Source organism: Acomys russatus, chromosome 20 (genome assembly GCF_903995435.1).
Source record: "Acomys russatus chromosome 20, mAcoRus1.1, whole genome shotgun sequence".
Classification (NCBI taxonomy): Eukaryota; Metazoa; Chordata; class Mammalia; order Rodentia; family Muridae; genus Acomys; species Acomys russatus.
In genome coordinates, this window is record NC_067156.1 from 24,556,214 (window position 1) to 24,844,571 (window position 288,358).

Here is a 288,358-nt window from a genome sequence, read left to right on the forward strand (position 1 = left end):
GGATGGCTGAAGGTGTAAGGCTGGGGTACATCCAGAGGGGTGGACTGGCGTCTTTATCTGCAAGAGAGCTAGGCTGAGGGCAGGCTGCACGCTGTAGCACTTACAGAACACTCTGGAGAAGCCTCCTGAGGCCGGGCCTTTCTTTCCCAGGCATCACTCTTCCTCTGGAAGACTGGAGGAGTGATTGTTCCAAGGCCTCACCTGGCCCCTGAGACCTCTCAGGTAAAGTGGATGGAGAGGAAGAGGAAGGGCCCAAACTGCTGCCTCTCTTTCTGTGCTGGAGGATGGGGGAGCTTGGTGCACTGTGTTCTTGGGCAAGGTACTGTCCTATCACTTTTCAAAGGACAGGGGTGCTGACAAGGATCCATGACAGTACCCTTCCTTCCTTGGCCTACTGCAATACCCACCCTGGAGTCCACAGAGCCTCCACAGAGCTCTTAGAGCCAGCTCCCCTGGACAGAGGGAGACCAGACCCAGAGAAAACACTGCTGCTTAGGGTCTTACAGCCAGGGCGTGTAGCTCTGAGCAGAATCTGGGCACTAGGTCCTGGCTGTATCAACCTAGGTCTCCTTTCATGTTGGAGGATGGGGAGATTGGCGCATTGCGCTCTTGGACAGGCCACTGTCCTGTCACTCCTCAAAGGGCAGGAGCAGCAGACTCAGGGGGGATGCTATGCTCATATCAGGTGCCAGCGTGTGCCCTCTCTCCGTGCCATTCTTCCCGACTCTGTGCATAGGTGCTAGGTATCCTTGTGATCAAGGCAAACCTCATCTTACAGGCCTCAGGCCCCAGGAGACAAAAGCGAAAGAACCATTCCTGAGAGGGCCTCACGCATGCTCAGATGCTAGACCAGCTCCATCTACAGTCCCAGCAAGCCACCCTCACCAGTAGATTAGCCATGGCCCACTGAACACACGCAGGCACACGGTTCCTCTGCCCCGTTTGTCCCCACCCGGCCCCACGAGTCAAGGTCTGCTACCATCTGCGTGGGGCAGATGAAGTGGGAGGCTAGAAGGGTGGTCCCACTGTGACCTGCGAGGGTGAATAGTAAGGAATGCCTGGTGCTTCTACCTCCTTCTGAGCCCCCTCTCCTGCAAGGCGGTGCTGGGGTCAGGGCCTGTCTGCTCCTCAAGAAGTTCAGCATGCAGAGGGGGCGTGTCTGAGGGCTGCTGGTGGGGTCTTGAAAGACTGACTCAAATGCTCCTGTGGCCCCTGAAACCTGGGGCAAACAAGGTCTGCTCTTGGAGTACCATCAGTGTTCTTATCTGTAAAGTGGTTGCAGTAAGTTTGAATCAAATAGGATGCAGGGAAAAGCACTAGAGGAGACTGTGGCGGACATGAAGTTGGTGGTAGAAACATCATTCATGGTGGTTGATGAAACCCCACTTCTAGCTTGATGACGGGTGTGTGTGTGTGTGTGTGTGTGTGTGTGTGTGTGTGTGTGTGTCTAGTTAGATCTTAGCTGACATCTGCTCCGGCGTCTCTCATAGGTTAGTAAATCTCTCTTTGTCCCCATAAGAAGAATCCAAGAACGTGTGTGTGTGTGTGTGTGTGTGTGTGTGTGTGTGTGGCTAGTTAGATCTTAGCTGACATCTGCTCCGGCGTCTCTCATAGGTTAGTAAATCTCTCTTTGTCCCCATAAGAAGAATCCAAGAACGTGTGTGTGTGTGTGTGTGTGTGTGTGTGTGTGTGTGTGTGTAAGAGAGAGAGGGAGAGAGAGAGGAGAGAGAGATATCTCAGGGGTGGTACAAGTAATATTTTAAAAGCACGGATCTGAGGGTCGACTGAGCTCATTGCAGGCAGAGGGTAGAACACTTGCAAAGAAAGCTAGAGGCTGAAGCAGAGGGAGGGAGGTGCAAAGGGGCCTCCTGTGGTAGCTCTCCAATCTTCTCCTTCCCCAGGACTGAGCCCTTTCACCCTTCCCTCCTTCCCCCACCCCTGGTTCCCTTAGACCCCCATGGTCTGGAGCTCTGTAGTGTCTCTCTGAGAGACAGGATCTTGCTCCGTAGATTTACAGCCAAGAAGTCCTCACTGTGTAGTTCAGCAACAGCTGGTCAAACTTCCTCTAGGAAGCTGCAGTCCCGGGGCCAGGGTGGGGGCCTGCAAGGTCATGACTAGCCAGTGGAGGAGAGGCAAGGCCAGGTGCTTGCTTTGCTTGGAGAGATGGTTTCTGTATCTCAGAGTGCTTTCTGGGATTTATAAGCCTAGGGTGGCTGCATCCTCACTCCCATCTGCAGCGGGGGAGGAGGGCTCTCTCTTTTGTCTCCTCCCTCCCACCCCTTCTAGCTCTGTCCTCAACTCCTGTGGGTGCCTATTTCCCCTCTGTGACTTTCTGTACCTTGCCCTCTAAACTCCAGGGTGAGATCTCCCAGGATGAGGATGAGGATCCTGGAGTGGGGGCAACGGCCATCCCTCCTTCACCTGACTGGGGTAGCTGGTTCTCCTGAGGGACAGTGGTTGGGTCGGCCAGGGGTTCGAGGACAGAGGCTGGACCGAGTTAGGAGGGGGGTGGAACCTCGTGGAACTCCCCTCCCCCACTTTCTTAAAGGGTCCAGCTCAAGCCAGAGCGGGTGGGTGCCACTGGTAGGTGGGCGCCCAGCATAAGGTCGGACGCTTGTGGCCAGGTGCTGCGGGGGGAGGCCCTCCTGGTGGCCACTGTCCCCTCCGGGCTGTTCGTGCGCCCTGCAGTCTCCTCACCCGTCCCTCCCGCCCCCCTCCCGCCCTTCTCGTCCTTCCCGCTCCTCCCTCCCTCTTTCGCTGCTCTGTTCCCTCCCTCCTGCAGTCGGTCCCCTCCTTCTCTCCTCAGCCTCTCCACTGCCGAGGCTCCAACACCTGAGGGGACAGAAAGCGGACGCGGGGAGCTCCAACAGGCGGCCGCACGGGACCTCAGGTCCAGGATTGGCCTCGGCATGGCCCCACCGTGAGCGGGGACTCAGCGGCTGGGACCCAAGCGGTGAGTAGGGCCGCGGGCTAACTGTGTCCCCAAGGCCTGCATGCTCCAGGACCCCGCCCCTCTCCTCAAGAGGCCAGCTAGACCCCGGGAGGGGGTTCAGGGTGGGGAGAGCAATACAGAGTGGGTGGCGGCAGCTGCCCTCCGCCCTTTTTGCCCGCTAGGGTCTGCTAACAAAGCTACATTTGGAGATCAATTCCGTGGTGGCTGGAGCATCCAAAGGATGCGGTTGTCATGGAGATGGGGCAGAGAGAGGAAGCCCAAGATGGTCAGGACTGGGCCGGGGAGTGGGGGCACCGCCAAGAGCCCCAGTCCCGCCTGGAGAGAGGACGGGGCTGCCGGCCCAATTGTCTCCTGGGCTCTGCCCCCAGGTCCCCTCCCCCTTTTGTATAATCAGTGTCTGTGTGCGTTTGTGGGGGTGCCAGTGTCAGTTTGGTGGTCCGTGGTTGGGGTGTTGTGTTCTGGGGCCTGCCACAGCTACCTCCACAACGGAGCCTCTTGGAGGATTTATTTCTCTTTCCAGTTTTCCAACTTTGACAGGCAGGCCTGGTGGCCAGGCCTCTCTCTGTCTCTGCAAGCACAGGGTTCGCATGGGGGCGTGGCAGGCAGTAGGCAAGGCCAGGCTTCACGGAATGAGAGGAGGGGTCCCTCGGAGCCCAGTGCTGGGGCTGGGTGGGGCAGGGAATCCAGATATGGGGGCCACCCTATCCAGCTGGCTCTCTCCTAGACTCCTGTCCCTGGAGGATCTGGGACTCTCTGAAATAAGAACCGGGGCATTGTTTCTACACAAGACCGTGGGCCCACTGCCCACCCCTTTGTCTTAGGTCCATCTTGCCCGGCCCAGGAAGAGATCTGGGGGCAGATGCAACAGTTATGATGCAAGAGGGCACAAGACTCTCGGCAGCTCAGGACAGACAAGCTTGGCTGAGGTGACAGAGGCCAGGCAGCCCAGTCTGGGTTTGGCTGGTGCCCGAGTATGGCCCTGGAGCTAACACTGGCCTTTTCCTAGGTCCTCTGCAGGGCTTGAAGACAAGATCCGCTTTCTGAATAACATTCAGTTAGCTTGAAAGGCTAGTGGGTGAGGAGCAGGGGGCCATCTCCAAACCCATCCTCACCTGCCCCCCTGCTCCCCCCTCCCGGCAAACAGAGCCCCTTCTCCCAAGGAAGCTAGAAGTCTTGTGGCGTGGAGTCTACACGTTAAGACAATGGGCCAGCCACTCTCCTTGTCCAGTCGGGGGTCTGGAGGAGAAAATTCTTCCTCCTAAAGCCCTTTCTCCTGCTGCATGGTGCAAGGAAGTGGGTTTTGAGTGGGGCTCTTACAGTATTTCGTCCTGGTGGAGACAGCGGGCCTACAGGTAAGGCCAGAGCCCTCAGGGGGTTTCCATACATTGGGGGTAGTAGGTAAGTGAGAACCAGCTAAAGGTTGAGGTGTGTCAGGTGTTCTTGGAAGGCATTTTCCACTGTTGCCTCCTGCAGAACTGAGGTCTTGATGCCTGGGGGATTTCTCCCTGCAGCTCTGCAGTGCCCTGTACCAGACCAAGAGGTTTCCTTCCTGTGGGCTTGCCCTGTCTGCTCATTACCAGGGAGGGGGACACATAGCCCAAGCAGATTTTCCCCACAAGACTGAAAAGACAGGATCTGGGGGTGTCACAATGCCTTCTTGCTTCCACTGATGGAGCACAGCTGCTGTGTGGGGTACCGGAATACGTGTGAACTTTTGGAGGGAGACACCACTATTGCCCTCTTCCTTATGGAAAGGCCTCGGGGCCCAGGGAGCAGCTGTGTTGTGGAGGGAGGTAGGATGTACACCTGGGCAGAACTTTCTGAGGTTCAGACCTGTGTCTCCAGCCACCTCGTCTTCTATCCTGGAACTACAGCCTAGGACAGAGGTGGGCCCGAGCCCATTTGTACAGGAGTGACCTTGGAGGGCCATGGTGTCTCCTGGGGAGGTGAGGTGAAGGCATTTCCCTTCTGAACAGCCTGCAGAGACCGAAGCTTCCTCTCTTAGCAGACGGTGCTCTGGACCTCCTCTGCCAGATGGTCTTTTCCAGGAAAATCTGTTTTGAGAAGCCTCTTGTGTCTGGGGTTCCATATTTAGCCTGGCTCCTTATACTGGAGAATAGACTCTGGCTGTCACCCCTCACGGGATGTTTTGAGGGTGGGGTGGGTCTAGGGCTACACCTGGCTCCTTGCCACAGCTTAGCCAAGATGGGAGGTCCTGCCTTGGCTGTGATACGCCCTGCTGGTCTCTTTGGGGTCTGGCCATGTCCTCTGCTCACAGTGGAGGCAGGCCCATTGTGGGTGCTGAGTTCGCCTGAGTTGTGCCTGTATGTGTGGGTGACCGGTATCCAGGCCAAGGCAAGTCCATGGTCCAGGTTGTGCCAAGACTGCATCCTTTCCTGGCCTCTTGCTCAGAAACCCAGATTGCAGCCATGCTCTTTGGGGGCCTTTTCCTGTACTACTTTCATTCTCCTGCCTCTGTCTTGTCACATCTCACACACACTTACACCCGCTTCACCCAGAGACCTAGATTTGCCACGGCTAACGTCTGGCCCTGCTGGTTCCTCCCTGTCTCTCCACCCTTTGAAAGCTGCAGGTTTTATAACACATCACCTCAGACTATTTCAACACAAACTCCCCGAGTCAAGGATATTTTTCCCTGCAACTATTATCATACCTAAATAATTAGTAATGAATCAGTTTGCCCTTATATTCAGGCTATATTCACATTTCTCTAGTGGTTCTGGTAACAACTTTTGTAAGTATCTGTGATGGATCTTTTTGTTTGATTTTTTTAAGGTGGGGTTTCTCTGTGTAGCCTTGGCCGTCCTGGAACTCTCATTGTAGACTAGGCTGGCTTTGAACTCAGAGATCTGCCTGCCTCTGCTTCGTGAGTATGGTGTTGTGCACAACCACAGCTGGGTATAAATTTTTTTTCTTCAAGGCAGGGTTTCTCTGTGTAGCCTTGGCTGTCCTGGACTCACTTTGTAGACCAGGCTGGCCTTGAATTCACATTGATTTGCCTGTCTCTGCCTCCTGAGTGCTGGGATTAGAGGAGTGCGTCACCTTGCCTGGCTATAAATCCTTTTCTGATCAAGGAAAATACACTATTTTTCATCGTATTTTAGTTCTGGATTAATCTCATTTCCCCCCTCCATTTTGAGATAGGGGTCTTATGTAGCCCAGGCTGGCCTTAAACTCACTGGGCAGCACTCCAGATCCTCCCTCCCCCCTCTTCAAGACAGGGTTTCCGCTGTGTAACAACCCTGGTTATCCTGGAACTCACTTTGTAGACCAGGCTGGCCCTGAACTCACAGAGATCCACCTGCCTCTGCCTCCTGAGTGCTGGGATTAAAGGCGTGTACCACTGCTGCCTGGCTTTTGATTCCACATTCTTAGTGTTGGGATTACAAGCATGCTCACCATGCTTAGCTAATCACCTGACTTTTGTTGTTGTTGTTCCTAAATTTTATTTGTGAATTACTACAACCATTCCAGACCAATGTCTCTTAATCCTTGCCCTCCTCTTCCTCTTCTTCATCCTGGTTATTCTGGAAGTAACACAACTCAGAACCTTCTTTGTTGTTGGTGGTGACATGCAAACAGTCTCGGAGGAGACAACTTTTTCTTCTTCCTCCTCATCCTCCTCTTCTCCTCCTCCTTCTTTTTTCCCCAAACAGGTTTTCTCTGTGTAGCCTTGGCTGTCCTGGTACTCCCTTTGTAGACCAGGCTGGCTTTAAACTCACAGCGATCCACCTGCCTCTGTCTCCTGAGTGCTGGGATTAAAGGCGTGTGCCACCACTGCCCGGCTCATAGATTGTCCTTCAAATACTTTTTTGGTGAGAAGTGACAGTGCTTTTGCTCTTGCTCCGTTCAGTGGTCACAACACCTCCGCCAAGATTCCGCGCTTTCCCGTTCACCTCGATTCTCTCTTGGAGGAACTGCTCAGAACTGGCAGCGTCCATGAGTCCATCTTCCATAGGATGGGTGCAGTCAAGGGTGAACTTCAAAACTTGCCCCTTTCGCCTACCCTTCTTTACCATAAGCTTTTCCACAGGCACCATGGTGGCAGAGGAGGCAGAAAGGAAATGACCTTTTAAAAAGTTTTTAAGTTTCAATTTTAGAGTTGTGTAGAATCTCCCATGGTCTGGATTTGTCTTCTGGCTTGATCCTGATCAGACTCGTGTTAAACATTTTTGGATGTATCCCATAGGTGACGTCCTGTCTTCAGTGTCACATCAGAGGGACACATGAAATAGTGTTATATGAGGCCACTGGGCTGAGGGTACAACTGCATCTACTCTTGTTCTTGCCTCCATCGAGAACTTCATCCACTTGGTCATCCCTGTAGCATTAAGTACCATCAAAACAGATCAAACCTCTATCAGACTAGATGCTGGAAAGAGGACAACCAGCGGAGAAAATCGAGCTCAGAGTTTATTGCCTCCAGGTGCTGCTGATGAGCGGAGAAGGGAGGCCTGAGAAAGCAGTGAGGGCTATGGGGGGTTGTGGCAAATAAAAGGGGCACGGAGGAAAGAGAGACCCAGAACACAGCCCATGGAGAATGAGGACTAGAGTTGATTCTCTGGGAATCCCCGAGAGATTTTAAAGTGATGGGGTCATTTTGTGCACTGGAAGGTTCTCTGAGGAGGAACAGGATCGGTTGGGTAGCATGTTGGATGGACACTCCTTTAGGAGGCCATGATGTGGTCCAGCACAAGATACCTGGGAACTGTGTAGTGCCCTCTGCTGCAGTGCTTCTCACGGGTTGCGTGGCTGGCTGGCCCACTGGGACAGGGGTCTGGGGGGGGAGGGATGTAAGGAGAACCCAGAGGCAGATGGACAGCCTCACTGTCAGGCTCGAAGCAGATGATGAACAGGGAGCTATTGCCTGTGGCTTGGGAGGGATGACAGTGGAGGGGAGACACCCAGGAGAGACTGAGAAGCCTTTTGGGTTGGTGGACTGTGGATGGTAGGACAGCGCTTCTCAAGTTGCTGACCCTTTCTGCAACTTCTTCTGTAGTGAGGGCAGCAACCTGCAGCAAGGGTGTGGTGAGCTACCAGGCACCAGCCACGATACTTGAACAGGATATTGTAGAAGTCAGGAGACCTCTCTCGCTCCCAGAATCGAGTTCCTTACCCCATTCTACTTTATCAGACTCCATTAAAGTGCTCCCTAGTGTCTGAGGAAAACCACAACCTGACTCCACAGCTCTCACAGTAAGTCCAACCCACGAATTCAGATGGGCCTGCAGCTGTCTCGCACTCATGTCATGGTCCAGAAACCATCGCCCACCACCAGAACCAAGCACCCAAGAAGTGCTTGACACTTCTTCTTTGACTCTCACCTAGTGTCTTACTTAGGGTTTCTATTGCTGTGATGAAACACCATGATGAAAAAACAAGTTGGGGACGAAAGGGTATTTTATGGTTTACACTTTGATATTGCTGTTCATCATCAAAGGAAATTAGGAAAGGAACTCAAACAAGGCAGGAACCCAAGGCAGGAGCTGATGCAGAGGCCATGGAGGGGTGCTGCTTACTGGCTTGCTTCCCATGGCTTGCTCAGCCTGCTTTCTTTCTATCTTCCTTTTTTTTTTTTTTTTTTTGTAGTTCTACCATTTATTAGGTAAAAATAAGTATCAGGTACGTTAATCTAGTATCACAAAATATGCTTGTTACATAAGTAAAAAAGAAATCCTGTAGCTTAAGACAAAAACATAGGGAGTTCTCAGTTCTGCAGTCACATTAACTTCTGTGTAAGGTTCTCACCGTCTGAGTGCTGCCTCACCTCGACAGACCCTCCTGCAGGCTAGGGCAGACAAAGAGAAGGCTGTGGGCTAGGCACAGCACAGCAGGGAGTGGCATGGCAGGGGAGGTAACTAGTGCCCTAGGGAGGTGAGGAAGAGCAACAGCACTGGCAGCCTGCTTTCTTTCTTTCTTTCTTTCTTTCTTTCTTTTTTTTTTTTTTTTTGAGACTGGGTTTCTCTGTGTAGCCTTGGCTGTCCTGGACTCACTTTGTAGACCAGGCTGGCCTTGAACTCACAGTGATCCGTCTGCCTCTGCCTCCCGAGTGCTGGGATTAAAGGCATGTGCCACCACGCCTGGCCAGCCTGCTTGTTTTAATAGAACCCAGGACCACCAGCCCAGGGGTGGCCCCATAATGGGCTGGTCCCTCCCCCATCAATCACTAATCAAGAGGATGCCCTGCATCCAGATCTGATGGAGATATTTCTTACTGAGGTGCCCTCCTCGCTGGTGATTCTAGCTTGTGTCAAGTTGACATGAAGCTATGCAGCACACTTGGGATCTCCTTGCCTGCACTCTTTTCACCTGAAAGCCTTTAAGAAAACAGAAGTCTCGGCTTCTGCACAGACCAAGATTACCCATCCCCCTCTTCTGCACCTCTGCCCTGCCTTACTCCTGCCACCATGGGCCAGGTGTCCCTCTCCTGCCTAAGGGCTACCACTCAGCCTGTGTGCTGGATCTTATGGCCTCTCTCCTGCCTGAAGACACTGCTCAGCAAATGCCCCCCCCCCATTTCTGCATCACAGCTCCTCTCTCTGTTAGGTCATTTCACCAGGGAGTACCTTGCTGTTCCGTCTCTTGTTGTCTCCAGTCAGGGACACTGTGTTACTCCCCTTTCTAGCAAAGGCTAGACTCCACACCCTCTCCTCACATCCTGTCTGACTCCGTTGTGAGCTCCCCTCTACACTCCCTGACTGCTTTTCTCAAGGTCACCAGTGACCTCCATATTGGTACAGTGGAGACAGCTTCCCACCCTTGCCTGCAACACCCCACATTCTGTCTCCTTCCTTGAGATTCTTGCTTGGCTCCTAGGTCCCTCATCCTCCTGTTTGCTTCCCATCTTGAGTGCTGTTCCTCAACTGTGGTTGCTGGCTCCCTTGAAATGGGAGCACTCTAGGACTCAGCCCCTGCACAGAGGCCTGGTTGGGACTCTATACTGATTTCACCTAGTACTATATAGCTTTAAGTGCCACCTGTGCCTTGCTGGTCCCACATCTCCATCGTGTGTTCATGGCCCCAGCCTTACTTTTCCCTGTAAGCTTCAGATGCTTGCTCTACACTTCAACTTTCATGTCTACCATGTGCCTGTAACTCAGCTTCTTCAACATGAGGCTCCCCTCTTCCTCCCTGCTTACCCATGCCTCCCCTTCAGGGATGGCACCTCCATCCTCTTGGCTGCACAGGGTCTTGACTCTCTTGCTTTCCTCCCGTTGAGACACAAGGTGTCCTCTCTCGGGGCCAGGGGTGAGAGACGAGGCAACCGAGGGAATGTTCAGCATAGCCCCAGCTAACTTCTTTCTGCAGCACTGTGCTATTTTATTTCTGGAGGTCATGACCTTTGTCAGATGCAAGCTGACACAGAGCCAGGACAGGTGAGAGAAGTGAAAGGAGGAAGGAGGAAGGAGGGGGGGGATTGGTAGGGGAGGGTTAGGTAGTGAGGGTCTTGGGAATGTGGGCAGAGCCACATGGAAAGAGGTCAGAAGGAGAGGGGGGTTCCCTTGGCGCTACTAGGGAACATAAGCATCTGGAATGGACAGAAAGTGGGGCAGGGGGTGGAACCCTTAGTTCACCTTCTTGGCTCCTGAAGGAGACTGGGGGAGATGCCCAGACACTGTGCTTCCCAAACTGGCAGGCGGCTTCCTCTATGTACCCTGCAGCTGATTGTCAGGACCTGCACCCAGTCGGCCCCCTGTAGTTCCCAGGGTCTGACACAACACCCAGGCCATGGACCTAAAAGCAGGGTGAGCCCCAGGTATCTTCTGGAGTTGGAGGGAAGCAGAGCAGTGGTCAGGTGTTTAAAGACTGCCAGAACCTGCACATCCTGGTTCTTTGTGAGTCTAGACAGTGAAGGTTGTACCCTGCACGGAGATCGGCTGGGGGTGGGGAACCCTGCTCTACATGGTTTGGCATTTGAAAACGGACACTGTGGGTTTCATTAGTGTTAAGGTTTCTCCAAAGAAGCATACTGATATATGCAAATGTTAAGTAAATGTGGGTGCTGATTGTCTGGGGGCACTGGGGGAGAAGAATGCTAGGAGGTATCTAGGAATGACCTTTGTGGAGTGGCCCTGAAAGTCCCAGTGGACACATGCGGATGGATGCAAATGTGTATCCATCCCTGAGGTTACAAAGAGGCCTCCTGGACCTCCATAGCCCACAGGAGGCTGGCCTCCTAGCAGACAGAATGAACAGGGCTTGTTACCAGCATCAAGCCATCACTTCCTGAAGAGGACAGGCACTCAGGACCCAGATTTTTGCCTCTTACTTAACACCTTGTGTGGTTCATGTGCCTTGTTGGGGGGGGCCTAGTTACGAGCCTCCCCTTGGGTGGGAGTGCTGGTGTGGCTAAGACTTAAACGTTTGCCTAAGGTTGCGGGGTTCCTTCTCTTTTCACCGCATTGGTCCCACAGAAGTCATTCTCCGTCTCTTCCCTTACACTGGGCCTCTGAAGCCCCTGCCTTGGAACCTGCTCTGACAGTTGCTAAGGACAACGGTCTCTAAGGCCAAATGTCCTGTGCTACTGGATGCTTTTCTGTGAACACCCCTCCCAGGGCATGGGGAGCCAGCTGGTTCCTCTGAAGACCTAGGAGGCTTCCAGAATAGAAGAGGCCCCTCCCTGGGTTCAGCTCACACCCCATTTCCTTTAGTAACCCCATGTGAAATAGGTGCTGCCAGATTGTCTCATTTTGTGCATGGTTCTGGGGCTTAGGTAGATGACTGACCTTCCCGAGGTTACATGGCTGGTGGGGAGCAAGAGATGGTCCATGGGGCTCCTGGATAGCCATTTCCCCCATATTGTCCTGGGTTCTTCCTCCCCTGGGGGACTGGACTATTGAAGTATTTGACTGACCCAGCTTGGGAAGGCTCCTCTTAGATGACAGGAAGAGCCTCGCCTTAGGGCTTTGTGGCTGGCAGAGGCAGAGGCAAGGAGAATAAGATGTGTGGTCTAGGGCCACCAACCAGAAGTCTCCCTCACAGTGGCCTACTACCCATGCTGTCACGGGTGTGGCAAACTCCTGTGAGCCCTGGAAGTGCTCACATCTGGGCGAGCGAGGAAGGAAGACATAGCTGGCCAGGGTTTGTTCCCAGCACTTGCTATATGCCAGCCAGCCTTTTACATTGACTGTCATGTTTGGTGTGTGTAAACCCATCCATGTGCTAACAATGATATGAGCTAGAGAGCTCATTAGTACAATAGGATTTGTGGGGACAAGGATCATGGGGCCAATGGGAGGGTTCAGGGTGGGTCCCAGAGGCAGATAGTAGGTTTACAAGTGAGAGCATTCACCGCCTCTCTCTTTTTTTTTTTTTTTTTTTTTTTTTTTTTATAATTTTGACCAGGAAACCCTGGTGGAGCTCTGTGGACAGGTGTCTGAAGTGCAAAGCTCCTGGACAGGTTGGGGCCCAAGCTGGCCCAGACCCAGCATTTCTAGGGCTCCACAGGAATCACCCATGCCCCTGCCAGCATGGGCAGTATAGGCAACTTTAAGGGGAGACCTCCGGGGGGGTCTGTATGTGGGTTTTAGAGGTCTGTGAGTCTCTCCAAACAGACTCTGGATGTTTTGCACATGTGAGAGTCCATCTGGGGTGGGCTTCCGAACCTCATCAGGTGCTGAGCGAGATCCTCAGCCTGATGGATGTGGGGAGGTGAGGTCCGTGGTTCATCTGCCTGAGCTCCCCAGAACACTGGAGGCAAATACAGCATCCTGCCTTCCAGCTCTGGTGCCTGGGACAGCTGTGGTCTCAATACCTCTACACCAATATCCGCAGACCTTTCTGAATTCCTGGCCTGGGCTCAATACCCCAGAGGCTTAGATTCTGCCTGGCCTGGGTAGCTCTCAGTGTCTTAGCAGCCATCACGGTTCTGCCATAGGCACTATTTCCATCAACTGGCCTATCTACCGACCACCAAACCCTCTGCTGCCACTGTGTGTAGCTATGGCATTCCCCGTTGTCACCCTAGCCTGGAGTTCTGGGCTGCCCCTCTCCCTGGCCTCAGGTTCTCCACAGGTGGAAGGTGGAAGAATTTCTACCGTGGGTGTCCAACAGTGTAGGTCTGCTGTCCTTAACGCTGCCCTTAGGTTTGAAAGGCTTCTCACTCCACCTCGACATCCAGAGAATGTGTTGTGTGGGCCTGGGCGTGCATGCATATGTGTATGCACCCACAAGTGCCTGCTATGCACAGCCAAGCACACAGGTGTCTCACAGAGCAAGCCAGCTGGGAGTCTGCCTGCTGGAAAGACCTCTGGCCCCGTTCTGGTTCTTCCCACAGTCCCTGGCGTGTACCCTAATATGGAGAGAACCATAGACTTGTCCATCCCCGAAGCAGCCTTGCTCGGAGTATGTCTCTCAATGTTGCCTAGCCTCTGCTAAAAGTGGAGATGGTAATAATCCTAATTACTCAGTCAGTAAATATTTATAAAGCATCCCTATGTTCTGGACATGGCACAAGCTCTGGACAGTTGTGTCCATAACAGGTGCCTGGCCTCACTGGCCTCATGTTCCTAGTGTCATATTGGGGGGTTTGGAAAGTTTCAGAGATGGATATGTCAGTCAAGTGCTTCATGAGCAAGGCTGGTGACTCCACTTGGATCCCCAACATTGATATAAAAAACTGGGTGCAGTGGTGTGTTCCTGTAGCTCCAGTATGGGGCAGGATCGGGGGGGGGGGGAGGGGAAGGCAGAAACAGGAAGATCCCTGGAGCTCACCTGTCAGCTAGTCTAACCAAATTGGTGAGCTTCAGGCTCAGTGAGAGACCCTGTCTCAAAAAACAAGATGGAGAGTGACCGAGGACCCATGCTGACCTCTGACCTCCACACATACGTGCATGCACATGAACTACACATATGTGTGTACATACCAGAATTACTCACACATATACCAAATTTTTAAAAACTAATTAAAAAAGGAGAGTTTCCATTTTCTTTGGCACTCTAAAGCTCAGAGGGGCATGGCTGCATAGTCAGGCAGGACCTCTATTGGGGGTGGGGGCAGCTTTGGGCTTGAGCCTTGACTGGATGGAAAGGCAATCAGCGAATGATCCGGGGAAGCAACCTTCTGGGCCAAAGGTACAGCTGGTGCAAAGGCCCTGAGGTGGGAATGAGTGTGGGGAGCAGAAAGAGGCCGGTGTGGCTGGCAAGGAAACAGCAAAATGAGCTCAGGCAGCGTCTTTTTAGGCCACGCTGGGGAGGCTGGGTTCTCGCGTAAGGGTGATGGGACTTGCTGGAGGGAGGCACACAGCGTGGGTTGTCTTTGCAGTGCCCTACAGCTGCCATGGAGGAAGCAGAGAAGGGGACAGGGTTCCCTGAGGAGCAGTTGACACCCCGAAAGTGTGTGGCTCACCAGTCACTCCTGGCTCAGGGGCTTCTACTATCATCACGGTCTCCATCTCAGCCGGTGCTTAAAGGAGGCCACTGACAGCCCAAGGTCATGCCAAGGGCTGTGGGGAGTGAGTGAGAGGCTCCTGGAAGGGGCTTGGATCAGGCTCAGAGGCAAGCCACAGGGGATCTTGAGTGCTGCCAGCCTGTCATTTGCCTCCTCAAGACAGATGCTCAGTGGCCCAGCTCCTCCCTGCTCTGGCCACAGCAGAGCTGGAAGCAGCAACAGCCACTTCTTTGGGCTGACTCTTTTGGCTGAGACTTTGGGGCCTTGGTCTCATGGGAGGCTTCAGCCTGCACCTTTAGTCCTTGCAGCTGCAGAGGAGACCCGATCGTGTGCAGTTCCCAGGTGCGTGCCTCAGTCTCCCCTGAGCCCGGAGTCGAGCCTAGCTGCTGCTCACCCTGCAGAGTTGCTGTTCTGTGGGTTACCCACCCCTCTCAGCATCCATGACCTTAGCATCACTCTCCACAGAGGGTTTCACACAGGCCAGGGAGGTGAGAGGGAGTCCCTGGTCACATCCTGTGGAGGACCACATCGGTGAGGACCTGGGACATTGCTTCACACCCCTTGCCTTGAACCATCTCCTCTGTGCATCCCTCCCAAGGCTCATCTGCTCTGGGCTCTACTGGCCCTCAGCCCAGGCAAGGACTCTGGGCCTCTTGCCTAGATTAGAGCTCAATGCTGCCCCTTGTCTGTCCAGCCCCGGGAACTGAGGACACAGGCCAGTGCCCAGTCCTGGCAGAAACTCCATCCTGCTTGAAGCTTAAGGAGGACATAGCAGGGCAGGGCAGGTAGTTCTGGGATCTCCTGAAGCAGTTTCTAGTAGTTACAGAGTGCCAGAGGGGTCACCCAAGAAACCCTTGATTTGCCCATCGTCCTAGCTTTGGTCATTTTTGTGGCTTAGGCGTCAGGTAGAGCCACTTATACACTTAAGTAACCTCAGGGAGCTCAGATAGAATCTTAACCTGAGGGCTCCCCACCTTGCCAGGCTCCACCTCTGTGCCTGTGTACAGGAGCCTGAGACATCCTGGCAGTTTAGGGGGGCTCAAACCTTGTGGCTCTGAGTTAATGCTCTGTTGGCCTAGGCTGGTGAGACGACTGGAGGATCTGAACTCAGACAGCAAGCTCCAAGCCCCCACTCCCTCTCTTCCTTTCTATGTTCCCCTTTGAGTCTCAGTTGAGGAGGTGACCTCCTGCTGTCCCCTGGGTGTGCCGCTGGAGGGAACCAATAGAAATAGCAACAGCAGCAGCAGGGATATAGGGCAGGCCAGAAACATTCCCTTACTTAGCGCTAAGCCCCTAGGGCTCCTGGTGTCCTAGCTCAGAGCCTGGTAGCTCAAAGCTTGGCTTGAAGATGTTTTTAAATCTGTGGGATCTCTCTCTCTCTCTCTCCCCCTCCCCCCCCTCTCTCTCTCTCTGTGTGTGTGTGTGTGTGTGTAAAATCTGAATTTAGTACAGTTGTAAAAACTCTAGATAGCGGCAATGGCCTAAGCTGGGGCCACAGATCTCTCTCTTCCCAGCCATCTTCTGCTCAGTGTTAGAACACACAGGGTCACATGATTTTAATTGGCCTAAAGTAGCTGAGCTCCCCTCAAAGGCTCAGGGGTCCCCAGAGAGCAGAACTCACTTTCTTCTCTGGGCTCACATAGGTACAAAGTCCTCCTGGAATTTAAATCTGCTTCCTGTATGTGTGAATCGGTGGCCTGGGGCAGCAGCGCTGGTAGGCTGAGTCCCCAGGTGAGACACAGGAGCAGGCACAGGGGCTCAAGTCCTCATCTCCACTCTGCAGCAAGTTTTACTGCAGCCCAGAAAGCTGCCTGCCCACCCCCCCTCCCCAATTCTCTCCCTCTCTCCTTTTCCTCCTCCTCCTTCAGCCTCTCCTGAACCCAGATAGACCTCTCAGGAAGAAAATAGGGTGTTGGGGGTCACTGAGGCTCACATAGCAGAGTGAGGAAGGAACCAGAAACAGAGGAAAGGCCCAGGCACTTGCCTCTCTGCCGTTTTCCAGGGTGTTGGGGGCAGGGCTGGATTGTGTGTCTGCCTGAGGTTATTAGGTAGGGTAGCCTAGACTACGGGGAGCTGGGGCAGAGAGGAGAGAATGGATGAATAAGGCCACAAAGCCCATTGCACATGGCTTCTGGAGGTTGGGCAGAGCTGGGTGTGGCTTCTCTGCCTTCCCTTCCCTCAGAGTGGCTCTTAGAGGTCTTGAATTCTTCCTTAAGATTGGGTGAACTCCTGTGGGGGCCCTCGTGAAGAAGGGAGGTCTGAACCCCGTCTTCCTTCCTTCTGGCATTGCCAGATACTTGCCCTGCCAGGGAAGCATTAGCCCGTGCAGCGCGGCACCCGCCCAGCACCCTGGACAGCAGCTCACGCTGTGCCCCGTGTGGCTGAAGGCTGTCTCTCTCCAGGCTTTACTTCAGCGTCTCTGGAACGCTCCCTGTCAGGATCTGTTCATTTCCCTGACTTCTCTCTTTAAAAGCAACTCTTGGATCAATTCCCTCCACTTGTTACAAATTCGGGTTCCTCTCTCTCTCTTGCAGCCAGGGCTGAGAACGCGTGGAGAGGCACATGCCCAGCCAAGACCAGCCTGGGGTTTTGTCTCCTTTCACTAGCAGGAATACAGAGGGGCTTTCAAGAGCTGCTGGACACTGCCCAGTTCCTCACTACCTGGGTCTTCCTCAGGGGACTTTGGTGGAGTCTGAAGGACACACAGAGACTCAAGAAGTAATAGGGAAGGCAGGGGATAGGGTACAAGGGCCTAGTTACAGTCAGAGGAGAGCTGAGGTGGGCTGGCCTGGCCATTGAAGTGAGTGTATCCCAACCTGGGCCTATTCTCCAGTGGAAAGTTACTGAGGAGGTCATCATGGCTATCCCCCTGCCCCTGGCAGGCTGCCCCAGCACTGGTTTCATAGGGTTTAGACACTTTAACTCTTGCTCTGTCTGACTGACTTTCTCCATCTTCTGTCAAGTTTTATTTTGAGACTTAGGGCTGGCTAGGAGAGGCAGAAGCAGTGACTGCCATGGATGAAGAAAAGCTCCCGTGTGACCTGAGTCAGGAAGGGGGTGCAATCCAGGACCACAGCCCAGAGCCTGAAGAGGAGCCTGGGGTCCTGAGTGGAAAGGCAGCCATTGAAGGCCTGAGCTGCTGCATCCGCACCCCATGCAGTGAGAAGACAGGCACCCTAGATGGCACCCTGGAGCCCATGGGAGACCTAGATGTGACCCTGCCTCACCTCAGCCTCTCTCTCACCAATGGCTTGGCCTTGGGACAAGATGAGAACATTCTGGAAGATTCTATGGAAACCAGGTCTTGGAGAACTAGTGGACCAGCAGAAAAGGAGGAGGATGCCTCCAGAAGTCTCTGTCTTGATGCCGAGGACCCTCAGGGGTGAGTGGGTAGCCTGGGATGGGCACTCACACAATTGTAGCTCTGGTGATATGGCCTGGGGCTAGCCCCTTAGGCTCTCTAGAAGGCTGAGATTTCCTGTCCTCATTTTCAGCTTCTGAGTGTTTTGAAAAGATAGAGCCTTGCAGGGGAATTCGGAGGCAAGCAGACTTGCTGGACCTCCCCAGTCTTTGCCCCCTACAAACTATAATGAACAGTCTCTATGAGGGGCACCTCTCAGATGATGGTGGAGCTTCAAGTGTACTCAAATGTACACAGGTGGGTTATCTGGCCCATGACGGTCCCAGGTGTGCAGGCTTTGTGCACTCATCTTTCCCACGGAACTTTGCTGGGATTTTGAGTAAATTGTACCAGAAATGTGGCACCTAGCATAGTCAGTGGAGTTACAATATATTTCTCAGCAGAAGGTAGAGAGACTGGTCTTGGGGTACCACAGACAACAAGGAGGGGATGGAAGTGTCTAAAGGCTAGGAAGGCTGGGAAGAACATATAGATATCTTGAAGAGCAGAACTGTAGGCCTGCCTGGTGTGAACAGGAAAGTGCAGTGCACAGGGGTGTGTAAATATGTATGGAGGCACATATGTTTGCCTCCTGCCTTTACACTGATACATGCACAGGGGTTTTGGATATGCTGAGGGTGGGACATGTATGTACAGTCTGTGTGCATGTATGTGTGTCCAGCCTGTACATTGGCATTTGCACAGGAGGTGTGTGAATATGCGGGGGGGGGTGGCCATGTGTATGTGGGTATCTGTCTGTGTCCAGCCTGTACATTAACTAGTATATGCACTGGAGTGTGTGAGTATGCATGAGGGGCCGTGTGTGTGTGTGTGTCTGTGTGTGTTCAGTGCGTAGATGGAGACTGGTGGTGTGGTAGCTAGCCTTCGTGTGGGGGGCATCTAGGTAGGATGGTGACTATGCCCTTGCATTCTATAGGCTGGATTGTCCTGGGGAGCCAGATGTGCGAGATGGCTTCAGTGCCACTTTTGAGAAGATTCTGGAGTCAGAGCTCTTGCGGGGCACCCAGTACAGCAGCCTGGACTCATTAGATGTGCTGAGTCTCACTGATGAGAGTGACAGCTGTGTCAGCTTCGAGGCCCCCCTTACACCTCTCATCCAGCAGCGGGCTAGAGACAGCCCTGAGCCTGAGGCTGGGCTGGGCATTGGGGACATGGGGCCTGAAGGGGATCTGGGGGCAGCTGGTGGCGGCGATGGGGAGCTGGGCAGCCCCCTGCGGCGGTCCATCTCTAGCAGCCGCTCGGAGAATGTCCTGAGCCACCTGTCTCTCACATCGGTGCCCAATGGGTTCCATGAAGATGGACCGGGAGGCTCAGGAGGGGACGATGAGGATGATGAGGACACGGACAAGTTGCTCAACTCTGCCAGGTGAGATGGGGCTGGGGTGTGGGGGTGAGGGGGGGAGGGCGGGTTAGCTGTGGGGAGGGTCTGGATTGGGATCTGGGGAGCCAGTGAGCGGGTAGGGGAACTGAGACCCAGAGGATGCAAAGCATTCTGGGATGACAGTGTCCACGATCCACAAACCCTCACAAGGTCACCTTGTCTATCCTCTGCATGATGACTTCCCACTTTGCTCGTCCATCCTTCTAGCTCAGAGCAGGTCATATTTCTGTGCCGAGGGTACAGCCATGTCTGGCTTCATTTGAGCCACTCTCTGGAATTCCAGCTCGATGGGCCCCTGCTGCAGCGGAGTCTCTTTCCCTGCTCTGAGCCCCCAGTGGATTTTCAGAGGCCTGGGATCCTTCCTAGCCGCACACAGGACCTCTGATCCTCTCCTTCCCATTTGCAGTGACACCAGCCTTAAAGATGGCCTGTCGGACTCGGACTCAGAACTAAGCAGCTCCGAGGGGCTGGAGCCTGGTGGCACAGATCCGCTGGCCAATGGGTGCCAGGGGGTCAGCGAAGCCGCTCGCCGGCTGGCCCGCCGCCTCTACCACCTTGAAGGCTTCCAGCGCTGTGATGTGGCTCGGCAGCTGGGCAAGAAGTGAGTGTGTCTCCTCAGCTTCTATCCCAGGCAAAAAGCAAACCCGCTGTGTTCCTTGGGAGGAAAGGGGTATAGGCAACTTCGTTCAGGGGTAGCTGGTGCCTGGAGCTCCCACCAGGCCTTCAAGGACGCTGCCTCCTGTCACTGTCCTCATTCATGACCTCGCCCTAAATCTGTTTCCTTTCTGGGCTGCTTGGGCGAAGGTGGCTGCTGTCAGGGAGGGAGTGGTGACAGGCGGCCCCTCAGGGCTGGAGCGAGATGGGGGATGTGGTTATGGTGTTATGAAGGTTAGTAGAGAGGACAGAGTAACTAGACAGGACTGGAGTTCTACCCACTGGGGCCAGGTGGAGGGGAGAATCTGTGAGGGATTTGGGGGTAAATGTCTAGGACGGAGGCCAAAATGGGTGTCTGTCTTTATCAAAGCTGTTTCCTGGGACCAGCTGAAAGAACTGGACACTCACAAGTACAGGGTACAACCTTCAGACTGGGTGCATAGGACAATAACCATGTAGAAGTCCTAGGGAGGATTGGTGACCTGGGGTATGTATGTGAGAGAGATGTGGGCGACATATTCTGAGTATGTTTCAGCATTAGTGTGACCCCCGCATCGGCCCTTCTGTCCACAGGCACTCCACCACCCCAGGAAGGCTTGGAGGTGGGTGGGGCTGGCCAGCCTCCCAGGCCACTCACAAAGCTAAGGGAGATGATCAGGCTGAGATGAGGGCTTCCCGCCTTAGGAGGCCTTCCTGCATCCTCTGAGACTTCCCTTGTACCTTGGGCAGTGGGTTCCCAGGAGCCCTTCCTAAAAATCACAACCGGTGAACTCCTCTGGCAGGCTGAGCTAAGTGGAACCTGAAAACAGCCTTGCATCCTTGGGAGGATGGGTTCCTGCCACGCTTCCACGGTGCCCTCTGCAGGCTCCTCCAGCAATTTCTCCCATCCAAAAAGAAAAAAAATTTTTTTCTCCAACTCCTGCCCTGAGTAGCTTCTGTCCCCTCACATCTTTTCTTAGCCCCTCTAGATGGGTTCTTGCCCTTCTGTGGCCCCTTTAGAAACCTTTCTTTCCAAGCACTGAGGGCTTAGGGTATGGGAAGTGGGTGGCTGCCGCCCGTGTCATCTTCAGCAACACTGGCAGAGCTGGCCACTCCTTTCTATTTCACGTTTTCCATTGTGAACACCCACACACACAGACACACACACACACACCATCTAAATGTCAAACTTTTCATACACTCATCATGCAATTGTTCGAGCTCTCACTATGTAGCCCAGGCTGATCACCAAATCCCCCTGCCTCAATTTCCCAAATGCTGGGATTATAGGTGTGGATCATCACATCCAGACCTCACCTTGCATGTCCTTCTGCCGTACCGCAGCCTTCCTCCCCAGCTGCTGGAAGCGTATTCAGACAGGCTATCATTTCTCTCACACGGGCTGTAGCCTATTTCTAGCTGATAAGAATTTTTATATAGTCGCATTACACCATTTAACAAAATTAACAAAAATTCCTCATCTCCCACATTTGGTGTTTTTCATGTTTCTCCGATTCTTTTGAAAACATTGGTTTGGTCAGGCTTGGTGGGACAAGTATGTTATCTTAGCCACTGGGAGGCTGAGGCAGGTGATCTCTGTGAGTTCGAGGCCAGCCTGGTCTTCAAAGCGAGTCCAGGACAGGCAAGATAACACAGAGGAACCCTGTCTCGAAAAGCTAAAAAAAAAAAAAGAAAGGAAGGAATGAAGAAATGTATGTGTCCAAATCAGGGCTGGGGTACGACTCACATTTGCACCTGGCCCTCTGTCTCTCAAGTTCCAGCTGCCTCTCTCTCTTTCATTTCTCCTTTCTCCTCTTCGTCCTTCTAGATGCTCTCTGTGAGGGGCATGCATGTACATCTGTATGCATGCACACATGCACACTTGGAGGCCAGAGGCTGATCTTGAGTGTCTTCCTCTATTAAGACATTTTGAGACGCGGGGGGGGGGGGGGGTTTGTCCCCTCTCTGAATCCGGAATTCACTGGCTGGCTAGGTTGGCTGGGATCCCCCTGTCTCTGCCTTCTCGGTGATGAGGTTACATCTGTGTCACCACACCTGGCTTTTTACATGGGATTCAAACTCAGGTTCCCCGGCTTGCAGCGCAGGCGCTTTAACATGGAGGCCACCTTGCTGGGCCCCTTTCTCTTAAAGCATCATCTGTTGAAGAGACAGCTCTTCGCCCCACAGAGTTTCCCACATTTCGAATGTGGATGTGGGTGTTATTTCACATATTTCCTCTAGCTCCCAGGATCCTGCCAGGGGGAAGGAAAGCTTGGGGCTTAATTAGAATCCGGTGGGAACTTCTTTAAATTCTTCTTTTCAGGCTTCAGGAAACCTGTTTTTCCTTGGCCTCCAGGAGAGCCTGGTCCTGCCCTCTGCTATTGCTCGGTCCTCTTCACAACCTCTTTTCTTGGGTTGCTTTCAGAACTCTGCCCTGGGCTTGCACATTAAGAGAAAATACTTTTATTTATGTGTATGGATGGATGTGTATATGTGTGTGTTGTGTGACTGTTGTCACATGTGTGCAGATGCCCGAGGAAGCCAGAAGAGGGTGACAAAGCCACTGTAGCTGGATTGCAAGCAGTTGTTAGGGCACCTGACACAGGTGCTGGGAACCAAATTCACTGGAAGAGCAGCAAGCGCTTTTAACCACCGAGCCTCTCAACCCACTCTGGCCTCAAGCTCAATATGACCTTGAACTCTGCTCCTCTGGACACTACCACGCTGGGGATTGAAGCCAGGGCTTTGTGCATGGCAGGCAAACACTCAGAACTCCATCCTCAGCCCACCTATGCCTTTAAAACTTTCAGTTGTTTATTTTTGCGACACAGTCTTATTATGTCGGCAGGTTGGTCTCAAGCTCCCAGTCCTTCTACCTCTTAGTGCTGAAGTGACAGGTGGTGGGCACTGCCGCACCAACACCTGGTTCTCACAAGGGCTCAGATCTCACAACACCGAGCTGTCTCTTACAAGGTCACTCTCACAGGGATTCAGCCAGCCCTGCCCTTGTCCTGAGCTCTGACATCCCCACCTTCTCAGTCATTTTCTTTCTGGTGACCTCAGCATCCTAAATGTCCTCATCTTGGTTCTCCCCTTTTTTGGACCCATTCTCTGTGGAGCTCCACTCCGCTGGTTATTGTGTTAACTTCAAACTCTGTGGCCATGCCCTGATTTGAGGCCTTGCCCCTGCCAGGTCTCTGTTGCCCTCCAGTGGCTTGATCTGCTGGGAACACGCACATCACCCCACCCTACTCGCTTCCTTGGGCAGGCTCTTACCTTGAGCTGGCTGAGAAGTCATCTCCTGGTCCCCTAGACCAAGCTTGATCTCTTTGAGCTGTGTCACCAGAGAGGAGGGAACTCAGGATCTGGGTAGAGCTGGGTAGTGGTTAAGAGTGCGCTGGGACCCACATCCCCAGCACCTATGTCCTGGGACTTGGGGCCCCCTTCTAACTGACATCTCATTCTACTTTCTTGGCAGCAATGAGTTCAGCAGGCTGGTCGCTGGGGAGTACCTCAGTTTCTTTGACTTCTCAGGCCTCACTTTGGACAGAGCGCTCAGGTCAGTGGGGTTGGGATGGGACGGTGCCCACAGGTGGTGGAACGGCATGTCTGGTTGGTCCTTCCAGCTACCTATCTTTTTAATATAGAATATAATATCTATACTCTAGTAAGCCTGTCACGGCTTTCTATACAACCTTTGGCGAGTCTCTTGGCCTCTCTGGTAAAGCTGTGGGAAAGGGAACCTATGGGTAGCTGTAATTCAGCAACTGAGCGAATGCCAGCTGTGTGATGGGTGCTGAGGGGTATGAAGGCAGGAATATAGTCAGAGCTCTTCAGGAGGGGAAAGGAGGCGAGGAGCTTGCCTATATGATATGCTTTCTGCCTGCCAGATGCCACAGGTCTTTATACCCCCAGCTTACTATTTTGGTTTTGTTTTGTTTCGCTTTTTTGTTTCTACAGGGTTTCCCTGTATAGACCCTGCTGGCCTTGAACTCACAGAGATCAGCCTGCCTTTACCTCCTGAGCGCTAGGGTTAAAGGCTTGCAGTACCACCACCTGGCTACACCTAGCCTACTTTGATGGTCAAGGGGACTTGATGGCAGCTGTTTTAGTGTTTGGGCTTCAGGAGGGTCAGGTGTGGACCTTGGGAGCAGGAAGGGTGAGATGGGTGGATGTAGTCCTGTGTCATCAGAAAGATGTTAGGCCAGGCTGAAGAAGGAAGGGCAACACCTCAGAGCTAAGGGTGATGTTCACAGATGCTAGGCCTGCTTGCTGCAGCCCAGTTGTCTCTTAGGACTTTAAAAAAATCAGCCTAAATTCCTTTTCTTGTCTTGGTTGGATATTTTCTCTTGGCTTTCGGTATCCTTGCTATTTTGCTATGCTCAATGTGCCACTGAAGCCGATAAAAACTTAGTGAGGGACTGGAGAAATGGCTCTGCATGAGTAGCAAGTGTGAGGATCACAGTTCAGACCCCCAGCATGTATGTAAATGCTAGGTGGGCATGGTATCTGTCTGCAATCCCAGAGTGTGGGAGGAAGATACAGAGAAGAGCCCCAGGGCAAGCTGGCTAGCTAGGCTGGCCACACCAGCAAGCTCTCTTGTTCCAAATGAGAGACTCCATCTCAACACATAAGGCAGGAAGCAGAAGACACTTGATGTCAACCCCTGGCCTCTGTGTGCACATGCATGCAATGCATCTACACAAACGCAAGCACACATATCCCCGGGGCATGTGTGCATGCTTACTATACGTGCAAACATACCCCGAAAACCTCATTATGTTTTCATTCTCAGTAGCATTTTACATTTCTGGAATTCCATCACATTTAAACTTTGAAATAGATTTTAATTCTCTGTGGGACTCCCCATCCTGTCCCTAACTCATCTGAACCATGTATATATGTTTGGTTTTGTGTGTGTGATTCATTGTGTGTACATATGTGCACACCCACATGTGCCTGTGTGCATGGTGTGTAAGTGCGTATGTCCATGCATGTATGTATGTGCACTCAAGTGTGTGTGTGTGCAAGCTCGTGCACACACACACATGCCTGTACATTTGCGCATGTTTGCATGTGTGGGAACTTGTGTGTGGAGGCTGAGGTGGAAGTAGGGAGTCTTTCTCCATCGCTTTCCACTCTGTTGTTTGAGGTGGACTCATTCCGATGAATCTAGGGCTCACAGACATGACCAGCCTGGCAAGTCAGCTTGCTCCAGGAACATAGTATCTCTGCCTCTGATGACTGGGATCCCAGGCACCCACCATGCTCACCTGCCAGCTGCCAGTTCTGCGGGGTCCAACTCCCTCCTGACGCTTCCTTCACTGAGCCGTCATCCCTCTAGTCCTCGCCTTGGGTCTGCTTCAGTTGTCTGGTTATTTATTTTTCCCCCTTAGTTTCCCAGTATCTATTCTTTTGCTCGGTTTGTCCAACCCTTCCTTTACAAGGCAGTTGGAAAGGAACATGGGGCACAGTCCTAACCCAGCCAGGGCTGGGCTGAGGAGAGGCAGCTCTGAGGTGTGATGTCTCTCAGGCCTTGTGCAGGGAGCCATGTCACTGGGCCTGATCCCCTTGCTGGGTCTGAATCCTCACTTTACCACCTCCTTGAAGCACAACAGCCCCCCCTTAACAATCCCTCTACTTTTGGGAGGCTTCCTGCCTCCCTTCACAGCTCACTTCACACCTTCAGAGTCTGGTAACTGTAATCACGTGCTTACAACCCCTCAAGGCTCTGAGTTTGCTTTTTCCGGCCCCACGAAAGGATCCAGTGTACAGCTTTCTGCTTGTAGGCTTGGCTGCCAATGCACCCAGCAGAAAGGTGGCTGTCACACTTCAGCCCACTTTTGTTCAGTCCTCTCCATCCTGAGATCACAGGCCTGTGGTCCTTGTCACTTCAGTTGTAGCGTAAGAAAGTACACTGCGGACACCGGGGATTGGGGGGAGGCATGGATATTACCCTACTCCAAGCAGATGTGTCTTGAGCTGAGCCTTTGGATTGCATCAAGGTGAGGGAGAGCAGAAAGATAGTGTGAAGTGGAACTGGGTGACCACCTGAGGCATGGGTGCTGTGCTGGAGGGCCTGTATATTGGCTTGGGAGAGTGAGCTTTGACTGCCTAGGACCTGTAGAGCCCCATAAGGCCCTGGGCGTGAAGCAGCACTGTAACAGTGTACTAGCCACCTGTAATCCAGTGGTGTGCAGGCTTCTGACGTGTGGGGGTGGGGTAGGGGTTGGGGAGAGGTGAGCAGGGACCCTCAGGAGTGTCAGGAGATAGAGTGGAAGGCAGCTGAAATGGAGCTAGAATGCAGACAGTGTTGGGTCTGAGCCTGGGGGTAGCCGAGAGTGTCTGGGGAGGAGATGTGAGGCTTGGGGGTTGGAAAAGCAAGATCTGGGAGAAGGATGAGCCTGGGGTTTAGAAAGACAGTGGATTGAGTCCAGAGAGATGGCTCAGTGGTTAACAGCACTGGCTGCTTTTTCAGAGGCCTCTGGTTCTATTCCCTGCACCCACAAGGTAGCTCAGAATTGTTTGTAATTCCAGTGGGGGGGCGGGCAGCGAGATCTTCTGCCCTCTTCTGACCCCTGTGTGCACTGCACATACGTGGTACACAGATATACATGTACCTATTCAGGGACTCAAATATATCTATAAATAAATAAGTGAAATAGAAAATACAGCGGAGTATGAGGGAACACTTAGGAAAGAGGACAGGGAACAGGTGGGACAGGAAGAGGAGGAGAAACAGATGTGGAGAGGGAGATGTTTTTGCACAATAGTAGATCACTTAGGATTGAATTTCTGGAGTGCTCTGAAGTTTGGGATACCTGGGAAGCCTCCAATGGGAAAGGCTGGTGATAGGTATGTGCCAGGGGCCTTAGGCATCTTCGACACAGTTTAGTGAAAGGACATCACAGGTACTTTGGGCCACACACCAAAGAAGCCACAGCAAAATTAGGACATGCCATCTCTCGTGAGCCCAGGACAGACAAGAGGCACAAGTAGATTCAGGTTGGAGTTTCTCTTCTCATCAAAAGGGTGTGCCTAGGTCCCGGGTAATAGCCCTTGCCCCACCTCCCCATCTTCTAGTCCCTTAAGAGGTGAACTGACCTTTGAACTTGGTAGTGAGAGGGATTACTAGGTGAAAAGGATGTCCCAGGGGATGCCTGCTTGCTCAGAGGCCCAGAGTAGTGATGCCTGACCCAGAGTGTGAAGATGGTTTGGGGGAGGGACACAGCATGTTGTATATAAGGTCTGAGGGCCGGGTGGGGTCTAGGCAGTCAGCAGGGCCATATGAAAGATATAGATGTTCCTCTGAGGGTTCCCTGGGGGTGGGCGAGGGAAGTAAAGGGTTTTATGTGGTAGTAGGTGGGTTGAGATTGCCTATGTGTCCGCAAGGCAGCTGCTCGCCAGGAGGTTGGGGCAGGTGTCCTGAGCACACGATCTCCTAAGGAAAGAGGAGGAGAATGAACTGCAATAAAGAAAAGCAACCAACCAACCAAACAAAATGAAGGCTGGCACATGACTTTAATACCAGCACTTGGGAGGCAGACTCAAGCAGCACTCTGTGAGTTCGAGGCCAGGCTGGTGTACATACTGAGTTCTGGGACAGCCAGAGCTATATTGAAGAGACCCAGTCTGAAAACAAATAAACAAACAGCAGCAGCAACAACAACAACAAAAAAACCAATTCCCATCCCAGAAAAACGGAGAACAAATCATAAGGACTTGGTCTAGCCCAGCCTTGGGGTGGGGGAGGGAGACTGGAAGGGTGTGTCCAGGGAGTAGGGGATCAGGAAAAACTGAAGAACAGGCTGATGGGTGGGGCTGGCAGTCTGGGATGAGCTGATGCTAGCTCTGAGATGCTCATCTGTCTTGTTCATATCCACCCCCCTGCCTGCTTCTACAAGGGTGCTATAGGAATGAAAGGGGGAAGGAATTCTGGGGTCTCAGAATCCAAAGGCCATCTTGGAGGGCCCAGGGTTCTGCCTGGGCCTGCAGAGGGTGTCTAGACCCTAGCACAGGAACACTGGCCTCATGTGTGTGGTTTAAGTCTTCTATCCCAGTGAGAAGACTGAATCAGGCACTCCGAGATTCCCTCAGCAACCTCGAATTGCATTCTAGAACCTTCCTGAAGGCCTTCCCACTGATGGGTGAGACACAGGAGCGAGAAAGAGTCCTTACCCACTTCTCTCGCCGGTACTGCCAGTGTAACCCGGATGACAGCACTTCAGAAGGTACAGAACTCCCCGATCCACCTCCCATCTTCCCTGCCTTGCTGAGTTCTGCCCCTCTCCCATCCTGCCCCCGCCCTCTGCCACCTTTGCCTCGCTTTCAGGTAGGCCCCGGTGGGCCATATGCTCTGGCATATAGTAGGTGCTCAATTAAGATCTGATGAATAAACTGGACCATACTCAAAATCCCAGGAATTGGCATGATGAGGCAGGAAGACTGTTTAAAGTTTGAGGTCAGCCTGAGCTGAGACCCCCCCCTACCTCAGAAGCCAAAACAATTGCCAGGCATGGTGGCGCACTCTTTTAATCCCAGCATTTGGGAGGCAGAGGCAGGCGGATCTCTGAGGTTGAGGCCAGCCTGGTCAACAGAGCAAGTTCCAGGACAGCCAGGGCTACCACAGATGTCCAGTGAATATGAATGAGGTGGCTTGCTGAGCAAGAGAGCCCAAATGTCTCCCTTGGTGCCATCCCATTCCTGTTAAGTCCTTCCCAGGCTCAATCCTTTAGGTCTCTGTGCTCCTTGTCTCCTGTCACAACTCTGACTCTCATAGGGGAGGGGACATTCCATGCAGGTCTCTTTCAGGAGCAGGACTTGCCCTATGGATGGACCTGAGTCTTAGGAACTGATGGACCAAATCCCTTTTTGCTATTGTAGGGACATGGCTCCTCATCCATAGCCTTTCCTAGGTTTACGGTTCAAGAGGCAGACACCTGCTTGAGAGCTGGCTCAGGGTGGTCGGTGGCCCTGGGGACTCGAGCATCGCCCAGGCCCCGGGTGGGGGCAGATGTCTAGCATCCTTTGTCAGTGCGGCCTCTGTGGGGAGGCAGGTGGGAGGCCCCGTGTGGGAAGGAGTGGGTCTGCACACTGAGAATGTCACTGTGCTCTGTGTAGACGGGATCCACACGCTCACCTGCGCCCTGATGCTACTTAACACGGACCTGCATGGACACGTGAGTTGGGGGGGGTCTGTCAAGGGGACACTGTCACTAGCTCCCTGTCACTGAGGGCCAACCCTGTTAGCCAACCCTCTTGGTGAAACTCTTGATCAGGGTCAGTTTTTTTTGTTTTTTGTTTTTTTCTAGCAGACCTGGGATGTGGGCGCCTTGCTTCTAAATTTGACCCAGTCCTGATTTTATCTACTGGCTTTGCCTGGGTTCTGGCTCCTTTTTTTTTTTTTTTTTTAATATTTTATTTATTTATTTATTTTATGTATATGAGTGCCCTATCTGCATGTACAGATTCATGTCAGAAGAGGGCATTAGATGGTTGTGAGCCACCCTGTCGTTGCTGGGAGTTGAACCCATGACCTCTGGAAGAGCAGACAATGCTCTTAACCTCTGAGCCATCTCTCTAGCCTCTTGGGTTCTGGCTCCTAGGAAGAGCAGTGTGAGCAGGTGAGGCATATGAGAACCTCGCCTTCTCCAAGACAGGGTTCCTCTGTGTAGCCCTGGCTGTCCTGGAACTTGTTCTGTAGACCAGACTGGCCTTGAACTCAGAGTTTTGGCAGCCTCTGCCTCCCCAGCACCACCACCTCCCGGCTGAGGCACATGGAAATTTGATGAGGCAAAGAGACATGCCCTCAGGACAGGATAATCTGTCCCGTGGACGACTCCATGCCTTGCTCTACCAATAGGCCGTGGGCTCTGCCATATCTCCCTTAGAAGCCCAGATGTGGCCTTCCTGAGATGTTATGCCCCAGACAGTTGGCCTTTGCCAAGTGGAAGGTTATTCTTTTTTTTTAAAGATATATATATATATACTCTATTTGCATGTATGCCTGAATGACAGAAGAGGGCATCAGATCTCATTATAGATGGTTGTGAGCCACCATATGGTTGCTGGGAATTGAACTTAGGACCTCTGGATGAGCAGCCAGTGCTCTTAATAGTTGAACCATCTCTCCAGCCCAGAAGGTTATTCTTAAGGGGTCTCCTCGTCACCCCTTCACTCCTGTCAGGCCAGTGAGTACAAGAATAGGTGCCGAGTGCCCAGGCCCCAGGCTGCCTCAAGTCTTCCTACGCTCACTAATTCCTTCTTCCTTCCTCTGTTGGCTACTGCTCTGGGCTCTCCTGCCCTCCTTTCTTCCTCAGGTGGTAAGTGCTGCTGTTAGAGCGTGCATGCTGTGTACTCAGACCTGCCTCCATTCACCCCCCCCCACCCCCGTGTCCTATCACACCATTTTTCCCACCTGACCGACCCCCGCTCTCTAGCCATCACTCACTCAGGGCTAGTCAGAGCCCCTCCTGGGAATTGGGTATATTTCAGCAACTCAGTGACAACAGGCCAGTATGTCTAGTTCTAGAGTCAACCAGAAAAGTCCAGGAGAGCCGAGGTATAAGAGAACTATGGGACAGACAAGCTTTCACATGCCATTCTTGCCTTCATGGGATAGCTGTGTGATCCTGGGCAAGTCACTGCCCATCTCCGAGTCTCAAGTTCTGCGTCTTCTCGGGGCAGTGATTGTCTTTCTCCAGTGACTTGGGGAGGACTGCCATCTGCAGCAGGTCACGGCAGGTGTCAGGGCCTGACCCTGGCAAGAGTTCTGCTGTGAGCTGTGCTTCCACATGCCCATAAAAGCACCACACAGCAGCACTGCTAATCTTAAAACTGGAGTGATGGACCGCCTGTGGGTATAGCTTTGAGGCTGGTGGCAGCTGGGGTAGGCAAGTGGGAGGAGGAGCAGCCAGGACTGGGCTTGTGGGCACATGGGCACTGGCCAGGGAAGGGCTGAAGTCATGGGAAGCTGGCCTGTGACAACTTCGGCAGAGCCCAAGGTGTGGGATGGAAAGAAGACGTGTGTGTGTGTGTGTGTGTGTGTGTGTGTGTGTGTGTGTGTGTGTGAGATGTGTATTCCCCGTGAGCAGAAGTGGAGTGAGCGCCCAATATAAGCCAGCTCCCTCTGTACACCGGTGTGAACCATAGCTGCCTGAAAAGGAGTGCCAAGCTCCTCCCTACATGCTGCGTCCACTCTCAGTGGAGGGACTCCCAGCACGGTGGGCTTTAGCTGGTCTGGCCCTGCAGCCAGGGAGGGAGCCTTCACACTGTTGCATATTCTGAGCAGCAGCTTCCTTGAAGCAGTGGGGAAGGACTTGGATTAGGAACCTGGGCTGGGATGCTGGGCTGGGCCGAGGGTGCTGCATGCCCTGGAACTAAGCCTCTATTTAGTTCCCCATCTTAGAGCCCGGGTCTGTGAGTCTTTAAAAAAAAAAAGATTATATTTAATTTTATGTGCATTGAATTATTTATTCAATTTTATGTGCATTGGTATTTTGTGTGCATGTATGTGTGAGACTGTTGGATCCCCTGGAGCTGGAGTTACAGACAGTTGTGGGCCACCGCACAACAACAGCCAGTGTTGTTAACTGCTGAGCCATCTCCCCAGCCCCTTGCCTATGAGTTTTTGAAGGCAAACAGCCCAGGCCGCGCTTTGCCAAGGAAGCTGGCTATAATAACCAAGCTTGTCACAGTTTTTATCGCAGGACTCAGTTCTGTTCCCAAGGCTTCCTTCTTTCATTGTCAGAAAGAGAGAGAGAGAATAAGTAGGGGGGTCTTAGGAATGTGGTCCCTGCTGGTGTCCCCAGAGAGTGCTGGTTTAGAGAGGGAGGCTGGCTGGGGAATCAGAGGAGTGGGAGGCAGGAAGGCTTCCTGTAGTGTGTCTGGACTCTGGCATGAAGGAAGGAAGGAAGGGTAGTGGGTTCCGGAGATCACAAGCTGAAACAAAGATGTCCTCCCAGGCCTTAGGAATGAATGCTTGTGGGTGGAAGATCCCTGGGGCAGGGCGCGGGTGGGGGTGAGGGGGTGGGGTGGGGGGAGATCTCACCTTCCAGGTGGGCCATAAAAACAGGCTAGGACTGTTCCTACCTCAGTGTGGTGCTAGACTTTTAGGAAAAGGCTGGCTGTCCTGGGTCAGAAGTGATGGGCAAGTATGCTCTCCGGCTAGCAATCTAAGCAGCACCTAAGGCTGCCTCTATGCTGGGCAAGGACCTGGGCTCAGGGAGATGGTTGCCCTGGCCTGAGAGAGCCAGGGTCCCAGCCTTAAGGTGGGGCTGTGGTCAGACCACTAGGAGAGAGAGGCTGTAGGAAGGGAGCCCAGGGCCCAAGGGAGGTGGTGTTGATGAAAATGGAGGGAGGAGGAGGAGACACTGGGCATTCAGGGTTCCTGCCATGCACCTTCTTGGACTGTGCTGCTAGCTGGGTCCCCTGCCCCTGTACATGTCTTTTTGCCTGGCTGGCTATCAATATTTGTTTTAAAGCAAATAGCTTTATTGGTATTTCCTCCTTTCTTTGCACCTTGGTGCATCTAGTTTTTGGCCTAGAGAGAGATGCACTTCATTGAAGGGTTAGAGTGACTTAGACTGTGCTCTCTAAAGCCACCATAATGTCCTCATATGCCACTGAGGCCAAAACCAGACATTCTGTTGTGTGGAAATCACGTGCACACATGCTGATGAATTTAATTGTGCTAAAATACAGAAGCAAGCCCTGATTATTTTAACTACGTAAAAAGCACACACAATGCAGTGGCATTGAGTCCGTTCCTAGGGGTGTGCACCCAGCACTTCTGTCCCATTCCAGAATTTTCCATTACTCTCAAAATAAGCCTCAAAACCACCAGCAGTCACGCCTTCTTACCTCTCCCCAGTCCCACCTGTATGGATCTGTCTGTGGTATATACTTCATGTGAGTGGAATCATACAACCTCTGCCCTTCTGTGTGTGGCTTACTTCACGTGACATATAATGTTTTCAACGAGCATTCATGTTGTACCATGTGTCAGTACTTTATTCTTGTTTGGGGATAAATAATGTTTTATTGCATGGATATGCCACATAGGGCATATATGACTATGCATGTGGAGTTTAAAGAGTTTGTAAGTTATAGTTTGTACACCTGTTGTCAATTTTTTCTTTCCTTTTTGAGATAGGGTCTCATTATATTGCCCTGGCTGGCTTGGAACTTGCTATGTAGGTCAAGCTGGGCTCAAACTCGCTATGTAGACCAGGCTGAACTCAAATTTAGAGAGATATAAATGGCCTGCCTCTGCCTCCCAAATGCTGGGTTTAGGGCCATGTGCTGCCACACACCTACCTCAATTCTATTTTAAATTATTTTTAAAAAACCATTTATTTGTTTGCAGGGTGCGTGTGCGCGCGTGCATGCGCGCGCGCGCGCGCGTGCATGTGTGTTGTACATATGTGGAGGTCGGAGGTCAACTTGCAGGAGTTGGTTCTCCTCATTCTCTCTGTGGGCCTCCCAGGGATCGAACCATGATCAACAGGGTTGGCAGTGAGTGCCTTTACTGCTGAATCATCTTGCTGGTCCTTAATTTTTTTTTTTTTTTCATTTCTTTTGGGTATATGCTCAGAGTAGGCTTGCTGAATTATATATATGTATATACTTTTACATTTAAATGCCTGACACATTGGCTAAATATTGGCTAATCCCCCAGCAATACATAAAGATTCCAATTGGCACCAGTATCAACCTTTCTTACCACTTTGAAAATATTAGGGCTGGAGAGATGGCTCAGAGGTTTAGAGCACTGGCTGCTCTTCTGGAGGTCCTGAGTTCAATTCCCAACAACCACATGGTGGCTCACAACATTTATATTGTGATTTGATGCCCTCTTCTGGCCTGCAGGTGTACATGCAGATAGAACACTCACATAAAATAAATAAATCTTTAGAAAGAAAGAAAGAAAGAAAGAAGTATTATTGACATCTCAGTGGCTATGAAATGCTATTTAAGTTTCTCAGTTTGGTGTTTGGTGCTGGAGACTGGACCCAGCATCTCACGAATGCAGGGTGAGTGCTGTGTTTCTGAGCTGCAAGGTGAGTCACTATTCTCCATGACTGCAGTACTGAGTTTCTTTCCATGTGCTTCTTGGCCATTCGTGTGTATTCTTTGAGGTGTCTGTTCGGGTCCTTAGCCCACTTTATTTAGTTTATACTCTTACTCTGTAGCATAGGCTGGACTCGAACTCACAGCTTTCTTGACTTAACCTTTTAAAATGCCACGCTATAGGCATGTACTACCAGGCCTGGCTCCTTTGTCCAGTTTAGATGACTGTTTTTTGTTGTTGCATTCTCCTGGCTTTCTGTGTTCGGAATGCTAGACCCTTATCACACATGTGACCTGCTGATGTTTTCTCGCATCCTATTGTTAATTCATTCTCTTTTTCTCTCTCTTGATAGAGTCTTGTGATACAGAACCGTTTTTAAAATTTGAATGACATCCAAATTTATCTTTTTTCTCTGTGTGTGTGTGTGTACATGTATGTATGTGTGTGTGTGTGTGTGTGCGCGTGTGTACCTGTGTGTACATATTTGGGGAGGGGGTCAGAGGTCAATCTGGAGTGTGGTTCCTCTGGACCTATCCATCTGCTGTTAAAGTCAGGGTCTCAGTGGGACTTGAGGTTCACTGACTGCCTCAGGATGGCTGGCCACCAAGCCCAAGGAATCCTCGGGTCCTGTCTTCTCCAGCGCTGGGATGACCCATGCACCACTACACCAGACTTTTCACATGGGTGCTGGGGATTGAACACAGGTCCTCAAGCCTGCACAGCAGGTGCACTACTGACTGGGCTCTCTCCCCAGCCCTGTTGCTTTCTTTCTTTTTGTTTGTTTGTGACTTGGGCGTCATAAATCAGAAGCCATTACCCGTGTTGTGGCATACCTTTAACCTCAGCACTGAAGGGGCAGAGGCAGGTGGATTGCTGGGAGTTTGAGGCCAGTTTGAAGTCAGCCTGGTCTATATATTGAGTTCTGGGTCAGGTGGGGTTACATAGTGAGACCCTGTGTCTATCAAACAAACAAACAAACAAACAAGGATAAAAAAAGAAAACTGCTACCAGATACAAGGCCTTGAAGGCTTGCCCCTGTTTTCTTCTGGGCATTTTTAGTTCCTCTACCTAGTTTTGAATCTTTCGTTTTCTGCTTTCTTTGGCACCAAGGACTGAACTCGGGGCTTCAGGTGTTCTGGGCAAGTGCTGGTCCACTGAGCTCCAGCACAGGCTTTAGTTCCATTCTGAGTAATGAAATACAGTGGGAGGCGCAGATTCAGCTTTGGTCATTTGTATTTGGACACCTGGTCCCAGTGTCATTGATGCTGACGATTGCTCTCCCAGTCTTGGCAGATGTGTTAAGATGTACTCGATTGGTCAGTGTGATGCTAAGAACAAGCACTCAACACTCAAGAGGTCGAGGCAGGAAGAACACAGTTTGAAGCTACCTGCACTACACAGTAGATACTATCTCAGACAACAGCAGCAGCAACAAATTGGTTGATTTTAAATTATAGGTCTGAGGCTGGGGAGCTCAGCTGGCAGAGCACCTGCCTAACCTTCCTGAGGCCCTTGGCTCCAGATGTGGCCACGCACACTTGGGAGGCGGAGGGAGGAAGCCACCCTTGTCTATATAGTGAGTCTGGAGCCCGCCTGGGATATTTGAAACCTTATCTCAGACAAAAATGATAGGTTTGCTTCCTGACTTTTAATTTGCTTCCGTCCCTTTGTAGCGCTGGTCTCATGTGAGCGCCCAGGGTTCGCTACTGTGGCTTTCTAGTGCGCTCTCAGTGGGAAAGTTTGATAGGTGAGGTCTGTTGTTTGCTCCAGACTGAGCCGTGAACTCTTGCAACTCCATACAAATGTAAGGGTCTGCCTTTGCATTTCTGAAGAGAGGGTGGCACAGAGATTTTGATGGAGATTACCTGGGGTATTCAGGTCAATTGGGGGAGAATTACCATTTTAGCAATGCTAAGTCTTCCTAATCCATGAACAAAGGATGTCTTCCAGTGGATTTATACCTTCTTAATTCGTTTTAGAACTCTTCTGTAGTCTTGAGTATACAGCTCTTTCATCTCCTTGGTTGATTTTTTTTTTTTTTGAACCAGGATCTTATGCTGTAGCTTAGAGCCTGGAATTTACTATGTAGCTCAGAGTGTCTCAAAATCACCATGGGTCTCCTGCCTTATCTTCCTGGGTGCTGGAACTACAGGCATGAACCCCTGTGCCCAGTTAAGTATTATTATTATTATTATTATTAATTATATTTTTTTGAGACAGGATCTCATGTATCCCAGACTGGTTTGGAACTCAGTATGTAGCCTGGGATGGTCTTGAACTGTTGATGCTCCTGCCTTCTTTGTGCTGGAATTCTAGGAGCAAACTACCTTATTCATTTGTGTGTGTGTGTGTGTGTGTGTGTGTGTGTGTGTGTGTGTGTGTATGCATATCCGCATGTGTGTTCTTGCATGCATGCATGGGTGTATGTTCATGTGTCTGTGCATGCATGTGTGTGCTCATGATGCATGTGCATGGCACGTGCATGCGTGCATCCATATGTGTGTGAGTTCAAGTGTGCACATATGTGTGAGTACATGCATGCATACATGGGACCCTGTGTGTGTATGGACCTATGCATGTGTGGTGTGCACATGTGTACGTGTGTGTGTGTGTGTGTGTGTGTGTATGTGTGTACGGAGGTCAGAAGGGGACATTGGGTGCCATTCCTCAGTCACTTTTCATCTTATTTTTTGAGTTTGGAGCTCACTGATTCAGACAGGCTAGCCAGCAAGCCTCAGGGATCCTCCTTCCTCTGTCTCCCCTAGGATTAGGATTGGATGTAGTTGCCTTGCTGGCTTTCATGCTGGTGCTAAGGACTGCACTCATGCTTGTGTGACAAGTGCTTTACTGAGCCTTCCCCCAGCTTCCTCATTTCACTCTTATTCTTACTGATGCTGTTTCACTGTCTGATTGCTCACAGCTAGTATACACAGCTAGTATACGTGGGCCAGGGAGACGGCTCAGTGGGTGAAAGCACTTGGTGCACAAGCATCTTGACGTGAGTTCAATCCCTGGAACTTAAGTGGAAGGAGAAAGCTAACTCTGCAAAGTTATCCTCTGACGCCCCCCAAATACCATGTGCTTACACACAATGAAAAAATTAAGTTAAAAAAAATTTTAATAGAAATATGTATTGAGGTTGATTGAGGCAGCTCAGTTGGTAAAGGTGCCTGCTGCTGTGCCTGATGACCCAGTCTGATCCCTGAAACCTACATGGCAGAAGGAGAAAATGGCTCTTACGAGTTGTTCTCTGAACTTCACATATATACTGGGGCACACACATACACATGCGTGCGTGCGCCCACGCATCCATGCACTAAATTTAATTAAAACACTTAAGTTCAGTGCCAGATACTGGTTACCTCTTTTTAAGTTTTTGGCCCTCACTGAACATTACAAGCTACTGCCGTTACTGTTGGATGTCTTCCAGAATTTGATGGCAGAACCTTGTTGCTGAAGACACCCATCCTTGAGACACAGAACATGGAGAAATCAAGCTGCTACTGACGTGGAAGCTTTATCTCTATTGACTAGGTGTCATAATACTAGAAGGTGCTATGCATATTATGGGGGAGACAAGTCATTAATAATCTTAACCCAACTGTAGACTCTGCGGACTACAGTGACAACTGCCCTGGAAAGATATGTTTACTGGTGCAATAGTGGCATAGCCATTTTGGGTGTAACCAGCCACTTTCTGCTTGGCCTCAAGGGCTGCTCCACAAGACAGAACTCGTGCCTGGTACCTTTAACTATGCCAAGTACCAGTTGTTAGGCAGGTCATAGACCCTAGTGGAGAACCTACTGCAATTATTCTGCTACATGGACGTGGTATTAAAACTCCCTAGGTACTTATTTCTATATCCATGGATTAGATCATCTATCAACTCCCATCAGAGAACCTTCTTTTTGCTATAGACGGTGATGACTGCAGAGATCCACAGCTGGACAGTGTGAAGAGAATAAAAGATTGTAGAGTCCTCAGCCTTAAACTGATCATCAAAATTATACCCCCCTACTCCCAAGGCTCGGGTATCACTATGGGAGAAGGGACATAAAGACTGTAAGAGCTGGAGGTAGTGAGGAACTGCAGTGAAATAGTGTTTTCTAGACGTGAAAGAGCAGTTATCCACAAGGACTCACAGCAGCTGTGACTGCATGCACAAGAACTGCACGTGATCAGGGAGCCAAAAGCCTAGCATGGATGAGAAGGGGCTCGAGAAACGTCACCCTTAGTCAAACAGCTATTGGCAAGTGATGGTTCCCGGGAGAGGGGGAGACAGTTTGCTTCAGGTGTGCGACCCTCATTAATATTTCAGCCAAAACTTTTTCCCACTAAGTTTTACTAAGGCGTATGTTTTTGCTCCTTTGTGCATTGCGCCACGTGTGCATGCCCGTGAAAGCCAGAAGGGGCATCAATCCCTGATGCTGGACTGACAGAAGGTTGTGAGCCACCCAACATGGGGGCTGGAACCAAATACAGGTCCTCTGGAAGAGCAGTAAGTGCTCTTAATCTCTGAACCATTTCTTCAGACCTCTAACAGTTAAAAAAAAACTTTTTTTTTTTTTTTTATTAAGAAAGTATCCTGCCGGGCAGTGGTGGTGCACGCCTTTAATCCCAGCACTCAGTTCGAGGCCAGCCTGGTCTACAAAGTGAGTCCAGGACAGCCAAGGCTACACAGAGAAACCCTGTCTCAAAAAAACCAAAAAAGAAAAAAGAAAAAGAAAAAAAAAGAAAAAAAGAAAGTATCCTGTGTAATGAAATGTCATAGTTAAGATTTAAAAGCTATTATTATTATTATTATTATTATTATTATTATTATTATTATTATTATTATTATTATTATTCAGAATTCATGTAGCTGGGGCTAGTCTCAAATTCACTGTAATACTGAGCATATCCTTGCGTTTCTGATGCTCCTGCTTTCACTTCTCAAGTGCTGGGATTACAGGTATATACTAGAATTCCCAGTTTATGTGGTGCTATGGATCAAACCTAAGGCTCTGTATGTACTTACTAAGCAGGAATTCTACCAACTGAGCTACATCCCCTGTCCATTACCTAGCTGTCTTTTTACTTTGTACTTTAGTGGCTGAGAGTGTTAAGTGTGTGTGTAACTCAAAGACAATATTTGTATTCTTCTGATATAAACGACCATGACATGGCTATATGCTTATGTCTGTACACAGGAAATGTATACATAAAACTATAACAGAGAAGCTGGGAATGGTAGCACACACCTTTAATTCAGCACTCAGGAGGAAGAGGCAGATGGATCTCTGTGAGTTCGAGGCTAGCCTGATCTACAAAACAAGTCCAGGTCAGCCAAGGCTACACAGAGAAACCCTGTCTCAAAAAACCAAATATCACAGAAACAAACAAAAATAGCAAGGCACACATAGTATCTTTCTTTATAAACCTTTGAAAGAAGTTAAATTTTTTCATCAGCTATATATTAACCCTTGCGTTATTTGGGTACAGTGGTATATATATTTATGATTCTGATTCAGTTTCTAGTGCTATGATAAAGAGCAAAACCAAAAAAACCATTTGGGGAGGTGAGGGATTATTTGGGTTACAGGCCACCCTCGGGGGAAGCTAAGGCAGGAACTCACAGCAGGAACTTGGGGGCAGGAGCAGAAGCAGAAGCCATAGCAGAATGTTTTATTGGCTTGTTCAGCCTGCTGTCCTTTTCTTTTCTTCTCTTTTATTGGAGGGGGAGAGGCTCAATTCTAGCTTGTATCACACTGACAAAAAAAAAAAAAAAAAAAAAAAAAAAAAAAAAAAGGACCAGCACATTTATAATCCCAGCATTTAGAAGGCAGACGCAGGAAGATCTCAAGTTTGAGGCCAGTCCAGGCTATGTGGTAAGACCCCCAACACCAATAAACAAAACAAACAAACAAACAAACAAACAATGAAACAAAGAATTGCCTTGCTGCAGCGCTTTCCACATTATTTCTGTGGTATGTGGATGCCCCATATGAAGTTAGTAGAGGCTCTTTTGTTAAAGTAATGCCAACATCCAGAAGTCTGGGGCATGCACATGGAACCCTGTCTTTGGAGAATCCCAGCACACACAAACATATTCAAAGCTCTGAAGTGTAGCCATTAATTTACTGGACAATAATATCCTTTTATTTATCTTAGGAAATGCATATCCCCATGACATGGGGTGATAACATTTCAGTGTAAACTATGAAGAAACATTCTTATTTAGCAAACTTCAACTCACAAAACCTGCCATAGGTGAAGTGTCACCTAAGGCCTCTTCCAGTGGGGCTCTGGCCAAGGAGACCCTCAAAGTGTGACTGCCAGGTGGTGGGCTTGGGTGAGGGGGTGTCGAGCCATTTGGGGTCACAACCATTCATCCCCAGCTCTTTGTAGCAACGAGAACCTAAGCAGCCCCTCATTGCGTCAACCCAGTCAATATGGATCAGCTATGTGTGCTGTTGGCAATAGGATTTTGGTCTTGTAAGATCTGGATTCTCCCTTACCCCTGGGAGGTCTTCCTGCCCCCACTCTGTGCAAGTGGGAGGGTTAGGTGACTAAAGCATAATATACAGAGCTCCTGCTTAAGAGCCAAGAGGCCTGGGTTCAAGTCCTGGGAATGGATGAGAGCATGGTCCCTGATGTCAGACATGCCGGGCCCCTCCACTTCCTCTGCACATCACTTCACCTTCTCATCCTTCAGGTTTCTTACCCTGTGGCAAGGGGATAGGATAATGCATGCCAAGGTCAATGCCCAGAGCGGGGCAGGCTCCTGGCAGACTCAGGTATTGCTGTACTTCACCTAATCTGGCTCCTTCATTGAGTTTGAAGAGATGAAGAAGTATCCAGGCAGTTTTACTTCCATTACTGCCCTCAGTGCTGCCTCATCCTGTCTGGGTTGGGCAGGGCAGGGCAGGGCAGGGTGTGTGGACCACACCAGCCTTCTTCCGTACTCTCAGGCAGAACCATTTCTCCATGACAGAACATTGGCAAGAAGATGTCCTGCCAGCAATTCATTGCCAACTTGGACCACCTGAATGATGGCCAAGACTTTGCCAAAGACCTTTTGAAGGTACTATCTGCTAACGGGCCTCATGCTCTTGCCCCGCCCCACATGAATGCAGTGAAATCTTGTGCCACTAAACCTTGACATTCTAGACCCATAACAAGGCAACCAGGGCCTCATTAACTTTGGAACAGAGTTGGAGGCTTCCTTGTTTCTCACTTGACTGTTCTGAATTCTCCAAGAAAGATTGACAGTGAGGCTCTGAGCATTCTGAATTTTGTGCTCCAGTTACCACCATTTCTATCACTATCACCCATTGCTATGGCTGCCAACCGTAGCTAACTTTACCACCACCACCACCACCACCACCACCACCACCACCATCACCACCATAACCACTGCCACCACCACCACCACCACCATTCCATCATTACTACTACCACCATAACCACTGCCACCGCCAGCAGCACCACCACCAGCACCACCACCATAACCACCACCGCCACCACCACCACCACCACTGGGAAAGGCCCACCCATTCCTCCATCACCAGCAATGAAAGAAATTAGTTTTCCCTTGAGCCTGAGGGCCAGGGTGAAGCTTTGGCCTTGGATAAGAAAGATCAGATTTATTTTGAGGGTGTGTATAGATGGTGAGTTCATTTTTTGGTAGTCTTTTAATAGCCATATAGTGCTAGGAGGGGAGTTGAATGGTGAATCTAGAAGGTATGCACAATTATTAAGTGTCAGTTGTAGAAAACTAAAAGAGAACATTGTCTCTGCCTTTCTCTTCGCTATAATTATCTGCTTCACCATCAAGTACCTGTTGAGAAAGTTGGCCTGATTGTACATGACTTAAATCCCAGCACTTGGGAGGCAGAAGCAGGTGGATCTCTGAGTTTAAGGCCAGCCTACTTTACAGAGAGAGAGAGAGAGAGAGAGAGAGAGAGAGAGAGAGAGAGAGTGTGAGTGTTCCTGGATAGCCATAGTTACACAGAGAACCCCCATCTTCAAGCAACAACAAAACAAAACAAAACAAAACAAAACAAAAGACTATCAACCAGGCATGGTGGCACATGCCTTTAATCCCAGCACTCAGGAGGCAGAGGCAGGCAGATCACTGTGAGTTCAAGGCCAGCCTGGTCTACAAAGCAAGTCTAGGACAGCCAAGGCTACACAGAGAAACCTTGTCTTAAAAAAAAAAAAAGAAGAAGAAGACGAACATCAAATCATTACCCATCCATTCATTTCTCCATATTTGTCTGCCCTTTTCCTACTTCTCCATATCCCCATACATTCCTTATGCATGGCTACAACCAGCCACCCAGCCACGTAACCACTTACCTACCCATGTACCCACCCATTCACCCCTCACCAATTCCTGCGCCCCCATACGGGACTTTTTTCCTCCTTGAGACAAGGTCTCACTGTGTGGCTGAGGATGCCCCTGAGCTTCTGGTCCTCTGGCCTCCACTCCCCAAGGGCAGGGATGACAGGCATGTGCCGCTGTGCTGGTTTTAGTTGGTTCTGGGATCAAATCCACAGCTTCACACACACTAGGTAAGCATGTTACCAAATGAGCTACATCTCCAGCCCCCCAAACCCTCCTTCACACACCAACCACTCACCCATCTTGACATCCACCCATTCATCTCCCAACAGCCCATCTACCCACCCACGCTGGGACATTCTAGACTTTGTATTGAGGACTCAGTGGTGAGCAAGATAGACGTTACTGGCCTCGGGAAGCTTACAACCTCCTGGCTAGACATACAAGAATGACTGCATAAACTAAATGCCACCCATCCACACACCCACCTGTCCACTCACCGATTCATCAAATGACATCAAACAAGTGTCAATCAAGCACCCACTTTACCCATTAACTGCAAAGGTGCTCCCTCGCCAGGGCCACATTGCTGGAGAGATGGGGATTTCTCTGACTCTCCACCTGAATTTCTTTTTTCCCTTCCCTTTTCTCTACCCTGATTCAGACACTTTACAACTCCATCAAGAACGAAAAGCTGGAATGGGCCATGTAAGTAGTGATCAAGGGTGTGGGTGTGACACTGGTTATCAGGAGAGGGAGATGCTGGGCATGCAGACCTCTCTCCATGGTGCTGATTTGTCCTAGGCCAGGCCCCTGACAACACCTACCCAGCTGGCCAACACCCTTATGTGTTCATTTTCTGACTTGATTACAAGTTTGCAGTGTTTACACTTATGCGGAATAGATTCAACCATGAATTTAGTTCTAGGAGTGTCCCTCTCTGTTTTGTTTTGTTTTGTTTTGTTTTTTTCTGAACTGAGGATATTGATGAGTTCCCACTCCATGGTGGCATTTTTCCCTTTTGGGAAGCAGCCATGCAGGAGGCACAGGTCCCCTTCACCAGCAGTGTGAAGACATTTGGGTGGTGGCTGCTTTTGGCAGTGTGAACAGCCATCTGCAGAGAGGGGTGGAGGTATTGCTGCTTGGTGAGGCTGTGAGAGGCTTCGGGCAGGGGTGGGGCCATGGCTGAGCTCCCCAGGGAAGGCTGTGCCTTTGGGTTCATGCGGAGGCCCACACCTCAGGGACTCTAATCCTGCTGGGAAGAGCTAGCACCTCTCTACCAGGGTTCTGATGGTCGGCCTTGCCCCATTGTTATGCTATTTCTCGCATGCTGGCAAGGTCTGTGCAACAGCTCCCATCCACAGAGGCCTGGTATTCCTTGTGCTCCTTGGGCTGGAGAGGAGAAGGGAGATTGGGGGAAGGAGACTTGGAAATAAGAAAGTCTCCAACTCTGTGTTAAAGGTGAAAATTAGCGTAGAGACCCTCAATCAAAGAGCAGACATCAAAGGTCAGGAACTGAAGGTGAAGGAGAAGGATCAGAGCCCTGGAACTGCATTCTAGAGTCTTTTGTCTCCAACCGTGATGCTGGTGGGAAGGGCTGTGGCAAGGGGTCTGTGGGGTGGGGGTGGCAAGGCCTCTCTGGAGGTGGCTCTCAGGCTTGGTACCTTCCTAGTGATGAGGATGAACTGAGAAAATCCCTGTCTGAGCTGGTGGATGACAAGTTTGGGACAGGCACAAAGAAGGTGACTCGGATCTTGGATGGTGGCAATCCATTCCTGGATGTCCCGCAGGCTCTCAGTGCTACCACCTACAAGCATGGTGTGCTGACCCGGAAGACTCATGCTGACATGGATGGCAAGAGGAGTGGGTGTCGGCCTGGGGAAGGGGCCGGGGAGGGATGAGGGTGTAGGGGGGTAACCCACCCTTGGTCACTCCTCTGGGGATGCATGTATACCTGGACGTGCAGGGGGTGGCAGGGTAGGAGTTACTGAAGCAGAAGGTTGCAGCCACACTACCTGTGCCCCCTTCTCAGCACCCCGTGGGAGGCGTGGCTGGAAGAAATTCTACGCAGTGCTCAAAGGGACCATCCTGTACCTGCAGAAGGTGAGAGGGAAACTGCTTCAGAGCCCTTGTGTAGACAAGGCTCACTCATTCTTATCCAGCCCCTGCTTGTGGTACTCAACTCAAGGCCTTCTGGGCAGGACTGGGACCTAAAGAGGAGCCAGGACCCTCCTCTTCTTCCTCCTCTTCTCCTCCTCCTTCTTCTCTTTCTCCTCCTCTTCCTCCCCCACTCCCATTCTCCTTCTTCCCCCAAGACATGGCTACTCTGTGTAGCCCTGGCTGTTCTGGGCTCGCTTTGTAGACCAGGCTGTCCTCGAACTCACAGAGATCTGCCTGCCTCTGCAGATTACAGGTGTGAGCCACCGTACTTAACTGCTAGGGCCTTCTTCTGTTAACAATCTTTCCTGGACTCACTTGGCAGTTTTGAAGGTTTTGGGCAAGAGACTCTGAAACTAATGCCAAGTGTATTAGTGTTAGGCCTTGGGGATAGACCAGGATGTGAGAGGAAGGTACCTGCAGTGATTCTTGTTGGGGTCTAGGAGGGTGGGGGTAACACAGAGGAGAGTGAGAGGGATGGAGGGAGGGAGGGAAGTGACAGTGGAATGTGTGGGGCAGTGAGCTGCAGCCCAGAGTGACACAGCATACCCCACTCAGGATGAATACAGGCCTGACAAGGCTCTGTCCGAGGGTGACCTGAAGAACGCCATCCGTGTGCATCATGCCCTGGCCACCACAGCTTCTGACTACAGCAAGAAGTCCAACGTGCTCAAGTTGAAGACAGCAGACTGGAGGGTCTTCCTCTTCCAGGCACCGTGAGTAGAATCAGAGGCCCCAAGTTGCCACAGCCTGCAGCATCGGTCCTGCAAGCTCCTGCAAGCCTGGTCTCAGGATAGCTACCCCAGCTTGACAGCGCAAAATAAACCTGCAGGGGTTGCAGGGGCACCCTGAAGTCCTGAAGGTCAGGCTCACTGACTGAGGCTCAGCTTTGATAGAAACTCAGAGGTTAGGTGGGAAGGCCTCCTGCTGGGCCCCACCCTGTCTTTTGTGACTAGAGGCGGGTAGGACGTGTGGGGAGGGCTGGCGGTCCTATCTGAGAAGCGGGAGTCCTTTTATGTCCTCTTTTGCCCCCAGGAGCAAGGAAGAGATGCTGTCCTGGATCCTGAGGATCAACCTGGTAGCTGCCATTTTCTCAGCACCCGCCTTCCCAGCAGCCGTCAGCTCCATGAAGAAGTTTTGTCGGCCCCTGCTGCCCTCCTGTACCACTCGCCTCTGCCAGGTACAAGCTCCTGGGGTTAGGCTGCTGGCCTCAGCTTAGCTCATCCTCTGAGTCACGTGACTCTGGCCTGAGGGGCCCTAGGGAAGGAGAGATACTTTTGCTCATTCTACCACCCCACCCTCACCCACAGGTGGGAAGATGGAGACACCCCCCTAACCCCCCTCCCAGCACACAGAGGCCTGACAGTACTGTGATGGATGGCAGTGCAGCTGTATGGGTGTGACTATAGGTCTGTGGCATGAATTTGAGACGCTGAATGCGTCATAGGGACAGGTGAGACTTGGCTGACTGCTGTCCAGTGCTCTATTTGGTTGCTCAAAGGTTTATTTATTTATTTTGCATGTGTGTGCGTTCATGTATGTGGGTGCGCATGTGTGTGCGCACATGGGGTAAGTATCACGTGTGCATATGCATGTGTGCATGTGTATGTCCACACATGTGTATAGGTCACATTCTGGTTAACACGACCTTTGGTTTTATTGATTTTCTTATAAATGACAGTTTCATTTTTCATCTTTCAAAATTTATGCGTGTGTATGTGTATGTGTGTGTTCCTCGCGCGAGCTTATGTGCAGCACATGTGTGCAGGTGCCCACAGAGGGCAGAAGAAGGCATCAAATTCCCTGGAACTGGAGTAACAGGCAGTTATGAGCCACCCCGGTATGGGTGCTGGGAACTGAACCGGGTTCCTCTGGAAGAGCAGTAAATGCTCTTAACTGCTGAGCTGTCTCTTCAGCACCCATAACACACACACATTCTCTCTCTCTCTCTCTCTCTCTCTCTCTCTCTCTCTCTCTCTCTCTCTCTCTTTGGTTTTTCGAGACAGCTTTTCTCTGTGTAGTCTTGGCTGTCCTGGACTTGTTTTGTAGACCAGGCTGGCCTCCAACTCACAGTGATCCATCTGCCTCTGCCTCCCGGAGTGCTGAGATTAAAGGCGCGCGCCACCACCGTCTGGCCCATAATTCATTCTTTATACATGCTATACTTCCTCTATCCATTCATCTGTTGATGAATGTTGACACCCAGGCTGACATTGTCACTTGGCTATTGTGAACAGTACTACAAGAAACACAAGTGTGAAGGTGTCACTGTGGTATGCCGACTTGGGTTCCTTTGGGTGTGTACCCAGGAGTGGTACAGCTGGGGCATGTGGGAGTTCCATTTTAAACCTTTATTTATTTTTCTGTGTATGATGTGTTGGGGATGGGGCACACACGGCATATGTGGATGTCAGAGGACAACTTTGTGGAGTCTGTTCTCTCCTCTACCTTTATGTGGGGTCTGGGGTCTACTTCAGGTCATAAGGCTTGCTCAGCAAGCACTTTGCCCACTGAGCCGTCTCTGTGGCTCCTCTATTCTTAGTTTTTGATGAGCTTCCATCCATAGTAATTTCCATAGCAAATGTATTAATTTACAGCTCCGCCCACAGTGTGTAAGGTTTCCATTTCCCCCAGTCTTCACAAGCATTGTTTTCCACTTTTCCCATAAAACATTTTTTGAGACTTCACTTGTTTTTATTTTATGTGTCTGAGCGTTTTGTCTGCGTGTATGTCTGAGCACTGTGCATGTGCCTGGTTCCTGCCGAGGCCAGATGAGGGCATAGGACCTCCTACAACTGGAGACACAGATGACGGTGAGCCTCCATGTAGGTGCTAGGAATTGAACCCAGACCCTCTGGCAGAGAAGTCAGTGCTCTTAACCACTGATCCATCTTTCCAGTTCCTATTTTTCACTTTTTAGAAACAGTCCAGTGTTGACATTTGTCTTAGTCAGGGTTATTAACGATGAGATGAGACACCATGACCAAAAGCAGCTCACAGTTCCATGTAACAGTTCACAATCAAAAGCAGTGAGGGCAGGAACTCACACGGGGCGGGGACCTGCTGGAGGCAGGAGCTGATGCAGAGGCCATGGAAGGGTGATGCTTATTTGCTTACTCCCCATGGTTTGCTCAGACTGCTTTCTTTCATTCTGTTTTGTTTTGTTTTTTTTTAAAGACAGGGTTTCTCTGTGTAGCCTTGGCTGTCCTAGACTTGCTTTGTAGACCAGGCTGGCCACAAACTCACAGAGATCCACCTGCCTCTGCCTCCCAGAATTCTGGGATTACAGGTGTGCATCACCATGTCCAGATTCATCCTGCTTTTTTAAAAAGGTGTTTATCTTCTATTTATTTATTTATTTGTTTATTATACAGTGTATACTTGCACACCAGAAGAAGGCACTAGATCTCATTCTAGATGCTTGTGAGCCATCGTGTGGTTGCTGGGAATTGAACTCAGGACCTCTGGAAGAGCAGACAGTGCTCTTAACCTCTGAACCATCTCTCCAGCTCTTCAGCCTGCTTTTTTTTTTTTTTTTTTTTTTATAGAGGCCAGAACCACCAGTCCAGGGATGGTACCATGCACAATGGCCCTCCCCCATCAATCACTAATTAAGAAAATGCCTTACAGGCCTGCCTGTAAGACCTGATCTTATGGAGACATTTTTAAAAATTGAGATTTCCTCTTCTTGGATAATTTTAGCTTATGTCACATTTACATAAAACTATCCAGCACAATTGACTCCTTGTCAATTTAACACACAAGCACATCACCATTAAGCTAAAACCTTTTGTTTCTTATTCATCCCTAAGATTTCACATTAAAAAAAAAAAAAAAAATATATATATATATATATATATATATATATATATATATATATATATATATATATATATATATATATAACTTTTACAATTCCAGTCTTTACAAATTCAAACATAAGCTGGGTGTGGTGGTGCACACCTTTAATCCCAGCACTTGGGAGGCAGAGGCAGATTTTTCTCTGTGAGTTCAAGGCCAGCCTGGTCTACAAAGTGAGTCTAGGACAGCCAAGGCTACAACAGAGAAACCCTGTCTTGAAAAACCAAAACAAACAAACAAACAAACAACCTGAACCAAATTCAACCATATTAAAAATTCAGTCAGTTTTGGTTTTTTGTTTGTTTGTTTTTTGTTTTTGTTTTTTCCAAGAGAGGGTCTCTCTGTGTAGCCTTGGCTGCCCTGGAGCTCACGCTGTAGACCAGGCTGGCTTCAAACTCTTAGAGATCCTCCTGCCTCTGCCTCCTGAGTGTTGGAATTAAAGGCATGTGCTAGCACTGCTCAGCTCTGGAGGTATTTTCTTTGTTTTATGAGACAGGGTTTCTCTATGTAACAGCCCTGGCTGTCCTGGAGTTACTTTGTAGACCAGGCTGGCCTGGAACTCACAGGGAAAAATCTGCCTCTGCATCCCGAGTGCTGGGATTAGAGGCGCGCGCCAGTGCGCTTGGCTCTGGAGGCGGTTTCTTGATTGAGGTTTCCTTCTCTCAGATGACTTTAGCCTGTGACAGATTGATGTAAAACTTTCCAGGACAATACTCTGTTTAAAAAAAAAAAAATCTGTAAGGGCTGGAGAGATGGCTCAGAGGTTAAGAGCACTGACTGCACTTCCAGAGGTCCTGAGTTCAATTCCCAGCAACCACATGGTGGCTCACAACCATCTATAATGTGATCTGGTGCCCTCTTCTGGTGTGCAGGTGTACAAGCAGGCAGAGCACTGTATACATAATAAATAAACAAATATTTTAAAAAATCTTTAAATACTTTAGTTATATTTCTATGAAAATCCCATTTCACTAATACTGCAGATTTTCAGAGTATTTTGGACAGGAAAGGATGAATATTGGACCAGAACTTGAGAACAGAGGGCTGGCAAACCTCAACCTTTATTCTTCAGCCATTGGACCCCTTTTTATTAGGGTCATTGTCTCTCTACAAAGTCTTACGGCATTCAGTGTCTATGTAAACCCCGCTGCTCCCCCGCTGCTCCCCCCCCCACCCCCCGCGGGCATTTGCTCGAATGCAAACATAAAGCTCTTTGTCTCCTGAGCCTGCTGGCCACAGAGGAGGGCTGATATGCCTGTGAGACAGCGGAGGAAAGAGGAAGGTAGACCGAGCATTCATGTCTAGAGCCTGGCTCGGGAGCGTTGAACTTGAGGACTTCGGCCTGCATCGGTTTCCCTTTGGCGAAGCAGCTCCCAGTGTGAGGGGGTTAGGCTCACCTCTGTGACACCCCACATGTCAGACCTCACAGACTCGGACCTTGTTGCAGGAGGAGCAGCTGCGTTCCCATGAGAGTAAGCTGAAGCAGGTGACTGCAGAGCTGGCTGAGCACAGGTGTCACCCACTGGAGCGAGGCCTCAAATCTAAGGAGGCAGAGGAATACCGGCTGAAGGAACACTATCTCACGTTTGAGGTGGGTCTTGGGGGGTGGATCGCAGAGGCCAGAGGAGGAGGCCAGTTCCCATCCACCACTTCTTCTCACTAACGCCAACATGTCAGGGACTCTAGTTTGAAACTTTCTTGTTGGCGGGTGTTGGGGGATGGGGGTGGGTGGGATGGGGGTGAGGGGGGGTGGCACTCTGAGGCAGGTGGAAGCCAGTGTCCTGTGGTCAGTCTTACACAGTCTGGCTGTCAATATTGATCAGTTTTGCCTATGTCTGGAACTGTCCAGGAGCCTTTCACATCTACTCTGCAGTGTGAAAAATAGATGGCAAAAGCTATGATGGACTTGTTTGGGGTGAGGCCTGGCTTCCTTGCCTGGGCTTAGTTCATTTTTACGTCAGTGCTATAAAAGGGTTTGACAGAAAGGTAAACTGAAGCTTAGAGAAGCCAGAACAGTGGCCTCAGGTGACACAGTTAGGAAGAGCAGGGCCCAGGAGCCTAACCAGGAGGTTGGCTGCCACTCTGGCATCGGCATACTCTCCCTTACTTGGCTTAGAGTGGGTGGGGAGGACATGAAATCTGGGAGGCAGAACTTGGGGGGAAAGGGCCTGCTGATGGTGGAGAAGGCCCGAGTCTCAGAGTCAAGGTGCTCAGACACTGCTGGGTCTCCCTCCTAAGTGTTGAGAGCAACTTATAAATAACCTCTCCAAGCGTTTGTGAGCACACTCATTCCTCCATGCCCTTGCCAGCACTGTGCATTGGGAAATGTTTTCAGCTACATCCATCTCACAGCTTTAATAATCGCTGTCTCATTACTATTTTGGTTTAGGTTGTACATTTAATTTAAAAGATTTGTCGAGCCTGGCGGTGGTGTACTTACAGGCCTTTAATCCCAGCACTTGGGAGGCAGAGGCAGGTGGATCACTGTGAGTTGGAGGCCAGCCTGGTCTATAAAGTGAGTCCAGGATAGTCAAGGCCAAACAGAGAAACCCTGTCTTGAAAACCAAAAAAAAAAAAAAAAAAAAAAGATTTGTTTTTATTTATGTGTACCTGTGTACATCTGCCTGTAAAGGGTCAGGTCCCAGAGAGCTAGAGTTACAGGCTGTTGTGAGCCGCCTGCTACGGATGCTGAGAACTGAACTCAGGTCCTAGTCTCGAGCAGCAAGCACTCCTAACTGCCGAGCCATCCCTTTAGCCCCAAATTTTTAACATTTTAATTGTGGAAACACATAGCAAATTGGGCCATCTTGATCGCTTTTAAGTATGTAGCTCAGCAAGCGTTTATCCACATTATTGTACCAATCTCTAGAGTTTGCAATCTCCCCAAATGGAAGTTTTGTGCTCCTTACATATGCTTTCCTTATCCTTCGAAGCACAGATGTTTTAGATATCAATATAGTCCCTATTTGTCCTTTTTTTTTTTTTTTTTTTTATTGCCCATGTCTTTCATGGACATTATTTGGATTTTCAAGTTGTAAAGTAAGGAGCTGGGCATGGTGGGGCATGACTATAATTCCAGTACTCAGGAGGCTGAGGCAGGAGGATTGCTGCAAGTTCAAGGTCAGTCTGGTCTGGATAGTGAGTTTCAGGGATATATAGTAAGACAATGTCATCTCAAAAAAATTGTAGGTGAGGTTTATGTGTACCCCTGCCCATTTTTTGTTTTTTGTTTTTGAATTGTGTGGCCTATTTCCTTTTATTGATCACAAGAGCTCCCTGCATGCCACAGAAGGAAGTGGCTTGTCACTGGTCTTTGAGAGATGGATCTTTCATCCCCATTTGGCTGCATCTCTTTTGACTTTGTTTTTGGCTTTTGCCTACCGTTTCCCCCCAGAAAATCCGTTATGAGACCTATATCCATCTCCTCGCCGTGAAAATCAAAGTGGGCTCAGACGACCTGGAGCGGATTGAGGCTCGGCTGGCTACACTGGAAGGGGATGACCCAGCTCTCCGGAAAACACACTCGAGCCCTGCCCTCAGCCTGGGCCATGGGCCTGTGACTGGCAGCAAAGCTACAGAGGATGCCTCCGCATCTGGTACTTAGCTGGTGTGGCTGTGCAAGGCCCTGGAGGCAGGCAAATGTCCCCAGAGTGGTCAGTGAGCACAATTCCAGCCAGGGGCTGCTTGAACCAAGCTCCAGGCAGGTAACAGGCAACCAGAGGGGTATGGAGAGCCCTGTGGCCAAGGAGACGGAGGCGCCCTTCATGGCGCCGACCTTCCTGCATCCCGGGCCATTTCTGGCCTAGACCCTCTCCTAGCCCTGGCTGCCCTCAAGTCATGGAGCCTTCCTTGCTTTGCAGGACAGACATGCTCTAGGGCTGCCAACCCTGTCACTGTCACTGTCACTGCTGCATTCCCAGGCCCTCTTCTCATTGAACTCCTCCTTCATTTTGTTATTTGTGAGGATGGGTCTGAACTCTGGCTCTCAGCTTGGACACCCACCCTTTCTCCTCTTTCCTCTTGGTTGACCAGCAGCAGGTCTTCAGACCACCAGCAACACCTTCTCCTTTCCTTTTCCCAGCAACCTTTGCAGCTGGCCCAGTTCTCCTGCCTCACGTTGCAATAATCTGGGGCCTAACCTCCACTCAGTGCCAACCTGATTCCACTTATGTGTGTGTCCACCGCTCCTTTTATCCACTGAGGCCTCTCCTGCCTCTTTTTTTTTTTTTATTCATATATATATATATATATAAAGAACTCATTTAAAGAAGGTTTGGGAACTATTACCAACTAGAGGATAAAACTAAATGAAGGAAAAGGCCCATCTTAGAGAGCTCGGCCTGTTAGCGAGGAAGCCGGCTATGGGCCCCTCTGCTGCTCTGACCCTCTGGACAGAATAATGAAGAAGACCCTCCATGATTTTGCCTTTTCCTCCTCCGGCTGACTTGTGATTCACAATCACATTTCCAGTTTATGCTTTCGGACTAAACAGGATATATGTGTGCCACCTCCTCTGTCCCAAGAGTGTCTTGTGGGGTGAATGGCTTGGGAGCACATCTCTGTTTGTTTTGGATCTTCCTGTGAATGCCACCAAAGCCCCTGAGCTCCAGTGGTGGCCTGTGCACAGACCTGCCAGCAGCACCACCCACCAGCAAGCCCAGGCTGGATGGTAGAGTAGGGTTAAGGAAGCTGCCAGTTCATGGTCTTGGGGAGAAGGTGGAGTGACAAGGTTTCGATTATTGATAATCCTTTAATTTTTATAGTGAATTAGAAAGGCTGAGGTTAAGGACACAGCTGAGGGTAGAGATACATGTCTGTCACAGGTTGACATCCTTTAAACCCTGCGTCACTTAAAGCAACAAGGGAGTTGGGGGGATGGCCCTCTTGACACAGCTACCACAAGCCAATCTTTCCTATTGTTTGGCTAACAGCTTGACCTCTGTGGTGACCTAAGCCTTGCAAATAAGCACCTAACATTTAAAGTCCACTCCCATTTGATGCAGGGAGCTGTGAGTATGTGGAGAAGTGTAGTGGGTTTAAATCCAAATTGTTTAAATTGGATTGGCTGAAGTGTGCTTTATAACTGAACCATCTGGCCCCTTTGTTTTGCTCCGGGGAAGCAAATGCTCATTTGAATAAGATCAGAAAGACGGTTTAGAGGGCAGTAAAGAGATCTCAGGTCTTTGTCCAGCTGCCTGAAGGTCCTTTGATTTTTCAGGCCAGTGTCCCACTCTCTGTGTCATGACAGCAGAGGTGCAAGCTCATTAGCCTCAGACACGCGCAATTCCCCAAGCACTAGCTGTGCCTCCCATCAGTAAAGACAGTTTTTAGTTTGCTTCCTTAATTGTATAATTCTTTATTTGTAAATTATATACATGTACTACTGTACTAAAATATTATGTACATTATAAAACATACACAAAAATAGAAATTTAAAAAAAGATGAGATGAAAATAAATCTAAATCAAAGTTCTAATATTTTTTTTTCATGTCTCCTAATAGATCATTATGCTCCTAACCCCAACAATGGCCCCTAACATGCCCAGAAGGACTAGTAAATTCAGGGCCTGACAAAATGCAGTACGTTGTTTGCTCCACCATGAGGTCCTGGGAAGTTGCCCAAGGCTCAGGAACTCCTGGTGACTAACTCTTGACAACAGTTTCGTTCTCTTCAGTGAGGACCAGCCATGTGCCATACATGGTTGCTGTGTGCAAGGGACAGTGGTGACAGGGGCCAGCTCCCTGTATTTACGGGTCTCAGCAGTTATGAGGGAGTTACCCTTGCCACTGAGGACTCTGAGAGGACCTGGAGAAAGACATGAGAAGTGGTAATGCAAAGCCAAGAAAGAACTTGGGGGAACGGGGAAGAGAATTTTGACATAGGAAGCTGCCTGAATGTCCTCAGTGTTCCAGGGGACAGGGTGGAGGAAGGGAAGTTGCTTTAAAGCATCTGCAATGCTTCCTGAAAGGTCACACACTCAACAGCGCCCAAGGCTAAAACGGGAGAGTCAGGGTGAGCCTGGTCAGGCGTGCTCCCAGGTTCCAACCATACCTGTCCTGTACCTGGCTGATACACTGAAGAGAACACTGAAGAACTAGGGTACGTTCTGGCCTCGGACTCTCTTAGAGCGATCTTAGAATCTAGGGCAGATGATGGAGAAACTAAACGGGGTCACGTACAGGTGGATGGGTTCGCTGAGCGGTCACTCAGAGTTAGCTGGGGTCACAGACAGATAGGAGAGTCCATTTGAGGCCTACATGTGGTTTCTGAATGACAGCCTAGAAGGCAGCATCTTAAAGCCCTCACTGAGGTGGAGTGAGGACACTAACCTGGATCGTAATAAGATCAGTGGGTTCACTAAGAGGTCATAGTAGTTAATTTGGGGCCCCCTAGAGATCAGAGATCACACGTGAGGTTCACTGCCCTAAGAAAGCAAGCTGATAGCAGAGGGCTCCAGTGATGTAAAGGCCTGGGTAACATTCAGCCTAGTCATCTGTCTTTCATTTTCCCCCCTTTGTAGTAAATGGCCCCCATCAGCAGTCCATAATGGATAGAATGACTTGCATAAGTTTAGACTTTTCTTAACCACCTCGTCGAGTTTTTGCCACTTTGTGAGTCACCGTTGCAAAGGCACAGGACTCTGTCACTACCGCCATCGAAGTAGCCATCTTGTAGCCATCTGTCGGGAGCAGTGTGGGGTCCATCTGCACTTAACCCCCAACAGCAACCTGCTCAGATTTACAGTCGTTTCATCATCATCTCTCACTAAGCAAACTGTGGCTTGGAGGAGGCACACAGCTGGTGAGGGACAGAGCTGACACTAATTCAGTCCCTATTGTTGGACTACGCTTCTGTGCCTCTCTAGGTCCACGATGGGGCATTCAGGGGTACGCAGAACGTGTGTACACATTCACACCGGCTCACTGGAGAAAAGGCACCAAGTTCTGCCTGGAGTCTTGGTTTCTAGTATTCTAGGTAGCTGGTGAGAAAGACTCTTTACCCTGGCCTCCACTTGCCTCCTCCATGCCTGAGATCAGACCTTCATCAGACCTGCAGGTTTAGACTGGCCCTGGCTCTGAGAGGGTATAAAACTGGGGAAAGAGCAATACCCTGTGGGCTCAGGAGCTGCAGCTGCTGTGGTCCCTTCTGGCAATGAGGGTACCCATTATCCTGTCTTACATGTCCAGACTCTGCCCGTGACGTGGCTGAAGCCCCAAGGGTCATCTTTGCCTCCGCTGCCCCAGTGCCAACCCCACAACCCCTTCCCTCTTCACCCACCTGGGCAGAAAAGTGATACCCGAGTCCAGCTTCCTAGCTCCAGGGCAGGAACTGGGCCAGAGTTCTGAGGCTGAGTTTTAAAGCAGAGCAATTTGCGTCAGCCCCTTGGCTGGGTTCCCCAGCACCCAGAGGGAATACCTTCTAAATGATTTGGAAGGAAGACTTGGAGCAGGTCCTTGGAGCTGGGGCCAGAGGGACTGGAGAGAGGGTCACTTCCGCTCAGGGACTGTCCTGGCCCTCTCCGATCTTTATTCCAGTGCCCATGTGCCTCCTCATGCCAGGTCTTTATTCTGTCTTCCCTCCTCACCTGGGGCTAGGTACACACAGTCAAACAGGAGTTATTTCTGATTTTATTTATAATATAAAAATGTTCAAGTGTCAACAGTCAGGTGTTTGGACATGTCAGGGTTCCCATTTGTTTCTGTTTGGGGTTTGTTTGTTGGTTGGTTGGTTTGAGACAATTGCCTTTTTGACAAATTAGCATTGGATCCAGTTGTGAGGGCTGGGAAGGGCAGGACTGGAAGATGTAAGTCAGGTGGGTTGGGGGGCTGGGCTGTGGGGAGGACATGGCGTTACTTTTATTGCTAAAAGGGGGAATGGAATACACCGTCGGAGTGGCTCTTCTGGGTCCCAGCGTGACCATGCATTCAATGTAAAGAATCTGAAATGCAAAGGACATGCAGGCATAAAATAGAAAAGACGACCTGTAAACGAAGGTGCTGCAGAGGACAGAGGGTGTCCTGGAGGCCCGCAGGGAGGAGGAGCCTTAAGGTTGGGCCCCTGGTAGAGCTGCCCCCTCCCTAGGCCGGGGGCTGGTGGGGAGACAGCCTTCTCTGTCCTCTTTCCCTTAGCAGCTGTGAGGGGCGGGGAGGACCCCTCCCCATCCTAGTTGCTGTAGCAGGGGGCCTGTGTCTCCCCCTGGAAGTAACCGGTCTCAATTCCAGCTCCACGCCTAGGATCCCTGCCCTCTCTGCCCAGGACTCCAGACTCGCCTCGTCATTTTCTTCCTCACAGTACACTACCCTCAGAGCCATTAGAACATCACAGTCTCTCTCTCTCTCTCTCTCTTTTTTTCCCCTTGTCTTTTCTCACCGCCACTCGTCTGGGATCCTAAAAGCGCCCATCCCCACATTGCACCCCAGACGACTCTCCAGGAGCCCCAGATTAGCGTACAGCAAAAGGCACCACAATATAGGTTTCTATTAAAGAGTCAAAAAATTGGCCCATCTCTCTTTTTTTTTTTGTTGTTTCTTTTTTTTTTCCGAAGCTGTAAATCAGGATGTTACATATAAATAGTTTCCCTATAAAAACGTCTTTGCCGTTAGCTAGTATTATAAGACAATTTTTGCTAAAATGAAAATAAAACATTTTGTTATACTTTTTTTCCTTTTATAGAAAATAAAAATATTTTTATTTCTTTGTTCGCTCCTTTTTCCCTCTCCAGTCGGTGGTCTCCGCTCTCCTTGGAGACGTGGGGCGGGCGAGGCGGGGGTTGGGGAGTGCCTAGAGGGGCCCCGAGTCCTGCTTGGCCCTCGTGGGCGGCCCACGGCTGTGTCGGCTGCTGGCGCGCGTGCTGTGGCTGTCCAGGGAGTAGTAAGTCCTGCTGTCGGCCGCCGGACACAGCGGCGGCGAGTCCGAGCGCAGCGCGTCGTGCGCCGCTCGCAGGCCGAGGAAAGGCGTGCTCTCGGCCGCCAGCGCCCCGTCCGCGTCGTCCGCGTCATCGTCCGAGGCCGACGCCGAGCCGCAGCCCGAGCCGCTGCTCAGCGACAGCGAGTCCCGCGCCGCGCGTGCGCGCTGCGCTGCCAACCCGTTGAGGCGCGAGCGCCGCCAGCGCCGCGGCCCCGCCGACGTCCTGCGGGACGCGCCGCGCGTGCGCGGCCGCGGCGGCGGCGGCGGGGGCGCGCACTCCTGCGTGGTCTCGTACTCGTCGTCCTCCGGGATGCGGAAGGGGCTGGCGGGCAGGCTACCCAAGCTGCCGCCCAACGCGCAGGCGCCGCGCCGCGGCCCGGGACCCGCCGCCGAGTAGTAGTAGCTGTCGTAGCTGCGCTGCATGTCCGCGCTGGACCCCGGCCCCGGGCCAGGAGGCGCCGGGTGCCGCAGGAGCGGCTGCTGCTCCGCCAGGCGGTAGCTGATGGGCGCGGCGGGCGGCAGCGACACGGCATGCGCAGAATTGGGCGACGTGATCTCGAAAGTCGGCACCTGCGTGGCCAGCGAGTAGTGGAAGTCCACGGGCGACAGGCGCGCGGGTGTGGTCAGGGCTGACACATACCTGTGGGAGAAGCAGAGGCGTGGGTCGAGGAATCTGGGTGCAGTGACAGTTCACCAGAGATTCCAACAAGACAAGACCCTGACCGTAAGAGTGAGGGCTGTGGCTCTGACCACGTTCAGTCCATGAACCTACCAGCCAGTTCTTATCCGTTAAGCATAGGTAACTAAGTGTTGACTCTAGTTGATGCTGGAGGATTTCAGAAATGTACCAGGGGAGTAACCATAAGAAGTCATTTGCTGTAGGGATGCTCACAGTCCCCGCGGTACGCTCGGCTTGGGGTGTTTTGTGTGTGCCTTCATCTATTCTGTAGGATCTGTGGATGAGGGCCATACTACACACAGGAAAAAAGAGACTCACCCATTTAAGTGCCAAGGACAAATTGACAAGATGTGGTTCCATTCTTTCTGAATCAACTACCTCACGCCCGTTTCACCAAGACACCACTAGGTGTCTCTTCTAGGAGCCTATGATCTCCAGGTCCTTGAAGGCCTAGATTTTGCTAATACCTCCGAGTGTGAATCCTGGGTACCTGTCCCTGGGGTTTGAATCCAGGTTGGGCAGAAAATAGTATGCTTAATTGGAGCCATCATTCAGAGACTCCCTGGATTTGAGCTCACTGACCTTGCAGGGTTAGGGACCGTTTATCCCACAGCTTGGCTTGAGTGAGAGAAATATGCCTTCTTGTATTGAAGCCAAGAGCTGCCCCAGCCCAGGAAGTGACGCTGCTGGGTAGACTCTTCAAGCCAGAGCTGACGGATACCAAGATCACAACTGTCTCTACTCTCCTCACTCCCTTGAAAAGTTCGTGTTTGATAACGTATCCCCAGACGTCCCTTTTGTTCTTCTCAGCCCTCGCTATGATCCATCAGCTTCTACCATTGCCTACTCAGGACGGGCGTCACTCACGTCCATGCCTTTCTTCCAGACTGCACTGCCAGGTGCCTGACCGCTCTCTGGAGCTGCCTTAGACTCCTTTCTAGTTCTTACTGAACTCCCTGTCTGTGTTCCCTTTCCCACATGCAGATCTAGTTAACTGCTAAGTCGTCATCGTCATCAGACCCCACTCCCTCTCTCCTGAAGCACTCTCCAGCCAGGGCGAGGTGTTCTTTCTCTCTGGTCATGCTACCACTTTGGGGGTCGGTCTGTCTTCAACTCTAGGAAATTCCCAAACGACCCCCACCACCATCACCTGAACCAAACCAACCAACCAATCAAAACCTCAGCTCTGCTAAGGAGGCCCTTCCTATTTATCTCTTAAGGCTCCATCTCCCAAGCAAGCAGAAGCCAATGGCCCTTGGTCCATCTCCCCAGCCTGCTTATGGAGCCCCACTGCTCCCCACAGCCCACCTCGTTTCCCTTAAGCATGTTCTTAAGTGCTTCCCCTAGAACCGCTCTCCTAGAAAGCTTTTCTTCCCCATCTCCCTGCCTGTGGTCTTCTTGCCACCTAGTGCCATGGGTCTAACTGATGACAACAGACAGGGATTAGTGAGGCAGAATTCTGTACAGTATCTTGGGCCTTTCCCAGTCCCACGTTGAGTAAGTGTTGTTTCCTCCTGTCTACACTGAAGGGTCACATTTTGAGGTATCTGACCTAGATCATACAGATAGTGCAGCTGGGCCCCCAGAGGAACATGTGGGTGCTTTGTCTGTAGTTGGATGGGGTTTCTCTACCTTGGTGTGGCGTCTGTGCTCTAGCGCTTTTAGAAGCTGCTAAGGATGTCAGTGGTTTGTCCTAGCTTGAGACTCGTCTGGAGTAAGCCAGGAGGGCCATCTCTGGCATGCTTGATCAGCCCAGGCTCGGCATAGAGTCAGTTGAGTCAGAAAGAGGTAGCATTTGGTCGTTGCCGCATTGGAGCCTCTCCTGCCTGTGGCGTGCCCTTCTTCTGCTTTCCTCTCACACACCTAGCTTGCTTAACAGCTGCTGCAAAGCTGATCAGGATGGGGCCTAACTCTCGGGATTCCCCGGCATGGAGTCAGGAAGAAGGGGAGTTCTTCAGTGTGAACATGTGTGCCGTAGAGTGCATCTAGAGGTCAGAGGGCAACTTGTGGGAGTTGGCTCTCTCCTTCCACCCTGTGGGCCCTAGGAAGTAGACGTATATCACCAAGCTTGGTGGGTGAGCTCATTTGCCACTGAGCAATCTTGCCAGCCCCAGGGAAAAGGGAGAATTCCCTGGTTCTTACTTTATCTGCTTTTCAGGATCCCTTGGGCACTGAGACCTAGCTGCTGCTGAGCATTCTGGGCCCATGTCAGTGCCCTTGAAAATGACCTCTTTTCCTACCCTTTGGCCTTCTTGGTTTTGTCTCTGTTGAGATGTGAGGGTCTTTAGGTAATACTGAGAAAGGTAAACCTTGGGTCCTGAGTGTATGGAACAGCCTAGTTTGTCCCCAATGCTCCAGTATGGTTATTAATGTTCCCAGAAGAGACAAACTGTATGGTCACTCTAGCCAGAATCTATCAAGGCAGCTGCAATTCTAACTCCAGGAGACCACTTAACCTTTCTGGGACTTTGTTTGGGTCAGCAGTGCCGTCTTTCTAGCCAACATATGTGTGTGGGTCTATTCAAGGGGCAGAAACTGACCTCTCGCTGTGTGGAGAGTCACGCAGGGAGTCTATGGAGTCATGGTAGGGTGGCATGGCAGCCCTGCGCCGCTCCTCCTGGCTGTAGGCTGCTGCCCTCCGTGCCCGTGCCTCCACACATGCTGGGCTGTTGCACTTGCTGGTGCCCACTGATGACAGCATGATGCCTGACTGGGAATCCGAGGTTAGGCTCTCCGAACGTTCCAGGCTCCACGTGTGGCTCTCATGTCTGGGAAAGCCAGATAGGAGTGAGTTGATAGGTCGGGAAGGGCAGGCTGTTAAAAGTATAGATGTGTGGTCCTGTGGCCACCTTAGCTCACTATCTTCTCCACTCTGAGTTGATGTGGAGTGTTCCAGATGTTCAGCCCTGATAATGGTTGGTGGGCTCTTTCCTTCCCTCCCGTCACCAAGGTCTCCCAGCTGGGACACTTCTACCGTCATGTTCTTTAGCCATTTCTTAGGATCCCAGACTCACTGGCCAATATGCAAGGGCTCTGACTTTTTCATGGATCTCTTCGTGGAAGGAGGGAACAGCCCTGTTATTTTTCCCAGCTGTAGGAACTATTGTGTTTGTGTGGACAGGCTGCCCCAGTACTGGAAAGTCAGGTGGACTAAGATCAGTATGCCAACACATGAGAAAATGCCAACCAGCTCTGGAGGACTGAATGACGAGATACAGGGATTAGCAGGGTTCTATGGGCCCTGACGTTGTTCACCTGTGGCTGGAGGTGGGCGTGGCTGTGGAGCAGTGGTGAGAAGGTGAACAGGAGTGGCTCCCAGAGAATGTGGTCTCAGTTTCCCTCCGGATCACATGGTCTGTGGCTGGCACGTTTTTGGAGATGTACTAGGACGGACAGAAAGTTGGGAGGAGTTAGTGATGGATGCTAGATAGGTTCCCATTCCTAGTAGGGACGGGGGATGACAAGTGATAAGCGCTGTGCTCCAGTTTAAGGGGTGACCCACTGGATGAGATGTGACTTTGATGTTGGGACAGTGATGGACCCAGACAATCAATCCCTGCCCCCCCTCACCCCCACCTCAAAATCCTTCCTTATGGAAATGGGCAGAGTGAAGCCAGATCCCTGGTGAAGTGGTGCCTGGCACACAGAACTGGACCCGCATCCACCCTGGCCCATCCTTGCAGCCACAGAAGATGGCTGTCCAGCAAGAGCTAAGGGGAGGCGGGGCAGGTCTGGGAACACCACTCACATCTGCCATCTGGATCTCCTCAGGGTCCAGCCGAGGGTGGCTGGGCCCATTGGCCAGGCTTCGGTTCTGGTGGGCTGGGCACATGTTCTGCCGGAGATGGTGATGCATCTGCCTCCGCTGTTTCCTGCACAGGGGAAGGATAGGTGAGGCTAGCGCGGCTCCCCTAAAGGTGACATTCCCTGGCTATCTCCCATCGCTCTGTACTGTGTGACCTTGGGCAAGTTCTGGAAGTTCATGAGGATGTTTCACTTCCTCCATCTGTAGTGTAGGGCCCCTTACCATCCCAAAGACCACTGAGCATAGAAAGCCCACAAAGGCTGTCAGACTGTGCTAGCCCCTCCCTCCCTCATTCACTTGGTTAGTGTTTATTGGGTTTTTTTTTTTACTGGTTCCAGACACTGCTTTGGAACGGATGAGGTAAACATGGTCCATGTCTCATGCAGCCTGGGGGCCAGTAGGGGAGGCAGAGAGTAAATAAATACACAAGTAAGTGAACCAGACACTTTCAGTAAAGTTTTACAAAGAAAATATAACAGAATGCTATGATTCGGGAGCTGGGCCCGTGGGACTCCTGTACACTGACACATAATAAATGCTCAGTAAATTATTTTATCATATACAACTGTAATTATATCACTCCTATGGCTCAAATTATTCCCTGGCTTTCAGCACCCCATTTTTCTCTCCAGGCTTGCCTCCTGCTGCCTCACTCCACTTAGCTTGCTGCTTCCTGGGATAGCTTGCGTCCGATCCTGTTCTGCCCTGCACTCTGGCCTCTCCCCCCATTAGGAACTAACCTGATTGCTGCTCCCCAGAGAAAGCCCTTCTGTCCCCCCCCTTCCCCCAGCTGTGGATAGGTGCTTCAAAAATGTGTCTTATGAAGCTGGGCGTGGTGGCACACGCCTGTAATCCTAGCACTCTGGGAGGCAGAGGCAGGTGGTTGTGAGTTCGAGGCCAGCCTGGTCTACAAAGGGAGTCCAGGACATCCAGCCAAGGTTATACAGAGAAATCCTGTCTTGAAAAACCAAATAGATATATAAATAAATAATCTTGTGGCCAAAAGTAGTGTAGGCAGGGAGGGCTCTGTGGATTACAGGATAGTCAGGGCTATATAGTGAGGCCTTGCCTCAAACAAAACCAAACAACCCCAAACCAAACATGCTCTGGGACCACTTGCTTGTGTTGTTAGTCATGTGCCTAGTCATGTGCTGGTCATGTACTGGTCATATGCTGATCATGGCTGGGCCTAGTGTCAGTACCACTGATGAGGACTTCTTGTCCTCAGTAATGAGTAAATGCTGTGGGGGTCAGAACAGGTGGCTTCATGGACTCAAGTTTCTTGGGCCCAGTCCGTACCCCTCCTTACTTCCCAGCCTTCCTGATTCTGGTCCCATCCAAGATGAGGTCATTAGGACCTTAGATCCCATCTGTAGGACAGCAGAGGTCCAGGCCCAGAGACTCGGTCTCTGAAGTGGTGGTTCTGCCTAGGCCCACTTTCCAGATCTAAACAAATGTCACAGAACCCGACCCTACAGCCGTCACTGGCTCCGTACTATCTGAAGCTTGGCGTCAAGGGTTTATGGAACCATCTGCATCCCACACGTCTTTAGCTTCTGTTCAATCTTTCTGACCCTGGCCCTTCACTCTTAGTGGTCTAGGCTGCCCTCTCTGCCTTGTCTTACATTTTGCCCTTTTCTAGATAACCTTTACAGCTTCTCCAACTTCTGCCCTGCCCGGAGATAGTTTGATCTCTTCTCTGTTCTCTTTTGCAGTCCTTGCACTGTGGGCATGCAGAGTACCATTGAGGCACCCGTTTGTTCTGAGAACGCAGCCTTTTCTGAATAGCTTCTTTCTTTCCACAATGGCCCACGGCCTCTCATCCTCCAGCATACACACCCCCATCTACTCCAAAGGATCCTGTAGAGGGCAGCTGGGAGCTCCAGTGAGGCCACTGTAATGTCCTTTAAGGTGCACACCCTGCTCATCACCCATGAAGACGTGGAGAAGGCCTTGATTAGCTCAAGGTCCTCTGGGACATGGCAGAGTTGGGCTTGAACCAAGACTTTCCCTGTGGCTGTCCCTTGGTGTCACAGCTGCAGAGGCCCTGAGACTTCAGGAAGCCATAGGTGCTCATGCTGGGCATAGTGTGTACAGAGGGAGGACGTGTATTCTCACAAAAACACATCGTAGGCCATCTTCCTGGCTTGGCCTGTTCTTGGCTCGAGCATGTAACACTCACTTGGTCTTGCAGTAGGCGACCACACAGACGATGCCCACGACCAGCAGAGCCACACAGATGCCGGTAATCGTCAGGACCCTTTTCTGGTACAGCTCCTCAGCCTCTGCAGGGGCAGAGCAGGAACAGAGCCCGTGGAGATGCTTGAACATAATAACCTCCCTATTCCCACGCTGTGGGCTCCCTCAGCACAGCATCTGTCCCCTCCTTCCATCCCTTCCCCTTGCCAGCTCTGACTGCCTTTGCCTCCCTCCCCTCAGACCCCTACACCTCCCCAAACCCTACAACCTGCCCAATGCACATAAGTGGAAAATGCAGGAGATGGGAGGGGATGGATGGAGTAGGGGTGACGTTTCAAGGCCACAGTAGAGCAGAGGCAACACCTTAACCAGCACCCCTGCCCTGCTCCACGGTGGCCCACCAGAGAGTCATCCACGACAGTGAACAGAGATCTAGGGCAAAGGCCTTTTTCAGGCACCCCAGCTTCACTAAGAAGGCCCAGTGACAGGATATCAGATACAAATTTAGGAGGGATGCTAGGCCAGGAGCAGGGACATAACAGACTGAGTCTAGAGGCCTTCCTCCATTCCCACAGCCTGGTCAGGGTAGTGCCTTGGCTTACTGCACCTTGTCTGCTGGTGAAAAGCCTACCCATGGCAGTTAGGGATGTCCTTGTCCACAAGGAACAGAACAGGTCCCCACCTTTACTAACAAGCTTGGTGAGGCTGGGCTCAATTGCCCTGTCTACTCGCTGTGCCTGGTATGGCCATCTCTGCCCCTCTAAAACAGAAAGCCAGGAGGAAGACAAAGAAAAGGTGACAGCACTAGCTACAGCCAAGGCCATATCTCAGAGAGCCCACCCCACTCACACCTGCTGCCTGGCACCACCACCTTCTCCTGCTCCTAGCTCAGTGATAAGTAGAGGCGAACCCTCTACAATTGGCAGAGCTCTGAGAAATGTCCCTGATCCTTCAGGTTTTGCTCACTTCCTGTGTACACCAGCAACCTCAGAGCCACAAACCTCATATACCCAAAGCTATGGCTTCTGGAGTCATTAACATGCTTTTCATACAGACACCCATGCACATGGACCTGAGCACACAGCTGACCACGTGCTCCTGGAATGGGTGTACCTGCGTGTTCAAACATACTGAGTTACAGGCAGAGTTGTTACTGCTCTGTCCCACTGGGCCTTACCCCGTTTATCTACCAGTTCTCCCCAGGAAGTATCTCTGTCACTTCTTGGAGACCATTCTGGTCGTGATTACAAACAGCTTCCTCATTACCAAGTCCTGTGGCACTTGACACCTCCTTTCCAGGCATGGTACCCTAGAACTTTGGTGGTGGGCGGCCCCTCTGTGGGTTGACCTTTCAGCCAGAGCTGCTCCCTTCTCTTAACCTCCAAAGGAGTCTGGGCCTCCCAGGCCTCTTTCTTTCCTGTGCCCTTTCTTGGTATCATCAATATCTAGACAGACTTTCAGCCAGGCAGGTATGCATTCTCCATTTCTGTCTCCTGCTCTTGGATCAACACCCATGAGCCATAGCTGGCCAGCCTACAGTGTAGCTGAACCATGCCAGCTCCTGCCACACCTGCTTGTCCATATCAGCGAAGCTTCTCTTCCCGTCACACCCTTGCTTCCTACTTCCCTGGTCTATCCAAAAGTCATCACAGCTCTGATTTCCACTGCTGTCCCTGTAGTCCAGGAAGGGGGGCCCCCCTCAACTGGAGACATCCGCCCTCTCATGGGCCTTTCTGTTGCCACTTCCAGCCCTGACTCATCCCCACGCTCCACAGATGCCAGTGACCATGCAGCTCATTCTAGTCTGATGCTTAGGAACACACAGTGTCTTCTCATCGCAAGCCTGAAAACCAAGAGCTTCCTGTACCTTCCAGGCCCCTGATCACCCAGTTTCACATTCCATTTGGATCTTGTCCATGACCTGTTGTGCTTGGAGCCAGCAGCAGCATCTCTGTCCACCGAATAAGGCAAGCCTGTGTGCGTTGTGTCCCTTGCCTTCAATTTTCTCCCCCAGTTGTTTGGAGGGCTGGCTACCAGAAGCACCACGTGGGACAAACCATTTCTTGATTGTTAGTCACAGTAGCTCTCTACAGCAGCCAAGCTAACCCCTGAGCTCACTTTCCTTTCCTTCCTTCCTTCCTTCCTTCCTTCCTTCTTTCATTCCTTCCTGTATCACTCGTCAACAGTGTTTGCCATTTGTTGCTGACTCCTCCATGAACGCAGTTCCAGGAGGGTGGGGATGCTATGTGTGGTAGGCTCTGGTGTTGAGCAGATACTTATTTGAGTAGGCAAGTGATTGCATCCCCTCCCCCTCCCCGCCAAGACAGACACACACCCACAGTCACTTCCATGTGCTGGCAGTTTCAACCCCAAGTGCTCTGAGCTTAACACAAACACGTTCCACAGCCTTTCTGTATTCATGAGTCCTGCCCTGAGACACCTGCTAGCTAGACATTCCAGTTCCTCCATCCACACATACCTGCAGATTCATTCCTGTGCCTGCCTCCAAAATCCCAGCCTCCACCCTCCTCTCCACTCAATATAGCCTGAGACTCAGACAGACACTCACATGCAGACTTGGTGTTTTGCCTTCTACTGAGAGCAACCGATGGGGACTAGCGTCTCCCCAGGGCTGCCATGAAAAAGCCTTTCTGAACCACGTCTGGTGCTCCCCCTACCCCCACAGCATTTTCATGACCCCTGCGCCGGATGCTTGTGGTGCTAAGCTTCATCTGGATCCTTGGGGCTAGGTTGGAGTCACCCTGCACCAAGCCAGAGAGCTTAAAATGCTAATCCTCAAAGTATCTTCCAGACAGATAGACAGGAATGTCTCTTCTAAAGGTCAAAGGGCAGTGTTTGTGGCTCTGTGAGGGAATCACACATACGTTTCTGGGAGGCAGGGGAAGGGTAGGTGCAGATTAGCTCCTTAGCGGTTCTGCCCACAGATACACACATACTGCATGCCACTGTAGGGACAGATCATGAAGAGAGTGAAAGTCTCAAGCAGATGGCAGAGCCTGGCAGACAGACGCAATGCAGGGACAGAAGCAAATGGGAAGTTGTCAGCTTCCAGCCTCGTGCAGAACGTGAAGCAGTGGACTCGGGAAGGAAAGAGGATCAAGGTGAGATGGGAAAAGTGGCCTCTCTGCATAGCTCCCCAAACCAGGCTTCTGTGGTCTGCAGACAGCAGCCCTTCAAGCAGCCATGTCTGGCTTGGTTACTGAATGGCCGTACAGCTTGGGATGGCTAGTCCCTGCAGGTTCCTCCCCTGCAGGCGGTGCTAACTGAGCACCAGGCCACCCTGCTCCTCATGAAATTTTCCTGTCTGTCTCTAGATGACCATAGCTGATGCTAGAGCATCTTGATGAGGCCAGGGAAGTTTCCAGAATCATCCCCTTTCCCTTTGAGGGGAAGGGAAACCTAACGTCCGCAATCCTGGTGTCAGAGGCTGTGGAGAGGGGCTGTGCAGAAGATTCAGAGGGACAATCAGGATCCATACCCTTTAACTCAAATCCAAGGTGCTCTGGCAGTGCAGAAGGAAGGAGAGTGAGAGGGGCAGGGGGAGAGAGAATGAGAAAGAGAAGGGGAAGGCAGGAGAGAGAAAGAGAGAAAAAAAACGTTAGTCAGAACTCGTCAGAACAGGGCAGCCTGTGAGGTGAAAGTGAGTTAGTAGTGCCCCTCCTGAGCTCCCTCCCTGGTCCCCAGTCCCTGAGAGCCCCAAGAAGGCAAAGAGAGGCCGTGTTAGAACTGGCAGGGAAGGAAGGGGCTTTAAGAGGTGAGCAATGGAGTTAGTACCTGGTGAGAAGGCACAGGTGAAAGAGTCAGTTGGCAATGTCCCCCAGGAGCAGAGGGCAAGTGGGGTAGGGCTGAAGGAGGAGTGTCCAGTCCCCTCCTCCTGGCTCCAGTCCTACCCTTCGGCATCACCAGACCCTCCTGAAGTCAGTCTGCCCCACTCCTAGTTCATTCACTGGGGTCCTTTTCCATTGTTCAAATGACTGTGTCATGTTTTGAGACTGGCTCCATGTCCCTGCTGCCTTCTGCCACAGGCCTAGCTGGCCTGGCATATCTCCTTGCAGTCTGACTGTGGAGCTTTGGTGTCCTTCAGTGTGTAGAACGGGGAGAGGAGGAGATGCCACGCAGCAAGCCATCGCTCCACTAGACATCCTATATACCCTGGGCTCTCAGGTTGAGCTGTGGTACCCAGACCCATCTCATTACTTAGGAGATCACCTACAACTCAGAGCACAGGAAGAGCGAGTCTATCTGTGGACCATGCCCACTCCTTATACTGTGGACAAATCACAGCGTTGGAAGTGAGACTGTTACCTGAACGTATGCGTACAGACCTTTCATAGGTCACAACGTTGGGGCATTAAATAAAAGGACCTTGGTCTAAGGGTCTTCTCTGCCATTGTCTGTGACTCCAAGAGATGCCCAACCCATCTAGGTCTCAGTCCCTCAACTGCGATGGCGTAGGGGTGGGGGGATCAGGCCTTGCCATGGGATCCTGGGAGGTCTGAAAACCTGGCTGTTCTTCAGAACCATCTGGGCCAATGGGAGAAGGTCTGGGTGGGAGCCCAGAAGTCCCAGCGGTGTTTTAAAGAGCTCGCCTTTCCTTCTAAGGCACGGCCTGTTCTGTCCTACAGACCCTGGGCTCTGTTTCATCCCTAACTATCTGTGTGGATGTGGATGATCCGTGGCATCTGTTCTCTCCAAAGCACCTGTACACAGAGGCAGATGTGAGCAGACCTGGCCAACAGGAGGTTCAGCATCCGTGTGTGCCAGGGGTCCTGTTCGCACCTGCCTGGGCACACACCCCTCCTGGCAGCTTTCACATCAGCCAGGTCAGCTCCCTAGACCTGGTGAGGGTGTGGCACTGGGCTTGACTTCTCATCTGCTGTGGAGGAAGGGCATCCTGAGCATTATCTGGCCCATCTCCCCATGCTTTCTGAAAGGGATTTCGGAGGGACCTGCATTTGGAAAGAGCGGCAGAGTGGGTGGCTCTGAGCCAGAGACCAAGAAGGTCCTGACCCCAAGCATCTTGGGAAAGATCCTGGAGTTCTGACCCCACCAGTTCTGCGCAGAGGCCACATCAAGGAAGTGCTGATCCCAGCACTTCAAACGCAAGCCCTCTGCGTCCCCGCCACTCTGAAGCTGGGGTGATGTTGAAGAGCTGGCTTCTCTGCAGTTTTGCTGTGACCCCTTGAAGCCCTAACTAAGTGCAGCTCAGCTAAGTGATCCTCTCCTGCTAGATCAAAGGGTCTCGGAGACGTTCCCGAACAGTGCATTCTGATGTCTTAGGGCTTTGAAGCACTCGGGAGCACATTTCTGATGTCCAGCCACACTCAGCTGAGAGACAGCAGACCAGCCTCGCCAGGTTCTAAGGGCTAGTCCTCGGCTCACTTTCAGACAATGTTCTTAACGTCTACCCACGGTGCCAGGAAACTTTCTCAAGGTGACGCAGGAAATTGGGAGGCAGAGTGGAGACTGGCGGGGGATCATGGGGCTAAGCTATGGTGCTCCTGCTCAGGCGTGCCTGGCTATTCCTGAGGGTGGTGGTCACCTGCAGACACGAGCAAGCCTCTCAAAGCCCTCTGAGGATTTTCTTCCAGGTCACTTCTCTGGGAACCAAACCATGTCAGCAGCAGCTCCCAGGGTTCCTGGTTAGGATAGGCCAGTGGTGCCTGGCATGACTGGTGAGGCAACTGAGAGTCTGGCCAGTCACTAGGTAGGTGACTTTCTTCCTGGGAAGCCTGGGGACAGATGCTGAGGGGATGTACAGCTGTGTCTGTTTGTCGTTAGGGGAGCAGTCTTCTATTCATGTTTCTTGCATGGTACTTAGCCAGATAGGGTGGTCCCACTGAGTCTCAGGCCAGAAATGTTCATATTGACCTGTAAATGGGATGTTGGATTTCCATCAGGGCCAGGCTTCTTAGGAAATATGAAAATTTATTGTTTTGATTATAACCAAATGACAGTCATAAAGTGCTTGGATGAGGAGACAGTGATGTATGTGCAGATGTGAACATGTGCGTGTGTGTGTGTGCAAGCACACATTTGGTGTTTGTTCATGTGTGTGAGTGTGTAATCATACATATGTGGGATACAGATGGGTCAGCTTTCCCTTTCAGGAGGTCAGGGCCCGTAGTAGGAGAAAAATTCAAAGTCCTATTGGGGGCCTGAGGCTGTTTTCTTAGCCTCTGAAAAGAGGTTGCCTGATTTTGAGGTGGTCTGGGTAGGTGGCAAGGTCAGATGCTTTGCCTAACGATGCTGGGAAGCATTCTCCAAGGACTAATTCTTTTCCTGCCCTCCTTGCCACCTATAGTCGGGAGAGATACTAAATTGCCCTCTAGTGATAATGGCAGGCTTTAGGGGGAGCCCCTCTCACGCATCACCCTCAGTGCTGCCTTCTATCCTCAGTCTACAGGCAAGAGAACAAATCCAGAGCACTCAAGTGGGGCCCAGGACCAGGGATCCAGGCATCTGGCAGTTCTAGATGGGCAGCTAAGCACTTCAGGGGACACAGGGTGACATCTTTGAACTCACTATCATAAGGGCCCCCAGGGAACCTGCCTGAAGAACAGGGACCCTCCACATAAAGGCACCTGCACGGTATGGATGGCACAGGCAGGAAGGCTGGGACTGCATTTGCAGGCTTTGTTTTTTTCCCCAGTGCCCCTATGACCCCTCCCAGCAGACATAGGCTGAAAGGTGACATGATGTAGCTGGCCAAGGGGCTTTGCACAGTAGCCTGTGTTCTGGAGGCCCTGTTGCTCTCTGACCAGAACAGTTTCCTAAGCTGTGGAGGCTCTTGGCCAAGGATGGACAGGAACAGGACTCCCCCCACCCCCCACCACTGTCTCTTTTACCTGCCCAACTCTGCCTATCTGCTCTGTGCTCTCCTGAGGCTCCCCCTGCCCCCAGAGGTCTCCAACATAGGCTGGATCTGATTTTGAAATTCTCCCAGAGCTTGAGCTGTAGAGAATTCGTTAGGACTTCCTGTCTTGCTCACGTATCCTGCCTCTGTCCTTTCTTCCTCCATAGCTTGTAACTGTGACTGGAGGAGTCTGAGAGAGTCTTGCCTTTCACATTGTGGTCACCTGCTGGGGCTCAAACGCTCCTTCCGAGGGCAGCTGACACAGTTTCTGGGCTTCGTCCTATGGTCTGAGGACAATTGTGAGGACTCATTTTCCACCCTGAGACCCAAACTCTAAACCGCTTTTCTGGATATGCTACCTAGTGGCCCCTGGGTTTCATCTTTGGCATTTTTATGGAGTTTCTTTCCCAACATCCAAGTTCCTCCTGGGTTCTCTGGTTTCTTGCTGCCCTCAGGTCCCAGATGGCCTCCCTAAAAATGAGCAGGGGGCTGGTCTGCTATGCAGGACGATGGGTGACATGGTTCTGGTCTTAAAGGCCTACATACCACTGGATACCAAACCAAGGGTGACTATCCGGACTTGCTCTGTTCCACCTCCACCTGGTGGTGCTTGAAGGAACTGCTCCCAGGCCCTAATTACAAATATCCACTATTCAGCCAAATCTTTGGGCTGCAAAGGCTCATTCCCTTGTCCGTTGTGGAAGAAAGAAAAGAGATGAGAGTCTGGATAGTGTTCAGACCAGAGAGGTCTTGGGAAGAGTCACCAACTACCCCTTGAGTCTGTTAGCATCTGCAGAAACTCTCAGTCCACCCTAGCCTGTAGCCGTATGAATGTCTTTGGCGGCCACGGAAACCACTGCCCTGGGGCCTGCTCTCTTTCAGTCTTCCCTCTGCCTTGCTCCTAGAACCATTCTGGCTGGACCAGAAGGCAGGCTTTTGAGACCTTTTCCTTTCTCTCAAAGATACCGGCAAAAAACATGTGTACACTCCCTGCCAGGCTCATTAGCAGCCTGATACCTTCAAACACCCTTCAGAGGCAGGGGAGGGCCCTGCAAATGCCTCTTCCTACATTTGGCAGACTGACCCCGGAAGAGGGGAGAGACCTGCACATGGCCAGGCTGCTGCAGAGAGTTCTGCATTACTATTCTCAGGCGATACAGGCGACTTATGAAGGTGGGTAGGGAGACAGGGGTGTATTGTCTCCTCTACAGAGGCTACTGGTAAGCGCTCAGGACACCCCTGTTCCCTCCAAAACTTGGTATGTAAGGCCCCATCCCTCCCACATGGGGAGATTGCCAGTCACCAGGGAAGAAAAGAAATAGAAGAAAGAAACATACTGGAGAAGTTGACCATTGCGAACTGCTGACACCTGTCCCCGGTGTATCCCACAGGACACCTACCAAAAGAAAGAAAACCAGAAAGAGAGAGCCAGGATAGCAAGACACAGGCATTGCAACACCCCGGCACAGGCTCCTGCCAATGCCAGCTAGGTTCCTCGCCACGGTTACCATTTGTACTGGCCTTGCCACTCTGCCCCTTACCTGTAGCCCTGAACTTTAAACCCAAGGATTAGGCCAAAAAAAGAAAAAAATGATAAAACAAAGCAAAAACAAAAACAAAACGAAAATAACTAACGAACCAAAGTACAAAAAAAGAAGAGAGAAACAAAACGTAACAGCCAAAGATCAAAACAACCAACACCCCTGGCCCTACGCCCTATATTGGGGGGACTGCACCCGGAAGCTTTCTAAGGAGCAGGGACTTGTGTTTGTATCTTCAAACATACTTTGCTTAGGATCTGGCATGTACAATCGCAAAGGCAGTTTCTCCAAACATCTCTGTCCGAAGAATCCGTTTGGACATCTGGAGAAGGAAAAGGGGAAAAATCACAGAACAAACTGGCATCATCCACGAGGCTAAGGTTAGAAATCAAAGTGCGCAGTGATGAATGAGAAAACCAAGTCAGGCGCTTGGGGTCACACTTGGAGCTGGAGCCAGGGGCTGGGTGGAGGGCTCTGCCATCTTACAGACAGACGGACCGCGCTAATCCATGTGGCTCTGTGGGGGATGGGGCGGGTTGGGTTGGGCCGGAGGGTGGGGTGAGGTGGGGTGGGAGTGGGGAGGGGGGGGAAGGATGAGTTAGGGAAGTTGGGTGGGGGAAGGTGGGAGGGCATTGACTAACTGTCTTACTGGTTGGGGGGCTTTCATTCTCACCTGCCTGGTGCCCTGGGAAGCCAGAACTGTAGCCTCTGGGTGCCAGGCAGGCAGACTTATGGGATACAAGTTCCTGCTGTCACTCCTCCAGGCTCTGTTGAGGGACTCTCTCCAGGACTCTGGGCAGGTTTCCTCCTCTATAAAAACAGCTCCCAGAAAACTCGAAGTAGAATTCTGCTAGGCTGTTCTTACACTGTGTGCTCAGGACTAAAGGGACCTAGGAGGTATTTGATTTGTTCTCTCAAAGAAGGATCTGTGGCCCAAAATGTTTGGGAAATGCACCCCCCCAGGGCTCCTGTAGAGTGGCAGTCTCTATTAGCGTAGGAAGGAAGGGTTATGCAAAGCTTTGTAGGAGCTAATAGCAACTATACAGACTTGTTTGACCAAGGAAGTTTTGTGTATTTTGAGACAGGGTCTCTGCTATAGCTCTGGCTGGTCCGGAACAGAAGGCACTTTTTAAGAGGGCATAGTTTGTTGAAGGTTGCCCTAAAGCAGTAGCTGTGGGGAAAGCTAAGTGGGGAAAAGGGGAGCTGGAGAGAGGTGGACTTGCCAGCATCCCAAAGCTGCCTTCCTATAACACCTGGGTCAGGGGGAGCCAGCTGGAAGCCAGCCTTGGCCTGCCTGCCCTTTTCCTGGGACCTGTTCTCCCACTGTGGCCTGGCTTTGGCCTGGATCGCCTCTCCTTCCTTGCTGCTCTAAGGCACCGCCCACCCACTCCCTTCTCCCTGACCTTCTTGTACCCTCAAGGTACACTTCCTTCTGTTCTCTGGCTGCCACCTCGCCCCTTAAGCAAGTCCCAGCCTCGTAGATCTCTAGGAGACATGCCCAGTCCTGCACTCTCTTCTGAACCTCAGGAAAGCTAGCCACCTAGGGAGAAGCTCACAGGCAGGGCTGTACTGGCCCCTATACGCAGCTCTCTTCAGGAACAGGTCTCTGTTGCCCTGGCCTGCAGTCTCCTAGGGACTAGGGAAGGCCCTCAGTACCAGGCTACTGTGCAACATTAGTCAGCCTGGACTTCCTCAGGAGGCAAGAACTCTCTGCCTTAGCCTTCTACTGTACTTAACAAGAGAGCCCGTGGCCTTGAAGTTAAGCTCTAGCCATTGGCTGCTGTAGATAATCATGAAAGCCCTGTGGCCTCTAACCTGGAGGAACAGGGAAAGGCAGTGGCTTGTGGACAGAAAGCTGGAGTGTCTTTGGGCCTGTGGTCTCTCTCTGGGCTGGGGAAGGAGGGAGACCCGGACATTGTAGTGGTGGAGCAGGAGTGCACATGTGCCTGGCCCATTGGAGGTCTGGCTGGGAAGTACAACTGTTGAGGGTGGACAGCAGCAAGCACGCTTCACCCTGTTGAATCTGGTGGCTTAAGGGAGGAGCCCTTCTTCAATACCTCTGGTCCCTGACTCTAGTCACTTTAGCCCACGAAAGATGGAGGAAGTGGCCGAGGCTTCCCAATGGACTCCAGCCAGGCTCAGCTGGTCTTTCTTCACTCCTGAGCCCTGGTGTGTGTGTGTGTGTGTATGTGTGTGTGTGTGAGAGAGAGAGAGAGAGTGAGAGAGAGAGATTAGGAGTGGGTGAAGTGACTCTTTTTCAAAGGAATCACCTTTGGGAATAGAGGATAAAGACCCAGAAGTTGTCAAATATGACTCTGGGATTCTACAAAGTAACAGGAGAGGAACAGGCTTGACTGTGTCCATTGTCAGACACTAGTTGGGATCTTAGAGACAGAGAAATCAGGTGTGTGTGTGTGTGTGTGTGTGTGTGTGTGTGTGTGTGTGTGTGTGTAAGAGAGAACAGTTGAGTTCAGGGGCAGGAAGGGACAAAGAAACGTATTTGACATCAGGGCTGCTGTCCCATGAGTCTTGGAGACCAGCGACATCTATAAATATACCGCTGTGTCCCTGTCCCATGCTCAGCCTGTTCTAGTCTGACTGCCTGCTCAAGGCTACTGAATTGTGTAATCCCAGGTGGCACCATTGACTGGTCCACAAGATAAATGCGCTATGCCATTAGTGCAACAACACTCTGGTGCTAGCCTTGCACCTGAGAAAGGGGTGCTCTTCCTCGCTGGGTACAGAAAAGGCCTTGGATGATAGGGTGGCCAGGGTGGGGAAGGGTGATAGCCAGTGCTATCCTTTTGGGGGTACTAGCTCCTTTAGGGGCTCCTGGACATTCCTACTTTTCTCTGTAGTCCCGTGTGTAGAGACTCAGGCTTCCTTAGAGAAGGTTCTAGGTGTGAGCAGGGCCTTTGGCCTTTCTGCTTTGCAGCCAGACCAGTGTCCAGTGTAGCAGGAGCCAGGTGTCTCCCTTTCTCAACATGAGAGGAGTCTGCACTGGGTGCGGGTGCCTGGCTGGTGGCTGGTGGCTGGTGGCTGGTGGCTCCCAGTCAAATAGGGATGACTAAGGGGCCGGTCCGAAGGGGCAGCAGGCTGCAGCCTTCCTAGACCTTCCTATAGGCGTCACCTCTGACCGAGAAGGTCTGAGCCTGGGGCTGGAGAAGAGCTGGGGTGAGAGAAGGGCAGAGAGGAAAGCCCACGGGCTACATCTGGGGTGGCAGAGAGGTCAGGACCTCTGCTGTCTCCGTTCCCCGCCCACCTCCCGGGCCTCAGTTTTCTCCTTTTGGTAGCCTGGGGATAATGCCATGTGTGCTGCCCTCACCTGGGAAAGGAAGGATGAAGGATGAGGCTGTGCCCCAGGCACTGGAGGGAGCCAGGGTCTTGGAGCTCACGAGGGAGGGTGGTATAGTGAGGATGAGCAGGCAGATGGGGTGGGATGGGGTGGGATGGGGTGGGATGGGGTGGGATGGGGTGGGGGAAGCTGGGGATGAAGGAGCTGATGGAAGAGAGAAGCATGCCACTGGTATGTGCACAGGGCTGGAAAGAGAGTCTTGTTCTGTCATCATCCCCTGAACCAGTCCCCAAGAGTCACGCACCAACCGTGCTCAACAAACACACGGAGAGAAGAGGAGAAAACGGCAAGAGGAGGCGTGGAGGTCCCTGTCTGGCCCAGACAGGGGACAGTCACCTTGATTTGGACCCTCATTTTCAAGTCTCCTTAAGTTTTCTTTTTCTTTCTTTTCTTTTTTTTTTTTTTTTTTAAACAAAATTCAGCATCAGTGACATTGTTTCTTTTGGCACTGACTTCCAGAAAAACAAAAGAGGGTTACGGAGTGTGCCTGCCTGCTTTCCAACACTCCCTGGGGGGCTCTGAACCAATACACAGCAACAAGTGTAAGAAAACCAGGAAGGAAAACTGAGTTTTATAGAAACTGGAATGAAACTGACCAGTGTAGTTTCATTATCCAAGCTAAGCGGAAATGCAAAAAAATCAAAATAAAAAGTAAACAAACAGCACAAATGGTAGACGTGAGTCCCGTTTCCTAAGTTCTTTCCTTGTTACTCCACTCAGGTGTCATCAGAAACCCCAAGAGGCCTGCCCCCCCTTCCCACCCAGTTTCCCACCCTCAGAATGGCCTCTGGGCTCTGCCCGGCCCCCTCCCCACTGCCCTTCTCCAGCACAGCTCCAAGGACTGCAGTCCCAGCCAGGGATGCCCTTCTCCCTTGAATGTGACAAAGGGGTTCAGGGAAGTAAGTTATGGAACCTTGACTGGGGCTGTCCCAGGTGGGGCAAAGATGGGGAAGTGATGGCTCTGGGTACCAATTTTACATTTGAAACCAAGTTGCCCTGGTTTGGGGGAGGAAACAGGGCTCGTGTTCACAAGGGCTCAGGCCCCTCTCCCTGCTCCTTTCAAATGTTGGAGGGCATATTCTCTGGCTCCTAGGGCCACAGTGATGTTGGCAGGTTCCCCTGGGAGCCATTGTCTCATCCTTCCCTTTCTTACACTGCAATCCATTTTAGAACCTGGGTTCTGGGGGACCTGCTTTGTCCTTGTGCCTGTCTGGGGGTGCAGAACCTTCCTATCTGCAGCCAAGGCTGACTTCAGTGATAATGCTGGATTCTTTGGGGGGTGGTTCAGGGGGTCCAAGGAGTCAGGGACAATGAGAGGCCTGGTATGGCATAGAGGAAGGGGTGTCGGGGCTGGGGCATCTCTGTAAGGCATACTGGGATCTCTGTGAGTCTCTAGGAGGTCTGTTCCAAAGAGCTCAGAGCATCTATCTGGGCCTGAGCTGCTCTTATGTACTGCTGCATATTAGAAGCCCAGGCCAGGCCTTGAACTTTCCTGGAGTACCTGTTGTTGCTCTTGGAACTTCCCTGAGGGGTTCAGGAGGGAGGAGACAGGGAAGGGGGTGACAGCAGGTGAAGGGTGAGACCATGGAGGAAGCCAGCAAGGAGGCCAGCTGGGGCCAGAGCCACAGTTCTGCCTGGCAGTGCCACCAAGCTCTCCTGTGGGTGAGTGGGAGGAGACACAGATACTGGGACCCTATTGGCATGTGCAGGGTTCTTTAAAAGTCCCAGTGTTCTCTGCAGGCTCACATTCCTAGAAAGGCCAACCCAGTGATAGGGGTGCAAGGTCTGGCCTGGAGGGCCAGAGGCAGGAAAGCCTGAGGTTCTTCTACCAGGAGGTCAAAACCGTCTTTCTCTCTTCCTGAACTAGCAACACTTTGGTGGCCTTTGTCTATATGCCATAGGAATGGGCCAGCTTTCACACCTAGTCTGGGGCCCTTGGCACAGGTTGCTTGGAGAACTCCAAGTTGTTGACTAGACAGACCCCTTTCTATTCTTCCTTAAGAGCTGGCCAGAGTTGCACTCCTCAAGTTTGTGTCACCCTCCTCACACACATGCAGAAGGATTGCCCAGAAGACCTGCTGGGATTGAAAGAGCCCTTTCTGGTGGCCTCATTCACACCTGTCCTGGGTGCTGCAGTATGGGTAATGGGTTTCTGAGCTCCTTGTTTTTCCTGCTGGGGCTACCTTCACCTCCTCCATTGGACCAATCCTGTGGTGCTGTCCTTGCTACAGCCTCCCTTCCCCCCTTCCCCCCCCAACCTTCCATAGAGAAGGGCTGGGGTTAAAATGGCACAAGCAGTGCTCAGGGAAGAACTGGCCATTGGCGGGGGGCGGGGGGCGGTCAGCTGGGCAGAAAGAACAGGCAGATCTAAGGCCAACGCTGGGCTCTGGGTAAACCCCTACTTCCCCCCTAGACAACAAGAGTGGGGTCATCAGGTGCCGAGGGCTCTGGAGCCTGTGTCCTGCCTCACTCTTCAAGGCTTATTACTACTAGAGAAAAATCAGCTCGGGTGTGTTCACTCAGGACAAATTTGGAGAGTTGCTTGGAGATGGAGAGAGAAAGAGAGAGGAGAGAGAGGAGAGAGAGGGGAGAGAGGAGGGAGAGAGAGAGAAGAGAGAGGGAGGGGGAGGGAGGAAGGGAGGGGAGAAAACCGGAAGAGAGAGAAGTGGGAGGGGAAAAGGGAGAGAGAGGGGTGGGGAAGGGGAGAGAGAGAGAAGAGAGAGGGAACATGCAGTGCTTTAGACTGGTACCCCCACCTCCTGCAGAATGTTGGTAAGAGGTGGACACTGGGGGGGACAAAGTGATAGTGGCCTAGGAACCTGGGTCTGTAGGAGTTCACACACCCCTTAGAGCTTAGACATCTTAAGAATCCAGGAAGGTCCTAGAAAGTGGGCAAAGCCCCCTTCTGTGCCCCTTGGGGATCACTTTCAAGCAGCTTGAAGCTCACTTTTCTAGAGCCCTCCACTTGTGCCCCAGCATCTCCTCCCTTGCTCTTGCCCCGTGCCCACCCCCGCAGGTCACTTACTTGCAGGAGAGCTGGTTGATGCCTTCGATGTAGTAGCACACGCCTCCATTCACACAGTAGGACTTGGCTGTCTCGTTGCACTTCCGCGCATGCCCCGACCATGATGACAGAGTGGTGCTCACTGGAGGTATGAGAGACACGTGCTAGTGACCCACTGAGACCACCTCTGGGCCCAGGGGATCACTTCCTTCATGTTCTTTCCTGTACCCATCTCAAAAGTGGAAGTCACTAGGATCTGTAGGAATGCTTTGGTGGGCAACAAAGCAAATGGGAAGCCACGACAGACCGCCAGCTCAGTGTGATTCTGCCTTCCCATTCTTGGCAAACCTACAAAACCAGGGTGTTCCTACCCCCATCCCCCACTGTTTTGGAGGGTGGAAGAGAACAGAAAGAGCTTCCTCCATTGGAGGAAGGCCTGACCTCTGCTCCATTCCCGTCTCCCTCTGGGGCCACTCCACTAGATGTTGGTGTAGGAAATGGCATCCATCTGCACTGCTCAGATTCTTATGGTGGACCAGGGGACTCAAGGAAATGACACCTTTCAGATACTGTCATTTTCTGAGCTCGGGGAAGGTGTGTGTGTCTGGGCTGGAGGAGGGAGAACACAACACCATCGATCGGACTTGGGCTTCCACTCTTCTCCCTTCTTGTTCCCAGCGCTGGGATGTTAAGAAGGCTATTATATCCTGTCTCTAGAATTGTTCAGGGTCTCCTTCATGTCCCCACACCAGCCGGCTCCCCACCCCCCTTTGTCAATTGTGGCTGTGGAGGGAGCCTTCAGACCTCGGCCAGCCTAAACTGTAAGTCATGGAGTTCAGGAGGCGATGTATGGGGAGAGGGTGGGGGGTGAGGTGGGGGGGGGCACAGCTGGGATGTGAAAACTGGGTGGGAGAAAGGCTGGGCTCTCAGGCTCCTAATCCAGGCTGCCCAGCTGATGATCAGGCTAGCTTGAGTCAGTGAGAAGAATGAATCTTTTGCTCGCTCCTTTAGCAGGGGACAGTGTCCAGAAATCTGGCTTTAAATGCAAAAACTTCTTTTGTAAGGCAATTGCCCCACACTGTTTTCCCAGGATGCTCAGCCAAAAAAGGAGCCCTTGCTCCTTCTTTGGGCTCTGAGGTGCTGAGGGGCTTTCATTCCTGCCCAGTGGTGGTCCTCAGACTGAGGTGTCCCACTCCACCTTGGCTACCCTTATCTCCTCTGGGGAGGCAGCGGGGAGGAGGTGAGAGGAGGATGGAGCAGGCAGGCGCTTGGCACCCTCACTGTTTAGACATGTAGGGAGACAGATGGAGCGTGGGGGACTGGAGAGTACACACAGCACTGCCTCTGTATATGTCTGAGGCGCTCACAGATAAAACTCAGAGGGGAGGGCCAGCTCCCACCCCCTCCTTTACCCCATGCCTGTTGCAGAGTTGGCATCTCAGGCCCCACCCCTGCTGAGGTCCCCTCTAGGGCTCCACTGCAAACCCAGCTGGGACCCACATGCTGGTGAGGCAGAAGCAGCTTTTACTGGTGTTTGCTCCAATTCTGGGTCACAGAGACCCAGGAAACTAAGAAAGGGACAAAGAAGAGACACAAGTGAGGTGGCCACGTCTGCAAGTTATAAAGCCCAGCACCGGGCAGATCCTAGAGTGTGGGATTTCGAGGTTGTCTTGCACTTTGGTTACCCCTCGAAGGAGGAGTGAAGAGAGAGAACGGCAAGGTGCCTGTCTAGAGCTGCAGTGGTGTATTCCTGCTAGATACCCTGTCCCTTGTGAAAGAACAGCACCCAGGCTTGACATGAGCAGATAAACGTGGACCACAGTCTGCGGCCTCCCAGGGGCATTGGCTAAGCCAAAGGAATTTTGGCCTGGACCTGCCAGGCTTAGCATGGCTCCTCTGCATCCGTGGTGGCAGAGACCTCCTGCTGTTGTGCCTTCACTATTATTCTGCTAGGCTGACTGAACAGTGGGTGGCAGTGAGGATGCAGGGACCACTGAAGAAGAGACCACTGAATGGCTGCCTAGGTGTGGTCTACTGCCAATACCATATCATGGGGCTGATGCCCAGACTCCGGAAAAGCAAGAAGAAAGTGTAGTGGGGGAGCTAGTCACGGAGGTGTCAGGGAGTGATGGGCACAGGCCTTCTCAGGCTACGTTATCACAGCTGTCCTGGTTGTGAAGCCACACAGTAGGGAGATGTTTACCCTACAGGCCATGGTGGTGTCCTCACACTGGTCTGTCACTCGCAGGTCCCAAGGCAACACATTCTTATTCCCTTGTGAACATGTGTGTAGTTTGCCACCGTTCCTTTGTATTTGGAAAGCTCTCCACTGGGATGGCTTGCGGTTACCCCAAGTCCAGTGTGTCTAAACTAGCCTCCCAGTTATCGGTCCCAACCCTTTTGCTAGTCTTCCTCATGCCTGTGAGCCCCAAGGTCCTAGAAAGCATCTTTCATTTCTTCGTTCTACTTTATTGTCATGTACCTCCAAGGACGGCCACTCCCATCACACCAAGAGGCTTGATTTATGCCTCCTACTTCCTTTCCTGGTCTAGGTCACTGCCATATCTTCCTTGGGTGACCTTACTTACTGGTCCTCCTGGCTCACACTTGCCTTCACTCTGGCCTTATTGCTTGAAAGCTGCCACAGTGTCTTCGAAATATATAAACTGTGTCAATTCCTTCCACAACCAGAGCTCTTTGGTGGTGCCCATTTGTAGTGGGAATAAAGCCCCCGACCCCTCATCAGGTCTAATCTTAGTCTCATCACCTGTCTGCCATTTTTTTTAATCATGTTCTCTTAAAACATATTTTTAAAAACGATTTATTTATTTTACTTTTATGTATATGAGTACTCTTATCTACATGTCAGAAGAGGGCCTCAGATCGCAGTTGTGAGCCACCATGTGGTTGCTGGGAATTGAACTCAGGACCTCTGGAAGAGCAAACAGTGCTCTTAACCACTGAGCCATCTCTCCAGTCCCTCTTAAAAGATATTTTGACTACACACATTTTAGTTGCTCCAACAAGCCAGGTGCCCTGCCGTCCAGGACCTTTCAAATATCTCTCTCAGTGCAGCTTCTCTGGGCTTCTCAAGATGGCTACAACCCCCACATTCTTTCTGTTCACTGCACAAGCTGACTAAGGAACCAAGCGTGCCACTACCGGCCCCTCCACTAGAACCCATGAGCTCCTTGCGGTGTGGTCACATCTAGCGTGTTTCACTAAACCCCACCATCTAGCCAAACGCCTGACACAGAATAGGTGCTTAATATTTGTTGATAGAACAAACGAGCAAACATGTTATCTCATTCGTGAGGGCAGCCCTCTGCTGTTTCCCTGAGCGTAGTCTAGTGTCCTTAGCCTGGCTGGCAATTCCTTTTCTGTAAAACATTGTCTCCTCTCACAAGCAAATACTGCTGAGGTATTGTTAGGGAGGTGAAGCCAGCGCCACAGTGAGACACCACTTCCTACCTACTAAGAGGGCCAGAGTGGTGGGGCTGGAAAACAGCAAGAGGTGGGGAGATATGAGGGCATAGAACCTTGGGGACACACTGCTGGTGCGAATGTACAGTAGCCTGGTTGCTTAGGCATTTGGTCAGGGAGTTTGTTAAAAAATAAATAAATAAATAAATAAATAAAATTAAAATCTGCAGAGTTACCATGCACTCAAGAAATTCCACTCATGGGTGTATCCTCAAGACAGACACATGTGCTTACAAACCTCTGACCATGAGCGTCCGCGGAAGCGCTATTCATCAGCTCAAATGTGGAAATGACCCAAATGATTCAACAACTCAAGCCACTGAATGGATGAATAAAAAACAGTACGTTCACACGCTGGGCTATTATTTTACCATAAAAGGAGTGCACTCTTACGTGCTGCAACATGGATGGGCCTTAAGGTATGCTAAGGCCACTTACTATATAGTTACACTTATGTAAAATGTCTACTACAAGTTAATCCACGTGGGCAGAAAGCAAGAGCAGTGGTTGTGGGATTGTAGGGAAAAGTGGGGGAGTGACGGCTAATGCACATGGAGTTTCTGGAGTGATGATGAAAATGTCCTAGAATTGGTGGGGATGGTTACATAAGTTGGTGACTATACTAAAAAAAAAACAAAACATTTTATGGTATGAAAATTATATCTAAAAAATTAATTAAAACCATGCCCAGAAGGGGAAAACCCAGGGAGCAGTTGCCATGAGTGTCTTGGTGCAAACTGTCCCAGACCTTTAGAGGAAGATGAAATGAGACAGAGGCTGAGCAAGCACTGAGCATCTCTTCTGTCCTGGCTGCAGCTGCTTGTGAGCATGGACAAACTTCTGCCTCTCTTTAAGGTCCTTTGCCTTGAGTGAGCCTGCCCCCACCTTGCTGTGCAAACAGCTCCTTTTCATTTGACTTAGGTGTCTATCCTTTCTCTACTTTGTTAGGAGCAGCACCCACTTTCAGGCCTAGCACTTTACCTCCCTGGCATCTGATGTATGGTGCTGTGACCAGGGCTGAGCCTCTCTGAGCTCAGAGCAGGGTGTGCTATATACAACTGGTGTGATGGTGTGTGCTCATGTGTGCATACATAGATGTGTACAACTACCAACCTCCTGGCCCAGAGGCCATATGCCTGCAGGCCTGTAACACTTCATATCAAACCTGTTTGCCTTGCACTTGGTATCCCTGGGACAGTCCCTTTCACTTGGGACTGGCTGCTGGCTTCTGTAAGGTTGCACCATGCAGACTGTTCTGTTATAAGCTCCGTCTATGTCTCCAGACTCCTTTTCCCTGTCAGGCTAAGGGAGGTTGGAAGCTCCCATGAGACCCAGAGCTGTCACTTCCGGAGGGCCTGCTCTGATCTGGGAAGAAGGACTATGGCTCCACCCTAATGGGGAGGTAGGTAGCCACCCAAGAGTGGGATGATGCCCTTTGATGCTCTACCCCTGTGGCCCTATTTGCCTGGGGCCTGGGCGGGCCATGCCAACCCATCTTGGGATGAGTCATTGGGGGCAGGCAGAGCTGCCCGATGCCCGCCCTCCACCCCCTCCTCAGGGCGAGGTCGCTGCAAGTTGGCTGGGTTTCACTGGTAAACATGGGATCCATGCATCTCTGCCTGAGAAAATGGTCCTGACCAGTTCTCCACATCAGGAGTAGTGTTGCCTGCCATGGACTAGACAGGGCAGCAGAAAAGGTGTGTGTGGTGCGTGTGAGGATGCGTACACATGTGTTGGTGACAGTCTCAGCAGCCAACTCAGAATCCTAGGAGTTTAGGGGAAGGTTAAGACCATGTAGCTCAGCCTATGAGGGGGAAGCTGTGAGACACAGAGCTGGAACCCATGCAAATCTCTGAGCTCTAGAAAGAGCTGCAGAGACCAGAGGCATTGAGGTCCGTGGGCAGCTGGGATTCCAGGGCTGCATGAGACCCTATGCTCAGCCCAAAGGTGCACTGTCTGCCTCCCAAGCCTGTCAAAGGATGACATGCTGCAGGCTAAGGAGGCCGTTCACAGGCTGGGGCTGGCAATTACTAGTGAGTAAAGACCCTCACGACCCCAGGCCTGGGCAGCCGAGAGGGCGTAGCTGTGGTGTTCTGCGTGGGAGCCCTTCCCTGTTCCCTTTGCCTCACATAGTTAGATGGTGGTCCTTCTGGGCCTTTGCTCAGCGTGCCCTACCTCTTTACAGCCATTCTGCACACACATAAGCCTGGCAAAGATGGTGTTCCACGCATCTCTGAGCACAGTAACAGGGCCAAGTGTGCTTGTGACCTCAGTAGGATGAATAAGAAGCCATTCTTGTGCCTGCCCCAGGAGGACACAGGGATGAGGGGTGGTTGAGATGGAGCTCTCTGAGGCAGGTGCCTTCTCTTCCTGCTCTACTCCCTCAGTACAGGAGGTGCTATTTCATAGTAGGAAAGCAAGAAACCAACCCACCCTTCACTCTTGGACTCCCGTCCATATGGAGATAGATGACCTTTGAACTTCCTAGCTTCATGAGCCAATAAACGAACACCTTGAGGTTGGTTTAAGTCGGATTCTTGTCAGTTCTAGCCCAGAAAGTTAATAAAATGGGAAACCTAAGTGCATCGGAGGATGTCGGCCCACTATGACAGGTGCTAAGCCCAGGTACATCCCACTTTGGGACAGCTTTAGAGTCAGCAGAGCTCAGGTCAAGGACATGGAGGAGGCCACAAAGAACTTGGAGGAGAACTTTCTTTCTTTCTTTTTTTAAATTAAAAAATCATATTGAAAGTTGGGTGTATCAGCAAATGCCTTTAAACCCAACACTTGGGAGGCAGAGGCAGGTGGATCTCTGTAAGTTCAAGGCCAGTCTGGTTTATACAATGACTTTACAGATAGCCAGGGCTATGTAGAGAAACCTTGTCTCAGAAAACAACAAAACAAAACAAAACAAAAAAGAAGATATCGAAACTCAGGCTTGGCACAACTAGGCAAGAGCTCTACCACTGAACTACATCCCTAATCCTAGATTGCAATTTCTTCAATATAACATTTTCCAGCTATGTATTGTGAGGCAGGCATTGTGCTAGGCCCTGAAGGCAGAGTAGTAAACAGGCCCATGTCATGTGCCAAGGCCGAGTTTACAAATGACTTCCACCTTGTAGCACTCTATCACTAACGAGCTGTCTGACTCTGCGCAAACTGTGCAACCTTCCTGAGCCTCTCCCAAAGAAAGGTCCACAAGACAATGCAGATAGAGCCTAGCTTAGGAAAAGGAAGATGTGACCAGAACTCCCAGGGGACCGCATCATCTGTTCTTGTCACTGTCCTGGGGCTTCTCCTGTGCCGGGTGGTCAAAGCCCAGAACAAATCCAGCAGGTGTAGGGAGCCTTAAGGCTAGAATTCAAGAGATGCCACCAGACCATGGTGGGACAAGAGGCAAGCCAGGATTGGGTTTGGACCCAGAGTGACACTGCAGTGAGCAGACGGTCAAGGAGGAAGCCTGCTTGTTTTCTGAAAGGATGGGGAGTGAGGTCAGATGGGGAAAAGGGTGTGGCTTCAGGGAGTCACTTCAAGAGGACATTGAGCTGCCACACATGAGTGAGGACAGAGCCTGGGCCATGGCTGCCCTTGAGGTAGGGATGGGGCAGAAGGGACATATGTGAGAAAGATCTAGAAAGCAGGCTGTCCAGTGCACGGAGACTCAGACTTCTGTGACACAGTGGCATGAGAGCCCAGGAAGCCTGAGGTTGGGGGCAGACAGGAGCTGGGCTGACCTGTGGCCTAAGTAATGCTACAGGTTCCTCTTTAAATCTGCACTGCAAGGCTGAGATGTGGTAATGTAGCCAGGGGGCAACATACACAGGGTCAGATCCTAGGCCAGGGGCGGCAAACCCTCCATGGTAGGCTCAGTCTGTGTGGGTGCCCAGCTCAGGCAGGGAGGAGAGGTGACTTTCTAGGCCTCGAACTGGAGACTGAGGAAACAAGCCAGCAGAAAGGTGTTCTCTGTTCTGATGACGTTATCAGACCCTGTGAGCCAGGAAGCCAAATCATTCCGAGGCCCTCTTTTGTTATTCTTCAAAGAGGGCATGGGGTCTGTGAGACAGGTCTGTTATGCCTAAATGGAGGCTGCCCATGGGCCTCCCACCCTCCAGCCCACCTCAGGTGTCCAACAATGCAGCTGGCAACAGGCAGGCAGCTCATACCCACCCCAGGCCTGTCTCTCCCCTAGCCTTGCTCCAAAAGCCCAGTCTCTCATAATTGCCTTCTAAAAATATCCTCCCCCCCCCCACTCTTGATTTCAAAATATTTAGTTTTCAGGGTATTTAAAATGAGAGCTGGCGGGTCTTCCAGGCCCAGATAACTAAACTAAACATTTATGCTTTGAGTGCATTTCTCTGAATCAGCTGAGATCTTGGGTTTGATATGCAGCAGCCGGAGGGAGGGGGGAAGGGGGGGTTGAGTGCAAGATAGATCATGTGCTGGTCTCCTGAGGCCTGAGGGGGCAGCTGACCCACTCTGCCCACCCCCAGGACCCTTCTCACTGCTGAGGGACACCTACCGCTGTTGACGTGGAGCCGGCCCCTCACGGTGTCCTTCCCAAGGATGTTCTCAGCCTCGCAGACATACTCCCCAGCATCTTCCACCTTCACTTTATTGAACTGTAGCCGTGAGTTCTTTCTGGTTTGGGAGAGGAAAGAGGGAGAGAGGCGTGAGCCAGGGCTACCGGGTCTTATCGTGGTTCACCAGCTGGTCACTTCACAGAACCCCCAGTGGCTGTGTAGGTTGGGGGAGAAGATGGGTCCTTCGGGCCCGCCTTTTCTGGAATGCAGGAAGTACACCGAACCCTGGAGCTGGGGGGCAAACTTGAACCCTTAGGGCAACACAGCCACAGCATACATGCGTTAACTCCGTGAACTCTCACATCTCTTTTCCTGCAGCTGAGTTTCTTTGCATCATTTTTCTAGGGAAAGAGTGCCCTTAGGAAGCCAAACGGTGTGTCTCTCATTTCCAGCTGCCTTGGCCATCCATAGAAGTGGAAGATTGTCACTGTTCAGTGTTATGGTTTCCCAAAGGTGTCTCCCAAAGTCTACTGGTCCCCACTTCTCCACTGCAGTGGTGCTAGCAGGTCGTGAGGATGCACAGCGTTGGAAAGGCCCTTATATCCTTGATTGTGGAATTTGCAGCCTCTACAACTGTGGGCCAAACACATCCCTACTGTTTATAAGTGGTCTCATCTGGATTCTCCGTTACAGCAGCACCATGGATTCTGGCTCCCAGGGAGTTAGGAGAAAACCTGTATGATAGTTTTAGTGGTAACTGTGTCAGGGCACCAGCCTAAATCTGTGGCTCTCTCCTACGGTCCACTCAGCCTTGCTGTTGAGGGGCTCTCTGTACCCTTTCCAAGAGGCTTTTGTTTAATTCCTCCCACAAATGTATACCAAACACCTCCCATGTGCTCTGGAAACTATGTACTCTGGGGGTCTGGAACCTCAGGGCTAGTCAGGGCGTCCTCTTCTTACACGTGGGGAAAGTAAATCTTTGAGGGCTCTTGGGTTGCTGGCGGACACTAAGCAAGGCAAAGCGGAGGTGGACCACGAGTGGAGGTGCGTGAGGACACCAGAAGCCAGGGCTGCCCCTTCATCCAGTCTCTCACTTGAGTGGTCTGAGGCCAGGTTCCAGCAGCCCCTCCTCCAAGTGGTAACTCCAGGCAACCCGGCTTTCCAGTCCAGCTTTGGCTTCGTCCTGAAGCCTCAAGCAACCTCTGCTTCCTTCTCAAGGCTTTCCCTGCACCTACTCTGGGATGTCTTGGCTCTGCAAGGTTCTGTTCACAGCTCCCAACCCTTCCTGCGTCTGATGCTCTCCAGCAGGGGTGGGGGCAGAAAGTGATCTGGATAAAGCCAGGGGCCCCAGTAAGGACAAGGTGTCTTTATATGCTGTGTTTTCCTCTTCTTTCTAGTGATGTATTAAAAAAAAAAAATCAGATGCCTCGCATATGCACAGTTTGCTGGAGTAATGACAGGGTATAGCTAGGCTGTCATTGCCCTACCTGAGCTCCAAGGAATGCAAAAGACAGCTATGACACTGCTGGGGGTGGGGGATGGGGAGTGAGGGGCGGGGAAGCAATGGGAGGGGAGCTGAGCAGAAAGCATCTCCTTCTTGGCTTCACCTCTGCCTCTGGAAGTTGGCCTCTTCCCAAACATCTCCCTCTTACATCCCCATGAGGTTGCTGCGGACTGATGGACTTTACTGCGGTGGCGATGGCCTCATCAAGGTGGCGACAGCAGCTTGACTATGTATATCTTCTACCCTACCTGGTTCATGCAGGCCTTTCTCCTTGGGCTTGTGCCCGCCCACAACCTTCCTCTATCAACTAGGGGTGGGGGTGCTGTGTCAGCCGAGGGCAAGAGAGTTTATGCAGAGGGGACACAGAGCCAGCCAGACCCTCATGTTCACCCACAGCTGCACTCAGGGTGCTTTCCTCATAGAACGTCATTTGTAGCAGGGACAAGGTAAAGCATCAAAGGAGCAACCCTGAGACTTGGAGGAAGGACTCTCACCAAAGGGTGGATGAGACCAGGATCAAGGAGGGTAGGGCTTTCAAAGGCCTCCCTTTTGGAATAAGAGTGTGGTGAAAAACAAGTCTCAGGTGTGGCAGGTATGTGCATCTTGGTTCACTGGAGTCTCAGAGAGGAGAGATCTGGAGCTACATCGAGAATTGGCCCTAAGGTTTCTGGGACTCTGCACTCTCCTTGTTCTTAGATCCATCTGGAGTCCCTAGAATTCAGGGTTCTCTCCTTGTCTTCCTGGCAGGCAGGCAGGCAGGCAGGCAGGCAGGATGTGCACTCTGCTGCCTTATCAATGTGCTGACCCAGGTCTGCCCCTGCAAAGGGTGCTGTCCCACCTTCCCTAGCCAGTTCTCTGCTGGCAGGGACAGGATCTGGGCAGCCCCACACTTTTCTCAGTGCCTGCCTCCCCTGCCTGCCTGAGGGGCCTGTCCCAGCCTGCCCCTCATAAATAAGGGAACGTGCGGTTCTGCAGGGGAGGGCCTGTGCCCTGGGCTTGGGGGGCAAGTTTTCTCCTGGCTCAGGAAGGCTTGGGTGACACTGCAACTAGCGGGCACAGAGACAGGCAGACAGCCCCTGTCAGGAAGGCGGTCTCTGCCAGCACACAGAGATGCCAAGACTGAATGTAGCCTGGGCAGGCAGAGATTGAGGAACTCAGGGAGGAAGGACAGAGAAGGGTTCATCAAAAGGAGGCTGCTAGCTCTGTGCCTGCCTCTGGCTCCTGTGCTGGTGAGGTGTACCCAGTGGGGGACAGTGGGAAGTGTGGGGAGGTGGCAGTTCTCTTGGAGTCAATGAGAGGAGCTTGGTCACAGATAATCAGAAATTCCTTGTCAGGGTCCACTCCCCCACAATTAACAGTTTACTTCTTGGAGCCCAGGGGACAGCACAGGTAGAACAAGGAACATTTTATAAGGTAGCACACGGGGAAGGGGCATGGCATACTTCAGATTCAAGAGTCTACCACCCAGGGAAAGACCTGACTAGGTCTCATCTCTGGGTTAGGTCACCAGATGAATCTGAGGCTTAACCAGGACATGTTTAGAACTCTCCATACGGTTTGGACTCTCCATACGGTTCCCTGCTCAGCCTCTGACCGGATGACCTCACACCCAGGGGAGGAGGGCCTGGGAGATTCTTGTCAGCTCCATACTGAATATGGACCTCTGCTTCCAGGCCTACAGGCGAGCAGGGAGATGAGGTGGAGGCTCTCCTGTGAGGAGGAGTGACTGACCTCTCTCTCAATGGTGACATGCAGCTATGTCTAAAGTACCATCAGAGGGGACAAGAGCTAATCAGAGGGCTTGGGTTGATATTCCCGAGTCACGACGTTTAAGATGGGCCTTGGAGGGCTTTGCCAGGAACAAGAGGGTCAGTTTTCCCCAGTACAGAGGACAGCCTGGGCCCAAGTCCAGGGTTGTGAAAGGAAAGAGCAGGGGTTTGGCCTGCAGTAGGGATGGATCAGCATGGCGGTGATGTTTAGGCCAGAAAGGATTGGGAGGGCCCCAAGACTGTCAAATAAGGCAGGATGATGGGGGGAGGGTGGTCTGTGTTGGAAAGATCATCTGTTGCAGTAGGAGGCTGAGGACAGGAATCATAAATAAAATGGTGCAGAATGATTTTTTTTTTTTTTTTTTTTTTGAGACAGGCTTTCTCTGTGTAGCCTTGAGTATCCTGGATTTGCTTTGTAGACCAGGCTGGCCTTGAACTCACAGCGATCTGCCTGCCTCTGCCTCCCAAGTGCTGGGATTAAAGGCATGCGCCACCACCGCCCAGCAAAATGATCAATTTTCCCCCCTCTGGAAAATAGGTGGAGTCCCCTGCTCCCCCCACGCCCCTGCCTCTCCAAACCAGAGTCTATGCTGGAATTGGCCCAAAGACTCAGGAGGACAGGGGCCACAGCTATCTTGTTCACCAGTGCATCCTGAACCTGTAGCAGAGTGCTTGACACACAGTCAGTACTTTATACCTACAGGCTACCTATTACCAAACTTCACAGAGGAGCCCAGGAGGTAACCAAGAGTATGGCATGAGAGAGTTAGGGTGGCAAGAGGGGAGGGCAGATCAGAAACATTCAGGGTAGAGTGGTCGTGTCTACCTGCAGAGATGGCAAGGGGCAGGTGTTGGGGGCATCCAGGTGTGCACAGGTGAGGACCGTGAAAGGAGCAGCTGAGTTAGTGATGGTGGAGTGGGAGGGGCTGCTTGGGAACATTCTGAGTCAGAGACTCCTGTCAGGCCTCAGGAGTGGTGTTCAGGGCTCAGCTGGCAGCACAGCGTGGACCAAGCCTAGAGGTGGCTGCCTGGGATCTCAGAGATGGAAAGCCCTTAAGAGGGTGGTATCACCCACTGGTGGGAGGGAAACAGCAGTGAAGCCTAAGGTGCAGCCTGGCACCAGTGGGATCTGAGAGAGAGGTCTGACTCCTAGGAGGGCCAGTGGAGAAGCCACAGGGAGAGGCAATAGCTGTCACTGTACCAAGTGCAGCTGGGAGGCCTAGGCTTGGGAGCCCAGAGGCCATGGGGTGGAGGGGTTGGGGCTGGGCTGAACTGGCTGCCTTTGGCAGGGCAGTACGGACAGAGGATGAAAGGTGGAGCGGGAGGGGGTTCTCGGGGGGGGGGGGGGCAAGGTGACTGACACAGAAGAAACAAAGGAGATGGGGCACCAGATGGAAGTGGGGAGGACACAGCAGCATGGGAAAGCATTTTGGAAGAGGGATGGACAAGGATGAAGTTTGCTGGAGGATGAGGGAGAGAGGCTAAAGTTACCAGAGGCAGGAAGTGGTGGTGCCTTAGCAGAGTGGAGTGTGTGTGTGTGTGTGTGTGTGTGTGTGTGTGTGTGTGTGTCTGCGTGTGTGTATGTCTGTCTCTGTTTGTGTGTATGTCTGTGTGTGTGTGTGTCTGTGTGTGTATTGTAAGGGAGGGATATGAGGCAGTGTGGTTCAAGATCTGATGGGGTAGGGATAGGCAAATGGGTACCACGTTTGGGATATGTGCAGAGGGCTAGGCCCAGCATCCTCCTGGACTGTATAAACTCAGAGAAATAGTGGGGAAGCTGGAGGGAGAAGGCCCCTCCTGTTCTAACTCCAAGAGTCCTCTCTACTTTTCTTTCTAGGCTGGTACCCAAACTATAGCAGGATAGTGGGAAGGAGTGGGGGTGCGTGGGGGTGTGAAGTAGTTACGGTTGGGGTTTTTTTTTTTTTTTTTTTTTTTTTTTTACCAACACTATAGATAAAGGACACATAGGAAACCTATCCCAAACCTTCCCATCTCTCCAGCTACCATAATTCCCTTAGGGATGAGTCGTCTTGCAGGCACAGACCTTTTGTCTCTAAACCCTTCCCATGTGACTTTTTGCCTGGGCCACTTTCTATCTTTGGTTCAAGTTCTTCGTTAGCTAAAATCTTGGAAGGAGAGACAAGGCCCCGGCCCTCGCTCCTCTTCTCAGATTGCAGGCCTTGGAGGTGAGGTAAGGGTGGCCTGAGCCTGGACATCCGCCTAACACTTTCTGTTGTGGGGTAGGTTGATGATGTTAAAAAAAAAAAAAAAAAAATTACCTTTTGTTTGCATTTCATAGAGGGTTAGGAGAAAATGATATCTCCAAATTGGGTGGTTGCAGGTGACCCTGGGGGTGAGGTCGGAAAAGGCTGGGGGCCTCCTGAGAGTGGAATGTCTACCTAGACCCCAGAGCCCACAGAAAGGTTGGGCAGAAGTGTGTTTAATGAGACAGGGAGGAGCTGCCTTCAACTCCTGGCTCTCCTGGCACCTCTTGCCCTTTTGCCTAGATGGACGGGTATCTTCCCCAGCCTGAAGCCTCAGGGAGTGTGCACGTCATGGTCCAGAGATATTCATTCAGGACTAAAGACCCTCTTCAGGATAAGTGTCAGTGCAAACCCCAGTGTCAATCAATGGTCTCTACCCACTCACTGCACTCACAGACAAATGGCAGCTTGCCAAGTCAGGAGGCCAGCCCTGCCTCACCTCCCAAGGACTTTCTGGAGACAGGCAGGGTCTTTTACCTCAAACTGACAGATATGGGATCTCTCTGATGCGACACTGATGCTGGCTCTTTTAACAAGCAGGACTTGCTCTGCTAAAGACAGCTCAGAGCCAGATGGCCTACAACCTTCAGACACATAAATTGCTTCTCCTCCTCCTCCTCCTCTTCTTCTTCTTCTTCTTCGCAAGGGTCTCATCTGAGGCCCAAACTGGCCTCAACTTGCTAAGCTAGCCGAGGATAACCTTGAACTTCTGATCCTGACTCCACCCCCCCCCCCAAGTGTGGAGATCAAAGCTGTGTGCTGCCCCACCTGGTTTTATGTGGGGATGGGTTTGAACTCAAAGCTTTGTGCATGCTAAGCAAGCACTTTATCAATTGAGGTTTATCCCCAGCCCTGGTGGTTGCTTAATTCTTGCCCATGGTCTGCAATACCAGGGCAGGCCTGACCCAAGGGACTCGGCAGTCAGGGGAGCATTTTGGGTGTGGCCAAGGAAGGGATACATAGAGGAGGACCCGTTTGTCCTAGGTTTGGAGACAAGGCTCTGGCCCTCCCTTCTGGGACTGGTGGCTGGTGGGATGGAGGGCAGGTGGTACTGCTCACCTGCCATTGCCGTACTTGATGCGGATATCACGACTCCGGTTGAGCTCCTTGCCGTCCTTGAACCAGCGGTAGGAGGGTTGGGGGTTCCCCGCCGCTGCCTCACACTTCAGTGACTGCTTCTCACCCACTTCTCCTGTCTGGCTCTTCATCTTCTTCAGCCTGGGCCGGGTGGCTGCAGGGTACAAGGCAGGTAGATGAGCGAGGGGACTGTGTGAACAGTGCCAGGTACCAGCAGTAAGAGCCTCCATCTTGAGGCTGGAACTGGGGAGACTAGAAACCACCCCTCCTGGTCTGTCTTTCTTTCCTTCTTCCTTCCTTCCTTCCTTCCTTCCTTCCTTCCTTTTTCCCCCCAGAGCTGAGGACCGAACCCAGGGCCTTGTGATTGCTAGGCAAGCATTCTACCACTGAGCTAAATCCCCAACCCTGGCATTTTTTTCTTTAGTCCAACTCATCCCACAATAGAGTCCTGCAGTGGGAACAAGGCCCTGGTACTGCTGGCTACTCCTCCGGCCTTGGGATGGTACCAAGAGCTTCACATTTGCTTGTAAAACCTTCACAACAACTCCATGACTTCACTGCAGTGCTTAAACCCATTTATAGACAGGGAAACTGAGGCTTAGAAGAATGAAGTCACTTCCCTGAGGGTCAAATCCAGATCATGACCTCAGTGCTTATGATCTAACACCGGTCTCCCCTCCCTTCACCTCCCGTCCCCTGCCAGGCCTGTCCTAGGCCCAGAAGACGCAGGAAGAGAAGATGGTGGACTTAGCTACCGCTTTCAGAAAGGTTAGCCTGGCAGAGGCACTGTAACCTGGCATAGTCATCGCAGCATGGCACATGGGTCGGGGGTAGGGTGGGGTGGGGAGGTTAGGGGTGGCAGAGTCCAGAAGAGCAGTCCTAGTCCTAACCCTGGGGACAGAGCTCAGGCAGCTAAGAGCTGAAGGATGAGGAGGAAAACGAGGAGGCTGAGGCAGGCTGAGGAAGCACTGGGCTGAAAGGGTGTGAGTCAGAGCAGTGGCCTGTCAAAGGATGATGCAGGGCAGCTATACTGGGGGCTCAGGCCTAGGCCTGGACACTAAGCGTCAAGCTTTCTCCCCTATTTCTGAAACCCCAGGCTGTTCCTACATATACCCTAGACTCCCATATGCCACCTCTTTGTGTCACTCACTGCCACCTTAAGAAACACACACACACACACACACACACACACACACACACACACACACATACACACACACACACACACACATGCCTGGCTCCCTGCTGGGTCACATAATAGGTTGCTTTCCATGCACACTCTCATTTGGTCCCTGCACTCCACTGTGGGTGGAGCTAACTCAGGGGCTCAGACACTTGACTGGACCACACAGCCAGGGAGCCACAGAGCTGAGGCCAAAGCCTGGGTGTTTGGATTTGCAGCGTGCAGGGCAGGTGGCAGGCAAGTGTCTGCTTTTGGAGCCTTGTCTCTCGACGAGAGAAAGCAGAACCTGGGTTTGAGTCCTTCCATTAGTAGAAGAGAGGGGTCTGCAAGGGTCAAGAACCATTTGGGGACCTGCTGGCTCTATCTACGTCCCCAGTTGCCAGTCCTTTCTTTCACTGTAGCTCAGAGCCCTGACAGTGGAGGAAAGCAGGACAAAGGGCTTGCTCCATGGAGTTTCTTTCCTAATGCCCCCCCAAACCTGTTCACCAGGAGGAGGGGGTGGGAGTGAGGCACAAAGACCAGAAGGAAAGTGCGAGAAAGCTTTCTTTGAAGATGCTTTGTTGAGCTAGGTGCAAGCAGACACCTGTGGAAGCCATTTTGTTCAGTTTAGAAAACGACAAAACACAATGAGTAAACAGAAGCAAAGAAAACCATTCACTATTTCAGTACTTGGAAATCACACACACACACACATTCACACATATATGTATATATGTATACACACATTTATATACATACAGAGACACACAAACATTCTCACATATACTTTCCCCACACACACTGATATACACCCTTTCCCACCCACTCACATAAACACACATTCACACACATACATACACACAGAGACACATACATTCATACATATTTATAAACGTACACAAACACACATTCAGACACACACAAACATTTGCACACACACTCTCCCCCATACACACAAACACACACTTATACATATTCTCCCACCCACCCACTCAAACACACTCACATACATTCACACACACAGACACATTCACACATATATGCTCCTCCACAGGCATATAAACACACCTCCACCTCCACACAAAAACACACACTCATACTCTCCCCCCACACATATAAACACACACACAGTCACTCACTCACACAAACACACACATAGACACACACACACACACCACACACACACACATGCTTATACACTATTTTTAAACAAAACAGGACCAGTGCCAGTAACATGATCCTTTTCATTTAAAGAAACAGTGCAACCGCTTTGCCTTGGTGTTCAGTATCAACAACAGCATTCCCAAAACCTGACTTGCAAATGTCTTGAGAGATGAAGACAGACTATTGCTCAAGAAAAGGGTTCTGTGATAAAGCTGTCTCGGGGACCACATGGATGGATGCAGGCCAGGAAGGGCCCCCACTCACCCTGGTCTGACTGAGTACGGGATCAAACATGCTCCTTGGAACCCTCAGTCCTTCTATATCATAACTTACATGTATATATGTGCACAAATACATATTTTAAAATACCTAATATAGTCACAAGATTCAAATGTAAAAAGAGTATATATTGTATAAAATAAGCCTCCCTCTAGCTTCTCAGAATAGTCAGGGGAAAACTAATTTTTATCAGTTTCTTTGATGTCCTCTTAGGGATCTTTTATGCATTAAAAAAAATTCCCTGGCATTCACATACATATTTTTCCACAGAATCACTTTTCTCCCTTGCATAATATTCCTGTGTGGGCCTATCATAATTTATGTAACTTACGGCTGTTGGGAGGCACTTAGTATGTCCTCCCCACGCTCCCATTACAAATCAACCCCGAGGGCCATCCATGTGGCTTCATTCCTGCACACACATCCAGGGGACACAGGCCACCTGAGTTCTAGTCTAGGTTTGGCTACTTGTTAGCTTTGTGTCCTGAGGTCATTGACCTAATTCTTGTCTGCTTCCGTTTTTCTCATCTGTAAACTACAGGAGATAAGACCGGCCCCTGCCTTGTGAGACTCCTGTGAGGACGGTGTGAGATAATGCATGTAAAGCCTGGCACGCAGAGGGCATTTAATAAAGGTTATTATTACTATCCACAAGTATTTCCTAAGGCGATCTTCCTGAAAGTGGGGTTGCTGTGTCAAAGGCTATGCAGGCTTCCTCAGCAATGGTTCCTGGGAAAGCCATTTTGTTTGGACAAATTGCCCCCCCTCCCCCCGACAAAAGGCTACGCCAGTCCACACTCCTCCTCTGAATGACAGGGCCTGTTTTTTTTCCCACACCTTCACCATCCTGTGGTGTTATCTCATCTTTAATCTCTACCAATTAGCTAGGCAAAAGATAACGTCTCTTTGTTGTTGTAATTTGCATTTATTCGATGACTGCTGAGGTTGAACAGTTCTTGTAAGTGTATCAGCCCATTGTGTTTCTTCCTTTGGAATTGTTCGTTCATGTCTGCAGTCTGTTTTTCCGCCTAGTGCTCATCTTATGGATTTGCAAGAGTGGAAAAAAAAAAAAAAAGACTATGAACCTTTCATTACAATGTTTCCCCCCAGTTATCTGTTTCTTACATTTTAAAATACATAGATGACAGGAAGACAGGATCTCATCTTCCTTCCCTCCCTTTCTTCCTCTTTTGTACCAAGAGAGTTTGTGCATCAGTGTACTGTGGAACTTTCTGGAACTTCATGACTCTGACTGAGTAGGACTCTTGCCCAGCACCCTTCTTCCCCTCCCCCCCTTTCATCTGCTCCAGAGTCCTTGTCACACTTCATAGTCCTGAGCTCTGGAAGTTAATGGGATCCATCTGGGCAGGGGTCTGAGTACCACCTGGATATTGAGAAACAGGGCCAGGAAAAGCTGTGCAGGTGGGTGGGATCCCCAGCTCCCCTATATCTTTCATAGATGCTAGAGGGTGTGGTCAATGTACACCCCAGTGCCTGGCAACACCCAGCACGTATCTGCACAGCTGTCTTCACTCTAAGGCTGACTGATAGCTGTCATCTAACCTTGGTCTAGCGCTGACTTCTTTTGTGACTGGCGCTGACTTCTTTTGTGACTGGGACATAGAAAGTTCTTTGTGAGTTCTAAAGCACCCACTTTCCCGACTGGAGCGTTGTCAACTTCCCTGTGGTTCTGATCCCAGGGAAGTCTTACCCCTAGCACTGTGGGCCATTTTACTCCCAGCCAGACTCCAGCCACCACTAAGGAGTGAGAGTGACCTGGCAGGAGGAAGCTATGCTTGACTCTGGTACCTTGCTTCTTGACTTGAGTCCCAGCCAAAGAAGGTACAGTGAGCCAGGGGCTACTGCTTCCTGTGAGGGTGATTAGCTTGGGGTGCACCAGACAGAAGCAGTCAGCAGGCAGGACCAGAGGGGCCAAGGGACTGAGTTTCAAAGCCATTCTGCATCTTTGTTAAAACACAGGCTATTATTTCGGATCCCAAGAATCCCTCTCCATCCAGCGGGAACTCACATGTCTCATTGGCCACTTCTTGATAGTTCATGCACTTCTGAACAACCCGCCTACTTCATTCACTCACTCGTTCACTCACTCACTCGTTCACTCACTCACTCACTCGCTCACTCATTCCTCAGTCACTCACTCAGTTCCTTGCCAGTGAACGATTCAAGCCGATACATGCCAAGTACTTTCATTTGCTGGTGAGTGAATTACATAGTCCCGAACTTGGGGAGCCCCAACTTCAGTCAGCAAGCAACCACCAGGTGGGATGAGGCAGTGACAGTGAGCTTGTGAGTTCACAAGCCTTAACAGCCTATGAAGCTGTTGAGAGCAGGGTTGGATAGGCAGGCCCAGGTGCCTGGAATGGGCTTGTATTTTCTTTCTTTCTTTTTTTTTTTTTCTTTTTTTTTAACCTCTTATGTGTCATATAGACAATTTTAATCGGCATATTTAGGCTGGATCATGCCTGCATCAGGCAGCCTTGGCCTAAAGGGCAGCAACATAAGAATAACCGCATGCTCGGATCATGCCATGCTCTTTACGGAGAATTTTCTTTTCCAGCTTTTGGAAGTTCCTCAGGAGAATCTCCTGAAAGGTGAGGCCAGGCATCCTCGCTGGGCTCAGTTTTCTGCATCTGGAAAGTTCCTTCCTTGGTGGATTTATCACAGCAGCTCAGATTGTAGGAAAGGAGAACACACACCAGATGGCCCTTGGAGCAGTGCCTGGGGAGACCTCTGCAACCCCACTCCTGGGCCTGGAGCCTTTGGAAGCAGCCTGTGGCAAGGGCTGGGGACTGCCCCAAGTTAGCCCTGGCTTTGTTCTGAAGGTATCAGAGGAAAGCATTAGAGACTCAGGAACTGGAAATGGCAGTGTTTGCATTTTAAACTCTTTCTTAATCTGAGTGGAGACCGCTTCTCCCTTTGTGTCTTCTGGACACCAGACCCAGGACTGGTCTTCCAGGGTTACTGGGGAAAAGGCTCAGAGGTTGTTCATACAGCCGACCTCAGGCAAGAGATGGCCCTCGAAGGGTTTCAGACATGACTGAGTGAGCTCCGGCCCCCAGCGACAGCACTCATCCTCTCTGGGCTCTACTTTATGCCCAGCACCCAGAATACCATGCTACTGGAGAGCACAAGACCATCATATTGGGTCTCAAGAGTGTTTTGAGGCCAGAGCTGAATCAAGCCAAGGAGTAAGCCCCTGGGATGGAGGAGGTTCTGTTGGGACAAGAGCCAAGGCTGGCACTCACCCTCCATCCTGGTCATGGTATTTACTGAGCATCTGCCATGTGCCAGGTCTCTGGCTTTGCCTCACACAGATATGACTTAGATCTATGTGCAATGACCAATCCCCTGAGTTTAGCTTGAACCCTCTGTCACTCTTTTGTTACATAAGAAATGCATTTTGCTGTAGAAAAATTACACAATACAAATAAGGAGAAAGAAAAACGCATTAAAATCAACTCAATTATCTTCAGAGAGAAAACCCTCTGTTTGTATTTTCAAATATCGCCTCCAAAGCATTTTCCTCTAAAATGCCTTAAATCCCTTTTCAGCCAACACATTGGAAAACATTTTTTCCAAGTCAAAGCAATAGAGCCATAACTCATTTTAATGGCTGCCTAATATTCCATTGTTGAGATGAATCTGTCAGGTTGTCTCCAGTATTCTTCTGATACTAACCACAGCGGGGGAGACTTTACCAGGTCAGCTTTGCAGCCAAGTGGAGGAGGAACAGCACCCCAGGGATGGGTGTATTTTCCCCTCAAAGAGAGGAGGCTTGCAAAAGCCCAGTGCCCAGGAGTTAGGACAGATAGGCACTGGATAAAAGCAAAAGGAAACTGTGTGTTCATATAAGAAGGGGCAGGTAATGCTCAACCCCCACCCGCCAGCCCCACCAGTAACACTAGTGACAACAGTGGAGAGCAGATGGCCTAGGAAGGCCCTTGATAAGTGGGTAGTACTCCCCTCTGTTTCCTCTCAGATCAACTTTCCCCTGGGCTGAAATCCCACATATTCCTTGGGTTGGGGGAGTTCAGAGGCCCCTCCCACCAGCAGGGTCAGGGTACCCTGATGGGGACAGGAAGATGTGGAGAGATGGCCTTTGGAAGCTTTGTAAGGCTAAGAGGAAGGTCTCTTAAGGCCTGCACCAAAAGATTTCCCTGGCTGACATGTTCTAAAAACCCTTAGGACGCATCTCATGTGTCCTAGGGTGGGTCCTGGGGGCGGGGGTATCTGGTGGCTTCTGCTTCCTGACCCCTAGAGCCAACCAGAGCATCTGGCTTGTATCTCTGTGACAGGCCATCCCCAGAGAGAACCTTATTAAAGATAGCAACCGAGAACAACAACCCGCTTAGCCTTCCCCACATCCCAGCCTGGAGGCCAGGAGGTGCTGCCGCCGCCAGCCGCTTGACCTCATTCCTCTCAGCAGTGGGCGGTGGGTGTGGAGTGTGCAGAGATCTGAGAGTGAGACAGACAGGCCCCTGGCCAGGCAACCCTGTTGGGAAGACCTGGCCCCACCTCCCCGCTTCCAGAACCAAGGGCAGGGACATTGGACTCTTAAAAGGGTTAATGGCACTCCTCTTCTGACTAAGACTCAGCACTCCCCTTTGCAGCTAACACCTGGAGACAATGCGGCCAGCCTGCCTGGCATCAAAGCCTCCTTCTGCTCTGCTGCTGGCTGGGCTGTGGGCTGGCCCCCTCCCCACCCCTCTCCCACCTACAAAGTGACTGCAACCCATTCCGAGGTTAATTACAGACTCCAAGTTCAAATGAGAAAAGAAAAAAAGAAAAGGAAAAAAAAAAAAAAAAACACAAAACAACCTTAAACTCAAAACATAGCTGGTTTGAGTGGGCGCACAGGAACCTGCTCTGTGAAATGGACACTTGAGTGTCCACCTCATAGCTTGCTGAAGGGCCATTTTGATGCCCACAGGTTGGCCTCACAGAAAGATTGGATGCCTGCTTGGAGTTTTGGCTTTTTATGGGCCATGTGTCCCTCGGCAAGCAGACCCAGCCTGGTACCTGGGTTTACACCGCCTTATTCCCATCCAACAGCTTATTGATACCCAACGCTTACCAGTTGTGGTAGCACCTATCAGTTTGGAGGGACAGTGCAGGACAAAACAAATCACCCCGCCCCCAATCCTTGGGGCACAGCCTCCTCCTTAGGGTTTCCATGGGGGCTGGAAGGAGTAAAAGTATCCAGGAGAGCCACTCTCACTACACCAGCGAAAGCCTGCTGTGCCTAGGACCGTCCAGGTATGAGGCGGAGCAGAAGGCCAGGGTTGCTAGGGATGCTGCTGAAGACAGGAAGCAGAGCTGACCATGAGGACAGGCTATGGGCAACACAATGGCACCAAGGCCAGCTGAGATGGTCCTCCTGCCTTAGAGTGGTCCCTGCCTAGCCAGAAGTGCCAACCACAGACACCTGGATGGTCGGATGGTCGAGTGATGCAATCATCCCTAGTTCCCATGCCTGGGGTCCAACATCCCAAGAGAACCAGTGGCCTCTCCAGGGCGTTACCAAGGCCAGGGGCAGAGACAGCCAGTCCTGGCAGCCTGGCAGTTTCCATTGCAGGGCTTCTTAGCTCAGGTGGAGCCACAGGTCTGTGAGGGGCAGAGATGGGAGTTTGACGGGAGCTGCTGTGTGTGTGTGTGTGTGGGGGGGTGTGGTGGCGGCATAGTACAAGTCCCCAGAGCATCTGCACAGACACCGTAGACTCTCGGGTGCTGTCCAGGGCTCAGGTGTCTAGTGCTACACAGATGAGACATGACAACCAGAGCTGGGAGAGTGGTAAGGGCATTTCAGCTTCAGAATTTGAGGGGAAAGAGAGCTACAAGATAGTCACAGATGCCAAGGTCCCACCCTCCCAGTTTAGTACTGAAGGCCTATGGGTAGGCTGTCCAGTCTCCGGGAGCTTCAGTCAACTCATCTGTGGACCGTGCTCTTTCTTCTTTTCCCAGGGAATGGAAGGAGAAGTGCTGTGTGGAGGTATAGAAGCTTCTGGCCTTCCTACTTCTTTAGTGGCTGGGAGCTGAGGTAGGGGACAGAGCAGATACGACGGCCTTGGAAGGCCATTACCATCTGCCCAAACCCTGCTTAATCTGCCTACTGGGGAAGGTTGAGCTTGAGAAGTCAGTATGGAGGCCGCCTGCTTCTGAAGGGCCAAGGCAGCTACGGCTTTGGGGAACTCCGAGGGCAGAGGAGAGGACTCTAAGGCCTTTGTCCTTCTTGGGGTGGCCATGTACCTCTCCTCTGCCTCCTCAGTCTGGGTAGGGAGAGTTGTCTGGGTCTCGGGGAATTCAAGAGGAAGGGATCACCAGACCATGCAGACATTGCTGAGTTCTCAATCCCAGGGCCTCTTTCTGGAAAGTCTGTTTGGCTTATTACTAAGCAAAGCAGAACCTCTGTGTTAAAACAGCCATGTGCTGAGGTGTGATAACAGGTTCATGTGGATTTGTAAGATTAAGTAAAACATAGAAACACGGGGAACGACGCTGGGCTTCAGGGGAAGGTCTCAGCAGGCTCCGAACCGGGAGGCAACATCCACGTACTCACCAGTCTCCATGCCTCCAAAGGCACATATAAGTTTTTGTTAGGTGCAGGGGGTGGGGCAAGCCTGGGAAACGGTGATGTGGTCCAGGCTAATGTGGGGAAGGGGGCTGAAAACAAAGCACTACAGTCACTAGCTCAGGCATGACATGTGGAGAGCCGATGTCTCCAGCTCCTCCCCACTGGATGCTCTTATGATAACCTTGGCACCTGTGACAACTTGTGTCTCTCTTGACATTCCTCAGAGTTGGAGCTCATTTCACTTGCACCAACCCTCTTGCTTTTGTTACCCTCCACTGTCTGGAGGGCCCTGGAGTAGCCCACGTTGTCCCCCTACCCCAGGTCACTGTGCCAGCAGGGTACACCTGGCACATTTGCCTTTACCCTTCTTGCTGACCTCCTCAGAAGCCTCAGAGATAAGGCTTTAGTCCTCTGCTGGCAGCAGAGCCCCTCAGGGGGTGCTTTCTGGTTAGCCCATGTTTCTCCCCAAATGCTCCTTTTCTACTTTCCCTTAACACTTCCTTCCGGTAAGCACATATCCCAGGGAAACCAAATCACTAACATGCACAGTCTGTCCTACTTCCAAACACCGTTCTCCACACAGGAAACAGAATGGAAGGAGCCTAGGTGGGCTGGGTCCAAAGAGGCCTCAGGTGTGCACTGGCTGTGGCCAGGGTCTTGTGTAACCGGCTGTTACTTAACCTCTCTGAGCCTTCATTTCCTTGTCTGAGAGACAGGGGCCATCCCACCCACCTCTAGGAGTGGAGGTGATGCATGTCAGGGACTTGAGGCAGGTCCTAGAGCAGAGATATCTTAGTCCCTGGCAGCTCTTCTTGATGCTTCAAAAATCTCAGATGCCAGCGCCTCCACTAATCCACCCGGCCCGGCTGCAGAGCCTCTGTTCCAGTCAGACTCCTGAGTCTTTTCTTTGCCTTTCTTGGGGTGCCTTAGCACGGAGCATACTGGATTCTTATCTTCTAGACTTGGGGGGCCTGGGGGAGGGGATGTATCGGGGTTACATGATATTCTAGGTATGTGGCCAGAGGCAGTGCTCACACTGCACATGGGCTGATCAAATGAATCCGTGATGTAAGGCTGGGCTCTGACTGATGGGCTCCCCAAGAAGCCTAGATAGAGACAGTGACAAGCATTCTGGGCAGGGTGGGGCTCCCCCATGCTTAATCCCAGAGCCGTTTCCCACCCAGAACTCCTCTCCAGCTCCTCTCTCAGCCCAAACAGGCCTATCTATGCCTCACAATAGCAGAGTAGATGATGAAATCAGGGGCCTCAGTGAAAGACTGCGCTTTCCGGCGTACCACAGCCTCCAACCCAGCTTCGGTAGGAAGCTCATGTGGCTTTGGCGCCAAGCAGAGCAATGCTCAGGAGGCCTTAAGGGGTCTGTCAAAGTAGTGATGGCTGCCCATGGAGCACAGCGGGTATGCTCACCTCTCCTCGCCTTATCTTGGGGGCCAGGAAGAGTGTTCCATGGGAGGGGTGGGGGTGGGGCACAAAGTCTACGCTAGACCCCGAGGGATGAGCAAGAGTTGGCTAAGAGAAAAAGAGAGACAGTAAGTATGCCAGGCTGAGGAAACAGCAGGCTCATAGGAATGGGTGGTGGTAGACCCTGGTACCCTGAAGGAACCAAGAAATTCCGTTCAACTGTACTGGTGGTAAGGCTGCAGGAGCCGAGAGGGAGGTGCCTCCAGGGGCTTGCCCTCGGCTTTCAAGTCTTATCTTGTTGATATGTACATGTCCCTCTCCGGGCCTCAGTTTCCCTATCTGGACAATGGAAAGATCCCCTGACAGAGTGTGTGTGAGGTGAGTAGCTGGGACGTCCTTGCTGCAGACCCTTCACTCCCCACGGGCTCAGAGAGGGCCAAGCCCCAGACCCCACAGCCAGAAGATGACTATACCACACACTGTGGTCTCTGCCTACTGTATGCTACACTTCCAGCACAGCTTGGCACTGTATACTTCTGAAGCCCCTTGGGCTGCCAGCCCAAACACTTTGTCCAAGCAGTTGATCTGATCTGAAAGCTCAGCTCCCTTCTTGGTCCTCCCAGTCCACCTCAACCCATGTCCTCCTCCTCCTCAAGGCCTCCTGGGGCACCTTGGGTGAAAAGTAGAATCTCCCCCCTTTTTTGGCACCTTTTCTCAGGTTAGACTCTGCGAGTAGAACAAAGCCGTTTGTGTCTCTCTCATCCTTTGGGGTGGTGGGTCCATTAGTCTCAGAGGATGACACTGAGTCAGCATGTGACACCTTGAGCATGGAATGGAGCTAGGGAAATGCCTACGTAGATAGCAGGTCCCAGGAGGGAGTCTGCTTTCTAGGGTGGGACATTAGGGTAAAACTGTGACTCTCAAACTGGAGCACAACTCCTAATCCACTATGGAACTGGATAACACACATATTGCCAGCCCTTCTCCCACACTTTCTGATTCAATAAATCTCAGGGTGAGACTCCAAGGTTTCCATTTATTTGCATATGTATATATCATATGTGTGTGCACATGTTCATGTACGTACACATATGTGTACATGTAAGTGTGGAGACCAGAGGTCCTCAATTGCTCTCCTTGGTTTTTTGTTTTGTTTTGTTTGTTTGTTTGTTTGTTTGTTGAGGCAGGATCTCTCACTGAACCTGGGGTTCAACAACTTGGCAAGACCAACCATCTGCAAGCTCCAGGGACCCTCCTGTCACCATCTTTCCAATGCTAGGATTACAAGTGTGTGCCACCACACATGGCTTTTAATGTGGGTGTTATGGATCCAAACTAGCCTTCTTGCTTGCATGGCAAACACTTTATTGACTGAGCCATCTTCCTAGCCCAAGAGAGTGCACGCCTATCAAGCTCCCACCCAGTTCACACTCTGAATCAGCTTCTTATTTAAACATCTTCTGCACAAGGAACTTCCTAGAAGCAGAAAACTACCCACTGTGGCACTAGATCTGGCTGGACTCCGGATCCTTAGCTTGGTTTCCGGCCAGGCCATTCAACCACAATGACTTCCACCTTCCCAGGAACTCCTTACTGCCTGTTGGTGCAGGCTCGGGGCCTCTGGCTGCCTTCTGTGTCAGTGTCCACAGTTTCTGTTTATACCTGACTGTCACAGCCGTTCTCCAAGCTCCTGGTGAGGGCAAGGACTCACTGCTCATCTCTGAATCCCCTTTGTGTCTCATCTCTGTAGAACTCAGGAAGCAAATACCTGTTTAGCTGATCTGATGGGAAGGCTTGCTCCAACAGGTGGCCAGCTGGGCTCCTCTGGCTCTCACTGGTTTGTCTTGAGGGGTACAGAATGCGGAAGGGCCTGGGGTTAAGTAGATGTGACTGGGGAAGGCAGGACAGGTCCAGGCTTCCGCTCAAGAGCCCATCTTTCTACTAGCTCATGGCGAGTCAAGCTAAGTCATGAGTATCCCTGTCTTAGTTTCCTTGCCTGCAAAGTGGGGCTGATAAAGTAATTTGCATGGCTTTGTGGACTCAGCTCTGGTAGGAAAGGCTTGGTCAGGCATGGGCAGGATCCCTTCTTTTCCTGGTAAATCTCTAGGCCCCATCTAGGCTGTGCTCAGATGCCACCGTCTTCACAGGGTCCTTCTTACTCTGTCCCAGTATCTTTCCAGTCCTCACCGCACTTTGCATGTTTACGGCTCTATACCCAGTTCTGATCTCCGGGATCTGTGAAGGGATCTTTCTCTGAGGACAGTGTCTGAGGTTTATTCACACAACAGAAGCTCAACTGATCTTCACAGAGCGGAATACAGAAAAGCAAATGGAATGGAAACGCTTTCGGTTTGTGTGGTGACCACATGGCTAGAGCTCTAGGCCAAGCAGCAGAGGAGGGCTACTGGAAGACAACTCTGAGGTCAGAGGCAGGCCCATGAGCACCTCAGCCAGCCCCTTTCCTCTACACACTCCTTGCTCAGCCACTGCCCTAGGGCCTGGCAGCTTCTGGCACCCGGAGCAGAAGAGAGCAACATGGATAGATCTGCCCATGCCTGAGTGCCATCAAACTGTTGCTCCAATGGCTCCCGGAACCTGTCCTAGCTCAAGAGCCCAGGTCCCCCACTCCATTTGCAGCCTGAAACTGAAGCCCGCAATCCAATTTTATTTTCTGTCTCAGACTTGGTGGCCACCCCATCCCAGGTGACTCACTGCCCCATCCAGCCCCACCGCTGCCCTGATCTAGAAAGACCAGCGCTTTTCATCCCTGCTGAGGGCCTGGGACCTGTGTGCGCCGAGGAATGATGAATCCTGGTCTGTAAACTGCTTTGAGCTCTCAGGATGAAAGCTGCCGGGAAGTACAAAGTCTCTCCCTGCTTCTTGTTGTCCCTTGTGCACCCCAAGGTGCCAGGGAGCTAATGCAGAGTGTGAAGTGCAGGCTGCACCCCAGAGTGTCAGGAAGATCGCTCAAGGTGCCAAGCTCTGCAGGGTCAGCCAGGGGCCGAAATGGGGTGTGCGTGTGCGTGCCAACCCCTCAGTGCCGTTCAGACACGTGAGCGCAACCACCTTGGATCTGATAGACTGCAGTTGGCTCCGGAAGCCTGAAACGTTTACTTTACCGATAGGAAGGGAAGACTTTTTGAAGATTTCTTTGTGTCTAGGGAATTCAAATGATATATGACCAGAGATCTTTGCTAAGCATGCTGGTCCTTCTTCACACACCTGCTGGAGACCAGAGCCCTCCCATTGCCCTCTGTGGGAAGATGAAGATAGCCAGTTCACATAAGAGCTTCAGCGCAAGACAAGGACATTTCCATCCAATCCTGACTACCTTCCCAAGGTCACACAGCAAAGGCTAATGGCTTCAAATCTGATTGGCAAGTCTGTCTCTAAACCAAGGCTGGCTTGTCATTGTCATTGTCTCTGAGGTCAGATCCCCCTACTGGCAGATCCCCTGCCAGAAGAGTCCAGAGATGGGGACACAATACTCATGTCACACAGAGCACAGAGCACTTGGCTCCCAAGTGCCTGGCTTCCAGCTGGAGTCCACCAAAGTGGTCTTAGCCTAAGTCCCCCCCGCCACCACGGCTGCCAGGACTGGCAAGGCTATGCCTTGGAAGGAAGGAATATGGATTGTTTAGGGGGAGCCCCAGAGGGGGGTAGCAGGAATTGGCCCTACAAACTCTCTGTGAGTCATGAAACGGAGCTCACACCTGCGGCTCTGCCCCACCCAACTCTCCTATGTTGAGGCAGGGGAACCACTTATTTCCCCACACTGCCTGGGTGGAGGACACCCTCTCCTGTTTGCTAAGGAGGAACTCGGGCACTCCTGGGGACACCAATCCATCAGTATCTCTCCTGCTTTCTCCCTCTTGCTTTACAGAGTCCCTCCTCACTTTTAAGAAGGTTCTAGAGAAGCACATGCTCACTTTCCATGTCTTCACCTTTTAGTCTCTCAGTTAGATGTGGCCTGGTCCCAGCTGAGGCCCCCTCCCCCTCTGGTGGCCCTGTGGCTCTTGCCAGAAGAGGCAGTCTCTGAGAAGGTGATAAAGTCCTGGGAGCTGCAGGTTAGCCTGCAGAGGTGTAGAGGTCTCCATCTCTGAAGGACATGTGATCCTCCCTCCCTCCCTCCCTCCCTCCCTCCCTCCCTCCCTCCCTCCTTTCTTTCTTTCTTTCTTTCTTTCTTTCTTTCTTTCTTTCTTTCTTTCTTTCTTTCATTCTTTCTCCAAGGCAGGGTTTCACTGTGTAGCCCGGATCATCATGGAACCCATTCTGTAGACCAGGCTGGTCTGGGATTAAAGGTGTGCACCAGCACAGCTGGCCGGGCTCAGACATGGTCATCTTAATCACTCATCCTATGGGGTTTGAGTCAGACTCTTTCAATTATAAACCAGGGATTTAAGACTGTTGGTTTTCACTGTCATGGTTCTTTTGTTTGATAATCTTGTTTTAGAGTGTGGCTTTACCCCATGCCCTCTGCATTCTAGATTGTTCCAAAGTACCCACAGTTCCTCTAGTTCTGTGCTTGGGTCTGTCTGGCATCTGCTTCTCAGCCAGATCCCTAAGAAAGGCAGGCACCGTGAAGAGCCAGATGGGCACTGGAAAATGGGGAACAAGAGGGAGTGTTGGGGGGGGGGGAGGGGAAAGACAGGAAGAAAGTTTACAGGAAGACATTAAGAAGGACTTTCACATTGGGTACATGGTGGGACAGATAATTTCAAAGGCTGTGGTCCACCCTTCCCCTCACCGAGGACTCTATCCTTGGCATCAAGATGCTCCTATTCCAGGCTCAAGTGATTCTCAACAGCTAAAGACTAGGCAGTGTTACACTGCCAGGTTCCTTCCTTGTATTGGCTATCATACTCAAGTCAGGATGTGTGTGTGTGTGTGTGTGTGTGTGTGTGTGTGTGTGTGTGTGTGCTGGGGAGCAGGGAATGTTAGGGAAAGCTCACTGAGTGAAATCCATGACTTTTTGACCCCTGCAAGAGAAAGCCTACTCGCTCAGGTCACAGGTCAGTTGCTGGCCCCACATGACAGGCACCTGGCAGGAGGTGACTTACATCTCCTGCTCAGCTGATCACAGTCCTCAGGAAGACTCCAAGACACCTGCCCCACAGAAATGGCCAAAAGAGGCAGCCTGGCCGTTAGGTGTCCTTAACTGCTTCTCTTTGGTGGGCGGAAGATACTGTGAACTCCTAGGCTTTCCCCAATAAGGATACTAGAGTCTTGCCATTTACCATCATGCAGAAGCAGGGTAGGAGAGAGATTTGGTTCTCTCTCAATCACAACAGACGCGAGTGCTAGCTGGAAGTTATTTTTGTTGTACCCTGAGAAACCTCAGCGTCTTCCTCTGTAGAATGGGGATAAGACTGCAATACCTCCGAGCTGTCGCGGGGAGTATGTGGAGATGGGGCATTTGAAATTGTCCAGGCTGCTGGCTAGTACAAAGTAGACTTTTTACAAAGTAGGCAAGGAAAGACTTGCTGAGAAAGGAAAATACCATGAGAAGTCAGGGCTTCCCCAGAGGGGGCCTCAAGGCGAGCCTGGTTCCATAGGGAGGATGTGCATGTCATAGGCGCTGGGCTGGGAAGTCAAGGTCAGCATGCCCCCTTTACCTTTGCGGTTGCTCAGGTCAGGGGCTCTGCTCGCTCTAAGGTAGGGGTGCAGAATTCAGGAGCCCACGAAAATCTCCAAGAAGACCAAGGTAGGACAATCATTTCATGTCTGGTTTCCCCTCTTGGGGGGCACATGTGTCACAGAAGCAGCTGGCTGGGGTTTGCTCCCGGGGCAGGGCATCCCCCTCCATCTCTAGAGGTGGCGGGCGTGCTGCCCAAGCTCCAATGGCGGAGCAGAATGGGTGGAGGTGTGGCACAGAGGTGGGGGCAGCTGGAAAGCTCAGCCGGCTGGGGATCCCAGCAAAGGGAAAGCAGTGACAGTTCCCCGAACGCCACAGGCTAGGCCCAGAGTGTGCTAGACCGCGGTCTCCGTTGGTGTCCCCCGACGCGTGCTGCCCACTTGCTAGGGGTCAGCTCGGACTCCGCCGCCCGGGGAGATGCGCGCGCTGCCACCACCGGGTTTGGGTGCCCTCATCCCTCGCCCACCCTGCTGCGCCGACCCCCTCGAAAGCGCGCGGACCCCGGCTGCTGTCACCCCGGTGAGGCTCGCTGCGCCCCAGACTCACCCGCGCGGCGCCTGGGGCGGGTGAGCGGGCGGCAGGTTTCTCTCAGCGAAACGGGGTTTCTGGGCGCGCCGAGGTGCCCTACCTTTCTCCCCGGGATCAGGCTCCCGCTCCCGCTCCCGCTTCCTCCCCTCTCGGTGCTTCTTGCCACGGCCACGGCCCCTCCTCTTGGGCTCCGACATGCTGCCCCGGGTCCTGGACTGAGGGAAGCCCTGGGCTCTCCGCTGCCGCGCTGCGCCCCCGCCGCTTGCAGCCCCAGTGCCGGAGCGCGGCGCCTTTCTTATAGGCGGTCACACCCTCCGGGGGAGGGGAGCGGCGAGCCTTAACTCTTCCCCTCCCGCGCCAGCCGCCCTCCGCCCACCTCCCACCCGCCCAGGCCCCGGGGGGCCGTGAGCTGAGGTTCTAGGCCCTGAGCCCCCTCCGCGGGCCCACCGAGGCAGCCAGGACGTGCGCCCAAGAAGAGCGCCTCACACCTCCTCACCAGAGAGGGGGCTCAAGCTGAGGTTGGGGGCTGGGGGGGGGGGAGAGAAGGGATGGGATTCCCCCAGTGAGGGCCAGGCTAAGGACAGTGTGGGGGTGGTGAAACAGCCAGAGATGGGCCCAGGAAAGGACCAAAAGGAAGCCCACCAGCTGGCCCAGAGGGAAGAAAGTACTCTTGTCTTCTGAAGTTGTTCTACACAGCTTTGCCTGACACTTGTCTTGCGTATCATTCTCAAGGGGCTGGTCTTAGCCTCACTGGAGATCACCATCTAGGTCATACCTTTGCGCACCCCATTTTTGTGACTGGCTGAAGGAGCCCCTCCCAGCCAAGATGGGCTGCAGCCTTACTTGAGGGAGCTCGGGTGCTCCAGGTGGCTTGGCGCCCCCCTCCTACACACATGAACTGCAAACCTCAGACCAGGCGAGCAAGCCGCTCCAGCTGGCTCCTTTCTGGGAGGCCTGCGAGGTGAACTCAGAGGCGGCTGCACCGCCCCCTGCCCTAAGCACACATCCCACAAAACGCTGGGTGAGAGCTGTCGGCAAGGACACCCGCTCTTGCCTCCAGTCTGGGTGTGGTGCTGAAAGGGTTACACAGCAAAGACTCTCCCTCTCCTGGCTCCCAGAAAGCTTGAGCCTGCGGTTTGCCTGCCTAGCTCTGCCTGAGGTGTCCCCTTACAACCATCCTTACTAGAATCCCAGTCAAAGATCATCCTGGCCAGTCTTCTGTCTCCTCCTCAGCAGAGGGTCCTAGTGTTTCTCAGGACAGAGGCCTCCTTAGGACTCTCTGCAGGAGGCAAGGACTCTGGGTCAAGGCCAGGGATATTGGGAGGGGGGTGGGTGGACGCGGGGTGGGTGGGGGCGGTGCCTGGCCCTAACTGTAGGCCAAACTTGGTAGGGGGAGCACAGAAGGAGATGATGTCCATGTAGAGAGCTGATCTCTGGTGCTCTTGGGGCCTCAGCAAGTCTTATCAGGGGCCACTTCAGGGGAGGCCAAGTCTGAGAAAGAGCCAGCCCCTCTCTCTCCACCCCAGTAAGGCACAGCTAGTACTCAGCCTGCTTCATGTAGCCTTGCTCTGTGAGGGAGGTGGTAAGGGATCCCAAGAAGACTTCTCCAAGCCCTTGCTTGTGCTGCTCCCACAATGCCATTCATATGTCATATGGCCCCTCCCCAGTCTGTGTGGCCATCACTTCGGCTCACTCCCTCATCTTGTCCCCTGTCTTTGGTCTCTCAGCCTGATCACTCCAAGACCATCAAAGTAAGCTTTCTAAAACCCAATGCCTTCACCTACCGTTACCCACTCACTAAACCCAAACTCTTCCTAGGCAGCTAAATCCTATCCTGCCAGGCCTCAGCTCATAGCTCATAGCTCCAAGTCTGTGCCTCAGTCATACTGACCTGCAGGCCACACATTCACCAGTGCTCCTCCCAGTACCCTTGCACACTCAAACCGACCTCCCTGCTCAGGTAGCAGTCTCCCCCCTTGGCCTAACCCACTGCTCTGTTTGTTTACTTGTTGAAGAGTGGGAAGGCTCCCTGTGTTTCAGGCACATTGCTAGATGTGGAAGATGTGGTTGTGGCCGAGACAGACTTGCACTGGCCTTGCATGAAAGTTATAGCCTAGGTGAGTTTGGACTAACATCCGATTACACAACGGATTAAACCTGTGCTAAACACTAAGAAGATCCGTTCAGTCAGCACACATTTATGTATGCTGATCTCCAAGTGGATGGAGAGAGAGAAAATGCACCAAAGGAGGGATATTTCTATTGGAAACATTTATTCTGGGATCTGAAGAGTGAGCAAGAGTCAAAATGGACAAAAAGGAGCAATGGCATGTGCAATAGCCCTGAGGCAGGAAGCTTCTGCGGTTTTGCAAAATCAAAAGGCAGTCAGCCTGCCAAGGTGTGTGTGTGTGTGTGTGTGTGTGTGTGATGTGTATGCATTTATCCTTGAGGGTGGAGAGCAGTGCATGTGCTCTGAAAAGGCCAGGGGAAGGGCTGAGTAGCAGTCAAATTAACAAGCACATTGCAAGCCCTGTGGAGACCCTTGGGCTTTATTTAAGAGCAGTGAACAGTTTTTAAATGCCATGTCGGGGACAGGAGGGAAAGGGTTATGTTCCAGAAGAACCTGCACTTCCCAGATGCCTCTTCAGTGTCCACATAAGCACCCTTACTTTTTATCTGTAGCTCAGATCTCTTTGAGGTTGTACACAACACACAGAGGTTGTAGACAGGTGCCATTACGATGGCTAAGTGACCCTCTCAGTAGAAAAGAGTAGCTAAGGATAGCAGTGGGCCGAAAGGCTCCCTGCGTGGGCAGCGGAAGAGAGCCTTTCCTGGCACAGCTCTCCTGGCACTGCATGGCACTTTATGAATGATGCAAGGCAGAAATGCCATGGAAACCCAAGGGGCACAAGCTCTCTCCAGGGGGCTTAGAGCAGGCAGACCCAGCAGCACCGGCAAGTGGAGCAGGTCATGAAGAAGATCTGGAAGAACAGCTAGAATTTTGGGCGGGGGGGGGGGTGGGGGTAGGGGCTGCAGGTGAGGGGTTCTGGGAGATAAAACAGCCACAGGAAGAGTTGTTAATTTTGGATTGACCGAGTTTTTCCTGAAAAGGAGGCCTGCTGCCATTGCATTTTTGCAGACAAGGTTGGCACAGAGCGATGATGGAGTCAACTGCCCGAGCCAGTAACAGGTTAGGCAGCAACACAGAACTAGGAGCCCACACAGTTGGACACTCGCAGCCTGTGCTGAGATTTGCAACCCTACGGCCTGGCTTGAGAAGGTAGAAGAGAGTGGACTTGAAGGGACCCCTATCTTGTTGCTCAGTTGTTGTCACTGGAAGACAGAGAGAGGCCCAATGGTGCTGGAAACATATGTCACCGGGTGTCCTTTCCTTCCCTCCCACTATGCAAAACTTTTCCAGGGAAGTTAGAACAGTGGGGCACTTGGGAAGGGACATGGTCCACCCATGCCTGCCTCTCTGCAAGGGTACCAGAACTCCCGCTGAGAGCTTGAAAGTGACCTGTGACCAAGCTTGTGGCCACAGGCTGTTGAGTGAGTGAGCCTGGGGACAGCCAGGGGAGAGATCACCCTGCAAAGCCTGTTTCACCATAGGATTCTAATAGCAACACAAGTCCTGTGAGGAGCAACAACACAACGCTTAGCTAGCTTACACACTGTTTTGTGCTTTGTTATTATTATTATTATTTCTTTTTCTCCCTTTTTAACATTTTCCCTTCCGCTCTGAGAACATGCCATGAACAAACTTTGAAGTTTAGGAAAGTTTAGACTTGTTTGAGTCATGTGCAAAAATACCTTTGAGTAAAAAAGAGGAAGGAGGAAAAAAAATCAACAATCCCCAAGCTCCCCCCCCCCCACTGTCCCCCTTGAGACTTTGGGGCTCCAAGATTCTTAAAGAATAGTCTTAGGGACAGAGCCAGGCGTTGTTTCCTCTCCTTGGAGTCACTAGTCCATGGGAATTCTTTTTAAAAAGCATCCCAGTTTTATATATTCATTTTGTGTGTGCTCATGCATATGTGTGTGGGCATGAACATACCATAGTGCATGTGTGGAGGTCACAGCATGCACAGCTTATGGTGTTACGTGTTCTCCCCTTTCACCGTGTGGGCCCCAGAGGTCTAAACTCAGGCTGCTAGGCTTGGTGGCAAGTGTCTTTTCTGCTAAGCCATCTCACCGGCAGCCTCGCCCATGGGAATTCTTTCAGGGGTGCCTCAGTGGCTGCACAAATGAGGGAGAGCTTTAAGTGGTCTTTTTAGAGGCCCCTGCCCCAGAAGATGCCCTGTCCCCCTCCCCCAGACCCCGGAAGCTGTGGCTGAACCAGCAGCTCTTCCACAGAGGTTGAAGAGTCTTCAGAAAAAATGAGGCTGGCCTTACCCTCAGTCAACCCCATTTAACTCCTCCAAGGCCTGAGGCTCCTCTCCTCTCTTCTGCTCTCTCCCCAGTGAGGCCACCAAAGGAGAAACAGGGCTAAAGGCCACTCCCTGAAGGGCCACAGACATTCTCATTCACCCAAAAAGCTTTCACGAAGTCTCAGAAACTCACTCTTCCAGAGCCCCAGAAGGCAGGGGGTTCCTGGCTGGAGCAAGCATGTAGAGTCTAGGTCTAGCCCACCCCAGGCAGGGAAGAGGCCCAGGCTGTATCTGAGAGGGTGGGCAGGCCTCTCTGCTCCCCAAATTTATACTCTGGCCTGTAGCTTCAGCACCTAGTAAGTGGTAGAAGATTTCTTGCCTCACTCAGGGGTATTCCAGCCTTCACCTCCCTGACACAAAGGACTTATGGCTAGGAAGAAAAAGGGCTGTGGCAGGTACTCAGACATCAGGGCTAGGGCTCAATTTACCCCTGACATTTGGCTCGTTTTTTTCCCTACTGGGGACCCAGGTAGCACAGCAGGGAGATACGCCCTAGAATCCTTGGCCTGAGATTGTGGGTGGCTGGAATGACTCGGGTGGCGGGGACACTTGGGATCCCCGAAGGAAAGCTCAAAGCTTAGCGAGCTTGCTTCTGTAGCTATACCCTAGCTTATCACTCAGAAGTGCTACACACACACACACACACACACACACACACACACACACACACACACACACGCAAAGTGCACAGTCTTCTTGCATCACCGGGACTAGAGTCAGCTCTCTGAGGCTCTAGACCCAGCCCTTGGCAGCCCATGACACCTCGAACATCTGGTTCCCTTCCAATAGGGGTCTCCAGGACGGTGTTACTGATTGAGGAAATTCATGTGTGGTCTCTGAGAACCAAGGACACTTGAGGAGGGCTTCCTGGGCTCAGAGTGCAGGCCCATAGAGCTAAAGTATACAGCCTCACCTTTGGCCTTACCCTTTGACCCATTTCCCTTTGCTCCCAAAGAACACAAGGCCGGTGGCTCCAGCTCCTGGGGTCTTGGTTATAGGTGCTGCTGTGGGTAGACATCACTGTCCCTGTGGTTCAGCCTACCTAACGTCTCTTGCCTTCATTTTAGACCCTCTTTGGAGAAAGAAGGAAGCAAAAGGGAAGGGGCAGGGCCCTCTCAAAAGGAGCCATAGGAGCTAGCACAGGAGAGGAAGAAAAAAAAAAACACACTGGCCAAAGCAAGTGGGGAACCTCCCTTGGCTCCAGGGGCCGGTAGAAGAAAAGCCAGACAGCAGCAAGAGGAAAGCAGAGGAGGGGAGAGGTGAGGCGACAGGCAGGCCTGGGCAGGGCTGCAAGCAGGACTGAGAGGAAGTGAGAAAGTGGAGCAGCCCCAGTGATTGTGTGTGTGTGTGTGCGCGTGTGTGCGTGTGTGCGTGCGTGCGTGCGTGCGTGCACAAGAGGACAAAGGAGGAGAGAAGTGGAGCAGAGGCTGGGGAGGCAGGAGGTAGGCCAGGCTCCACTTGCAGTGTCCTCAAGGCCTGCTGTGTCTGCTTGGATGAGTTGCTTCCCCTCTCTGGCCTGCTCCCCCCACCTGGAGAAGTGAAGACTAACTATCAGACTGTTCTTGAGTTCCTTCCATCTGACAAATCTAAGGGTCCCTGCAGAGAACAGTGACTGGTCCACAGGCTCTTCTCCCAGACCTCTCCCTCAGTCTCTTCTGTGGCTTCTTGGCCTGGCAGCAGTCCTTCCTTGTCGATTCAAGGAGACAGTCGGGGCCTGGCTGAAAGCCTGCAAGCAGGGAATCAGGTCGGCTCCCGGTGAGTAAGCACCCCAGAACCGGCTGCCAGAGTATAGCCTTGGGGCTTGTTACCTGACCTGCAGGGAGATGCCTGCGAGCCTCTAGCACCTCATTTGCTGTGGTTCTGGGTCATGGTTCTCACTGAGGTGAGGGGTGGGAGCCAGCTGCCTTCCCCAGGATGGGGCTGATTCAGTCCTCCTGCCTGCCTCTTTCTTCAAGTTAAGTGCATAATTACATAGCACTAACACTAATCGGCACCTACACACCAGCTCCCGTGTAAATACATAATTTATTTATGTAACAACATAATGACTTCTTTGCTGGCCTAGGGGATAGGGGGACATTTTGTAAAGGCTTAGCTACTGCCTGTTTCACCCTTGGGGACACAACAACTGTGTGGATCAGCAATCTGGAAGAACCCTGATTCCCGGAAGCAACTGTCTACCGCCCTGCTGTTTGCACCCTGGTCTAGCAGAGGGCCACGAGGAGCCAACCTCTCAGAGTGTCTGCTTACATATCTCTATCAGCTCTGGGAGGTCAGGCTGGAGGAGACAGCATCCATCCTTGAGAGGACAGCAGAGGTTCCCCCAGAAGAGGCAGAAGGAGATACTTCAAACTAGGCTGGCACATTGGTAGAAACTCCTGGTCACCACCCAAGGAAATGAGCCTTGCCCAATATAGGCATTCAGTAGCCTGGAGGCCAAAATTTCTCTTCTCTGTCTCTCAGCCCTGCCCAGCTTAGCCCTACCCAGCCCAGCCCTGTCACCCCAGGCTCAGCTGCTCCTGGGACCACAGCCCAACTTCCCAGGCCTGGTCTGGGTGCTGGCGCCCATGCCATCTTTGGCTTGCTTAGGGGAATTCCCAATGGACGACTTCACAGTTTGATAGTAGCTGTGATAGGTCTCAGAGACTGTCCTGTTCCTACTACCCAACCTCCCCTCAACCTCCAAAGGACCCAGAGTACCCACTCGCAGCACAGGAGAGTACCAGCATTGATCACAAAGTGTACACCACTAGAACGCTGGCTCCCAGACCACCTGCAGCTTCCACAAAGACTAGGCCAATAGATAACAGAAATGGACAGGAAAACTCACATTTCCTTTTCATTTCAGTCAGAATACCTTCCCTTAGTTATATTTTTCTTTTGGGCCTCAGTGACTGTTTCCCTGTGAGCCCAGAGCCTAGCAGAAATGATGATGCTCTTCCAGGGATCAACCGTAAAGAAGAGTTCAGAGTCTCAGGTATGTCCCAGGGAACATGGCAACTTTGTCCCTTGCCATTTGCCGATCCCAGCCAGCCCTCTAGCGATGTCCCTTTTGCCTTCTGGCAGGTTGTCCACTAGCTCTCTAGAACACTTGACTTTCCCAAGGCTTGCTAACGGGTGCCTGCAGGGCTGCCCATAGAGAGCAGCAGGTATGCATGGCTCCCGGAGTTCAACCGAATGCTTTAGAATTTCTTGTAACAACATTGAATCAATACCACCACCATCATGACAGGGAAGAAAAGACAGTGAGCCTGACTTCAATGTCTCTCAAAATCTGCCCCTTCTACCTTACCCCTGTCATCCAAGCTTCTGGTAAGGACGGCCCCTGTCTTTGCCACTCTGGAGCAACAGGCTTTAGAAAAAAACTGTGGCTCATGAAGCACCTATCACAAGCCTTTGTCTAATGGCTTGCATGGTTTTGGGGTTCTGACTGATGTCCAGCTGAGTGCATCCTGACGTAATTTACACACAGCCCTCCCCTCTAAATGATTCTGCAACTCCAGTGCCACCAGCCCACTTGCTGGGCCCAGGGCCCCTCTGGCAGTGTTTCTCATGCTTTTCAGCCTGCAGGGGTGCACAAGAGCCATTTCCTTCCACCCCTACCCCACCATGCCTTCTGCGGCTTCTGCGTCCAGTCTCAGTTTAACAGTGCTTGCTCAGCGTCTGTTTTATGACCAGTTCAGTCAGAGCCAGGGACTGCTCTGCAGGATACAAAGTCCCGTCTTCAAGGACAGAAGGAGAATCACATTTACACAAGGAGGCACAAATCGGTTGGAAGTAGCCACAGCAACTTAGCTGATACGCTAGGCAAGAATGAGACTAGGCATGCTTGAGGCTCCTGGGTGGCATGACCTGGTGGGGGACAGGTGCTCTCAAATGACCCTTCCTGTGGAAGGACAGGGAAGAACCTGTCAGACAGGGCTAGAGTCAGGCTGTGAGCCAGGGAGGAAAATATGGAGGCCAGAGAGAGGTGTGCTAACTTATAAGAGAGACTGTGGCACCCCAAACTCCACTAGCCCTATTCCCTGTTCCTACGACTTAGGGACTAAGAAAGCCACACATCTGCGGGGACCTTAAGGCCACTCCACGGACAGCCTCTAACCGCTTTTCAGGGTCCCACAAGGAACACATGAGTGCATCTCCACAGGCACCCCCACTGCACAGCAATGGCCTCATGACTAGCTTTGGCCAGATTCTCCTGGTCCCTCCCACTGCTTTTGCTGTCTTGTTCGCTCATTCACTCAAACCCTGCACATCTTGTGGCCTCATCCCTCCTATCATAGCCCTCCCGCCCATTACATAACTTTGTTTGGGATTATTTTTGCCCAAAGGTATGAACTGCATTTCTGCATATTTAAACCGTCCTTGATTCATTCCTGACTGTTTCTTAGCTCTGTTTGCCCAGGTGCCCGCCCCACCCACTGGCTCTGAGGCTCCTGGGAACGTGCCCACATTGGGCTTAGCTTGCCCCACAACTATCAACTACTCCACTCCTGGACCAAAGGAATGGACATAGGGCCACACTGTTCAGGGGACCTTAGGCCACAGTAGACCTCGAGGCAGGTCCACTAGGACCCAGGGCTTTTCTCTGATTTCCACTCTCCTCTTTAGTGAGTCCGATGGAGCTCTCAGTCTTTTTCTTCACAGTGCACCCCAGCTCTCTGGCTTCAGGGCGTGACCCCCCCATAATCTAAGGGCTGGTGGGGGGAGGAGGAGAAGGGGGAGCTGGGAGGAAAGACAAAAATGCTAATTAATGGTTTGTTTCCTATTAGCCTCTTGCAAATAGAATAGCTCAATGTAATGACTGAAGTAGTTGCAAGGGGCTCTGGCTGCATTGTAAAATAATTATCTGACAATCATCATTTTATTTTTAAGAGCTCATTAACAAATAGGCTGTGGATGGCTTTCTCGCCTTCTCTCCTGCTGCGGAGACAGGGTGATTTACTGAGAAGAGGACAATGGGGACGGCCAGGGCATTTCTATCCCGGGGTCACCGGTTGGAATAAGGATAAAGCTCAGCAATTGCAGCTTCCAGGAGGAGCTGGCGCCAGCAGCACAGTCAGGGCATGACAAACTCCGTGGTGGCCAGGGCCCCCCAGGTCCTGCCCACATTCCAGTGCTATCTGATGCAGGCCCCAGATCTTCAGGTCCCCTAGAGAGGACACTGACCTCCTTAGAAGAAGCTGACTGCCACCAGAACTTTGCTCCTGGCATGCCAGCCTGACCTCCACTACCCTGTACCCTGTGTACTGAAGGCCCTGTTGAAGTGTGACCCACTCGATTACTGTACACCAAACAAGTGCCAGGCTGGGCCAGCTGACCCGCAGGCATAATCTCCTAACACTTCTTAGTATTGCTGTCTGGTCTGCAAGCAGCAAGATTATATAGTGTTTTAGACTATGAAAGGCCATGTGTTCGATTCTAGATAGCGGTGGTGACGTTTGCATCACCAAAATTGAGACGGGATGTTATATGGGATTTTCTTGTGGACAGCCGAGCAAGGGTGGGAACCTACAAGGTAAGTTCAGACAATAAAGATTTTTATCTTAATGACATAGGAGCCATATGAAGGGCACCGTGGGAGATGAGGCTCTAAGACATGGGTGGGTGGCCAGCTGTGCACACATCAGGAGCTGATAAGAAAACCGGGGACCCAGCCATTAGGGGGACTGAGTTGCGGTCATCAGCAACTGCCTTACTTGGGGTGCTGGCTATGAAGGTGGAATATTGATCCTACCCAGAAAGTTCTGAATTACACTCTCTTGGGTGAGGTTGAAACATGGTTTTTTTTTTTTTTTTTTTTTTCCGTTTTCTTTTTTTGGTTTGGTGTTCCTTTTTGTTTTGAGATAGGGTTTCTCTGTGTGGCCTTGGCCATCCTGGACTCGCTTTGTAGACCAGGCTGGCCTCGAACTCACAGCGAGCCACCTGCCTCTGCCGGCGAAACATGGTATTTATTACTACTGATGTGGATAGAATGTGAAACACCCTTTGAAAAATGCTGGCCCTGGAGAACCCAGTCCTCACAGCCCAAACCGACATTTAAAGCTCTCTAGAACACGCCCCTACTACCAATGCTCCTCTTATTACGACTTTTTAAAGTTAATTGGCGTATAATTCATATGCCATACAAATGCCCCACTTAAAGTGTATAATTGAAATTTTCTTGCCTATTTATAGAATTGTGTAGTCATCAGAACATCTTAAGGCAGTTTCATCGCCCTTAAAAGAAACACTACACGCTGCACTGGCTGCCCCAGGCAGGCAGTGATCAACTTTCCACACCTTTGCCCTATTCTGGATATTTTAAAAAACAAAACAAAACAAAAACGCCACCTTTTTCGGTTGACATCTTTCACTCGGCATAATGATTTCGGGGTTCATCTGTGGTGTGGCATGTAACAAGGCGTCCTTCTTTTTACTGTTGAATAGTATTCCATTGCATTGTTACACAGTGTGTTATCTATATATTCACCCCTGATGGACTCTTGTGTTCTCTTCACTTCGGCAGTATGATAAACAATGCTTCTGCAAACCTTTGTGTGGTTTTTGAATGACATGTGTTTTTATTCTGAAATCCCGTTGGTAGTGTGATATTGCTAGCTATGTGGTAACTCTGTTCACCTCGCCGAGGACCTGCCAGCCTGCTGGCTTCCTACAGCAGTTACAATCTCACCAGCAGCTCATACACTCTCTGATTTCACCGCATCATTGATTTGCTATTACCTGATAGTTTTATTCTATTGTCCTTGGGCATGTAATATTATATACATTACACATACGCGTGCATTATTTCATATACATATGTAAATTTTAAAAATCAGTTTTATTATAGCATAACTCAAACACCATACAATTAATCAATCCATTTAGAGTTTACAATGAAATATTTTGGGGGAATATTTTATCACTTTGTTGTGGGTTTTGATGGCCATTCTCAGATCATTAGTGATGTAGATCATAATTTTCTGGTTAAATATTAGCTGTCTGTATATTCCTTTTGGAAGAACGTCTACTTAGGTCCTTGTTTTCTAGCTCTATTGAAATACATTCAGCACTGAAATTGTACATGCCCATTTTAAACTTGGGTCATTTATCTTTTTATGATCAAGTTGTAAGAGTTCACTCAGGGCACAAAGATCTACAGCTTATTTTTCCTCCCAAGAGCTTTGCATTTTGAAGCTCTTGGGTCTTTGAGTCACATAGAATTAGTTTTGTAAATAGCGCAAGGTGTTCTTTTGTCTGAGGATATTGGGTTTGCTAAGCCCTACTGCTAAAGTGATCCCGATTACAAAACACAAGTACCTGCAAGTAATTACCATGTGGGCTCCATTCTGGGAGCCACTGAGCTGGAGAACAGCTAGGTAGGCTGTGGAATAGGGGGAAGGGTTTAAGCGCTGCTGATTGTTAGGTGTGGTGGTACAGAGGCAGGTGGATTGCTGTGAACTGGAGGCAGTCTGGTCTGTGTAGTGAGCTCCAGCTCAGCCAGAGCTACATAGTGAGATTCTGTACCAAACATAAACAAACAAACAACAAACACTGAGTGAGTGATCGCTCCAAGAGGCAAGAGAGTGAATGAGAGATGCAGTGATGAAGGAAATGGCAACACCAGACGATGGGTTTGATGTCATCACCCATGAAAAGCTGAAGATGCTATGCTGTAAAGATTACGACTATTCTTTGCCTATCGCCTTGCAGTAAAAACATGTTTCCACATGCCTCCTTCTGTTCAGGGCTCTTAGTAAATTAGAGAAGGCATTGCTGTTTTTATAGAATGGGAGGAAACTGAGGAAGTGTCCAAATGAAGCCTGGAACCCTCAGCATCCATGCCTAGACGCTGACAGAAGCCGGGTAAGCAGGGGAAAGCTGCCCGCAAGCTTTAGAAAGGCTGGGCTGAGCTGCCAGCTGGATAGGTCTGGCAGACAGCTGAAAAGGTAGCCCAAGTGGTCAGAGTTGAACACAGAGTTCTGGGAGGGCATCACCAACGGTACCGGGACAGGAAACAAACAAGCAAACAACAACAAACCTGCCAGTGAAAAAGAACACAGAGGAAGGCAAAGCAGAGACTCATGGAAGATGCCCATATTTAGAGACCAGGAAGGAACCAAAACAATAGATGCAAAAAAGGCAGGAGGAACCTTTTCTGAAACTAAGGTAGGTCGGTGAGTAACAAAGGCTGAATAAACAGCCATGTGAGTGGAAATATTCTGAAAGGCAGAAGGTGCCAGTGTCAGGGGCCGGGGTGGGGGGGTAGGGGTGGGGGGCTGGGGGGCTGGGAGGGTCGGGGTGGGGTGGGGCGGGGTTGCAGATACCAAGCTGCCCCCTAGAGTTGGGCTTTAGCGGCTGAACGACCTGGACTGTGACACTTGGAAGTGATTCTTACTTTGTAAGGCAAATAGTCACTCTCTCCTCACCCTTTGCATAGGTTTTACGTAGTAGGTTTTATGCAGATGGCAGATGTGACTGTTCCTGCTTGTGGAAGCAGGCCCAAGATGCTTCCGAAATTAGTAGCCTCCCAGGGCAAGGGAGTCAGGCCAGCTTTCTTCAGCCTCACACAGGTCTAACAGGCGATGGCGTCAGAATAATCGGCCTCTCTCTCTCACTCTCTTCTAATATATTTAATTATATTTACTTTTTATTTCTTTTATTTATTTCCTCCTCTACCTCTTTCTTTCACACACACACACACACACACACACACACACACACACACACACACATATTTAGTATCTCATATATATTTTTTCTGGATCTCTAACTTACTGTATAGCCATGGATAGTCTTGAGCTTTTGATCCTCCTGCATCCACCTCCCAGAGACAAAGATCACAGGTGTGCACCATCACACCAGATTTATTAGATGCTGGGGATCAAATTAGGGCGTTGTGTATGCTAGGTGGGTACCCTACTCACCAAACTACGTCTTCAGCCCTCAGTGTTATGAGTCTGACCTTATAGTCAAAATATGAAGTGTCGTGCCACTGACCCTCCCCACTTCCACCACTTAGGCCTCCAAAGCAAGAAGTACTTGCCAGGGACCCCATCCTGCGTTTTACTTGTGTGCACTGGCAGCCTGAGAGAATGAATTTCAGAATTCTTTGGATCGCTGTGGTAAATGATACTCTGGAGAGTGCTGGGGCCTTGGAGGTGACAGGATGAGAGATGCAGTGTTAGACTGATAAGCATCTGGAGAAAGTTGCTGAGCCTTCCCTCTTCCACGTCACAGGTCCAGAGGGTTTGGTTTGCATTAGGGTGGAGGTGGGGAGAGAGTCACAAGGGTAAGTGTCTAGCTCTCTGATAGTAGGACTCTACTGCACAGGTCTCTAACACGCAGGCTAGGGATATTGAGAAACAGTTATGTTGAAGACGGTCCCTACCTCGAGGAGCTCACAGCTGCCAGATTGAAAGGCCAGACATATGGTCTCTTACTTGTATTTGGCACACAAATATTTGGGAATACAAAATTGAATCGGAAAGCCAACACAAGGCTCTAAAAGGGAAACAGTGAATGTTACCCACGAGATCCCAAGTAACCACTCCAATGACAAACGCACCACTGATGTCACTGCAAGGAGTGCAAATAAAATGCAACAACTGAACAAGGCAGAGACTGTATGAAAAACAGCCAAGCAAGACTCTCATGGAAAACCAGAGATGGTGGATGGGAGGGGGAGGGGCAAGGTTTTACTTGTTCAGTGTTCTCGAAGTTTCCTTTTTATAAACTTGCTTGGACTCATGACCAAAGCGGATGCTCTACAAAACAAGTGTTGTAGCTGGAGTCATTGTGAAGGAATGAGACACGCCCAGTGGGGAGGGGCATTCCAAAACAAGGAGGACAGCACAGGTGAGGGCTCAGAGACAGGACCATGCAGTCTGTATTGAGGCCCAGTGAGGACTGCAGCTGAGCAGTCGGGAGCCTTAGATCCCCATGTGTTTAGATTCCCCATGCGAAGGCTTATTGGCCAACCAAGGTGTCTGCATCTTGATTTATATGTCTAGGGGAGTTTGGGGCAGGAATTCTCATTACTGTTCACATCAATGAGGCTTAAATGAATTAATCCAGGTTAAGTTCTTGGAACAGAGCTCAGTGTTTACTATCATCATCACTGTGATTTGTCTCCCAAAGGAGCCGGAAGGTTCTTGAAGACAGACAGGATTATATCTTCCAGAGAAGCCGGGACATGGAGAGAGATGTTCAGCTAACCCCGACTCCTAGGGCCAGAGAAGGTTCCCCAGCACAAACTGTGACTCCTCTGAGTCCTTGAAGATTAACCCAGAAGGGGCTATCTGGAGAGGAGGCCGACAGGAAGAATGAGAGAATGTTTCAAACAAAGGGAAAACCTACAGTAAAGCTGAAAGAAACATAGAGCATGGTGACTAAAATAGATTCCATTGCTCCCCTCTGAGGGGGTGTCTATTTTGAAAGCAAATGACAAAGCAAATGACAATAGCAGCCACACAGCAAGTTGTACCATGCATGATCAATAGGCAAGAGTTAATATAACCTTTACATATACATCAGCAATGAACAAGTGAAATTGGAATTAGAAACATATTTTCGGGGGCCAAGAAGATGGCTCTGAAGGTAAAGGGCTTGGTGTGTAGGCATGAGGCACACGCATGTAACCCCAGTTCTGGGAGACAGAGAGGAGGGTGCTAGAGCTTGCTGGCCAGCCAGGCTAGCAGAACCGAAGAGCAACAAAATAAGATAAAAAGCATTTGGGGAGGACATGTGACATTGATGTCTGGCCTCTACAGACGTGCACATGCAGACATGTGTGTACATCCCCCTGAAATTTGTTTTAGCATACCTCAAAATGAACCATTTAGATATAAGTCTAACAAATGATGTGTAAGATGTGTGTTAATAAAACTATAAGACTTTGACTAACAGAAACCAAGGTATCCGATAAATGGAGAGATAGTCCGTGTTCAGGGATAGAAAGACTCATTATCATCAACATGTTGGTTCTTTAAAACCTGATGTATAAATTCAATGTAATTTGATGTATAAATTCAATGTAATTTCATTCAAAATCCCAGGAAGTTGTTTTGTGGCTATAAATAAGTTGATTCTGAAATTTATATAGAGGGAAAAGACCTAGGATAGCTACCCCACATTGAGGGAGAAAAAACAAAGACAGAGGATTGACACTGTCTGACTTCAAGACTTACTGAGCAGTGACACTCATCAAGGCAGTGTGGCACTGACCTGAGAACAGACCAACAGGTGAGTGGAACTGAGTGGAGCCAGATATAGTTACCTGTCGGTCATCAGAGGAGCAGAGGCCAAGCTATGGAGCAGAGAGGGGCTTTTCATTAAACCGTGTTGGAACAACTTTGCAGCCACCTCCAAAAAAGATGAATTTAATGGACTTCACACAAATTCACTTAAAGTGAGCTAAAAATCTAAATGTAAAATCAAAAGCCGTAAAACTACTGGAATAGAAGATAGGAGAAAATACAGAGGACCTGAGGGTTGGCAATGATTTTCTAGCTATGACACTATTAGCATGATCTATGAAGAAATAATTGATATGTCAGACTTCATTGAACATATGCTCTTTAAAAGACCCAAAGAAAACAGTATGTAGACAAAGGGGGGGGGGCGTATGTTTGTAAATCATATCCAGTAAAAGCACTGATATCCAAAAGAAACAAGAAACTCTAAAATCTCAACAATGGAAAAGAAAGCAATGGGCTAAATGAGTGAAGTATCTCACCAAAGAAGACATACAAACTGCAAAGCAGCATCTGAAGAGATGTTCCAGGGCCAAGGACATAGGTCAGCTTGAGTAGAGGGGCAAAGGGAAGGAGTGGATGAGAGAGAGGCAGGGGGAGGGAGGAGGGAACCACATATCAAGGGGCAATCACAAATTCGAATGATAACGAGCTATCACTACACATCTTTTAGAGTGGCCAATCTCCAAAATCCTGGCGCCGCCAAATGCTGGCAGGAATATGGAGCATTCATACTCCCCCTGTGCCCATCAATTATATTCATCTCCTTGTTATTTATTCAAATGAGTCAAAAACCACATCCACACAGAAACTGTACACAGATGCTTGCAGCAGCTTCCTATATCACCACAAGACTTGGAAGCCCTCACAGTAGCCTTCAGTATGTGTATAACTAACTACGGCTCACCCAGACAATGGAATATTAGTCAGTGCTAAGGATGAGGTATCAAGCTATGAAAGGGCATGGTGGCCACTCGTATTGCATGCTATGAAGTGGAAGAAGTACAGTATGATTCCAATATATGATATTTTGGAGATAGTAAAAAGTTCAACAGTTGTCAGAGGTTGGCAAGAGAGTCATGAATAGGTGGAGCACAGGGAGTGTTTAGGGTACCAGAGCTGTTCCACATAGTACTGTGACGAAGAACATATGCCATTAAACATTTGTCAAAACTTACAGAACACACAGGTGGCCTTTGGATGATGGTGTTGAGTTATTACAGAAGTACCACTGTGGTGTGGGATCCCAAAAGAGGGGGATGCCATGCACGTGTACAGCCAGAACGTTCTCATTTTCCAGTGAACCTAAAATTGCTCTGAAATAGTATAAAAATATTTATTTTATGTATGTGAGTGTTTTGCCTGCATTTATGTATGTGAGTGCAATGCCTACAGAGGCCAGAAGGGGGTGTTAGATCTCATGATGGTTGTGAGCTGCCATGTGGGTGCTAGGAATTGAATCTAGGTTCTCTGGACGAGCAGCACGTGCTCTAACCACTGAGCACACTCCCCCATTCCCACAAATATGGCTTTTAATGAAAGGAAAAAAAAAAAAAAAAGGCAGTTGATGATTATGGAGTCCTGGCTGCACCACAGACTCTAAGCCTTACAGAAGAGTAGCCCAGAGCCTCCAGGGTATCTATGCTCACTATGGTTAGGTAGCCAGGAAACGCAGACTGAGCATGCTAAGCTGGGGCAGACATAGAAGATTTGATACAGAACTTGGCCCCTTCCCTGCTTGGCTATTAGCCCTGTGGCCTGAAGCAGGTCATAGGCCTTCTCTCCCCTCTGTCTGACTCTGGTGCCTAGGTGCCTCATGCCTACAAATGGCTTGGAGGGCTTATGTCCCCAGCAAGGGCCCTGGCAGCGCTGGCCTCCTGTGCCTGTGCTCTGGGGTGCACAACTTGGGAACACTGGCTATCTGGTACCTAAACTGGAGAGCACATGAGCAAACCCAGAGCTCCTGTTGCAAGTCATAAGCTCCAATAGACAGTAAAATCCTCAGTGCTGATGGGATCTGCTTGGCTTGCTGGGGACTGTCATACTTGGGACCTCTTGGCTCACTGAAGGAAGCCGAAGCTCAGATATTTAAACTCCCCCCAAATGAGCGGGTGCAGTGCCCCGCATCAGATGGCTTGGTGGTGGGACAGCAATCAGAGTGGTCATTTGCCCCTCAAGCTGGCTGCCAACCGAGAGAGCTGCAGGGTCCAGCATTCCTTGGGGCCACTAGAAGGCTGAATAAATCCTCATCCACCTTCTGTTGCCAGCTCCCATAATGCTGTGGGCTGGGTGCCCAGTGGATCTTTGAAGGGCCCCATCCCGGGCAGGGGAACCCTCCACCCTCCCCCGCCCCCTCGGCAGTCTTTAGTGGGTTTCCATCTCTTCTGATCAGGATTGAACAAGCTTTAACAAAACATCTTAATGCGGACTAAATCAATTAGATTCTGACAAGAATAAATCTTTTTGGTGTGTGAAGACAATATCAAAAGTACAGAATTTCTGGTAAATGAGAGAGAGAGAGAGAGAGAGAGAGAGAGAGAGAGAGAGAGAGAGAGAGAGAGAGAGGAAGGAAGGAAAACCCCCATGTATTTTTCTTAAGGGCAATGGATTATGCTCTCCTTGTTGTGTTTTAGAGACGAATTACTCAACCAGCTTGCTCTGTTTTAATTAACCCAGCTAATAACTTCCCTGCTGGATTCCCTTGTTCATAACTTCTTGGTTTCACATAATAACGTGTTTGTTTCCTCCTTTGTGTTCTAATGAAATGATAATAACCTTCGCTGGCATTCATTTCATCCTTAATATCCGGAGATTTCATTAATATAACCCTCTTCCATCTGCTCTCGCTCCTTTAAAAGGAAACATTTCTGTGGTCTCGTTCCGTGTGTCTTCTTTGGGGAGGCTCAGCTAATCCCCTTTCTCTAGGAAGAACCCTCCTGTATGCCTTCCCCAGCTTGGCAAGGCTTGGCACAGGCTCCCTGGGTAACACAAAGGCCTGGAGTTGCTAACCTCTTTTTGGTGGTGGGGGTGGGGGTCACGGTAGAAGAGTAAACACCGGCTTTGGGGTGTTGAGAAAAGCTGCCAGCCCAGGCTTTAGGACAGTAGGAACCGGTTAAGAGGGGCAGTGTACAGAAAGGGCAGGAGAGGCGGGGCAGGAGAGGCTCTGGGGCCGAGGAAGATGTGCGGTTGAGGAAGGAGAGTGGGGCTGGAAGAGTCTCTTTGCTCTCAGTGTGTCACTGCACTGAAGACCTACTGTGTGGCTGTGTGACCTGTAAGCTTGGCCCTTCTGCTCCCTTGCTATATAAGCATCGTCCAATACCCAGGAGGCCGGGGACCCCAGTTTACCCCTAAAGAGTCTCATACTGGTAGCACTTCGCAAAAGACCAGCAAACCCAGCCCAGATCCTAAGGATATGCATTGATGGTGTCTATCTTGACTGTCACAGGAGGGGAATTTGGAGCTAAGTTCCTTCTCTTTCCCTGTACACATGATTTGTGCCACCAGCTAAACTAGAAGTCCTCCAGGGATAGCTGAGTGCCCTGGGCTTGTATCCTAGAACAACTCAGGCCTTTGAACCAACCGAACTGAAGGAAAATCAGAAGGCCAGGAACCCAATCAGGCAAGAGACATCTACCTACCTGAGCTGGCAGGGGTGTCAGGTATGTACAGATCCTGGATCAGGTATGGGAGCTTGCGGGGCCCAGCTGTGACCCACCTCGTTCCACTGCCTAGTTGGCACAACCAGCCTGCCTGTTTACCTAAAAGGTTTTCCTAGGAGCCCCTGTTTGGAGATCAGAAGCCAGTTCCTGCCAGCTGGCCAGGCCCACGCTGGCTAGCCGGGGCGCCTTCGCCTTGTTTCTTCCTATTTCACCCCAGCCATGTGTACCCAGAAGGTATTGCAACTATGACCACTGCAGCCCTTCAGTCACCACTGTCCGTTCATGGCAGTAAGATGTGGGCACTCTGACATAGCAAGGGAACAGGAGGACCTTTGTCATACACCGCAGATTTTCTTCTTCCAGTCCCCAAGAATTAAGGGGCCCTGCTAAGCATGCTATGGCTGCTCTGCCAGGCTCACTGTGGCATCTTGACTTCCTGCACTAATGTTTGATGTGTGAGTGATCACCAGAGAATATGACACCGTGGAAGCAGCAAGGAGGAAGTGCCATGGTGAGGGGCCCGGGACACATACACTCAGTCACATCTGGTAGAACCAACCATATGGGGTGCCAAGGTGGCCAGTCCTTGATTCTCATCAGTGCTGTGAGCTGTGGTGTTTTGCTGTTAGCCTCAGAGGCCTGGACTCTGGCTCCAGCATCAGTCCAGGGGACACAGGCAAGACTGGCATCAACTGCTGCAAGCGGAGGTGAGCAGGTGCTTCTCAGCCTACCCTGAACAAGTGCTGCTTGTTGGCTTCATCAGGCTCACGTGTAAGGCTTCAGGCTCAATGCTCAGGAAACTAACCCTAGCCCAAGGATGACATGAATGCGCAGGAAACCTTCCCAGGGACAGAATCCCCATGGTATCTCCTTCAGGAAATTTGATAGATTCTTTTCATTCAAAAGAGGGCGTGATAGGCCTCATCCGGAGTGGGGGGACCTCTAAACTTGTCTACCAAGCCCATTCCAACCAGATGATCTACCAGGCCGTTAGCACATCCTCTGTGACCATGAGAGGAAGAAAAGCTGCCTGGCTCCAGAGGGATCGGAGGCCAGGGCTGAGTGCCAGCCACCTACTATCAAGACTCAACTGGTAATCTGTCACTGTGACCCAGCCTACGTTTCTTCTGCAAAGTCAAGAGTCTTATACACTCTTAAGGCCAAGAAAAAGGATGTGGCACCTGGCAAAGGCTGCAGCTGCCTCTCTGGGAGACAGAGAGGCCCCACACATCTTCTGTGTTATTCTTCGTGTGCTCTGGGCCCAGATACCTCACCCCTGCCCTATTGCCACATCCTGGAACCTCCCCTGCAGCAAGTTCAGTTCCAGGCATCTGCTTAATCCCTCCTTCTCTCCTTCCTTCTTTCCTATGTTTATTCCTTCCTATTTCACTACTTCCCTGCTCAGGAGCTATGGGACAGCACCTCTGCCAGGGTTTACACGGGTTATAAATATGGCAGGACCTAGAATTACCTTGGCAACAATTGTCTAGGCATGTCTGCAAGGCTAGGCTAACGGAGGTGGGAAGACACACCTAAGTGCTGGGTCAAAGCAAACTGAGCTCCATGTTCACCTCTCTGCTTCCTGACTGCAGGGGCAATGTGGCCAGCTGCCTGAAGACCCTGCCCCGTGGCCTCCCACTGTCAAGGCCTGTACCTTTGAACCATCAGTCAGAAAAGACCCTCCCTTCCAGACGTTTCTGTGTCAGGTATTTTGTCACAGCAGCAGGATAAGGAGCTAATACCAACTCAAAGAACATACTAGACAGGAAAATTAGAAAGTACAAAAGGAAGTTGGCGCACCTCCAGGATGGACTTTGATTACCTTCTGGGTCCACTCTCTCCATACTCCCCTCTCACCAGACTTGGGATTAGATGTGATAAACAGAATCTCATAGAGTTGTCTATGTTCTCTTTGGAGGCCAAGATGCCATCTTCACAGCTGGGTTATTTTACTATGTCCCTTGTCACAGGAAAAGCCTCTTTGTCTTCAGAAACACAATACTCATCCCTATTCCAGTCCTGAGTTAGTATTTACAGCCCTCAAACACAGGCAGAAGACACAAAAAAAGAGGTTCCTTGTTACCAGCTTCTCCCTTTCTATCAGACACTCCCTTATTTCCAACTATTCTATTGCTATCAGATACTCACCTTGTTGCCAGCTACTTCCTCGCTATTAGATGTTGCCTTGTTGCCAGCTACTCCCCTACTATCTGATACTCTTTTGTCATCAGCTATACTCCTGCTACCAGAATCTCCCTTGTGACCAACTATTCCATTATGATAAGACACACCCTTTTAAACTGTATGGCTCTTGTCCTTTCTGATTAATACCCTATGGCCATGATGGCAAAGCAAGGAATTAAACAAATGCCTATGGCCCAAATTCACCGCTTGGAACCCACCCAGTTGGGAGCAATGTAGCCAGCCATCCTGATGGTCCCTTGGGAGCTCAAAGATGATTCTCGGGTGGCTCTTACCTTTCCCTGAGCTTGTTCCTCTAGTTCATGACCTGTGGTTTCTAACATCAGCCTTGGTGTTTATTTATTTATTTTGAACTGAAAGTCAGGAGTTGCCTCCGGGACTCAGGGTGGCATCCATTTGGGCATGGTTTTGTCTGATGCGTCTTTTTTTCCTCACCTTCGTTCTCATCAGTCACATCACAAGTAAGCCGTTCAGCAGCCCCGTCTCCTCACCCTACCCCACACCCCCTGCCGCATCCAGCTATTTTAACATCTCCTGTAAAACCCCCCGCATAAAGCTGCAGGATTAAGCTCCCAAGCCAGCTTTTATCTCGTCATTCTTCTGCTCAAAACCCTTGTTGAGCTCTTTATCAACTCTCTAAAAATGCTCCAACTTCCTGGCTTGCTACTCACAGCATCTGTGCTGCGGGTCTGGCCACAGTTCTACCCCATGCATCTCTTGGTTCTCCAACTACCTGATTCCCAAACACACGTCTCAACATTGCTTGTTTGGGCCACCAGCCCTTTTCTTTGGGGGACACATAGGCATGGACAGGGCACGGCCACAGTTCCTAAAGAACAGCGTCAGCTGTCACTCCCCTCCAGTGATAGTTTCAGTGGCCATAACTAGACTGTAATGTTAGCTGATGGCAGCTTTCACGCATCCTTCGTCTGCCTCCTAGCACTTAACGTAGTGTGTGCCCGTAGTGCTTGTCAGACAGATGAAAGCCTCACAGGGAAGGCAAGAGAACAGTGCGATGGAGGCCTCCCAGCCAGAGAGCCACACTTCTGTGTTAGCACCACACAGCATCCCCCAGGTGCCTACCGGTAGGTTTTTTTCTCTAAGAGCTTTTACAACAGGATGATTTCTGTCCTTGCTCAAAAGTCTGGGTACAGCCTGAACAATACAGGAGGGTATTTCTGAAGCAAGCAAGCAAACAAGCTAAAATGAACAGAGGACAAGGTGTTCCACCGGGAGGCTCAACTCTCTCAACCCAGAGCTTCAGAGGCAGCAGCAGGGGGATCATGAGTTCAAGGCCAACTTGAGCTACCCAGTAAAACCCTGCTTCAAAACCCAAACCAAACAAACACCACCACCAACTACGGGCTGGGGACATTCCCTGAGAGCTCCGTACCACAACAAATGATAAAAATTCCTGGATACTATAACTTGTCGAGAACTGTCCAACAGTGGCTCCTCAACTGGGGGCTTGGTACCACCCAGTTTCCTCACAAGGCAATCCTCCTCTCAACTGGTATGTCACCCTGTCAGTGAGCAAAGTCATCTTACTATTTCAATCAATTTACACTCTGCCTTGGGTTAAAAAAAAAAAAAAAAAAAAGAGTGGAAAAATCACCACATAGGATAGCTTTCTTCAAACAAGAGCGAATTTGTCTGAATTCATAATGATGTTTCGTATGAGCCGTTTCAACACAATTCTTAACCCAAGGCATTCCTCTCGGCCTTAAGAGAAGGCTTCTGAACCAGAAAGTCAGCATGGTGGTTTGTGGGTTTGTGGCACAGACCAGGATTAGTGTTTTTCCATGTCACTGTCTCCTTTCCCTCGAGGTTTCTCCCATTCCCAGTGAGGACTGGGTTCACCCCCTCTAAGACCTATGTGACGAAGCAGCCTGCTGGAGAACTTCTTTCTACATACTTCCTTGAGGCAATGAAAGTGAATTAAGCAAACGGCACATCACAACACAGAGGCAAGAGGGTTTCTCTTCCTGCCTGTAGACGCTGGGGTAACCACAGTCATTGGCTAGGCACTGGAAGCCACATGTGTCCTGAGGACTGGCCACACAAGATGGCTAACACTGTATCTGTCTTAGTTATGAGCAGGTATGTTTGTAAAATGAGAGAGGAGGGAGAGAGAGGGGAGAGACAGAGACAGATAGAGAGACAGATCTCAGAGACAGGAACCAGAATCGGTTCAAACTTTCCAGTAGGTTGCCTTTGGCTTGTGTCTCCTCACCAGAGGTCTGTCTCTCACATCTGCAGGGCGCACTGCTGCCTCCGATGATGAGGCACAAGCTCATTGGCTTCCAGATATTCACTGTTGTGGTCCTTGCTCGTGTGGGCACAGCTGGCAAACGTGGCTGGGGAAAAGTCACCAGAGAGAAAACAGGCCAAGTGAGCTACCAAGCCGGTGTTCAGGGATCAGTGGCCGTGTGCTGACCTAGTCACTCTGGCTTTAGATGGTAGCTTGAACATAGCTTGTCCGCATGCAAGATGAGCACTGCAATACCTACCTCATAACCTAAAAACTTACACACGATGCCTGACTGCTCGGGAGAGACGTGAAGGAACTCGACTTATTGACGTTCCAGAGAAAAAACACTTTCCAAACCCTGAAGGCACTAATCATCTAGTTAGGAATATGAATTGTATAAAAATTAGCAAGCAACAGGACATGATTCAGCATGGGATTATGGGATATCAGTGGAGGATATCACATCCCCAAGAATAGGATATGAAGAGAAGAAATAGAGACGCATCCCACCCTCCTCCCTCCCCTGCCCCATGTTTCTAAACCATCTGGGTAGCGCTGGGGCCCATGTTGAAAGTGTGACATTCTAAGGCCGGGTGTAAAACTGTTATTGTTTCATTTTATTTTTTATTGTCATGTTTCTGTGACAGTGCCTTAGTTCTCTGTTGCTGTGATGACACACTAAGACCAAATTAACTTATAAAATGAAGAACATATATATCCTTCTAATTTCTTGAAAACATGTAAGAATATTTAAAGCAAAAAAAAAAAAAAAAAAAAAAACCGTTCTGTTAACAGTTTTATGGTTATGCATGTACTATGTCTGACCACAATTGCACTATGACCTGGAGGGCTACTGAGCAGTAGATGAACATCTACACCTTAATTAGGTTTCTATATCTTACCTGAAGTAGTCCAATATTACTTTGAAATAGACTGAATTGGACTTTACATATATATACATATTAATACATATATACATATTAATATATATATATGTTCTCACAATGCAACCAGATCAAGCACCTGTGGCAATTCTGTTGTGCCCCAGTTTCTGTGTGCAAAGTGGGTGCTTGTGCAGGACTTCTCATGGCACCATGAAATCCTCTCTCTGTCTCTGTCTCTGTCTCTGTCTCTCTCTCCCTGTGTGTGTGTGTAGTTTTGTGTGTATGTGTTATGCCTGAGTGTATGTATATGCACCACATGTATGTCAGAAGAAGTCAGAAGCAGCATCAGATGCCCTGGAACTAGGACTTCTGCAAGAGCAGTAAACTCTCTTAACTGCTGAGCCATCTCTCCAGTCCCATAGAACACACACACACACACACACACACACACACACACACACACACACACACATTTGGTTTTTTGAGACAGGGTTTTTCTGGGTATCACTGGCTGTCCTTGAGCTCACTTTGTAAACCAGGCTGGCCTCAAACTCACAGAGATTTGCCTGTGTCTGCCTCCCTGAGTACTGGGATTAAAGGCATGTGTCACCACTGTCAGGCTAGCTATGCGTTTTAATCTCTAAAAATAACACAGAAGGCTATTTTTGGCTGCCATTCAAAATATGTAATTGACAAAGAGTCCAAGGAAGGATGAAGGAATGCATAAAAACCAAATGAGAAAAATAAAATTAATGGAAAAAGAGAAGATATTATGTCAATAATTACACTAAATATAAGTAGGAAAAACAGTCTTATCAAAAGGCAGAGGTCGTTAGATCAAATTAAAACCCAAGGGCAAACTACACACTGTTTATAAGAGGTTTATTAAGTACAAAAACACAAGTAGACTAAAAGTAAAACATTGCAAAGCTATGCAAACAACAAAAATAAGAATTAAAAGGAGAAGGGTGAAAATTAATACAGATCTGAAGGGTAAAAAACCTGTATGTTTATCTTAATATGAAACAAAATAGAGTTTAATAAAAGCAAAACATGGCTTAGAAGAAAACTCAGTGGGCAGAGGCGTTTGCTTTGCAAGCATAAGGACCTGAGTTCAAATACCAGCACCCATGCCAAAAGCTTAGCAAGGCTGTACATGGCTATAATCCCAGCGTTGTGGAGTAAAGACAGGCAGATATATACTAGACAGTTAGCCTGGCCAAAACGGTGGGCTTTTGGTTTAGAGAAATATCCTATCTCAAAGCAATAAAGAGAGAGCTATAACATAGGAGTTGTTTGCTCTGTTCTCTGTACGTATACGCAAGGGCACGCCGGCACATTCACATGTATCCACAACACACATAGATCCCCCCCCCCCACAGAACAATATGTTAAAAACAAAGAGTGATACCTAAGTGTGAAGAAATTACACATACACACATCAAATTATATGATGCAATTAGGTACAGATCTAAAAGAAAAAGTAGAAAAATCCACAATGATAGCTAGAGATACTAACATACTTCTCCAGAGAACCAATAGACCACTCAGTAAGGATACAATAGAAATGAATGACATTACTAATGGCCTTAAGCTAATCTACGTTTACAAAGGGTGTATGCAAAATAATAAAAAGTATGCATAAAATGTTCAATATTGATAACATATTTATGCACAAGTAAAATCAGTAGATTAAAAAATATATGGTCTCTGATCATAATAAAAGTAATTTTTTACATCAATTAAAAGAAGGGGTTCATAAAGCAAGGTAGAGGGGAGGCATTCAGACCTGAAACGAAGAAGTAAAACTGTCTCTGTTCATAAATGATGTGGTTGTCTGGTAGACGATCATAGGACTCAATCAAGCAGGTACCAGAACCCCCAAGAGAATTAAGCAAGATTATAGGAGATATTGCATTACATAGAATGAAATGTATTTCTATGTACTGAGGGCAGAAGGCAATTTTTAGATAATGAAACAGGCTACATTATGACCAAAGTTAAACAATAGGATTTGTAGTAGCATCAAAATTAGAAAGAAAAAAAATTAGGGAAAATTTTAACAGAAAAATGTGTAAACCTACATGTTGGTAACTATGAGGAGGATGATCTAAATAAATGGAGGGCTATTGTGTATTCATTCATCCACATTATTAAAATAAAATTCTTTCTAAATCAGTTTATTGAATCAATTAAATACAATCAAAATCCCAGCAGACTGATTTAGTGAAACATGACAAACTGATTCTAAAATGCATATGGAAATGCAATGGATTCAAAATAGCCAAAGAAATTTTGGGAGGAAGAGAAATGTTGGTGTCTTTGTTATCTGGCTCAAGACCTGCTGCAAAGCTGTGGTGAACAAGGACGTAGATGAGCAGGCGACAAGGAAGCTCTGATGAGGCTCTAAAGCAGGTCAAGAAAGTTCTTTTCAACAAATGGTTCCAGAATGATTGTGCCACCATATTTAAAAAGAAGGAAGGAAGGAAGGAAGGAAGGAAGGAAGGAAGGAAGGAAGGAGAGAGAGAGAAGAAAGAGGCGAGAGAGAAAGAGAGGAGAGAGGAGAGAGAGAGGAGAGAGAGGAGAAAGAGGAGAGAGAGAAAGAGAGGAGAGAGAGAGGCGAGTAGAGGCGGGATGTCGAGAGAGAGCGAGTGATCCGAGAGAGAGAGAGAGAGAGAGAGAGAGAGAGAGAGAACACTTTGACCATTCAGTCATACCATATACAAATAACTGAGAATGGATTCTGGGTAAGGGAGATGGCTCAGCTCATAAAGGGCCTGCAGTGCAATTGTGAGGACCTGAGTTTGATTCCTAGTGAAGAGTTCTGTGCAGTGGTGCACACATGCAACCCCAACTCTGGGGAGACTGAGATAAGTGGTTTCCTGGGGTTCGCTGGCCAGCCAGCTTGGCTGAACCAACGTGTCCCAGGCCAGTTAGAAACGAGCTCTTAAAAACAAGGCAAACAAGACAGACGGCATCCATCCGAGAAGGACCCCGGTGCTGTGCCCTAGCCTCTGTATACATGTGTTCCCTCTTCCTGCTCTCTAAAAGTGCACGCGCACACACATAGATCACAAGCTGAAGTGCAAGAGCTGAAACTACAAAACTTCTGGGAACTAAGTAGGAGAATTCTTAATGATCTTGGTTTTGGCAATGGTTTCTTCAATAGGACTCCAAATGCATGCAATATAAAAGAAATAAATAAATTAGCCTCCACAATGAAAAACTTCTGTTCTTCAAATGACCGTGCTATGAAAATGAAAACCACAAATTTGAGAGAAATGTACAAGACAGATCTGGTAAAAGAATCATGTCTGGAATATATGGAGAATTCATAACTAAGCAATATAAAGACAAACAAGATGATCAAAAGTGGGCAAAGGATATAAACACAAATTTTACCAAAAAAAGAAATACCAATGGCCAATAAACACATGGAGATAAGCACAGCACCGTTAGTCATCAGGGAAACACGAATTAAAACCACGATGATTCACCACTGCACATCCACCAGAACCGGTGAAATGAGACCCCATCATGACAAGCTTAGGAGGGATGGGGCGTGCGAGGAGCACTATTAGCTGCTGCTGGGAGAGCCGAATGGTGAGTTTGGTAGCTTGCTAAGCTGAGAAGCACAGAGCTCCACATTGTGTGGCTGCTCTGTCCTTTATCGCTTGTTTAAAAGAAATAAGATGTCCACACAAAGTGCTGCCCACAAACGTCCGTAAAAGCCTTATCCTCCATTGCATAGAGCAGGCAAGCACTGTACCCAAGTGGAAATAATCAAAATATCCATCAACAGATGACTCAAGGTAGATGGGCGAATAGACAGACAGACAGACAGACAGACAGACAGATAGACAAACAGCAGAATACTATTTAGCAATAAAGGGAAAGGAACTAATGATGTATGCAATCATGAGGAGGAATATCAGAAATATATTTAGAAATATATTCATAAAATAAATGAAACACATTTGAACATCTGTATGGTCTTATTTAAGCAAAATTCTAGAAAGGCGGAGTGAAAAAAAGTTCACTGATTGCTTAGAACATGAGAGTTGGAGGATGGGTAATGGAAACACTTTATGACTTGATTGTGGAGATTTGACAAAACTCACTTAATTACTCTTTTAAAACTGATGAAATACTCTGTTGATTCTGTATCCATAAGAAATAAGGTGAGACTGGTCTCTAAGGTACTTATGAAGTAAAAGCCCAGTTTTTGGTTAAGTAAAAAAGAAAAACAACCTTACATACAGAACTCAGAGTGGAGTGTAGCAGTCCTTGTCTCTTATCTGTGGTTTTAATTTCTCTGATTTGTTTTGTTTTGTTTTGTTTTGAGACAAGGTTTCTCTGTGTAGCCTTGGCTGTCCTGGACTTGCTTTATAGACCAGGCTGGCCTCGAACTCACAGAGATCCGCCTGCCTCTGTATCCCTGAGTGCTGGGATTACAGGCAAGCGCCACGGTGCCTGGTGTAATTTCCGTGATTTTATTGCTTATGGTCAACTGTAGTCCAAAAATATCAAATGAAAAATTTCAGAAACAATTAGCAAGTTTCAAATTGGGCGCTGTTCCAAGAGGTATGCTAAACTTCTTGCAGCACCCCATTTCACCAACCGGGGCTGGAGTCATTCCCTTGTCATAGCACCCACAGTGTGCGTTCTTCTCAAACAGCCCGTTCGGGTAGCACACCAGCTGTCGTGGACTGTGTGCCTATGCAGCATTACCACGCTGCGTCGCTCACTGCACTTCACTTTATCATAGGGGTTCTGCGCTGTCACACAGTATCCCAAGAGGAAGTGTATATACAGAAAAATAAAGCATTTTGAGAGACCACATCCTTATAACTCTTATTATAGTATGCTGTAACAGTACATTATTAAAACATACCGTTTCATTATTGATTCTTAATATCTTACGGGGCTTAATTTATAGATTAAACCATCAAAAGGAAAAGAGTATATATACTATATAATATATACTATTATATATATGCATACATACATATTATACACACATATGCTAAGGTTTTGTTGCACTTACTAGAATGAATCCCCACAGGTTAGAGAGGAATCCTATATGCTCATTTGTTGGAGAAAAGAAAAATAAATGTAGTTGTGTGCCACTCAGGCAGAGAAGATCTCCTAGGGTTTACTCAAGAGTGTTTCTACCCAGCCGGTCTGCTCAAGAATGACACTGTTTCTCTAGGAAGAGAAAGTCAATGTCTCAGGTTCTCAGATAGCTGGAGGACGCTACTTTCCATCAAGCGCCTAAAGTTAAGTACATTTAAAAACGTGTCACTGATCTAGAAGTCCGGGGTCTTGTGGAAGCTCACAGGAAGGCTGTGTCTCTCATAGTGGGGAGCGTCAGCAAATACCTTGTGGAAGGAGTTGTCTCAATCAAGATGTAAGGAACAATAAGGAGTCAGCCAGGGGAGGTGTGGACATCGCAAACGGAGGAAGAGTGTGTGCAAAGGTCACAGGGCAAGAGAGGGGCCATGGTGCAGGCCCGGCGGGGCTTCTGTGGGCCAGAATGTGGATCTACAGAGATGGGACTCAGGGAGCGCAAAGGGCCGAGGTTTCTACTCTGTAAGCTGGGGCCAGGGGAAAGATATCAGATGTTGAATTAAGAGGGAAAATGGGATTGTTTGTTGGTTTGTTTTTTGGCAGGTATTTACGCTAAACAAAAAGTAAATTTCTAACACCTTCATTGACAAAACTCAAAATAGACCAAGCATGATTTTTGTAATATAAATTAATGGGAATGATGAAATTCTTTGAGGAGAGTGGCATGTTGGTTAATTGGTGTGCCATGTTAGTGTTTTTATTACCAAAAATCAATAATAAATGTTCCTCTGTTAATTCTGACCTGTACTGAGACACTAAGCATTTTATCTTTGAAAATAATTGAGTTGAGTGCTGCTAACTATTGACATCAGCCTTTGAGCACATGATTTAATTAAGCCCATCCATCAACTGGAGGTATTTATAGAGTTTGATTTGATTTCTCTCTTCAAATTTGCATCTTTATGTTGCAGATAAATCAGCTCCAGATGAAGGTTGGGGAAGGCTCTTGAAATGCTGCTAAATAAGGTTCGAAGAGCGGAGGTTTCCCTCACATTTGCATCAACACCTGAGGAAAACATGAATAGAACTACAGCTTGAACCAGAAACTACATCCCTGGAAACCTGTGTGTGAGCGGGGCTCTCAGCTGCCACTTCAGCATGTGTCAGCGTGATAAAGGCAAAAGGCATCTTGATATGACTCCTGTGTTAGCCTAATCCAACTGTGACTGTCACAAACACTCTACTGTTTCATTAAGAAATAAAAACCAAGCCAGGGTGGTGGTGGCACCTTTAATCCCAGCACTTGGGAGGCAGAGGCAGGTGCATTGCTGTGAGTTCGAGGCCAGGCTGGTCTACAAGTGAGTCCAGGACAGCCAAGGCTACACAGAGAAACCTTGTCTCTAAAAACCAAAACCAAACCAAACCAAACCAAACCAAAACAAAACAAAAACAACAACAAACCAAAAACACAGAAAGAAAAACAAACAAACAAACAACAACAACAAAAAAAACAATTCAGGATTGAGAGAGACAATGGCTCAGCGGTTAGGAGCACTTCCTGCTCTGCTAGAGGACTGGAGTTCAATTCCCAGCACCCACATTGTGTGGCTCACAACTGCCTGTGCCTCCTGTTCTATGGAGATCCCACATCTCTGGCCAACTTAGGCACCTGCATTCATGTGTGTGCACCCACACACAGCCACCCACCCACCCACGCACACACACAAAAATAAAAGGAAAAGAAATATCAAATCTACAGCAAAGAGAAAATTTGTAAAGCTGTTTGGTAGCCAAAAGCAGTGATTAAGAGCAGTTTTTCTCATTCAGGAAAATTGTCATCTCATCTTTGAGCTAAAAACAAAATCACAATAAAATTTTACTTCTGTTAAGCCAGTGAAGCGCTACATAGGCACACATGCTAATGCTTTAGCTCTTATTTCGGAGTCACGTGACAGTCAACAGTTCCGCCCCCAGGTGGGAACAGAGCTCTCGCAGGACGATTGCAGCACCAGGCGATGGACTTGCCCAGTCTCTGTAGAGGAGCACCACCACAAGGAACAACCATGGGTTTGAAATCTCTTCCATCTTTTCCACATTTTATCAATTTTCCCTCCTAACCCTTTTCGTCTGTTCTGCCCATAGCTTTGTTGTCGTTGGTTGTAGCATGTCCTAGCAGGCTCCACTCCGGCAGCGCTGAATGAATGTCCTCTTGAGTCTTGTCACCTGTGCTTGCTCCATGTTGGACACCCGCGGAGGCCAGTCCTTTATTCACTTCAAATTTGCCATCACTTCCTCAAATGCTGAAAACTGACCAGTATTATTAACAGCTTCCCGCTCACCCAAAGCCAAGGAAAACCCCTTGAAATAATTTGTCTTTAAATTTACTAGTTCTGTTGCTCCCAATGTCCTCAGCTCTTTGAACAAGCACTCTTGGTGAAAGGCTTAAGTGAGTTGATTTTCTTGGGACCGCTGCAGTCAGACACGATTTAATTAACTTACCACTTATAAACAGCTTTCTTTGCTCGGCTAACAAAAGAGACTGTTGGAAAGTTACTTTGTTGCAGCCTGATTTTCTTTCCATTTTCTTTCTTTTTAATCTTTTGTGAGGAAATTATGCTTCAGTGAAATATTAAATTTTATACTTTCTAGCCTTTCCAGTTATTGCTTTTCTGTGAATTGGGAATGCTGTGATGATTTTTCAATTTGGTAAATATTGATATATACTGAGTTCTGTTAGCATAGTTATGTCATCATGTACAAAACACAATTGTCACCCAATTCAGTAACAAACTGATCTACAATTCATTGTACTTCAAAAGTGTAACATTCAAGGTTCACTCTTTTCTTTCTCTATGGTTTTGAAACCGACCAGGGAAATGCCACAGTACAGTGATGCGTATGTCGTGAGATGTGCATGTCACTGACAGCATTGCTAGGTATGTTGCTATTTGCTGTGCACAGCATTGTAGGTGGTCTTTATAGTAACCGTCCATTGTGCTGTTGTAGTGGAAAACCAGGCTCAGAAAAGCATATGAATAAATAGCTATGCTGGTAAGATTTGATTTGTAGACACTGAATTTTGAATTTTATATATTTTCCCATATCTTTTCCTCCCCACTATTTAACCTATATAGACAACAAAGTTAAATAAAAGGAACACATATCGGAAAGAAAGAGGAAAGCTACTTCTACTCGTATTTCACAGATGACACGATCATCTGTATAAAAATTCCTGAGGAATGCTTACTACAAACGCTGGTAGAACTAATAATGGGTTCGATGTTCTTCAAAGGACACTAAAAAGTTGGGCATGGCGGCACGTATTTGTAGTCCTAGCACTTAGGAGGCTGAGGGAGGTTAGAAAGTTAGATTCCAGTCTGAACTACATAGATAAATGTCCAGAAAGGGCACACAGGGTGAAGCTGGAGTACAGTACAACGGCAGAGTACTTGTCTGGCTTGAGGCCCTCACTTTGATCCTCAGCACCATAGCACACATAAACAGATGGAGGAATTAAGAGAGAGAGAAAGAAAGAACCTTGTACCTGAGATAGACAGAGACTTTACAATAACAACACCGAGCCTGCCTTACAAGATATATTTAGGGGCTGGAGAGATGGCTCAGCGGATAAGAGCAATCGCAGCTTTTCTATCAGATCCAAGCTTGGTTCTCACCTCCCAGATTGGGTGGTTCACAACTGCTTGGAAATCCAGCTCCAAGAAATATAATGCCCTCTTCTGGCCTCCACAGGTACCTGTACACATGTGGCTTGACACACACACACACACACACACGCATGCACACACATACACACACATTTTTAAAATAGTAAAAAAAAAAAAAAAATCAGGTTTAATTTCTTCTTCAAAGGACTTGAAAAAGCCTTTCTCCAAAGAAGACATGGCCAATACATACATGGAGAAATTTCAGCCTCAGTGATCATGAAAGAATTGTGAGTGAAAATTGTAACAAGAGGCTAACACACCTACTAAGGTGGCTACTATTTTAAAAAGCCAGAGAATGACCAACCTTGCCTTTCTACTCTGGATAATCAAAAAGGTCTCAATAGAACGTCTTGAAGAGGTGCTTGCACACCTGTGTTCATAGCCCCATTCTTCTCAACAAAGGGTGAAGGCAATGAAAATGTCCACTAACAAATGAATAAACAAAGAAAATATGGCATATGCACTCAGTGGAATACTAGCCAGCCTTAAAAAGTACAAAATTTTGTTACTTTCTAAAACACAGTTGAACTTCGGGAATATTGTACTAAGTGAAATAATCTGGTTTAAAATGCTGTATGGTATCCAGGGGTATGATGGCGCATGCCTGTAATCCCAGCACTCGGAGGCAGAGGCAGGTGGATTGCTGTGAGTTCGAGGCCAGCCTGGTCTACAAAGTGAGTCCAGGGCAGCCAAGGCTACACAGAGAAACCCTGTCTCAGAAAAAAAAAATTCTGTATGGATACATTGATATTATTTATTTAAAGGAATCATTTATAGAGATTGAAAATAGAATGAAGGCTGCCAAGAGCTGGGTAAGGAGGAGGAAACGGGGAACAATTGTTTAATGTGCATGGAGTTTAGTATTTAAAGATTAAAAGGCGTTTAGAAAATGTGTAGTGGTGACACTACACACCAACTCAATGCCAATTAGCTACACTCTTACAAACAATTACGGTGCTAAGATTTATGGCACATATACTTTACTATGATAAATACTTTGGGAAGAAAAGGAGTATAGGACTTGATAGCCATTTCTTTAAAGAATTCATAGAAATGGCCAGAAAGCACATGGAAAGATGTCCAACCTCAGTAGTCATTAGGGAATTCATGTCCAAGTCGCAGTGAGAAGTGACTTCACAACTAGCTTGGCTAGAACAGAAGAGAAAACTAGTTACCAGGGGCTGAAGAGAGAGAGGCAACAGGGGCCCTCACACACTGCTCATGGAAGTGTAAGGTGGCAGGGTTGCTTTAGGAAACAGCCTGGCAGGTCCCTAAGAGGTTAAACAGAGTGGTGGGGCCTAGTGACACCATTCCCAAGTGCATCCATACTTAAGAGAAACTAAAGCCCGTGTCCTTACAAAATCTTCCACACAATACTCATAGAGTCATTATGTATATAATAGCTTTTAAAAAGAAGGAACTTTAAACTGACGACTCAGCGAACAGAATCTGGCGTATCCATGGAGCACAATCTGGCAGCAGATAGGAATGCAGTAGTGATGTACACTACAAGATGGGGGAGCCTGAAAAACCATGCTAAGTGAAAGACGCCAGATACCAAAGACCACATACACTTTATAACTCCACGAATATGTGATGTCCAGAACAGGCAAACCTATAAGGACAGAAAGTTAATTAGTCATTGTGTAGTGTCTCCCTTCCCCCGACCCCACAACTCACAGGATCTTGCTAGGTGGCCCAGGCTGGCTTCCGCCTCCTGAGTGTTAGAATTACAGGTACTGCCTCTATGCACAATGGAGTTTCTTTTTAGGCAGATAGAAATGTTCTCAAATTGGCTGTGGTGTCGATTTAGATGCTCAAGTTGCACAGTGTGTGAATGGACTGAAAACCACGGGGCCATACCCTATATACGTGAACTGCATGTGAACATATCCCAGCAAATCCACATAACAGAAAAGTGTATCTCCAGCTGCAGATGGAGAACGCCTGTATTCCAAGTGCTGTGAGAAGCTAACAAACAGCTTTAAGCGTATACATCCAACTCTAAAGCCGTATTTTCACATTAAAGACTTCTTCTGCTAGAACCGTGGTGCATGGAAGGATGACAGCATTAGAGAGACCAGTTAACAGGCTTGAAGGCAGCGCGGCGAGAGTGAAGCTGGTGAAAACTAGTATGGCCTGAGAGATAGTTAGGTGGGGCGGGTCACGTGACTTGATTTCAGATTGGACACTGGGGGATTAGGGTAGAGACTGGTGTCAAAGTTTCCCCAGTACAGGAAGGGTCCCAGCCATCACAGCCACCTCTTGTTAACTGGTAAGGCCTCTGAGTCTAGGAGGTCTTGAAGCCCAAATCATTCAAATCCCTGTCCGGAAATCCATAATGTAGACATAACTAACAAGGCATGAACCGTTGCAGAAAACCCCCTCCTCTCTTCTTTTCTGCTTTAAGGAAGGAGGAAGCCACATATCCAAGATCCCAGAGATCCCGTCTTTCCTCCAATTTTAAATATTTCCCTCTCTCCATAAGCGCTTGCCGGTCAGTTAGTCCCCCGACATACACATGTGCACTGAGTGGTTTTGCTGGGTATTGAGTTTGACCTCACTATTTTAGGCAAAGGGCTCTGAGACCATCTTCTTCCCTCTAGCAAACTGGTGGAGAAGACGCGGAACTAATTTTTACCGACACACAAAGGAATGCTTTGTAATATGCGTGATTATCCTGTGAAGGGAATTTAAATTAATGTATTTTTCTTTATTTCAAAATCAGTTCACGGGTAAAGTACAAGTAAGAAATAAAACTCATTAGAACACCGGCCACCTGAAGATATTCATTAAAAACACCCTGAGGCCGGTGAAGTGCATGGGGTGGCAGTGCTGCCAAGCCAAGCCTGACAACTGTTCTCAGAAATCACCATTGCAGAGGAGAGAATGGACTCTGAAAGTTGTTTCTCACACCTACATGTGCACACACACACACACACACACACACACACACACACACACACACTCACTCACTCCAGTCCATCTCACCCAAGCGTCGGGTTTTTTTTTTGTGTGTGTGTGTGTGTGAGAGAGAGAGAGAGAGAGAGAGAGAGTGTGTGTGTCACACCTGTAGAGCTTATATATATGACGGCTGCTAAGCCAGACCCTGTTGGGTATCTGACCACAGCCAAGGGTTCACAGGCACCAGCTTCCACCACACCAGCTCTGCCCACCTCGGGTTTTGGAGCATAAGATGCAGGCAGTTACAGACTCCCTTGAGGCCTGGACTAGGGAGTGCTCAGGGAATGAGGTCACCCCATGGACAGCAAGAGTTGCTACATTCTCCCATGGCTCCTGCCTCTCTCTAAGTAGCAAAAAGCTGCTGGGACCAAAGTGTCTGTAAGGAAGAGACAAGGGAAAATTTGCTGAGAGGGCGGTGTTCCGGACTCTTCCTGAGGGAATCTGATTAAAAAGAACTACTTCAAAGGGTCATTAGTAGATTAGTAGAAACAGAATTTGGGCTCCCTTGGGTAGAGCTGCGTTTGAGCCAGGCTTGATTTCAACACTTCTAATATATCTCCTGAAAGGTCAACTGCAGTGAGCCACACACCAGAACAAACTCCCAATGCCAGGGACACAGACTGCCAGAGCTGCCTTTTTCTCCGACAGAACCGTCTAAACCCACCCTCATATGTAGAGTGCTGGAGGATCTGTCTATCCGGGAGCAGGTGAGCGATGCTGGACATTCACACCCAGGGGTATGGTGTGTTCTGCTTTGGGTGTGCATGAGGATGTTGCTGGGGATAGCATGCACAGTCTTGCACAGGCCAGGCAAGCACTCTACCCAGGAGCCGTATCCCAGCCCTAGCTTCTCATGAAGCAGACACTTCCCCGGTGCTGGGAATCTAAGGGGCATCTTCCCATACCCCTCATGAGCTGGAGAGATGGCTCAATGTTTAAGAACACTCATTGGCTGCTCTTCCAGTGGACCAGAGTTCAATTCCCAGCACCTGCATGGCAGCTCACAACTCTCTGTAACTCCAGTTCCAGGAGCTCCAACACTCTCACACAGATAAATATGCAAGCAAAACACCCACACCCCTCATAAACTAGGGAGATAACTCAGTGGCTAACCCACTGGTATGGGCCTCGGATCCTCAGAGCCCATATGAAACTCTAGGTGCATGTGACATCATGTGTGTAGTTCTAGCTTCAGAGGAAGGAGACAGACAATTCCCAGAAAAGGCTGCTCAGGAAGATTAGAGGCATCTGTGAACTCTGGGTTTGAATGAGAGACCCCGCCTCAATGAACAAAATAAGGTAGAAGAGCAATAGGCATAGTTTCTGACACCAGCCTCAGGCCTACACACACACACACACGCACGCACGCACGCACGCACGCAAGATAGGCCTTGTGACCCAGTTTGAAAAAAAAAAAAAACAGTCCCTCAGGTGATTGTTTGCTCCTGAAGATTCTTGTACGCACAGTTGCCTCCTTCCTGGGGCAAATTGTCTCCATGTGCCTGAACTGGCCACAGTTCACACAATCTCTTGCATCTGTCATGTGGTCATATCTCACTTCAGGGTGTCTAATGTCAACCTTTCTTTGCAGTGAGGAAAAAGTTCAGCTCTGGACTTCCGGAGACACTTAACCTAGACCGAATGCTCTCGCCTCCCGAATGTCTCCTTCCCAGCTACTTGTGGGATCATTCTGATTATCGCTGTCATTGTTCCCACCTACTTTCTTGGCCCTTTTCCTAGGCACCACGCCAGCCAGCGTCCTGCCCACCGCTGCCACAGCAGCTCTCACCTTGGAGCACCTGCTCCACTGTCTCTTATCTCCATGGCCAGCCCAAAAGTTCTTGAAGGGGAGAGCAGGGCTCCAAGATGATGCCACACTGTAGGGGGTAGGGGGCGCAGAGCTGGCGTTCAGTCTAGCTGGGCTGTCGTCTCTCCTGCCACCTTCCTGTTCTGTGCTGAGCTCCAGGCGCAGAGTAAGAAGACAGAATCCTGCCGGCTCCGTGACCCTGGGCAAGTCTTATGCTTGCATGTCATCTCTAAGAGAACAGTTTTGATTGAAGCTGACAGACATACAGCAGTGTTTTCCCAGGTGTGGGGAAGAGGTTGTCAGCCCAGATCTGTGTGTGTCTGTGTGGATCCGGGCTCTGTAACTGGAGCTGAGGCTAAGGTTCTTCACTGTCCTTCTCTCCAAGTTCAAGGCAGCCACATTCTGGACTATTCAGTCGTGGCCAGGCTTGAGGGTGTCTTTCTACCCCCAGCTGCCTCTCTGGGGGTACCGCATTCTATGGTCAGAAGAGGGGCCCCTAGAGGGCCCTTGGAATGTTCCGTCTGCTGGGAGCCCCTTGGAGGGCTGATGGCAAAGATAAGGGAACAATTGCAGCTGGGTCCTGTGGCTCCCTTCTTCCCTTCCTAATGAGGTTCCTTGTGTCCCAGAGCCATGGAAAACTCCCAAGTTCCCCACAGATGCCTCCAAGGCCCATCTGCCTGCCTTTCACTGACACCGCCCTGCTTTCTCAACTCCTAATGTGTTTCTGCGGCTTCAGTCCCCAGGCCCTCCAAACAGCCATTCGAGAAAACTCAGTCAGTTACCTACCACACAGCAACTTCGGTCCTCTTGCTATCCCCTGCCTCCCAGCTTCGGCTTTTCCAGGCAGTTCTTCCCTGACTGGTCTGAAGTCACAGCCAGTGGCCAGGAAGAAGGACCTAACGGGTGGCTTTTAGCAGTCACCAGGGGAGGTGACATGGCACGAGGGCATGGCAGTTGGAGCGAAGTAGACCGGGTTTGCGATGCTGGTTCTGCCCCTCCGAACCATGTGACACTAGAGTAACCTTGCTGAGCCACACTTGTGGCCTGTGGAAGACAAAGAGAATAAGATCTACCTTACAGGGTGGTTGCAAGGATTAACCAAGGTAATATATTTAAAGCACCTTGCTTGGTACTTGACACATAGTTGGCACCCAATAAATGTGGCTTCCTCTTCCTCCCCCGCACTCCCTGCCCAGCCTTTGCCAGCACCAATGGGCAAACAAACTTGGCAGATCATGTCTCAATTATATGAGGGTCCAGAGCCCCGACTCTGTACTGTATGTTCTTTAAACTCCACCAGCCCGTGGAAGGTGGGCAAAGGGAGAAAAGAAAACGAGGCAGTGGTGGGAAGGAGGAGGTTGGGGTGAAGGAAGGTTGAAGAGTGGGGCTCAGCATGAGCTAGGAGAGCTGGTGTGGCCCAGGGCCCTGAAGTGTTCCTGCAGCTGGCCCCTGGATGCTGTAGGGACAGGCTCCAGATTTTGGGGCCTGGTTTCAAGCAGGTCCTTCCCACTAGCCTGTCTGGGCTGGAAGCAGGGAACCTGATATTTGCATACCTCCGCAGAATGTCCCAACAGTCTGCTTACCCTACCATGGTGGAGGAGGAATAATGCGTCAAGGCCAAGCTCTCTCGCCTCCCCTTCCTCTTCCAAGAGCCAGATGACCTCAGTGTTTCAGTGCTCCAAATGGAGTGTGTGTGTGTGTGTGTGTGTGTGTGTGTGTGTGGTGTACAGCTACAGCTTCCAGCAGAAGAGGCCACAGGCCTGGGTTCAGAGGGGATGCAACATCTGGACAGCTATGAGCCTGATCCAGATGTGTACTGGCCAGATGGAGGGCAAGCTCCCCTGGGTAGGGGATGCACAGGAGGGAGTCATAACCCCATTGTGTGGCCTAATCCCAAACATATTACTCTGGAATATATGCACCATCAACATTGTCATTAAAAAAAGCCTCAATACGGAGAGAAGAAAACAAACCCAGTGAGTTTGTCAGTGGTCCTCTGACTGACATGCTTTCTGGATAGGGTGGGCTATGGAGGGGAGTCTGGCGTAGCCCTTGATGATGGGTGCCAGAAGCCTGTGTGCTCCGGAGGTGTAGCCCCTGCTCTGTGAAGAGAGCTATTCTGCAAGCCAACCAGGTGCGCTGCATGCTGCCAGCAGGGAAGTGATAGGCTGTTCCCTCTCTCCCTTTTCCAACCTATTTCCACCCATCCCCATCTGGAGACAACCAGCCAGAAAAAAACCAGAAGCCCAAAACAAGGACCTTGAGAGTGCCTGTCTTACTGCCTGAGAACGTGTGTGTGTGTGTGTGTGTGTGTGTGTGTGTGTGTGTGTGTGTGTGTGTGCATGCATGTGTGTGTGTGTGTGTGCATGTGTGTGTGTGTGTGTGTGTGTGTGTTGAGGGGAACCACACCAGCCTTTTCAGCAATACTGATGAGGTGGGGTGGTGATAGCAGGGCCCTCTGGAGGAGGTCCAGCTTCAAAAGATGGCCAAGGGTTTGGCTAGATAATGAGAAAGAAAGGGCAACAAAGTTCTATTCAGCTTAGAGATGTCCCTGGTCCCTGAAAGGCTGAGACTGAGAGAGGAGACACACACATACATACATACATACACACACACACACACAGACAGAGAGAGAGAGAGAGAGAGAGAGAGAGAGAGAGGAGAGGGAGAGGAGAGAGAGAGAGAGAGAGACAGAGAGACAGACAGAGAGACAGAGAGACAGAGACAGACAGACAGACAGAGACAGAGAGACAGAGAGAGATGGACAGACAAAGAGAGAGACAGACAGAGACAGAGATATCACATAGGAACCACAGGCACCTCAAAGCACACATACAGTCCCAGTCTCTCACCTGCTAGCACAGAGAATAAAGGAGTAAATCAGAAAGTGTGAAAAGGAGCCCAGCCAGAGGCTTTGGGACACCTGTAACCCCATCCCTACCCAAGCAACTTCTCTGTTCTAAAATCCCACAGAGCTGGGAAGGACTGGCTGGGATGGAGGACACTAAGGCTGCTGACCGGCAGGGAAGATGGGAGGTCTTGGGAGCTGGGGAAGAAAGACCCAGAGAGAGACGTGAGAGAGCCAGAGCGGACCAGGGGCCAGACTAACTGATTTTCTGCCCTCTCCTTCTGCATGTTCGTGACAAACACAACTGTTTTTCATTAAAGTGGCCGCAGAGGGGAAATCTAGCCCAGCCCAGGTCATGGTCACAGCCATGAGCAGCCAGCCTCAGCTAAGCCAGAGAGGGGCAGGCTGAGACCCAGGAGACCTGCAGTCGCCATCCAGCTCTGGAGTCCCAAGGTCACTCATGTCAGCACCCACTGAAGACATCAATGAAAGGGAAGAATGCAAATGGTTTGCACGACCAGTGAGAGGGGAGATGGTGCCCACCCCCTCCTGGCAATTCTGCCTGCTCTTTCTGTCCTCATTCATCTATCACGCCACGGCCAGATTGCACCCTACTAGCTTCCTGTTCAGGAACTGGCCATGGCTTTTCCATGTCTCAATTGAATTGCACTTCTGGGCCCAGCGCAAAGGTCCTCTGTGGCTTAGCAAGCTGGACATCATCATTTCCCGTCCTAAGGTTCTCCAACCCAAGCCGTCCCCACGCCCGGCTACTCTCCCCACAGACATCCTGCCAAGTCCTTTCACATCACTGCTTATGCATTTACACACACACACACACACACACACACACACACACACACACACACACACAAACCCAGAATGCCTTTTGTCTTTACCAACTTGTGATTTTTTTTTCCTCTTGTGTTCCATTCACCTGTAAAATTGGACAGAAACAATGCCCTTCCAACATAGGATTTTTGTAAGGATAAAATTAGAAAGTACTTGGAATGGAGCCTGGAACACTGTGGACCGGAGACCTTGGGATTGTTCCTGTCCTATTCACTACCCTTCCAGGCTGGGTCGAGCTTTACCTGAGTTGCCCATCACGGATGTCACCACATCATCACCCTCCTTCTTGCCTTTACCGAAATCATCTCACCTTGGTTCAAAGAGTCTCTGTCAGGTACCCTACATGAGCCCAGGCCCTCTGTTAGGCAGCAGGGGATAGGTGAGGGATGTGGGGGTACTCCCTTAGAGAGCTCACAGTGTGGATGGAGACACTATGGAAGGCAGCTGCAAGAGGTTTGTTTTGTTTTGTTTTGTTTTGAATAAGTATTGGTCTTAAAGTACAGAGGCAAGTTAACATGGAAGGGCAGGAAAGAATTCTTGGACGAGGTAACAGACAAGTGGGGACCTGGAGGCTGAGGAAAAGAAAGCAAGGTGAAGGCGCAGGGAGGGGTGGTGGTGGGGGGAGGGGGGTTACAAAAAGGAAGAGCCTCATGAGCCAGGGTCCAGATGGGAGGGGCAGAGTTTGGATGTGCAAACAATCAGCCAGGAGACCAAGCAGATTAGGAACGGACTGTGAGAGGAAGTGGGGAGCTCAGGCCGCCAGGTTTGGAAGGACCCCCATTGGAAAGGCTTTGTTATCTGGACCAAGACACTGGGCTGAGTGATAGGGAGTCATGAGGAGCCGCGGCACCCACTTTGACCTATAGTATGTGTACCTTGGGTCACTGACTCTTTCACTCGGTCAGCCTTGACTCTCAAAGGGTGGCAGCCCTGCGTTTCTTCACACTCCTCTTTCAGCAAGGTGGAAGGTGAAGGAACAGCTACGGGTCTGGTGTCCTGGGAGGGTAGACACTCCCTGTCTGAGTTGAGGAGGACAGGTGACACAGACAGAGCAGGCAAGGCTTTCAGGTGTAAGAAGAATGCCTTGTACCATGTGGAGGGTGGGAGCCTGGCCATCTTCCTGCCACTCACTGCATGAATGAAACCCTCACCTTGCTCTATAAAGAAACGACAGGGCGCCCTGTCTCCTACCTACAACACTGGAGCCGCCTTGCCCAGGCATGGACACACTTATATACTATGGGCACCAAAGCAGTTTATGAAGCTTCAGGCCACCCTGGTCCTGCCCAGGGAGCATCTCTCCAGAGATACCCTCCCTGAGTCCTGACTGTCGGCTCTCCTTTCTCTGATGCCACATGTCCGGGCAGTACCAATCATGAAGTGTATGACTTTGAAGTCTTCTCCGGCGTCCTCAGACCCTAAAGCCCCTCCCAGCCTCACAATGCTAAACTCTTCAAGGGCAGAGTCAGACGGCTGCCTCTCTGGCGTCCTTCATGGGCCGCCAGCACATCTTTCCCTCAGCTTTGCACTGCTGTGAGGTGTGACAAGGGCATGACTGTCCATAGGACAGTCACTGGTTCTTAGTGATGGAAGGTGGGAGAGGAGTGGGCCTCTCTTGATTCGCCAGCCAAGGGCTTAGGCAGGGAACAGGGGCCACGTGGCCAATCAGATGCAAAGGCCGTGACATCTGGACAGCAAGTGCCACAATCCAAACAGACCATGCAAGTTGTAGGATGGGTGGGCAGGGCAGCCACTGACCAGCAAGAACCGTAAATGTATCGCAGCTTCTAGAGCCTGACAAAAGGTCTGGACAAGGGCTCACTCCAGACAACTGCCCTCCAGCTCTCTCCAGCCTGCTGTACAGTGGGTGTGCCTACAGAGGGAAGCTGGGAAGCGGGCCACCATCTGGAGAAGATGATAGGCCTGGAAGGCAATGTCACCAAACGGATTTCTCCCTGAGGCAATCAGGGCATGGCCTCATCAGCACTCTGAAATAAGCATCCTGGCTGTTTCCAGATGTGGAACCAGATGTGAGAAAATGACATCTGGGCATTGGCTGATAGACAAGCTCAGGGTCCATCCCTCAGCCCTACTGGCTGGCAGGGTCTTATCTGTATCTTTCTGTCGGTGTCCTTGCCTGCACACCTCTCTTGGCTACATAGCTCCAGGCCGCAGGCCTCTTGGAGTTGGCTAAAGACTTTCTTATGCCTGGCTTTGATCCATGCCACAATCAATGTACTCTCTCGTTCGGTAGAGATTGGAATGAGCTGGTCACCAATTCCCCGCCCCCCCCCCCCCCGTCAAAAATCTGGGGTGGGTGTTTGTACGCATACGTGCACCCATAGAGGCACAACATCCTGAAAGCAGAAGACAAGTCAGATCCCTCGCCTTCAAAAGGACAACAGTCGTATCCTCTTGCTACCCAGGCAGCCCAAAAGAGGTCTGCCAGAGACGTGGAGGAAGGGTCCTGGACCTCTAGCAACTCCAGACCTCAGGCAGCAGGGCCCCAGTGTTGTGACCGTGCAGATTCCTCTCTCTAGTCCACTGGTTCTCAACCTTCCTGGTGCTGCAACCTTTTAATATGGTTCCTCGTTCTGTGGTGACTGCCCCCCCCACCCCCAACCATAGAATTACTTTTGTTGGTACTTTGTAACATTGTAATTTTGCTACTGGTAAGAATCACAACGTAAGTATCTGATATGCAGGCTATTTGACATGTGACCCCTGTGAAAGAATCATTCGACACTCCCCCACCTCCCGCCGCCCCCAGGTTGAGAACTAATGCTCTATTCCATCTCACCCACAAAGCTACCCCAGTCAACCCTGCCTTGAGACACAGAGTGAAGAGGCCTCTTTCCTAGGCCGAGTGTCAAAGAGCAATGGGGAACCGGTCCAGGTGTCTCCTGGAGAAAGCAGGGTAAAACAACAGTCAAACGAAGAATGCAAGGAGGCCCTGAAAAGGTTAGACCTCAGAAGAGAGTCCCCAAGGACGGGTCTCAGAGATGGGGCCCTTCTAGGCTCTATAGATTACAGAAGGACTTCTACAGTCTGGGCCTTCAAGGTGCCTTCTGGGAGCTTCCAGAAGCGCAGGTTAGTTCACCTTACAAGTGCTAAGCCTGGCTCCTCCTTTGGCTAGCCTCAGCCTCTGTGAGGATCAAGTAGAGTCCTCTAGAGTGGAGAAAGATCGAGAGAGAATGTCTGCAAAGCTGTGGCCACCTTTCTATCTAATCACTCGGCCCAGGACGGGGTGGGGGTGCGGGGGTCAGCTCCAGTGTCCTTAGGAAGGGGCTGCTAGGGGCTGGAGCCTCAGGGTTCCTTCACGCATCAGTAAGTTTTTTAATTTGAAACCTTCCCCGAGTCTTAAAGTGCAGAGCACACACTGTCGGGTCTCCTTCACTGAGGACTAATTACCAGCCAAGTTTGAAGTCTTGGAGTTGTTTGGGAGTTATTTGAGCTGAAAAGGAAAACAGTAACTATGTTGTTATTTCTTCTGACTGGAAAGGATTTGTGTGTGTGTGTGTGTGTGTGTGTGTGTGTGTGTGTGTGTGTGTGCGCGTGTGTGTGTTTGGGGGGAGGGGCAGGTTGCAGTGCTCACAAACAGCTGAAGGGATTTTTGCCTCCGTCTTTCCAAAGCTCATTGCTCTAGGCCACAACCAAATATGGAAAAAATGACCAAAAGTAATAATCTCCAAACCATGAACTTTGCTGAAAGTTACAAATAAGCTGAAATAGAAGCCTGTAAGAGAAATGGCCGCTGACCTGGCTCTGACCAGTTTGAACTCTTCCGGCTACCTGCCGGCCGCCTGCTCACCATGGACTTTGGTATCTCTCAGAAGATGCTCCGTTCAGGAATCCAGAGGCCAGGAAGCAAGCATAGAGCTGAGCACCGGGGAGATGTCAGCACTTGATTACCATTCTCATTTCCCACGAGAGAAAACCGAGACCAACCTGTGGCCTAGGTGACTTACTTTCCCTGAGTTCTACAACAAGCTTCGACACAACCAGATCCCTGAGCTGGCTCCTACCAGACTGTCATCTCCAACTCTAGAAATGCATCTGGGTAGGGCAGGGTGTCTGGGCACTGGGAGCGAGGATGCAGACTTGCACAGAAGAGGCGTCTTGCCTGTCTGGGAAGGAGAGGGTGTGGTCTCCATGCTAACCCCCGCTCCCAGGTCCTCCTGAACACTCTTAGGAGTGGCTGTGGTGGGAAGGTCCTTAGGGCTGGATGTTGCACTCTGGCTCCAAGTCCCAGGCTCCAAAACACCAGAAACTATTGTCTCGTGAATTTGCCATGATGACCAAGGTTAGGGCCATGGCTTCCGGGCCCTCACTCCTCAGAGCAACTTCAACAAGGGAGAGAAACAAGGCAGAAGGGGAGCTCTGTCTCTAGTATAGGAGTCTGTGCTGGGTTTGGTTCAGAACAGTAATGTAACTAGACCACTGGTAAGGCACAGCTGATCTGAACCAAACCCAGCTCAGAAAGCTGAGGTCGGGGGGTGGGGGTGGGGGTGGAAATGCAAGTTGAGGCCAACCTGGAGTACATAGTAAAACCCTGTCTCAAACGACTTCTGGCTTTGAATCTGGGCTCTCTCACCATCTCAGTTCTTTCACTGGTAAGTGAAATGTGGTGCCCATGTGTCTGGCCCCCTAGAGAGAGCTACATAAGCTGGAGCAAGGGTTACAGTTGTTATGTGTTTGGTGCTGGCGACTTACGGGAGAAAGAGGAAGCCAGGTGGCCCCCTAAACTTAGCCCAGGCCCGGCCTTCTGAGTTGGACAGAACTCTCCCAACACCAATTCTGAGCTCGACTCTCTTCTTGCAAGTAGCATCGTCCGGGCCATAGGAGAGTTCAAGTGGCCCAGATCCCGAGATGGCATGTCTGTTCCCAGCCTTCTGTGCCTCCTCTGTGAGGCCTCAAAAAGCTGCCAAGCTCGTCTGGAGCTGGATTTCTCCATTAGTAATAGGAAGATAATGGAGCCCTGGCTGCTCCTTTAAGCTCTTTGAGGGCCCGGATGAAAGGTACCGGCGGCCAGACAAGATGCTGCTATTACCCGTAATGACAGAAGGATCACGCTTGTAAGCGCTGCCTAGCTCTGACTCAGGCTGTTTGCGGTTCTAGGTCCTGGTCTGGGAAGTGAGGGTGCTGAGTGGGTTTGTGGTCAAGGGAGAAGGGCCCGATGGTATCCTCACCTGCCCTGTGACCACACATGAGTGCGTCCACCGTGGCCTAGGCTTCAGCAAACTCTCTGTGAGGACCCCCTACTGTCTAGTACCCATGGGAATGTCTGAACCTCTTGACCCATGCATGCCCTACCTCTCCTCCTGTTAGGACTCAGATGTGTGCTGGGCCCTGCCGTGTGACACACCACCCCAGAGGACAATCAAGCCCGTTGCAAACATGAAGCAGCCACGGTCTTAGGCCACTGAGACCAGAGGGATAAAGAACTCCCTAATGCCAAGCCCTTCCTCCTTCTCAGCCTAAGGACAACAACCAGAAGGGGCTATCCTGCTTGGGGCTGCACCCCTCTACGACCTCCACATCTGGTCAGAAGCTTCAAGTCCCTCCTCCCCTGCGGAGCATCTAATGGGAAGCTGACCAGGGAAACGAGGCTTTCACAAATAAGCCCCACTCCAGAAGGGTCTGCTGGGCCATGCCTGCTGTGGACAATGAGAAGTGCAGAGGCTCCTGTGCCCCGGTGAGAAGGAGGAGGGCTGACAAAGCAAAGCGTACTTGATACCAGGCTGTCCCGAGGCTCCAGGAGAACTCTTCCCTTGGCAACTCAGGCAAGACCAGGACTGTAATGGTGTCTGTCCTGACATTGGCACTGGCTTAGGGACTAAGAAACTACTCCACCTTAGATCCCAGCATGACACAAGCCAAGGCGGCCCTAGTCAAATGCCCCTTGGCTTCTCAAAGTATCTCTTCTCTATGAAGAATAGACCGTGTGTGTGGGGGGGGGGGGCGTTTACTGCAGAAGATCTCCCTCTCATCCATAGTCTCATATACACTAAGCAAAAACACTCTATCACTGAACTATATCCTTAGCATGAGGGCCTTTTTCTCTGGCTCCAAGAACTAGCCCTTGACCCCTAGCATGTTTCTTCCTTAGTCCCCAGCTTCCCAGACTCGGCCCCTTATTAGTCCTTCTGCCAATGTTCCTAAGGTTCTTATGTCAGAAAGCTGGGGAGAACATTCTAGAAAGTGGGAGCCACTAGAAGTAAGAAATGGAAGAAGCAAGAGCTTGGCATCTCAGGAGACCAGTGCTCACAGAGTGTCAGAGGCTGAGAGCAAAGGAGGCATGATGCACTCTGAGACCTCCCTCTCGCCCCCCCCCGACCCCCAGCGGAGGAGGAAGTACTCTGGCTGGAACTGAGGGGGTGAAGCCTGGAAGTCAGCACGCCTTTCCTCCCCAGGAGCTTCCAGAACTTAAAGGTAGGGCTTCTTCCTCAATGATGTAAGCAACTCTGTTTAACAGAGAGGGAAACTGAGGCTCGTTAGTGCTTAGTCATCCACCCAAGGCTTTACAAGTCATTTGGCAGCCAGGCCAGCGGAGTATTCCAGCCACACAGGCAGGGGTGGGGGTGGGGGTGGGGGGTTCCTCATGAGGTCATGTGTTCCACCTCTGACCAATCAAGGCAGGAAGTCTCCCTCCCTCTGTGGTCCTTCTCTTTTTGTCTTTTCTCTCCCTCCCTCCCTCCATCGTTCCCTCCTAACTTCCTTGCTTTCTACTAACGCCAAGTATTTATTGACTTCTGACCTTGCCAGAATTCCTCATTCTGTGGTTTAAGCATACAGCCTTCTGGGGTCCTAAGAGGGGCTCCAGTCCTAGGAACACCCTCGCTGTACCTAGAGGTCACTTGGCTGTCCCCTCTGATTTTTCTCCTCCAGAAACAGTCTCAGCACTTTTCTTCCTCTCCAGGCCCTGACCCTCCAGAGTAGGCATGGCATACCTATCTGGTATTCCATACACAGCAGACAAAAACAAAACCAAAAACCCAGATGTAATTGTAGGGCAAGCAATCACTGGCCTCTGCAAAGCAGATCCAACAGAGCCGTCTGATACTACTGACTTCACCTAAGCAAGCAGACGTGGTAGTAGCCACTGTCCAGGGCAATCTGGAGATATTCTTGGGCTAAATTCTTACTTTAAAAAAAGTAAAGGTTTTTGAGCGGGGCACATCTTTAATCCCAGCAGAGGCAGGTAAATCTCTGTAAGTTTGAGGCCAGCCTGGTCTACAGAGGTAGTTCTAGGATAGCCAGGGCTGCACAGAAAACCCTGTCTCAAACAAACAAACAAAAACACAAGTCTTTTCTTTCCTTGAGTAAACTTCCACACACAACATTTACATCTACTCCAAAGTACACATAAAGTGCAGACCAGCCTCATAGGAGAACTCCTGCTATCCAGGCTGGCACCACTGCTGGGTTCTTTGGTAAAGAGGGCAGATTCTGCAGGCACTTCAGGCTTGTCACCCTGGAATTCCTACTTTTCATCATTCCTATGGGCCGCACACAGGAGAAGAACTGATGAGCCCTGCACACTTAGGCATCATTTCTGCCCACCATGTGCCAGGCACTGGGCCAAATGCTTCGTATGCATTTTTTTTTTTTTTTTCCTTTTCGTACCTGGTCCTTACAGCCACCCTGTAGGATCCAGGAAGGAGAATGAGCTTCCAGGAGGTGTAGCCTGGTTGATAAATACCGCAGGCAGGCGTGGGCTCTGCCTGCACGGCCTCACTGTAGAGCCCACCAGCACCCCTGTGCTTACTGCATCTGTCACCTTCTCCCTAGGCCTGGTGGCCTTGAATGTTCCCAGTGTTGCCCACCCATGGTGCCCACCCTCACATCTCCATGAGGACACTAAATGGCAGGAGGGGCTGTCCAATCCAGCAGCTTGTGTTTGTTTAAACTGGTCATTTTTCTGTCTGTTTTCTTTCCTCCTAATCTCAGATTGAAAAACTATTATTTCCTAGCCAGAAAAAAAAAAAAAAAAAAAAAAAAAAAGGAAAAAAAGGGTGGGGAGGGGTGTTCTGCTCCAGGAGCTGGCCTGTCTCTGTTCTGCCCAGATGATGCCTCTCTCCTCTGACTCTTGGACAAGCCCAATCATGCCCATGCCCCAAATTTGGCAAGATCATTGGCCATAAGTCTTTTTAGGGTCTTCTTTCCTCCATACACCTCCAGGTCAGGGCTAAGTGGGGAGAAGAGAGAGGAAGGAGAGGAAAAGTAGATCAAGGGAGCCCCTGGGAGGTGATGAGACATCCTTCTAACCCAGCCTCTCATTGTCTCCTTCCTCTCATAGAAAGGTAGCTCTGGGGAGGATGGTCACACACGGAAGCACAGATGTGTGTGTGTGTGTATGTGTGTGTGCACATACACACATGCACACACACATACACAGGTACCCATACTTGTGTCACAGACATGAGCACACGGCAGCCTGCTCATATTCACAAAGACCTCCAGGACACAGACTCCCCAAAGCTCAGACACATAATCACAAGCACATGCACTGAAATCACACATTTCCAAAAAGGGCCGTAAACATGCCCTTTTCCCTAGGCACAAACATTATCACATGCAAGCTTGGGGGTGGGGCACTAGGGTTCTGGGAACAAGCATCTGTGAACAGGCCCAGAGAACAAAGGATGGTGGCATTGCAGGCCTGAACCAGAGGGTCTCCAGGTGCATGGGGCGGTGGTGGGGGAGGTGGGGGAACCACTTCTGAGCCCCCAGCTCCACCTACTTTCTGGCACTAATGAATTGGTGAGTTGTGTCTAGTCCAGAGGCAGGGAGGCCTTTCTCAGCTCTTCCTGTGGACCCTGTTCCGAAGCTCGGCCCGCTTAGCCCTGAGTCAAAAGAAGCCGCACTGTGCCAAGAGGGATGGTTTGTGTCAGCTGTCAGGAGACACCACTGTGTTGCCCTGGGAAAGAGTACAGTTGCTGGCCTTGGGCCACCAGGAGCCTTTAACCTGCAGCTGATATCCTGTCCCCACTGCAAGGAGGGGGGACAAAGGTGTCTTGATGCATGGTACTTGGGTAGCGGGTGGCAGCAGATGCGTGCTCGCGTCAGCACTGCTCTAGGGCCGGAACCTTGGCATCACTGCGTTAATGCAGCTCCCTCCACATCGTGCCCTCCTGACAAAAGCCACGAGTTTTCCATGAAGGCCACAGCTGCCAGGAGCAAAAGGCAGAACTGCCAGCACAGCTGGAGGCTGGCATTCTCTAGCCCCAGACCAGGGCCTAAAGGGCAGAGTGACACAGTCCTAACATACAATGATGGCGGCCACAGCTCCGGGTGGCTTGCAGGCCACTCACATCAGAACTGCTGAGGTCCAATGTGTAAACAGGGACTGAAAAACTCACCTATCAGGATCTCAGACAGGAGGTCTCTGCTGTCTGTGGATGGCTCCTGGCCCTTCTAAAGGTCTTCATTGGTACAGAAAAGCAAGGAGCTGTTTCTCCATCCAGGCCTATCCCCTAACCAGGTAGGGGAGCCCTTCACCCTATGTGCAGGCAGTATCATTGCGAGCAAAGGCTCAGGGTACCACTATTGCTGAGGTGAGGATGTCAACTGAGAGAGAGACATTGGAGATGTGAATGTAGGGGATCTCAGCCTGGGCAGGGAAAGAGCCGAGCTGGCCACCCGCAGAGAGGAATGCTGGGTAAGCCGTGGATCCCTCAAAGGCAGCTGCTTCGCTTCCTTTCTAGGGCACACAGCGTAAAGCATGCAGCATTGCTTTCAGATTTGCTTGCTTGTTTATTTCAACTGTTAGCCTAGAAGCACCACAGATTTAGGGTCATTCTTATGTACTCCTGGATCCCCAGAGCTACCATAGTGCTTGGCACATATGAATGACTCAGCACCACTTGCTTATTGAAAAATAGATGGTCCCTGACCACATGGCCCTGAAGACCCAAATGATCCAGATGAGAGAAGGCAGGAAGTTCCTCAAGAGAAGCCCACTGGACTTAACCTTCTCATCCCACAACCTGCAAGTCTACCGGCACCCAATTACATCAAGGGGAACCGAGGATAGCACCATAAAATAAGCCACGTGTTGGCTATTTCCGTCAAGACTTCCCTTTGAGAAGGAAGAGTCTGGAAACAGTAGCAGCTAGTATTACCAGAGAGGTCTCAGCAGAGGGCCTGCCTGGGCTTAGGGAGCAGAAGGCCTTCCTAGAAAGGGAACCCCCCTGCCTAAGATGAGACCAGGCAAGGTAGGAGGAGGAAAGAGGGTTCTTTAAAAAAGGAAGTAGGTCCCAGAAGTAAGAGAGCACGGGGTTTAATTGCGTATAGCAGGGATGTCTGGAGTGCCCGGAGCTGTGAGGGATGGAGAAGGGGACAGAGGACCCAGGGAAGCTGGAACACCGTTCTTGGCCCTTGAAGGACTTCTGGGGGGGAAGCAAAGGGACAAAACTTATGATCCAGAAACTTTCCTTGGTGTTTAAAGGAAGCCGGAGCATGCTGCTTGGGCAGATGATGGCGAGTCCTTCTCCCATCCCCAGCATAGAGGAAGAACATGGATACAACTCCAAAAGAGGTTCTGGGGGGAGCCAGGCAGGCCCCCAGTCTGTCCTGGTGAGTTCAGGTAACAGATAGGTGCCTGTACTTTGCCTTCAAGAACGCACCTGGGGGATGAGAGAGACCCAGAGTGACAGTCATGTGCGAATCCCACAGCACAGCCATAGAGGTCACAGCAGTGGGAAGCCCAAGAAGAGAAAATAGTGATGCTGGGTCAATGACTATGGGGCTCAGAAAAGTTATGGATGTTAACATCTTCCCTGGGTTTTGAGTACCTTCACGCCCGGGATAATTTCTATACCGTTCTCTATGTTCTCAGACCTAGGCACAAAGCAGATGCCCAGGAACGGCTCCTCTTGGGCAGAGGAATGGAAAAACTGTGCAGATGTCCTCAGGATACACACATGCTGTCCCCTAAGTGACTCTCCATTCTGCACAACAAATCTCACTTTTCTTGCTCCACTCTTCCACAACCTCAACATGGCCACAGGTGGCCAAAGGTCTCTTCCCGTTAGGTCATGCGGCCAAAGTGGATGCAGATGCTACCGCAGTAACCAGTGTGGGCCCAGAAGAGGGCAGCTGGTGTCCAGGTGGGACCGAAGGCAGAGACAATTAGAATGCAAGGCTGCTCACCAGGTACATGAGGGCCCATATCTGACTCAGACCTCTGTACTGACCAACTGGGTAGCTCTGGAAACTCCTTCAATCTGGGCCTTGATTTCTCCCCCAATTGCCCCCCAAAACCCAAATGAATGGGACCCCAAGATTGCTAAGCCCCCTTCCAGGGCTTTGCCCCAGTAGTGAAGGCTGTGTTAAGCCTGAGGCCTCCCAAGGAATGGCTTCTGTGTTGCTAGTAAGTAGCGATAGCGTCACATCTGGCCTGCTCACTCTGCTAACGGGGACTTCTGAAGGAGCCAAGTTTGGGCCCAGAATCATATCTCTATCAGACTGGAAGGGAGGATGTGGAGGCAACAGCTAAAGTAGATTATAGAAGGAAAGGGAGCTGAGGGTGCAGCTCAGGGGTCAGTGCGCAAAAGAGATGCTCAACACAAAAGGGCGGGGGAGGAAGAGACAGGCTCTGACTCTGGGGGCGGGGCTCCGAGTTGAGAGAGCCTTGTGTTGGAGTGGTGCAGAATTTGAACATCACTCCTACCGAGAAGAGACCCGGGGAACTAGAATTTTGCTCTCCTCTGCCAGGCTTCCCCAAACTGCCTTGATCCCATAAAGGGAGGAACCTGGTGGGTCCCCGCTGAAAGGGCAAGCAGGGGAGGCAGCAACAGTTGGGGTTTGGAAAGACAGGACCCTGAAGGGGCAGTAGGGCTGAGCACCAATCGCCTATCTGCACTGGGAGACTTGTACAGCCTGCTGCTGCTCTCAGGCTCTGTGTATGCCACTCTGAAGAGCTACACTGCAGTTATCTGCATGGGCTCCAGTCCGCTATCACACTGTTGCAAGGCAGCGGAGGCACCATGTTCTCAACTGGGGTAAACTGGAACCCATAGAAGCTCCTAGGGCCTGTCTTTGGGGGGTAGGGTGGGGGGAGGTTGTCTGAGCAGGATCTGAAATTCAGCCTGCAGCTCCACCTGGTGGAGGAAGAATGAAGGCGCAAGAGACGCTCTCAGAGACTAGTAGGTGACACCCTGCCACCTGGTGGAAATTTGAGGCAGAGGGTTCTGTAGCTCTCAAAGAGGGAGTGTGAGGATCCAAGCTCAGCTCCTCAGCAGCCTCTAGGAGGCTTCCTAATCTAGAGCAGGAAGGTTGTAATGTGCTACTGCGTGACTCTAGTCCATAAGGATCCACGGTTGCTCAGGAGGAAAACAAAGCTTATTCATGGGAAACACAATGCAGTGCGCATTTGGAGTCATAGGTGACTCAGTTCATTTACCGCCATCCAACCGAATACTCAGAAACACTTGCTGTGCATGCAAGGCAGTGTGGCTGTCAGGAGGGGAGCAAGTCACAGGGGTTCCTCTAGCTAGATTCCTCCCCCCACCCCTCCCTCCTCTCTCACACACACCTTTACCAAATCATTCATGTAATGTCATTTCCCTTAACCCATGCAATACCCAGAGTGGTGCATGCTACTATTACTGCCCTCCACATGAAAACATTCAGAAGTGAAATTACCTGCCCAAAGCCTGCTATCTGAGAAAGCCAAAATAAGAATGAGAAATGGCCCTTTCCCAAGGGCCACCCCCCCTCACCCAGTCTGCTGAATGACAGACAAAAACATCAATAATTACACAGGGGGAGGGGACAGGGTGTCATGGGAGAGCTGGGGCAGAAGTTTCTATAAAAGTCTTTATAGCAGGAGTAAGCACGGCTGCAATTCTAATACTGGTAATAACTGCAACAATAGCTAATATTTATTGTTTATTACATGCCAGTGCGGCATGTTTATATGAGCCAGCTAATTAAGTCCTTCAGAGATAGTGGTATTAACAGCATTTTGCCAGAGAGGAAATGGAATCAAGGAGATGTTAACCAGCAGGGCCGGGATACAAATTCAGGTGCTTCAAGCCTGGATCCTTTACCACTATGCTGCATTGCCCAGAGACAGCGGCAAGTGACCGGCATGCTGGAGCCCAGAAAGTGACCCTTGCTGGGTTGGCTTGCACTGAATGAGGGGTGGTGAACTGCTGGTGCAGAGGGCCAGAGACCACGCCATGTCACTCTGACCCAAGAAGTAGACTTTGCTCTTATGCCATACTGGAAAAGCCTGGCTCTAATTTAAACCTGCCAAGATTAGGGCCAACACACAGGATCGCACTAAGCTGCTTGAGTCCTGATGCAGCTTTCTATAGTGTTCCAGAAGCAAATTCTAGCTTTGGCAGGAGGGAGAAGAGAATGCCAGCTATCTCAAAGGTCTGCAGGGCTGCCTTAGACCATTTTGTGTTGTTATTACATAATGGCAGAAGTGGGCAATTTTATAAAGGGTAGATGCTGTCTTACTGTAGTTTTGGAACACAGACAACCCAAGACTGAGGGTCCTGGGTGCTGCTGGTGCCTGTATTCTGTGCCATCCCATGGCAGAAGGCAAAAAAGCGAGAGAGAGAGAGAGAGAGAGAGAGAGAGAGAGAGAGAGAGAGAGAGAGAGTATCTGAGACAAGAGGAGGCAGGACTTTCTCGGTGACACTTTGGTGACGACGTTAGCCTGTAATGCTAGTCTCACCTCTAGACACTGTTACATCAGGGGTTAAGGTCATGACACAAGAACTTGGGAGTGGGGTGTACTCCGACTCTGGAGGCTGTGTGTGAGAGAAGGCCCAAATTCACCAGGCACAGTTCAAAGGGAAAGATAGAAGAACAAAGAGACTGAAAGGAGAGAAAAATCCGTCTCCAAGGAAAGAACATCCTACTTAGGATGGACCCTCCGGCAGCAGGTGAACCCAGGAAGGTCACTGGTTAGCAGGGATCCATGCAGGCATCCGTGTCCCATGCTGAGATGTCGCGCCGCCATATCCCTCTTTCTACTCAGCTTTCCAAACAACGATTCCACCAGTCCTACTGTAGGGAGGCAGTTAGACGTCTCAGAGGTGAGCAAACCTTCACCCTCAAACCTTTCAGAGGTCAGGAGTTCATCCCCTAGCCCATCCCAGATAGCCTTTGATGGGCACAGCGTGTTTTCTCAAACAGGACTACTGCAGGCCTTTCTTACCATCTTTTGGACAACTCTATACCTTGGCCCAACATAGGATGTTAAATAATATTGCATAATAAGGAACAATAATAAAAATAACAGCAGTAAAAACAAGCCCTCTTTACTACATGCCAGGCAGGCACCATACCCTCTCACTTTATAAGAATTATTTTTAACCTAATTGTGCTGGCAAAAGTTCAAAGGGAGTCTTAATACCCTTTCAACTTCCTGAAATGGCTATTAAAAAAAAAAAAAAGGTGTCTTACTGTTCTCCACAATCTCTGGCTTATGCCAGGAGATAATAGCTTTAAATTTGCAGGAAGAGTAGGCCAACTATAAAATAGAACGTTCTGGGAACATGATGGTCCAAAACATGGGAATGAAACACCAAGCAAGGCTCTGGTGTTTCCTTCTATGGAAGACATCAAAGACAGTGTGGATGTCCACTTGGTTTAGTGATGAAAGAGAAGGAACAGAGGAAATCCATGGTCTTGGACACTGGGTAAGATCTGGGCACATGGCTGGACCTTTGAAGTCATATCACTAAAACACCAGGAGGTGACCTTCATCTGACCAAGCAAGCTCAGAGCCACGCCCCAACCGCCACTGGATGGGGACCAGGATCAGGTACCACAACATGCTGCTGATGCTCATATTCTACTGGACCAGCATCCCATGCCCATCCTTCAATCGGTCCATGCCTTTCCCTAACTATTCCAGTGTCTGCTGCAGGCGAATTCTCTCCTCTGGGGCCGCCAGCTTCCGAGCATGCAGACGGCACACGAAAGATCAGAAGGGAAAAGGAACGGGGTAGGGGGGCGGCGGGGGGAGAGGGTGTCCATGCTTGGGACGTTCCCCAAGTGCTGGGACTCAGTGACAAGTGGTGGTGCTAATCTCCACATTCACCCAAAGTCGAGTGTGTAAAAGGCTGATGGTGACTCCTACTTAGCATTACCCATAAGTCCTTGTCAAAGGTGCACTTGTTTCAGACTTGACATTGAGTCCAGTCCCCGTAAGCAGTGTTTCTTCCTTTGTTTTTGTCTCTACTAGGCTTTGAAAGTTAATCAACCCCCATTGTTTTTAGAAGGGGCCGCCATCCAGGCGTGTTTCCTCAACTTTAGTTTCTTTTACATGGGGGGTGGGGAGTACTTAGCCCTGCCTAAATAACCCAGAGGCTAACCAGTTTCCTTAAGGCTCCTGTCAGTAACAAATTTCACCTGAATGCCCAGCGTCCTCTGTGGTAACCCTGCCTGCCTCCACTTTGATTCATGTACCTGTTTTCTCAAGGCAGTAGGTTCCTCCCCTGTTGCCTAAGCAGCAGGGCTTGAGGTACGGAACAAGGTGGAACTAGGTTTAATCCTCCAACATGTCTGTCCTCTGGAAGCAGCTGACAAGAAGCTGGCTGGGGTGCCATTCTTTCTCTAAACTCTTTGTTAAGATGACAGGCAGTGACAGGGGGGAGCTGTGGCCCAGACCCAGAAGGAAATTGAATGGCCTCAAATTAGGTCAAACAAGCCTTTGGCATAAACCATAGAAGAACAAGAAGGAAAAATAAACCCAGAAGACAGCATTTTGCTCTTGGGTTACAAAATGAAACATGAATGTCCCCAAAGCTGTCATGCATGGGAACAATAGACCTAATGAGAATACAGTGACTATTAACACTATCAATATAACAGAAAGGGTAGAAGTGAAGTCAATATAAAATGTGTAGGCACTATCAATAGAAAACTGTGTCCTCAGTATGTTAAAAGAAACAAACAGAAAGACTTGACTTACTGAGACAGGGAGACAACTCAGCAAGGAAAGGCTTTGTCCTAGAACCCACATGTTTGAAGGAGAGAATTGACCCATGGCATAGCATGTGTGCAACACACATGCACGCGCACACACACAGACACAGACACACAATGAATAAATAAGTAAGTAAAAAATGTGAAAAGGAACATGAATGAATAGAAAAATGCATAGACTAAGGTAAATCTCCCCTGAGTTAGCTCCACTCTGAAAGAAACGCAAGACAGCTGTCTGGAAGAGTAAATTTAAGAAAATAGCCAAGAAAAACACTAGGGACGAAGGGAGACCTGTAGCTCAGTGGTAGAGCCCTTCCCTAGCATGCACAAGGCCTCGGGTTCCAGTCACAGTGATGAAAACAAGACAAAACAACAACCTCTAACAGTCCTACGTAGGCGAGAGACTGAGGAAGTGGGATCTAGTGAGACCAGCTCAAGATCAACCCAAATAGCATAACAGCACACCATTAACAAATGTGTGGTGTGGGCAGGGCAGCAAATGCACGGATGGAACATAACACAAAACCAAGGGACAACTGAAATGTTTAACAGAAAGTCCACAAAGGGTTCCAGAACCTACATAAATGTCATATATAACACACACATGGGATGTTGAGTGACATTTCGCATTAAGGGGAAAAATGAGTATCTAACAATTGCACAGAAATAACAAGTAATGTTTGAAATATCATACCTACCGAGCATTAAATGAATTGTGGGTGGTTAAGAGATTTAAATGTTAAACAAAACACCAGAACATGTTGTTGAATGTTTGCATAACATAAGAATAGAAAAGTCTTTCTAAATATAGACCGAAGGGGAAAATCAAAAGGAAGTGCTGAACTGTTTACTATGTGAAATTTATATACATCCTCAATGTTACAGAATGTCACAAAGCTGAGGGCAAACAATAAGCTGAGATTATACGCAACATTCTTCAAAATAAAGGCTGACAGCCCTAACATATTAGGAAATTTGCCAAATGACAAAGAGACAAAGAAATCCTTTAATAGCAAAACGGGCAGAGACAAGACAGAAACACAAAGTGCTAATGAACAAGTCCATGAATGTGTTCAACCTGAGCAATAATGAAAGAGAATTGAACAAGATGACATTTGCACAACAGACGTGTAAAAAATGAAAAAGAACGCTGGTAGGAACCTGGCACTCACAGACCAGCGGAGAAGCTGAGATCAACAGGTTTTCTCAAGTGTGGTTGAGCAGCAGGTATCAGAGCTCAGGACGTGTGTGTGTGTGTGTCTTTAGTGCCTGAAATCCCACCCAGGAAGTCACACTAAAGGTACAATATGTGCTAAGAGCTCTATCTAGGAGTAGAGCCAGCATGACAAAAGCCAGGAAAACAAACCAAATTTCTAGTAACAAACCACTGGGAGGTGACCCTGTATTCACACAATGAAACACCATGTAATCTTTTAAGTGATGGCATAAAGACACAGCTATTGTCATAGAAAGTGTCCCCCACATACTTTTGGGAGAAAGATTATTTCTTTTTATTTTATGTGTATGAGTGTTTTATCTGCCTGTATGTCTGTGTGCTGTGTGTGCAGTGCCTATGGTGGCCAGAAGAGGGCAGCACATCTCCTAAAACTGGAGTCAGAGACAGCTGTGAGCTGCTCTGTGGGTGCAAGGAATTGATCTCCGTCCCCTGGAAGAGCACCTGGTGCTCTTAACCACCACGCCATCTCTCCAACTCGTATTTCTAACTATTCTATATTAAGTAATTTTTGTGTGATCAAAATTCTTTTTAAAATCTTTTTTTAGAAAGGGAATAGCCAGGTGTGGTGACACACACCTTTAATCCCATGGCTTGGGAGGAGAGGCAGGCGGCTCTCTGAAATTGAGGCCAGCCTGGTTCCAGACAGTGTGTCTAGGACAGCCAGGGCTACACAGAGACACCCTGTCTTGAGGGCGTTCGGGGTGGGGGTGGGGACGGGGGAGAGAAAGTAGAAATCAGTTCCTAGACCTCCAAGCTTCCTCAGCTCGGCTTGCTCAGGGAGACAAAAAGACTTCATTAAAAAGAAAGTAATCCCACGGCTTAGACACACACACACACACACACACACACACACACACACACACACACACACACACACTCACACACACACATTCACATGCACTCACACAATCACTCAATACTCTATGTGTGTCTCTCTGTCTCTGTCAGTCAGTTGTCTCTCTCTCACACACACATTCACATGCACTTACACACAACCACTCAATACTCTCTGTCTCTGTCTGTCTCTCTCTCTCTGTCCTCCCCCCACCTCGCCCCCCACCTTGCCCCCCCACCTTGCCCCCCACACCTCCAAATAGTTTCACTTCAATTCCTTTCTTGGCTTCTTGTCCTCACCAACAATAATCATCACAAAAAAACGAGAACAGGTCGGACCTCCCAGCTTGCCTTCTCTCCCTCCCCAAAGAAAGCAACCCTAACCTAGAAGGGAAGGCTGTGTCTAAGAGCAGTGAACAGGGTGGCTGCCATGGCCCAAAGACAGCTCAGAGGTGCCCCCCAAAAGCTTGCGTGGAAAGCGGTCTGCAGTGTAAATGATGTGCGAGGACAGTGAACAGTGGCTCAGGTTACAACCCCAGCGCCACCCAAGGCTGAAGCAGCAAGACTGAGGAGAGTTCAAGCTGAGCCTGTCTCAGAACAAGAGGGGCAGCGAGGGGCATCTGGTCACTGAGGCTGCTGCTGTGGTCCTCAAGGGGCCTTTATTAGTTCCTGAGAGAAAACATTAGGAAAGTTCAGGACTGGCTTCACCTCACTCCATTTCCTGTCTTGACAGCTGACATCTCTACCTTGCATAGTCTCTGACCATGATGTCACCTGCCATGCTGTGACAGCCTGAAGGCTTTCACTGGAGCCAAGAAGACACTGCTGCTATGTTCTTGGGAATCTCAAATGGTGAACTAAACAAACCTCTTTCCTTTATAAAGTATCCAGCCTCGGGTTATTTTGTTATGGCAGTGAAATAAAAGACCTCAGTTGCGATGTCTAGGTACTGCAAATGGCTCCCAGATTTCACTTAAAAAACAAAAACAAACCTAAGAATTATACAAGAAGGACTTATGGCACAAATCAAACAGGCCACTTCAAGTTAGAAGCAAGAGAGAAGCTACTAGACCAGCGAAAACGGGAACTTAAGCACTTCACCAACACATGACTGTGATATCAGCTGCCACATGGGCCATAAAATGGCAAGAAGCCCCTGAAGGGCTGGGAGCAGAAACAAGATAGACACTCAACTAGAGTCAAAATTATCTTTTGAATTATTTATTTATTTATTTGTGTGTGTGTGTGAGCATGCATATGTGTATATGTGTGTGTGCGTGTGTATGTCTATGTGTGTATGTGTGTGTCTGCGTGCGTGTGTATATGTGTGTATGTCTGTGTGTGTGCGTGATATGGCAAGCATGTGGCAGTGTCTCCACAAAGGACAACTGTGTGGAGTTGGGTCCTCTCTTCCACCTTTATTGGGTTCCAGATATCCTCAGATTGCCAGACTTACCCTCTGATCCATCTCACTGATGCCCCCCCCCTTGCCTATTTTAATACGGAGACTTTATAAATTACTGTCCTACAAGCCAGAACTTAATTCATTAAAATTTTGGCATCCTAACCTCCCTTGTACCAGGCCCTGATTCTCTTCTTCACATGGAATACAGACCTCAAAAACCCTGTGTTCCTGCATCCTGGCCTCAGGACCAACTGTTCTCAGCACCAAGGTTGGGGACAGCAGCTCTCTAAGGTGGCACCCGCAGTGCACACCTACTTTAGACATCTCTGCTTCCAGCCTACAGATGTAGGCTGCTTCCTCCCTAACCCTACAGGAGGAAGCCCACAGAATGACTCCTCAGATGCAATCAGTGTTCCCTGGATATGGAAAACCCATTTCCTGGCCTGTATGTGAGCCAACAGCCAGCCCATCTCTGGAAAAGAGGGTTCTTGAACATGAGTGCACAAGCGGCTCCTGTTTGTGTCCCATGTGTGTGCGTGCGTGAGCGTGCACCCACTTGTGTTGTAAATGTCTGTCATGTATATGAATGCCCACGTCACCTCCAGTCATGCCACGTTCTGGGCACCTCCTTATTCTTAACTTTCTGGGAATCACTCCATCAGTTTAAACTCTAACAGCAAAGGGATTTGGAACCAAAATCAATTCCCACTCCTCTGATGCTGCACCTTTTAGTGGGAATGAGGGGGAAGTGAGCCAAACCAACAGAAAGACCCGGGGAAGGCAGCAAGGGTGCAGTCTTTCCTTTGTGGAGGGGCCAGTCCCATCACTCATCCCTGGTGCCCAGGGTCCCAGGCATATAGGGTACTGTCCTATGTTAAGTCACCTCTGCATGATGCTCTGCACAATCACCTGAGGCCTCGCCACCAATCGATAGAGGGAAACAACCTCGTGGTTTCCTCAAAGTGTAGGCTTCATATATGTTACAGGGGGTGGGGGGAACCCACCAACAACAACCAAACCAAACAAACTCAACAACAACCAAAACGTAATCATTGTTCGGAGTACACTCACCAGAGACTTTGGTCCTAAAGTATTTGAACCACTTAAGAGTGGGGTTCTTGAAGTCCAAAGTCTTGGGGTACTTAGCTTGATGGGCAGCTGATTAATTCAATCCACTCCAATGGCTGATCTGTTGCTTTCCCTGCCACAGCAGCTAGCCAGCCAGATGACTCAGGAGGATCAGGCCACAGTGCCAATGACTCTCTATGCTCAGGGAAAAAACCATCCTTTCTCAGTTTCCCCAGAAGAACCCCAGGGGCCTCTGGACTGGGCTGTGGAGCAGATAGAAAATCAGAGTGCAGACAGACCCAAGGTCATCAATCCAACCCTGTGGTTTCTCAGAGGAGGAGGAGGGCACAAAGCCACAGTTAGCCCCTGGCTCGCTCCTATTCCCTCATAAGCTTAGCGCCTGGGCTGGGACCAGCTGTTGGATCAGCCCCTACGCGCACACCCTCCGACCCTAAGCAGAGCTCAGAGTGGGAGAGGGGGGGTGCAATGGTTAAGAGGGCTGCCTGGGGCACTGTTCACTCTCATTTCGTCCCTGTGCAGAGTCATGGTCTCAAGGTGGTGACCTCTCTCTGCCTCACCTTCCTCTTCTGTAAAGGGAGACACTAATAACGGCAACCCAGGAAGCCTGGGCTGTTTGTTTGTTGTTTGTTGTTTGTTTGTTTTTCATACGGTATATGTTGATCATATTCTTTCCCCCTCCCCTCCGTCCTCCCAGATCCTCCCCTCCTCGCTATCCACCTAACTTCATGCTCTTTCTCCCTCAGACAAAACCAAAAAAGACGACAACAAGAAGCACATAAAAAAACATGGAGTCACTTAGGCTGTTTCCATGTTCTGGCTATTACGAATAAGGCAGCTATGAACATGGTTGAGCAAATGTTCTTGTTGTGTGCTGGAGCATCTTCTGGGTATATTCCAAGGAGTGGAATAGCTGGATCTTGAGGAAGTCTTATTCCCATTTTTCTGAGATAGCACCAGATAGATTTCCAAAGTGGCTGTACTAGTTTGCATTCCCACCAGCAATGAAGGAGTGTTCCTCTCTCCCCACATCCTCGCCAGCATGTGGTGTCGCTTGAGTTTTTGATCTTAGCCATTCTGATGGGTGTAAGATGGAATCTCAGAGTTGTTTTGATTTGCATTTCCCTGATGACTAAGGAGGTTGAGCATTTCTTTAAGTGTTTCTCAGCCATTTGATATTCCTCTGTTGAGAATTCTCTGTTTAGTTCCAAGCCCCATTTCTCAATTGGGTTATTCGGTTTGGTGGTGCTTAATTTCTTGAGTTCTTTATATATTTTGGATATTAGACCTTTGTCAGATGTAGGGTTCGTGAAGATTTTTTCCCAGTCTGTAGGCTGTCTCTTTGTTCTCTTGACAGTGTCTCCTGCCTTACAGAAGCTTCTCAGCCTCATGAGGTCCCATTTATTAATGGTTGACATTAAGGCCTGGGCCATTGGTGTTCTGTTCAGGAAGTTGTCTCCTGTGCCAATATGTTCCAGGCTCTTTCCCTCACTAGAAGAATGGATAAAGAAACTGTGGTACATATACACTATGGAATACTACTCAGCTATTAAAAACAAGGAATTCCCAAAATTTGTGGATAAATGGATTGAGCTAGAAATGATCATAATGAGCGAGTTAACCCAGAATCAGAAAGAATCAAATGGTATATACTCACTTACATCTGCATACTAGCCCAAGGGGCATGTCCCACGAAAGCCTTCACTTACCAGGAAACTGGGACAGAGGGGAAGGCATCCTATTGGGACTCTAAATGAGAGACGCATGGGAGAATAACAAAATAAAAGGATACAGAGGGTCCTAGAAATCTACAAGTAGAACAAATGATAGGCAGATTTGGGCCCAGGGGGTCCCGCTCAAACTAAGGCACCAGCCAAGGACAATACAGGAGGTAAACTTTAAACCCCTTCCCAGATCTAGCCAATGGTCAGAATATTCTCCACAGTTGAGTGGAGAGTGTGATATGACTTTCTCACATACTATGGTGCCTCACATTTGACCATGTCCCCTGGAGGGGGAGACCCGGTGGCACTCAGAGGAAGGACAGCAGGTAGCCAAGAAGAGACTTGATACCCTATGAGCATATACAGGGGGAGGTAATCCCCCTCAGGAACAGTCATAGGGGAGGGGAATAATGGGAAAATGGGGGGGGGGGAGGAATGGGAGGATACAAGGGATGGGATAAACATTGAGATGTAACAAGAATAAATTAATAATTAAAAAAAACCATGGAGTCCATTTTTGTTTTGTTTTGGTTTTTGGTTTGTTTGTTTGTTTGTTTTGTTTTGTTTTTTTTGAGAACAGGGTTTCTCTGTGTGTCCTTGGCTGTCCTGGACTCACTTTGTAGACCAGGCTGGCCTCAAACTCTGAGATCTGCCTGCCTCTGCCTCCTGAGTGCTGGGATTAAAGGTGTGCGCCATCACGCCCGGCTTGGTTTTATTTTCTACATACAATTTGTAGGGAAACCTGAAGGGAGAATAGGCTTTTGTCCCTAGAAACATTACACTCAGAAAAAATGAAAACAGCCGTTTGGGATAGAAGGGAACTCTTTGAACTATCTTGACAATTTATCTGTAAATCTGACACTTTTTAAAATAAATTTCCCTGGGCACAGTGGTGCACATTTTTAACCCCAGCACTTGTGAATAGACAGACAGATCTCTGTGAGTTCAAGGTCAGCCTGGGCTACATAGGAAGTTCCAGGACAGCTGGAGATATACAGTGAGACCTTGCCTACAAGTAAGTGTAAATAAGTTTATTTAAAAATAAAAGACCAGGTATCATGGCACACACCTTTAATCCCAGAGTTTGGGAAGTGGAGGCAGTAGTAGCAAGAGTTCAAGGTCACCCTTGGCTACATAGAGAATTGGAGACCAGCCTGGGCCCTGCTTCAAAGAAACTGTAATAATGAACATGTCCTTGTCATACGCAGGACTGACTCGAAGCCTTGCTCCTGAGGATCTGGAAACACCCAGAAAGCAGCAAGCAGCAACCCACCCAACATCAAAGTCTCTAATCCCCAAATCAGCAACAGCTTCCAAGTACAAACATCAGTGGATATCAGTAGGTGTGGTCTGCCTTGAACCACCTCAGGAACTGTTAAATCTGCAGTCAGGCACCGTGCTTTGCGCATCTGTAGTCCTGAGCTCAGCCCTTCTTCCCTCTTGACTATGAGGTGGCAACCCCCACCCCACCCCCAAGGTTTCTGTGTTGGAAATTTGATCCCCAGAATGGTGATGTTAAGAGGCCCACTTCCTGTCTCCTCATGCAGTCTTTCTCTCTGGCACGTGTGCTTGCCATGATGCCTGCAGCTCACCATAGTGGAATGCTGCCAGGAAGCCCTCACCGGAGTTAGCACTACGCTATTTTGTTTGGCTTCTAAAACCACGAACTAAGTAAACCTCGTCGCTTTGTAGCATACCTAGTCTCAGATATTTTGCTATAGTAATGGAAAACAATACACATGTAGACTGATCTTCCAGCCCAGAGCATAGATTTATTGTGAGGCCAAAGTGAGGAACATAGCAGGCGGCCTCTAAGGAAGGCCCTGGTAATCTTGTATGTTGGCACTATGTTCTTGAGTGTGGGCTGATGGGATGCCATTGCCTAGGGTTTGGATGAGAGAAGACAGGCCTCCATTTTGGAGTGGTTGTCCCAGGATAGCTAGTCCTTATGCTGTAAGGAAGCACTGCGAAGAGAGTCACAGGAATAATTCTGAAGCTTGCCAACAACACATGGACGCCCCGGGAAGCTGTGCCTTCCGCCCAGAGGACTGCAGTCCCAAGTGATGGTGTGACTGGGTCTACACTGAGCCCTGGACCAAAGCACCCAGCTAATTTGCACCTGCCTTTGGAGTGTGAGATGGCAAAGGTTTAAGTCACTAGGCTTCGGCGTAATTTTTATTCAGCAATATAAAAGAGGCTGTGAAAATATTTTGCTGGAAACGTAAGGAAATTGGGAAAAGCCAGAAACAAAACAAAACAAGACAAACCCTGAGATCCGGAGGAAAGCCCTCCACAGAGCCGCATCCCGTGACATTTCTGTTTCTCGCTGTCTCCTCCTTCCTTGAATCCTCTCATCACCTGGAGGTGGATGGGTTTGGTGATGACAGCATCGACATTGTCTCCCTCCCTGGAAAGACCTCGGCAGGCCTTGGGGGAGGGGGACTGGGGGCAACCTGCTCCCTTCTGGTTCCTGCCAGCACAGGTGACCTGCTTCAGATCAAGGCAGATCAGGCCTAGCTCTCAGATGCACTTGTTTCCAGTCCCCGGGATGTTTGCCGCATTAACAGCATGTACAACTGCACTGCACCGTGCGTTTTTCCTTCGGAGGCTGAATTTAGCATGGGAGAGCTTCTTGTAATTGGACTTCAAACCTTGGTGTTTAGAATGGGCAGACAAATACACATTGCTCACAGCCCGAGTCTGGCTTGGGTGCCCCCTCTAGGACACACACCCTACCCGATACTCACTAGTCCCTAGCAAGGGATTAGGGTAAGGACAAGAAGAAAACCAATCTATGACTGCCACTGAGGCCCGAACAAAGGAATGGGCTGAGAATGTCTGTCCAGAGGAGACGGGTGGACACGACCAGAGCAGCAACATCATTCATTTGACCCCAACAGGGACTGTTGCACTCAGTTTCCTGCCTCACAGCATAAACCCTGCCCCCCCCCGCCACCCCTCACTTCTTTGTATTCACAGAGAACTCACAGGCTCTCCTTTGTCCTGGAGAACCTCCCTATTCCCCTGTTCCCAATAGTTGAACCCCCTGCCTTTCTTTTTCTTTTTAAAAAAATTTTATTAATTTATTCATATTACATCTCGATTGTTAGCCCTTCCCCTGTTTCCTCCCATTCTTCCCTCCCTCCCCTGCCTTTCTTGACTTTATCACTCCCATGCAGAGAGTCTGGTTGTGTGGAGAATGGTTTCTGCAATTGTTCCTGGGAGGGGAGGCAGCAAGGACTCCTGGGGTGCAATGTGGCTGTGAGGAGCTGGGAGAGCATCTACAGCAGCAACAGCTCCCCAGGAAGGGCTTCCTGCGGCGTGAGTGCAGAAATGAGGGCCCAGAACACAGTCAGTCAGCAGGTCAGGCTGGCCTGAGCAGGCCTTGGAGCCACAGACAGAGCTACTCCTGAGCCTCAGGGCCTGAGAGAGAGCTGCTTACAGGGACTGGGTGCTCCCGCCATACCATCTGCGTTCCTCCAGGACCCTTCCTCACAGACGCACCTCAGACCTAAAGTTAGAAATCACAGACAGCCCAGATGGTGGTGGCACAAGCCTTTAGTCTCAGCACTTGGGAGACAGAGGCAGGCGGATTTCTGTGAGTTCGGGGACAGCTTGGTTTACAAAGGCAGTCCAGGACAGGTAGGGCTACACAGGGAGAAACCCTGTCTTGCCAAAGAAAGAAAGAAAGAAAGAAAGAAAGAAAGAAAGAAAGAGGAAGGAAGGAAGGAAGGAAGGGAGAAATAAAAAAATCACAAAAATGGAACTTGCTCAGTCTCACAGCCATTTGGGAGGGAGGGTTTCCCCAGGAACCATTGGCCTTCCCATGGGGTTAGGATCTGTAACCCCTGGGCTTCTGGGCTTTGCCTTTCTCCTTATCTTCATGGCAGCAGAGGGGGTGGTGGGGTGGGGGGTGGGGGTTGCTAAGCTGCAGAACATCCTGCTGAAGTTCTGGTTCTATCCTAGACAGGAACACCTGGATTCCCTCCAGAATAAGGAAGTGTGGGATGGTGAGATGGTTCAGCAGACCGCTCACCACCAAGCCTGACAAACTGAGTTTGAGTCATGGACTCACATAGGGGAAGGGAAGAACCAGCTCATGCACGGTGTTCTCGTGTTCTCTGATCTACACACACACACACAGACACACACACGCATGCATGCATGCAAGCATGCACATTTAATTTTAAAAGAAACCGGTCAAGGGACAGGTCCCAGAGCCCCCAGGCTTCCACTGAGAGCTCCTGACTTCCACGGATTGGGAGACCCCGTACAGTGTTGGAGGCGCCAGCTGCTGGGGAGAGAGTGTGTTGACCTGTTGTTGAGCACCCTTTAATTCGGCTCTTCCAAGGCACGAACGGGAATCCTGTTCATACCAGTGTCCCACAGAAGCAAGCTCCCGCTGTTGGTGGTCCTGGTCCTCCTAGCCTGCCAACCTAAATGGAAAGGGAAGGATGCAGGGGGGTGGGTGTCTATAAATGTTTCTGGAGAAAGAAGTGGGTAACAGCAACCCCAAGTCTGCATAGGCCCCAGAACTTGCTTGGGGTCCTGCAGCTCAACTCTCAGCTGAGACCTGGCATGGCTAAGGCTTAAGGAGGCTTCACTGAGGGCAGAAGGAAAGAATTCAGAATTCAGTTAGGGTGGTCAGCAAAGCTTGTTCTTCAAACATTCCCTCACCTCAGGCTTCTTCCAAGCCCTTCACTCCTCCTCTGTCTGGAACTCAGGGTAGTCTTCAGTTTGCCTGCCTTCCCTCTGTGCCTTGGCTGCCGCACACCCTGTTCCCATCTACTAAGGACAGGCTGCATCCCTCCACTCCTGCCTTCCTTACTAGGATGCATCCGAGCCTCCAAGGCCTTGGGTCCCAGTCCAATCTCTGTTCTGCTCACTCAGCCCACACCTACCTCTGCCTTTTCTTAGTTTCCCAGCAGCCCAGCTTGTACCACACCAGCCAGCCTGCCTGGAACAGCTCACACTGTTCAGTGGGCACGTTATTAAGTCTCGTCAACCAAAACATAAATGCTTAGACAAGCTGCAAAGGCACTGGGAAGTCCTGTGTCTTGAGCTCTCAGTGCTTGGAGAGCAGGGACCATATTTGAGTCATTTATCTTCCGGCTTAGGGAGAACTCAGAAAATGCTGGTACTTCTTTCTTTCTTCCAAGTAATTAGTCCTTTACAACTTCCGGGTAGCCGTATGCTTCCACTTCCACGGCTAGATGTATTTTGTGGTTCCTGGGTCCAGTGGGCAAATGCTAGGCTCTGAAGACCAGACATTCACATATTCAAAGTGGTCACATTAGCTGGCAAAGGAGGAATCTTGCCCAGGGCCAGAGAATGAATAAGATGATTTGCCTCCAAAAGACACTGTCCTCACTGGGGTACATGTCCTTCTCGATGATTCTCTCGTGCCTCTCCCACACCATTGAGCTTTAGCAAGCTGGCTCCCGTTGCTGTCAGGCCAAGCCCAGCCAGCTAGGGAATTAGCCCTCCCTGGCAGCTCAGTAGCACACTCGCTTTGTTTATGACACTGGGTTTCTAGTCACCGAGGGCCAGGGCTATAGATAGGGAGGAGCCGTTCATAAAGGGGTTTCTTCTCGATTCTCACGTTGGCTGCAACCTTGGGGGTAAGCACATGGTATCAAACCATCTCTCCCCCATTCCTACAGCCTTGGAGCCGGCTTCAGGGTTAAAAGAAAAGGTATATGTGAGGGTTCATCCCAAGGCACCCAATACCACTCCTGTGTATGTGTGTATATGTACACGTATATGTACGTGTGTATGCATGTATGTGTGTGTGTGCATTTATATGTATGTGTGTATATGTGCCTATGTGTGTATATGTATGCATGCATATAAGCATTAAATGAGATTTTGAATGTTTTCTGGAGAGTGAGGCCTGCATAACTGGTCAACTCACAAATGAACTACTTTCCCCGCCCCTAAGATGATTTATCTATGTATTTGGTGCTCTGTCTGCATGTCCACCCGCAGGCCAGAAGAGGGCAGCAGATCCAGTTATAGATGTTGTGAGCCACCATATGGTTGCTGGGAATCGAATTCAGGACCTCTGGAAGAACAGTTAGTGTTCTTAACCACTGAGCCATCGCTCTGGCCTCATGTGTGTATAAATGTGTGCATAGGTGTGTGTATGTGCTTATGTGTGTGTGCACATCTGCTAGGAACCAAACCCAGGCCCTCAAACATACTAAACACATACTCTTCCCTTGAGGTGCACCTTTGGCCCTTTGTCCTTTAACGTAATGCTTGCCCTAAACTCCCTGACCTCCCAGATTGAAGTTTTCTTGCCAAGAATGATTTGTTTTCCAGGCGTAAAGAGAGACGTTTATACTATTACAATTCTATTGCGCTAGTAGAATCCATGTTTTCACTACTTACCTTGGGACCAAGGCTACAATCAGACACACAGACATGCCTCAACTACAACAGGCCTGTGAGGGGTTACACTCAAACAGAATGAGCAGGCATGTGTTGCGATTCTCACCAGTGTCTTGCCCTAGGACAACTGTGTGTATTAAAGTATTTAACTATATTTCCTTTGTACTCGGACCCAGTAATCTCAACTCTAATGATTTATTAGAAAGCAAGAAGCAACGAATAAAAAAGATTTATAACAAGGTTTTCGACAGAACATTATTTATACCAGTAAAAATATTTGGGGGCAACATATAAATAGCATACCCTTGGGGATTTATTAAATACATTTTGGTATCTTTAAATGATGGGACATTAAATCAAGCTGCTTAAGAACAATTAGTTCTATGAGTAAATATCACCATGTGATATAGGATGGGAAAAATAAAACAATAGAAATGTGAAGATCTAGTGGAAAGAACAGTAGGTGTGGAGGAATGATCTAGAAGGAAAGTTGCAAGAACTTAAAGAGGCTAGACTTAGGGAAGTGAATCTTTTCCCCTGTTTTCCTATTTCCTATAAGGAATATTTGTTAACTTTTGAACTAAACAGTTGGGCATGGTGGTACATATCTTTAGTCCCAGCATTCAGGAAGCAGAGGCAGGAGGGATCTCTGTGAGTTTGAGGCCAGCCTGGTCTACTTAGAGAGTTTCAGGGCAGCTAGACTATGTAGAAAGATCCTGTCTCAATACAAAACAAAACAAGAAAATGCAAAACATGTTAAGTTTTGTGAAATGTATTCTTATCTCTCACAATACTTTCAGTATTTAGGGAAAGCCCATTTTGTAGATGACGCAATAACCACAGAGAAGCTAAGTGACAAAGGTCACAAAGTGACTTAGGGTCAAGGACGTCAGGATGGGGAATCTGGGTATTCTAAGACCCAACCTATAAGGTCCCTCTGCCTTTTGTATGGTTCCCCTCCCCGCCGCCCCCCCCCACTTATTTATTTATTTTTTTAAGTCATGATCCCTTTTAACCTGGAGACTTGGACCAGACGTGGTACCTGCACTCCCACCTCACGTTCTGGGGCGTGCCGCTCTGACACCAACCTCACACAGCTGAAAGAGAAGATTTGGGGCCAGGTGATAAGAAGTGTGCATGAGTCAGAAAACATTTCATTTTAGCCTCCAGGACCTGAGAATGCTGGGCAATGGAAGAGGCTCCTATGTAGGTGCTGGCCAGGCCTTTGGTCTAGGACTTCCGGCTTCCTGGAGGACACTCCTGGCCTTCGGTGCCCTCCATAGCAGGAATAGCTCCCCTTTCCCTCAGAACCCAAAGGACCAAAGAATTAAAACTTCAGAGGCAGTGATTCAGAAGTTTGGGGGCACGACTACACTCCCCCAGAATATGGTGACCGTTTCGGACCCTCCCCCAGAGAGGTGCCTGCACTCTTCTGCCCAGTTCACATGGTGCAGCATCCCAGAGGTTTCCAGGCCTTCAGAGACGGGCTCAGATCTCAGTGGACACCTTTTCCAGGCTATGGAGAAACAAGGCTCTCCTAAAGAGTCCTATGCCTATGACTGGTTTCTTCTTTCGTTCTTTCAGCTCACACCTCTTTGCCTCAGTGAGTCCTAATTAGCTCCTTTGTGAGAGGTGACTCAGGGCCATTATCCTTCTACTTTTGAGGACCCACTGGGAGGAGAAAAGGGGAGTGACTTTCAGGGAGTCATCCCATGAGTCAGTGTACAAGCCAACCCTAGAGCATGACACTTGGGGCTCCCGGCACTATATTTAAGTCACTGGCAAGAGTGGCCTCTCACAGCAGAGTCTGGACCCAAGAAGGATAAAAGCATAGGTGGTTGCTGACCCCAGATCCAGCATTAGCAGGGAGAATACGGAATCCAGAGTTTTGATACCTGTGTGCACCCTGTCCTGGAAAACAGAAAGGTACAGGAATTGCTTATCCTTACCCAAGAAGAAACCGAGGCCGAGGGAAGGAACTAAGGTCAAAGAATTTGTACACTGAGCTGTGGGTCAGCATTCTTTCTTGGGACCATTGCTGACCCAGGTGAAGCCTCCCACTATCTGCCTGTAAGGTGTACAAGACCCCTCCCCGCCCCTGGGCCGCTGAGAGCTGCTGTGGCCTGGGTCGAGCCATGATATGAAGAGATGGTCAGACTTCTTCGGTTAGCCAGTCTATGTACAGTCCTTAGGACCTGTCACCGGCCTGAGTCCGCTGCTCAAGACCAGAGAAGAGACAGAAAGAGAAGTGACTTTAGCACCTGCAAGGGAAACTTTAACAACTCACGGAGACAGACCCCAGTGATTCCCCCGCCACAGCCTCACTGGCCATTTCAATTGTACAGCTAAGAGGAGTTCTTGAGTAGCCCAAATTCTGCAGTGCTGTCCCAAAGAACCTCCTGTGACGATGGAAATGTCCTAAGAGGGCTGTTCAGAAGCATCTGAAATGCAAGGAGACAACTGAGGAACTGTTCGGTTGTGCTTATTTATTTATTTTATAAAAGTTTATTACATTTATTTATTTATTTATTCAGTGTGTGTGTGTGCATGTATCTTTGTGCGTGTGTGTGTGTGTGCATGTGCATGTGTGTGTGTGTGTGTGTGTGTGTGTGTGTGTGTGTGTGTGTGTACACGCGCACATGCAGGTTCCATGGCAGGCATGCAGGAGTCAGAAAACAACTTGTGGGAGTCAATTCTGTCTTTCTACCACACGGGTTCTAGAGATCAAACTCAGGTCCATCAGGCTTGTCAGCAAAGTACTTTTACCCACAGCTAGCCATATTTGTTTATTTATTTATTTATTTAATGTACATTGGTGTTCTGCCTGCTTATATGTCTGTGTGAGGGTGTCAGATCCCCCTGGAACTGGAGTTCCAGACAGTTGTGAGCTGCCAAGTGGGTGCTGGGATTTGAACTCAGGTCATTTGGAAGAACAACCAATGCTCTTAAGCATTGAGAGCCATCTTAACAGGCCTTGGTTTTACTTGTTTTTGATGAACTTAAATGTTTCTTGTCCAAGGCCGGCGGCTATTGTACCGGAGGCTCTGAAGATATAAGCTTGAGCAACCACCCAATGGTGGATGAATAAAGAAGCCATGGGACAGCTGGTTCATGGGATAGTAGTATTCAGTGCTAAAATGACATAAAAGCTGAGGCAGGAGGATCACTACAAGTTCAAGGCTATCCTGGTGTATATAGGGAGTTCCAGGCCATAAGAGCTATATAGAATGACTGTTCCAGGCGAGGGTGGGGGTGGGGGAGTTATCAAGGAGTGAAGTAGGGAAAACAGAAGCAGACATTAATTACTAAGTAAAAGAAGGAGCTCTGGAAAGCTTACACACTGTAATTCCAACTAGATGGGAGCCTGGAAGAGGCAAACTGTAGAGCCAGAGCTGGGGACAGATGACCAGCAGGGCACTGATGCTGTTCAGGGTGGCATAGTGGCTCCTATGAGACTACACCCGACGCAAGTGTGGGACTTTATTGGCAGCCATTAAGTAAGGGAACCTGGGATGGTGTTGAGTTCGTGTGGGTTCACTTGTGTAATCACGCTCTGCAGTGGTGGGGGAGGGTGGGGTAGAGGGATGGGTGTATAGGGAAGGTCTGCGTACCGTCGTCCTCTTAGTAAACCTGAACCTTCCCCAACACACATACAAACACACACACACACACACACACACACACACACACACACACACATACACACACACACACACTCAGATGGAATAAAATAAAAACCCAAACCCATACCACAAAAAAAAGGAGAGGAATTAATTCAAGCGGCATGAAGATTAAGCTGCAGGAATGTTCATTTTAGACCTTTTTATGGAGCAAAAAATATTGTAAACAATCTGGATATACAATTGGAGCATATTGTTAAATAAGTTCTGGCAGCTTCACAAAACAGAACATTTCTTACCTCCCACATCCAACCAAGCTATCAGAACAAATTCCCTGCTGCCTCCAGCGTGCATTCCGATTCTGTCCATTACTCTTATCTCAGCTGCCGCCCTCCGGGTTTGAGGCACCAGCACCCCTCCCCCTGGATTACTGAACAGCCTACGACTGCTCAGCCTGCTCTCCGGTTTTTACACCTTCCATCCGTTTTCCCCATAGCAGCCAGAGCTGTCTGCTTAGCTGGCTGGCTGGGCTAGCTAGCTCTTGTTTTCCATGTGATAAGCACTCACAGACCGGCCTCCTACAGGAGGGGCTAGCTTTCAGCCATCGTCTACACCCCTAACCCTTCTAGCCTGTCTCTTACTTCACAGGCAGCCAGACACCGCGCAGTCAGCGCATCTGCACAAACTCCTAAGCATGCCTATTTTATCTATAGAAAAGCGTCAGGGTTTAATAGAAGTGCAAGGTGGCATGGAGTGTTTTTGCACTCAGTATTTACAAAGACACACGGATGTCATTGCTTCATTTAAACTGTCATGATATCCTGGGGGCCGCAGAGGTGTCACAGTAGTTAAGAGCACTGGCTGCTGTTCCTGAGGATCTGGGTTCAATTCCCAGCAACCCCACGACAGTTCACAACCGTCTGTAACTCCAGTTCCAAGGGAGCTGACACCTTCACACTAATGCACATAAACTAAACTAAAGAAAGAAAAAAACGGCCGCAATATTGCGTTGTCGTCGTCACGTTCCATGCGGGTGCAGACCCGATCCGGCTGGTAGCTCTCACGTGCTTAGGGGCTTGGGGCCCTTACTGTGTGTGCTCCTTATCACACACAGGGATGGAGTTTTTGAATGGTGTACATGTTCAACCTTGTTTTCCGAATCCCTCCCTGTTTGTAGTTCCTCCAGCAGCTTTCCTCACTGTTTTAAGTTCTGCTGCTCAAACAGGTGCTGAAAGTTCCCTAACTGTGACTCTTGCTAGCTAGTAATGTGGTGCCAAACATCTCTTAATAATGTTTTATTACTTTTGTTTTAAAATCCTTTTTATTTTATTTCAGTTCATACTACTGGGTGGGCATGTGAGGGCCAAAGGACAGCTTTTAGGAGTTGGTTCTCTTTTTCTGTTTAGTGAGTTCCATGGATTGACTCAGGTCAGCAAGTTTGGTGGCCTTTCACCCACTGAGCCATCCCACCTGCCCTACTTTTTAAAAATTGATCTCAAATGTTTCCTGTTTTCTTAGAGGCTCATTTAAAATTTTTTTTATTTTAATTTTTTAATTTAGTTTAATTTATTAATTAATTTTTTATTTAGTTTAATTTATTAATTTATTTTTTAATTTAGTCTTTTGAGACAGGGTTTCTCTGTACAACAGCTCTGGCTTTCCTGGACTCACTTGTAGACCAGGCTGGCCTCGAACTCACAGAGATCCGCCTGTCTCTGCCTCCCTGAGTGCTGGGATTAAAGGTGTGCGCCACCACGCCTAACTGAGGCTCATTTTTTTTTCCCCAGTTAAATTGTCTGTGCTTTTCTTATTAGTTTGTTTCTTCTGTGTTCTTTTTTAAATTGAAAATAGGTTTCTTAATACAATATATACTGAATATGGTCTCCCCCTCCCCCAACTCCTCCCAGTTCCTCTTCCCCTCCCAACCAGATCCACACCTTTTCTGTCTCTCTTTAGAAAACAAAAAGGCACCTAAAGAATAATAATAGTAAATAAGATAAAACAAAAACAAGCAAGTCAAATCAAACAGAAGAAAAAGAGCCAAAGAGACAGCAGGAGAAACACACAGAGACACACATGTTCACACACACTGGAATTCCATAAAACCCCGGTCTGAAAGCCATAGTATGGTCTTCATACTATTTTTTGCTGGTTGTGTATTGCAAAGCCTTTGTCATAGTCTGTAAGTGATCGTACCACCCCCCCCCCCCCCCGCACGCCCAGTGTTTTGAGGCAGGGTTTTTCTATGTGGTCCTGGGTGTCTTGAACTCACAGAGAGCTACCTGCCTCCGTCCAGTGTGCTGAAATTAAAGGCGTGCGCCACCACCACCGCTGCCACCGCCAGGCTTCTTTTCACTTTCATTAAGGTATCGTTCAATTTATGGAAGTTCTTACTATTAATGTGGCCAAGCTTGTCAGCTTTTTTTATTTGTAGTCAATATTTCTTAATCTCATTTAAAAATAGTTCCCCCTCTCAAATCCTGGAAGATGAAATCGTGTTTTCTATTAGTGAGTTTCAAAGTTGTGAGATTAAAAAAAAATATTTCAATACTTAAGCCATCTGGGGTTGATATTCAAGACAGAATGTAAGCAGGCATCCAATTTCACTTTTTTTTTTTTTTGCATGTAACTTTTTTCCAGTTTCATTTATTATTTCCCTAGTTATTTGACATACTGTTATGTCACCTGCTGCAGTTTTCAGACCTGTGAGTCTAACCATCACAAGAAGTCACACACTCAGTAAGCAAGCCTGCCCCTCTGTGCTTTTATACCCCCCCCCCTTCCACAACTTTAGAAATCTCAGTCCAGTAACAGGAAACACTAGATCTGTAGAGACTCTATGTTAAAAGGGGCAAATTAGCTGGGCATGGTGGCGCACGCCTTTAATCCCAGCATTTGGGAGGCAGAGGCAGGAGGATCACTGTGAGTTCGAGGCCATCCTGGTCTACAAAGCGAGTCTAGGACAGCCAAGGCTACACAGAGAAACCCTGTCTCGAAAAATCCAAACAAACAAACAAACAACAAAAAAGGAGGCAATTTATAGAATTCATATACATTTATGAGCTAAAATTTTTTCTCTTAATGTGCTGTCTCTCCTTGTTTCTTAATTTTTCTATAGTTCCCACAGTTTCCTTTTCCATAAAACACTTGTACATATGTTATTGGTTTTATTCTTAAATATTTGGTTTCCTCAGTATTTTACATGTGCCTTTCTTTACATGTTTTGTAACACCCCACTTTGGAGAAACCACTAGTAACAGGTATAAAGAATGAAAAATTTTTTAATGTACCTATGTTATATCAGGTTAAATAGCTAGATTCTCCTTTTATATTTAATAATTTTATGTTGTTTGTGGTTTTTCTGTAAAAATGTAGTCATTCTGTCTATGGGGGCTATGTTCCAAGATCCTCAACAGAAGCCTAAAATTACAAATAGGAGTACCAAGCCACATACATAGTTATTTTATAAATAAAATATACATATATGCATGTACATTCTGTATTTTCTCCCGTGCATACATTTCTCTGACAATATTTAAGTTACAAATTAGGCACTGAAAAATAATAACTGAAGATAAAATGGAACAATTACAACAGTATACAGTAATAAAAGAGATATTTATTATGCTGCTCAAAACAGTGAGTAATCTAAAGATGAGGTATTCATTTCTGGAATTCTCCCTTTAATATTTTTATGTGGCAGCTGACTGAGTAGCTGGAACCATGAAAATAAATCCACAGATGACAAAGAGTGGCCCTAGTAACAAGGGATTACTGCTAATGATGGGCATCCTTGTCTCATCCCTAGCTTTAAAACGACTGGTCCCTTCCAGGATCACCTAGTGAGCTTTGTTCACTTGTTTTTGTTGTACTGTGGTACCTAGGGCTTTACACATGCTAGGCAAGGGCTCTCCCGCCGAGCTACACCACAGGCCAGCTCTAGTATTCCATAGTCACTCTTACTCGGTTACTTAGTTCCTGTTTGTTCCACTTTGCCATAAATAGTTGTTGGTTTTTAAAGTTTTCCACAAACAAAATGGCAGAAATATAGAAAACAACATAATATTTACAAGGTCATCACCCCGATGCCAGCAGCTACAAAAGGAGATTTGAAGTCTGCCACAGCAGAAGACTAGGTGTCCCTTCCTACCCTACTCACAGTCTCTGCGCACCAGACTTCCCAGCTTTGTTTTGGTAGTTGAAGCATAAAGCCCTAAACATTATGACACAAATTAACCAAATTCTTCATATACCCTTTGGATCTTTAGATCTGTCAGCACCCAACACCACCACCAATCTCCTATTTTTCCTCCTCTGGCAATCTGTTTCATGAAGACCTGTGATTATTTTCCTTGGTTGGGTATTGTATTAGTAAGGGTTCTCTAGAGAAACAGAACTGAGAGAGAGAGACACAGACACACATACACACACACACACACAGAGACACAGACACACACACACACATACACACACAGAGAGAGAGAGAGAGAGAGAGAGAGAGAGAGAGAGTGTCTGTGTGTCTGTGTATAAAAGGACACTTATTAGAGTAGCTTATAGACTGTGGTCCAGCTCGTCCAACTATGGCTATCTCCAAAATGGAAAGTTCAAGAAACTGGTAGTTGTTCAGTCCATGAGGCTGAATGCCTCACTATATGGTGGAATGCCAAGATATGATTTTAGTACAGGTCGTGATCCCAAACAAGCAGGCTCTAATACCAGTGAAGGAATGGACTTGCCCCTGAGAGCAAGGATAAGCAGGCAAAGTGCCCTCCCCCCATGTCTATATATAGACCAGCAGACCATGTAGCCCCAATTTAGGGTGGGTCTCCCGACCTCAAATAATCCAATTAACTAAAAGACCCCCTCACAGGTGTTCCCAGCCACTTGGGTTTCTAGTCAACTCCAGATGTAGCCAAGTTGACAACCAAGAATAGCCGTCACAGGTGTTGGTCTCCTTTTTAAACTAATGAGGTGATTAAGTACAAGGAGTACATCTCTCTTTTAATTTGCTAGTGCAAATCTTCCTAAAACACAACAGATCACGCCATTGCCCTCTAGTGGCTTCTCATAGACGTTAGGATAAAACGCCCAAGCTTTGAACATATTGCAAGAGTCCCCAAAGGACCCCACAGAAGGTCCTCTCTACATCTTCCCTTCCAGTGGCTTCAGATAGCTTTCCATCTTGGCCACAGTCTTGGCCACAGCGGCTATGTTATTTTCTCAGTCATGTCAAGCTTACTTGCAAGCTTCGGTCAGAGCAGCCACCATTGCCTCTTGCTGGGACGTTTGTCCCTTTGAGCTCTGTGTCACTGAGATCTTAGCTCAAATTGTCCTTCCTTAGCAGAGTGCGGTGGTACACATTAAGAATCCTGGCACTCAAGAGGAGCAGATAGAATAATTTGCAAGTTTGAGGCCAGCCTGGCTTGCCATAGTAAGACCCTGTCTCAAAATTTTTTAAACAAACAAACAAAAATTCCCTTCTTCAAACAGAAATTCTAAAATGCACCCTAGTTACTCTCGTGCCTCCTGTGTTTTTAATGACCCTATCAGTAGTCTGTACATTTACTTATTATTATTTACCTGAATTAATAATATACTCATTATGTAAGCCATTTTCATTGATTTATTCTCCATACTGAAATTGGTGCCTCGCACAGTTGCAGCCCCTTGATAAATATTTGTTCTCTCAAAATGAGATTACAGGAATATCTCTATTGATAAGTAAATATAATCAAGTCATATTAACCCAATAAAATAAATGTACATCCATGATATGATTATATTTTTAAAACTGTATTCATGTCACCTCTCTGGAGACTGTTGCAGGAAAGTTAGGAGTTGAAAGCAATCCAGCTGGGCTATATAATAAGTTCAGGCCCAATCCGGGCTACAAAGCAAGACCTTGATTCAAAACAAAACAAACAACTCTAATAGGCATGGTGGCCTATGCCTTTAATACCAGCACTCTGGAAGCAGAGGCAGGCTGATCTCTGTGAGTTGAGGTCAGCCTGGTCTACATAGAAGAGTTTTAGTCCAGCCAGGGCTATAGAGTAAGACCCTGTCTCAAAAGCTGGTATTTATTTCCTTGCTTGTCTCGTCTGTTTCTCCTTTTGTTTGTTATGGGTTGTTTTGTTTTGTTTTTCTTCTTTGACAGATACATGCTGTATTGCAATAAATAAAAAAATAAAAGGGAATTAACCTTATCACTGTGAAAAGCTAGTCTTTCTTTTTTTAAAAGATGTGATGTAGTTGAAAGAACTCAGACTCCCCAAATAGCCCAAGTGCTCACTTACAACAGTGTATGTAATTATCCAGCAATGCACAGGGAGCACGCTCATCTCTATGCCGGTGTAACCAGGAAGCCAAGGTCTAAATCTGCTTGTATATAGTCACTTTATTCTGCCTCGTTCCTAAAAAAACATGACTGTGGTTCATAAGAAGGTCATTCTTACATTGCCTATGTAGGGTCATGAGACATATACAAATAAAAAAGGCTCACTGGGAGAAGGGGTATTTGGGGACTCAATTTTTTGAGATAGAGTCTTGCTATGTAGCCCAGGCTGGCTTTCTACCCATGACCCTCTTGTCTCAGCCCCCAAGTGATGGGATTACAGGCATATGCCACCACACCCAGTTGAGAAGGAAAACTCTTTAGTGATAACAATGATCACTTCCTGTTTGATGGCTGGCTTCATACTCCTCCAGCACCCACCAGCAACTTCTCCAGAACACTGGGGTTCACTGAATAGAACAGTTCAACATAAACAATATCACAACATGATCCCCGACACAATGCAGACTAAAGTAAAGCAGAGAGTTGTGATCCTAGGGGGCACAGGGCTTCATACTGGCAAGAGGAGAGAGTGTCTTGGAGGAGTGTCTTAGAGCTGCATAGACTTAACACCACTGAATTATGCCTAAGATTGGCTGTTGGTCAACATTATATAGAAACTCAATGTTTTTGGTTTGTGTGTGTGTGTATGTGTGTATGGGTACTTATGTGTGTGTGCATGAGTGTGTGTGGTGGGGTATGTGTGGTATACGTATGTGTTCGTGTGTGTGTGCACGAGTGTGTGTGTATGGAGACCAGAGGTTGACATCTGTGTCTTCCACAGTTGTTCTTTCCTTTATGTTTTTCTCTCACTGAACCCAGAGCTCATCAGTTCTTGAGATCCAGGGATCTCTCTGCCTCAGTACCCTCAAGGGCCAAGATTAAAGCTGCTGTGCCCCACCCTACATGGTGCTGGGGATCCAAACACTTCATCAACTGAGACACATAGACACACCTAGACCCCCATAATTTTTAAAGTGAAAAAATAGGGGATAGAATGGCACAGATGGTAGTCCACAGAGGCTAACTCCTGAGAGATCACTGAATAAAGAGGTTCAGGGGACGTAGGGAGAAAAGACTCCAGCTGGCCAGGGAGAGATGAGTGTAACTGGATTTCACAACTCAGGGAATAAAGGCGGTTTGGTGGTGGTTGGAGTGGTGCCCAGGCACCAGGAGGCAGATGTTTTCAGGGAGCAATAAGCCTAGTGGGTTGGCTTGGATGAGCTGCAGGTGGCAAGTGTCTGGACAGGGTGGGCAAGGGGCCATCCGGAAGTGAACGGCCTCAGATGCGGGCTGAGTCTAGGCAGAAGCCTAGAAGCAATGAGGAGAGTCGAACGGTTTTAGATGTTGGAAATGTATGGTAAACGGGGTAGTCTAAAAATACTAATGAGCATTCAAATTAGAACATAGTACACATTAATCTCAGCCCTGCTGAAAGGGACAGAAAAGGAAGCACCCAAATGTCCTGATGTGACATTCAGATCACAGTGACTGCTGGGGCAGACCCGGAGTCTAGACCAAGCGGTCATCTGAAAGCTTTTTGGGGAACAGAGAGGCTGCCCTTGCTCCCTCTGGTGTGGAAAATGGACTCCACCACGCTCCTAGCCTTCCGGAGAGATTCAGGACAGACACCTTTGCCTCCCCAGCACTGTAGTTAGATGGACAGTGGGCAGCAGCGACTCCTTAACTGAAGCCAGAGCTTCATGTGTGTAGACCAGATATCCCGCCCCCTCTGCCATTGCCTGGATGTGTGCAGGTTCTGCCGATGAGGAGAGTTCGCTCAGAAGCTGCTCCTAACGTGCTACACAAGAGAGGGGTGAGCAGGCTTCCCAGGATCCTCATTGCCAAAGACCAGGCTGAGTAAAGAGCCCGGTCTCCACTGGAGCTTCCCACTCACAAGTATTATAAATCACTCCACTCCTTTTATTTAAAAGAATAGAAAACATCAGAGGTCATTTTATCTTACAAGTTAGTGAAATGTAGCAAAAATCAGAAAATGGAAAGGCAATAAAAAAAAAAAAACCTAAAATGATTTTTTTAAAACTTATTTATCTTATGTATCTAAGTGGTTTGTCTGCATGCATGTGTGTGTGCCAAGTGCATGGCAATGCCTTAAGAAGTCGGAAGATGGGGGTCAGATCCCCTGGAACTGGAGTTATAGATGGTTGTAAGCTGGCATGTGGGTGCTGAGAATTAAACTCGGGTCCTCTGGAAGAGCAACAAGTGCACGTAACTGCTGAGCATCTCTGGCAGTCCAGGACTTAGCACGTTGCTGCATTAACAAATACACACACACTTAGATGGTACACACTGATTTTTTTTCTAATGAACAATTTCTTTGGTTTTTTTGAGACAGGGTTTCTCTGTGTAGCCTTGGCTGTCCTGGACTTGCTTTGTAGACCAGGTTGGCCTCGAACTCACAGCGATCAGCCTGTCTCTGCCTTCCTGGGTACTGGGATTACAGGCGTGCACCACTGTATCCAGCTATGAGCAACTTCTTATGAATATTCTTAGATGTCATGTGTGGAGTGTGGTGACCGCATGCCATTCCACAATGTTGATCAATGTCCCATCATTGTTTTTTGGATCATATTAGCCTGGAACAGTGACGAACACTAAGGACCAAATAACCCTGTCCCCAGCATCCTAACACTCTCGTTGTTGGCAACTGTTCACTGAAGTCCCACTCAGTGTCAGCAACCTATGGCACCTACCGTGAGGAAAGCCCGTGTTCCTGCAGGGGCCAGGCTGGTGTGCCGTTTCTTCTAGGAAGACTAGATCAGATTGACCCAAAATACTTTCCCTCAAGCCCAAATACACTGGCATGCTGATTGGTAAAAGGTGTGCCCTCCCTTTAGCACCTACATTTTCCTTCCCCACCACCAACCCCTTCCTCTCCAGCCTCACTATAAGATACATAAGGTAGAGAGCCTGCTGAACATCTCTTTGGGCACATATGGTTAGCACTCAACAAGTATTGTTGTCTAAATTGTTTCATTTAAAAGCTTGACAGGGGCGGGGCGTGGTGACGCACACCTTTAATCCCAACACTCGGGAAGCAGAGGCAGGCAGATATCTGTGAGTTTGAGACCAGCCTGGTCTACAAAGAGAATTCCAGGACAGCCAGGGCTATTACACAGAGAAACCCTGTCTCAAAATAAATAAATGAAAATAAAAAATATAAAAGCTTGACAGGAAGTGTGTGATAGTGAGGGAGAAGTCTTCAACCTTAATTAGGGTTTAAAGAGAGTCACTGGGACTAAAGAAAAGGAAACACAGCAAGCTTCTTTGCCTATCCCATGGCTTCCCTAGAGCCCAGCATTGCCTTCGTCCCGGTCTCATCTCCTGGGTCTAAACCATCAAAGCACTGAGTAATACTAAGAGAGCAGCAGGAATACGTGGTTGATCTTATGAAGACATCTGACACACGTCTGCCAACGCAGGCTCTATCTAAGGCCCGTAGTAAGCTGCCCGCGCCTCCAAACAGTAGTTCACATGCTTTTCCATGAAAGGGGAGACAAAGAGCAAAGGTCAGCAAAACAGGCTTTCCTGGCGGGTGAAGGGAGGATGCCACTGCCGAATGCCAGGCTAAGACAGACATGGCAGGGCTGACTCTGCCATATGGGGCATCATCTGCCAATGCACAGAAATAGACAGAAGCAGCCCCCGGAGCCAAGGCTCTGTAGTCAGTGAAGATACCCTCTCACAGTCCCCACCAGGCCCAGATTACAGCACACTCCAGGAAAACCGAGCGCTCAAGCTTAGCAAGGCTCCCAGGACTCCTGCACACAGGCTGTGGGACTGAGGATAGACATGCCCCTCTCTCAATGGTCCCCAGTGCCCACCAGGTGAGAGGACAAGGTCAGTCCTCTGTAGCCATGAGGAGCGTCCCTCTGTGATCCAGGTGCTGCCTTTGACACAGTGAGGAGCAGAAGGAGCATGCAGAGGAAGCATTCTTTTCACAGGACCTTTATCTGGCCGCATTTGCCAGGTTGGGGCAAAACAAGGAAAATGCCCTGTCACTGTGTGTGTGTGTGTGAGCAGGGAGAAAGTGCAGAGTCACAAGACGAGAACTCTAAGCTAGGCCTCCTCTACTCTGTCCCCAGGGGAAAGATGGCACGCCTTGGGTAAAGCACCTGGCCTCTTGGAGACTGTGGTCTCTGTGCCAGAAAAGGGAGAGGCTCATTTCTGCTCACAGATGAGCTGCTGGGTGAGAACATGATTCAGAAGGTGCCAGAAGGTTACAACAATGCCTCTGTTGTGGTAAACCCTTAGCCTAGCCACACCAAAGTCAGAGCCAAGAAAGAAAGCCCCCAAGGGCCAGCCATCTGTCTATTTTTGGGGACTCTGGAAGCCTGCATCAGAGAGTTCTGATGAACAAATGCTCCGAACTAAAGGCTATTCCAGCAGTGCTGGACAGCCGGCCTCATCTCCGTGCTCTCATCTCCTGACTCTACTGCTACTGCTGACGTGGCAAGAACTGCAGGCCTCGGAACCACCGAGGGAGAGAGACTCTCGGCCCTCAGGAGGTTTAGTGCTGGCTCCCGCCAAGGCTGACAAGAGCATCACGAGCTAAGGACTGTGAGGTGGAGTTTCAGATTTGGTGGCAAACACAGACCACCTACCACCCGGAGGCAGATAAGCAAGCTCTTATGTAAAACAAGGATAAGACCAAAGAGTTCCTGGGAACAGGGAGCAAAGAGGCTCAAAATGAGACAATGGCAGCAACTTGCTCAAATCAGTAAAAACAAGAAAGGAGAGTGGGGTCTGACTTTCACACGAACTCTGGTGCCCCACATTTGACCACGTCCCCTGGATGGGGAGACCTGGTGGCACTCAGAGGAAGGATAGGAGACTACCAAGAAGAGACTTGATACCCTATGAGCATATACAGGGGGAAGAGGTCCCCCTCAGTCACAGTCATAGGGGAAAGGAGTAAGGGGAAAATGGGAGGGAGGGAGGAATGGGAGGATACAAGGGATGGGATAACAATTTATAGGTAATATGAATAAATTAATAAAATATATTTAAATTTTTAATTAATTAAAAAAGAAAGAAAGGGCTGAGACCTAAGAGCAGGAGTCCCTGAGCTCAGCTGTATATCCTGTCCTGTTTGAGGTTACATGTCCCCAGCCAAGAACCAGAACGGTGCGCAGTCTGAGAGACAGGGATCCAGCCTGCTTTCAGGGTAAGGGGCAGACAATCCCATACAACACACCACATAACTTCCAGAAATTCTGAAAGAACAGACTGTGTACTAGGAAGCTTAGTAGAGTAGTTGGTGGCCTCCTCTCTGTCTGGTTCCCAGTCCCACTCCTCACCCATCCTTCTTCCTGGACTTTGCCCCTCAGCGAACTCTGTCTACCTCAGTCACTGTGCCAGTCCTGTTTTTCAGCCAAACTCAAACCAGACCGTGAGTAAAGAATCTGGTGTTAGCCAGGCCTGCACGCCTGTAATCCCAGCACTGGGGAGGCAGAGGCAGGGGACAGCTGTGAGTTCAAGGCCAGCCTGGCCCTAGTTGACTACAGGACAGCCAGGGCTAACCCCAGAGGAATGCTGTCTTGAAAAAAAAAAAAAAAACAAACATCTGGTTTATAAACCGGCTGTAGAATTTGATGGTGACTTGGCATTTTCCCCCCAGTGGATACCAAGTGGCTTTAAAAAAAAAACTCTGTGTGTAATGAATGCCTTTGACTCTCCACTCATCACCTGGCTGGTTACTCAAGTCAGTGGCAAACCTCACCCCTGATGCCCTACCCAACAGTGACTAAAAATTGCCCCCCAACCTCTCTCTCTGTCTTTTTCTCCTCATGGAAAGGTTCTCATGAATGCTGGCAAAGCACTCTCCCACTGAGCCATACCCCTGGTCCCGCAAACTCTTTGGTAGTCTGCAGCTTTTTGGGGTCATAAGTCTAGGAGGGAAAAAAACACCTCTGTCATGGTACTCAACCCACACTGAGCTCCTCCCAGCATCATGCCTTCCTGGAACGAGACAACAGCCTTCAAGGGAGCACGGGCCCCCTCTTGAAACAGGATAAGGAGAGCACTGGGAGACAATCACTCAGACTTTGTGGGGAGGTCACACCTGTGCTGTACTGCAAGATCTGAATGCAAGGTCCCAAAGGAACCTGGGAGAAACTAACGTGTACATAAGCCACATAAATGCACGTGAGCAGAAGAATGCACATACCCAGGAAAGCGAAAAGGAAAAAGCAATGAGAAAAGTAGAACCACTAACGGAAGTTCTCACTGAACGGTGGAACTATGGATCATTTTTCATTCTTCTCCTTGTATTCCTTGTACTCTCATGTATTGTTGACAGTGAGTGTATAGTGATCTTAGGTTTTTTTTTTTTAATTAGAAAAGAGCGGCATTTGCCTCTTCCATACTACGATATCGTCAGAGCTTTAAATACGACCTAAAAAAAGCCCAAAGGTCAAGTAAGCAGGGTAACCGGGGACAAGATCGTGTGCCTGGAGGTTCTTAGACAGGAGACGTGGAAACACAACGTATTATCACATCAAGCGTTTTCTCTTTCAGTAACTTGGTCTTTCTGGAGGAAGTGAGGCACAGAAATCTGAGTCAATTGCCCACACACCTCTGTGCCTGAACTCTGACATTCGCTGGCCCTGCTCCCTCCGCCTGCTTGGTGAGCTCCTCCTTAGGGCGAGGATCCCAAGAGCACTTAAGGAGCAAACTTCCCATTCTGGCCACCCCAGGACGTGGACATCCTGCTGAATAGCAAGGGGGTGGGGGTGGGGAGCTGAAGGGCAGTAATCAGTGAGCTGGGGAGCCCCTGCACCAAGCCAGTTGTTAAGTAGGCGTGAGAATTCATCAGCTGGAAACACTGAAGGCGGGCAGGCAGGCGGAATGATTCTGGGTGAAGGAACATTGTAAATGTTGTCACCCAAAATAGAGCTGAGCTGAACTTGGCTCCTAGGCACTGCAAGCCTCCTTCCTGCTCCGCTGGCTCTCTTCCGAGCCCCGGAGATCCTCTTCAGGTGCCATACCTTTTCCTGTTGCCACCAGGATTGGCTTTGTCTATGGAAGCTAGGGGTTACTGGGCAGAGGCTGGACTGGAACCCCAAGGAGTCAGCCCCAAGGACAGGCTCAGCCACTGCTGGCCCAACAGCCACACAAACAATGCAAACCCAATACCAGAGAGCTCATTGTTCAAAGGCAGAATACAGGGAAGCCATACAGCTTCCCTCATCCTTACTATCACTGGTACCCTTCACCCCACGGCTCCTGTCACCCCAAACCCTGTCCCACTCTTGTGCCTAAGTCAGAAACAAGCATTCTCAAACAAACATCCCTTTTAATAAACTCCATAGGTAGTAATTGGTCCTCTGTCCCCTGCTTGCTGATCTGCCGCCTTCTTCCTTTCCTTATAGGTTCTGTTGAACTTGAGGGTCGCCACTGCTTTTCTTCTGGAAACCTACAGGTTTGTCCTAATTGCTCTCCATACTTCACTCCTTCCTGAGTCATCACCAAAATCGAGCTTGATCATTTCAACCATTCAGTGGTATCCTTGGTTACTGTTCGGTGGCTCATCATTTCCAGCACGATGCAGTCCAGACTCCAATATGGTCCTCAAAATCCTTCACTATGTTTCAGGGACCTCCTTTGCTACCCTCATCCTGCCTTTTCCCACCCTCAGGCTCCATATTCTAACCACACCACACCTCGCAGATGCCCCAGTTTAAATGTGACCTTGGACAGGACACTGGTGCTGCTGTCCCTGTCCTTAGACTGCCTGTCAGCAACTGTATCACCTATTTGGCATTTGGCTCAGCCAGTCAGGCTCTTTGTTTTCCTCAGTGTCATAACAAGTAGCTCGGAAGAGCTTGAAAAAGACATGGTGTCTAAATTATTTGTTCCTAGTCTCTACCTTTATCCCCAACACTTTATACACTTTAGGGCGTATTTATAGTTTATGATGCTAATACTAGTCAGTTGTTATTACACACAGGACTTCTTATTACCCCAGGCAAATAATAAATAACTTGCAGATATAGGTCATGCCTGGAATTTCTTTTTAATCTACCTAAATCCATAGCATATGGCACTGGGCACATGACTGTGTCTCAGGAAACAATGGGAAACATATTATTCAATTATGAAAGCAGATATTATGGAGCATCTGCTACGTTCAAATAGTGAGGGTATGACAGGGGAAATATCTTCGCCCTTTTGGAATCTACAATTCTGGGAAAGGGAGATAGACCTTTATAAGACGTACAATATGTTGCTGTTTTATGGTGATAAGAGCTAATGTGCAACTGAAGCAAAGAGAGGGAGGAAGAAAAGGCACAGGGCTGCAGTTTCAGACAGGACGACCTGGAAGCTCTCGTCGATGAGGAGGCGATAGAAAAGGTAAAGGACAAAGGAGGAGCCAAGCCATACAGATTTCTAGGTGAAGTATTTTCTGAGAGTGAACAGCAAAGACAAAGGTCCTGAGATAGGAATATGTCCAACCGAGCCAGAAAATAACAAGGATGGTCATGAAGTTGTAAAGCAGGAGAGGTTGAGGCGATCTGGGACCAGAGAGGAGACAGAGTAGAAAATGTTGGTAGAGCTTCAGTCATCCTGTTCTCTCTCTCTCTCTCTCTCTCTCTCTCTCTCTCTCTCTCTCTCTCTCTGTGTGTGTGTGTGTGTGTGTGTGTGGTGGGAGCCATGGGAGGCTTGGAGCGGAAGGATCTTACCAGCTCATTTATTTTTGATTGTTCGGTCAGTCTGGCTGCTGTGTTCAGAATAGACCACAGCATCACAGAAACCAATTCGATGCTATTACAGCAAGGCAAGTTATCTCAGTGCCATGGGCAAAATGGGGGAGGTGGTGAGAAGCACTTGGATTCTGGAGGGAGGACTCTGAGGATTTGGGAGCGGACTGGAGATGGGGTCAGAGAAGAGCTGTCCAGGATGGCTCTGAGAGGTTTATTTGAACTATTGATTTTGCTCTTTTTGAGTTGGGGCAGATGACAGTGGACATCCAGGCAGTTTTGCTATGAACTGGCAAACTCCCCTTTCTAGCTACAGAGTGTGGCAACATAAGAAGTGTTAATATGCCTCTTTATAAATGAACATATACCTCCGCTGGTCAGAATCCCATGCTCCTGGTACATGGCTACACCACTGTAGGAGTCCTAACGTGAGATATGCAGCCAAAGCAAAATGCAGTTATGGAAAGATAAGAAGAGACACAGGACGCTGTAGAATAACCGATGCTCTCCACATCCTAATTCGCAGAACCTTCTTGAGTAGTTTATCTACCAGGCAAAAAGGATTTTTGCAGATGTAATTAAGTTAAGACCTTGGATCACCTGGATGGGTCCATTATGATCACAATGGCCCTTGTAAGTAACTAAGTGGATGGAGAGACAGCTCAGTCCAGGAAGTGTTTGTCGCACAAGCGTGAGGGCCTGAGATTGGTCTTCAGCACCCTGGCAAGCAGCCCAGCGTGGTAACATACACCTGTAGTTCCATCACTGGGGAGATAGAGACAGACAAATTCTTCAGGTTCACTAGCCAGCCAGTCTATCCTAATTGATGAGTCATAGGTCCTCAACATGCAATTCTGTCAAAAATCAAACCAATAAAAAACAAAACAACAACAAAACCAAGGTAGAAGCCTCTTGAGGCGTGATGCCCAAGGTTGACCTCTGACCTCCACACACATGTGCTCACATACACACTCATACACATGTATGCAATGATTTAAGCCTTGATCAAGAAAGGACTAATAGACCCAGGAAGATGAGGTATTCACCTTGGCTTCAGAGTCGAGGCCACACAGTACTCTACAATAAATACACGTGGAAGGCCCACAGCAACAGAGAATCACCATCCGGCAGACACAGAAAACAACTCGTGCAGACAGGATTCACCAGTGGATGCTAAAATTAGTGGCCCAAAGTCAGAAGACAAAAAGGATTTTCGCAGTTTTAAAGTATGTCCTCCAAGATATTTTTAACTATAAAGGGATCGTCACTTTACAGTGCAGAAGTGCAGCAGGCACCGATTGGCCACGTGACCAAGGCTGTCATCAAGGTTGTACGCTGTCCCGAGAAGCACAAAATCATTTCTGTTAATCTTTTTCACAAGGCATAACCTTCATTTAATAGTAAGAGACACTATGAAATCCTAAAGCAGAGTGTTAACCCTCTTCCAAAAAGGCAAGATCACAGGAAGCAAGGAAAGATCAAGACACATGCAAAGAAGAAGAGACCGAGGACAAACAATGGCTACATGCAAACACACTCATAGTTAATAGTGCTGTGTCCATGTTAATGCCTCAGAGCAGCGGTTCTCGACCTGTGGGTCGTGACCCCTTTGGGGGTCGCCTAAGACCACTGGAAAACACAGATATTTACATTACAGTTCATAACAGTAGCAAAATTACAGCTGTGACCTAGCAACGAAATAGTTTTATGCTGGAGGGGGGGTCACCACAACATGAGGAGCTGTATTTAAAGGGTTGCAGCATTAGGAAGGTTGAGAATCACTTGCTCAGAGCTTTGATAAGTGTACTGTGGATATGTAAGGTGTTGATACTAGGAAACGTGGGGCGGTGGGGGCGGGGCGGTGTACAAGAACTCTCTGTACTACTTTTGTAACCTTCCTGTGAGTCTAAAATTAGTTCAAAATGGAAAGTTAAAAAAGAAAGGTTCTGAGTTCAGATCTACTATCCACCAAGCATCCCCTTGCAACTTCAGACAGCTTTTCCTCAGTTTTAACTGCAAGACACAGTGTCCCCAACATCCTCTCAGGAGATGCAGTACACATCTCCTGCGGTAGACTCTCTCCCACCCCAGCAAAGGATGTTTATCAGGCCTTGACTTCCTGGGGCTTTGAAAGCGCAGACCCTAAAGTGCTAAATACCTCTTTCTCAGCAGAGAGCATCAAAGCACCCAATGATAGGTCTGAAATTGCCACTGATGACACCACCTAGCTCCCCTGAGGCTCAGTAGCCACAGAAAGGTGCTCAGGGATTAGAAGCTAGTGGTCTTCCCAACACTGTCCCCTGTCACTGGCATGGAAATCCCTGATAGTCCTGCCAGCGCTGTGAGAATAGGCTAGTTGTGTGTCCATCTCTAAAGCTGTGCTTTCGTCTGATATTGTCATCCTTCACAAGACGGCAGTGAGCTTCTGGTCTCAGCACCCACCTCTAGCTGCATCCTTACCTGCTGTGCTAGCCTTTCAGTCCTCGTGGTGACCACATTCCTCAGAGACAGACAAGTAGGGAATATACCAAGCTCCTGCATTCTCTGGATGGGCGTCAAAGGCGTGCCTACACCCGCATGTGTGTAGCACCTTTGGAATCCCATGAACTCACTCCACTGCTTGGGGTATGCCGCAGGCATCCAAACTCGTGGAAGGACACAGGAGAGACACAGTGACTTGGTGATAGCCCTCGGTCCACCTCAGATGCACCTTCTGAGGCTCTCATGGGGTCACTAGAATCTTGCTGTAGGTAACTAGATACCTAAGATGTCTGGGTCAAAGGCTCTGAAAAATCACTTGTTCCTCCAGAAGACCAGATGTAACAGGGCTGATAGCAAATCTTATTCAATCTTTGTTGGAGGGACCAGGCCAACAGGAAAGGGTTATCACATCCTATGACCTAATGAGGTCCTTCATCTTTGAGTATCCTCTCAGTGATAGTGAAATGTGGCCTAGGAATACAGATCAGTGGTGAGAAATCTGCCCAGCATGGGAGGCACTGGGCTCTACCCCAGGCACCACAACCAACCGGTCAGTTCCCACTCCACTCATCTGTATCCTGAGAGCAGACCACCTGGCTCTCTCTGTAAAGCTCTTGTGTACTGTGCTCTTGTGCGAAGAAGCCTTCGCTCTCAAAGAAAGCTTTGAAGTACTGATTGCCCCACTCTGGCTCAGATACACAGCAGGTGGGAAACGGCACCACCATTCCAGACTGGCAGTGTGATAATGTGTCAAATACGTTGAAAATGTTCCTACCCTCTGACCCAGCAATCTTGCTTCTGTAGGAATTATCCCAATAAGATCAGAGTTGTATACAGGGATTGCTGTAAGCGAGTGCCATCCCAATTTGTCTTTACAAGTAAGAGCTTGCAATGTTTCTGAAATGACCACTGGATGACTAAACAAAGCACAGTAGAATTCTTAGGTGGCCTAATAGCTGTCCATTAAAAAAAAAAAAAAAAGTACATTCTCTAAGGGGTGAGACTGTAGCTCAGTGGTGTGACTGCCTAGCATATGGATGGACCCCAGCGCTGAAAACATAAAATAAAATTGTATTCCCCAAGAACACATTAGCAAGATATGACTTTAGCTTAGCATGTGTGTGGAAGGGCAGAAGAGACATGCAAGAAAAATATTCAGGAAGAAAATCCACTGTAAAAGTAATTATTTCCAGGTAATTGAGAAATTGAGACTTTTTTGTGTGTGTGTGTGGGTTGTTTTTGTTTGAGATAGGGTTTCTCTGTGTAGCCTTACCTGTCCTGCACTCACTTTGTAGACCAGGCTGGACTCGAACTCACAGAGATCTGCCTGCTTCTGCTTTCCCGAGCACTGGGATTAAAGGCATGCGCCACAACACCCGGCCCTTTAAATTCTTATTTTTCTATTGCTTTTAAATTTTCTCCAAACAACCATATGCTATTTTCTAAACCAAAACTGAGGACCCTCCCTCAAATTCAGAGAGTCTCTGTAACATGCTCTAGGGTCTTTATGAATCAGAAGTGAAGACAGAAACAGACCCCCGTGGCTGCCAAAAGCCTCTGTTGCTCATAAGCTGCCTGTGTGTGAAGGGGAGATTCCTGGGCACTGGTTCTTAACTCGGGTGATGCTGTCCCCAGGACACTTGGTCTGTCTAGAGACACTTGTCAGTTGTTGTAACTGAGGTAGGAAGATGCTGCTGGCATCTGGGAGAAACCAGGGGAACTGAAAAACATCATCAATGCCCAAACAGAGCCCCACAGTGAAGGCTAGTCAGCTTCACATGCACGAGAACCAGCGTGGAGAGTCCATCCTTTAGGGTCCAAGAGCCATGAATCCAACCCTGACTCCTGGACCATCAAAAGGCTCAAGCAATCAGAAGGCCTATCAGGAAGCCCTGAGGTCTCTCACATCCTAAGCGAGCCACAGCATCTTCTGCTTCTGACCGGACCTGACTTGACAGTTAATGGGCCCCAGGGTGAACAGCCTGAGAGGACTTTATTGCTTGCATTAAGCAACCTTCCACTTCCAATTGGAGGAAAATAAACTGCTCGGTTTTTGCTTAAGAGCAACAAACATTGCACACAGAACAGGGCTCCAGACTGGGGACTTTGGCAGTGAGAGCCTTGGATGGGGCCTGCAGGGAGCAGGAGGTCTGCCTGTATGTTTTTCTTCTGTATCCTCACTTCTCTCCTGGGTGCAGATGCTAGATTTTTACTTCCAAGTTTCTTTAGGATGGGACAAAAGGAAAGCCCCTACTGCAACTTGAGAGTGACTTTCTCTTCTCTAAAATGCCTCCCTCAAAAAGCCCCACATGGGCTTATCTGGGGGCAATGAATGTGATGCCAGCCTTTCCCTTTGTCTGTGACCTTGGGCCAAACTTAGCAACATATAGGACTCCAGAGCTGGAAAGAACCTTGACCCAAATCCCTTCCCTTTACAGATCATGAGATTGGGTACCAGAGAAGCTAAGAATCTGTCCTGTGTCACACAGCTCCAGCTGAGCCAGTATCTGAACCGAGATCCTCTGTTCTGGCTACTCCTTAATGGCACCTCTGTCACTTGGAAGTCCAGTTCTGTGAGACCTCAAACCTCCAGGGCTGTCAGAAGTAACTGACACTCTTTAGTGACACTTCACAAGCACAGATGTGTGGGACCATCCAGGAATGTGTGCACATGGACACGTTGACAGTTGGACAGCCCTTTGGCTTCTACCACTGAGGAAGAACTAAGATTCATGAGATGCCTTGATGGGTGGGACCCCACAAACATGGAGCCCTAGGGGTTGCTACTGCCATGTCCTCCCAGTGTTCAGCAAACTTCTATCAGGCAAACAACAGGGTTGTGCTAGCCTCCTCTACTGGAGAGCGGGCCATACAAGTGCTTGCTTCATTGATTCAACAACTAGAGCTCAACCAAGGCCATTTGGGTCTGACCTGGCCACCCTACTGTCCAGCCCCATACAAACCCACTGCTTGGAGGACTTAGAAACCCCTCTTTCCTTTCTAGTCTGTTTCACTGTCGTGAATTCATCTTTACCTGAGCTACCTTGAGAGACTGTAATGTTGGCTTGTGACCAAAAGAATATAAGAAAGAGAGAGAAGGGGGGAGGGAGGGAGAGAGAGAGAGAGAGAGAGAGAGAGAGAGAGAGAGAGACAGAGAGAGAGAGACAGAGAGAGAGAGAGAGAGAGAGAGAGAGAGAAGAACATAAGTAAAACCAAATGAAATGTGTATATACTACAATGATTTCCAGATGGGTCGGCATGAGATGTGAAGTTAAAAACTAAAGAGATTGGCCTATTTGCCGGGCAGTAAAACGAAAAGAGCCTTCTGATAAATGATATAATCAGAGACAATGCTGATGTATATAAAATGATAATAATAATGATGAAAATGAGCTGGGCGTGGTGGCGCACGCCTTTAATCCCAGCACTCGGGAGGCAGAGGCAGGCGGATCGCTGTGAGTTCGAGGCCAGCCTGGTCTACAAAGCGAGTCCAGGACAGCCAAGGCTATACAGAGAAACTCTGTCTCGAAAAACCAAAAAAAAAAAAAAAAAAAAAAAAAAAAAAAAAAAAAGATGAAAATGCTAGTAATAATAAAAGCATGATGCACACATATAGGTGTGTGTTCAGTACCCATTCTTCTGGCATTGGGGCTAATTAGCGCCTACCCTCCAATCCTACCTTACTCCTCAACAAATGGCACCACAGGCTTCCTTGGGCTGCATGGTTCATTGCATGAGATTCACACTGCTGCAGCCTCTGCAGCCTCTCAGGTACAGAGACTCCTGCCCCAGACTAATACAACTTGGAGCCCCCAGGCCCACCTGAGGTAATAATAAAAGGCCAGGAATTCTGTGTAAAGTATCTACATGGAGGACCAATAGAAGGAGAATATGAGTGTTCTCTGAAGATTCACTACTCTTTAAAGCCGTGTAGAAAATAAACCACTCTTCTCCAGGATTGCAGCAGCTGTGAGCTGGGCTACAGGAAGCCTCTTTAGCTTTGTGTCAGAACAGTCATGCCAAACATGCCGCTGGTCTAAGAACTACACCTCTTCCTGGCCAGAACTAAGCTGGAAACTCTTCAAGAGTGAACTTTTTGCTTACATCCTCCAAAGCATCGCTAAGTGGTGTCTACGCACTGAAGACACTTTAAATAAGGCTGCTATAGGTACCCCACTGCAGCTTTTGTGTGCACAAAAGTTTTCAAATGCTCTGGGTAAATACCAAAGGGCACACAACTGCTGGGCTGAATGGTCAAAGTATGAAAGTTTTTTAAGATACCATCAAGCTGTCTTCCAAAGTGTCTGTGCCATTTTGTGTTCCCACTGGCAGTGAATGGGAGTTCCGGTGCCTCCCCAGCCCTGGCAGCATTTGGTGTTATCAGTGTTTATTCACCACTGCCAAAATTTGGAAACAAGTGATAAGTCAGTGAGCTGGGTTAAAACACTGTGGCGTATCTGGGCAAGGAGATACTATTTGGCACTAAAAAGAAGTAGTTCTCAAGCAAGAAAATATCATTATATCTTAGATGTGAGTTAAATGTCCTCCAAGACTGTCTTGGTAGATATAATGCTGAAATTCAGCCCTCAGTCTAAAGTATTAAGAGGGTGGAAACGTAATATGTTAAGAAATGGAAATTTGGTGAAGTGATTAAGGTTAGGTAAGGCCACTAGGGCAGGGCTCCCATGACTGAATTGTGATGGCTTTGTAAGTAGGGGCTGGAGAAAAGGGAGAGAAACCAAGTGGGTGCACACAGATCTGCAGGCATTCTCTACTTTGTGCCTCCTTGTAACTCGGTCATTAAGAAGGTCACATCAAATGTGGCACATGTCCCCCCGCATAGAACCATAAGTTACAAACTTCTTGTCTCAAGTATTTCATTATAAGTTGGAAAAAAAAAAAATCTGAAAAAGGCCAAACCAGAAAGGCAGTAAAAAGATCAGTGGTTGCCAGGGTTTGTTAGGGGAAGGGGAGGAGGGGGAGAAGGAGGAGATGAAGAAGAAGAGGAGGGGCAGAGAGAAGAAAAGGGAAGGGAAGGGAAAGGTAGAACACAGAGGATATTTTTTAGAGTAGCAAAATAAACATAGGATAACAAGAAAGCATGTCCAGATGTGCATTTTCCAGGATGATGTACAGTTGGAATCATTCAATAGGTGACCTTTCTGGACTGGCTTATTTCACTTCGCAGCATTCATTTACTTGGACTTGTCTGATCCAAAGAATGGACAACACCAGACTGAACACTGTTTTTGGTGTAGGTTTATCTATTATAACAAATGCACTTCTCTGGTGATCAGTGTTAATTGGAAGGCTTTACAATGTGAGAACAGGCGTTATATGGGATATCTTTCTACCTTCTCTCAGATTTGCTGTGAGCCTAAAACGTTCCTTAAATATAAAGTCTGGCTGGCATCATGGCTCAGTGTATAAGGGTACCTGCTAGCAAGCCTGAGGATCTGAGTTCAATCCTAGACCCCCACATGGTGAGAGGAGAAAACTGATTCCCTAAATCATCCTCGGTTGTCCAGATTCACCCTGTGGCACATGCACACACAGCACATACATATGGTATATGTATATGTATGCATCCTGTGACATAGGTATGTGCATATATGCATACACACATATATGGGGTGTGTGTGTGTGTGTGTGTGTGTGTGTGTGTGTGTGTGTAAGAACTAGTCTAAGTGTTGTGACACATGCTTACAATGCCTGCGCTCAGGAGGACTGTGACTTTGAGGCCAGTCTGATTTACACAGATTTTGAAAAACCAAGAGCAAATAATAAAGTCTTTTTAAAAGCCAACACAGAGAAAAGAGCTTCTTTCTCGTCAGCAACCAGAACTAGGAATGTGTGCTTTGACTTCACATTCACGAATGTGTGGCTTTTTCTTCCATCCATGGGGGGAGGGTCTTCTTCATGCCTTGTTAGATGCCTTCATTTCTAGCCCGAGTACCCAAGTCTAAGTGGAGGCCTTTGGAAGCATGGAGGCGCTCCTTCATCCCTCTGCCCGTTCTGGCCCTATGGTGTGCAGTGTTTCCTCTTCTTAAATCTCACTAACTTGCATTTCTTCTTCAAAGTCCCAACTCTAATCTCTTTCCTACTGGAATTTCCCCCAGTTCCGTAGGCTGGATTTAGGGGGCCCTTCCTTGCCCCCTCTCCTTGTAGCATCCTAATTGTAGCATCTTCCACATTATAGTACAGATCCTTTGATGACTTATCTCCTGGCATGCCTGCCATCCAAATATATAAACAAACTCATTTTTTCATAGGTTACAGGTGTTTAATTGCACTAATCCTATGAACCCCTTCTCTCCAAAGCCTGACCACACTCAATTTCTTCAAGGGCTCTCGTACTTAAACTGCAGTCTTTGTAATCCCCAAACGCACACCCCTTCTATAATGCTTCCTGCTCTCCAACCACTTCCTCCTTTCTTCTAGCTTCCTCCCTGAGATTGGACTCCAGAGAGACTTTCGTGCAGACGGGATCCAGTCCTCCGATATTACCAGCTTTTTGCTAGTTCTCACAATGAATACGACGTTGTCTCTTCTCTGTTCTTCTAATTAATAAGCATGGCAGATCTTTAAAGTCATCTCCTGATTTAGCTAGGCACAATGGCTTATGCCTGCAATCCTAGCTTCTAGGGAGACTATGGTAGGAAAAAAAAGTGGATTTGGGGCTTGTCTGGCCAACATAGTAAGAACCAGAATTTTAAAACATTTTTTTTCTTTCTTTGAGTGCCATCAGGCCTCCCCACCAAGAGGAGGTGGTCAAATATGGGGCACCAGAGTTCATGTCAGAGTCACTGTGGAGAATGTCTTGTCCATTGGCTAGATCAGAGTAGGGGTTCGATGTTTACTACTTGTATTGTCCTTGGTTAGTGCAATAGCTTATAGTGGGGGAGGAGGTCCCCCTTGGTCATAGACCTAGGGGAGGGGAATAGGGTGAAAGTGGGAGGGAGGGAGGAATGGGATAACAATTGAGTTGTAATCTGAATAAATTAATAAAATAAAAAATAAGCAAACATTTTGTTTTAATTCTCTTTTTCCACTTGGCACAATCACAGTCTTAGTTAAAGCTAGTCTAGTCTATGCAGTTGAGTAGAGATGGAGTAAATGATCACAGGCAAATAGACTGTTCTCACTTTAAATTAGTCATTTTCAAAGTGCCCCACATTCAAGAACCAGACAACAGGATGGCTTAGAAGCTGGCTGGGTTCCAGGCCAGGGGATCGGTATGAAAAGAAGAAATCTAAACAGTAAATAAAACATTTTCGTATAAAAAAAAAAATTAATGACCATGAGCCGAAAATGAGCCATCAGCAGGCCTGATAATAATACTATCCGCCCTAGAGTATTTGCCCACCTACTCTCCAGGACGACTATCTCAATCTCTCCGTCTCCAACTAAAAACAATGCGTCCTCCATATTTTCACCGATGACCTTGTTTCCCACTTCACTGAGAAACTGCCACAGTCAGAAGAGAATCTCCACAGACCCCCACCATAGTGCTCCCATACTTAAATCTGCCTTCCTTCCCGTAACTGAGATAAACGGTCGATGTTCCAAGAACCAGCACAAGAACCAGCGTCCGCCCTCCCTTACCAAAGGACCAGGTTTCAGCAATCCCCACACAAACACACACACCCACATCACTAATTTCCTCCTCTCAGTTGGGTTATTCCCACCAGGATATCAGCATGCTCCTCCATCTCCCATATGGAAAACAACTAATATGAGTTTCAGATTAGAAAGATGAAATGGTGCTGGAGACGAACGGCACAAAGCGGTTGCAGTGGCTAATCTCGGTGGCCAACTTGACACACTTTGGAAATAAGGACACTCAGCTGAGGAACTGTCTCCATCAGACTGGCCTGTGGGCATATTGGTAGGGCATTTTCTTGAGGGTTAGTTGATGTGGGAGGACCCAGCCTACTGGGTAGTACCATGCCTAATAAAGTGGGCCTGGGCTATAGGAGAAAGCTACCAGAGAGAACCTGGAAAAGCAAGCCTGCAGGCAGCCTATCTCCATGGCCTCTTCTTTGGTTCCTGCCTCCAGGTTCCTGCCTTAAGCTCCTGCCCTGATTTCCCTCCATGATGGATTGCAAGCTACAAGCCAAATAAACTCTTCCCTCCCAAGCTGCTTTTGGTCAGTGTTTCATTTCAGCAACAGAGAAGCAAGCTAGAGGCGTGGTTAAATGGGAAATGTGATATTACATGCATTTTACTACAATAAAGAATAATAAAGACTCCCAATTCTATTTTCCCTATGACATTTAACCCCACCTTGCTCCCCTCAGCAGAGTTTTCCACAAATCGCTTTTCTTTCATTTCCTGCTAAATCCACTCAATTAAGGCTCTACTGACACCGCCACCACACTGCATCTGCCCCGGCAGCCCTCCAGAGACATGGTTTACCCAGCCGGTGCTTAGTGAGGTTCTGGCTCTTCTTCTGGGTCTCCTCAGCATCCCTGGGGCTCCTCAGCATCCCCGGGGCTCCTCAGCATCCCCGGGCCCTGCCCACCACTCCTTCCTTTTCAGGGCATGGCCTTCACTTGGCTTTAGCTCACCACACTCTTGGTTTTCTTCTGACCTCACCTGTCGCTTCTCAGTCTTTTCACTATCTCTCCTCTCCCCCACCTTCTCTTGCACTTTTTTTCCCCCTTCTACTAACTATACTCACCGATTTGTTGATTTCACCTGGCCTCCCTCTCCAAAGTCTAGTCTCAGAACCACACTTCTGTAATCCCTGTCAAATGAGCCAGAGCATTGTTTCTCTGAAACTCAAAACCCTAGTGGGTCTTTTTCTTCCACTAAAAGCAAAACCTAAGTCCTCACGGTGACTCCCTCCATTGCGTCTCTAATCTCAGCATTGGATTCCATGCCAGCATTCCATAGGGGCATTTTTGCTGTGACCCCCAACATGCCATGCATATTTCCACCTTGAGAGTTCCCTTGCTAGAAATTCCGCTCACTAAAATATCAACACGACTAACGCCCTCACCTCCTTCTAGACCATGCTGGAATCCCGCTGCATCAGCAGGCACACCAAGACCACACTATTTCAAACCAAATCCCCTCACACCCCCCATGGCTTCCTTCTGGCCCCTATTTTCCCCTCATAGCCATCACAGCTTTCCAAACAATACCTAATTTTGCGCATTTATTATGATTTTTTTCTACGTCACTGGTCTCCACTCACTGGAAAGTAAATTACCATAAGGCACAGTCTGTTCATAATTCTATGCACCTGGAAGCATATTTGAAGAGAAACTCAAATACTGCTGAATGGATAAAGAATTCTAGTGGTGAGTGCCTAGTGCAAATCCAACATCTCCCAAACCCTGAGCTTTGAGCTTTGAGATTCTCATGGGCAGGGGCGTGGCTTATTTATTTTCATAATCCCAATACCAAGGACATTAATTGGGATTCAATAAATGTTAACTAAGTTCAAAAAGAGCGAGGGGACACTGGAGATGTGAGGCGCCAGAATCCTGTAGTTCCTCCACAGACATCTGTGACTCTTTCAGGATGCAAGTCTTGAGTGCTAGAAGGAAGCTGACAGGTAAGTGCAATAGAGAAAGAGATTACTTCCTGAAGAAAAACTTCCTGCAGGCTTCTCCACCAGACTGCACAGACTGCACCAGACTTCCCCAAATCTCTTTTCTTTCATTTTCTGCTAAATCCATTCAACTAAGGCTCTACTGACACCACCGCATTGCATCTGCCTGCCCCTGTTAGCTCTCCAGGAAGAGCTCTCAAGAGGGAGGCCAGGTGAGAAGACTTCTGAAACCGGAGGGAGAGAGAGGATGGTAGCTCACCGAAGAGGAGAAAATAGCAGAGGTTGGAATTAGAGTATGCTTAAAAGATAAGCGTCAAATTATTTCTTGGTAGAGGAAATGCGGAGTAAGAAGTAAAAAGCAAACGCAAACTCTTTGACCTGAACAACTGGAAACGCTGATATGGGGACAAGAGCTCTGCCCTTGGACACCAGGATCTCAGTAGTAGTAGGTATAAGCCAGGTGACTTTCATGTCAGGTTTCCAGGCCCCAAATTTTGATAACCCAGAAGCTAGAAAATCAAGTTACTTCAACAAACATATCCCTTGTTCTTCTCCTTTCAAGGATTCACATCTCATCCCAAGAGGTAAGGCTGGGACTGGCTCACGGTTTTACAGCCTGGGGGAGGGGAGTGCAGCAGGTCCCCATGCTGCCCCTGTGGACAGGCTGGCTCCTACTCCACAGGGCACACCCCCAAGCCAGGGAGGAAGCATCAGTGTGTTGACTCCAGACTTTGCTTTCACCTGGGGAACACAGAGCTGTCTCCTGAAGGGAAGACAGGGGGTTCTGGGCACAGCAGGAGCAGTTGTATGAAGCCTGGGCCTCAGGTGAGAGGAGTTAAAACCCCTACTACTCTGACATTTTGCTGGAGGCGATGATCACTCAATGGCTCTTAGTTTCTCATATTTAAAATGAAATTTTCGTTTCTAGGCATGATGGTCTAGCCTATAATCCTGGAATATGAAAGTCTGAAGCAGCAGGATTATGATTTCAAAGCTAGCCTGGGCTATACGGGTGAGACCCTGTTTCTAAACAAACAAACAAACAAACAAACAAACAAACTTCTGGATCAAATAATGCAACTGTATGATTCTTATAAGACTGAACTATTACTGATTTCCTTTTCCTGTGTGTGTGTGTGTCTGTGTGTCTGTGTGTCTGTGTGTCTGTGTGTCTGTGTATGGGTATATGCATGAGTGCAGGCACCCTGAGAGGCCAGGGGCATTGGCTCCCCAAGAGGTAGAGTTACAGGGGGTTGTGAGCCACCTGACAGTGGTTGCTGGGAACTGAGCTCTGATCCTCTAGAAAAGCAGCAAGTGCTCTTAACCACTGAGCTCCAGCCCTATTACTGACCTCTTTAAAGTGATAGTTTAAGAGTACAGCGTCCCAGCACTTGGGATGCAGAGGCAGAGGGATCCCTGTGAATTTGAGGCCAGCCTGGTCTACAGAATGAGTTCCAGGATAGCCAGGGATACACAGAGAGACCCTGTCTTGGGGAAGGGGGCGGAGGAGTACACCATCTTCTCCATATTCCTACTTGCACATTTACCTTAACTGCCTCCCCCCCGAGCTCAGCTGCCAGTCATTCATAAAATTAAATCTCTTCTATGCCAACTGTGTGCCAGGCATTGTGCAAACAGCAGGCGAATGAAGCAGAGACATCCTCTGGCCTGGGGAGCATATCCTCTACCAGGAAGTAGGCAATTACATCAAACAGGCTCTTGGTGCAACAGGGATATGGAAGGAATCAGGGCCCTGCAGCAGATCCTACCTTCCCTGGGATCCCAAAAACCATTCCCTAAAGAACCGAGCTGAGGACAGACAAGTTCTCTAGATGAGGAAAAGCAGGGTATTTGAGAGATATCAAAGAGTGAGTACGATGCTCTCAGGGCAAGAGTCAGGTCAGAGCAAGCCAACATGGAGGAAAGACGATTCGGCCAGACTACCCAGACCAGGGATAACAGAGTGAGGAGTAATCAGGTTTTTGGTTTTGTTTTTTGTTTTGTTTTGTTTTGGAGCTTTCTGTGTGGAGAGTGAGGCAACAGCCAATTTTAGATGAACAGGTAATTAAAAGACTATCAATATTTGTTATGGATGATTTTAGTAGACTAGCAGGTAGATATGAAGATAGACATTGGGAGTGCACATGGTAAGATGGGGGGGGGGCGTAGGAAAAGGCCCTAAGGAAGCACAACCTAAGTGGTTAGGGAACACTTTCAGAAAGCGACCAGGAAAGGGGCAATATTAGTTTTGTTTGGGATCTGCGTGAGCTTCAAGACATTCATGAACAATAAAGTAGAGATGAGCAAGAAAGTGGGTCTGAATCTGAGCTCAAAAGTCTCAAAAGAAAGAAAAAAGGGCTGGAGCAAATAGAACATTCCACACCTGACCTCACTGGCTGGTCACAGTCAAAACTCAGGTGTATTAAAACTGTACAAAAACTGGGCTGGAGAGATGGCTCCATGCTTAAAAACACTAGCTGCTCTTCTAAAGGATCTGTGTTATAGTCCAGGCCCCAGGGAGGCAGCTCACAACCCTCTATAGCCCTAGGGTAGTAACCTCTGTAGTCCTAGGGTTTCCAAAACAGTCCTCAGGCCTTTGTGGAAACCAGGCATGTGCAGAAATGCACGAGGACAAAACACTCTAACACATAAAATAAAAACTATCAGGGCATAGTGACACACCTTTAATCCCAGCACTTGTAATATACATAGAATATATATATATACACACACACACACACACACACACACACACACACACATATATTTTTTTACATAAGTTATATAAGACATCTCTGATCCCAAGTGTTTTGAATAATGGACACTAATCCTGAACTTCCAGGAGGCAGACTAAGAGTGTACAAAATGAAAACAAAGGAAGAATCCATTTCCAAAAGCCAGAATTAGTCAACAGCCCCAAAGTGCTAGGAGGTGAATAGAATACATCCTAAGGGTTCACTTAGGGTAGTATTGATGAATTTGGAGTTGAGAAAAAGGGACCAGGTATATGGGCTGTTCTTTCTAGAAGTTGACTATGAAGGGGGAGAAAAAAAAGAGGTATCAACTTAAGAGAGGTAGGCATGAGCAGGTTGAAAGGACTGGGCAGAAATAAAGAAAGAGACATGACAACAGAGAAAAGGGAAAGCAGTGGTGTCAGATGCCCAAGAAGAAAGAAAGGGTGGAACTGATCATAGGATAGGGAGGAGACCTGACCTCAGACAAGGGTTGTTGCAAAAGGGGGAGGTCTTAATTACTTTTCTATTTCTGTGAAGAGACACCATGACCAAGGCAATTTACAGAAGAAAGAATTGATTGGGGGCTTACAGTTCCAGAAGGTGAGTCTATGACCACCTGGTAAGGAGCACAGCAGCAGGCAGGCAGGCAAAGTGCTGGAGCAGTAGCTGAGAGCTTACATCTGATCCATAGGCAGGGACAGGCAAAGCCCACCCCCAGTGACATACCTCAACAACAAAGCCACACCTCCCAACCCTTCCCAAACAGTTCCACCAACTGGGAACCAAACCTTCATGCATATGAGCCTATGGGGGCCATTCTCATTCAAACCACCACAAGGGACAAGAGGATGCTCAGCACAAAGGGCAGCTGACATTCATCTCACAAAACCGAGAGGAAACCCTTCTACGTTTTCCAGAATACATCTCAAAGCCAGGCAGTGGTGGAGCACGCCTTTAATCCCAGCACTTGGGAGGCAGAGGCAGGTGGATCGCTGTGAGTTCGAGGCCAGCCTGGTCTACAAAGGGAGTGCAGGACAGCCAAGGTTACACAGAAAAACCCTGTCTCAAAAAACAGAAGGAGGAGGAGGAGAAGAAGAAGAAGACATCTCAAAAGCTATAGGATCCAGCATTCTTGCTGAGCAGTGAGGTCTAGGGAAGCAAACAGCTTTCCACAGTTCCAAGACCAGTTCAAGATGGCACTCCTTCCCCTGCAGTGCTCCCACATCAGAACAAAGTCAAAAGAGAGCTGCCCCAAGCCACTCTCTCCATAGGGATGCAACAGGATCTCTGGGAGATGGCTCGGGTCAAATTGGGAAAGTGATTGAAATGACATTGAAGTGGGAGGCCTGAAGCACTGGCCTGCAGTAGAGACAGCTGTGCTGGTGGGAAGACCAGTCCTAGTCCTTCTCATGTGGATGTTAAGGGAGGCCAGTCAGATGGAGGCTGCCTAACATAAGGAAGTGACAGCCTGCCACTGCCCAGCTACCCACCCTACAAGCTCCCAAGGACTGGAATCTAGCACCATTATCTCCAACTTGCTGTCTCATGGACAGTGACTGTAGGACCAGACTTCATAAGTGTCTCCTAGCCTGACCTGCAAAAACAGCCCTTGTGTATAAAGATTTAAGAGGGACACGTGCATGCCAAGGTGACAGGAAGCAGGACATCAGAACACAAAGCCTGCCAAATCCAGGCGTTTGACTCCTGCAGATCCAGACCAACGTCCCTGCTTGGTTCAGGCTGTCTCTCCCCATTGTCTGCTTCCTTCTCTACCCCCAGGAAAGAGTCACTCCTTCCTGAGCCCACAGAGGAGTGATTCTCTCACTTACAGGGACTATCAGCAGAGACGCTGAATTCCAAATGAAGGCGAGAAAAGGAGACCATCGAGGATGCTGCCGCCCAGGTCCCTCACATCAAAAATCCCCAAAGCATCAGGGAAGACAGAAGGAGAGGGAAAGGCACGGCACCACGGGGAGGAGATAAGTAACACTTAGCGGGCTGCTGCCTATAATAAGCAAATGACATAATAGAAATAAACACAGCTCTGGGGAGAGGTGCTGCCGATGCTGCCCTCGCAGGCTCAGGGGCTCAAGGGAGTCACGCTGGGCTAGAAACCCCGTTATTTCTAGGGCACCACGCTGCATCTGACCTGAATCAGGAACCACTAGAAGCAGGGCCACCGAAGGCCCAGCCAGAGTCTGCAAAACACAGCACAGCTCCAACAACCACCCTGTTCCCAGACTTGGCCAGTACAAAGGAAGAGACCATAGAATTCTTTAGAAAAACCATACCCAGTCATCAACACTATAGCAAGAAATAGCCCAAGCACTCAAAAAGAGCTAATAATCCATTTATGACTGCTCTGCTTTCACACTCTTCCCAGAAAATGGGGCTTCGGAACCATTCCATCACTTATAACTAGTAAAGCTAGCCAGAAACTCACCCATTCTGAGCCTGAAGTTCCTAGGTGTATAACTGGGAATGGCAAGCCCACCTCCCTGTGGTTAGGAAGACCAAATGAACTAACACCTATAAAAGCACACCCTCAGCCCAGCAATGGTGGCGCACGCCTTGAATCCCAGCACTCGGGAGGCAGAGGAAGGCGGATCTCTGTGAGTTCGAGGCCAGCCTGGTCTAGGATAGCCAAGGCTATACAGAGAAACTTTGTCTCGGGGTGGGGGGTGGGGAGGAAGTGCATGTTCAGTGCATGCTAGTGCTCCTCTCAGTACCACCCACTAACCTGAGGTCTTGTGATCATTTTGACTGGGAGGGGCTCTTGAGACAGCATCTCATTGTGTATGGATATCCCTATCCATACTGATTTGGGGCATGGGGGTGCAGTGGTTTACGGGGAGCCAGAGGACAAGTTGCTGGCATCCTTTCAATCCCTCTTCCATGTGGTTTCTTGGTATGGAACTCAGGTCACCAGGCTTGGGGGCAAGTGCCTTTACCCACTGAGCCATTTCCTTGCCCTAGAACTCATTTTGTGGTCTGTGCTGGCTTTGAACTTGCAATGACCCTCTTGTCTCTGCCTCCTGAATAAATTCTTGGGTGTGCTGCCATACTGGACATGATTTAACATTCTTAATTAAGAATTTTTTTTTAAATCCATGTTTCCCAGACAGCAGCAAGAAGACCAGAAGGCAGGCAAGTGGGTACTGGCCAGTCATCTGAAATGGCAAGTCCACACTCAGACAGCCAATGAGAAACGTAACTTGTAAGAACTGCTCCCCAGGAGGAGGCTTTGAATTTAGATTGGCCTCTGGGAGCTTTTAAGGGGTTAAAAAAACAAAACAAAACAAACCCAACAACAACAAAAACAAGAACAGAATTCTTGAAAAGAAGCTGCATAAAAAGCTAGTTGGTTGTTCTGTCACTTAGGGTGCAGGACAGGGTGAGGGATGGAGTTCCCTAATAACACCCTGAAGCCTCAAATTGTCAAACCCAGGGTATGAAAGTTACCTGCTCATCAAAATGCATTATGCCTTCCATTTCTAGTAGGGCAGAGAAAAGGACACTAACATTGCCACTAGCGATTGTAAAAATCAATACACGGAGTATGTTTTGAGATCAAAGCATGCAGTGTACAAGCCAATAACCTGCTTCCAGTACAGCGAAAAAGAGTGACCGTGACATATTGCAAGGCACTCAAAAGCAGACTGGGTTCCATACGTACTAAGATGGCAGAAGTCTCCCAACGCATTTTTTTTTTTTTTTTTTTAAGTGAGATTTCTGCTTGCTAAGTGTGAAGTAAAATCGCTTTCGGTGAGAGAAAGGAAGAAAGAAATTTTCCATCGCCTCCCAGAACAAAGGCATGGCATTCTGTGTCTCATGCCTTCACCCTCACCAGAAGGCACATAGGCAGACGTTGGAGATGCCAACTTTGTGGGGGAGGGGAGGCCCGAGTTCGTCTTAGAGCCAATGAAACAAGTCGCACCTGCCCAAGGAAATATTATTCTACCCCATGTCTCAAACTCCTGCTCTGTGGCCATGCCCTTGAAGGCAGTGGGATTGTGAACTGGCCATGCAAGAGGCACTATTAGAGCCCTCACCCGTAAGAGTGAGCACATGAACAGCATGTACTTTACAGCACACGGCTGTGAAGATCATGGGCGTGCTTTGCTACAGCGCTTTGCCCCCGTCCAGCTCCTTCACAGTCATTACCTCTTTGGGTCCTCCCAAGCTCCCTGTTAGGGAAGCAGAGCAAATATTGTTAGTCCTATTGTACAGTTAGGAAAACAGGCTCGGGAAAGTCAGTCAATAGACTGAACCAACAGCGTGAGCATGCCCTGGTGTTTTGTCAAGTCCTTCTTTAGTCTAGACAGAAGGGCACTGGGATTCCTAAATATAGAGGCAGCAAGGTCAATGAGAGCTTCACGCACCCTCAGGAGCCTGAGACCCCTGAAAAGAAAAAGCTGTGAGGCAGAAGTAGCCTCTCACTATGGCAGATGTGCAAACCTTAACCCAGAAGGGTAGGCCTTGTTTTAGGGATAGCAGGTTTGTGATGAAATTAGAGGTGTGTGGGTGTGATGCACACACACAAACACACACACACACGCATGCACAAAATGGAAAGGCTCCTCCCTGTCCCTCTCAGCTTTGCTTCTCCCACCCCTCCAGGGGGCCTCTACCCTGACACCATCAAGAGCCTATCCTTGTTCCTCTGAATCCTTTGTGTCCAGTCAAATCCCTTCACCCAGGCTCCTGCTTCTCCATCAAGAGAGTCCCAGCCCTTGCTCTTCTGCATCTCCAACTCACAGTTCCTGTTGAGGCCAAGTCCCATCCAGTCCTAGTTCGCACTGACAGAGCAGGTTGCTGAGTTGGGAGCTGTGCTAAGCCCTACTCTCAAAATACGTTCTGAACTCCCCCACACACCATGATTTTATTCAGGATTTTGTATCTACTAGGAGTGTTCCTCTCCCAACCATCAACTACCCAAATTCACCTTGACCCATCTATCAGGGTCTGTCTATAGCCCATCCCCTCCTTAAGCCTTTTGTTTGTTTGTTTGTTTTTCAAGACAGGGTTTCTCTGTGTAGCCTCAGCTGTCCTGGACTTGCTCTGTAGATCAGGCTGGCCTTGAACTCAAAGCGATCCGCCTGCCTCTGCCTCCCAAGTGCTAGGATTAAAGGCATGTGCCACCTTTAAGCCTTTTTTGAAAGCCCTAGCTGAATATTTACTCCCCCCCACTCCTCTAACTGCTCCCCTCTTTTGTAGTACACAACTTAGTATGCTTGAGCAGGAATTGACAAATGGCATCCCGTTCACTTCCCGTGACGGGCTGTGCACAGAGGAAGCATTTGGGTAACAACTATAACCTTTTGTGGATTCTTCTTCCACCTGAGTCTCTCATCAATAAGAGGGAGTCTAGGCTTGGCTTCAGAACCTTGCCTCTGCATGTGCACTGGTCTTGGAAAATTACTAACATCTCTATATTGAGTTTCTACCTTTGTAATAAAGAAGATAATAACAACGTTCATTCCTCACGGTTATTATGAGAACTAACTGCGTTACCATTTACAAAGTGATTTGAATGGTGCCAAGAATGTAACAAATGTCACATAAGTATTTATTAAGTAAATAAAATCATTGCCAAACTCATCATTTTCCCCATAAAATTACCTTTCCCTATAACTATTCCATTTCTGTTAATGGCACTATTATTACTTCCAGCTTTCCAAAATCAGAACTTTGACCTTTTTTATCTCTTTTGTGCCTGGTGCTCAGCTCATGCTCAAACTGTCCCAGGTTCTGGGAAGGAAATATCTGCCAAGAGTGGGGGTGCACACCTTTAATCATGGCACTCAGAAGGCAGAGGCAGGCAGATCTCTGCAGGGCTGAGGCCAGCCAGGTCTACACATGGAATTCCAGGACTGCTGGGGCTATACACAAAGCTCCTATCTTTAAGAAAGAAGATGTCTGATTTATTCATCTCTTCCTCATGGTTTTGAGAACTTCGTAACTGCCTGTTTAATCTCCAGGACGCAGCTGTAGTTTGCTCAGAATTGTATGGACAAAGCATCGCCAAACATTCCTTTTCCCTGTGTCAGATCTCTACAAAACCTACAATGATGTCCTGTCCTTTGTCTGCCCATAAAAGCCCTCTTTAATCTGGTCCCATTCCACTGTCTTAATGTTATCTCCCTGTATCTTCACTTCAACCATAATAATCTCCTCGTGGTCCTGTAAAGGTATCCTTTAAGGTATCCTGTTTGTCTCTACTTCTGTGTATATGGTTCTTTCAGCCCAGCTGTGTCTTGACTCTATCCCCCCTCCAATCTGTTTACTCTTTGAGGCTAGCCCCAGGTCCTAACCCCACCCTACAGACTTTCCAGCCCTATTGGTGCTTCAGTGTCCAGGAACTGTAGAGTCTATTTCAACTTCATGCCACTGCTATCACTTGGGCTTTTCTGTTACTTTATTGGTCTGATATCGCCAACTAGACTTTAAACCTCTCAAAACAGAGAAATGCAAAATCTAGACTCCCCTGGTATCCTTCAAGGAAACAACAATCAGGGAGAAAACAAGACAAAAAAAGAAAAAAGAAAAAAGATCTCCTCTGCTAACCAGTATTTGACATAGAACTTGCCTCTCCCTTCCCTTTGGAGTCAGGAAGTGGATGAGAGCGGAACTGCATACCTACCTAGCGGTTCCTATATGCTGTGATCACAGATGGCACGGCACCTCTACCTGGGGGGAATCTGCTATAGCCAAAAAGCCTGTTCTTTCTGTGACAGGCGCCAACAATCTCTGTAATCTAGCTGCCATATGGTTCATTCAGCCCCGTAGCAAAATCAGTTCCTCAGGAACATCAGAGAGATGAGGCAGGCTAACTCTCCCGTCTACAGAGTACAAGGAGGTCACCTTGAGCTGGCCTTAGCGAAAGCACAACCTCCAAGGACAAGCCAAAGGCCAACCAGACGCATAACCAACAGCCTCTAAAACACATGTCCCCAGAATCTGCCTCTTCTCTAAAACCCAGCCTCTTGGATGCAGCAAACGTCCTCCTTCCACACTCTTGAGACTCCCCTAGACAACCCACAGCAGGCAAGGACAGAGAGGGGTGTGGCGAGAGCTGCCAAAGTCAGAGTTCAATATCTGTTTTCATAGCACCTGGTCCTGAGGGCTGCAAACAGAGTAAAACGGTTTTTATCATGGAGCCCACTGGCCCAATTTAGGAGGGACTGTCCTCACTTTTTGATCAACCATTCATCATTTCCCGACTCTCCCTCTGTGGATTTGGAAGGTAGGAGAGGGTCAGCAACCCCCCCCCCATCATCTTTCTAAATTGTCCCAACCCCTCCCATCCAATTATCACAATCATAGACTCACAGAGGGTGCTCATGTTTGGTACTCAGAATGGAATAAGGGGAAGCCTGGAATCAGGAAGAAATGTAGTGTCCCAGATAGCCAGAGTGTCTCCCAGCCTAGGCTTTTGCTAAAATCTTCAAAGAAAAACAATAAGCCCATGTGGGCTCTATTTTGGTACCATGCCACTTACCTAATTGGCTTAAAACACTCTCTTCCCCAGTTCCCACAGCTGAAGAAGGAGCCACGATCTGTCTGCTGAAAACAAAGCCTAGAGTGTGAGTACAACCTGCACAAGGTCACACGGAATGCGGTGCTGAGACTGGGCCCAGGGAGGCAGATGTCCAGGAAGGATTCTCATCATTTGAAAATAAGCCCAAACAAATGTCGGGATCCACAGAGTCTCCCCTTCCCTCAACTGAGGATGCTAAGGACCCGCATCCTGGTGCCCTAAAGTAAGGGGCCACCACCTCTGATGGCCTGATCCAGATTACATAGCTGCCATCCACTTGCTACCAGTCACTGTCTACACATGTCCCCCACTCTGTAGTGAAACAGGAAGTGCAGCATCTCAAGAGGACCATGGAGACATCACTTGTGCTGAATGAGCCTTCTCTCACCTTGGACTGATAGCACTGCTCTCCCTGTCTCTGTCTCTCTGTTTCTGTCTCTCTGTCTGTCTCTCTGTTTCTATCTCTCTGTCTCTCTTTGTCTCTCTGTCTGTCTCTGTCTCTCTCTCTCTCTGTCTCTCTCTCTCTCTCCCACCCCCAAGGTCTCCACTGTATTGCTCTCTTTCTAGCCTCAGCAGTCTTCCTGTTCCATGCTCTGAGTAGCTGGGACCACAGGGATCAATCACCAGGTACCCAGCCATGCTGATTTGAAACCACTCCTTTGGCTGTGTTCCCTCAGTGGGAAACATGTAAGTGCCCATAGAGGCAACAAAAGAAAGGAAACCAATTCTTCCTTCACCTCAACTCAAGCATAGCATCCAGTGCATAGCAGCACCATGAAGGTGAAGGGACACAGCAGCATGCAAGACCAGGAAGCTATTAGTGCCCCTAGATAAAGTTAAGACACTGCTCATAGGAGCTAATGAGAAAGAACCTAAAACACGCATCCAAGACTTGTGATTTACTTTAGTACTTAGTGTGTAGTAATAACATAAAGAGCAGCTACCATGATGAGGGGAGAAGTCCAGCATACCTCTTTGTAGCCAACTCTTGGCTTTCATCTGAAGTGACTATCCCAACTGACATCATCAATCCACTAACCTCACCTACTACTTCTATGTCCATCTCCTTCCACGGGCACGAGGCTTATCCCTGATGGCCAGTTCTAATCCCAAGGTAAAGTTCTAAGATAACTAACTATTCAAGTCACCAAGCAGTTGTTAAGACATCTTAAGGCACACACACACACACACACACACACACACACACACACACACACACACACACTCACACACACGGGTGTGGGAGCTAGGAACTGACTGAATAGGGAGAGTTGCACCTAGTCAAAGAAACAGACAGAGCAGAAGTGCCAAATCCAAAAAGAAAGGAAAGAGAAGACAGAACAAAACAAAAACCAACGCACAATTCAGAATTCTCAAGCAGCTCATTTTGGCTCTAACAGCAGTGGTGAGTAAGTGAGTGAGCTAAAGGCTGAGGGAGGTGGGAGCTCAATTGTGGAAGTCTTAGATGCCCTATAGAGAAGATTTGCTTTATTCCATGGGTAATGTGAAGAGGTTATTTAAGATTCCTGGGTTGGAAAGAGAGATCTTATTTTAGAAAGCAAGTTCTAACAATAGGTCATAGATGAGTGAGGAGAGAGACAAGGCATTCTGCCTGCAGCTCAGTGGCAGTCTGGGTGAGCTATGATACCCAGCTAGAGCATCACAAATAACAACTGTAGCAGCAAGGAGACATTGCAGCACTAGAAACTGTCATGAGTTGCCAATGGCTTGCTTTCAGGGGATGCTGGGCGGTGGTGGCGCATGCCTTTGATCCCAGCACTCAGGAGGCAGAGGCAGGCGGAACTGTGTGAATCAGAGGCCAGCCTGGTCAACAAAGCCAGTTCCAGTACAGCCAGGGCTGCACAGAGAAACCCTGTCTTGAAAAACCAAACACACAAAAAAGAAGCCACAGATGATTCTGATATTTGTAAAAGTTTTTTAGGGGTGGGGGAGGACTTGATAGAAATTGTTATGGAAGGAGAGAGAACCCTAACTATAATAAGATATGATAGAAAAGAAACCACTGGGCTCAACTGAAGACCCCAGAAAGATCAAAGGCAATGTCTCTAGGAGTCTTGAGACAGAGGGGGTTGGGGGGAACCATCTAGATTTTTAGGATGTGTTTCACTTCTTCCCAGAATAGGAATTCCACTAATTTGGAGAGCATTGTCCGCCCGCCCCACCCCCCCCCGCCCACCCAGCAGCCTCCCCAGGTGCTCAATGTAGGAAACAGCCTACCTTGGCAAGGCTTATGGTTGTGGGTTTTCTCTGATAGAGTGACACAAAGGGAGAACAAGGAGGCAGGAAGCGACGCACATGAGGAAAGAATTGTACCATCCTGGACTGAAACACAGGTCACATTCTGTGGAGAAAGAGGACTAAGGACAGAACCAGGAGCCCAGGGATAGAATGGAAACAGTGGGAGACACTCCAGGCGGTATTGCTGTGCTTAGAGGCCGGCTGCATGTCAGAGCTGCTCTTGGGCAGCAGACAGATTCTCCCTTCCCTAAATGGAAACATCTACCTTAGAGAAAAGGAGAGGACATCACCACTGCAGGTGATGTGAGGATTAAATTGGAACCTAGACTAGGAAAAATCCCTTAGCTGAACAAGTGGCAAAATCAGAATGAAATTCACGGGTTGAGTAACAGTATTGTATCAGTACTGTTGACTGTTTTTTGTTTTGTTTTGTTTCGGGTTTTTTTGGGACAAGGTTTCTCCGTGTAGCCCTGGCTGTCCTGGACTTGCTTTGTAGACCAGGCTGGTCTCAAAGTCCCAGGGTTCCGCTGGCCTCAGTGCTGCTAGACAAGCGCTCTACCAACTGTGCCACATCGCCAGCTAAAACTCTTACTTAAAAACGTAGTTCTTGACCTTGGTTGGCCCAGAGAGCATTGAACTCACTGGAGCTCTTCACAACCAGATGTTTTCCTTTACAAGAAGCTCCTTGGGCATGCACTAAAGTTTGAAGTGACTCCTCCACAGAGCACTTCTAAAACCAATGCTTTCAACTCGTATTTCTGTCTAACAGGCTCTGGGCCTGAGGAAGATCATTCACCAGAGACCCTCAGCCCCACACCACCACCCAGAAGAAACAAAAAAAGGGAGCAAAGACAGAAGCAGCAAGGATGACGTTGGCTGGGGTAGAAGCGGTATTCCCTCTCCCTACAGCTCTCGTCCACTCTACTCTCTGGTGAGGGCACCATGTGTGGTGTAACCTACTCAGGAAATTTACACCTGAAGATGGAGACTGCCCCGCGCCTTCCCGCCTGGTGTCAGCCATATGCCTCCTACTTCCCAGCATCAAGGAGTCGCCCAGGAGGTGGTGATGTCTCGTTCTGCCCTGAACAGAAGCAGCAGAGCAGCCAGGTCAGCATGCATTTCTCCCGGTGGGGCTCGCAAGGATGACATGTGAAGCTTCTCCAAGAATGCCTCTCCCAAACTTCTAGGTCCTGCTTCAGAGGAACCAGCTCCTCCAGAACGACAAGCGAGGGAGGCAGAGTTCCTGAAAACAATCTTCCTTAAGCCCTGAGCTTGTTGAGCAGAGGTATAAGGCAAAAAGATGTTGACTTTAGAATACCTCAGAGAAGAGGTCACTTAAAGCTTTAGTGACCAAAGCATGCTCAGACCCACAGCTTAGGGTCACAGCTCAGTGTTGGCCTGAAGGACCTAGTCTACACCCTGGAGGTGCTGTCTGGAAGGGATCAATGTCAGTATCTGGCCAAGACAATTTAATGTGCATGCTGCTACAAGGCGATGAACCTCACTACAGATGCAAGCAGATTTGTTACACACAGCGTTACCCTCCTCCTACCCCACGTCTCGAGAGCTAAAGTCTATGGAAAGGTTGGTGACTTCATAGTAGAAATTTCCGAAATTTTTTTTTGTCTAATGTTTGGGGTAATGGAGTGAGCACATCAGAAGGACCTGAGCAGGAAGGAGCCAGAAGCATCAGGTAGGGGAGTAAGTGAAACCCACGAGAATAGGCTCTGTATAGGGAAGCAGGGAACCAGCACATACCGACGACGATTCAGCAGGCAGGCTGCGGCAGTCGGAATGGACAGTTCTAGACCTGCTTAAGCTACAGAGGAAGATCAGATAGGCAGGCAGACAGAAAGACACCGAAAGCTAAAAATTAGCTAATTAATTGAATGAGAGAAAGAGAAACAGAGACAGAGAAAACAGCCACACAGCTGTCTTGGGAATCTCCTGTACCCTTTCCAAAAAACAAAAACAAACAAACAAACAAAATACTTCATTTATGGGCCTTGGGTTCACTCTGACAAATGGATCAAGTCATGGTCTCAGACTCCTCCCCCCTTTAGTGTGTGTGTATGTATGTTTGTGTGTGTGTGTGTGTGTGTGTGTGTGTTTGTGTGTGTGTGTGTGTGTATGTTTGTGTGTGTGTTTGTATACATGTGTGTTTATTCTTTGCATTATCTTTTCCCTGCAGTTGCATCAGTTGAAACAAAGTTGGGAAAGCTGCTCCATGAACAGCCTGCTGTTTTCTCCCTCCCAGGGATAGATTCAGATAGGATCATCACCTACTTAATCTGCTGGTTCCATCACAGCAGTAAATAAACCATCCTTGCCTCTTTAAATCTACATAGAGCCAACCAGAGCAGAGTTTTCAATTAGGGAGTGCTTGTGAAGCCCAATGCTGGTCTAAGTAAGCACGAGAGGTGACACATTGAGACTATACCCTCAGCCCCAGGCAGCAGTAGAAGAGATTTGTGCCTCAAAGAAGGCTGGATTCCAGAGCCTCTTGTGAAGTCATGACCAGTGGCCCTCAGGACTTGGTACTATGCTAGAAGAGAGTTCCTCATGGAAAACAGCCCCTATATTCCCCACCCAATACTTCAACCAGGAAGAAGTAGAAAATGCATTCTTCCCAGGAAATAAAGGAGTGCCTGTGGCAAAACACTAACAAGACACGTAGTTAATCTGCCCTTCTTTGAAATCGAAGGATGGCTCCAAGAAACTACGCTTCCAGAAGTGCCCAAACTGCCTACTAAGTAATGAAGGTACAGTAAACCTGACATTAGGCTCTTAGCTTACTACAGAAGCGGTACCCGGCCATGCCTCTGGAGGCCTTCATCCTGAAGCATGAGCAAGTGAGACAAACAAGTACCACCTGACACGCCTGTGGGAGTCCAGAATGGGGAATATTTGGAAAGCTTGGGTGTCAGGAGAAAGTGTCAGGTACTTCGAAATGCCAACTACCCAAGTCAGAAAGGAAACTCATGGCCAAGTATTACCATATGTGAAGAAAACTGGCAATAGAGAATTCTAAAGTTCAGGAAAAGAAAGGAGCTGCCTGCAAACATATGAAGGAACCAGCCGGGCACAGTAGTTACACACCTGTAATCCCAGCACTTGGAAGGCAGAAGTGGGAGAACTGATGCGAGTATGAGGCCAGCCTGGTACACACAGGAGTTGCAGGACAGACAGGGCTATACACAGTGAAAACCTGTATCAAACAAACAATGATGGTACGAGAAGACAGTGAGCCTTCCAGAAAGACACTGAACTGAAAGATTCCCGAGGGCCAAAGTGCTGCCCTTATTGAAACAGTTGGTGATGCTTTCCAGAGCGGTTCTGGCCCCTTGGCCTGGGCTGTCATTTGAGTGGTTTCAAAATGTGTCTAGGCCAAAAAGCAAATGGGCAGAGACATGGCAGTAAGCGATGTTGGTGACAAACACTAAGATTGCAAGGATAAATCCTGAATAATTCTTCAGGCTCTATGGCCAGCCAAGGACCTACAGGTTAACAATAACCAGCAGAAAGAACGAGCCCAAAGCAAGAAGCCTTGTCCTGTAAATACCTAAGAAGCAAAGCTTTATACTTCCACCAGATGCCCACATCAATTAACAAGTTACCCAGAATAAAATTCAATGCACAAACTTTAAAACTGCCACCTGCGGCAAGTCCTCATTACTTCTCTGACTATGAGTGGCTATCAAGTCTGTCCCAAGTTAGGCTTGAGGAAGCCCATCCCTGCATCTGGGAAGCCCCGAATCACGTCAGGGTGAGTCGGGAAGCCTGCTTTGAAAATACAGGAGCTTTCAGCCATGTCCCAAGGGTCTTTCAGCAACTCCCCCTGACAGCTGTAAAATGTGAGCCACAATCCACTGGAGTCCAAACACAGACCTGGCAGGACTATAGCAGCTCATTCCCCTCAGTGACAAGTATGGATTTTAAACTTCTTATTTTTGAAGCAGAAAAACAGTATCCACTACAGATGTCTCCCCCCAGCCTCTAAAAGAATGCACGACATACTCACAAACCCATCAAGATCTGTAGCATATTTGGACCCCCACCCCACAAGGTCAGCATCCAGGCCCAGGGACTCCCATGGGCTATCCTAAAACAGGACCACTCTCACACAACTCATCTTCCTCTCACTATGGCCCAGTAACTCTCAAGCTCAGATTAGTAGAAACATCTGGGTGGAAACAATAGTTTTGTGTATGCTTTTCCGTCCTCCGTATACTTTTAGAACTTGACATTTTTTATTTACCCACTCTTCCTGCTTATATTGGTCTAGGTTAATAATAAGCAACATTTGGTCAGGCTTGGGAGCAAGACACCTTTAACCCCAGTACTTGTAAAGGAGAGGCAGACCGATCTCTGTAAATTCAAAGCCAGTCTACACAGGGAGGTCTAAGCTAGCCAGGGCTACATAGTGAGACCCAGTGAAGAAGAAAAGAAGGAGAAAAAAAGTGGGGGGGGGGGTGATATGTTACATTTTATATCCATAGCAATCCTACTAAACTACCACTGTTCCCATTTTATGGGGAACTAAAGACACAGAAAGTAACTTGCCTGATACCTCCCACCTGGACAGCACAAAGGATGATTTCCAAGCCCTGGCCTGGTCCACCTGACCAGGAGACTGAAAGCCTTCGCCATTACACTGTACTTAGTAGGCTTTTTGTGTGTGTGTTTTATAGCAAGGGTATATTTTCAGAAACCTCATCTAACATCATAACTAATAGTGAAAGCGTGGATGTTCTCCTCCACGAATAGCCCAAGGCTGGCTGCTCTCAGCACTCCTATTCAACATTGTACTTGGCAGCCCTAGCCGGTGCAATGAGGGAAGAAAACAGAACAAAGTGGCAAACAGAAAGGAAAAATGGAACTTTTTTTTTTTTTTTTTTTTTTTTTTTTTTTGCTGACAACGTAATCATGTGCATAGAAAGTCTCAACAAATCCAAAAAGGAAAAGCATTACTGGCACCAAAAAAAAAAAAGTAAATTTGTTAGGGTCACAGGATATAAAAATCAACATTAGAAACAGAAGGCGGGGATGGGTGGGTGGGGGTTTGTTTCAGCTCAGTTTCTCTAGCATTCATGAAGACCTGGCCTTTAATCTCCATCACCACAGTCAAGAAGAATGGCTTTTAATATTCTGTCAGCCTTCCATATCTGTGGCTTACACGTCAACAGATTATGTACTGTATAGCTATGTCCATGGTAGTTATTTCTGTGTGGAATGCACATAGGCTTTCCTCTTGTCATTGCTTCCTCAGCCATGCATGCCAACAATGACTTACACAGCTTTTCCATCATATGCGGTATGGTATTATAAGTAATCTAGAAACAGCTTAAGAATGATATGTGTAGGTTATATATAAACCCTATCGCATTCATAAGGGATTTGAACATCTACAGACTTGGGTATTAATGAAGGGGTCATGGAGTCAGTGTCTCTTGGATACAAAGGGACAACTGTAGTAGCAATGAGTAACTGGAAAATGAAACCAAGTTAATAATACCATTTTAAATAACATCTTAAATCATAAAACACATCAAATTTGACAAAACACAGACAAGCCACATTCATGGAAAATCAAACATTACTTAGATGATTTTTATTTGTTTGTTTGTTTGTTTGTTTTAGAAAGGGTCTCTTTATATAACCCTATATATCCTAGAGCTCACAATATAGGTCAGGCTGGTCTTGAACTCACAGAGATCTGCTTTCCTCTTCCTTCAAAGTCCTGGGATTAAAGACATGTGCCACCATGACTGGCATCTGTTGTTTTTTATTTTGTCTTTTTAAATTTTTTGCTTATGGGTGTTTTGCCTGCATGTTTGTCTATGCAGCATTTGTGCATTCCTGGTGACTGTGTAGGCCAGAAGAGGGAGGAGGATCCCCTGGAATTGGAGCCACCATGTGGGTGCTGGGAATCGAACCTGTGTCCTTTGGATGAGCAGCCAGTGCTCCTAACAGCTGAGCCATGTCTCCAACTCATCAAGCTGGTTTTTTTTTTTTTTTCTTTTCAACTAAGATTTCAAACGCTGCTTACATCATGAAGAACAAACTCATTAGCCTAACATCCAAGATGAAGGGCACTGTCACCCCAGCCCACCTCCCTAAGCGCCTTAACCATTTCTCCTTTTCTTTCTCGTCTGTTTGTCAACCACAGACATGGCCTTCTACTACTGAGAATGCTGCTCTCTTCGTGGAATTGATTTTAATTCACTGACTCATCTTTCTTTACTCTCAAACCACTTTCAACTCATCTGCCTCTCATTATTAGAATAACATCTCAAAGCTGCTCCGAGAAATTTCTTAAATTCTCCAGCAGGTATAGCTGTCCTTCCCTTCATGACACTTGTCCCCCAGCACTGTGTTGTCATAAGTTACAACATTTCAGATACTTTAAGTTGAATTGCTGTTACATGTGTGTAACTCAGCAGTGTAAATTCATGGATAACAGGCTCTATAGCCAATTTGTAAGGATAAACTCCTAAAGGATAAAAAAATTTAAAAGCCCTTAAAAGTCTGTTTAAATAACAAAACCTTTGGGATAGGGAGGACATCACTGTCACAGCAGGAGGAATGCTCTCCTGACTCTTGCTCCGTCTTGGGTAGGTATTTAGCCATGTGGTCACCTTCCTTTCATTCAATTCTGAGTTAGGTCGTTTTGGTCTTTGTAAGATGGCCAATACCAAGATCAAGGCCAAGTAAAACATCTCAGCCTGATGGATAAAGACAGTCCATTCTCAGTCTTCATAAAGCAGACAAAGAGGAAAGGGGTGGGGAGCCAATGTCCTTAGAACAGGGTAGGGAATCCATGAATGATAAATTAAAAAAAAAAAAAGCATAAAGGATTCTGCATCCAGAAGGAGCATAGAGAGTAATGTGACTGTCAGTCTTGGCAGCGAACACAGAAACCCTGAGGATACCTATGCCTCTGCCTTTCTGGAAACGTCTGCAAGGGATAGAGAAGTATCAGCTACTTCTCACCCACCTCAGGAGGCTAGCAGCACAGCCATGCCCTGAGCAGAGGCTCACAGAAGGACTGGAGAAGCTGTACCTCTGTCCCAGAAAAGGTCCCAGGAGAGGTATTTGGCTCTCGCTGCATATACAAAGTGGGAGGGAATGTGACTGTAGATTGAGCTCATAGGCCATACTCTCCTTGAAGCAACTAGCTGGGGAAAAAGTCCCGGATTCAACTTCATTTCGTAATTACCAGAAGTATCGCAGCTGATTGGCAGCACCTGATTTCAATCAGTACAATTTGTCTTTTGACCCCAGCTTGGCAAAATCTTCCCAGATCTTTACCTGGGTTCTAGCACTATCTTTTTCATGTCATTCTAATGCCCTTTTCCTGTCCTCTATGTCAGCCCAACTTTTTATAGCCTTACATGACACTCTAACTCAGCAAGAGTAATCTCTGTACATTGTTATTTTTACATTATTTATTTATTTATTTATTTATTTGAGAGTGCCTGCTACTGTGTGTGTATGGAAATCAGGGGACAACTTGCAAAAGTCAATTCTCTTCTTCTGCCATGTAGATTCTAGAGCTCAAACTCAGGGAGTCAGCCTCGCCAGCAAGCACCTTCAGTCACTGGACCATCTTACTGGCTAGGCCTGTGCTCTGTTATTATTAAAAGAGTCTACTTAAATTTCATAAAAAACCAGGGCATGGTGGTGGATGCCTTAAATCCCAGCACTTGGGTGGCAGAGGCTGGCAGATCACTGTGAGTTCGAGGCCAGCCTGGTCTACAAAGCCAGTCTAGGACAGCCAAGGCTACACAGAGAAACCTTGTCTCAAAAAAACTAAAAACAAACAAACAAAAAAAAATTATAAAAAGACTGACATCTCAGCAAAGAGTAGGTTTGAGATGTTTGGGTGGATGAACTGGGCATTTTAACAACACGGCTTCTCTTTTAGCATGCTTAATTATGATGCTTAACAGCATCTTGCAGTTTAAGATGACACATTCAAAACAAAATTCTCTCCCAGTGATGACTTGAACCCTGCCACTCAAGGGGAAAAAAATCATCAGATCAAGTCAGGATTTTATTTGAAATTGTCATTCTCTTTTGTAATCTTATTTTTTTTATTCTTTTTTCGGTGGAAAGGGGAAAAAAGTTGGTGTTCTGTTTTATATTGTAAGTGTTGAGGTTGCTTTGTCACAAAAATTAATTGTAAACATGAAAAGGACCATTTTCAACTTTGTCAAGATTTCACACTTTCACAATCAACTCAACTACTTCACTCAATTTTCTAGAGTTGCCTACATCATCCCTTAATACTCATAAACTCGATTTACTTCTGTGCACAAATTCCAACAAATAAATGAAATTGAGAGATTTAACTTGGTAGAAACAGGAAAGAAAGTAATACCTATTTCACATTCAAATTTCACATCCAAATTCAAAACTGGATGGGAGCATATCATTAGTAAAGTTTATAGTAACAAAATACCATTTCCATCTTTGAAAAGAAAACCCAAGAATATGTGTAACAAACAAACAAACAAACAAAAAACCCTTCACAGGGTACTGGGCTTGTAGCCGGGGCTACATAATAAGACCATGTCTCCAAAAAAAAAAAAAAAAGCACAGACTGAAATTGATATCACCATTTCTTTCCCAAGTCAATATTTAAAGCACCAAATGCCACTAAGCCAACTTTGGGGGTGAAGAGTCGCACTGTTTAGATATTTTCATATTTACTTTCTCCTTTACTTACCCAAAAGGTATTTCCCTGATCCTCTCAAATTCTAATCATTTACACACACATACAATCATATGTACATACACATTTAGTACTCACATATATATATGTACACACATTTATGTACACACACACACACACACACACACACACTTACAGCATGGTTTCACTATGTAGCCCCTTGCTGGCTGGAATTCATTATGCTGGAATTGAAGATGCCCACCACCATGCCTGGCCATGGAATATGTTTCAATGGCAGAATATCTAAAAACTAAGTTGAGATTTTAGTTTATTATTGTAAGGTTATATGTGTGAGGTAAGGTATGGGTGACCTGGAAAAGAAAGGCTTTGACTAGATAACTGGACACAGAAAAGGACTCAAAAGTAACAACAGAACCCCTGAGTAGTTACAGTGTAACTGGTGAAAATTTTACCATAAAATTGTCTTAGTGCCTTGTCTCAAAAAAAAAAAGTCTTAGTGGCAAAGTTGACACACTCCATCTACTAAAAAAATTATATCAAAAGAAAAAAGAAAAAAAATTAAGTACTACTTTGGGAAAATGCCTTTTAGAAAAGAACACATTTCAAAACTAAACAATTTTACAATTATTTTAAAGCAGGGTAGCTGAAGGCACAAGAAGGGGAAAACTCTATGTTCTGATATGCTTGCTGAATTTTGAACATAAGAAATGTTCCTTATATTTTAAAAAAAACATAAGTCCAGTTTCATTTTAAAAATAAGCTGTTATGCACTCAGGGAGGCAGAGGCAGGCAGATCTCTGTGAGTTCGAGGCCAGCCTGGTCTACAAAGCAAGTCCAGGACAGCCAAGGCTAACAGAGAAACCCCATTTCAAACATCAAAAAAATTTTAAAAAGCTGTTATTAGAAAATAAAATTTAAAAGTCCTGGATAAGAAAGGATGGTAAGAAGATTATAAATGCCTTGATTAGGAGCTAAGAGGAACTGCTACTCAAACTCCCAAGATCCCAAAAACATTTGCTAGTTAAATTAACAGTTCTTTGTATTTGCATTCAAATTTGGGAGGGGGTGTGGTAACCTACCTCCTCCCACCTCCACCCCATAAAAGCATTGTCTCCAGCAAGATCTTTCTTCCTACCTCTGAGATCCCATTAGCACTAATCACCACACTGATTAAGCATATCGTGGCCAAGTACTCTAATTGATAAGGGCTCTTTTGGAGAGGGGAGAAGAAAAGGAAAATGGGTTCCCATAGTGACAAGATCATCAAACTAGCTTTCCCACACAAAACTTGGTGTCACAGATCAGTACGGTGAGAGCATTTGAACATGAATTTGGAAGCTCCTTTTTTTTTTTTTTAACTTCTTGACTTAATCCACTCAAAACGGGTGTCTAAGCTAGACTCAGTACCAAATACTGCCGGGGGTGGGGGGTGGGGAGCAGGGATGAGGCTAAAAAAGATCCCAAAGATAAGATGTTATTTCTGGCCTGCAAATTGCATTCTGCAGAGGAAAGCAGCCACCCAAGAAATAATGGCATTAGGGTGGCAAGTCAGCGCCCCCTACCCACCCATCCCCCCCCCCCCCCCCCCCAATCTATAAGCAAGATCCTGGGACTGGTCAATTTCTAATCTGGTTTCACTTTTCCTTCTTCAAGCTGCAGCACAGCTGGCTTCCCAGCCGGCTGGGAAAGAAAAGATTCTGCAAATAAACGGCGTTTTTAAAAATATTCGGCCACTTTTGCTATGAACCACCTCCCTCTAATATGTGAATCTAGGTGCCAGATTGATTTCAGAGTCCCCAGAAGCACACCCACAAACAGGAGAACCACAAGTCAGCAAGTCCCGAAGGAAGACGCAGTCTTCTTTCCTGTGGTCCCCTCTGTCTAATCAATTAGGAAATAGCTTAGAAACATGTATCTGAGGAAGCAGCGAGATGGGGGGGGGGGTGTAGCTACGCCAATGGGACAGGCTTGAAGCATGGCACAGAATGACACAGTCCCTCTAAAGCCTCTGTGGCTCTACCTCTCCTTCCCCACAGAAAGCTCTGAAAATATCTCCACATATGCAAATTTCTTTAGAATGCAAAGGCTTTACTCCTTACCACTAGAGGTAGCCGGTTTGGTTAAACGTCATACATTGGATGCCCCTTTGGCTTAGGCATTGCTTTTCCAGACGGGGGTCCCTAGCTACCACTCTCAGACTAGCCTTCATAGCTGCAACTAGCCATTGTGAAGAAGACCTTTTAGGGGTCCTGAATGATCCTTAACTTGCTGTGACTGAGGCATGTGCTTTTCAGCACAGTGTATGCCTCCACATGGGACACTGTCTCCCAAGTCCCCTTCCCAAGCACAGCTTGTAGAAGACCTCCCCAGGAACCACACCTCTAGAGCCAGGACAGCTCAGCCTTCAAACTGGCTGAACAAAGTAACAATTCAGCCCCAGTTGCTCAATATAACGGCCACAGTGACAGTTCCAAGTGCCAGCTTCCCTATTTTGCAATGGGCAAGTCTGCTCCAAGGAGAGAATGTTCCCAATGGCCCTGTGGCCCACGGGGCTTTCTTTAGAATAGAAAACAGAAAATGAATGTGTTGGCTATTTCCTGCTGAGCACAAGGAAGGTGTTGTGGTTAGTTAGACTGATTTTGTTTCCTCATTTAATATGCCATTACAGCACATGTTTTCTTTAACCGCATAGTAGAAGATAAGAAAATACAATTTATATGCTTCTGTTATATTATCTCCAATTCTATAAGTCTCCTCTCACAAAAATGCCCTTTAGTTTCTAATCCTCTTATGTAAAGCTTCTCTGATGCCTATCTGTACACTGTCACCCTTTTTTTTCTAAAATATTTACTGCCATACGAACTCCTGCTCCTCGATAATTTATGATGTGTGAGGGCCTTCCCTTTACAAGTGATTGCAGTCCTAAATTTATCTCTGCAAGAACTATACTACACATAAATAATACGAGATGCCCATAGTCTAAAAGCAGAGTATATTTATGACCTCAAATCTTTCATGATCTCTCCATTCAACTGTCGAAACTACTAAATGCTCACTGAAACAACCAAGGTGCCAAGGAAGGAGACACTGTAGAGGACAAAGGGCAGGGACGCCTGTCCCGACAGTGCCTGACTGACAGCTGCTATCAGCCCTCAGTGACCCTGAGGATAGATCAGGTGGAGACATGCACTGTGCATATTCAGGAGCCACTCACCAACAACCCAAACAGAAACTGTCCTTGGACAAGGTTCAATACATGTTTTTACTATCTACTTCCCACTGTACAATACAGTTAGTTCCACAATTCCCCAAGAAATCTCAGATAAAATACTTAATAGAATTGAGAGAGAAGCAGACAGACAGACATTTTTAGCTGCTCTCAACTTGTCATCATAAAACATTCAGAGCTTAAACATTAAAAAGCAGGCAACAATATTGCTTACTCCTTACCATAAACTGTTGTCATTCCCCCAATTACATGGTAAGACACTTCCAAGATTCTTCTAATTAAAGTGATCAGGGTTTAGCACTGTGCTTAGATACACTCCCACAACTAACTGCCTAAAATTTGTCTCTTAGAGGAAAGGGGGCAGAAAAGTTTCCAAAAGTCAAAGAAAGATGAAAGCAGAAAAATTTCCAACTAGCTGTTACACACACACACACACACACACACACACACACACACACACACACACACACACACTACTCAAGTCTTTCTACACTACCCAGGTTCAGCCGATAAACTAGTAAATACTTCTATCAGAGTTCAGTACACCTATCACAATTTAGGGATTCAATAGTCCAGGGTTACACTAAAGACCGCAGCCTTTTAAAAACCATCTTACTGAGAAACCAGTAGGACTTGGAGACACGAAGAAAAAGCTGTTGAAGTGTCATTTCTTTGACTTCCAAATGGGAAACCTTCACGCTGGGGCCCGCACGGATATGCAAGCTAGCGTCTACAATCCCCTGCATTCCTGTGCAGCACCCAATATTGTGAAGACAGATGCAGATGCGGTCAATACCTCCCGCCAGGAAGATGTCACTGCCGAGAACTTCAAACATTCAGCAAAAGCAAGTTAGTCTCTCATCACCACCAACATCATCAAGATCAGGCGAGATACTTCACAAACGGCTAAAAAAAAGAGTACTCGCTAGTTCTGAGGGTTAAGAAGGGAAGTCTAAGCTACTCGCTTAGAAAAGACAGAGGAAGCACAACGGAGGGGAGGAAAAACAGAGCCACATGGAGGACTGAAAACAGTAGCAGAAAAAGTCCAACTCTGCCTGCGCCAGCGGTGTGGATGAGCCCAGCAACCAGGGAGAGGAAGGAGGGGGCGGGGGCGACCATTCCCTAGGTGAACTTGTAAGCCGAGGCCTTCTCAGCCTGGGAGTCTACCCAGCTGCTCCAGTAGACCCTGCCGGCCTGGACAAGGCAGGCCCCCGGGAGCGGAGCGGGCGAGGCCTCTGAGGGTCACTCCTGACTCACTGAGCCTCAGGCCAGCGCCACCCGGACCTCACCGCTTTCCCTTCCGCTACTGGGCTATGATGGCAGCTTTCCAGCCCCACATGCCATACATCAGCCGCAGATCCCGCTTGGCACAGACCAGCGCCTCCCCACCAGCTCTCGCCCCTAGCACACACTTTGAGCTTGATTCTCCTTCTCCCGAAGCCCGCACCCTCACCCACCCGCGACCTGCGCCCTGTCTAGGGGCGGCCCCACCCCCCGGCGGCCGTGCGCTGCCAGGCCTGGGCACCTGCGGCACCTCTCCGCCCCACCCCCATCCTCTACCACCTCCCTCCCCCCCCCCTTTCTCCAGCAGAAGGAGGGGGCGACTCACCGCAGTCAGTGCACAGGATCTTGCCCACCTCTTTCTTGATGTTTTTGCCGTTAGGGTCGACTGGGGCAAAGGCCGTCTTAAAAACTAAGGGCTGCTCGGTGGGCTCCAGGAAAAAGATGTAGCGCTGGTTCCTTTCGAGCGGCGCACAGGAGCCCACGCTGATCACCTGCTCGCGCTGCAGCCCCCCGCTCCGGAGCGGCCACTTGTCCAGCACCTTCACCAGCGCCACCCGACCCGAGGCGGGCGGCTCGCGGGTGCTGTTAGAGCTGGAGCCGCCTGCCGGGGCCAGTCCCTGTACCTTGCCCTCCACCACCACGGGTGCCTTGTACGCCTGGTCCTGCACCGACTTGAGGCTGGGCGAGTAGCAGGCGAGCGACACACCAAAGAGCAGCATCGAGAAGCCGGGGGCCGGGTCGCGCCTCATGCCGCCGGCGGCTGCGGCTCGCGAGCGGGCGGCGGCTCTTCGGGCTGCGGGGCTGCGGGGCTGCGGCTGTGGCTGCGGCCGCGGCTCTGGGGGCGCAGCGGGACGGAAGATGCTGCTGCTGCCGCTGCCGCTGTTCTTGCTGCTGCTGTTGTTGCTGCTGCTGCTGCTTCTGCTGCTGCTGCTCCTGCTGCTGCTGCTGTCGCTGTAGCTGTCGCTGTAGCTGCTGCACCGAGCCTTCTCCAGTGGCGGCGGCAGCGCTGAGCAGCAAACCTGCCGCATCTGGCCAGGCCATTTGGGGGGCTCCGCCGCTCAGCCGCCGCCGCCTTGGGAGGGGAAACAGAGCCCTATGGAAAACCGGAAACAGCGTAACGTTAGCGCCTTGAAGCCCTCCACCGGCAGCCCGGGGAGGTGGCCCAGCCAGGGCAAGGGACAGGCGGCAAGTGGGCCGCGATGCGCAGCCCAGCGCAGCGCAGCGCTCCCTCCCTGCGCGCCAGGACTTGGAGGAGGATGCGGAGGATGGGACGCCCGCCCACTTGCTCAATCGCGCCCCCTCTATCCCCGGACCGAGTCTGGAGCGTGGCTTCTGCAGGGGAAGCTTGGAACTGCACTGCCTTAGTGCCCGCCTTCAGCCCGCAGGGGCGCGGGAGGAATCGTGCCACCCTTTGCTCTTGGGATTCATAGGCATGACAGTGGGATTTAGTGCCGGGAGGAGAGGGTGGCTCTGATACCATCCCAGGAAGTGGGGAGTAGGACACAGGGCGTGTTTCTGTCTTAAGCCCTAGGCTGTAAGTACCAGAGAGATAGCCAGGGTCAGGATGGAGCACCTGCTTCTTGCCTCCAGGGCGGTCTTCTTCTCCAAGAGGACCCCTGAAAACAGCCCCCCCACAAGAGTCCACCTGCTCTACCCTGCCACCGCCTGGTGACCGCTGGATATTCGAGCTGAGATAAATGACACAAGTCCCATCATTTTTAAAGGATCAGGGCTACAATGTGTCTTGTCTGGAGAGGTAATGATCGGAAGCGGGTCCAGCTGCCCAAACTCAGGGTTTTCTCCAGTGGTCAAGGGGAACCAGGATGCGTGTTATACAACCCCATTTCCTTTTAAAAGTTCAGCTCCTTAAGTGGGGGGTGCGGTGTGGGGGCACGCTCTCGGAGCTAGCTTAGGGCCAGAGAAGTCTCCATGGAAATGGTTTCCTTGTAATCTGGTGCTTTGCCGAAAGCCAGTGTCTGATACAAACACGTATTCCACACCCCAAGCCCAGGAAGTTTTCCGTATGCTGCTCTTACTTATCCTTGAGGGATGTGAGCTTAGAGATGCTCAGATGCTCTCTGACAGTTTGATTCCTGGTTGGCCCCTCAGGGAACTTAACGCAAGAATGACTGACCTGGGCTAGCACAGCTCTTCCAGGAAAGGACGATAGGCCCTGAATCGTTCCTCCTGGCTCTCAAGTGACACTTCAAACTGAGTATCCAATGCCAAGAACAGTACCTCTCCCACCTGACTTGAAATTCCCTGTTTCTTAAAGGTAACACTTTATACCTGGGTACCCAATCCATTGTGATAAGGTCCTTGTCTCATCTCTTACTCACCATCAACTGCTCAGTCATCAAGCCCTTCAAATTGTTCTGTCCAGTTGCCTTCCTTTCCACCTGCTGCAAACACTTTAAGCCTAAATCATCACTGTGAAACTAAACGCTGCTGAGCTTCCCAATGGTATTCATGCCTCTTGCCTCCTCGAACGCTTCCGGTTAAATCACTGCCAGTGAGCTGCCTAAAACCCAAGTGAAAGGATGTGGCCATACCCAAAAGTAAAAGCCAAACTCCCCAGCCAAACTTTCCAGCTTCTTCTGCTTTGTTAGCTCAGTGCTGATTTCTTACTCTAACAGTCCATGCTGTTCTTGCTCTCTGCGCATGTCCAAGAAGCGTCACTTTTAGCTTCTCCCTCTGGGGAACTATTCTCTCCCTGAGGCCCAGGTCAGCACGTGCAAGCACACACACACACACACCACCACCACCACCACCACTACTGCCAACACTGCCATCACCACTCCGATCAACAAGTATATCCTCTGTGTTACTATGTCCCTTGTATATCTCACTGTATTGCCAAGGTCTATGTTCTATGAGTCTTTGGATCCCTATTATGCCCAACACACAAAACACAATCAGCAAATCTTCAGTGAAGGAAACAGAAAAGGGGTGGGGGTGGGGAGGCCTGAGGATCAGTATTATTATTCTTTTTTATTTTCACTTCTTGTTTTGCTTTGTTTTTCTGAGACGGGGTCCTCAGACAGGGCCTTCTCCCCCACCCCCCACCCCACCCCACCCTCTCTCTCACTCTAGCTGACCTGAAACTTACTTTGTAGACCAGGCTGGCCTCAAACTCAGAGATCCACCTGCTTCTGTCTCTGGAGTGTTAGGATTAAAGGTGTGCACCACCACTCCAGGTTTATTTGTACTATTTGTCCCCCCCGAGACAGGGTTTTTCTGTGTAGCCTTGGGCTGTCCTGGACTCACTTTGTAGACTAGGCTGGCCTTGAACTCACAGTGACCTCCTTGCCTCTGCCTCCTGAGTGCTGGGATTAAAGGCATGCACCACCACGCCTGGCTATTTGTACTATTTTTAAAATTACCTGTATGCGTGTGTCTGTGTGGGTATATGCACATAAGCAGAGGTGCCCCCAAGGAAGCGCTGAGAATCAAACATGGAGTCACTGCAAGAGCAGCACATACTTTTTCCTGCTGAGCCTTCTCCCTGAGAGCAGTACTTAGAGGCCTCCAGCCAGGCTTCACAGCCCCTTCGCTGACTTCCTTCAGTCATGGATACCATCCATCTCTAAGCACCGCTATAAAGGCATTGGCTAGCTCCATCTCTTGTTTTTCAGTGAAAAGGAAAGACCTAAGAGCATACCGAGCAGTGGTTCAGTCTTTTGTTTCTGGGGCCTGAGAAATAAAGAGCTTGTACTCTGCGGTCAAAGAGAGCTGGATTTTTTTTCAGCCAGTTTTATAAATTCCTAACTTTGGTATGAGTTCATTTTATCCTTGAGTTCCCCATTTTCTCATCAGAGCGATGGAGAAATGATAGGGTATACCTCATATCACTGTTTCTATGTTCTTATTCAGTAAATACTCAATTCGCCATGCCTCTGCACCAAACGGCAAGCCACTACTACCCTTGTTCCGGGATAGACTGAGAAAAGCCAAATCAACAATGTCCCCTGATCTCAAGGATCTTAGTCTAGCTGGAGGGACAGTGGCAAGCAAATAGTCAAATCAGTAACTAATTGCTTATAGCGATCAGTGTTCCGAAGGAAATAAACAGGATGAAATGATAGAGGGGAATGGGAAGGCAGAGGCACGGTCAACTTGGATAGAGGAAGGCTTCTTTGAGGAGATAGCATTTAAAATGAGAGTGGGAGGGTGTGGCTGATATGGGCTGGTGTGTCTAAGGCACTTGGAACAATGCCTAGCACTAAGTAAGGGCTCAACTTATGTTGAGTGAAATTAATAACTGGCGACTTACACTCCTGATCCTCAGACAAAGGAGATCAGATTATCTACACGGTAAAGACATTAATGCACACTAGGATTTTCTGTATATTAAAAAAAAAAAAAAAAAACTGAGCTGGCAAGATGGATAAGCAGGTAAAAGAGCTTGCCACAAAGATTGAGGACCCAAGTTTAGTCCCTGGGACTCACATGGCTGGGGGGAAAAAAAAAAACAGCTCCCACAATTTGGCCTCTGGCCACTGGCCTCTGGCCTCTGTGCAGACATGCACACCCACACGGACAATTTGTAATTTATAATTTAAAAAGCAGTCAGCCATGACGGTGTATGCCTTTAATCCCAGCACTTGGGAGGAAGAGGCAAGTAGATCTCTGTTAGTTTGAAGTCAGCCTGATTCCTGATTCCCTTAGCAAGCTCAAGGACGGACGGCAAGGGGTACATAGTGAGATGCTGTCTCAAAACAAACAAGCTTAAAAGGCAAATCTAGTTTAAAATAAAGATGAGGGGTGGGTGGGGCTCTAGAATGGAGGTAAAGAACACTGATTGCTCTTGCAGAGGAATAAAGTTCAGTTCCCAGAACCTACATGGCCACTCACAACCATCCACAGTAATACTGGTTCCCAGGGGGATCTGATGCCTTCTTCTGACCTCTGCAGATTCTAAGTATGAATGTGGTATCCGTGCACGCAGGCAAAACATCCATACACACAAAATTAAATTAACTAATTAAATAAAGTAAAATAAATAAATAAAGGGGGCTAGGGATGTGGCTCAGTTGCTTAGTGCATATTCAAGGGCCTGGGTTTGAGGCACAGCAGTATAAACACACATACACACACACACACACACACACACACACACGTATGTATGTATGTAGCTGGAGACGTAGTTCAATTGGTAGAGTGCTTGCCTCATATGTATGACACCCTGGGTTTTACCGTCAGCATTCCACAAACTCAATGTAGTGCCACACACCTGTAATGCTAACACTCAGGACGCAAAAGCAGTACGGTTAGAAGCTCAAGGTCATCCTTGGCTAAGTATAGCCAGTTAAAAGCCAGCCCAGGATACAGGAGACCCAATGTCAAAAATTAAAAATTCCTGCTAAAAAGTATTAGAAATGATCTCCTGGAATTATATCTACCTCAGAGCCTTCAAATGGGAAGGTAAGTCCTGATGTCCTAGCAGTGACCGAATTCCTGCAGCTGCAAAAGACTCAGACTCAGGCAGGGTGTTTAAAGAGAAGAAAGATGCTTGGCCCAGTTTCCTCGAGGTGTGGTGTATATGAGGATGATTTTGCAGAATTAGCCTCTATTGACTACAGAAAGGCAGGGTATGTGGCATCTCAAGGCAGCTCAGCTCGTTTCTATACTGGCCTTTCCTAGAATGCAAAGTGAATTAGTCACTTGTCATAGACGGTTAGCCTTGGTACTCTGAAGCTCACAATTCTGCATTATGATTTAATAATTGATAACTGCAATGGTGGCTTCCATTTATTAGTGGTGTAGTTTGTGTCAATTGCCTCCTGTCTAGTATGTCCATGCTACAACAATCTTGCATTTTACAAACTGAAAACGCCTATAGAAATGGAATCACTTGCCCAAATGACAGGACCTTAATTGAGGCTATCCATTGCCAAAGCACTGGCATCATGCATACCCCTACCAGTGTGTCTAGGTGGGAGGCATTACCAAAGCCTCCTTTCATTATCACAGAGAATCTTATTTATCCAAAGGACTCCATGAACATTATTCTATTTGGTGTAGTGTAAGCATCATTTTACAAAAAGATGAGGGGAATGGAGACACTATGAGAATGTAAATAATTTTCTTTCTCTTTCTTTTTCTTCTTGAGACATAATCTCTTATCATAGCCCTGGCTGCCCTGAATTTTCATATGCAGACCAGGCTGGTCTTGAACTTACAGAGATCTACCTGCCTCTGCTACCGGAGTGCTGGGATTAAAGTCATGTGCCATCAAGTCTGAGTCATAAGTGATTTTCATTGCCAAGGCTTACCACAAATTCAAACCCAGGCTTTAAAAGAGTGTTAAATTTGAAAGTGTGTGTGTGTGTGTGTGTGTGTGTGTGTGTGTGTCCATCCTAAAGCTTACACTCGGGTTATAAGGCTTGATATCAGGTGGTCTTGCCAGCTGAAGCATCTTGTCACCCCAAACTAATGTTTTTGAGCAAGAACCACGTGGAGATATGAAAACTAGCCTTGTCAATGTCCCCATAGCTCACCATAAGGTTGTGGGAGAAAAAAACAAAACAACTGGTTCGTGTCATCAGTGGGTTGCATCACTACATAATAGTCACTAAGAACAAAAGCAGGGGAAGACAGAATGCTGAATTCTCTCAGGGCCCTCCCTCCCACACAAAATGGGTTTCTTCCAGTTCCGGCTGGTCCATGGGCAGGGAGGACCCCTAACCTAGGTCACATGACTTGCTGGAGCCAGGAGAACTAGCCAAGGATAGCGGTGGGGGGTGTGTGGCCTGCATCTGGTCACTGAGTCACAAATTGAGCCAAACCTCTCAGGACAGTCTCGCTTTCTAAATAAAGACATTTTGTAAACAGTCTCTCTCTCTCTCTCTCTCTCTCTCTCTCTCTCTCTCTCTCTCTCTCTCTCTCTCTCTCTCTCTCTCTCTCTCTCCCCTTTTGAGGTCTGTTTTCTAAATTTGGCTGCCAGAGTCACTTTCAGGTTCTGTGTGGCTCATTGCTTTCCCTCCAAGGATTTCAAACAAGGGACTAAATAGAAAACAGTTACCGAGCACCAGCATTTTAGCCGTGGGCAGGTACTCAGCACCAGTGTAGCTCAGTATAGCCTCCTTTTGCAGGGGACAAGATGAAGATGTGACCTCTACTGATGGACTCGGGGTTACATGGCCACTCCGTGGCAGGAACAGTCCAAGGACCCTGCCTCTTTGGCCATCATTTTTTTGTCTGCTTTTAAAATCCCAGCCTCATGTGAGCTCTGATGAATCCCTTTGGCTTTTTAAACCTTTATCAGGATGACAATCTGTCTGCCTCCTAGGATTTGGTGAATGAACATTGAGATAATTCGGACAGATTCACACAGGGCTGAGGCTGTAGCTCCGTGTTGAACGCCTGCTTCACACGAGTGATGCCTTAGGTCCAAACCCCGGAACTGCCAGAATGTCTCACAAGTGTAACCGGCTAAGCGCGAGGGCAGTGGCACCAAGTTGCTCACATCTGGATTCCAGCTTCCCTTCCTTCACATGCTGCCCTCAACTGCTAAATGGGCGAAATGGAAATAGTTCCAGTCTCATCCTGGATCTTAAATAAATGATATGTATCATCTACTTAGACTAACACAGTGCATTAATCTGTCAGTGTCTTTATTTTAAATGGCTACACAGCCCCAAATTCGGCAGTTTTAAAAGCATTTATTTTCATGTTTTGGGCATGTGCTAAAATTCTTAATACTAAAGCCTGATATCCTACTTCGTTTAAGGAAGAAAAAAAAAAATAGATTCATCATTCATTGTCTATCCCCCAGTCCAGAGAAGCCGTGACTCCGTAATTTATAGTATAGGGCTCCTTTCTCTCCAACCTGCTGACAGGGCAGCAGCCCCACTGTCTGACCTGTCCCATCTGGGATAATAATACTTATTTCTTTGTACAGAGCTTTAAGTACTTTGGATGAAAACTGCTCTGTGAGCACAAATTATTATCTCTTTTCCAGATACCACTCTTAGATTAGAATCCAGAAGCTTCCTAAAATAGACTGGCGCAGTAGTGTATCATGGACACGGAGCTGTCTGCCTTGCATGCTGGCAACTGGATAACGCCTTTGTGCATGATGCCAGCCTTGGTTTTCCTTATAGACTGGTATGTCGAAGCATATAGAATTTGGACCAGGGCGGAAGCGAGATGTCCTCAAGGGAAAGTTTTTGCTGTTTAACTTAAAAAAAATTTTTTTTTGGTACAGGTTGCATGCAAACACACACACACACACACACCTTCCTCCTTTGATACTATCCCCCTCTTGTGCCTCTTAAGTGTTCACGTTCCACTCTTCTCTCAAATCTAAAGGCAGACACGCTGAGCCTCTGTCCTTGTTGATAGAACAGAGCAATTGTAAATGTCAATATACCAGTTATAGCCAGCATGACTCTTTAAATCAGGCCTAAGTTTCTAAGGCATCCCTTATTACATATTCCAGCACCTGTTTCTTTCATAAGTATTTTCATTTATTGTTTCTTTTAAAAGTCTATTTGGAGTCTGGAGAGATGGCTCAGTGGTTAAGAGCACTGTCTGCTCTTCCAGAGGTCCTGAGTTTAATTCCCAGCAACTACATGGTGGCCCGCAACCATCTATAGTGAGATCTGGTGCCCTCTTCTGACATACAGGTGTACATGCAGATAGAACACTCATATATAAAATAAATAAAAATTTTTTTTTTAAATGTCTATTTGGGGCTAAGAATACAGTTCAGTGGATGAGCGTTGGTCTAGAGTATTCAAGGATCTGAGTTAGATCTCCCAAAGTACGCACTAAGTAAGGATGTAAATTGATAACTTATTACTCAGAAATGCTTTCACACTGCTCTGAACGGAGGGTTATCCTAGATGCTGAGAACACAGTATCAAAAAAGAATCACAAGACCCTTGTCCTTGAAGAGCTTTCATTCATAAAGATACAGACACTAATAAGGGACCAGATGAGATTTTCAGAAGCAGGGGCAGGGGAACTGGGTTGAAAACTACTAGAAGCTGGGCTGGAGAGATGGCTCAGTGGTTAAGAGCACTGCCTGCTCTTCCAAAGGTCCTGAATTCAATTCCCAGCAACCACATGGTGTCTCACAACCATCTATAATGTGATCTGATCCCCCCTTCTGGCCTGCAGTTGTACATGCAGACAGAACACTGTATACAGAACACTGTATACATAATAATAAATAAATAAATTCTCATATTTAAAAAAAAGAAAAGTATTAGAAGCGGCTACTCCTTGCAGTGATGGTCTCTCTGAGGAGACAGTGGCTGAGTGGAGAATAAGGAGGAGTCCTTCCTCCCTTTAACTCTGGGATCAGAGTACTTGAGGCACAGGGAGGACCACCACACCAAGGACTCATAGCAGTCTGACATTGATGGATGCATAGACGGAGGGGGACAGGAGGGGGACGAGGGCACAGTGAGGTGGGTAAAGTGCTTCTCAGATTCAGGCTCTGCCTTTCGAGCTATGGCATGTTTGGTATTTGACGTAAGTGGGAGTTCACTGGAGGGAATCCATAAGGGGATGGCTTAATGTGAGTTACACTTGAAAAATACGGCTTTGAGCTGGAGAAAAGTCTCTGATGGGCAAATGGTCAGGAAAGTGCTTAGCAGCCTACGTGAGGGTGAGCATGACTTACAGGTGAGTGAGAGCAGGTGAAGTACAAAGTGATGAAATTCAAGATACGGTGTGAAGGTGGAACCAACAGGGCACACAAAAAGTAGGACAAAGGGAATGACTTTCACTCGAGCTACGATAAAGCCCAATGTCAGAGTCCATTGTGGTCACACGCGAGTCTTGTGCACCTCACCCATGTTGTAAATGAACTAGTGAGATCTCATAATCCAATCTGTGGGACGACCTGCCTGGGACCTATCTAATAGTAGAGATAGCCAGAGCTTTAAGTACTTTGGCCTCTCCCATGCCTTTAAAACATATGAGACCACTAGAAAACTAGGCTTCTAAGTAGAAAATCACATTCCACTCTAGACAGTCTATTAAAAGTGGTTTTATATTAAAGGCACTGTGTACAAGATGGGAGCAGAGTGAAGGGGAACAGGAGGCACAGAGAGGCTCCTGCAGTATTTCCGGTCCTGACCTTACAGGAACAAGGTGAAGCAGACCCCGGAGGCTGGATGCTGGACAGCTACGGCAAGAATGCGGGCATGATCCCAGGAAGGAAGAGGGGAGAGGAAGTCTCTCTGGTCCCCCTTTTCTTCCTTCTGCTCTCTTACCAGGCATCTGCTGAGCCCATGGGAAGCCAGGGACTAGGGAACTTCTGGTGGAGCCTCGGAGGTCAGTGCTTCTGGGCAGAGAAAGAAAGACACTAAATCTGGGGAGTGAAGGAGGTAAGGACTTAGTTTAACCAGCACAGACAAGATAGCCGGTCACAGAACAGTTCACGAAGAAAGTAAAAAGACCACTGTCAACTAAGGCCCATCGATGGAGCCTCAAAACGCTTGATAGAGACTAGAGATGAAGACAGAGAGCTAAGTCATAGCAAGACACAGTAAGTAACTCAGCTTTTATTCATTGTCTCGCTATGCATTGGTTGTGTGGGGGGCTTTGGGTTTAAGGACAGCAGAGTGACACGTGTCTGTGATCGTAGCCTAGGGGACTGAAGGAAGAGGGTCTTGCATTCGAAGCCAGCTTTAACAACATCTAGCAAGATCCTGAAAAAAGAAAGTGGGGGCGGGGTGGGGCGAGAAGGGTTTCACTTTTCTTTTGTAATTAGGAGGCAACCTCCCTGATTAGAGAGCTATCTGTTTGACTTTCTGAGGGGAAAAAAAAAAAAAGAGTCAGGGCCGGGTGTGGTGGCGCACTCCTTTAATCCCAGCACTCGGGAGGCAGAGGCAGGCGGATCACTGTGAGTTCGAGGCCAGCCTGGTCTACAAAGTGAGTCCAGGACGGCCAAGGCTACACAGAGAAACCCTGTCTCGAAAAACAAAAACAAACAAACAAAAAAGACTCAGATCTTCCTTTCCAGTGAGCCTTTGCGCTTTTACCACCACCTTCCTGAAGCTTCCGGAAAAGGCCTAAGAGCCCCGCCCCCTGGCCGTGCCCCCTGGAAATGCTGGCTTATTGAAGCTTAAATTTAGACAAAAGCTAGAGACAGACATTTGAGGTCAATAAAGCTCGGGTCACCATATGGGCAACAACAGAAAGCAACACAGCAACCGTGGTCAAGAAGGCCAGCTCTGAAGTCAGACTGCTGGGGCTTAACCGCCTGCTTTACTACTTATGAACTGGAGGACTTGAGAGAATGATTCGGGTAATTTGGGGCTAAATAACAGCTCTCCCCCGGACTAGCTCACGCGAAGAAATGAAGATACCACCCAGCAGGGGGGGGGGGGGAATGTTTGCGGCGAGTCTCATTATTAATCAAGCTAATTCTCTGATTATGAAATATTATGCAGCCAACTTTCGCTTTAAACTTGGTCTTGGTTTCTCCCCTGTACCCGATCCCAAGCACATGCAGGCACCCACAAACAAATGTCATTTTAAAAAGAATTTATAACTCAGAAAAAACCTATAAACAGGATTACTTTGAATTATTTTTATCTTATGTGTATGGGTGTTTTGCTTGCGTGCATCTCTACATATCACGTGCGTGCCTCCTGCACACAGAGGACAGAAGAAGGTGTCAGATCTTGTAAAACTGGAAGTGTCTTGTGGGTGCTAGGAATCGAACCTGGGTCCTCGGGAAGAGTGACCAGTGACCTTAACTATTGGACCATCTCTTTAGACCCCAGCATATGAATTTTGATCAAATTGCTACAGATAAAAACTATATTAAAAGTTGGGCGTGGTGGCGCACGCCTTTAATCCCAGCACTCAGGAGGTAGAGGCAGGCGGATCACTGTGAGTTTGAGGCCAGCCTGGTATACAAAGCAAGTCCAGGACAGTCAAGGCTACACAGAGAAACCCTGTCTTGAAAATAATAAGAAGAATAATAAGAATAACAAACAAACAAAAACCCCAAACTATATTAAAGCTGAACATGGTGGCACATGCCTGTAATCTCAGCACTCAGGAGAGACTGATTGTGAGTTCCAAGCAAGCTTGGCAACATGGTGAGACCTAGTCTGAAAACAAAATAAAATGAGAGGAGGATAAAAGCAAGATACAAGGATAAACTTGTCTGAAAAGTTTGTCATAAACCCTATAATTTTGTACATTAACTAAAATTTTAATTTAAAAGTAAAAATCATGTGGTAGGACACACTCATTATTATTATTATTATTATTATTATTATTATTATTATTATTGTTATTATTATTATGATATTGAAGCTCAGAGATTTCAATTTCTAAACAACAACAACAACAAAAAAAGTCTGGCAAGCAGAATTCTGTGAGAGCTGCAAGTAAGACTGGAAGCTGTGCTGTCTGGTAAAGTAGACACTAACTACATTGTAGTTGCAAGTAATTAAAACCAACTCTCAAGCTTGAAATGTAAAATTCTGCTCCCATTTTCATTTGCCTTATTTCAAGTGCTCAGACATGCCCTGAGACCAACACCTACTGTGAAGAGTGAAAATGGAAAATAAATACCTTAGTCATTTGTGGAGAGCCTTCCCGGGGCGCTTCAGCTGTGAAAGACATCCCCAAGATTTGGAAAGGGGAAGTTGGGGTGGAAAGTACCAAAAATAGAAAAAACAGAGTAAAGATAAAAGTTGTCTGCCTTTTGGGGGGGGGGGTTGGAGGGTGGAGGGTGGATTCGAGACAGGGCTTCTCTGCGAAGCCTTGGCTGTCCTGGACTTGCTTTGTAGACCAGGCTGGCCTCAAACTCACAGAGATCCACCTGCCTCTGCCTCCCAAGTGCTGGGATTAAAGGCGTGTGCCACCACATCAGGCTGTATCTCTGTTTTTGAGGCAGGATGTTGCTATGTAGCTTAGGCTGGCCTTGGCCTTGCAGTCTTCCTGACTCAGCTTCCAGAGTGCTATGGTTATTGGCATGCACCACCACACCTGGTACATTTTTTTCAACTTAAACTATAAGTTTTAATAGTCACAAGGACACCAGAACAATACAATACCACAGAGAGTGGTTCTATTACTGGTTGCTTCCTCACTCAAAATGCACTAACATCCCCTACCCCTACCCCCACCTCCAGTGAAATTTTGTGTAGAATCCCAGGTACTTTTTCAGTGTGTTACTTTGTGATAGAAGTTGAGGCACAAAAAAAAAAAAAAAAAAAAAAAAAAAAAAAAAAAAAACAGAAGCAGATTTTCCTTGAGAATGCTCGAATTCTAGCTTTTTGAAACGGAAAAGTGGGTGCCTTTGTGCCCAGTGGCTTTTTTCCAGAAGCTGTATTTTAAAAATTGATCCGTTATCTCCTGTTTCTGACTCTGTTCCCTTCTTTCTCAAGAGTGCCACTTTTCCAGGCTTCTTTATCTCTGCTCTTGCAGGAAGGCAAGACTAGAGTGTAATTTCACAGACTGTGTTTGTGAGGAGCACGCTCTGATTCCCCAGTGGGCACTCTATCTTTCCATGCTTCCTTTTTATGGTATTTGACAGTGCACCAGGAAAATGCCACTGCTACCACAGGGAGAAAATGCAACTTGTAAATTTTGAACCCAGGTTAAATCTGCCACATACACACAAAATAAACGGAGTCTTGGTGATAGGTGATAGTCTTTTCCGCTTGGAAAAGACAAACTACTCAAGTCCCTGTAAGGGGAAATGAAACTTTGCTTATCTTCTGGGTTTCAGCAAAACCGCAGTTAAGAATTCTTTTTTTTATAGCAACAAAATTGGCGGACAACATTGGCGAAGCAGTCCGGTCCCACCCACTAAGTAGGAGAGAGAGAGAGTGTGTGTGAGTGTGTGTGTGTGTGTGTGTGTGTGTGTGTACGTTTCTGCCAATAACTTTTAAATGACAAATGTAAAAGAAAGCCAAACATCACTGAGTAGGTAAATGATGTGGTCTGCTGTGCTGTCTGTCGTCAGATGCACTAAATGAGTTTTTAACAGTTGGTTTTATTGAGAAGCTTCCTGAAGACTCAGATGCGCGGTCCTGCAGTGGGTCGTGCTTTTTATCAGAATGGAAAGAAAGCTGTCTTGACAGTTTTAAATAGTTTGGTTTTAAGCTTCCTCTGATAAGGGCAGTTTTTCACAAGTATATACATAATAAATTGGTTTTTGATTCTCTAATCCTATATGCTGTTGAAGATCATTACTTACTCTTTTGTGCTTTAACAGAATGAAGTGTTTACAAAAGCCCTTAAAATATTTTAAATAACCTAAAGATGCACACCAAAGCTTTCCCAAGAGGGTTTTATAATCATCCTACAGTAAGGTTTGTTGGGTTCTAAAATAGTTATTGAGGCAATTTTACATTGAGACTATTGTGTAATGTAGCCTATGGTACCTTTACAAGAGAGGTGACTGCCGATATATTTTTATAGTGAATCTTTATAAATTCTAATGTTGAGTTTTTAATGATTATTTTAAATGTTTATATAGTTTGCTTAGTAAAAAAAAAATTTGTATCTCAAAGTATCATTTTTATATTATGAGAAGAGTAAAGTTTTCGATTGGCTGATATTTGAATGTATGTTTTCTATAAAGTTTTCTCTAAAGTTCAAGCTGTGGTCAGTACACCAGCGTTTAACCTGTATTCTAATCTGTGTACACTTGGAAACTGTACTGCAAAACTGTTGTGTGCCTACATAGTATGTTTCATATCATCTATGAAATTAAAGAACATTTGATAATAAAAAAAAAAAAAAAAAAAAAAAAAAAAAAGAATTTTTTTTTTTTTTTTTTTTTTTTTTTTTTTTAGTTTTTTGAGACAGGGTTTCTCTGTGTAGCCTTGGCAATCCTAGACTCACTTTGTAGACCAAGCTGGCCTCGAACTCATGGTGATCCACTTGCCTCTGCCTCCTAAGTGCTGGCATTAAAGGCGTGCGCCACTACGCCCGGCTTGCTTTTTTTTTTTTTTTCTTTTTTAAGGAGCAGACTTCACTTTTATCTCAGTACCTTATAATAATGAACAGTTTGACTGGCTTTTAAATATGTCAGAAGGTTGGCATTTCTTAATGACACAGGACTAGGACCGGTGAGGTGGCTCACCAGGTGAAGGAGCTTGCTGCCCAGCCAGACAACGTCAGTTCTATCCCCAAGACTGGCAAGGTGCAATGAGAGAACCCTTAAATTGTCCTCTGACCTCCAAACAAACACTGCGGTATGTGCACCCCTGATCTGCACACTCTAAATAAGTAAATGTGCTAAATTTTTCAAGAGTTCTTATTGAGCAGTTTTAATTAGCAAGACAAAGATAAAAGAGACAGCTTCCAGTTATAGATGGTATGTGTGGGTGAGGTGTTTTTTTTTTTTTTTTTTTTTTTTTTTTTTTTGGTTTTTTGAGACAGGGTCTCTCTGTGTAGCCTTGGCTGTCCTAGACTCACTTTGTAGACCAGGCTTGCCTCGAAGTCACAGCAATCTGCCTGCCTCTGCCTCCCGAGTGCTGGGATTAAAGGTGTGTTTATTGTCTGATTTTCTTCACTAGGCTATAAGCTCCATGTTAAGAGACCTTTTGGGTTTATTTGATATTTTATTCCAGGAGGTTGAAAAGATGCTGGTACCTGCCTTAAAGCTACTCAAAGTGTGTGTTTAATGAATAGTGAGAAATAAGAATAATAGTTATATATGACCTTACTAAGGAACAAATTAAATTATTAAAGAAGAATAATTATTACGATCATGTTATTCCGTGGGGCTGTAGGCTTAGTTCAGTGGTAGATTATTGTAAAAGGAACTTTTCTTCCTCTGGCTTAATTGTTGTCCGAGAAGCGTACTTCCTCCTTCTGCTAACCTAGGCCTAGTCCTGGAAGCTTTGAGCCTCTGAACAATCTAACCTAGGCCTGGAATGTTTTCAGCCTCTGAGGCTTACTGCTTAATAAGCTCACCCTTTTTTGTTCTTTCTGAGCTCTGGGCTGGCTGGTTCAACTCAGCTGTTCTGGCTCAAACTCCTCTCCCAGGTGACTTATTTAATCTGGCTTCTCTCTCGGCCTGAAATTGCTCTGCTTGGCCTTAACCTAACTCAGCAGTCAGCTCTAATCTTCTGGCTTCTTCTCACTTTTCTGGCTCATTCCGTCTTCATCTGAGTTCTCTCTCTGCAACCCGTCTCTCTATTACTGTCCTGGTAAAACTGCCTCCTCTCTCTGTAAAACTGCCTCTTAAGTAGCTTCCCTTACCTCTCTTTTCTCGTGAGAGTTGGGCATATCCTTTTCTGTCAAATCTTCTCAGATTCATCATCTTTTCTGCCACTCAATTAGACATCATTTTCAAACATGGATGCTTCCTTCTACAAACTAACTTTACCTTTGTTTGGGATTAAAGGCATGCGCAACCATGTCTGGACCTAAGCTTTTCTTTACCTGAAACTTGTTCTTTATCAGGCTAGCCTTGAACTCAGATCTGTTTGCTTCTGTGTCCTGGATTAAAGGCAGGTCTGTATTCCAGCTGGATCACACAGACCTAGACAGTCTTTGGATGTGATCTCTTGCTAGAGCAGCCATGTTCTGGATTAACATTCCTCTACACAGGCCGGGCGTGGTGGCGCACGCCTTTAATCCCAGCACTCGGGAGGCAGAAGCAGGTGGATCGCTGTGAGTTCGAGGCCAGCCTGGTCTACAAAGTGAGTCCAGGATGGCCAAGGCTACACAGAGAAACCCTATCTCGAAAAAAACAAACAAACAAAAAATTCCTCTACAGACTATTTCCTAACATAGGCAAGACACAGGGTTCAATTCCTGTAGTAGTAGTAGTAGTAATAGTAATAATAATAATAATAATAATAATAATAATAATAATAATAATAATAATAATAATAATAATAGACTGGAGAGATGGCTCAGCGGTTAAGAGCACTGACTGCTCTTCCAACGGACCCAGGTTCAATTCCCTGCACCCACATGGCAGCTCACAACTGTCGGTAACTCCAAGATCTGACACCTTCTTTTTTTTTTTTTTTTTTGGAAAGATTTATTTATTTATTATGTATACAGATTTTGTTATAGATGGTTGTGAGCCAACATGTGGTTGCTGGGGATTGAACTCATGACCCTTGGAAGAGCAGTCAGTGCTCTTACCTTCTGAGCCATCTCTCCAGCCCCTCTGACACCCTCACACAGACAAACATCCAGGCAAAATAACAATGCACGTAAAACAAAAATAAATAAATTTTTTTTTTTTTGGTTTTTCGAGACAGGGTTTCTCTGTGTAGCCTTGGCCATCCTGGACTCACTTTGTAGACCAGGCTGGCCTCGAACTCACAGCGATCCGCCTGCTCTGCCTCCCGAGTGCTGGGATTAAAGGCGTGCGCCACCACCGCCCGGCTTTAAATAAATTATTTTTAAAAACAATAATTTACGCGGAAGTTTCTGGTTTCTTTAAAAACTCAGTTGTGTCATGTGATGTTTTGCCAGAAGCTGTCTCACACAAGGGGCATGATTTTGGCCCTGGGTGGACTCTGAGAAGAGACTATAAATAGAAGACCACAGGCAGTGAGGATGCTTTTGCATCACTGTGCTTTGCATTGGTTCACACCGCTTCGCTGGTCTTTGCTTTTCTATGCTTTCCTTTGCAGAGAGAAACACTCCAGAGAACGTCTCCTGGCACTCTTGTTGGGTCTTGCCGCTTCTGCTGGTTTGTGGTGTTGTCTGTTGTTTGCTGTTTGACTGGACTGCTGGTGTCACCCCAAGGAAGTAGGTCCACATACCCCACCCCTGTTAACCTTAGTTCTCTCCCACCTTTGGTCAGTGGGTTGAAAGGGAGGTAGAGGTTTTTAAGAACCCTAAATAAAGTAGGTTTTTGAAAAATCTAATAAATCTACAAATAATAATAGTAGCAGTAATAATAAAACATGATGATGTCATCATTTATTAATTTTATGTATATTAAAAAACTTTACAGTCGGGTGTGGTGGTGCATGCCTTTAATCCTAGCACTCAGGAGGCAGAGACAGGTGGATCACTGTGAGTTCGAGGCCAGCCTGGTCTACAAAGCGGGTCCAGGACAGCCAAGGCTACACAGAGAAACCCTGTCTCCAAAAACAAAAACAAAACAAAACAAAACAAAAAAAACCACTTTACATAGCCCAGCATGGCGTACACAAGTTCATGCTTATTCACCACCCAAAAAGCAGAAGCATGAGCATCCTGAGTTAGCTCACAGCCAGCCTGGGTGACTCTGGGAGACATTGTTTCAATTGAAGAAAACAAAAATATCATCTTAATATGGTTAGCAATCTAAGTATTTCCTAGGCGATGCACACAATTCTCTATGATAATGTCTAAATACTATGTGTTGCTTACCTGCTGGGAAACAGCTTTCTTCTTCTTAAGCGAAGGGTCTGCATCCTACCCAATCTTGCATTCCGAGACCTTATGTGCCAGCTGACCTACAGGCTCTCAAAAGCTTCTAAACTATCAATCAAGTTCTTCTTCCCCTCCCCCTCCTGCTTCTCCTCCTCCTCTCCCTCTTTCTTCTTTTTCACACTAGAGATAAAACTTAAAGCCTTCTAAGTGCTGAGCAAATGCTCCTCCACTGAGCTGCATCCTTGATCCTCTTCTCACTTAAAAAAAAAAAAAAAAAAGGTTTATTTGTTTATTACTTGGAAGAAGTATCTCACTGTGTTGCCCAGGCTGCTTTTAAACTCACTCTCCAGCCCAGGCAGGCCCGGAACTTGCTCTTCCTAAGCATCTAGAAATACAGCACTGAACCACTAGGCCCAGCATCAATCAAGGCTTTACGTAGTAGAGTTGACAGAAAGATATATAACAAGAGAAACCCTATAAAGGATTTGAACTCTAAATGAGATGTCATGTAAAGTTAAGACAGGAAATGATAAAACATTTTATTTCTAGAAGTGCTTCAATAGTTGAAGGATGCCCAGCGTGGTGGCGCACCCCTTTAATCCCAGCACTCGGGAGGCAGAGGCAGGTGGATCACTGTGAGTTCAAGGCCAGCCCAGTCTACAAAGTGAGTCCAGGACAGCCAAGGCTAACACAGAGAGACTGTCTCAAAAAACAAGCAAACAAACAAAAAATAGTTGAAAGATAAGTCTCCATAAACAAAACTAATAGCTTCTGTTGTTATGAACAAAAACTCAGTTGTTTGATTTTACCAATAAAGACTAAGGAGCCAGACGCTAGAGTGAACGCCTACTAGTTCAGAGAGGCAGAGAAAACACCCAGCTGATCTTCTTCCTCAGTTGGATGTCCCAGAAGGCATCCCCCTTCTTCTACAAGTCTCAAACGAATATCCCTCCCTGTGTGTCTCTCTAGCCATCTTCCTGAATCCCTCTTACTCTCTGTTCTTAATAACCCTACGTTCACTTCCTGTCAACTAGTTGCTTGCTCCACCTCTTGACCTATGGTTGATTTTACTTATTTATTATTTATACTTATTTACTTTGGTTTTTTGGGACAGGGTTTCTCTGTGTAGACTTTGCTGTCCAGGACTCCCTTTGTAGACCAAACTGGCCTCAAACTCACAGTAATTTGCCTGCCTCTGTCTCCCAAGTGCTGGGATTCAAGGCATATGCCACCATGCCCAGCTGACATTTTTTGTTTGCTTGTTTTGTTTTTTACTTTGTTTTGTTTTTTTGAGACAGGGTTTCTCTGTGTAGCCTTGCCTATCCTGGACTGTCTTTGTAGACCAGGCTGGCCTCGAACTCACGGTGATCTGCCTGCCTCTGCCTCTCGATACAGGAGCCATTTTCATTCAAACCACAGCAATGACCAAAAGCTCTTGGGGAGGAAAGGGTTTATTTCAGCTTACAACTCTTAGATTACACTCCATCTACTTAGATCATACTTTGATCCATCACTGAAGGAAGTGAGGGCAGGAACTCAAAACAGGAAGTTACTGACACGGAGGTCATGGAGGAATGCTGCTTACTGGCTTGCTCAGCCTGATTTCTTCTACAATTCAGGAACACCTGCCCAAGGTGGCACAACCCCAAGTGAGCTATGGCCTTCTACATCAATCATTAATCAAGAAAATGCCCGAAAGATTTGCCTATAGGCTAATCTTATGGAGGTCTTTTCTCTCTCTCTCTCTCTCTCTCTCTCTCTCTCTCTCTCTCTCTCTGTCTCTCTCTCTCTCTGTCTCTTTCTTTTCTTTTTTTTTTTTTTTTTTTGGTTTTTCGAGACAGGGTTTCTCTGTGTAGCCTTGGTCATCCTGGACTCACTTTGTAGACCAGGCTGGCCTCGAACTCACAGCGATCCACCTGCCTCTGCCTCCCGAGTGCTGGGATTAAAGGCGTGCGCCACCACGCCCGGCTTCTCTTTTCTTTTTTTTTTTTTTTTTTTGGTTTTTTCGAGACAGGGTTTCTCTGCGTAGCCTTGGCTATCCTGGACTTACTTTGTAGACCAGGCTGGCCTCGAACTCACAGCGATCCGCCTGCCTCTGCCTCCCGAGTGCTGGGATTAAAGGCGTGCGCCACCACGCCCGGCGGCCTTTTCTCAATGAAGACCCATTTCTTGGATATGTCTAGGTTTAAGACAAGTTGACAAAATTCAACCATAGCCAGTATTGAAATTGCTAGAGATTTAACTAAAATCCATCTATGTAAACATTCTAATGTCAGAATGCAATAAAAACCTAAGTTTCTTTTGTAAAAATGTAGAGCCCAAATTTTCGAAAACACTAAACCTTTTTCCTTCACTTTTTAAGTCTTTATGGTCCCATTTGCAAAAGTATTGTTTGGAGTCTAGATAGAGCTAAGAAATAGAATTAAATAAATTACTGCTTTGTCTGGCCCAGGCCAGGCAACAATACTGTATTAGTCAGTGTTCTCTGGAGGAAAAGAACTTAAAGAAGGAGAGTGTGTATGTGTAAACAATATTTATCTACCAATGAAAGGTCCAAGAATCCAGTAGTTGTTCAGTATACAAAGCTAGATGTCTCGCTGGCCTGAAGTACGTGCTCTAACGCCAGCAAAGGAGTGGACTTGTTAGTGAGAGCAAGATCAAGCAGGCAACGAGAGCAAGCTTCTTTCCTCCATGTCTTTTATGTAGGCTGCCAGCAGAAGGTGTGGGTAGATTTTCCCATTTCATAAGATCTGAGTTAAAGGAATAGTATTCCTGAGCCTTTAATCCCAGCCCTCAGGAGGCAGGGACAGGAGGATCGCTGTGAGTTCCAGGCCAGCCTGGTCTACAAAGTGAGTCTAGGACCGCCAAGGCTACACAGAGAAACCTTGTCTCAAAAAACTTAAAAAAGAAAGAAAGAAAGAAAGAAAAGATAAAGAAAGAAAGAAAAAAGAAAAGAGAAAAAGCATTCCTCACAGGTGTATCCAGCCACTTGGGTTTTACTTAATTCCAGGTGTATTCAAATTGACAAAATTGCCATCACAGCATGGTTATTTACATCGCACCCTTAAATACATTGAACTATTCCAGTGTAGGTTAAAAAAAAATAGTTACAATATGTACTCAAAAGGAAACCACTCGAATTCTATCTATGAAATATATGTGTCTGTTGTGGCCGGAGAGATGGCTCAGAGGTTAAGAGTACTGGCTGGTCTTCCAGAGGTCCTGAGTTTAATTCCCAGCAACCACGTGCTGGCTCACAGCCATCTGTGATGGGATCTGGTGCCCTCTTGTGGCCCGCAGGTGTACATGCAAATAAAGCACTCATATACACAAAATAAGTAAATAAATAAATAATAAATCGTTTTTTTAAAAGTCTGTTGTTGTTACTGTTTATTTGTTTTGTTTGGTGTATGTGTGTGTGGTGTGTGTGTGTGTGTGTGTGTGTGTGTGTGTGTGTGTTTGGTGTATGTGTGTGTGGGGTGTGTGTGTGTGTGTGTGTGTGTGTGTGTGTGTGTGTGTGTGTGTGTGTGTCACAGATGCCAGAAGTGGGCATCTGGTCCACTGGAGCTGGAGTTACAGACAGCTATAAGCCTCCCAGTGGGTATTGACAACTAAACTTCTGAAAGAGCAAAAAGTAATCTTTTTTTTTTTTTTTTTTTTCTTTTCTTTCTTTCTCCACCTGCCCCCTCCCAGGGTTTCTCTGTGTAGCCCTGGCTGTCCTGGAACTCCCTCTGCAGACCAGTCTGCCCTTGAACCCACGGAAATGCACCTGCCTCTGCCTCCTAAATACTGAGATCAAAGGTGTGCACCACCTACTCACAGGCAAGAAGTGCTTTACCACCTGCACCTGTCTTTCCAGCACCCATGTAATATTTTTAAAATTTAAAAATTCTTTTTAAAAATTCCTCAGAATGCAGATAAAACTGGCCCAAAACATAAATAACTAGAAGAATCGCAAGGTTTTCAGCACAGAACTGATAAATATTTGAGAAAATGGAAATTCTAATTATCCTGACTCGGACATTATCCCTTGTATACAAATGCTGAGTCATCAGCCTCTGCCTCCATAGTGCTGGAATCAAAGGTGTGCGCCACCATGCCTGGCTTCATAGTATACCCCATAAACAAAAAGTACAATAAAATGCTCATGCTAAAAACAAAAGGAGAGACATAAATGTCTGAATGAATAATTCACAAAGGTATATATTAAGATAAATTTTAAACACGTAAAGAGATGTTCAATTTCATTAATAATAAAATACGCATTACTAAGACTATGTTAAAGTATCACTACTTCCCCCTTGTCAGACTGGCTAAAAGGTTAAAACCTTATCAGAACAGACTGAATGTCAAGGCCCCTTCACAGGCTTCAAACCTAAACCAGAAAATAGCAGTATTATTAGGCAGGGCCTTTGGGAGGTAATTTGGTTGAGAGTCTCATAATAAAATACTTTGAGAGAGAAAGACCACATCGACATAACTTTTATTACAGAATTTAATTATGCTTGCTTTATTTTTTTATTAATTATTTTTCCTTCACATAACATATATTAATTATGGTTTTCACTCCCTCTACTTCTCTTTCCTCCCCATCTCGCCTCCTGTCTCTCTCTCTCTTTTTTTTTTTTTTTTTTTTTTTTTTTTTTTTTTTTGGTTTTTTGAGACAGGGTTTCTCTGTGTAGCTTTGACTGTCCTGGACTCGCTTTATAGACCAGGCTGGCCTCAAACTCACAGCAATCTGCCTGCCTCTGCCTCCCAAATGCTGGGATTAAAGGTGTGTGCCACCACACCCGGCTGTCAGCTAGTTTCTTGCTCTACCTCTTGACCTAGGGCTAACTTTATTAAATCCTGTGCACAGGAAGCTCTTGGATTAAAGATGTGTGCTAGGCCGGGCAATGGTGGTGCACGCCTTTAACCCCAGCACTCGAGAGGCAGAGACAGGCTGATGGCTGTGAGTTTGAGGCCAGCCTGGTCTACAAAGCGAGTCCAGGACAGCCAAGGCTACACAGAGAAACCCTGTCTTGAAAAACAAACAAACAAAAAACCCAAACAAGCCGGGCGGTGGTGGTGCACGCCTTTATTTTTTATTTTTTATTAATTTATTCTTGTTACATCTCAATGTTTATCCCATCCCTTGTATCCTCCCATTCCTCCCCCCCCCCCCTTTTCCCATTATTCCCCTCCCCTATGACTGTTCCTGAGGGGGATTACGTCCCCCTATATATTCTCATAGGGTATCAAGTCTCTTCTTGGCTACTTGCTGTCCTTCCTCTGAGTGCCACCAGGTCTCCCCCTCCAGGGGACATGGTCAAATGTGAGGCACCAGAGTACGGGTGCACGCCTTTAAATCCCAGCACTCGGGAGGCAGAGGCAGGCGGATCGCTGTGAGTTCGAGGCCAGCCTGGTCTACAAAGTGAGTCCAGGATGGCCAAGGCTACACAGAGAAACCCTGTCTCGAAAAACAAAAACAAACAAACAAACAAAAATACCCAAACAAACAAAAAGGTGTGTGCTACGGATGAGCCACACCTGTTTACAATAAACAGAAAGTTCCTGGATTAAAGGTGTGTGTTAGGAAGGAACCACACCAAACAAGAGATGGGTTCACAATCTTGAGGTTCACAATGGGATCAAATGATCTGTAACAGTTCTTCTCATAGCACCCCAGGTTTCTTGGGTGCTTTGTGTTGGAAGTTTTTTAGATTTAACATTTTATTTAGCCAGGCGTGGTGGCACACGCCTTTAATCCCAGCACTCGGGAGGCAGAGGCAGGCGGATCGCTGTGAGTTCGAGGCCAGCCTGGTCTACAAAGTGAGTTCAGTATGGCCAAGGCTACACAGAGAAACCCTGTCTCGAAAAACAAAAAAGCAAACAAACAAACAAAAACAACAACAACAACAACAAAAAAACCCTAACATTTTATTTGACTGAGGTATCCATTTTTCCTACCATGTCTTCAATGCCTGAGATTTTCTCTTCAATCTCTTGATTCTATTGGTGATACTTGCATCCGTGGTTCCTGTTTGAATTCCTAAATTTTTTGTTTCCAAATTTCCCTCAGTTTGTGTTTTTTAATTGATTCTGTTTCCACTTTCAGGTCTTGAGCTGTTTTTCTCATTTCCTTCTACTGATTATTTGTGTTTTCATAGATTTCTCTAGGGGATTTCTGCATTTCCTCTTTAAGGAGCACTGTCATATCCATAAAGGTTATTTTATGGTTTTTTTTGTCTTGTGCTCCACCTATGCTGCAATTCTTAGTGCCTGCTGTGGCAAGATTCCTGGGCTCTTGTGGAGACATACTGCTCTGGCTGTTATTGACTGTGTTTTGTTTTGTTTTTAAGATTGTATTTATTAGCTGGGCAGTGGTGGCACATGCCTTTAATCCCAGCACTTGGGAGGCAGGGGCAGGCAGATCGCTGTGAGTTTGAAGACAGCCTGATCTACAAAGTAATTCTAGGACAGTCAAGGCTACACAGAGAAACCCTGTCTCAAAACACCCCCCCAAAAAGAATTTATTTATTTATTTATTGTATGTGAATACTCTATTTTCATATACACATGTATGCCAGAAGAGGGCATCTGATCACATTATAGATGGTTGTGAGCCGCTATATGGTTGCTGGGAATTAAACTCAGGACCTCCAGAAGAGCAGATGGTGCTCTTAACTGCTTAGCCATCTCTCCAGACCTTGATTGCGTTTTTATGCTGGCATACAGTTTACATCTAGGCATCTGGGTTTGGGAAGATTGTAATTCTAGGTACTGATATCTAATCTTGTCTTTGTAGGGTAGGTGTCTAGAGGAAATTTAATGCAAGTTCATGCCTGCTCTAGCAAAGGATCACATCCAAAGATGTAGGTCTTTGTGATCCAGCTGGAATGTTCCAGATTACATTATGATCTGTCTAGAATACAGACACACCCTTAGTACATACCTTTAATACCCAAACAATGAAGGTAAGGTTAGTTTATAGAAGGAGCAGCCAGGTTTGAAAGTGCTGTCTAATTGAGAAGCAGACAAAGTCACAAATCACAGAAAGATTTGACAAAATGAGTCAGAGAGATAGGATATGTCCAGCTGGGCGTGGTGGCACATGCCTTTAATCCCAGCACTCAGGAAGCAGAGGCAGGCAGATTGCTGTGAGTTCAAGGCCAGCCTGATCTACAAAGGTCAGTCAAGGCTACACGGAGAGACGCTGTCTTGAAAAACTGAGAGAGGGAGAGAGAGAGAGGGAGGGAGAGAGAGAGAGAGAGAGAGAGAGAGAGAGAGAGAGAGAGAGAGAGGAGGGGCGTGAGAGACGGAGGAGAGAGAGAGAGAGAGAGAGAGAGAGAGAGAGAGAGAGAGAGAAACTCCTGGAGAGAACAGGACAGGAAAGAGAGGAAGAAGGTGTTTTTGGTTTGTTTGTTTGTTTCTTTGTTTTGTTTTTTGTTTTTGTTTTTTTACCAAGAGTTTCTTTCTGGGACAGTTGGACAGTGACAGGTTGCAGAGAGAACAAGGTAAAGACAAAATGACCCAGAGAATGAGAAGGCGCCAGAAGATTAAAATATATTGCCAGGATTAGTTTGAGGTCAGGCAGAACAACTCAGTCAGAAGCTAGGAGAAGCTAGTTTGAATCAGTCAGCTTAGGCCAGAAGGGCTGAGTTGAACCAGCCAGTGAGAGTCCAGAAAGAGCTAGAAAGGGTTGGGAATGGCCCTTATCTCACCCTCTCATCTGAGGAAACAAAAATGACATTTATATGGGTATTTTGTTCTTTTTTTTTTTTTTCCTTCTTCTTCTTTATGGTTCTTAGAAGGGTGTAATGGTTGTCACCTGGTAGGAAATTCTTCTGAGATCCTGCTACATATGGACACTGGGGTTTCTGTTAAAAATCTATTTTTAGGTATTAGTGGCTGACACCTAGGAATGGAGATGAGCTAGGAGTGGAGGCCGAGTGGGTCCTCAGGAGGAAGGAAAGCAAGATGTTATACCAGGATCTGCTTAGGAGAGACCACAGCAGAAGGTCTGCTACAGAGCTGGCAATAAGACTGGGGAATTGGACTTGAAAGAATGGAGAGAGAGGTGAGGATCTGCCATTAGCCTATCTGTTTCCCTGGTCAGTGTGGCCTGTGCGTTCCCAGGGAGTGGCTGCTGGGAACGCAGTGGGGGAGGGTGTGGGGACCCGTGCCAAATTCTGCCATGTCAGAAATCCCGTGCTTAGGCTGCATGCTGTGACCTTCGAGTTGCTGACCTTTACCTCACCACAAGGTCTTGTGTTCTAGGCTATCCTTGGACTATTTACCTTTGAAAAAAGTAGAGAAGTCTCAACTAGGAACTACTCAGAGAACTAGGAAGTTCTACAGGGAGCGGTTTAGGCTATTGCATTCTTGCCCGGGGGCTAGGGTGAGTGAGATAAGAATAGATCCTATTGACCTTGCCCTATATATGTTCCTGCTAGTCGGCAATAAAGTGAATCTTGATCAGAAATGTCCTGACTTGATTCGTTATTTCTCGCGTCTCTGTATCCTACTTTCAATCCCCACTCCCTCTTTCAAGTGAACCCTGGGACCCGACAGGAGGGGAGATGAGAGGGGAAGACATGTGTGATCCACTGAAGATGGGGCAAAGGGGAAGGGAAGCCTCAGCAGGCAGTCTGTTGAGAGCTAGAAATGAAACTTGGGGGTTGGATTTGGAGGAGAAGGGGGATGGGGGAGATGTGTAGTTAGTCTACCTGCTTCCCTGGTCAGAGTTTCTGCACCTAGAGTGTAAGTTCAACTGCGTGTAGGTGTGTGTATATGGTTAAAACTCTGTGTGTGTGTGTGTGTGTGTGTGTGTGTGTGTACGTAGCATATGTAGACTTTTGGTACTAACTTCAGTCTCACACACTGGAGATCTTGGAATATATTCTCCATAGAGAGAGGAGGTTAAGTACAAATTCGCCCCTCAGCATAGCAGTCCCACTTACATAAATTTAGCCTGCAGTTAGCCCTCTGTCTTAGACTTCCTACTGCTGTGAAGAGACTATGGCTATGGAAACTCACATAAAGAAAAGCCTGTAATTGGTGTCTGGCTTACAGTCCAGAGGTTCAGTCCACTGTCATCATGGCGGGAAGCATGACAGCACGCAGGTAGACAGGGTGCTGGAGGAGCAGTTGAGAGTTCTACATCTGGATCCAAAGGCAGCTGGAAGAAAGTGACCCAGGGCCTGGATTGCGCATATGAAACCTCAAAGCCCACCCCCAGTGACACTTCCTCCAACAAGGCCACACCTCCTAACGGTGCAACTCTCTATGAGCCGACGGGGGCCATTTTCATTCAAACCACCACAACATCAAATAACACAAAAAACACATATGCGGCATTTATAATATTGGAAATATATAAATATCGCAGTGAAAGAGATTAGTTGAATAACCATGCAGTGAATGTATGCATAGATGTATATCACACACACACACACACACACACACACACACACACACACACCTGTAAAGAAGAATAAGGACAATGAACTGACATGGAATGGTTGTTGCAGACAGTAAACTGAAACAACATGGCCAGGCGTGGTGGTGTACATTTGCAATCTCAGCCTGGGAAAGGCAGCAGCAGAAGCATCACATCAGGGGCCGAGCCCAGCTAGGGCCAAGTAGAGAGGGAATGTAAAGGAGCATGCGTAACAAACACGCTGTGAGAAATAACATAAGAAAAACATATTATCACACTCAGGAGGCAGAGGCAGGAGGATCGCTGTGATTTCGAGGCCAGCCTAGTCTACAAAGTGAGTCCAGGACAGTTAAGGCTACACAGAGAAACCCTGTCTCAAAAAAAGAGTCAGGATCTTCACCACAGAAGAAGAGAGATGTAGGTGTGGAAGGAAGGAATGAACGAACAAAGGAAGGAAGGAGCAAAGGAAGGAAGGAATAAACAAATTGAGGACACTGGAATTGGAATGAGATCATGATTGCCACACATGTGTGTGTGCAAACATGCATAGGTGTATTCCTATCTTTATTCAAAGGCCCAGAAAGCAAACACAGCTCAGTAGCAGTGGGGATCCCTAGTGCTCTCCTCTCACTTCCTGGTGTCCTCACTAAAGGAATCTGGCCTCCTTCAAAGATTGCCAGTCCCAGGACCGGGCAGAGTAGGTGCACTGCAGCCCTGAACAGCTTGATTGAGCCAGAAAATGAGGAAGTGTTAAAAAATAAAAATTAAGGAATACATTGCAGTAACATAGAAAACAGCTTTAACAGGGTCCTTAAAACCAAATCCGAAAAACAAAACAAAACAAAACAAAAAACCAAATCGGAGACAATTTCAGCACTAAACTAAATAACTACAGTAATTAAAGTATAAACTGTTGAAAAAAATAGCAATCCATGAGACCGTATTAATGACAGAGACAAAATAACAATAATACATGCATACATACATACATACATACATGATAGATACATACATGCACAATTATATGATATATACATATATAATTACATGATTGTTGTATTTAAAATACATAGATGACTGACACACACATGCATAAATATGTATATACACACATATATAGATAATTGATAAATGATAGTTATATCCATAAGGAAATGATTAATACCTACATACTGCCTTAACTAGGGTTTCTATTGCTGTGACGAAGCACCATGACTAAAGCAACTTGAAGAGGAAAGGCCTTATTCGGCTTACACTTCTACAGCACTGTCCGACACTGAAGGAAGTCAGGACAGGAACTCACACAGGGCAGGAACCCGGAGACAGGGGCTGATGCAGAGGCCATGGAGGGGTGCTGCTCACTGCTCTGCTCCCCATGGGTTGCTCAGCCTGCTTTCTTATAGAACCCAGGACCACCAGCCCAGGGTGGCCCCACCCGCAATGGGCTGGGCCCTCCCCCATCAATCACTAGCTAAGAATGCCCCACAGTCCTGCCTGCAGCTGGATCTTTCTGAGACATTTTTAAAATCGAGGTTCCCTCCTCTCAGATGACTTTAGCTTGTGTCAAGTTGACATAAAACTATCCAGTAGACACACACACACACAATTAAAAAAAATTTTTTTTATTATGTATACAGTGCACATCAGATCATATTATAGACAGTTGTGAGCCACCATGTGGTTGCTGGGAATTGAACGCAGGACATCTGGAAGAGCAGCCAGTGCTCTTAACCACTGAGCCATCTCTCCAGCCCTTAAAATGTTTTAAAAGGGATGAACAAATGTTTCCTTCTGGAACTCTCACTAATTACAAAAGAAAAAAAAAAAAAGAATGTTACTAAAATGGAGAACTGAGGCATCACCCTGACTGAGTGACCAAAATGGACATTACCTGTGAGGAACAGACAGATACCACATGCCTCTGCTCACCGACATAAGTCTGATCATGAGGAAATATCAGACAAACAAAAAATGGAGTGTTCTGGTTTGCTTTTAAGTGGAAGAATTGTATTCTCCAAAAATGTCAATGTCCCTGGGGGTCAGGGGAGGCAGGCTATGGGAATGCTCTGTATTTAAGGAAGATATAGAAAGGTGACTGCTAAAGGCAATAACTGACCCCAAACTGAGCCTGGGCTGAAGGGAAAAAAAGCTATAGGTAGCATTATTACGTCCTAAAAATAGTAGACTATGGACAGCATTTAAATAAAGCACAATGCTAAGGGAAATCAATAAAGTTAATAGGAAACATCCTATTTTTGAGAAATGCATGCTTAAGTATTTTAAGGGCAAAGAGCCATGACAATTTAACTGAAGAGTTCAGGGAGGAAAGTGTGTGAGTGTGTAACGAATGAGGGACTAAATGATGAAATAATGGGTAAAATGTTAGCAACAATTGAATACTTGTAAAGGGCAAATAAATATACATATGTATATTTCATATTTTTGCAACTTATAAACATTAAGCAATTTTCAAATATGTTTTGAAAACCTAAAATAAAGATTTACTGTGGCACGTATAAGTGCCTGCCTCACACCGTCCCCAGAGCCTTTCTAAAGGCACAGCCACCCTCCTCTGTGAGCATCCCCAGTGCTAGGACTGGCTTATGCCAGATGCAGAGCCACTCTTAAATTGCTGTGATTTAAAAAAAATAAAATCATGACCAGGAATTCATTTATACATCACTTGCTATTTTAAAATGCACCACTAGGTGGCAACACGACCAATTTAATTGTCACTGTTATTATAAATAGTGATTCCTCCCACCTCCCGCCCCATTCCTATTTATAAAGTTCCAAAATAGAAAAATAATTACTTGAAGAAAAGTGTTACCGCAGCAGACACACACAAACCCATAGCTAGTGACTGCACTGAGGTATTTCTACCCCACGGCCTCACTCATTCTTTGTGCCACAGTTTCATCTGTCCTGTGCCTCCATTTCCTACCCAGTTTAGAAGACCCCCCCCCTTCCATTTCTTTCCATCTCAGTAAATGGCATTAGTGTACTACATCTGCCCACTTGCTCGTGTGGAGTGGGGGCTCTCTGTGTTGTTGGTTTATGATTTTATTATATTATTAGTTGGTTTGGTGTTTTACTTTTTTTTTTTTTTTTTTTTTTTTTAAAGAATGTCATCTTAAAGTTGGGTATGATAGCACACACATTTAATCCCAGCACTGGGAAGGCAGACACAGGAAGGTCTACAGAGCAAGTTCCAGGACAGCCAGGGCTACACAAAGGAATCCTGTCTTGAAGAAAGAAAAAGAAAAAAAGAATTATACCAACATGATATTTCTTGATAAACATTTAGCTTTGTGAGAGATTTCATGTTTCCTCTGTGTGCCTAAAGAGAACATGGAGGCCTGGGCAAATAGCTCAGTGGTAGAATGCTTGCCCAGCATAAGTAAGGTTATAGGTTCAGTTCCCACGGAAGGGAGGTGGCAGTTCTGTTAGGTGAAGTATTCTGGCTATAGTCACCGGGTTGTGGATGTTTCTCATACCTTGTGTAGTCTCCTAATGTCTTGTCAGCCTTTTCTGTTTCTAGGGTGTACATGGTGAGGAAGAACCTCTTACGTTAGCCATGTTCAGTAACATTTGTGTTTTACGTACAGTGAGGGGAGCTGAACACACATGTTCAAAATGGCTGGTCGTTCTATAGTGTTTTAAATGAGAATGACCCCACAGCCTCATTTCTTTGAATGTCTCCTCCCTGAATGTTGCAACTGTTTGGGAAGGATTAGGAAGTGTGGCCTTGTTGGGGGAGGTGTGTCATGAGGGAGAGCTTTGAGGTTACAGAAGCCCACAGCTTTCCCAGTTAGAGCTCTCTGCCCCTTACATGCAGATAAGGATTCAGGCTCTCGGCTACTGCTCCAGCGCCGTGCCCGCCTGTCTGCTGCCATGCCCCCTGCCATGATGGTCCTGGACTCTAACCCTCTGCAGCTGTGAGCTCTAAATTAAACATTTGCTTTCCTAAGTTTCCTTGGTCTTAGTGTTTTGTCACAGCAATGGGAAAGTAATTAAGGCACATGGCTTTACTGCTTGACAAGGAAGATTACTCCTGTCATTGTTCCTGACACACTAGCATTCTTTGGGTGAAATAATTAGATATTATACATGTTTGCACTCACTTTTATTTTTCTACGCTTTTATGTTTTGTCTATGTCTGTGAATAACAGCATATAGCTAAATTTGTTTCTAGTCTGAGGTGTTCTGATTTTAATTCACATACTTAATCTACTTACATATTACAATTCTGGCATAACTTATTCTATTTTTTTATTTACAAGGCTTCTACAATTCCTGTCCTTCCATGCCTTTCATTGGATTTGTTTTGGTTTTTGGGAACAAGGTTTCTCTGTGTAGCCTTGGTTGTCCTGGAACTTGCTGGCCAGGGCCAGGCTGGCCTCGAACTCTGAAATCCATCTGCCTCTGCCTCCCAAGGACCAGGATTAAAGCCATGTGCAGCCACCACTACCACTACCCAGCTTCGGATTTGTTTTTATATATACCATTTTTTAACTTTAATGGGCTATTTATAAAGATTTGGAGCTGCTATGGTTTGAATATATCCCCCAAGGTCTGTGTGTTAAATCTGTAGTCTCCAACACAACAGTGATTAGACAGAAGTTGGAGAAGAAGGGACATTTTGGAGGTGACAGGTCATGAGGCTTTGGCTGTTCCAGCCAGGAGTAGGCACACTACCACAACAGTGGATCTGTTACAAACACCTGTAAGGCAACCACATGGTGGCTCACAACCGTCTGTAATGAAATCTGGTGCCCTCTTCGGCCATGCAGGTGTGCATGCAGGCAGAAGACTGTATACATAATAATAAATAAATAAATCATTTTTAAAAAATGGGCTGGAGAGATGGCTCAAAGGTTAAGAACACTGACTGCTCATCCAGAGGTCATGAGTTCAGTTCCCAGCACCACATGGTGGCTCACAACCATCTATAAAGTGATCTAATGCCCTTTTCTGTCATGTAGGCAAGCACTGTATACATAATAAATAAATAAATGTTGAAAAATATTTTTTTTTGTTTTTTTTTTTGAGACAGGGATTCTCTTTGTAGCCCTGGCTGTCCTGGACTCACTTTGTAGACCAGGCTGGCCTCGAACTCACAGCGATCCGCCTGCCTCTGCCTGCCGAGTGCTGGGATTAAAGGCGTGCGCCACCACGCCCGGCTAGCTGTACAGTTCTTGATGCACATCACTGCTTTCTGCGTGGCTTCTGGGCATCGGTGAGGGCTCTTCCTGGTTGTCAATTTGCCTGCATCTGGAACTAAGTAAAATCCAAATGGCTGGGAACACCTGTGAGGAAGTTTTTCTTTTTGTGTGTATGCGTGTGATTTCTTTTTCCTACATAACATTTTTATTGATTATTTGGGAATTTCACATAATGCACCCTGATCACACTCACTTCTCAGGCTTCTCAGGTCTGTCCTCCCACCCTCATGACCTCTGTCCCACACCCCACACCCAAATAAAGAAGACGAAAGAAAAAGAAAAAAAAACACCAAGTTCAATTTGTGTTGCTTACATATGGTCAAAGTCCCAGTGGCCGGCCCCTTAAAGAAAACTGAGTCCTCCCCACCAGAAATTGTGGAGAGCTACACTTCAGCATTCTTATCACAGTTTTAAAGAGTTCTTTCCAAAAAAAATCCTGGCGTGGTGGTGCACACCCTTAATCCCAGCACTCGGGAGGCAGAGGCAAGCGGATCACTGTGAGTTGGAGGCCAGTCTGGTCTACAAAGCAAGACCACGACGGCCAAGGCTACACAGAGAGACCCTGTCTCAAAAAACAAAAAACAAACAAACAACAACAACAAAAGAATTCTCTGCAATGGCTTCCTGTCTAGGCAGTTACTTTGGGGCAGGGGGAGTAAGGGTTATCACAGAAGCCTTCTGTGACCCTCTTTCTCAACTGTGCTCCTGAAATCATTGATACCACTGCAAAAGTAGCTTCCTTGCCCTTTCCAGCCAGCGGAACCGCAGATGGTTCCACGTGGTTTCTGACGACAGCATAGACCATGGACATCCACGTGGCCTCCAGCATCAGTCAGCACATGCCACAGACCTCAAGCATGGTCTCATCTGGCTGTATAGACCACAGATACCTACATGTCCCTCTGCTGTAGCATGGGCCACACACCTCAACATGGCCTCTTGGGCACAGGCCACAGACACCAAAAATGGTCCCCGGTGGCAGTCTGACCCATGGACATCAGCATGACTTCAGGCAACAGCACAGACCCATAGATGTCCACATGGCCTCCAGCAGCAGCAGCTCAGACTATGGATATCAGCACAGCCATAGGCTGCAGCACAGACCATAGAAACCCTCACGAGTCTCGGCAGCATCACAGACCATGGACCCCAAAATGGCCCTCAGCAGTAGCATGGCCCATGGACAGCAGCATGGCCTTTGATGGTTAACACAGATCCTGGCTGCAGTAGGACCACACACGTCAACATGGCTTCTGGCAGCACTAATATGACTTCCTGAGCTAGCACAGACTATGCATGTCCACATGGCCTCTGGCGGTAGCATGGGCCTTGGACATCAACATGGCCTCCAGCAGGATCCCAGTCCACAGACACCCACATGAACCTCAGTCTTCAGTATAGCCTGGGGACACACCTCTGAAGGCAGCACGGACCTTGGAGGTCTTTTGAGAAGGTCCAGTCTAGAAAAGGAACCATCTGTCATCTTAGACATCCTGTCGTTGCTCAGAGCCAGGGCGATTGTACAGCTGGGAAGCCTGTTTGGGGCGGGGTGGGTGTGGGGTAGGGGGTGGGGTAGGGGGGGGGGCGGGGGCAGGTGGGCTGAGTCTGCAAAAGCTCCAAGCTGCTGCACACCACCCCGCCTCTCTCCACCGTTCCTCCATCTTTCCCACCACTCCATCTCATATTCACTCATCATAATGGCATTAGAAACTGCAGTGTGGGGGGTGGAGAGATTGCCTCAGCGGTTAAGAGCACTGCCTGCTTTTCCAGAAGTCCTGAGTTTGAGTTCAATTCCCGGCAACCACTTTGTGGCTCACAACCATCTATAATGAGATCTGACGCCCTCTTCTGGCCTGCAGGTGTACATGCAGGCAGAGCACTCATATACGTTTAAAAAATTGTTTTAAAATCTAATTTAAAAAAAGAAAGAAAGAAACTGCATGGGAGGCTGGGAAGTGGTGGTGGCACATGCCTTTAATTCCAGCACTGGGGATGCAGAGGCAGGCAGATTTCTGTGATTTTGAGGCCAGCTTGGTCTACAGAGAGAGTTCCAGTACAGCCAGGTATACACAGAGAAATGTCTTGAAAAAGAGAAAGAAAGAAAGAAAGAAAGAAAGGAAGGAAGGAAGGAAGAAAGGAAGGAAGAAAGAAAGAAAGTGCCACACGGCTTCCCCCCCCCCCCAAACAGTTTTACATGAAAATATTCATTGCAATGAGTTGTTGGTCTGGTTCAAGGTTTCTGGTTTCTGACATACTATAAATACTGGACCATGGCCAAGACTCAGATCGGATATCCTGCTGTTGCCCAGAGTCAGGGTGATCTTGCGGCTAGGCAGGGCATCTGGGGTCAGCTTTTGTATGAGCTCCAGGCTGCCACACACCTCCCCACCCTCAAAGTCTCCTGCCTCCAAGGCTTGATAAGCTCAACCTTTGTACTCTTTATCTCCCAGCAGGGAAAGTGGCATGGGCTGCAGCCCCAGTGCCTCCATGTGGGCCATGCTGGTGTGCCTAGGGCCAGCCCTATTTAATAATGACATCTGGTTCTGCAGGACCGGCTCCTCCATGCACTCCAGCAGCTCACAGATGGGTTAATGTTGGGCTAGACCAACTCACAGTGCTGGATCTGGACACAGGTGTCTGCTGAGTTGGTCCGCATGGGCCTCTTCCTGGCTGATCGAGGCCAAGATAATTTTTCATTTCTTTCTTTTAAAAAATTTGTGTTTGTTTGTTTGCTTTGGTTGGCTGGCTTTTTTTTTTTTTTTTTTTTTTTTTTTCCTTTCTTTCTTTATTTTTAGAGACAGGGTTTCTTTGTGGAGCCCTGGCTGTCCTGGAACTGTCTCTGTAGACCAGGGTGGCCTCGAACTCACAGAGATCCACTTTTCTCTGCCTCCCAAGTGCTGGGATTAAAGATGTGCACCATCACCACGAAGCTCAAGGAATTTTTTCTTAATTGAATTATTTGAAGTGGGAAAACTCATTTCTTTTTTTTTCTTTCTTCTTTTTTAAAGATGTATTTACTTTTTATTTTTATTTTTTAAGATTTATTTATTTATTATGTATACAGTGTTCTGGTGAGTACACCTGATCACCAGAAGAGGGCACCAGATCTCATTACGGATGGTTATGAGCCATCATTTGGTCGCTGGGAGTTGAACTCAGGACCTCTAGAAGAGCAAGAAAGTGCTCTTAACCTCTGAGCCATCTCTCCCGCCCAGGGAAGACTCATTCCTAATCCAGGTCTTTGACATGGAAAGATACACCTTTAATCTAGATCTTTTGAAGTGGGAAGATGGACCTTGAATCTGAGCCGCATCTTCTGGTGGCAACCTATATAAGAGACATTGAAGAAGGAAGTTTGCTCTGCCTTTGCCCTTCTCTCTCTCCATAGCAAGTCCTTTCCTTCACAGGCATCAGAGCCCACTTCTTCAGGATTCTGGCTTATCCAGAAGACCATCTGCGATATCCAGCCTCATGAACTGAACAACTATTGGATTCACGGACCTTCCATTGGTAGACAGCCATTGCAGTACTAGCCTGACCACACCCTATTTGCCATTCTAATGAATGCCCTTTACGTATAATATTGGTAGTAGAATTTAGGTTGCTAGGTAGGACTGGGAACATAGTTCTGGAAATAACATAATTTCATCCCTTATCAATTTAGCATTCGACTTCTCAATAAGACATTCCAACCCTTCTTTTATCTCCCATTCACTTAAAAACATTATTCTTGCTGGGTGTGGCGGTGCACGCCTTTCATCACAGTACTCAGGAGGCAAAGGCAGGCAGATAGCTGTGAGTTCAAGGCCAGCATGGTCTACAAAGCAAGTCCAGGACAGCTAATATAACGCAGAGAAACCCTGTCTCGAAAAACAAAAACAAACAAACAAAAATATTATTCCTTGCTCTCTGACAAATGGACAGATACTGTAACTAGCTAAGATGAGGCTATTGCTATCCTCAAAGAACTTTCAATACAATGGGGTTCCAAAAGAATTAAGTAAGAAGTTGCAATAAATTATAGCATGCTGCATTGTAAAGAGAATAACTGGCATTATAGAGGCAGCGAGTAGGAGAAAGTCTCATTGGGGAAAAGGAGCAGTTTATTTGGTGGAAGGTTGGGGTGGGGATAAGGGATTCCTTTGGCACAATGAACACATATATAAAAATCTTAAATCAAGCAAACAGACATGCTCTAGTATTTCTGTTTATACCAAAATAATGTTCTTTATCTAGATTATTAAATTGTTTTCTGGTTGATTATTATATACATATATACATATATTAAATTATTTGAAATGGAATGAATATATATATGAATGACATGGTTTCTCTCTGTAGCCCTGGCTGTCCTGGCCTTGACTTCAGAGATCTGCCTGCCTCTGCCTCCCTAGTGCTGGGATTTAAAGCATGCACCACCATACCCAGTGATTAAGGTATAATTTATATAACTAGGAAAAATCATCATTTTAAGTTGTAAAGTTTTTTTTAACCTTTTGAAAACATAATCAAGTTGGCTTTATCTGTAACAGCCTAAAAAGTTACTTTGTACCTTTTCATAGCCTTTGACCTCCACACTTAGTCCCTGACAAATACTGTTGGATGTTTTTCCCTTTTCTGAATGTAATATAAATGGAATCTTTTAAGTCTTTCATAAGTTTTTTTCATAAGTCAGAGTGCTTCTGGTATTTATTTATATGCTACAAAATCTTATTAGGTAGCCCAAGTTGGCCTTAAACTAGCAAGCCTCCTGCCTGGGCCTCATAGGCATAAGGACTGTGCATACCACCAAACCTGACAGCAAAATGAGTCACTAATGCAGTTATCTGCCTATCAGTAGTTTCTTCCATCTCATTGCTACATAGAAGCCCACTGCATAGATGTATCACAATTTGTTCACCAACTCATGGACATTTGGCATGTTTCCATTTGGTGAAAAATACAATATTGCTATAAGTATCACTTACAGGTGTGTGTGTGTGTGTGTGTGTGTGTGTGTGTGTGTGATCATTTCTCCAGTACAGACTCAGGAATAGGACTTTTAGTAAAATTATGTTTATGGAAAATTACTCATCTCTCACCCAATGCTGCATGTTCTATTCCCACCAGCAATGTATGGAAGGGTCTGTTGTTTTGTTGTCTTAAAAAAAAAATCACTCTAAGCTATTCTAATTGTTGTGTAGATGCAGTGGCATCTCACTATTATTTTAATCTACATTTTCCTGACGGTTGGTGATGTTGAATATCATTCTGTGTACTTTTCTGTCATCTCGACATCTCCTTTGGTGCTGCATCTGTTTAAATATTCTGCCTATTTTCTCAGTCGGCGCAATGTTTGTTCTCACTGTTGACTCTACATGCATATTACAAATACATTTCCGTACACGCACTTGAAAGTGTCTCTTCACAGTGTGTGGATCATCTTCTCATTTTCCTACGTATATCTCAAAATGGAACAAAAAGGCTATACTTGCAAAATGCCAGTTTTTAATATTGCCTCTTCTCTGTCCAACCTTTTGATGCCATTCTGCTCTGCCCATCACTTTCAGGAGTGCAGAATCCTCTCACTTTGTGCAAAAATCTGCACTTGTGTCTATTGTCACCACCCAGTTCATTACTGTCCTTTGTCTCCTTCGTCTCTCTGACAAATATCTGCATGAATGGCTTCTAGAAGGTTCTATTACTACTTGATCATTCCTTACATCCCTGCAAGGTTGCTCCCATTCATACCATACTACCAAAACGGACCTCTTTTTTTTTTTTTTTTTTTTAAGATTTATTATTTTATTGTATTCTGCCTGCATGTACACCTTTATGCCAGAAGAGGGCATCAGATAACATTACAGATGGTTGTGAGCCACCATGTAGTTGCTGGGAATTGAACTCAGGTCCTTTGGAAGAAGAGACAGTGCTCTTAACCTCTGAGACGTCTCTCCAGCCCCAAAACTGACCTCTTGATGTTGTCAAAAAACCCTCTCACAGGTCGATTCCAGTAACACTTCTACATCTTGATTCTCCCCTCTTTCCTTCTGGCATTTGTAACAGCTGATGTGTTTTCTTTTAAAAAATTGTCGCCCAACCACTCACTTTGAATATCCCCCCAACAGCCGATCTGAAGTTGGATGTTATTTTCTTCGGAATCAATTCAATCGCTACTTAGTGCCACATGAACAAAAGCTTCTTTGCTGAATAAATTCAGGCTTGTTGTTCTGCATTCAGACAGAAGCAATGAATATTTTAAAAAGTGGTTAACTTACATGTCAACTTGTATGACTTGAAAAAGCACCATTTGTTTGTTCAATGGTATCATTGTGTTTTAAATCCTATGTTCCCAGTGACAGAAATTTCAGTGTAACCCATGACCAATGTGTGTCATAATTTCTGCATTTTTAGAGTCCAGATGAATGAAATTTCACTCTAATTTTTCTTTTTATTTTTTAGATTTATTTATTTATTATTATGTATGCAGACCTCTGCCTACATGTACACCTGTAGGCCAGAAGAGGGCATCAGATCACATTACAGATGGTTGTGAGCCAGCATGTGGTTGCTGGGAATCGAACTCAGGACCTTTGGAAGAGCAGATGGCGCTCATAACCACTGAGCCACCTCTCCAGTCCATCTAATTTTTATTATGCTATTATAACATGCATTATATAGTTGGAAGAGACATAAACTTGTAAAAAAAAATATCACTTAGGAGGCAGGGCATGGTAGCTGGCTCATGCCTTTACTCCCAGCATTTGGGAGGCAGAGACAGGTAGATCTCTAAGGCCAGCCTGGTCTACAGAGTGAGTTCCAGGACAGCCAGGGCTACACAGAGAGACCCTGTCTTGGAAACAACAAACAAAGATCTCTTAGGACAGGGAGAGAAGTTGTAGAATGACAGGTTTCTGGTTTTGTTTGTTTGTTTGTTTATCCTTTGAAACTGGGTCATGCTATCTATGTAGCTCTGGCTTGCTCAACCCTCCTGCCTCAGCCTCCTGAGTACTAGAGTACAGATATGTGCCTCCATACCCAGCTACAAAATTTGCTAGAACTGGGAGTAGTGGTGCACATCTGTAATCTCAGCACTCAGGAGGAAGGCCAGGAGTTCAAGGTCATCCTCAACTGCATCCCACCTGAGTTACGTGAGTCAGTTAAAAAACAACAGCAACAACAGCAACCTCACCTTTATAAGATAAAGAAACCGAATACAGCAAAACAGTTAAAAAAAAAAATCTCCCACCTCCAGCAAAGTGAGAATAGAAGGGGCAGGCAGAGCATGGTGGCCACATGCCTTTAGTCCTAACACATAGGAAGTGGAGACAGGTGGAGGTGGATCTGTGTGAGTTCAAGGCCAGCCAAGGATACATAATGAGACAGGCCCTATGTGGTTGCTGAATGAGACCCCCCAATAGACTCATATATTTGAATGTTTCGTCCCTAATTGGTGAGACTGTTTTTAGGAAGGATTAGCAGCCATGGCCTTGTTGGAGGAAGTGTGTCACTGGTAGGAGTGAGGTGAGGGCTTGAGCTTGCAAAAGCCCACACCAAGTCCAAGTCCAGTCTCTCTCTGTCTCTCTGTCTCTGTCTCTGTCTCTGTCTCTCTCTCCCCCTCCCTCTCTCCCTCCCTCCCTCCATCTCACACACCCCTTCCCCCTCCCCCTTCCCCATCCTCAGGGTCCCACTGCTCCAGCATCTGTTCACCATGCTTCCTGCCATGATAGTCATGGACTCACTCTCTGAAACTGTAAGGAAGCCCCCAATTCAATGTTTTCTTTTGTAAGTTGCCTTGGTCATGGTGTATTTTCAGAGCAATGGAACAAGACACCCTGTCTCAAAAACAAAAACAAACAAACCAAAAAAAACCCCAAAAAACAAAACAAAAAAAAAGAACCACAATAGCTGCATGACCAGGAAGCCAATAACTTCTACAAGCGTGTTTCCTGTCTGTGCCAGAGAAGACAGTAATACTTACCTTAGAAGGAAACACAGGAAGGAATCACACATTCAGTAAATACTTGATGCATTGTGGTATAGGTCCCTTCCTCCCACTCCCCTCACTAATTTCTTTAGCTGAGAGACTCACCCGTTCTTAGCGTACCCATGCAGGGCTAAGGCTTTTGGTGCTTTCCATATGATACACTGGGATGGGAGTGACAAGGGGACATACAGCCTCCTGAGTGTACCTGTGTTTCAGCAAACAATTCCAGGGCAGGAATTCTTTGTTGTTGTTGTGTTTGTTTGTTTGTTTTGTTTGATTTGGTTTGGTTTAGTTTGGTTTTTCGAGACACTGTCTCTCTGTTAGCTTTGGCTGTCCTGGACTCGCTTTGTAGACCAGGCTGGCCTCGAACTCACAGCAAGTGCTAGGATTAAAGGTGTGCACCACCACACCCGACCAGGGCAGGAATTCTTGATGCAAAAAAGCCAGTGCCCGTGGTGGCTCCTGTGTTGTGTGTTAGCAGCCCTGAAGGCCTGGGATATACCTTTAGAAGCTTCCGCCAGCTCTGCAGCTTTCAGAGTCCACCATGGCAGCAGATCTTTCAGAGTCAGTATCCAGTACCACTTTAAGTAGAAAGAGCACATTCAATTCTGTAGTTAACACAGGAAGTGTGACCCACAAAAAACAGCTCAAAACATCAATTCTTTTCACATACTGTACATATATTATTATGAAATGAATGGAAATTTAGCTTTAAACTCTTTGTTAGATTAAAAATATTGTATAATCTTACTTAGCAACTGTGCCTCTGGGAATCTCTCCTAAAGTATACATGGAGTAGACATAGCTATTTGTATATAAAAGCATATTTATTGCAGCTCATTTGTACTAACAAAATAAGTATTGATTAACTAGCACAGAATTGTCACATACTGGAATACTATAAACTTGTTACATAATAAGCAAGTATTAAGCAAATAGCAACTGCCCCCACCCCCAGCATTCTGAAAACTACAACTTTTATATGAATCAAAATTTAAACCCTGCTATTTTTATAAAGTTTTATTGGAAAACAGCCACAGCCATTGGCTCATGTTTTTGTGCCCGCTTCCTTGACACAGTGTTGACTAATTACAAAGACTACAGGGGTCATAAAGCCAAAATATGTACGGTACAAAAAGTTTGCCAATCCCCATTTTAGGCAATAAAATATTAAAATATAGTCTGGGAGCTTGCACAGTGGCACATGCCTTGTCATCTCAACTACAAGAGAAGCCAAGGAGGGAGAGTTACTTGAGTCTGAGAGTTTGAGCCAACCTGGAACAGATGACACCCACCATCCCTTAACAAAAGAAAGTGACTTGTCAGTAAACATGATAGTTTAAAAACTAACTCCAAATTGACTTATTGTTTTGACAATAATTACATCCAGGTACTACTTATATGGTTTCGGGAGAAAGCTAATGCTTTGAGCTTCCTTATATGTAGCCTTAAACTCACTCTGTTATTAAGGCTGGCCTTGGACTCTTGATTCTGTGCCCCACCCCCAGCCCCTCTTTATCTCCCAAGTACTGGGACTGCAGGCAGGTGCCACTGTACCTAGTTAGCTAAGCTGTTCTTTTAGAAGTTTTTAATTGGGAACTTGGTATGAATCAGGAAGTGTCCTGTGGCCTGGAAAAGCAGAGGTTAAAAGGATATGGACTATAATAGATAGGCTCAGGCTATAAATAGCCATTCATCCAATACGTATCACATATATCCATAAATTGTAGGACTATACTGTGTTAGTGCTGCTTTCCAACAAAAGCAACTTGAGCTACAGTTTATTTGAGCTCGGTGCTAGGTGATAGTCCATCATGGCAGGAAGGGCAAGGCAGCAGGAGCTTGAAGTGGGTAGGCGACATCACATTCATAGTCAGGAGCAGACAGCAGTGACTGAGGCCACTGCTCCCCCCCTTACCTCCAGTGCAACAGTCCAGGCGAGATCCCAGCCAGGGAGTGGTGCCACCCACAGTGGATGGGTCTTTGTGCTGCAATTAGTGTAATTAAGATAATTCCCCACAGGCATGCTCAGAGCTCCTTCTCCCAGGTGGTTCTAGACTCTGTTGATCTGACACTGAACATCACTTATACTTTGGGGAAGTGGCTGGGACTCCCCAGCAAAATTTAAATTTCTCTCTCCTTCCACCTGGAGTGCCTGCTTGGGAGGAAAGAGCAATGAAAAAGATTTGGAGCTGGTCATTGTGGCTAAAACCCAGTGTTTGGGAAGCTGAGGCAGGAGGAGCATGAGCCACACAGTAAGGCCCTGTTGCAAAAACTAAAACACACACACACACACACACACACACACACACACACACACACAGACAGGAAGACACCATAAATTCTAGTATGTCCTGCACATTTCCTCATCTTATTAAGCCAAATTCAAAGGCTCATTTGCAAGCAAAATCCTCATAAGTTAATACAGATTTGGGGGGAAGGGGTTGTTCAGTTTGTTTGCTCCTTTGGTTGGCTGGTTGGTTGGTTTGGGTGGTTGGTTTTTTTGAGACAGGGTTTCTCTGTATAACCCTGGCTGTCCTGGAACCTACGCTGTAGACCAGGCTAGCCTACAAACTCAGAGATCTTCCTGCCCCTGCTTCCCGAGTGCAGGGATTAAAAGGCATGAGCCACCACCACCACCTCCTGGCTTTAATAAGAATTTTTTAAAAGTGTGTGTGCTGGCTTTAATAAGGATTTTTTTAAAGTATGTGTGTGTGTGTGTGTGTGTGTGTGTGTGTGTGTGCGTGTGCGTGATGGTTATCTTGGTTGCCAACCTGACTACAACTGGGATTAAATAAAACCAAAGTAGATTATGTTTTGTTTTGTTTTGTTTCGAGACAGGGTTTCTCTGTGTAGCCTTGGCTGTCCTGGACTCACACTGTAGACCAGGCTGGCCTGAAACTCACAGGGATCCACCTGCCTCTGACTCCCGAGTGCTGGGATTAAAGGCGTGCGCCACCACCTCGCAGCAATCTTTTCTTAATTAAATCATTTGAAGTGGGAAGACCCATTTTTAATCCTGATCTTTTGAAGTGGAAAAATTCACCTTTAACCCAGATTTTTTTGTTTTGTTTTGTTTGTTTTGGTTTTGGTTTTTGGTTTTTCTAGACAGGGTTTCTCTGTGTAGCCTTGGCTGTCCTGGACTCACTTTGTAGACAATGCTGGCCTCCAATTCACAAAGATCTGCCCGCCTCTGCCTCTCTGAGTGCTGGGATTACAGATATGTGCCACTGCACCCAGCTAATGCAGATCTTTTTTTTTTTTTAAACCCTAACCCTAACCCTTACCCTAACCCTAGATCTTTTTTTTTTAAAGATGTATTTATTTATTTGTTTATTTATACAGTGCTCTGCCTGCACTTACACATACATGCCAGAAGAGGGCACCAGATCTCATTATAGATGGTTATGAGCTACCATGTGGTTGTGGACATTGAACTCAGGACCTTTGGAAGACCAGCCAGTGCTCTTAACGTCTGAGTCATCTCTCCAGGCCTAATCCAGATCTTCTGAAGTGGGAAGAGGACCTTCAATCAAAGCCACCACTTCTGGTGGCAGCCTATATAAAAGACATGGAAGACAAAAGCTTTTGCTCTTTACCTGGTTGCTCTGGCTCTCACCGACAAACCCATTCTTTCACTGGCATTGCAACATACTTCTTCAGGATTCTGGCACATATGAAAACCAGCCTCATGGGCTGAACAACTAACTACTGAATTCTTGAAACTTCCACTAACAGCCAGCCAGTGTTGGACTAGCTGGGCCACAGTCTGTAAGCCATGCTAATAAATATCAGCGCTGTGGTAGTAATTCATTCTATACATGCTGCTCCTCTAGACTTTGGAGAACCCTGACTAAAACAAATGTTCATGGCAGAAGTGGTTCTAGAGACGCAGAAGCATAAGGATGAATTTCTTAAGTGTCTGGAATAGGCTTCCCAATTAGCCATCGCCTACGGTTACCGAACCTCTCCAGGAACTGCAGCCTCTCCTAGAGTCTGAGAGCACTGAAAGCCCACGATGCGAACTATCTTACAAACTTAAGGAGACAGATGCGTTTGATTATCTTGGTTGAGAGACAACACATTTGGTGGCTCTGTATATTAAAATGTTTGACAATTTGTGGAAAAATAATTTTAAAAAATTATGATTGGTTGCTCCTAGGATCTCTGGATAAATTGACAAAAGAAAAGAGTGGCCTCCATGATAAAAATTAACCAGTTCCTAGCATCTCAGACCACAGTGGAGGGCAACAGCAAGCTTATTGAGGAAACTGATTGGCTCCAGATGCGTGTAAACAGTCTGAAGGTTTGGGAGTGTGGGCTGCAAGAGAATCTTCTTTCTAGCAGCCCTAGAGCTCGAGTTACAGAAAATCAATCTGGCTGAGCTACAACGCAAATTCAAGTCCCAGCCTTGAAGGGTGTCAGCGGTTATGACTGAAGTCAGGGCACTAATCAGTCTCGGATGGGATCCTGTAACTTGGGATGGAGACATGTGGGAGGACCCTGTTGAAGCTGAGAGCTCTGAACCCTCGGGTTCTCCAGGGTTTTTCTCACACGAGTAAGTAGAAGATATGCTCCACCCCCAGCCCCTGAAATACGGCCTTTCCCACCTTCGACTGAGGAAATGAATCCTTCTTTGTCTCCTGAAGCAGCAGTGACTTTGGCTGAAGGAGATACCAGGAAAGACAACCCACCAATAGTTGCCTCTAGACCTACAACCAGACTAAAGGCTGAGCAGACTCCTAGAGCACAGAAGGAAAGCGTAGTCCGTGAGGAGGTTTGTTACAGTACTAAAGGGCTTAATGAGTTTGCTAATTTGTTCAAGCAGAAGTCTGGGGAATATATGTGTGGGAATGGACTTTAAAGGTGTGGAATAATAGTGGAAGGAACATAAAACTGGAGCTAAGTCTATTGATATGGTCAACTGAGTGAAGATTTTAGGTTTAATATGGAAGCTTGCACGACTAAAGGAAAGTGTTGAGAGCTTGTTTGAATGGCTGGCTGGGCCGTTTGTCAAAACACAGCCTACTGACACGGAGTTGGAGATGCCCAATAGCCCTGGGCTCAGTGTTGATGAAGGGATTTTAAGGCTCAGGGAAGTTGCCATGCTTGAGTGTGCAGCGCTAGCTGTGTGGATCCTAATCCTCCACAACAGGAATGCCCAGGTGACAGGCCTTTCCCTAGTCCTGTAAGATGCAAAACGGTGAGAGAGAGCTTTGTTGTTGCCTTTTTCCTTGTACCAAACCTTAGGGTCAGAGATACGTCTGCTCAGTTGGATGAATTAGGCACAATGGGCTTAACTGGGCCCAGAAGTAGCAAGGGCCAGGTGGTAGAACTGAGTTGCCAAAGGCAAGGGGCTCAAAGTCATCGTAATGGGCAGCACATGCAAAACAGTGTCCATAATGGCCTGAGCCATCATGGTCAGCACAGGCAAAGTGACTTTATTGTGGCGTGACTGGTATGGCTAATCAATCATGATGTTTCCAAATACATAAGACGCTTACTGCATTTTTTTTTTTTTTTTGAGTTTGTATGAGCAGAAAAATTCTCAAACACATGAAAGAAAGGCTACACTGGATTGGGGCAAAAGGGAATATTGGCTCAATAACCAATTTCCAGTCTTGAGTCAGTTTGTAAACAGACCCAGAACCCCTTGAAAGAAGGGACAGCCAGGTTCCCCTGAAGAAGGAACATGATAAAATAGCTAAGAGGTTTACTGTTAGCCTTTCCCCAGGGTGACCATACAACGGGGGAGAGGGAACAGCCACGGTTCCCAGAGTCTATTGGATACTGGTGTGAAGTAACCCTAAGAAACATGGCTCTCCAGCTAAAGTAGGGTCTTATGGAGGCCAGGTGATCAATGGAGATTTGGCTGAAGTCTGAAGGTTCAGTGGGCCCCCAAATTCATTCTGCAGTTATCTCTCCAGTCCCAGAGTGTATAATTGGCATAAATATACTTAGAAGTTGGCAGAATCTTTACACTGGTTGCCTGGCCTGTGGAGAGAAGGCTATTATGGTTGGAAAGGCTAAACGGAAGCCTTTAGAATTGCCTCTGCCAGGGAAAATAGTGAATTAAAAACAGTATTGCATCCCTGGAGGAACTGCAGAAATTAATTTCACCATCAAGGGCTTGAGAGATGCAGGGGGGGAGGGGTTTCCCACCACATCTCCCCTTAATCCTCCATCCGGCCAGTGCAGGAGATGGAGACTTGACTATTGACAATTGACTGTTGAAAACTCAATCAAGTGATGACTCCAAGTGCAGCTGCTACTCCAGATGTGGTGTCCCCTACTTGAGCAGAATAACACATCTCCTGGTACATGGTACGCAGCTATTAATCTAGCAAATTCCCTTTTCTCGGTACCGGTCCATAAGGACCACCAAAAGCAATGTGCTTTCAGTTGGCAAGGCCGGCAGTATCCTGCAGTTTCGCCTCAAGGATGTATTAACTCTCCAGCCCTGTGCCATAACTTATTTCACAGGGCTCTTGCTCTTCTGTCTCTTCTACAAAATATCACATTGGCACAATATATTGATGACATTATACTGACTGGATCAGATGGGCAGGAAGTAGAAAACATAGTGGACTTGTTGCTAACAACATGTGCATCAGAGAATGAGAAGTAAAATCCAACCAAAATTCAAGGACCTTCTGCCCCAGTGAAATTCTTAGAGGTCTGGTGATGGAGGGCATGCGGAGATACTCCTTCTAAGGCGAAGGATAAGTTACTGCACCTGGCCTCTCCCACCACCAGGAAAGAAGCACATTTGGTGGGGCCTCTTCGCACCCTGGAGGCAGCATGCTCCTCACTCGGGTATGTTACTCCAGCCTTTATAACGAGTAACTTGGAAAGCTGCTAGCTTTGTGTGGGGCCTGGAACAGGAGAAGGCTCTTCAATGGATCCGGGCTGCTGTGCAGGCTGCTCTACCACTTGGACCTGATGGTACTTGAGGTGTCAGTAGCAGATGGGGATGCTGTCTGGAGCCTTTGGCAGGCTCCTATAGGTGAGTTGCCTGATGGACCTTTGGGACTTTGGAACAAGATTCCACCATCATCTGCAGACACCTTTTGGCCTGCTATTGGGCCTTAGTGGGAACTGTAAGTTTAACAATGGGTCACCAAGTTGCTAGGAGATCTGAGCTTGTCGGTCATGAACTGGCTGTTACCTGATGCAACAAGCTATGGAGTAGGTTGTGCACAGCAGCGCTCCGTTACCAAATAGAAGTGGGATACGCATGATTGAGCTTAAGCGGGTCCTGAAGGCACAAACAAGTGACATGAAGAAGTTGCCCGAATGCCTAGAGTTTCTACTCACCTCATAACAGCAACACCTGCTAATGACCATGCATCAATAGCTTCACTAGGGTGTGCTCCGTGATCAGCTGATGAAGAGAAGACTAGGCCTGGTTTACTAATGGTTCTGCATGTTATACAGGAATATCTCTGAAAGACACTGGCAAAGGGAAATCTTCACAGTGGACAGAACTTCAGGAAACATAAGGCCATGCATGCGGAGAAATGACCGGATGTGTGATCGTTCCCTGACTCTTGGGCTGTAGGCAATGGCCTAGCTGAATGGTCGGGGCCTTGGAAAGAGCATGATCAACAAATTGGTAAGAAACCTTTGAAAGAAGTATGTGGACAGATTTCCCCAAACGGGCAAAGGATGTGAATATTCTTGTGTCCAATGTAAATTCTCATCAAAAGGTGACTCAGCTGAGGAGGGGTTCAATAATCAAGTAGATAGAATGACCCATTCTGTGGCAGTCAGCCTCTTCCCCCAGCCATCCCTGTCACTGCCTGTTGGACCCATAAACAAAGTGACTGTGGTGGCTAAGATGGTGGCTATGCATGGGCTCTACAACACAGAGTGCCACTGACTAAGGTTGACCTGGCTACAGCTGCTGCTGACTGCCAGATTTGCCAATAGCAGAGACCAACCCTGAGCTCCAGGCATGGCACCATTCCCTGGAGTGACCAGCAGTGATTTGGTGGCAGGTTGACTACAATGGCCCACTCCCTCTGTGGAAAGAACATTTTGTCCTTTTTAGAGTAGATTCTTTTGTTTTGTTTTGTTTCCAGGTAGGGTCTCTCTGTGTAGCCCTGGCTGCCCTGGAACTCACTTGGTAGTTCAGGCTGGCCTCAAACTCAGAGATGTGCCTTTCTCTGCTTCCTGAGTGTTGGGATTAAAGGCATATGTCACTGCAAACTGTCCAAGAGTAGATTCATATTCTGGTTATGGCTTTGCCTCTCTTGCACGTAAGACTTCTATTGAAGCTCATGCATGGGCTTTTTCCACCCAAACTTGCTTTTTCCACCATCCTAGTATTCTGCACAGTATGACTTCTGACCAAAGAACTCACTTTGCCAGGTGGTGGTGGCACACGCCTTTAATCCCAGCACTCGGGAGGCAGAGGCAGGTGGATCCCCTGTGAGTTTGAAGCCAGCCTGGTCTACAATGTGAGTCCAGGACAGCCAAGGCTACACAGAAAAACCCTGTCTCAAAAACAAAACAAAACCCTCACTTCACAGCCAGGGCAGTGTGGCAGTGGACCTAGGATCTTAGAATCCATTGCTCCCACCATCCCGAAGCAGCTGGCCTGATAGAAATATGAAATGGCCTTTTGAAAACACAGTTACAGTGCCAATTAGATAGCAGCAGCCTGCGGGGCTGAGGCAGCATTCTCCAGAAGGCAGTGTGCTTTGAATCAGCATCCAGTATAAGGTACGGTTTAATCCCATAGCCAGGACCCACGGGTCCAAGAATCAAAGGGTGGAAAGGCGACTAGTTCCACTCACTATCACCCCTAGTGACCCACTAGGAAACATTTTGCTTCCTGTTCCTGCGACCTTAAGTTTTTAGCTGGCCTAGAAGTTTTGTTTCCAGAGGGAGGAGTGCTCCTGCCAGAAGCCACAACAAACATTCCATTGAACTGGAAGTTCAGAGTCCCCCTCGGCCACTTTGGGCTTTTGATGGCCGGAAAACAACAGCCCACGAAAGGAATAACAGTGTTAGGAGGGGGTGATGGCTCCAGATTACCAATGTGAAACAGGATTGCTCCTCCACAATGGTGCTAAGAGAGATTGTGTCTGGGGTGCAGGAGATGCTTTAGGGCATCGCTTGGTGCTACCAAGTCCTGTGATTAAAGTCAATGGGAACCTACAACAACTAGACCCAGGCAGGATGACAAAGCCCACAGGTCTCTCCTCCAGGAAAAGAGCCAAGCCTAGCTAAGGCCAGGTGACTAGTTGCAGAAACGAGGAGTATAATTGACACTAGTGTTCCTCTCCTATTTTGTGAAGAATATGTTTGCACAGATATTTATATTTTCTTTCTCCAGTTTCTTTTTCTTTTTTCTTTTTTCTTTTTTTGGTTTTTCGAGACAGGGTTTCTCTGTGTAGCCTTGGCTGTCCTGGACTCCCTTTGTAGATCAGGCTGGCCTCGAACTCACAGCGATCCACCTGCCTCTGCCTCCCGAGTGCTGGGATTAAAGGCATGCGCCACCATGCCTGGCTTCCTCCAATCTCTTTATCATGCAAAGTAAGGTCAATTCAGAGAATATTAGAGGTTATCATATCTAAGTTTGAGACGCTCAAGGGACATTGCTATTTACTTTAAATTTATAATGCATTCATGGCTATATGAATGCTTATACCATGTTAGGCATAATTATGAACCTGGCTGTTGTTTTCATTTGGAAATTAAGCATGACAAAAGGAGATGTGATTGTGTGTCAAGTTGACAAGTGACAAGTTGCGATGGCTTTTCTTGGTTGTCAACTTGACTACATCTGGAATTAACTAAAATCCAAAAGGCTGGCCACATCTGTGAAGAAATTTTTGAAAATTCAGTCCTTTGAAGTCGGAAGGTCTCCTTCTCCTCACCTGCCCTTCTGCTTCTTCTTCTCCTTCTTTATTTTGGTTTTTAAAGACAGGATTACTCTGTGTAGCCTTGGTTGTCCTGGACTGGTTTTGAAGACCAAGCTGGGCTCGAACTAACAGCGATCCACCTGCCTTTGCCTCCCCTGAGTGCTGGGGTTACAGGTGTGGACCACCACGCCTAGCTGGGAAGGCCTACTTCTAATCTGGATTTTGGAGATGGGAAGACATACCTTTAATTTGGGCCACATCTTCTCTGAAGCTTCTGCTCTCTGCCTGCTTGCTCTGGCTCTCACTGGCAAGTCTAGTCTTTCCCTGGCATTAGAGCCTCCATCTTCAGAATTCTGGCATACAGTGACGACTGCCTGAGACACCCAGCTGTATGGACTGAACAACTACTGGATTCTTGGACCTTCTATCGCTAGATCGCCATTTCTTAACCAGCTGGACCCACAGCCTGTAAGTCATTTTAATAAATCACCTCCATATATATGTATATACATGTGCGTGCACACACACACACACAGACATACACACACGGACAA

At 48.2% G+C, this 288,358-nt stretch overlaps 2 protein-coding genes across 4 annotated transcripts; one reads left to right on the forward strand and one right to left on the reverse strand.

Moving 5' to 3' along the window:
- Positions 1-2,767: 2,767 nt before the first annotated feature.
- Positions 2,768-51,824, forward strand: Psd2 (pleckstrin and Sec7 domain containing 2). Its single transcript, XM_051163372.1, has 15 exons — positions 2,768-2,953; positions 17,327-17,745; positions 18,701-19,150; positions 19,572-19,766; positions 23,277-23,357; positions 27,917-28,029; positions 28,919-28,977; positions 40,844-40,933; positions 42,861-42,904; positions 43,869-44,059; positions 44,229-44,299; positions 44,912-45,069; positions 45,389-45,533; positions 49,662-49,805; positions 51,609-51,824. Exons 2-15 carry the CDS (start codon positions 17,378-17,380, stop codon positions 51,816-51,818), a joined length of 2,319 nt encoding a protein of 772 aa, XP_051019329.1. The 5' UTR covers positions 2,768-2,953; positions 17,327-17,377; the 3' UTR covers positions 51,819-51,824.
- Positions 51,825-56,566: 4,742 nt separating this feature from the next.
- On the reverse strand, positions 56,567-238,350 carry Nrg2 (neuregulin 2). 3 transcript variants are annotated; one of them, XM_051163185.1, is made up of 11 exons: positions 237,325-238,349; positions 93,185-93,356; positions 86,588-86,706; positions 78,604-78,724; positions 72,020-72,078; positions 67,305-67,328; positions 63,789-63,891; positions 61,550-61,673; positions 61,057-61,184; positions 60,342-60,569; positions 56,567-57,762 (listed from the first exon to the last, which is right to left on the reverse strand). In XM_051163185.1, the coding sequence occupies exons 1-11, from the start codon at positions 238,025-238,027 to the stop codon at positions 56,997-56,999; spliced, it is 2,547 nt and encodes an 848-aa protein (XP_051019142.1). In that variant the 5' UTR covers positions 238,028-238,349; the 3' UTR covers positions 56,567-56,996. The 3 variants fall into 3 exon arrangements, with proteins under 3 accessions (XP_051019142.1, XP_051019144.1, XP_051019143.1); XM_051163187.1 differs by lacking the exon at positions 67,305-67,328 and having other exon boundaries at positions 237,325-238,350; XM_051163186.1 differs by lacking the exons at positions 67,305-67,328; positions 72,020-72,078 and adding an exon at positions 72,469-72,545 and having other exon boundaries at positions 237,325-238,348.
- Positions 238,351-288,358: the final 50,008 nt, after the last annotated feature.

Bases quoted from the DNA above. Each gene is read 5' to 3' on its own strand.
- Psd2 (XM_051163372.1), top strand. From the start codon at position 17,378: ATGGATGAAGAAAAGCTCCCGTGTGACCTGAGTCAGGAAGGGGGTGCA. The intron at 28,978-40,843 runs GTGAGTTGGGGG...TCTCCATGACAG, and splicing joins ACACGGACCTGCATGGACAC to AACATTGGCAAGAAGATGTC. The intron at 49,806-51,608 runs GTGGGTCTTGGG...GTTTCCCCCCAG, and splicing joins AACACTATCTCACGTTTGAG to AAAATCCGTTATGAGACCTA.
- Nrg2 (XM_051163185.1), bottom strand. From the start codon at position 238,027: ATGCGGCAGGTTTGCTGCTCAGCGCTGCCGCCGCCACTGGAGAAGGCT. The intron at 93,357-237,324 runs GTGAGTCGCCCC...TGTACCCTGCAG, and splicing joins GATCCTGTGCACTGACTGCG to CCACCCGGCCCAGGCTGAAG. The intron at 67,329-72,019 runs GTATGTTTCTTT...CTGCACTGCCAG, and splicing joins CGCAATGGTCAACTTCTCCA to AGCACCTTGGATTTGAGTTA.